Source organism: Tiliqua scincoides, chromosome 1 (assembly GCF_035046505.1).
Source record: "Tiliqua scincoides isolate rTilSci1 chromosome 1, rTilSci1.hap2, whole genome shotgun sequence".
In the NCBI taxonomy this organism is placed as follows: domain Eukaryota; kingdom Metazoa; phylum Chordata; class Lepidosauria; order Squamata; family Scincidae; genus Tiliqua; species Tiliqua scincoides.
Genome location: NC_089821.1, coordinates 45,178,417 through 45,417,608, shown reverse-complemented (window position 1 = coordinate 45,417,608; position 239,192 = coordinate 45,178,417). Strand labels below are relative to the sequence as shown.

At 42.7% G+C, this 239,192-nt stretch overlaps 4 protein-coding genes across 12 annotated transcripts; 2 read left to right on the top strand and 2 right to left on the bottom strand.

The window, feature by feature from the left end:
• Positions 1-17,638: 17,638 nt before the first annotated feature.
• On the top strand, positions 17,639-82,888 carry BMAL1 (basic helix-loop-helix ARNT like 1). The gene is made up of 19 exons (XM_066617833.1): positions 17,639-17,773; positions 47,062-47,198; positions 50,826-50,973; positions 52,045-52,065; positions 53,602-53,640; positions 54,221-54,262; positions 55,815-55,972; positions 56,485-56,564; positions 59,817-59,909; positions 60,155-60,272; positions 62,006-62,155; positions 64,151-64,397; positions 67,984-68,090; positions 68,839-68,989; positions 69,992-70,080; positions 71,958-72,066; positions 73,652-73,745; positions 80,872-80,974; positions 82,278-82,888. Exons 3-19 carry the CDS (start codon positions 50,834-50,836, stop codon positions 82,436-82,438), a joined length of 1,902 nt encoding a protein of 633 aa, XP_066473930.1. The 5' UTR covers positions 17,639-17,773; positions 47,062-47,198; positions 50,826-50,833; the 3' UTR covers positions 82,439-82,888.
• A 2,338-nt stretch (positions 82,889-85,226) lies between these two features.
• On the bottom strand, positions 85,227-124,855 carry BTBD10 (BTB domain containing 10). Of its 5 annotated transcripts, none has more exons than XM_066631491.1 (9): positions 124,774-124,848; positions 113,412-113,541; positions 96,619-96,809; positions 94,852-95,137; positions 93,879-93,981; positions 92,339-92,459; positions 87,709-87,906; positions 86,890-87,000; positions 85,227-86,376 (listed from the first exon to the last, which is right to left on the bottom strand). In XM_066631491.1, the coding sequence occupies exons 2-9, from the start codon at positions 113,510-113,512 to the stop codon at positions 86,066-86,068; spliced, it is 1,422 nt and encodes a 473-aa protein (XP_066487588.1). In that variant the 5' UTR covers positions 113,513-113,541; positions 124,774-124,848; the 3' UTR covers positions 85,227-86,065. The 5 variants fall into 5 exon arrangements, with proteins under 5 accessions (XP_066487588.1, XP_066487589.1, XP_066487590.1 ...); XM_066631492.1 differs by having other exon boundaries at positions 113,412-113,570; positions 124,774-124,832; XM_066631493.1 differs by having other exon boundaries at positions 113,412-113,536; positions 124,774-124,792.
• Positions 124,856-133,652: 8,797 nt separating this feature from the next.
• On the bottom strand, positions 133,653-136,216 carry PTH (parathyroid hormone). Its single transcript, XM_066611771.1, has 2 exons — positions 136,131-136,216; positions 133,653-133,917 (listed from the first exon to the last, which is right to left on the bottom strand). The coding sequence occupies exons 1-2, from the start codon at positions 136,214-136,216 to the stop codon at positions 133,653-133,655; spliced, it is 351 nt and encodes a 116-aa protein (XP_066467868.1).
• Positions 136,217-187,076: 50,860 nt separating this feature from the next.
• FAR1 (fatty acyl-CoA reductase 1) lies at positions 187,077-237,464 on the top strand. Of its 5 annotated transcripts, none has more exons than XM_066638841.1 (13): positions 187,077-187,169; positions 204,821-204,972; positions 215,933-216,127; positions 217,722-217,897; positions 219,357-219,536; positions 220,391-220,568; positions 221,459-221,503; positions 221,652-221,770; positions 223,525-223,592; positions 226,497-226,668; positions 231,611-231,740; positions 233,703-233,830; positions 236,640-237,464. In XM_066638841.1, the coding sequence occupies exons 3-13, from the start codon at positions 215,936-215,938 to the stop codon at positions 236,800-236,802; spliced, it is 1,551 nt and encodes a 516-aa protein (XP_066494938.1). In that variant the 5' UTR covers positions 187,077-187,169; positions 204,821-204,972; positions 215,933-215,935; the 3' UTR covers positions 236,803-237,464. The 5 variants fall into 5 exon arrangements, with proteins under 5 accessions (XP_066494938.1, XP_066494932.1, XP_066494924.1 ...); XM_066638835.1 differs by lacking the exon at positions 226,497-226,668 and adding an exon at positions 226,025-226,196; XM_066638827.1 differs by having other exon boundaries at positions 221,652-221,779.
• The last annotated feature ends 1,728 nt before the right edge of the window (positions 237,465-239,192 follow it).

Sequence of the window (239,192 nt, the reverse complement as noted above, 5' to 3'; positions counted from 1 at the left end):
GCTCAGCTGCTTGGTGAAATGGCCAGTTGGGCAAGGTTAATGTTGGGGGTGCTTTAAAACAGGGCCAGGCAGAGTAAGAGGAGGCATTAGAGCTGCAGGTAAATGGAAGAAGGCTGGGGTGCTCTTCCTCTTCTCTTTCTTGCCCACTTGGCCTTCTCGCTGGGCAGGCAAGAAGAAGAATTAGGTGGAGACAAGCGATCTACCCTGATCGCTTGTGAAACTCTAACAATCAGGACTGATAATGCTGCTGCTGCTTCTTGCAACTCCACCACTGCAAGCAAATGCAGCAGGTGCACTGGCGGAAGAGGTGCCTTACCACTGCCTTGAGGGCCCAGTCCTATCCATCTTTCCAGCATCGGTGCAGCCACAATGCAGCCTGGAGGTAAGGGAACAAATGTTCCCTTACCTTGAGAAGCCCTCTGTGACTGCCTCCCAACCAAAAGATGCAGCACACATTCCACTGATACCGCTGCAAGGGCCCTGGAAAATTGGATAGGATTGGGCTGTGAATGTCTTCCCGCTTGCTCTCAGCAAGTGAGAAGAGGACCATCAAAGAGCTGATTGACACAGCTCAGCAAGTGGCCCAGAGAGGGGCAGTAAGCAGGTGCAAGGCATCCTTTATCAATTCATCACACAAACACACCCCCAATGCTCAGCTCAGAGCAGGCACTTCAGTTGGCCTCATAGCTGTATTTCCTTTCCTCTCTTTCTCTCTTCCTCTCTTTTTCCTTCCTTCAATTTGTATTTCTAAGCATTCCTCCTCTTCCCAAACTATTTCCCCTTTTCCTCATATTGCCCAGCAATCACTACCATTAGGGCTTAAGGGGGTGTGTGTTGCATATTTTCTGAGCCCTTTTCTCTTTATTGTATACTAATTCCCACAATAAATTAGGTTGTGCTGGACCTATGTCTGTCTATTATCTATATCTATCTATGTCTATTTCATCTATGAAATAGATTTCATCTATTTCTATCTATGTCTATGTCTATTTCTATATCTATGTCTATTTCATTCAGTGACAGTCCATTGAGGTGTGTCACAAACTATTGCCCATGCATTCAAATTCCCCTTGTGTATGTTTCACACATCTCAGAGCATGCCTGATAACAAATTGTCAGTGTAAACCAGGGGTCTCCAAACTTCTTGGCTAGAGGGCCGCATCACATATCTGGCATGGTGTGGAAGGCCAGAAAAAAATATTTAAATATAAAATTTAAATAAATAAATTAGAGATGGAACTTAGATGAGTGAATGAATGGGCTCATTCATTCAACCTCTCTGGCCCTCAGAACACCCTCCAGACACAATCAGAGCACAGTTCTGGTCATGTTCAGTCAAGTGGGCCTGAGGCTTTCAGGGGACAAGAGGTTGGCCGCGGGCCGGAAAGAGGCTGGCTGCAGGTCGCATCTGGCCCCCGGGCCAGGGTTTGGAGACCCCTGGTATAAACAAAAGCAGGTACTTTTAAAACAGCAAGTGTCAGAGGTTAAAACAATTGAATGAAAAATCAATAAAATCAGTCACTGGAAAGTCTGGCAGAAAAAAAAATAGTATTTATCACCCATTTAAAAGTTCCCACAGACTTGGGTTACGAGATACAAACTGGGACAGAGTGCAGATACAGTACCTTTAACCATAGAAGAGGAAATTTTGGCTGGTGCAGCTTTTTAAACTCATGTTGAGCGTTTAAACTGGCCAAAATTACCTCTTCTATACAATGGTTAAAGATATAGGCACTCTGTCCCAGTTTGCATGTGGTAATGCCATCACAGATCAGAGGACATTCTGGTGAACTTCCTCAAGTTCATATTCCTCTTCATATCTTCCAAGACATAGTGCCACCACACAAAAGGCCCTTTCCTTGGTACTTGCCAACCAAATTTATGTCAGTGCAGACCAAAGAGGAAGGCTTGCGAGGCTGGTCATAGAACTTGGGCAGGCTAATAGAGCTGAAGGCAGTCCTTGCAGAAATCTGGGCTCCAATCATGTGGTAGGGCTTTATAGTTCAGTACCAATACTTTGAATTAGACCTGGAAACCAAAGTGATAACCAGTGCAGCTGGTACAGGATAGGTGTTACACCCACAAGCAGCCAGGTGGCAGTGTAATATAGTGCTAAGTTATACAGCATAAGACCATAAGAAGAGCCCTGCTGATTCAAGCCAAAGGCCCATCTACCTGTATCTCACAGTGGCCCACCAAATGCCCCAGGGAAGCACACAAGACAACAGGCACAACCTGCGTCCTGGTGCCCTCCCCTGCATCTGGCGATCAGAGGCAGCTTGCCTCTAAAACCAAGACCCTGCACATACTATTATGACTTGTAACCAGTAATGAACTTCTCCTCCATAAATTTGTCCAATTCCATCTTAATGGCATCCAGGCCAGATTCCATAACTACTTCTTGTGGCAAAGAGTTCCACAAACTAATTACACGTTGGGTAAAGAAATATTTTCTTCTGTCTGTCCTAACCCTCCCAACACTCAGCTTTCGTGGATGTCCCCTTGTTCTGGTGTTATGTGAGAGGGAAAAGAGTGTCTCTCTATCTACTCTGTCCATCCCCTGCTTAAAATTTCTCAGTCATGTCCCCCCTCAGGCACCTCTTTTCTAGACTGAAGAGGCCCAAACGCTGTAGCCTTTCCTCATAGGGAAGGTGCCCCAGCCCAGTAATCATTTTTGTTGCTCTCTTTTGCACCTTTTCCATCTCCACTATATCCTTTGTGAGATGTGGCAACCAGGACTGGACGCAATACTCCAGGTGTGACCTAACCATCGATTTGTACAATGGCACTACAATATTAGCTGTCTTAATGCCTTTCCTAATTATCCCAAGCATGGAATTAGCCTTCTTTACTGCCATCACGCATTGGGTCGACATTTCATTGAGCTATCCACCACCACCCCTAGATCTCTCTCCTGATCTGTCACAGACAGCTCAGAACCCATTAGCCTATATGTGAAGTTTTGATTTTTTGCCCCAATGTGCATGACTTTACACTTATTTACATTGAAACGCATCTGCCATTTTGCTGCGCAGTCTCCCAGTTTGGAGAGATCCTTCTGGAGCTCTTCACAATCTCTTCTGGTCTTCACCACTCTGAAAAGTTTGGTGTCATCTGCAAACTTGGCCACCTTGCTGCTTAGCCCTGCCTCCAGGTCTTTTATGAAGAGGTTGAAAAACACCAGGACAGATCCTTGGGGCACACCGCTTTTCACCCATTTTCACCATTGTGAAAACTGGTCATTGACAGCATTGCATTGACAGTAATGCACTCCCCCTCCAAGAGCCTTCTGTAATGTCTACTCACAGGTAGGTAACACTCAAAACAGAAGTAGAGCAATCCTGATTGTTGCTTGGCTCCACCCACTTCTCCTTCTTGCCTACCTAGCAAGAAAGTCAGGGAGGCAAGAAGGAGGAGACAAACTGCCTCAGCCTTCACTTTACTTCTGAGCCAGTTATGTATGTTCCATCTTACTTGAAGATCATCTCTTGAGCATGAACTCATCTAGGATATGTGAACATGATGGTCACATTTTCTTTTTGACTCATAAAACATGTTATCATTTGCATACATTTTTCTCTCAATCCTAATATTTAGATTCAAGTTCCTTGGGCCCCAAACTTATCTATGCTTACATGAGAATAAGTCCCACTAACTCTAAGTAGTCATGCAAAGGATTCTAGAGAAGTTTACAAAAGTTGTTTGGGCATGGTGGAGAACTAGCAGAAGCCTATGGTTCATAGAGAGGGAACAAGTTGGATTCAGATGATTTAAAGTTTTTACAATTTGGGAAGAATGTGGGGAGGAGAAGAAGAGAGAAAATCCTTTGAGAATGTTCTGTGAAAGCCAGCCAAGCAGGCTGTTGGTCCATGATGTCAGTATGAACTAGAAGATCTGGGCAGCAACCTGGGTGGAGTAGGTTGGGTTCAGGAGAACTGGAAATGAAGCAAGAGTCATTGCTGGAGTGAAACTGTGGGGGTTTTTGGGTGGTAGAGCAGATGCAGGACAGTCAACAAGGTACTTTGATGTGGGAATAGAAAACCAGGAAATAAAGTGCATAGATGCACTCCAAAGTTATGTTGGTTGTACATCACTTTGGCTGCAATCCTAACCACACTTTCAGGAAAGTAAGCCCCATTGAACAAAATAAGACTTGCTTCTGAGTAGACCTGGTTAGGATTGTGCCCTTTAATTCTCAAGATACCTTCTCCAGAAACCTTAATGAGAGCCAGGAGGTTCAAAGGTCAGGCTGATCATTCACACTTGGTGCTTGCTTTGTGTCCTATCTTCCTTTCCTCAAGAGTATGGAGAGCGACCATACCTAGTGGCAGAGCAGATTCTTCACCTGCAGAATGTTCTGGGTTCAGTCTCTGGTATCTTCAGGTAGGGCAGGGAAAAAAAAATCCTGACTGAAAATCCAGTCAGTATAGAGACTGTGAATAACATATTTGGATATAAGTGGCTGGGTTTACCTCACAGTGAGGACAAAAGCGGGAAAGAAGACCCTTGCTTTCACATTTGTTACAGGGACAACTTAACCATTGGAACACATGGCACCAGTCATGATTGTTAACCCCTACATCAATGTTTCTCAAACTGTGGGTCAGGACCCACTAGGTGGGTTGCGAACCAACTTCAGGTGGGCCCCCATTCTTGTCTGATATTGGAAGCTAAGCAGGGTCAGGCCTGGTTAGTACTTGGATGGGAGACCGCCTGGGAATACTGGGTGCTGTAGGCTTATACCATAGTCTTTCAAGACTGAAGGTTGCCAACCATTTATTTTTAATATATTATACTTGATACTACCATGGTATGTGACTGCATTGGGGGAAATGTTACAGATCTGTACTTTTAACAGACTAATCTGTTTATACTTTTAACAATGATAGTAAATGGGACTTACTCCTGGGTAAGTGTGGGTAGGATTGCAGTCTAAGATTGTCAAAAGTTTTCCTGCTCATGACATAACTTCTGGTCATGACATCACTTCTGGTGGGTCCTGACAGATTCTGATTCTAAAAAGTGGGTCCTGGTGCTACAAGCTTGAGAACCACTGCCCTACATGTTTAATGCATTATCTATGCAAGATTCAGCTGTTTGGACTGGGTTTACATGCTTCATGATTTGCCAATCACAAGAATGTCTTAAGGATAAGCCCTGAGGATGATAAATATCACCTCTTTTCTTACCGCTAGTGTTCCAGCAATGTAAGGTCCTTTATGGTTGTGCAAAAGCTGGGCTGCTGTTGTATGCTACCGTGGGCTGCTGTAGCAACCAGCAAGAGGTGCAGCACACACAGTAGTAGCTCCAGGAAGCTCTGCAGGTACTGATGATGGTGGGGGCAGGACTTAGCTGGGTAGGGGGAGTAATTAAATGTATTGGAGGACAAACGGGGGAGGTGTTGGGGAGGAGGGGTCCATCTGGTGGCAGTTGCATATGTAGGATCTTATCCCTTATTTTTCTGCCTGCTGTGCCCAGGGTAACCAGATGTCATAGGAGTAAAAGAGGACAAGGCACCTCAAAACATAGGACCCCCAAGAAAAATGTAGGACTGACAAAATAAAAGCTAAAAACATTCTTATTTTGATTTCATGTGGTTAAATACCATATTATTACATTTAAAACTACATTACATAGAATTTATTAATTACAAGAAGGCTATGTGCTACCTGCGGGGCCCGCTCACAGGGAAAAGGAGTCTTTTCTAGGTCACAAGGCTAAAAAAGGGGGCATGTCCTGGAAAAAGAGGACATCTTGTCACCCTGGCTGTGACCCAGGTTCTCCTTGGACTTGTAGCAATGCAGTGCAGGTCCAAGGAGACCCATAGGCAAGGTCTATGGTCTATGACCCATAGGCAAGACCCATAGACCCAAGGTCTAGTGCAGGTCCAAGGAGACCCATAGGCAATTGGGCAGCCTACCAGGGAGGAGGAGGGTTAGTTAAAAAAAAAAAACCTCCTGTAGGTCATTTTGATCACCGATCCCACATTGCAGCTGAATGCTATAACATGGTGGGGGATAGGATTGGGCAGGAAGTTTTTCTGGAACAGGTGCAGAGAGGACTGGACCCATTACCATATAAACCTTAAAATACAAAATTACTCCAACATGATATGATGATGCTGTAGAACTGGAAAAAATGACTTTCATTATGGGTGCTTGCCTCTCAGATGTACCAAGAACCACCAAGTTCATGCTCTTTCATGCCATTTAAGCATTCAGCCTCAAGTGGGTTGTTCCCTTTAGCTCTGCAATTATCATGATAATAGGTAGTCATACTCTTAAAGAGAAATCAATAAGCCCTTGAAACACCTGTCAGCAAACTTACTGATAGTCAAGTTGTATTGTTGCATCTGGAGGATCTTACAAACCTGATTCTGAAAAATGCAGACTTGTGATACTGTTTTGGAAGCAAGTGGTGCTGGAAATGAACCTGTTGCATCCAGCATATTCTTCTTGGACAGTTTTTCTCCCTATGTTTAAGCTCTGGACAGAAGAGCCTGGAATCTGAGCTGCATCATCAATTTCCAGAAACTAGAAGGCTACAACTAGTAGCAGATGGACTGATTTTGTGGGCTGACATCTTTGCCTCCAGCCAGCTCTTAAGTCCATCTACTACTCTTTCTTACTCCTCCTTGGGAAGGGAAAAACCCAAAAGCTGCCTTACAACTACCAAGGACTACAAGACATTCCCATAAGCTAAGCACTTTCCCTCAATATATTGTATCTAGTATATTGTATTTTTTTGTTAATTTTGATTGTAAGGGATTTTGGGAATAAGCTCTGATTGAAAAGTGTGGTGGAGTATAGTTTTGCTCCTAATTAATATATTTCTTGAAGTTAGCTACATTTTGTTTTCTCTTACCGAAGTTCAATTTTTTTGTTGTCCTTGAGAATATTTGATGTAAGCCACCACATAGTACTGTCTGGGCAACAGCTGCCCATTCTCTTAGGCTAGTACTCATGTGCTAAATCAGAAACACATGAAGTGGTACAAAAAATGAAGAAGTAAACACCATGTTTGTGAGCTTGAATAGTAATTTCTACTGTGCAGTCTGTCTCTAACCTTTCAACTGCTGTCATTTGCAGTGTGGATGTGGGGAGAGCCTACAATAGAACTGCAGCTACCAAATGCGGCGTATTAGTTGTACCAAATGCTATACTTTCTGTTAAATACACTTGGAGAAGAAAACTGAAATACTTTGTTTCTTGACAGGTCTGCAATACTGAATCAGGCTTTCCCAGTTTTCCAGGTTAAATGACTGTGCTGTTTATGTGGCTGAAGCCAAGTTCAAAAGAATCATTGAACAGTTTTTGGAAACTCCCTTCTTGACAATCTGATTCATAAATACAGATAATGAATAATCTTCCTGGAATGCTTCACTAAGTACTTCCTGTCCTTTTCCATAAAAGGTAGATAAATACAGGGTGATCCCGCGCTGCAAGTTTGTCAATTATTAGGCACACCCTTGGGTGGAATGAGTTAGCTTCCAATGTGAACAGGTTAGAACATCTAGGACATGATCCAGCCATGTTAAGCACTTTTAAAATCCCATTGGTTTCAATATGAGACTTGGGGACCAATCATTTCCCACTTTCCAGTGCTGATGCAGCCATGCTAGCAGGGTGTGTGCTGTATCCTGTGGTAGGCGGGCAGACATAGAGGCCTCCTCAAGGAAAGGGAATGTTTGTTCCCTTACCTTGGGGCTGCATTGGCATTGTATAGTTGGATAGGACTGGGCCCTTACTGCCCAATCCTATCCCTCACTGTTGATGCTGTGCTGACAGATTGCATGTTGCATTCAGTGGTGGTAGTGGGGAGTTATTGGACAATAAGTAAAACTTAAAATTTATCTCCTGGTAGGTTGCCCAATCACCTATGTATCTACCCAGACCTATGCTAGCCATTTTGCTGGCATAAGACCAAGGAGAAAAATGGGATGCGGGCATGGCAGCCTGGGAAAGACAGAATAAGATCTGACTTATTTGGTGATCTGACACTTTGGTGCTTCTGAGGTCCACCCGCCCCCCCCTCCTTAAGCACATTTTCTTGGAAGTAAGGTTCATTGAATTCAACGTGGCTTACTTCTGAGTAGACATTCACTGAATTGCATTGAACATTTTTACCTCAAAGGAACCCTCAGCGTGGCTCATGATATACACATCTTTTCTGGAGAAATTTTTCAGAGTTCACCCCACCTCATAGTGGATTTCACATATTGTCTACAAAATGACAGCTGATTCCATCTCACCAAGGGAATATGTGATGGTCTTGCAAATACAATACATGTACATGCACACCTTCAACTCATGTTATTCTAAAAGCTGCCCTGCGAGTTGGTCACAAGGCAAGATGTGCAAGAGATGTTCCCTGTGACCTGAAAAGCCAACAAGATTCCCTTCTTCAATGACAAAAATATGATTGGGTTTCCACAGAATACTTACAGTCACTAATTCTGCTTCATTGTTTTCTTTCAGTATGTGGGTGAAATTGCCATGGCCACAGAGTTGGTACTCTGGTGTGATATCATTTGCTGGGGTTGTCATGGTGATCTTGTGAAACTGTGAAATACTTCTGTGGCAGTTGGATTCGATGGCATGTGAAGATGGTAACACTGGGCCGCAGCCCTGGCAGCCTGATGTCATTGCTATGGCATTGCAGCATTGATTCTATGGCACTTTGAGGGGGTTGATGTTGCCATGGCAACTGCAGAGTTGAAGTTGTGGCAGTGTGAGGGGGTGGCTGCAGTAGTGAGGAGGGACGTTACTACTGTAGCAGCACACAATGACTGTGGAAATCTTGCAGCATTTTTGTGATGAAGTAGACCCCAGGGACATACACTGCAGCAGAACAGTGGGAGCCCAAGAATGGCAGGACACTAATAGTACCATGAAGATGCCTCCAGGGTTGCAATATTTAAATGCATTAACATGAAAGAAAATCATTGTGAGAGCAGACTGTTAATGTCATGCCATATTCCCTGTTGTTATTCTGCAGCTGTTTGCAGATGCACTTTAGAAGCTCAGTGATATTTGTGGAAGCTGCTGGCCTCATTTAGAGCCCAGTCCTATCCAGTTTTCCAGTGCCGGTGCAACTGTGCCAATAGGGCATGCACTGCATCTTGTGGTGGTGCAGCAGTCACAGAGACCTCCTTAAGGTATGGGAACATTTGTTCCCTTACCTTGGGGCTGTATTGCAGCTGCACCAGTACTAGAAAATTGGATAAGACTGGGCCCTTAAAGAGCAATGGGAAAGTGACAGAACAGTGGAAGGGCTAAGGGGATAAGTGATTAAGGGCACAATCCTAACTAACTTTCCAGCACTGGCATAGCTGTGCTAGTGGGGCTTGTGCTGCATCCTGCAGTTGGGGGGGGCAGTTACAGAAGCCTCCTCAAGGTATGGCAATGTTTGTTCCCTTGAAGTTGCATTACCCTTATGTCAGTATGGAAAAAAGGGTTAGGATTGCACCCTAAAAATGGTGCAAACTATAGGCAGAAATCACAAAATTATGTCATGAAGAGTTGGACTGAGGAGCTATTTTACTCTTTTAGGTGTCTCCCTTGTCCACAGTTTTATCAATACTTTTCTCACCAAAAGTTTCCTCAGAGACACAGTGCAGAAACACTTCAGAAATGGGGTTATTAAAAATGCTCACTGGCCTTCTCAGAACTATCAATGACATCTGTTGGAAAGTTTCACAATCTTTTACCCCATAATTTTGTCTTCGCAGTTAGAATTCACTCTCAAGTTCATAAGGCTTTGTAAATTCCCCTGTCCTGATTCCCATTATGAGACAAGCTTCACAAGCCTATGCAGTTAGTTCATAATAAGTGCATTTAGGATACATTCTTAAAATGTAAGGCGTAATTTAGTATAATATTTACAGTTTAAGATATATTTTTGCTTATTTTTACACAGATTAAATATGGTGCGGCATAGCATGTATACTTTTAATATGCAATCAAGCAAAGATGTGCAACCAAGCAAAGATGTGCAAAGATCTCATATCTTATCATGTGAGTGTGGTTGAACAAACAGTGTGTTAGAAGCAATCACTATGGGAAAAGGAGGAATAAATAGTGTTATTTGTTTGTTTAATTAAATGGTTTATACCACATCTTACCATCCTTCCTGAGTTCAAGGCAGTCATGTTAACTTTTTGCTTCCAGTACAGTATTAGCTTTCTATTTCTTGTGGTTTATCTCAAGTACTTGTTATCCAGATGAAACAGCTGCTGAATTGTTAAGACCAAAGAACCAGAGTTGGAAGGGACATAAGGGACAATAAAATCCAGGCCCCTGCCAATACAGGCAATCCAACAGGGCCCTTCCATGGCCTGATGCCTGAGGTGGCATGCAAATTCTGCCCCTTCTTACTTTATGATATGCCAGCCCCTGCTATTCCCAGTCTCCAATGTCTTGGCTCAGCAGCCTCTTCCCTTCCACATTTCCTTTTCCTTTCTTCTCCCTCTTCCTTTTACAATTCAAGGTGTAGAATGAGAAGGAGGAACAATGGAGTCAAGAAGGTGGACAGAGAAGAGAGCCCCCCCCATCTGCTGTCTGAGGGCCAAATCCTATCCAATTTTCCAGTGCCGGTGCTGCTGTGCTAATTGGGTATACACTGCATCCTGTTGAGGGAAGGCAGTCACAGAGGCACCCTCAAGATATGAGAACATTTGTTCACTTACCCTGGGGCTGCATTGTGGCTGCACTGGTGCTGGAAAGTTGGATAGGATTGGGCCCTGATGTGACAGCTTACCTCATGAATGGCCCTGCAATCCACCACAGACTGGCAGCCCAATCCTGAGCTGCCAGGGGCGCCCAGGCTCGGTGGCACAGAGAAGGGCTGCCGCTGGATCCTGCGTGCCCCAGGCTACCGTGAGAGGCGCCTCGGGAGAAAGGGACTTTTGTCCCCTTCTCCTGGGTAAGGTAAGCAGCCCCACAATGGGGCTACTCACTTTACCGTAAAGGTGCTCCTGTAGGGCTCAGAGCCCTCCGTGAGCACCTTAGACCTGCCTCCCTCCCTCCCCCCCAGCATGCCTCCTCCCGCACTCTATCCGCCCCCCACCGGCCTCCCCCCTCCCCAGAATGCCTCCTCCCTGCCCCTGCTTCCCAAACCGGGAGACCGCTGAGCCATGGAAGCACCCGCTGGCGCTGGCCTAGCACGGGCAGGAGCTCCGCGGTGAGGCAACAGTGCTCGGTGGCATGGAGCCGTGTCACCAAGCACAAGATTGGGCTCTGAGATGGGTGATTTTGCAAATTTCATGTTCCTAAATTCTTTTAGAACAGGGGTGCCCAAACCCTGGCCTGGGGGCCATTTGTGGCCCTTGGGACCCCCAAACCGGTCCATGGGAAGCCCCCAGTCTCCAATGAGCCTTTGGCCCTTCAGAGATTTGCTGCTCTGGCCCGATGCAACTACTCTCAGTGTGAGGGCAAGACTGTTTGACCTCTTGCACGAGTTGCAGGCTGAGGACTCCCTCTGCTGCTTGCTGTTTCATGCCTGTGAAGCAGCAGTGGCAACAAAGGAAAGGCTGGCCTTGCTTTGCACAAGGTCTTTTATAGGCCTTGAGCTATTGCAAGATACTGTGATAGCTGCATTTATCCATATAAGTTCCATCTCTAATATACTCATTTATGTAAATATATTCAAATTTTAAATGTAAATTAATTCTTTCCCCCCCTGGCTCCTGAGACAGTGTCAGAGAGATAATGTGGCCCTCCTGCCAAAAAGTTTGGACACCCCTATTTTAAAACAACATAAGACTTAAGTGGTAAGATGCAGAGAGCTAGGAACTTAGCAGCTGGTTTTGAAGAAAAACATTTCTGTCCCAATTTTTTGGCATCTATTTTTTGTTATACAAATGGTGGTCAAAAGGGATGCTTTCAGTCCTTTATTTTAATGCGTATTTCCTAAGGCATCAATATTCTTATTAGATAGGAAGGCACTGTCCTATAAGGGCAACTTGATAAAAGTGAACTTGCTACCAGAAATGGGAGGGGCAAGCAAGTAATAAAATGAAGGGAGGAATGGATGGAAGAGAGTAGAAAATATCTCAACAACTCCCCTCTCCCCCATAGAGGATCATAGATTTGACTTGGCTGCCTGTATCTCATGGAAATATCAGCTACAGATACTTAATGCATTTATGTCATTAGTATTTTATATATTCAGTATTTGGCATATATTAAGATTAGGACATATAAGATTTATATTTGTAAATGCTGCAAATCAAGTAACCCAACATTGAGCAATTCCTGCATGGCAGTGTTAGTTCTGCATTTTATCACTTTGAAAGGTGCACTTTTCTGTGTATTTTGAAACTAAAAATCAATGTGGAGCCCAATTAATGGACACCTTACTGTAGTTTAAGAGGTATTTTGCCATAATTGAGTAACTAGATGTGATTATACAGTTCAGCAGGGTCTTTTTTTTTTTAAGTATCATCTTTCACAGGGACAATTTTTGTGAATACCATCACTGCCATTAGTGGTGCAGAGGAATGGGTAGCTTGGCCCAGTTTGTCCAGGGAGTAAGAGTTTCTTCAGGTACTTCTGCTTCCAGATTTCCCCTTCACTCTGTCCTCTCCCTTCTCCAATAGCCTCTTTTGAAGGAGTAGGTAGCTGCACAAAAGCTTCTTGCCCACTGGTGCACCACTGACTCAGCCATCTCTGCTTCTGGGGGATTGGCAGGGTAATTCCACATGGTCACTATGGCACTGGGGCCAAGTTCCACTTATCATATTGTTAAGTGGTTAAAAAGCACTTCAGGGAAGTATGAAGAAAATGCATACAAAAAAGGGACAACAATAATGAAACCCATTCAGCTGGAGAGACTGTGAAATAATATCTCACTAAGAATGCCACCCAGAGCACTTGTGCCAGCAATCCATCCCATCCAAGCAACCAATTCTGCTTAGCGTTTTCAGGCAAGGTGACAGCTCAACCCCTGGACACACAGCTCTCCTGTGTGTTTTATGAAGGTGGGTTGAGCCCATAAGTTCCAACTCTCCTTTTTGCATAGTTCTATTGCTTTTGATATAAGACAGATGCTGAACAAATGCACTTTCCCCTAGCACAGTGATGAAGCAATGGGGAAGATCTATATGTTGGATGTCTACCAATTATAACTGCTATTAAATCTACCAAAACCAAAAAAGAGTAGCAAATGGGTGTTCACTCAGTCTCAGTGTGGTACAATTCTATACGTTGAAGGAAATAGTGGCCAAATAGTTCATGGGTACTTGTAAGAGGAGAGTAAGGGGATAGGTTTGACTCTTCTGGAGATGTAAAGCTAGTGTATAAACTCAAATTTGAAATCTAAGGCAACTTTAGTATTAATGTGGGACAAGACTGTCACAATAAGGCTGCAATCTTATACACACTCACCCAGGAGCAAATCTCATTAAACCAGCATTCCTCAAAGTTTGTCCCCTGCCATACCACTTTGCACGGTCCACCACTGGAAGTACCACTGGAAGTGCCATATTTTTCGCTCTATAAGACGCACTTTTTCCCCCCCAAAATGTGGGGGGGAAAGTGTGTGCGTCTTATGGAGCGAATACTGCAAAAACAACAACAACTCTGCCCCTGGCCCCGCCCCCTGCCTGCTCTGCTCGGCTCCGCTTCCCAGGAAAGTGTGGGTGGTGTGGCAGTCTTGCTGAGCAAGCCCGCGTGTCTACTCAGAAGTAAGTCTCAGCATCACTGGGGCTCACTCCCAGGAAAGTGTGGGTGGGGTGACAGTCTTGCTGAGCAAGCCCGCGTGTCTACTCAGAAGTAAGTCTCAGAGTCACTGGGGCTCACTCCCAGGAAAGCGTGGGTGGGGTGGCACTCTCGCTGCCCAATCCTGTGCATGCCTACTCTGAAGTAAGTCCCATTAGAGTCAGGGGGGTTTACTCCCATGAAAGCCTCTCTCTGCCCCCCAAGCCTGGAGCATCACAGCTTCTCTCTTCCCCCCCCAAGCCTAGAGCATCACAGACTCTTCCCTCCCCCCAAGCCTAGAGCATCACAACTTCTCTGCAACACAAACACTTTCCCCCTCTCTCCAGGCTGCCCCCTTCACTTACACACACAGATGCTCTGCGCCCCCCCCCCACTGACACAGCAGGGGAGGGGCACTTTCACTCACCTCATCCAGCATCTGAATGTAAGCCCCCCCCCATCACAAAGAAAAAACTGTCTCCTTGGTCAGAATGCCAGTGTTTGCTTATTGCACAAGCCCCAGGTAAGGCTAGGTTCTCACCATAAATCCAGAGGTTTGTTGTGTCTTGAGAATTCAAGTTGTGGTTGGACTTTTCACTTGTTCATTTGTATTGGAAATCACGGAAGAACTGGCGAGGAGGTAGATGTGGTGTCAGCAGTGGCCCCTTTAAGGGTAAGGCCTGGGCATCCAGCAGAGTGTGCTGCACAGCTGCAGCCACTGGAAGGCAATAGGGCCCTCAGGGATATAAGGAGTACCAGAGGCAGAAAGGGTTTGTGGGTTTTGAAGGAGTGCAGGTTGGAAGTAGGAGACTGACTGGGTTTATTGAATTTGGAATCTGACTGGATTGTGACTGGACTTGGATACCCTGATGGATTTGACTGACCTACCTGGAACCTGACCTTGGACTGTAATTTGGCTTATTGGCTCTGGACTCTGATTTGGTAACTCTGATTGATGGGACTGATTTACTTGGCATCTGTGGACTGGAACTGGACTTACTTTTGCTTGCTGCACTGGTGAGTTGCACAAGGGGGACTGATCAGCCTTAAGCGGGCATGAGGCCCAGTGGATTGGAATTTAGCAGAACATCATTGTAGCAGAAAGATAATGTGATCCCCTATTTGTGTGCACCTGCTTTTGTGAGCTTCATAAATTCTGACTCTCAAGATGATGAATTCTTGGGGTTTCCAGAAAACTAGAGTACTCAAACCTTTAAGTCTCTCCATTTGTTAATGACAGTGATAATGGTTCTTAATGCCACTGTTGACTGCTGTTCACTTTACATGGTTCAAATGTTGTTCTGTTATAGCTTGTTAAATATTTTATTACACTATTTGGTTCAGAATATTTTTTTCCTTGTTTTCCTCCTCTAAAAACAAGGTGCGTCTTATGGTCAGGTGCGTCTTATGGAGCGAAAAATACGGTAACTGATGATATTATCACTAGTTACTTCTGGTTTTGGAGGCCAGATATGATGCAACAAACACTAAAAATGGCTCAGGGCAGATGGAAGTGCTTTTCTGAGCATGTGGTAAGCATGCTTTGGAGCTCTGCCTGCCAAGTCAAGCCTCCTACTGCTGTTTGTTGCATTGCATCACTGATCTTGCTGCTGGGTGGCAGGTGTCCAGGGGTAGCACCAGACACTATTTCAAGTAACACCACTGGATACCACTGGATAATATGAATACCACTGGTTGAGAAAAACTACATTAAACTCAATTATCCTGACTTCTGAGTAGATAAGCACAGACTGAGCAAGTCTTTGAAGGCACCACAAGACTCTTCTCCCCCTCCCCCCCATTACAAACTAACCATTGGAATTTGTTAAGCATGAAAACAAGAAGATGAGGACTTTTTTTTTTTTATTAAACACTTTTTATTAAAGGGATGTTTTTATTAAATGAGGGTTAAGAATGCTTAAATTACGCAATGTGAATCTAAGCAATGAATGAGTTCACAAGCCAAGGCAACATGGGTGAAGGTTTTACATAATAAAGGCTGTGACAGTTTAGAAGGAAGTGTTTGCCTGTGGTTTTAAGCCAGTAAATACACCTTGACCTACCTACAGCCCTCAGGTAGGGAGTAAATAACATTTAAATGGAGATGACATCATCATATTCTGGGAGGACTGCCTGCTTGGAGAGGATTAAGGGCCAGCAAATTGTAGACCCAATCCTATCCAATTTTCCAGTGCCGGTGCAGCCATGCCAATGGAGCGTGCACTACATCCTGTGATGGGGAGGAAGTCATTGGCCTCAAGGCATGGGAACATTTGTTCCCTTACCTTGGGGTTGCACTGCAGCTGCACCAGTGCTGGAAAATTGGATAGGATTGGGCCCTCGGGCTGCAATCCTATTCATACTTTCCTGGGAGTCAGCCCCATTGAACTCAATGGGACTTCTGCACAGACACACATAGGATGCAGCTATAGAGGATTTCTCCCAGCCAGGCAATAGCAGAAAACAAATGCCTGCTGCTGCTCAGGAATGTGTGGTGGGTGGGGAGGCAGGTGAGGTAGAGCCTCCCCACCAGAGTCCTTCGAAAAGCACTGCCTTGCGAGGTGTGCAAGCACATAAGACCCATGCACCCTGCACATGGGCTTGCAAGCCTCACACAGCAGTTTTTTTGAAGGACTCTGGTGGGGAGGCCACCCACATTGCATCCCTGCTGCTGCTTCCATGAGGCTCAGAGGATTGTGGAGGGAGGGGATGCTCTGACACGGCATGATGCTCTGGAACAGCAGCCATAATCCTATGCATGCCTTGTTGGCATCCTTCAGTCTTGGAAGACTATGGTGTCACGCTCTGAATGGTGGTTCTGGAACAGAGTGTCCTCTCCAGTGCGCGAAGCCTGGGTAAAGTAGGTATGGAGGATAGGCTGTTACCCATGCAGCAAATCCCCTCTCTCCACGTCGCTGAAATGGTCCAATGGAAAGGCAGAGGCCAATACGGTTGGTTCCAGCGGCGTCGCAGGAGTTGCCAGAACGTGACTGTGTTCAGCCATGAACTGCCTCAGGGACTCTGGCTCTGGATTTTGCCTCGAGGTTGACTCCTGAAGCCTTTTCCATAACTGGATGTAGCCACAAGGCAGTGGAGGTTTGGGATCAGAGTTTTCCTTCTCTCAGATGAGCTGTCTTCCCAGGCTAAGGAGTCCCATCTACCCGGTGGCTGTTTAGTCGCCTCTTAGGACAAGTACAGCCAAACTGAGGGCCTATTCTTATCCCCAGCCCCCAGGGGAAGTAATGCATGCCTACTCAGAAGTAAACTCCATTATAATCCATTATAATCAATGGGGCTTAAACAATGGGGAAGTACACTCCATTATAATCAATGGGGCTTTCACCCAGGGAAGTGTGGCTAGGATTGCAGCCTCGGAGCCAAATCCTATGCGTGTCTACTCAGCCGTAAGGCTCCGTTTTGCTCCCTCCGCCAGGAATGGCTCCGGAGAGAGGGGCTGCTTGCCCGTCGCGCTGAGACTCCCTGCCAGACCGGGGGCTTTGCCCCCCTCCAGCTACGCCGCCGCGCTCGACCTGACGGCACCGCCGCGCGCAGGCCAGACTGGGCTGCATCCGGGTCCCCGCCGTTCTAAACCTCCCTCAACCATCCCTTACGCAACGGTTAGCAACGGTCACAACAGCCCGGCAGGGAGAGCGCGCGCGCGCAGGCGCGCGACACAGAGATTCTCCTCAGCGACCCGCCCAACCCTGCCAAATTCCAGTCCTTCAGGCAGGCGGGAGCAACAACAGCAATATCCCCATTCCGGCTCGCTTGCTCTCCGGCCACCGCCGGGGATTGGTCGGAGAGGGCGCAAGGCGGGCTTTGGGGGGAAAAGCCTCGGCTCTTTTTCTATTGGTCAGCGGCCTCGCGCAGCTGCTCTGCGATTGGCCGAGAGGCGGGCCGGGGCTTGGTGCGGGGGGGAGAAGCCATTGGCTGGAAAGTAGGTTAGTGGTGCGACGTTCAGTGGCAAGCCAGGCGGAAAGTAGGTCAGGTACAGGGGCTGCTTGCGCCGGGCGGCGGTTCCTCGGCTGGACGGCTCACCGCTGTGGGGGGGCCACCTCCGCGCACTTCGAAGCCAGGTGAGGAGACTTGGGGGGGTTGGCGGCGGAGGAAGCCGCAGTCCGGGTGGGGGGGAGAGAGGGGCGGCTGGGAGCGCTGGGGGTGCTGCTGCTGGAGGTGGCGGTCTTTGTGAAACGGCCAGGGCAGGGAAGGGGGCGCCTCTTGGGGGGATCCCTCAGGGAGGCTGAGGAGGGTGGCGGCTCCTCCTCAGGGCTGCGCGCACCGCCTGTGCCTCTCCAGTGCACAGGTGGGTGGAGGGAGCTCTCTGCGTGCCATGGATCAGCGCGTTTGACCAGGCACCGCACGCGCACGGGCAGGCTGCCCCTTCCCTGGCTCTGCAGGTCTCTGGATCTGGAGCACTGACGGGCACTGGGGCTTTTCCTCAGGAGGGAGGAGGAGGTGCAGATGTTGGGTGTTCATGTGTGTGCATATAATAGAGTCAGTGCTTCTCAAACTGTGGGTCGGGACCCACCAGGTGGGTCGCGAGCCCATTTCAGGTGGGTCTGCATTCATTTCAATGTTTTATGTTTAATATGTTAAAGCTGATGCTCCCCTGGTATTTGGCTGTGTTTGGGGAAGTGTTACAGATTTGTAACAGGCTACTGTGTATAATCGGTTTTTCTCAAACTGTGGGTCAGGACCCGCTAGGTGGATCACGAGCCCATTTCAGGTGGGCCCACATTCATTTTAATATATCAGACTAGATTCTCCCATGGTATGTGACTGCATTTGGGGAAGCTACAGATTTGTAACAGGCTACTGTGTATATCAGTGTTTCTCAAACTGTGGGTCAGCCCATTTCAGGTGGGCCCCCATTCATTTCAATATTTTAATATATCAGACTTCATGCTCCCATGGTATGTGACTGCATTTGGGGAAATGTGACAGAGCTTTACTTTTAACAGGCTACTGTGTATATGCTTTGAACAATGATAGTAAATTGTGGGGTAGGATTGCAGCCTAGGATTGTTAACAATTTTCCTTCTTGATGATTTAATCTCTGGTCACGACATCACTTCTGGTGGGTCCTGACAGATTCTCATTCTAAAAAGTGGGTCCTGGTGCTAAAAGTTTGAGAACCACTGTTCTCTATTAAATAAAGAAACTCTGCCTTCCTTCTCTCTCTCTCTCTCTCTCTCTCTCTCTCTCTCTGTGTATGTGTGTGTGTGCGCGCATGTGTGTCAGAAGTGGGCAAACTTTCAACTTCAGGGATACGGGACCTTTAACAATTGTATAGACAAGGTGCAGCTTGTCATCTCACAGGTGACAACACAATTCTACACAATTGTTAAAAGTTCAGGATTCCTACAATTGAAAGACACCCCCCCCAGGTTATGTCACTAGGGCATTCGCTCAGGTGAGATAAGGAAGTAGAATGACATCCTTTTTCTCTGATCATTGGGAGAAGGGAGATAGGAAATGTAGTGCATTTACTTAGGCTTGTCCTTTGAAATACTTGCTCGCAATAGATCAGAAATTTTCAATCTTTTTCCTCTCACTGCACACTGATAAGATGCTAAAATGATCATGACACACCATCAGATTTTTTTTTACACAATTGAGAAGGCGCACAGCACTGCTGTTGGGGGGGCCTAATGTCCCTCAATGGCTCTACTAATAAATGACGCACCCCCAAACTACTGGGGCACACCTGCAGACCATTTCCAGCACACCAGTTTGGCATGGCACAGTGGTTGTAAACAACTGCAATAGAGGTACAGTCTCAGTTCTGTGACATTTTGGATAGGGTTTGCCAGATGCAAGGAAGGGTACCAGGATGCAGGTCTCTTGAGTGTTCCCTGAGGCATCTGGTGGGTCACTGTGAAGTACAGGAAGCTGAACTAGATGGGCTTTTGGCCTGATCCAGTGTGGTGGTTCTTAAGTTCTTACAGTTTTATTAAATATCCAGTATGTTGCAGAAATGGGTGCGGGGAAAATCCATAATCTTCTCTCTTGTTTTGGAAACAAAAGTTGCTGGAAACTCAGTCTTTAGTAGTTTGACCTTTCTTTTTATATCTTGATGAGGATAATAGAGTAATGGTTTTGTGTAGTTTTTGCTTGAAAGGCAGCCAAGTCTAATGAGTTAAAAAGATGTGTAAGCCTTGTTTGCGTAAGAGGAAAAAATCTCTAACTGCGCAGCAATTCAGTGCATACTGTATTTATTTGAAAGTCCCACTGATTTTGACAGGATTTAGCAGCCATCATAAGCACACTTACCTGGAAGCAAGTCACATTCTCTGTAGAATTAACTTCTGAATAAACATGCTTAGGATCACCCCGTTAGTCCCAGTAAATACGCATAGGATTACAGGGCCCAATCCTATCCAAATTTCCAGCACTGATGCTGTCACAATGCAGCCCCCAGGTATTGTTCCCCTACTTTGAGGAAGCTTCTGTGATTGCCACCTCACTGCAGGATGCAGTGCTGTCTGCATCAGCATTGGAAAGTTGGGTAGGATTGGGCCCTAAAACTAAAATTCTTTGGATATTTTCCCAACAGCCCCACAGAGGACTAGGATTGGGCTACCCACCTCACCTGGTTCTGATTATTTTAACTTTCTGAGGTTGGGGGAGGCTATATCATTCTCTGGATTCAATAGGTTAAATGATTTGACCTCCATAAATCTGCACTAGGTGTTGTGGTGGTTTAATGAAGAAAATGTTTTTGAATGTATGCTGTGTTCTTTCTTGCACTGATTGAGAGAGCATCCATCAAACATATTGCACTTTTAGAAACCTTATCACTTTTTACTCTGTTTTAGCCAATGTCCTTTCCCTTTCTTTGTTGTTTCCTACTTCCCCTACCCCCTGCATGATGTGCTTTATGGTTGGTCCCTAAGCATAGCAGGATTATGCAGCTCCATACTTCACTAAATTTGAATAGTCCTTGGTCTTTTTTTTTTTTTTTTTTAAAGGTGGTGGTGTTTAACAAACATCACCATTTGAGAGGACATTAAGATTGACAAGGTATCATATTGCTGTTGGGCCCCACTTCCATCTGTTGACTGCAAACATCTCTTTGCATGCAGCAGGAAATGTCACATATATTGGTCACCCTACATAGGGTTAGCCTTGGGTAAAAGCCTTAGAATGAGTTGGTTCCAGAGGTTTATCTGTAAGTTAATTTACATAATGTATTTATGTACATTATGGAGTGTTCAAAGTGTTTCACATGCATTGTCTCAGCAATTTTCACAACTAAGGCTTTTACACAAGGTCAGCATTATCTCCATATTACCATGGGGCTGAGGCTGAAAGAGTGTCTTGTGTGAGTCTGTCCAGTGATGTTATAGCTAAGAGTTTCAAACCAGAAACTTGTAGGCTGCAGCTCAGTCTCTTGCAGTGTGATCATATGCTTATTCAAAAGTAAGATCTAGTGTGTTTTATTCCCTAGTAAGTGTTTAGTGTAGGGGCTAAGGCTGCAGTCCAAATCCTTTGTCATCTTTTTAGAAAATTGACATTTGCATGTCTGTTAGTCTATTGTGGTCTCTTTCTAGGACTCTTGAACTTTTTTGAATGATGCATACAGTGGACTTACACACACACACACACACACACACACACACACAAACTTTTACAGTTTAAACAACTGTTTAATATCAAAATGGCCTGGCATACTACATAATACGTATAATAGGTGACTGGGCTATTCTCATAGTTACAACCTTTATGCTGTTTTTCACACATATGTGCATGAACTCCTTTAAGGCAGCTGTCCAAGGTTAACGCCTGCATAAGGAAAGGAGCAAATTACAGGAAGTAGCAGGTAGACTGATAAATTCATCAAGATTTTCCACTCCAGGGAGTGCTTAGAGAACAGAGGTGGTGTTCTGATTCAAAAGTTATTTTGGTTAATTATTGATGCATCCGACTCCCTTTCAGTTTTGGACTAGACTTGGGGCTCCTTTCCAAAGGAAGATGTTTGCAAACAGATCCTATGAGGTATTTTCTTTCTCTGTGCTTACTCCTTGAGGTTTTGCTGTTTGGTTGTAGATCTAGAAAAAATCCTTGCCATCAAATAAACCACATGGAAACTGAGAATTATTTGCTTGAATATTATGGTGTGCTTATGCCAAATGTTCATACATCCCTCATATAGCATAAGGCATGTTGGAGTAGATTGTAGTTCTGTTTGATGCACTGTTGGTTAAGATACAGTCCCGACTATACTTGTGTGCTAGTAAGTCCCACTGAGTTCCTAGGAAGTCTAGTTGGAGTCAGTGGGAATTATATCCAAGTGATTATGTTTAGTGCATTGCAGCCTATGGAAGCAGGAGCCTTTCTAAGCATTTAAAACTGATGTTTTATTAGTAGTATCTTGAGCCCACATAATAGATTGCAGGGAGGATTCCCTTCACAGGGGATGTAGCCATGCCATTCACAATTTCTGTTTTAAGGCTTCCTAAAAGGCCAAATGAGCATTCCAGCTCTGGGCTTTGCACATTTGGGAAGTACCCATCTAATAAGAACATTGTAGCTGTGGTTGTGTGTATGCTGGCCTGCTTCACTGAACTCAGTGGGGCTTATTTTTGGTAAACATACATTGGATTGTGCAACAAAATAATATTACAATTAAAAATGAGCTTAAAATTTTAAAATCAGAGCAGTGTGGGGAGGAGAGAATTATAGACTTTCAGCTTCTTGAACCTATTTTAAAAATGGGGAACAAGAAGTTAGTGCTTGATTAGCTTTCTTGGTGCTATGGCAGCACAAAGGGAAGCTCACAACCCCCAAGGACCTTTATATAATTTTTTTTTTAAGTTCCACAAATAGCATAAGCTTGGGGCAGGAGCCATTGTGTCTCATCTCATTCCATAGGCACTATCCATTAAGGACCTATCACACTCGCACAACCACAGTGCTCATGATAGCAATGAGTGTGGTTGCTGGAAGGAAGAAGAGCACTTCCCTAGCAACAAAATATTGTGGTTTGTGTGTTCAGAAAATACAATATTCCTGCTGTAGAAACATCACCTTGAAGGTAGATGCTTGGATTCCAGGCAATGAATTAGTTGCAAATTTTATTGTGCTGCAAACTGATCATCCAGGGGAATCTTGAGTTCACTGAAATATTTATTTCTAAGCAGGTGTACTCAGAATTGGGGCGTGAATGCAAATGAATAATGTTAACATTAAGATTACAAAGTATTTGATGTAGCTCTATTGGTCCTAAAATATCTTTTCTTTTATTTGGTTTGAGAACCTGCTCCTCTTCAAGCACAGAGTTGGTAACCATGAATTATGCTATTACCTTAAAACTAGAATATGGTTAAACAGGTAGAAGATATAATAATAATAATAATAATAATAATATACAGTATTTATATACCGCCTTTCTTGGTCTTTATTCAAGACTTTATTCAAGGCGGTTTACACAGGCAGGCTTATTAAATCCACGCAGGGATTTTTACAAATTGAAAGAAGGTTCTTTCTTTCAAGAACCACTACATTCAAGGTGTTACACTCCGATCTGGTTTAACATTCTGGCCTCCATCCTCCCACGCTCTGAGCAGATGGAACAGCTCAGCTGCAGCTTGCCAGCTGCTTCAAGGTCGCACGGTGCCGGTGGCCTCGAACTGGCGACCTTGTGGATGTTAATCTTCACATCACATCACATCACAGTTGAAAAACTGTTGATTGCTCTGCTTGCTTTACCTCAGTTACTGAACAGCAAAAAATAAAATAAAATGCTGTGCTTTCAAAATACTGGGGGAGTTGTTGGAGTGTCTCACACTGAGGGGCTCTAGTTCCCAAGGCAGGAGTAGCTCTCTGTAGCCTAGTATGATATCTGAACAAGATAAATGGTATTTTTAAGATGGTGCTTTAGTCACTGTTCTGCCAAATTCCCTCTCCAAACTTGTCCTAGGGAACTTATGCCCACTTTAAGCTAATTAGTTCTGCTCTTCACTCAAAATAGCCCTAATCCTGCAGAAAGCACTTCTGGACCCCATCACCAGGGTAACTTGCCTGCTCAGAGTTCCTCCTTCCTCCACATGCCCATCAGCAACTTCTCCAGCCACTGCAGCAACACCTTGGTTCCCAGCTGCTCCTGGGCATGGCAGCTACACACCAGTCTCCATTCATTTAGTTCATCCATCCTTTGTATTAAGAGCCTCTCTGTTGTGTAAACAGACACTCTGCTGGAGGCTATGGGAGATGCGATTGCCTCATTAAGAGCTTCTTTATTGTGCTTTGATCACCATCATATATGTGGTCTGTCATTATGCGGTCTGTTGTTAAGTGGTGCACGCCTGTACTTTATAACATTGTTTTAAATGTAGCAAATTTGCATCACTGAATATGCAAGAGCTATTGTTTCCTCAAAGCAATAATAGATGTTACAAATGTAGCAAGGAAACCATTTATTTCACAAGTCAGAATAAAGTGAAGGATGCTTGCATTCTCTTACTAGATAACATGTGCAGCTTGATCCTAAATTTGTTTATAATGTAATTAAAATGTGTGATTTTTATTTTGCTAGTTTGTCACTACTGTTGCTATTAGATTCAGCTGTATGTGGGAATGATTTACGAGTAACATTTGTTCGAAAAACATTACTAAGGATTCTGTGCGGTCTCATGAGGGAGGAGGTCAATGAGGATGACACCACGATTTCTTGCTGTGGTGGCAACCATCCCTAATGATGCCACTGTCTAAAAGTAATGCTCTGCATTACTAGGTTGAACCTAGGAAATATGTAAAAATGTGATATGAACTGGCAGATCGCAGCAGGGAGTCTGTTGAACCTTCTTTTCTCTATTCATCAAATCAAAATCTGGCATTTATTGGCGCATTGCAATATATTTGGCTGTTGCATGAATGTAAGGCCTTTTGACTCTGAGAGAGATGCTCTTTACATTCTCACATATCACCAGAAACAGGGGACATCTACTAAAATTGAGTGTTAGGGGAGTTAGGACAGTCAAAAGAAAATATTTCTTTACTCAGCGTGTAGTTGGTCTGTGAAACTCCTTGCTACAGGATGTGGTGATGGCTTCTGGTCTAGATGCCTTTAAAAGGGGATTGGACAAGTTTCTGGAGGAAAAATCCATTAAGGGTTACAAGCCATAATGGGTATGTGCAACCTCCTGATTTTAGAAATGGGCTACGTCAGAATGCCAGATGCAAGGGAGAGCACCAGGATGCAGGTCTCTTGTTGTCTTGTGTGCTCCCTGAGGCATTTGGTGGGCCACTGTGAGATACAGGAAGCTGGACTAGATGGGCCTATGGCCTGATCCAGCAGGGCTGTTCTTATGTTCTTAGGAGCAGATTGCTGTATACTTTCAAAGGAAATGTACTGTACAGGCTGTCCCCCTCATTTAAAAGTATTTATCCATACATATACTGAATATATCAGTAACAGTAAAGACAGTCTTCTAGTAAGCAAGGGAGAAACTCTGGAAGGAGAAAGGATGATCCAAAGGTGTGCAACAGCACTGAATATGTTCTTTAAAATGTTGCTTGCAAGCTTACCAATGCTGATTGTGCCTTGGAAGTTCTAGGAAACTGTTACAAACCCTTGTCGCAGCCAAACAGATTTGAACAACTTTCACACTTTTGAAGTTTGTTGGGAAGGGAGAAAAAAATATCACACATTTGTCTGGATTTTTGATAGTACAAACTAAGAAATCAAGCATGCCTTTATAACCAGCATTTTTAATGGCAATTCATGGAATAGACATAATGGGACAGTATTTATTCTGTAGTTGTATAGTAAAGATTTAAAAATGTGTACCCTGCCTTTCTGCTTAAAAGAAGTGCTCAAGACACAGTGCACAATCGAAAACATAGGCCTACAAAATTGAGGGTCAGAAAAGTTTTTCCCAAACTTTATGTTGGTTTGATATGAATTTGGGGTGCTGATTCCAAAAATGGCATCTGTTTTGCCCTATCACATGTAGTTTTGCAGATATAGTATAGCCTCATTAGTGAATGGTTCAGGCAGCTTCCTCATCAGGAAGCCATGGTGTAGGCTTCCTCATGAGGAAGCTGCTTGAACCATTCACTAAAAAGGTTATGCCGTGTCTCCAAAACTAGACGTGATAGGGCAAAACGGATGTCATTTTTGGAATCAGCACCCCAAATATACTCAGGAATTTGTGTAACGTTTAAGGAAGCAAAATGTGTGTTGGCCTGTGAAATTAGGATTAGTTTAATTTAGAAGGAAAGCACAATACAAAAAGGAAAAAGAATCCAATAAAGCCAGGGGCAGAGTGGGAGCAGCAAAAAATCAATAACAGGAAATATATTTAACAAAGATGAAATGCCTGCATAAATAAAGGTTTTCGGTCAGGTGCAAAAGGTGAGAGGAGGGCAGACACATCTTGTAAGAAAAGTCCTGCAGTATCAGATCAAAGGCTCATCTAGTCCAGCATTCTGTTTCTCACAGTGGCCCACCACCTGCCTCTGGGAAGCACACAAGCAGGAGAAAAAGGCATGCTTTCCCCCCACCATTGCTCCTCTGTAACTGATATTCTGAAGCATACTGCCACTGAACCTGGAGGTAGCACATAATTATTCTGGCTGGTAGCCTTTGTTAGGGTTGACCTCCAAATGAATTTGTGCTGTTCCTTTTAAAAACATCCAAGCTAGTGGCCATCACCACATCTTGTGGCAATGAATTCCACAAACTAAGTTCTACATCCTGTGGAGAGTGCTTTATTTTTCCAGTCCTAAGTCTCTTATCATTCAGTTCTATTGGATGACCTTTGGTTTGGAGGGAGGGAGAAGAAAAACCTCTTTCTCCCCATCTTGCCTAATTGCATGTCTTGATAATGTCCCCCTCTTAATTGTTTTTTTTTCCAAACTAAAAAGCCCCAAATGTTGCAACCTTTCCTTGTAAGAAAGGTGCTCCAGCTCTCAGATCATTTTAGTTGCCCTCTTTTGTACCTTTTCCAACTCTACATCTTGAGGTGTGGCAATCAGATCTGTGCACAATATTCCAAATGTGACTACATCATTCATTTATATAGGAGTTATAATTTATAATTTTAGCACTTTACTCTCAATCCCTTTCTTAATTAGTCCTAGCATGGAATTTACCTTCTTTGCTACTACCATGCACTGTGTTGATTTTTCATTGAGCGATCCACCAGAGTTCCAAGATTTCTTCCCTGGGTTTTCACCTCGGACCCTATCAGAGCAAGGAGTTCTATAACCTGGGTGCTGCCACAGAAGAGATTCTCTTGCATTCCCACCACCTGCACATCTGTTAGAGTTGGATATGCAAGAAGACCTCATTGGTAAACCTTAAAGCAGTATCATATGAGGCTTATGAGGTGAGAAAACCAACATGTTGAACTGACTGCAGAAATGAATTGTCAGTCATTATAATTGGAGCAACACAGTGTGGCATGCTCTAATGGGCCAGACCCAACCAAAACTTTTGTCGCAACATTCTGCAAGTTGAAGTCGCTGGCTGTTTTTCAAAGGTAGTCCCACATAGAGTGCATTCATCCAGACTTGGTTAAAGTAGTTAACTTCAAGTTAACTTTAACTTCAAGTTAAAGACTTGAAGTATCACCATGATGAAACCTGTTTTCTTAAAGAATGCATGTCATTATTGCACCAGCAAAAACTGTGCCAAAGTGTTCCTTGCCACAGTTGCCCCCTGAATGTCTGCTAGCAAGGCTGGAACAAGCAGCACTCCCAAACTTCTACAGGGGAGTGTTATCAGATCTAAAATAGTCTGGTGACCTGTTCCCTTATCTGCATTTCTGCTGGATGGGAGTGTTTCTTGTCTGGATTAATTTAATGTGACTTGTGTGTCCAGGTGTTCCCTGAATTTCTTAGATTCTCAGTCAAATTTTCAAGAAGGTAATGATCAGTCAGATAACAGGAGGAAGTCTTTTACCGTACTTCCTTTGCCAACATTGCTTTGATGAACCCATTCAGTTACGTGAAAGGCAGTCATTACACAGGGAAGCATTTAAAGCCATTTCTACCCAATGTTGCACATATGCAATAGGGATCAAATGTGTTCACCTGTGGGTGGGCAAAAATGGGTTAAAGAAACCTCCAGCATAGGTCAAGGGCCTGACGTATCACAGGAGATATGCATACTTATATAAAGATAGGAATATATAAAGATTAGGTGATTTGTGTGCTTCCTTTTTTTTTTTTTTTACACAAAACGATAGGAAAGTTCACACCCCCACATACAGTGAGGTAAGTGGAAAAATTCAGCCATTTCCTCACCCTCTGCCATTGATTGTGTGGATGCCTGCCTAACAGGGCTATATTGCTTCTGACGTTTACTTCCATTTTATGTGTGTAGTACCTGAAGCTAGTTGTTTCTCAGTTTTACTAATTCCAACTGTTTCCTTCTCTACCTCTTTTCTGTCATGATGTGAGTTTACAATTGCTATTGTTGGACTCTGCTTTTTGTGTCATTTTCATGGGAGTGATGAAGACATTCCTAAGTACAGGACTAGTGATGTTGGTAGGATCTTAATGTAGTTGCTGTGAACTTTGTGAGAAAGCCAGTTTCATCTTCTGCTTGGCATAGCGTGGTAGTCACTATGCTAACAAAGGGTAATGTGTGTAGCTAAGAGTCTCCTTCTGGGTTACTTGTTTGGAGGTGGAGGGTATACAGGCTATGCAGCCAGGTTTACCTTACCTTGTGAGCTTGCTATACCCAAAGTTCTGGGGAGCTGAAGTGGGTTAGTCTTCGCATCTTACTAAATATGTTTAGAGTATGGGAGGGTCCATAGCTGAGTGTGTGCTCATGATGAGAGTTTGTTATAGAAAGGTTGGGTAGAAATGCCAGAAATAAATGACTTGCATGTAGATGTGACAAGGTCAATTTCTGGTAATGCTTGGATTTTAAAAAGGATACTAGAGCTTGTAGAAACCTCTGTCTGAGACCAAAGAGACAGAGTTGTTTCTAGACAGAGTTGACAATACTGGACTAGATTGATCAAAATCTGATTGGGTAGAAAATGCTTTATATGTTCAGTGGCAGAATCTTCTCTACTGTCTTCTTTGAAACCTATTAGAAGTAGTTGGGAGGAAGGTTAGGATAGTGAATATGTGTGCAAAAAACCATGATGTTGTTGTAAGTATTCTCTTTGGATCCTGATGGTATTGAATCTATTCATAACTATATTGGTTGGTTGGCTGGCAACCTTCAGTCTCAAAAGACTATGGTATAAGCCTACAGCACCCAGTATTCCCAGGCGGTCTCCCATCCAAGTACTAACCAGACCTGACCCTGCTTAGCTTCCAAGATCAGACGAGATTGGGCATGTGCAGGTTTATGTTAGTCTCTCATCATGTCAATAACTTGATACTTAGGAGTGAAGAAAAGTAGAGCAAAAGTGCTTTGTGACCTTTGCTGTAGATCTAAAGAACGTTATTTTCTTTTCACTGCTTTGGGCAACAAGTAATACCTAAAACTAGCTTTGAACTCTCTTAACACTGCCAAAATCTTGGCAGTCCTTCAGTAATGATGCAAAAACTCTGGAGAGTAATAAAACTAATTGATATGTTTCTCCCTCACTTTATGTGTGTGTTTCTCTCTCTCCCTCTTTGTTAGAATGACAAACTGTGCAAGCCTGAGTAATTATGTCTCGAAAGGTCACTTTTAAAATAAACAAATAAGCCACTTCCAGGCCATCTTTTTCTCACATACTATTGCAGTGAGTATTGGTTGGTACAGACAGACTTGGTAACCTTTTCAGACTGCTATCTGAGAAGCTTGGTATTAGGTCTCTCAGCAGCCAAGATGTTTCCAAGTCAGCTGTGGGAGCTAGAAAACCTTGTGAAGTTGGGTTGATGCCACATAGTAGTGTATAGGGTTAATTTCTAGTAGGAGTGATGCCAGTGAGCTACTCCCAGAGACTGAAGGTTGCCAATACAACTCCCAGAGCAAATAATATCATTCATAGTCATTTCAGTAGTGAATGGCATAATACCCTATGTTAAAGATCTAGTAAACCCATTCACAAGTCATTGAAGTCTATTCACATGGTAGGCTTCTACAAATTAACATCTCAATTGTATGCATAGAGGTGTTTGGGGGAAAAATGGTGGTGTTTTACTTAGAAGTAAACCCATTATGTTCAGTAAGACTTACTCATCAGAAACAAAAACTTTACCTGTGCATATTAATTCAGAAGTAAATCTTTTTGAGTTCAGTGGATGTTTCCCCAGGTAAGTCTGCATAGAACTGCAGCCTTATTGTGAAGAGAAAAAAACTCATTTCATTCAAACTTGGGTTCTGATGGGTGCTAAGGAAAGCAATCCAAGTAGTATTCACATTTCTTAATCTTAGTAGCAGATGTAACCTGAACATGCACAGGCAGTCCTATGTATGTACCCTTGGACCATAGTTCTGTGTGTACCTAGGACCAAAACTGTGCATGTGCATAACATTATCTTTGCTGGTTTCTTTGCTACTCCTAATTGCCCCAGCTGCATTTTTCCCTGTGGGAAATAACTGAGTAAGTGGGGAGGGGGAACATTCACTAGAAAACACTACACAGGAATACAAAGTTAGAGATGTTATATGAAAATCTCTCCCACCCTGTTCCTAGGAATTGAGAGTCAACAGGCATGTTGATCTTTAAAACTGTGAATCTAGAAGGGAGAGTTCTTGATATTAGCTATGAATTCCAGAATGCAGTATAACAGAATTGCTCCCCCATCTCTGCTGTTCAGTGTACAATTTACTTCTCTTTGGTTGCTTAAACATCTGTACTGTGTCTTGTTTAAACACAGATTTTATAAGAGACTTACACTTGTACTCCGCTCTTATATTTTTCTTGTTCTAGTTTGTAAATCTGACCTGTGTACAGTAACTTCTCAACATCTTTAGTAGATGCTTCTTGTGTCGTCTGTTATTTTTTTTTTTTTTGCATTCTGTGCCTTGTGAACAATATTGAGGCGGTGGTAGACTAAGTGTTATAGATGGTTGCAAAGAGCCAGTGCAAAATCCCCAGGGAGGTGTTGTATATAGGTTGTCAACTACTTTACACTCTGATTGACATCAGATCGACCTGAGTTGGCAACAAGCAATTGGGCTGACACTCTCCAGCTTGTGTAAAAATGGCCCCCTGGGATTTTGTGCATTAGATTGCAGTTGGTTTGCCTGTGGTTCCCAGAAATAGTATTAAAAAATGTGGTTCTGAATTATTTCTGTATACAATGACAAACTGCACGTACAACCACTTATCATAGATTTCCCCAGGGGATTGCACACAGCTTACCTTGAGGCCCTTGTTTACAGCCCTGCCACCTTAGTGGTAAGTTCTGTTGTGGGGAACACCACCATTAACTCTGAATCTGGGGCCACTTCAGCCTGTTGCTCAGCACTGCCCATATTTCAAGGGCTGTATGCTTGCCATTGTCTACGGAACACTGCCAAGGCCAACACTATCTTGGCGCCCCACGTTGGGAGGCCTATTTTATGTGGCTCACAGTTTATGGCATTTGAAGTGCAGAGAGCTATTACCTGCCAAAAGGGAAGGTGGCAATCCGCTGGGGCATCTGAGGGCAAACTTGCACATTAAAGTGAGAGTTCCTTACTGATGCACGCTGGTTGCTTTGGCGCTTTGTATGGACTTTGTTTTCCTGGCACAAGGCATTCTGGGGTGTTTCCCTGCTGCTACTCTATAATGTTCGCACTATGACAAATGTACCTAATGACACATTGTGCAGGACATATAGCTGCATTGGGCATTTGCTTTGGCATGGGAAAGGTGGGATATAAAAATCTTTTGAATAAATAAATAAATAACATATCCCTGTCATTAAGGGACACATACCTGTAAATGGAGACTTTGCATGTGCCATTTGTGTGTGGCATGCATGCCACCCCTGCACTAGAAAAATGCATTCCCTAAGGAATGCCAAATAAGATGTCAGATGTTCATATATTGCTAAGGGTTGGTTCCAAAGGAGACTTCCTGTGAGCAGAAAATCACGTTTGGATCCAGCTCAATTTGTTTGGTTTGCAATCCTGAAACCGTATGCCCCATTGCAGGCTGTCAATCCTCCTCTAGAATGCCTACTGCTGTTCTACCTTATTTTGACCTCCTCAGTGGAGAGCTTGGGTGTCGGTCATCCTGCTACCACTCAAACGAGCATGGCTTGAATGTTCACTATGTGTGTGGTCAGTCCTTGGGACTTGCGTTACTGTTAAAGATGCTTTAGCTTAGAATCAGTGGTTCCCAAACTGTGAGTTTCGACCTGATTTTTGGTGGGTTGCCAAAGGGTCAGATAACTAATTGCCTCAAGCCCTGAACCTATTAAAAAATCAGATACTGTAGCTGCTAACTACCCTGCAAGGAGCTGAGCTCCTGTAGTTTGCAAGCACGGGTAAATTTAGGGATATAAATGTCTGTCTGTCTGTCTTTCTTATTACTTAAATAGAAATAAATTATTTCTTTCTATAACCAGAACCTACCTAGGTTTTCCAGTCTTTTTAAAAAGGAAATAAAAAGAAATAATTTCTTTCTAGATCTCCTTTTTTAAAAGATTGGTAAAGCTAGGTGAGTTCGGATTGTCCTTTTATAAATTGGTCCTGGTGCTAAAAAGTTTGGGAGTCACTAGACTAGATGGTTTGTTTCATCCAGGAAGATAGTCCTCATATTCTGAGTACCATCAGTGCAGGTGTCATCGTTAAGCACATAAGAAGCTAGTCTGCACTGGCTTCTTCAGTTTAAGAAAAATGTTTTCATTGGGGTATTGCCTCAAGCTGTAGGATTGCTTTCTTGTGTCTGGGTGAATAGCAGAAGATAAGTCACAACTTATGTGCTTAAAGCAGACATGTAAATACCTGGAGAGTGGAGTCATCCATAACATCTGGTCCTTTGAAGTGGAGAATTTTGCCACATATTTATATTTGATTAGAAATCCAGGGAAGCAAACCAGTGTCAAAGCTATCCTTGTCATGTGGGCACAAGCTAGAGGAGATTCTGGATCATCCTCTTTCTGTAGTAGTTGACTGTGTTTGCCAGTAGCACCCATTTTCTAATAGAGTCTTCAGTCATAAGCACACTTACCAATGTGCAAATCCCATTGAATTTGACCTTGCACAGCTGGAGTCTTAAGCATACTTCCTTCTAAGTGAGCTCAAATGAAGTTTGACATTTTAAATTAATATGGTTAAGATTGCACTGCAAAGTTTAACTTTTAATGTTGCACGTTTGACTGCCCTGGAAGATATTTTATTAATCAAACAATGGTAGATATGCTTTAGTAAGCATTCAAGGGCTATATTCTTAGTTTTTTTTCTTGGTCTAGTAATTTTTCTGAATAAGTTGTGAATAAATAAGGCACTTAACCAGAGACTAAAGTGAAAAGTTGACTTCTCTTACAAGTCTCCTGTTCAGAGATATTAGCCTATGTCACTTTGATCTTAAAGAAATCTGAGTTGTATTTGGCAGAGTAGTAGGAAATGTGTGTGGTAAGATTTTGAATGAAGAAATAATTGTGCTTATCCTATTCTTCCTTTGTGAGGTAAACGGTGGTATAAAACTTAAATAAGAGTTGAATGTAATAGGTTATATAAAGATATGCTTCTTTGATGCCTTCCAATAGATAAGTACTTAAGTGCTCTTTGTAAATGGCTGAAATTTGCAAAGATTCACAATCTGTAGCTGTAGGAAAAGACTTCTTAAGATAATGAATGCTACTTCAGAGATTGTTGGTTCAGGGGTTTTTCATTTCTGAATTAAGAAGCAGAATTTACTTTGGCAGAGAAAAAGAAGGTAACTAATGTTACCTGGGGTTCCTTGGTTGTACCATATCATCCCAGTGCTGTATGATCAGCATTGGTAACCAGTGTGTTTCCAGACACAATTCAGGTTGCTGGTTATTTCCTATAAAGCTCTACATGGCTTGGGACCTGAGTCCCTGAAGGAAAACCTGCTGGCCCAGTACATTCATAACCAGAGGCCCTGTTCTGCATCTCTGTGCCTTCTGAAATTTGCTTGGTGATGACACAATAGTAGCACCCAGATTGTGGAATTTCCTGTGAAGCCTGCTTGGCTTTCTTGTTGCCAAATGTTAAGTGGCCAAACATTAAGTGGTTAATGTTAAATTAAGTAAACTTGCTGTTTTTTGTTTAGCTTGTTGCTTAATTTGTGTTTAAATTTTGAAGTGATTGTGGTATGGTTTTAGTGTTCCATTTTATCTATTGCCTTGTTTTTTAAAATTTGTATTTTGTGTGTGTTTAAAATTATAAAGTAAAATATTTTGTTGTGTGCCGAGGTTTCCTAAACTGCTTTAAATAGGTTCAGAATGCCCCTCTGACATAAAAGATACAAATTAATAATTTGTCTAAATGGTTTTGCTGCCTTGTGCATTGCCAAAACATACAGAACCAACAGTGCAAGTATTGTGGGAGCACCACATGAGCACCCATGGGTGCTGATTGCTGGCTTCTTTTGACTTCCACAGGATCATAACCACAAGGCTGACCTATATGGAGAAAATGCACTCTGTATGCCAGCTGCCTTTTTTGATTTTGAATGATCATCTATATGTAATTAACAATAAGTAAGCTCACTGTTTTTCTTGTTGTATACATTTTTGCATATTATCATCTTGCCTTTTTCTGTACTAGTTTTTAGTTATACCTTTCAACTTGGATTCTCTAATTTTAGGAATAGTATGTATTCATTTTGTAGATGGACTTCTAGGTTTTATCTTACTAGCAGTTAGATACAACATTTTAACTTTCAAATACTCTTTTCTCTAATGAAGTCTAACCTGTTGGACACAGGAATAATGGAAACCGAGACTTATAAAAATTGTCTTAAAGTAGAACACCCTAGATATGCAGTTATTCCATGGGAAAATGCATCCATGAGCTGCATCTGTGAGTTTCAGTTCATATGGGATTTGCAACCACACATTCAGTCCAATCTAGGGGTTCCTTTACGGCCAAACCCTCACAGAGTCCCTCCTCTGGCACTGTCAGTCAGCTTTAGGCAGACTTCCTGTATCTGCATGTATCCCACAGCACTTGCTTGCTGAAAGGGGTAGAAATTTGCTCCTGAAGGTTTGCCCTTCTGAGGGTAGTAAGCATCCTGTTCCTGCCCTGTGAGTGACAGCAGAATTCCAGTGCTTCTTGCTTACTGTGTCTCACCTCTTTCTTGCTCTTTCTTGCTCAATGGAGAGAGGTGAAAAACGGTGTGCCCCAAGGATCTGTCCTGGGACCGGTGCTTTTCAACCTCTTCATAAATGACCTGGAGACAGGGGTGAGCAGTGAGGTTGCAAAGTTTGCAGACAACACCAAACTCTTCCGAGTGGTGAAGACCAGAAGTGATTGTGAGGAGCTCCAGAAGGATCTCTCCAGACTGGCAGAATGGGCAACAAAATGGCAGATGCGCTTCAATGTCAGTAAGTGTAAGGTCATGCACATTGGGGCAAAAAATCAAAACTTTAGATATAGGCTGATGGGTTCTGAGCTGTCTGTGACAGATCAGATCTTGGGGTGGTGGTGGACAGGTCGATGAAAGTGTCAACCCAATGTGCGGTGGCAGTGAAGAAGGCCAGTTCTATGCTTGGGATCATTAGGAAAGGTATTGAGAACAAAATGGCTAATATTATAATGCTGTTGTACAAATCTATGGTAAGGCCACACCTGGAGTATTGTGTCCAGTTCTGGTCGCCGCATCTCAAAAAAGACATAGTGGAAATGGAAAAGGTGCAAAAGAGAGCGACTAAGATGATTATGGGGCTGGGGCACCTTCCTTATGAGGAAAGGCTGCGGTGTTTGGGCCTCTTCAGCCTAGAAAAGAGACGCCTGAGGGGGGACATGACTGAGACATACAAAATTATGCAGGGGATGGACAGAGTGGATAGGGAGATGCTCTTTACACTCTCACATAATACCAGAACCAGGGGACATCCACTAAAATTGAGTGTTTGGAGAGTAAGAACAGACAAGAGAAAATATTTCTTTACTCAGCGTGTGGTTGGTCTGTGGAACTCCTTGCCACAGGATGTGGTGATGGCGTCTAGGCTGGACGCCTTTAAAAGGGGATTGGACAAGTTTCTGGAGGAAAAATCCATTATGTGGTACAAGCCATGATGTATATGTGCAACCTCCTGATTTTAGAAATGGGCTATGTCAGAAGGCCAGATGCAAGGGAGGGCACCAGGATGAGGTCTCTTGTTATCTGGTGTGCTCCCTGGGGCATACAGGAAGCTGGACTAGATGGGCCTATGGCCTGATCCAGTGGGGCTGTTCTTATGTTCTCTTTGAATCTGGGGATGGGGAACCCCCATCTCTTCTCTTTGGGACAGCTAAGAGCAAGTGAGAGGAGGAGCACATTGGGACAGTGGCAGTCCTCTTTGTGCTGAGCTGTGCCTATAACACTTTCCTGGGAGGAAGCCCCACTGAACACAGTGGGATTTCTTAGTAGGCATGTGTAGGGCATCCTCTTCCCCTTCTCTACCCTGCAGGAAGAATATTGAAATGCTGATGAGGGATTCTGATGGCTGCCCTAAAAGGGGGGGTGTTTCCTCTTTCTCCTTTTCAGATCCCAACCAGACTTACAGAGGAACAGATGAAGCAAAAACATTTCTGCTGTCTCTCCTACTCACCATAAGCAAGAGAGTGGAGGCGGCTGCTCTTTAAAGCCAACACCAAGGCAAGGATGCGTTGTAACAAAGAAGGGTTCTGGTGGGAGACAGTCTAGGGTGCTGCCTCACCACTCTTAAGGACTCAAAATTAACGCATATCAATGATAACATGAGTTTTGCAACCATATGTTCAAAACGAGTAAAAATTTTGCTACTCTCAAAATAAACAGTAAAAAAGGTGTTTGGCTTATTCTGTGGGAAAATGCTCATGGATAATTAAACCTACCTGGGTTTTGCATCCAAACTTGCAGATATTTCATGGAAAATGCTCATTTCCACATGGGTTTCAGCATGTCTGGTCTGCACCTATTATAAAAGAATTGCAGATTAGGTTTCTCATGAAAAGACATACTGATCAGTAAATCTGTACCTGCAGATGCATTGGATGTCTAGAAAACATCTTTGTAATCCTCATGCATTTGTGGTCAGCTTTCAAAAGAAATCTGTATTCAATTTTTTGAAGTTGACAGTACATTATTAATATTGAGGCTAAGGTAGAAATTATAGCTCTAGATACATGTGGCACTGAAGAAAAATATCACAGGCACCTCAGTGACTGTCTAGAAATGTGACTTTGCGGCTTTGGAGGTATAAAAATATTTCAATTTCTGTGTAGACTTTCTTGCTTGCTGTGTGGTGAATTTGCTTATTGATGCCATTATGTGTAAGGAGCCTGGATATAATTCTTAAGTTTTGTTAATTGGTCTGTATAGAAATAAGTGGAAGTTGTACAGTACTATGCGCACATTTTTTTCTATTCCTAACCCTTTCCAATTATGTTTTGCAGTGGATCTGATTATTTTTGTATTTGGTGATTCAAATATCAAATTAAATTTATTGATGTTAACTGGGAAATTGCAGTCCGAGCTAATGTGTTAGAGGCATTTAATTCTCTGATTAATTCTAGACTTTTTGGAAAATTGGACAACAAATTTTGTATAAATCAAGCAAATGCAAATATAGGTTGAAGGGCACTTCCTACACTTGAGAGGGGAAAATATATATATGCATGATAAAAATCATAGGTCATAGTACAGGAGTTGATATTTATTTTTATTTGATTGATAGAGCTATTAAGGCATTCTTTAATCTTTGTCCCATGCTTGCTATTAACATGGCCTAGTTGCCTGAAGATTATTTACCTTGTCAGTTACATGTAGTAAATATTGCATATGACTGTCCCCCCATGCAGTAACAGCACAGTTACCAACAGTTGGTGTTGGAGATCATCGAAAGGGGGGAGAACTAATAGGCTTCTTGACATGGTAAATAGTTTTTACCAACTTACGAGAATTTCAGCAAGGATGAGGTGTCCTATAATCTGTATTTATGGTGAAGCAATTCCATGGTCATTTTGCCACATATTCAACCCACCCTGTGAGCATAAGTAATACAGTATGCAACCACTTGTCTGGTTACATGTGCTGAATAGTAGTCTTCATGTGATTGGACTGGGAAGCTGTTGTAAGTTGGAAGAAGCTTGTTGATGAACTGTGAATGGCCAAGAGAGCTTTGTTTTGGCATGTGGGCAAATAAAACATTTAGTAGACTAGAAATTTACAGGCTTATTTGCAAGGTTGAGCAGCTCAAATCCTGAAATGCCACAAGGTACTATAGTTGTGAATCACCTTGCTCTTTTGAATAACTGTGTTATACTTCAGTGAGACTGCTGCGAAGGGCATGTGACCAATGAAGAGTTCCTTTCTTGCTGAGATTTTGATGCCTGGAAGAGATGTGTCTTTGAATGTGGTGTTATGTGTCTTCACATACTTCTGGTTGATTTCCACTGCCAGTTGTGCTTGGTGATCTTGGTTCAGGAACTGGATGGCTCAGCACATCTAGTTCTGGAAAATGGTCATGGTGGACTGCTTGATAACTGAGTTACTTGTTTCTAACAATAGTCAATGCCTTTTGAATTGACTTCAGGGGCTTTAGAGTTAGAAAGGAACTGAAGTTGTTAGCAACCTTGGAAACACTATTTTAGAAAGCTGTACTTCTTTGCAAATTCCTTGTTATGTGAATCTTTCATTTGGCAGCAACAACAATCTGGGGTAGCAGCCATTTAAAAACTTAGTAGTAACATAGTTTGCAATTCACTGTGGTTAAAAAACCTGAGTTGCTTTAAACGCCTGGTAACCACTTTGGGGGAAAAATGTTCTGATCCAGATAATACACTGTAATGGAGATGCGTAAGATCCCTCGAAGAGATAGGGTGTGGTGTCAACAGTGGCCCCTTGGTTTGGCAGATCTGGGAAGCATGGGGTTAAAACCATGGCCTTAGATTGCAGTGAGTGCACTAGAGGTAACCAGGTCATTAAGGGATAAAAGCAACACCAATGAAGGGAGAGTTTGGTGGGTAGTAGGAGGAGCAAAGCATGGGGCAAGCAAGTAGAACTGATGGATTAATAACTGACAACTAATGGCTGATGGGCTACTGGACCTACGGATGGACTAACTGACTAACGATGGGTGAATGCATTTTAGAGATTGCTGGGACAGAGACTGCTGGAGACACTGAAGATTGGTGCGTGGCTACCATGCCCAAGACTTGCTGAGGGTCAAGGTGTTGCTGTGGTGGCTAGAGAAGCTGCTGGCAGGAGAGGGCAAGCAACCCTGGTGGTGGGGTCCAGCAGTGCAGAACTAGGGCCATTGTTGGGGAACACAGGGGAACTAATTAGCTTAATTAGTGGGCATAGTTTCTCTAAAGTAGGCAAAGGTTCTCTAGGCAGAGTTTGGCCCGGGAATTTGGCAGAACATACACCCTACCTGTCCTTGGAATTTTTACAGGATAGAAAGTTCCCCAGTGGGAGTGCTGGTGGTGGTAGAATCCAGACTAGAACTCTGGCAGGGCAAAGGATTAACATTCTTCTAACCCTTACTGCTGTGTCTTCTATCCATGACACTTTGAAAAGATGTCGAGGCATTTGCCATGTGTGGAAAATATGAAACTACTGTAATAATACAGTAGTTTAAAAGAGACACAGTATTGTACACCACCTACAAGAAAGGCATTTTAATATAGGTATTGCGAGAATGCATATACTGCCTTGGACTTGTGGTTTCTCTACTGCTGCTTTTTTCTTTTACTTGCTTTTTCATCTCACTACTCTTTATCCAAGTTCTTTCCCTTCAGTTGCACTATTGGTTTGAAAAACTTTTTAAGAAATCAATAAAATACAGGATTTTCAAAACTAATTTGCCTGTTTTTCAAGGAGCTTTTAATAGAAAAGTCCCATAGAGCCAGAGGTGGTGTGTTACTGGATGCTGGTTGCTGAGAAGCAGCAGCAGGTTATTGCCTCCAAGTTCCACTTATGGGCCTCCTGAAGGCAGCTTGTTGGCCACCGTGGGTAGTGGGATGCTGGTCTAGACGGGGTTGATTCAGCAGGGCTACTCTTCAGTTCATGAGACATCTTTGAACATATATATTTGGAAGCATTAGTTTCCTGTTGTACATTCCTGGTTATCCATCTTAATACCAGAACAATGTTTTGATAGCAGACACACCTCTCCTCGTCATTGTATTTCTTGTCTGCAAACTTCTGCCACAGACTTTGTTGGCAACAGAGAAAGTATGCCTTTCTGGTGTGGTGCACTTGTGATTCACCAAGTGAGAAGCGATCCTTCGTTGGAAAGACGCAAGCATTGTTTGAGGGTGACACTGAATTTTCCTGTAGGCAGTGTTGGAGCTGGCAGTGCTTTTCATGTTGAGGTCTTGCCTCCCAGATGGATGACCTACTTTTGTGTGTGCGCTGTTGCCTTGACCTTGATTTGCTCACTGTGGCGTCTATGTACTTGTGATCTGATTTGCTGCGTGATTAAGCCAATCATGTGATGGCCGGTCTGCTGAAAAGTAAAGCCCTGAATGAAAATGCAGAGTCTCACACACGTGTGTGTTCCTCTTTTATGCCCCTGAATGTTTTAATCTCTCTCAAAGGAACCAATATAGCACTTAAGATGAAATTGTGGAGGAATAGTTTCATCAGCAGCAGAATGCAACACAGCTTCCACATGCTTTGGTTCTTTTCTACTAGAGCTTTAATCAGGAAGTGGCCTAGATGGCATTCTTTCAAATAAGTCCTTCAAGTATCTTGGCAACAGGCTTGGGGTCACAATAGGAAGAACTTGGCCGTGTTTGTATCCGTGGGTGTTCAGAGTATGTTACAGCAGGGGCAGCCTTGCTTTATTTATGCAATGTTTTGTGCAGCGCCTCAAGAAATAAGAGGACAAATCTATTGTTGGTCTTCTCTGTTATTGTTTTTTTTTTAAGTGCCAGACTGCAGTTATTTTATTACAAAAAGCCTCCTTACAGCAAAGGCTATAAATGATGTAGAGAGTACTCTTTAAAGTAACCGCAAGGTGAGGATTTTATAATGTGGTTATTGTTTTGAGCCTTGGGTGAATGAATGTGAATGTTATGTGAATTTTTTTTTTATTTGAAACTGACCTTCACATCATAAAATGAAATGCCTGTTAAATGTTGATGTAATGTTAGCACATGTAGCTAGCTAGTCCTGCTTTAGGGATATACTTCATTCTTGAGCCAGATAATTCCATGTTTGTTCCTTATATCCCAGGCTCCTGAAATAATGTGTCAAGCACTACTGGGTGGTCATAAGACACCTTGGGTGGGTATCTGTTGTCACTGAAATGCAACCAGTGACCTTTGTCTGTGCATAGGGTCCACTGTCTCAGAGATCCTGAGCAAGAATTCTGTAGCCAGTAGCTGGATGAAGGATCTGTTCTGATTCATGATGTTCAGAACAAGACCTACATGTCCTTTCTCTAGAAGTCCTTTTTCTAGAAGTGAGATGGGGGGGGGGGCTAGAAGTGAGATCAGGTTCAGTGGAGATTACCCCGGACACCTGTTGGTTCTGTTACCTTGGATGTACCTTGGATGTTACCTAAGCATGTACAGCCCAATGATACAGACAGGATCTTTTGCAGTGTGAAGCCATCAGCCTGCCTGATGAACCCTTTCTCTGTTTGGCGTATTAGAATGAGACAGGGCGGAGCTGGCTGAGCAGACAGGGAGAGTAGTCAGTTTGTCTCTGATGGAAGGACCGTTGTCAGCAGTGTTCAAGCTGATTGTGGTTCGCATCTTCCTAATGGATTCCACCATGTTGAATAATTATTGGACAGTGTCAAACTTCCAATTTCTGGGTAAGGAGATTGAGCAAATGGAGACATCTTGGCTCCAAAAGGCCCTGGATTATATGGTTTATCTGGACCCTAACCCAGTTTTAGAGCTAAGTTTGGGTTGGAAGCACCCTTGATCACCCTGGTGGATACTAGGGAAAAAATGGGGGGGGGGAGTATGTCCTGCTGGACCTCTCTGCTGCTTGACACGCTTGACTATGGTATCCTGAGTTGGTTTGCTGGATTAGAGATTGGGACCATTGTTTTGCAGTGGCTTGAGCCATTCCTGGCAGACAAATTCCAGAAAATATTATTGGGGGATACCTGTTCAGCACCCTGGCCTTTTTTAGGTGGAGTACCACATAATCAGATTTGCCCCTTGTGTTCAATATCTACATGAAATTGCTATGGGAGATCATCCAGTGTTTTGGAGGTGGGTGTCATCAAAATGCAGGTGACAGCCAGTTGTACTTCTCTGTGGCTGCAATCCAAACCACACTTTCCTGAGAGTAAGCCCTATTGAACAAAATAGGACTTACTTCTGAGCAGACCTGGTCAGGATTGTGCCCTGTCTCATATAATATCAAGAAGGCTGTCAAAATCCTGGAGTGCTGCCTAGAGGCAACTGAGGACTGGTTTAGGGCTAACAAGCTGAAGTTTGGACTGAAGGTTCAGAAACCTAGGATACGGGTATTGGACTATCAGTCTGCTCTGAATTGCACTCCCTTTGCAGGAGCAGGTTTGTTTGGGGTTCCTGAGACTTCATTCCTCCTGGTTCATCAGTTGGTAGTAGTAGCTTTTCTTGTGCTAAATTAATACAGGCTGATTGGGGCAATACTACTTGGAGTTTGTTCTGCAAGTATGCAAGCTTCACCTATTTCCCAGAATACAAGGACTTTTAAACTTAATTGCTTATGGAAGGTGATTTGGCTGAACTGTTCCTCTACTTGTGTTACTAATCCTATTTCATAATTGCTTGACTGAGGCATATGAAACTTTATCTGGAGTGGATAGAGAGGTGTTTTTCTTCCTCTTTTGAAACACTCGAACCATGGTTCATCCAGTGAATCTGATTAGTGGGAAATTTAGAACAGACAAAAGGAGATGGCACTTAACACAGCGCATAATTAACCTTTGGAATTCAGTACCAGAAGATGTGGGTGATGGTCATTAGCTTGGATGACTTTAAAGGGGTTTAGACAAATTTTATGGAAGATAAGTCTGTTGAGAGTTACCATTAATGCTGACTGTGGGCTGCTTCCATGAACACAGCAGAAGGGGCAGTCCACATGATAATGCGGCTCTCCCAGCGCCACACTTTTAGCAGTGCTGCTTCTGCTGATACATCTCTTCATGGCTCAGCACTGATAGCGGTTCTGGGAGAACCCAATTTTTGTGCAAACTGGATAAAGAGCTTCCTTGGGCCATATCTGGCCCGCGGACCTTATGTCTGACACTCCTGGACCTAGGTAGACAAGGGTAAAGATGTAAATAGTTTATTAAGTGCCTAAACAAAATAACAATATGGGGAAAGAGAGGTAGGTAGTAAAAGTGCAAGCAGGTGGATGAAAAATGCCCAAGCTTGGCTGAAAAGCACAAAGATGTTTTCACCAAATGGATGCAGTAACTATTAACGTCCAGTAGATGGAGGTGGGATGCTACTTAGCACTTTTAGCCCATAACACCTCCCTCCATGCATTGCTAGGATTTTTGCATGCTGGCTGGAGTCACTTAGCAGACAAAGCAACAAAAAATCCTTGAACGTGATCCCCCTAGATCAGTGGTATTCAAACTGGGGTGTCATGACGCCCCAGCCTGAGGGTCCTGGTCCTTTCCCCTTAAGTGGCGGGGGCAGCCAGGAGGCAGCGGCGTGATCTTGCCCAAGCCCCCTGCAGCCCCCTGGGAGCGATCGCACCCCACTCCGCTAAACCCAAAGTGGTGCGCGATTGCCCCACTTCCCCTTTTGACCGGGCTGCAGGGACTGGGGTGCACCCTCCAGTCCCTGCAGCAGCCATCCCTGGCTGCGGGGAGCCGGGCACGAGTGCCTACAGGGCTCCTCGGGTCAGGGAAAATGAGAGTGGGGTGATCGCGCTCCAGCGGATCACGCTGCTGCCTCCCCTGGCCCCCGCAAAGAATTACTGCGGGATTCAAACTCCCTGTGAGTTTGAAAACCTCAGCCCTAGATGGTCACTAGCTTAAGCTACTTTAATTTAAAGATTTACATTCTGCCTTACTTTGCTGAAGGAATCCCCAGTCCTTGCACTTGTGGGTGAGCAAGCAGGTGCTCTTCTTTGAGCTGCCAGTGAATGGGTCACTTGTGTGACTGGCAGATTGCCAACAGTTCCTGTAGGTTAGGAAATATAACTGCTTTCATAATGTCATCAAGTTATCTGATGGAACCCACCTGTCTTCTGTGTCCTACCTCTTGGACTAGACAGACAGGTTTGCTATCCAATGGATAAGATAGCTTTGTTGCTTAGTAGAATGACCACCCTGTAGCCACGCCACACAGGAAGACAGACCCTGAGTTGACATCTAGCACATGTCTGGAGGAATAATGAAGTTTCCAGACAAAAGCTGCTTGCAAAGTATGATCCAGCAGCATTTTAGGCTTCTGAACGTGCACAGGAGCTTCTGGAGATTAAACATGTCCAAAAATACAGAAAAATAGGAGGAAAAAATGAGGCATTCATGAAAAATTGATAGATTTTTAAAATCTTAACTAAAAAGTTGCTCCAAATTAATCGGGTAGCAGATGTTAACATTTATTGGCCATTTTTATTGTAATATAAAAAACTTCAGATGGCAAACTGGCAAGCTATCTTGGATGAGATGCTCCTTCTTATATGTGTGTGTGAGAAGAGGGACTATCACTTCTGGTGCTTGTTGCAACAAATGTGTCCATTTTAAAAAATGTGTTTCCCCTTTAAAATGATTGGTTTTTCTCATAAGCATATTTAAGCTTTCATTAATGAACTTATAGCTTACCTGGAGTTGAAGAATATTGCTTTGAGTTTTAGCCCATTGTAGCCTCCATTTTAGGTAACAGTAGATTTAAAAAAAAAACACATGTGGTGCAAGTCCTTCATTTTAATATGGGAGATGCAAATTCAAATCCCTACTTGGCTGTGAAGTGTACTGAGTGGCCTTGGTCAAGTCTTCCTGTGTAATTGACTACCTCAGAGGTGGTTGTGACACTAAAATGCCACTATCGCTTTGAAGGTAGTAGGGATATAAATCTAGCAGACAGATAAATATAAGGAACTCCAGGCAATGAGGGATAGGGTGCAGTGCTGAAGAATTTACAAGCATCTTAAAATGATAGCTCAGATCTGTAAAGAGATTTCTCTGAAAGGAATACCATTGAAATCCACTCTGGGATTAAAAAAAAAATCTCAATACTGTGAATTGGCAATGTAGATGAATCTACAGCATAGTAGAGAGAATTGGCTTTATCAATGACACTTGTGAGGGAGTGTGAATGAATGTGCAGCAGGGGTGGTGTGGCCTGGAGCACTCTGATGTCATTTCAGGGCCACTGTGATTAAAGTAAAACCCCAAGCCAAAACTTGACAACGTGAACTGCTGTGTAAACCTAGAAGTGTGGAACTTCCAGTTCCATTTGCAGGGACCAACTCTGGTGCTGTCCTTGTAACTGAAACTAAAAGTCCTGCACTTCTGGTTTCATGGCAGTGCGTAAGGAGGGGAATGATCTGATTCTTGCTCAAGTGAGCAGGAAGCGAATAAGTGCAGCTTGCATTGGTAGCAGGTTGGAGGAAGGTGGTTGTAACAGACAAGGTGAAAGGCACCTCTAATCCGCTGCCCCCTCAGGCCCCTTGCAATCTGCCGCTTCAGGAGGCTGCATGGATGAGTTACCACTGCACAGCAAGCTCTGACCTATTGCACTTGTGGGTACAATACTGTGAACGCACCCACATTAGAACAGTGTTAGAAAGAAGTGCTTCATGCAACACTCTATGTTCCAGGACCATAGTCAAAGTGTTATAGAAGATATTACAGTACATATGTGTTACCCTTCTTCCAATTATTATTTGGGAATTGTTTTTGGTTGCATGGTATTAAATGTACAAAATGTATTCTGTATGATCAGGTCTTATAATAAAGAGATTTTATAAATTTATAGACTTTGGTTCATATGAGACTCCCAGATTGGTATACAGGTATGCCCTGGTAAATGTGGGGGTTCTGTTCCAGAACACACACCCCTCCCCGTGCAATCAAGTGAAACCACACATACCAGGGAATGTCCACTGGAGGGGAGGAGAGCTCTGCTTCAAGAGTATCCGGAGTTGCAGGACAACCAGCCTCCTTCCAAGTCTTCTCACAGTGTTAGACATTTAGTTTTTGAGTGCTTTTAAATGGAATATAGTGTGAGAATAACTAGTTTGAAAGTCATTGCCTCCAATCCAAAATTCTGTGAGTTGGTAAATAGATACCTGCTTGGTCACTTGTAATGAGTAAGTCTCCTACGTCTAACCGGGATGAGAAACTTTCATAAACTGGAAAAGATTTTTTCCAACCTCTATTCCTTTCAGGCTGTTGACATGCCATAAATGACTTGTGTAGGCATGTGCAGTCAAGTGAGGTAGTGAAACATTATGTCGACTTGTTGCAAGGCTGCCTGGATGGGTTTCTCCGTTAACAGCATTATACAGGACATCTCAAGAAAATGCACACACTTCTCAGTTGCAAATATCAAATTTATTATGCTATAATTCACGCATATACTGCATATGGTGTATAGAGGTAGGTACTTGACCCAGTTAATTAGGTAATGAATTAGACCAAATGCTCAAAATGTTCCCCATTGATGTCTATATACTGCTGACATTGTTGACTGAGGGCCCAATCCTATCCAGCTTTCCAGTACCGGTGCAGCTGCAATGCAGCCCGGAGGTAAGGGAACAAATGTTCCCTAACATTGAGGAGGCCTCTGTGACTGCCTCCCCACCAAAGGATGCAACACACACCCCATTGACAGGGCTGCACTGGTCCTGGAAAATTGGATAGGATTGGGCCCTAAGGGATCTGCAGGCATCTACCAATGTGTGTGCTGGGATGATTCCACACACCTCTTCCACACTTCTACAATGAAGTATGGTTGATTAGAGCTCATTAAAATGTGCATACTTTTTTGAGACACCGTCTGTTTGCAGCATTGTGTGTACATGGAACTGTTCCTATTATTGAAATTAATTTGGAGACTTGTACAGGGTGGGGAGCTCCACATGTGAATTTGAGCTCCCATGTTAGTGCAGAATTTTCAGATTCGTTCATATCTTCCGTCTAGTGTCATGATCATGTTTCATTTTGTGTCACTGTTCAGCTTGATCTGCTGGCTGCCATCATACAGAGAACTCTAAAAAGTACTATGATGACTAGTAAAAAGGGTATGATTTCCAAGCAGATTAAGATTTGGCTCTTTTAAACATTGCAATTTGTTGTACTGTCCCAGTTTATATCATGCTACCTTTTTTTTTTAAAGGTCAGAAAGTCTTTCCAGTGGTCTAGTAAGAGAACTGACAGTGTGACATTTCGTTTTCTTACCATGCAGGCTTTGGGAAGCAGTTGAATAACAGGGCTGGAGGACATGAAAGGGGGATTAAGGTGACTGGCTGCTCCGGCATTGGCAGCAGATAGAGCACGCATCCATTCAGAGTGGATCTAGGATTCCAGAAATCAAGTTTACAGGTAAGACTGACCATTGGGTTTTAAATGCCTTTGTGCTGGTTCTCTACCCTCTTAAGTATATTCCACAAAGGAAGAAACTTGATGGACTGCCTTAGTTTTAGAACTCTAAAAATGCATTTTGCATACAATTAATAATTTTGCCTTTCTCTTTTTATGCTAGTGCAGGGGTTGGCAACCTTAAACACTCAAAGAGCCATTTGGACCTTTTTTCCGGAGGGAAAAAAACCTCAGGAGCCACAAAACCCTTTTGACATCGAAAATGAAGATAATACTGCACATATAGTTTTTTTACCTTTATGCTCTTATAGGTCCCGTTTTTATAATGTAGCCCCCTCTTGTAGCTTTTAGTTAGTTTTGTCATACATTCTTGTCCTGTATTTTTAGATGCCTGGTCCTCTGTGGTGTTTTGCCTGATTCCAAGGCCATTCTCTGCCTGGAGAATTATGCCTACTTTAAGCAAATTAGCTCCCCTTCTTTCCCCCAACAAATGACCCTGGTTCTGCCCTGTGCTCCTGCTGGACCCCACCTTCAGGGTAGCTCGCCTGTTCAACCTGCAGAGGTCCTCTCTCCTGCCAGCAGCCTCCCACCACTACAGCAGACCCTGGGTCATCAGCAGGTCTTGGGCACAGCAGCCACATTTCAAACTCCAGTGTCTCCAGCAGTCCGTTAGTCACAAAGTCAGTCAGAGTATCCAGGGCAGAGTCCAAAGTCAATAAGCCAAGTCACAGTCCAAGATCAGATTCCAAAGTAAGTCAGTCAAACCAGTCAGAGTATCCAAGTCAATAAGCCTAGTCAGTCTCCTCTCCTACCTCCAACCTGCACTCCTCCAACCCACACCCCTCTTCCTGCCTCAGGTGCTCCTTATATCCCTGAGGGCCCTATTGCCTTCAAGTGGCTGCAGCTGTGCAGCACACTCTGCTGGATGCCCAGGCCTTACCCTTAAAGGGGCCACTGCTGACACCACATGCTACCTCCTCACCAGATCTTCCAGGATTCCAATACATATGGTGGTTATGACATCTGCTTATCTTACATGGATACTAAAGAACTCCCCCCATCTTCCAGAGGCACCCTGCTGGAAGGAAGAAAGGACACAGACTCCAGAAGTGGGGAAGAGAAGAAACCAAAGGGGGGAGGGCTGCCACAGGCCAGCTTCTGCCCTGCCTGCCTGCCCTCCCTCACTCAGGTTGCAACCCTCTCCACACTATCCTGGGAGTAAGCCCCATTGGCTACAATGGGACTTCTGAGCAGACAAGTTGGTTGGAGCTCTCAGGTTGCAGTCCTCTCCACACTTTGCTGGGAGGAAGCCTCACTGACTACTTGTGAGTAGACCTGCAAAGGAGGGGGCTGAGGCTGCAGCCCTGCACACCTTCCTGGGAGGAAGCCCCAGTGACTACAGCAGGGCTTAGTTGTGAGTAGATCTGCACAGGAGGAGGCTGAGGCTACAGCCCTCCACACCTTCCTGGGAGGAAGCCCCACTGACTACAGCTGACTTGTGAGTAGACCTGCACAGGAGGAGGCTGAGGCTACAGTCCTCCACACCTTCCTGGGTGTAGCCCAGGGACTACATCGGGGCTTAGTCTCAAACAGACCTGCGCGGGCTCCCACTGGCTCCAAGGCTGCCTTCCCAGGCACCCTTTCCTGGGAGTAAGCTTCATCCACTGTAATGGGGCTTACAACTGAGTAGACACACTCGATGTCTCCTCAGCTGTGGAGGAAAAGCCTTTCCTTGCACTGAGTGGGGACCTGCTCAGGGAAAGGCAGGCTGCAAGGGCTCCCAATGGCTGAGAAGTAGGGAGGCTCAGGATTGGCTGGTCTGTCTGCCAGTGAAGGGCCCTGAGCCATTCCAACTGAAAAAGCCAGGAGCCTGCTGGATGCTGATTGGCTGAGCCTGCTGGAGAGTTGGGGAAGGGAAAAACAGGGAGCTTAAGCCTGCAGAGCAGGCAAAATTGAAAAGGGAAACCAATGCGGGGCAGGTGGGGGTGAAGGGAGAGGAGCGCAGTGAGCTCAGGGGGTGGAGGGAAGCAGCCTGCCCTCCCAGCACAGGTGCCCCGTTACCCCCTTTGCCACTTTCACCGGGAGGAGCCGCAGCAGACAGCTGAAAGAGCCACATGCAGCTCTAGAGCCGCAGGTTGCCGACCTCAGTGCTAGTAGGATCTTTTGCAGTTAAAAATAATAGGATTTGCTTCCAACTCTTCTTAAATGTAGTACCATTTTTTCTTCTGTTCTCCTACTCTTTCTTGTATGGCTTGTGTCTGTTCACCAATTTCTTGTCTCACCTTGAAACGAAGCTGATTTTTTTGCCCTCTTTGATTTTGCTGCTCTGGGTGTCACTATTATTAACAGTATTTAACAGTATTATTAACAGTGTCATGCAGTAATCATATACATGCCTTGTATTCCAAGTGCTTGAACTATACCATGTACAGGTTGAGTCTCATTATTCCCCAGGTTTCTGTTCCCAGAACTCAAGCTGATGGCAAAAAAATTGAATTATAGCAAATCAATTTAAAAAACAAAGTTCTTTTGCTCCTGTGATTTAAAAACAACCTTGCTGGCCTTTGTGATAGAGTCATTAAGAGGACAATCAAACAATCAATCTCTCTACAGGCCCTTAGAAAGAATTATCTTTCTTTCACTTGTTCAGGGGGAAGGGAGGGGGCTCTTGGAGAGAGAATGATTGATGGATTTTCAGCTGGCTACCCTCTCTCTAACTATTGTAAAGGACTGTTTTCCTTTAATTTAAAGGGCACTTCTTGTCAAGCTGAGGTAAAAATCTCTACAACAGTAAGAAAAGCATTTTAAAGGGTGGCATTTTCCCCCTTCCCTAGGGATCAGCACATTCCTTCTCATTTGCAATGGCCATTCCTGTTGAGTCAAATCCGTGTATAAAAAATCTGTGTATAACAAGATTGGACCTGTTTTAGGAATGTGAGCACTTTAACACTTCATAAGTGACCAGCGCACACTGTGTAACAATTTGTTTCACAAAGCGGTTTTGTTGTTATGGCTTATCTGTTGAAGTCTTCCTTTTCAAAATGTAAATGTAGTGACCCTTACATAACAAAGTCATTACCGTATTTGCTTTGCTCTTTAAAAAAAATCAAATTTGTAATTTGCAATTGTGAGTCTGCTGGCAAAAGTGTTGGACTTATGAGATTCTTAGGTCATTTCTTAAGTCTTACATCTATCTCTTTAAGGTCAGCAATTGACTCATCAGGTGTCCTTGAGCGAGCAGCTGTCTCTTAACATCATGGTTTTTAAAATGAAATTCAGAAACATGCACAGAAGCCATTAGTAACGTTAAGCAAAATGGAACTTCCGTGTTCAGAGTCTATACCTTCTGATTTCCTATTTGTTTCCTAGAAATGGCAAGGACTGTTTCTGTCTTAAGGAGGACCTGGGTGGACTTTAAGTGTGATACAGCTTGGCTTTTCTTATCTGTTCCATCAAGAACAGTAGAGAAACTGGTTTCTTGTCACTTGCCCAGGGCTGTTGTGGGAATGATATAAGAAATTTCTGGATCCCAATTTGATCTGTGGGAATACATCTAAATGAACCAATTTAACTGTATTTTTGATATACTCATTCAGTAAACTGACCTCTGTGCTTTTTCTGGTATTCTAGATAATCCAATGGCTGACCAAAGGATGGACATTTCTTCTACAATCAATGATTTTATGTCACCAGGTCCCACTGACCTAATCTCTAGTTCTCTTAGCACTTCAGGAATGGATTGTAATAGGAAAAGGAAAGGAAGTTCTACTGATTATCAGTAAGTCTGTTTCCCATTAGTATTACCTCCCATTAATTTTATCCTTCATCTTTGCCTTTTCTGCGTGCAGGTGCTACTCTGTCAAGTACATGTTATGTGCTTGTATGTATATGTTAATGGTAAACTTGAGTTTACTATAAGTGAAAGAATTCTGATAACTTGATCTGGATTAGTCCCATATTTATTAGTAATGCTTTAGAGCCCAATCCTATCCCTCTCCTCCCTTTGGTGCAGCTGTGCCGTAAAACGACCATGCTGTTTCCAGCTTGGGGGTGGTGATGGTGTCAAGAGGTTTCAGAAGGGAAGGGAGATTTAAATCCCCTTAGCCCTATGTATGTAAGCCTCCTGCTCCCCAATGCCTCTTCTCAGACCTGTACTAGTAATTTCACTAGCACAAGCAGAAGGAGAGAAAGGGGGTGGGGAGACTGCTGTCAGAGGGAATAGTGCACACTAGATCCTATTGCTGTCTGATTTACCCATTCCTGCAGCCTCATAATCCCCATTCTTTGCCCTCGGGAGTGCTGCTGCCTTGCACAGCAGTGCTTCCAAAATGACTGCTGATGGAGCGCTCGATTGGCAGCCATTTTGCTATAGCGGGCGTCTCTTTCACTGTCACAAAGTGCTGCATAGAACAGTCCTATCCTGTTTACGATTGGGCTGTTAAACTCATTACAATTATTGACCAAGCTGAATGTAAGCATGGTTTGGCACCAAAAGCATGTTGGGTGGATAGGAATTCCTCCAGCAAAGAAACATGAATGTTACATGATCCTATTGATTTACAGGATTGCAGTTGCCCAAATAATGGAAATTAAATTAATGGACAATTGGAGATGTGGTGACAGTGTTTCCCAGATAGACCAAAATTCAATGGTAGAATTCATGCTATGCATGTAGAAAGTCTCTGTTTCAGTCCAGGTAGGGCTGGGAAAGATCCCAGCCTTGAAACACAGGAAAATTTCTACCAGTCAGTATAGACTATACTGATCTAAATAGAATAATGATTTGGCTCTGTATAAGGCAGTTTTCTATGTTCAGAATTCTGAATATATCACATTTTCTCTTTTTCAGGCTTGATGGCTTTTCTTTTGAGTAAGTACAAATACCTCAGGAGAGTTAAGATCACGTTCAGATGCAGTTTATTAAGTTTTGATTGTTTGGTTAGTGAGTTAAAGTTCATAATCAAGGAAATCGCTTTTTATTTTTATTTATTTTTAAACTCCCCTAGGAACATTATATTCAGAAGATATGCAGTTACTGGAAAACCAACAATGTTAAAAATGGAACTTGGATTGTCAGTGTATTTTTAACATTGTGCATCCTGTAGTCTCAAGTCAAGTCTGTCACCCAGTGTTGCATGGGGCTAATTGTACGTACATAGGAACAGGTTTCTGTGTATTGGTCTCCCCATTCTGTATGTGAAGACCCGATCCTGAACTCTTAGTGCTGGCCCTCCCCTGGCATTGAGTGTTGCAAATGTGCTGAAAGGCACAGCTGCAACACTCGGTGCTTGGTCAGCGCTGGTGCAGCGCCAGTCCACAATGAGCCAGCAGCAGCCACAGACCCGCTGCATGCCATCCGGAGCAAAGGATGAGCTCCAGGCTGTGGAGAAGTATGTCGGGGCTAGGGGAGGTGTCCCGGGTGAGGGAGCAGGACGAGAGGGGCAGGACCGATGAAGCAGCTCCACCATATCCAGAATCCCATGTTGGGCCTCCTGGCCTGACACAGGACCGCTCAACTGTGTTCTGGCAAAATAGCCAGTGCAGACTTGATTAGCCCCATTGCAGGGCTTGGGTTTCCCCTGAAGAAACGCTGGCAGCTACCCAAAGCCCATAGAATGCAATGGCAGCCATTTTGGCTCTGCTGCTCCTCTGGGTTCTGTACAGTTTAGGGCTGGGCTATGAGACTACTGTGAGGGTTAGGAATCCCTTGAATTTAGCAATCCCAGCTGCATTAAAGGACTCATGAACACAGTTTAATCATGGAGCCTTCAAAGCCTCCCAAATTCTCCTCCTCTTGGGTGAGAGGAAACTGGTTGAAACTGGGCTTTGGAACCTAGTTTTCCGCATGGCACAGCTCAGATTAGGACAGGGAGAGGTTTCTCCTTCACTTCTGTCATTATCCATATGGCTTCTGCATTCTGTAGAACCTTAATAGCCAGGTTAGAGAATGCTTGTGTTATTTGGAGAGCCAAGACAGAAGAGCTTTTTCTTAGTTGTGTGTGCCAATTTTAATTCTTTCTTTGCTAATCTGTGGTTTTTATTTTCAGTCACTGGCATGTATGGTTGTAATGTCTAGCTGCTCTTTAGTGAACTCTCCCTCTAAGGCTGTTTTTAATAATAATAATGGTGGTGGTGGTGGTGGTGGAGGAAAGGATTTATCAATTGATTTTAAAAATCTTAGCCAAGTTCTGGCAAACTTGGCATAGTCACTTCTATGCACCCAAAAAGGATTTCTGTGTACAGAACATTTTATGTTCTCTTTCTAGAAGTGACTTTTTATTTTTTATAGTAACTGTTACAATAATATATTTCATTTTACTTGCAAAAATGCTTTAAAAGATGGTTAAAAAGTAGCACTTGTTGCACTGGTATCCATTTTGATTTTTCTTTTGTTCTGATTTTGTAGCGAAGGTATGGATACAGATAAAGATGATCAACATGGAAGGTATTTATTTCTGCATTGTTGCTGAATTGGTTGTATATTTCAGTAGAAAAGGGGGACTGAAACCAAAGCTCTGCTCATTCTAGAAAGCAAGATAAAGGGATAATTTTATGTTGTACTTCATATGGTCTGTGGGAATCTGGGACAAGGGCTGGGTTAATCCTACTTGAGGATCAAGTCCAAATATAGCACCTAGATAAGAGACAAATGCTACTCTCAGTGAGGAAAATTCAGTTATGATTCTTCTGAAACAAGTGGCCAGGATCCAAGATCTAGTTCTGCATTCCCAAGGTGGCTTTAAACTTGGGTTTCTTAACACAGCAGTATCGACACATTGCAAACTGTGTACGAACCTGGGGGTATTTCCATAACCAGATTGTTTGGGTCAGGTTTACTGTTCAGTGAGATTTTTAATTTTTCTCTGGTCATGCTCAAATCCTTGAGAGCTCCTAACTTTGGATCTTGCCCAGCCCATGTAGGAAAAATATACATCAGAGCTGTTATCTAGATATGGTGGTATTCCATAATTGTTAATAGTGCATTATCATCAAGCTCTGATTTATGTCACTTTGCTCTTCATTAGGTTGGAATATACAGACCAACAGGGCAGAATAAAAAATGCAAGGTAAAAGAATTCTAATTCTAAATTTATTTTTAATTCAATGAACAGTAATGGATTTATGATGTGATATGTATGGAATTGAGTTTTATCACTTGTTCTTGTATCAGCCAGCTGTGACCCTTTTGTGCTTGTGAAAAACTGTAATGTTAGTTGGATGAAAGTGCTGTAATGCCTAGTTATTGCACCTAAGAGGTTTCATTTTAGATCCAGGTATTGTTGTTTTAGATCCAGATATTCATTTTAGATCCAGATATAAGGCAGAACATATCTACCTTGGGCCTTCTGCCAGTTTAAGCCCCATTCATTTCTTGTAGCTTGCAGTAACAGTATTTTGCAGACTGGATGACTTGTACAGTCTTTGGGTTCCCAGCCTACAAGTGACTAATAACAGGACTACAGAAAGTTAGAGAAGGTGTCAAATTTGGAGTTGAATGTGAAGTGTTAAAAAATATCAATTGATACTTTTCAGATGATATAACGGATGTGCTACTGAATAATTACTCACATAAAGTAACTTTATTTAATGTACTTACATCTCACCTTTCCCTCACATTGTGGGTGCTCAAAAAGGCTAGCAAAAATATAAAATACAAATCATAAAACCATTGCTAAAAGCAACATAAAAACAGACTATCATGTAACAATTGGCAACACATAAAGCAGCAAACAGCAATAAAAAGCAGTAATCCAATGTAGCTGTCAGAATCACCATAAAAGCAACAGGCAGCCCACATAAAACATAAGGTGGTATAACAGTATATAATAAAACTGAAGCAGAAAATAACAATTACATGGCATTATAGCAACAGTAAAACAGCAATACAAGGCAGCATTAAAAAATGCCCAAGAAGACAGTAGGAAAGCAATGGTAAAAACAATAAACAGTAGCACACAAACAAAGGCTTTAAAAAAAAATATACCTACCCAACTATATCCCAACTGAAATTAAAAAAACCTTTGAACCCCTTTCAGTAGTCATTGAAGGAGAGGGCCACTCTTAGATAGCTAGGGAGGAGTTCCACAGTTGTAGTGCCGTCTCCAAGAAGTCCCTACTTCTTGCTTCATGTGGAGGCCTGTGGTTACTGGGGCTCGGCAGTTAGACTCTGTTGAACCACCTTTCCAGCAGCTGCACTGGCTGCTCATTCATTTCCAGGCCCAATTCAAGGTGCTGTTTTGACCTTAAAAGTCCTATATGGCTTAGGACCAGGGTACCTGAGGAACCACCTTCTTCCATATATTCCAGCCCACCCGTGAGATCTTTGTAGGGGGCCCTTCAGCATGTACCACCCCACTGGAATTGGGATGGAAAGAGCCTTAAATTATTATCCCTGAATTCTCCTTTCTCCCACTTAATTTGTTTCAGAATCTAATGAATTGTTTCATCATTTAACCAAATTAAATTTTTTTATCTATAGACAACTAACCATGTGAGCAATCTTGTTGTCTGTTAAATATGCAACTAAGACTTGAAATCTCTCTCTCTCTCTCTCTCTCTCTCTCTCTCTCTCTCTCTCTCTCTCTCTCTCTCTCATATATATATATCCTCACCTCTTAGGGAGGCTCACAGTCAAATTGAAAAAAGACGTCGTGATAAGATGAATAGTTTTATTGATGAATTGGCTTCTTTAGTGCCAACATGCAATGCTATGTCTAGAAAACTAGATAAACTTACAGTACTGCGAATGGCTGTTCAGCACATGAAGACACTACGAGGTAAGTCTTAAAGCAACTGCTATGGGTAGAATGGTTGGATCTGGGACCACAAAACTAAAATAATGCTTTTCAGTATTCAGAACTGTTGCTGTTCACAACAGCCCAGTAAGGGAAGCTAGAATTTCATTGCATTATATATCGGAGGCTGAGCCTGAGGAAATGATAGTTTGCTTAAAGCCTCCTACCAGTAATTCATTAAGTACAGAGTTGGGATTTGAACTGGGATCTTTCCAACTTGCACTCTTCTATGCATACTTCTTATTTTATTTTATTGTATCAACCTTCATAGGAGTATGCAAACTTCTGCTCAAAGAAAGGATGTGACTGGGTCAGAATAAAACGGTTTCTGTACTATGCAGTAGCTTTGGAAAACTTCATCTAATGGATTTTTTTGAAGTTCAGGCATTGTCTTAAGCATTATGAAACTGAGGTACACATGAGAATTTGACATGTGTGCTGCACATATGGCTGGTTTATTGAAGTGTACTGAATATATTTTCCCTTGCTGTAAGGTGCCACAAACCCATATACTGAAGCAAACTACAAACCTGCTTTTCTATCGGATGATGAATTAAAACATCTAATTCTAAGGGTATGTATCTAATTTACTAGCCATAGGAAAATTTCAGTGTGTGAATGCAGGCATAAATGTTGCTCCTTTATGCTGTTCGTATTGACAAAATGGTTTCCTTCAACATAGGAAATGAATGCTATAAACCAGGGACCTCCAAACCATGGCTGTGGGCTGGATCTGGTGTCACAAGTTTACCTGTCCAGGCATGGTGTAGCAGTGGTGAATCTTTCTGTTCCACGCCACAGCCTTCTTTTTGCAGCTAATTTTCGCAGCAGCTCACACCAGGCAGCCCCGTCCCCTGGGAGATCAGGATGTAGAGCATGCTGAAGTGACAGACAGTGGAAGCAGTTGCGTGGTGCAATTTGCTGCAAGGATTGGCTGCAAAAAGAGAAGGCTGCAGCATGGAATGGAAAGCCACCACTGCACCCAGATGGGTAATCTTTTGACGTAGTGGGCTGCGGTTTGGAGACCACTGCTATAAGCAGAAACCTCAGCTCTTTTTTCATAAATGGATCTTTTCAGCATAAAGCAGCTGTTTGTAGTAAGTGTAAAGTATGAAATGAATGCCGCAGGTTAATCTCAACATAGTGAAACAAGTGTTGAGTAGGCTTTCTAATAACATGGTGTTCTGGATTAGTAGCCAGTGGCTTGAAAATTGGGTAATAAATTAGTAATGATCACAGAAGTGGTCAGATATTGTTTTGAGGTTTATCAATGTGTTTCCAGAGTGGAAATACTAACTGAGAAATCCCCTCAGTTTCTAGAATGAAGCTGTTGATTTGGCTGACCATTCACCTCAATCTAGTGGCTCCTTCTGGGCACAGTGCATCCTACATTGACATAAATGAAGAATGTTTGGGTGCACTTGGAGGGTAGGACTGTTTGTTTGATAATTGACTGTCAAATTCAAGGTGGTATGTGTGTATTTATCTAGGAAGCTGCTTTATACTGAATCAGTCATTGGTCTATTCAGCTCAGTATTGCCTATACCTGTGGTTCCCAAATTTTGAGTTGTGGCTCTCTAGGGAGGAGCCAAGGGAGCCACAGAATCTTTGAAAAAAAACCCACCACCTTATACAGTTCGTAGGATTGTAGCCCTAACGGGGAGCTGTGGCCAATGGCCCAGTAAGTCAAGGAAGCCGTCAGTCAAAAAAGTTTGGGAGCCACTGGTTTATACTGACTTGCAGCACTGTCTAGTATTTCCTAACTCCACCTGGAAATGCCAGCTATTAAATCTGGTCCATCTGCATGAAAAAATCTGTTCTACCACTTAACAGCCTCATTCCCCATGTGTGTGTCAACATAATTTGATTATGTCTTAGCAGAAACTGGCTTGGCATTAAAGACAGTAGGATATATGTGTTATTTCTATAAATTGCAATAATAAACCTGTGTACTTAGCAATTGATTGAAACTTGTTATCCTTCAGTAACTAAAGGTGCCGTAGGTCTCTTATTTTAAAAGATGGTCCTATATACATTGGCAGCTCACATAACACAAGATGTTTCTTTTATTTTTAATCCCCATAGCTCCAAAAGTTTTGCAAACATGGTCTGACAGCACCCCAAGTGTCACATCTGGTTATACAATACAGTTTGTGCAATTGCAAGTTTCTGTGATTCCCAAGGCAACTTTAAATCATTTTTTGGACTTGTATGTGAATGCATCTACACAGAATTCATTGTGTAGTGAATTCACTGAATTCAAATAACACTGATAATGCTTAGATGAGATCCCACCTGTTTACACATACTCTGAACATTTTGATTCTGTGCTGTTCAGCTAGTGGTAGGAGTACCATTGGTGGTATTGGCCATGTCGATCATTCTTCATGAGTGTGGTGCCCCTGCTCTCCAGGTGCAGTGCAGCACTGCTCTGTACTTCATTGGAAGTGGAGATGGTTGAGACAGTGGTGTGATAACAGTAAGGTACAGCTGTGTAGGAATCTAGACGATGTTCTTCCAAAGAGAGCAGGTTGGGCAAAGAGGAGACAACGGCAACTGGAGAAATCTCTTCCTTGCTTCTAGAATGACTGCATGGTGAACCACCTACTCCTGCATATAGCAGCTGTCCTAGAAGAAAGAATCAGATTTATTGGGGTCGGGGAATAAGCCCAGGCTGTGAAGAGCTAACCCAAGGGTGTCAAACTTGTTTCATACTGAGGGCCGAATAGCATTCATGATGCCTGCTGAGGGCCGGAAGTGATGTCATTAGGCAGGAACTGATGTAAAATTCCTGAATTAAACAGATCATAATAAAAAATAAGCACGTTTTTCTTACTTAGGAACTCATTAGCTGCAAACAACAGAAGAGAAAATACACAAATCTTGATCATATTTCAAGATATGAGAGCACCCAATTTTCATGTGGACTGCCCTTTCTGCAGTAACACCACAGCACTGCTCAGCAGATGAGAGCCTGAGGGCCAGATAAAAAGCTTCCGCGGGCCGCATCCGGCCCCCAGGCCTTATGTTTGACACCCCTGAGCTAACCCTTTATGGTGCAAGATAGACTGCTAGTGGCCTGATGCAGTATGTGAGCTGTGAAGAGCATCAGTTGGAGTCAGTATTTGCATTCTGTGCAGTTTTACTCCTGATTCCAGTATATGGCCCCTTTCTAAGTGAAGGCACTCCGCAAGAACATAATAGCTTTATGGGGTCTGCCTTAAATTAATCTGACCTACTTCCAGCAAACACTTTCTTCCCTGTTTTCTAGTAGCCCCTGTGGAAAGATTGCTGGCAACAATCAAATCCAAGTGAGTCATTTCTGCCTCCCCTGCTTCTATGACCTTTTCCGCCCACACACAGGAACTGCTCCTGGCAGACTCCAAGATCCTGAAAAGGTTTTGTTAGAGCCAGAGGAGGAATCTGCCTTCTGAGCCCCTCTCCCCTGGAGGTTTCAACCATCTTTTTCTTTCGGGGCAGTTTAAAAAAAGATTTAACACAACAGGATTGGTTGTTTATAAAGAAATAAAATTTTAGATGTGATTAAAAGTATCCTCTATAAAATTAGAGATTTAGAAATGATGCATTGTGATTTTTACCTCTATGTTTTTGTGAGTTTTTTGGCATTGGCATTGAAAATAGTGCCAAATTAAGTATGTCTGCATCATACTCACTTTTTTTTGCATCATTGTATGCTAATGCAATCCATATTTAAATGCAGAGAGGGAAAAACTGGTGATCATCACAGAAATTAAAGTGCATGTCATTAATATTTTTCTTTTAAAAGCATGTATAACAAAACAGTTCTCTTGTGTTTTCCAATTAGGCAGCAGATGGCTTTCTCTTTGTTGTGGGCTGTGACAGAGGAAAGATACTGTTTGTTTCAGAATCAGTTTTCAAGATCCTCAACTACAGTCAGGTATTTTTTTCTGTCTTGTGAATGAGTGGTGAATGCAAATGCGTATATGCTCTTCTCTGACCATTTTTATGGATTAAAATAAAGTTTATTCTAGGTCATAAAAGCAATTCTGGTTTTTGTGATAATTCAGAATGGATAACACAAATTTGAAGTAATATTAAAAATGGGTATCAAGAACTTTCCTCAATGCATAGCTTGATGATAACATCATGGCATGACTATAACTTGTATTACTGTCTCAACAGAATGATCTGATTGGTCAGAGTTTATTTGACTACCTTCATCCAAAAGACATTGCCAAAGTTAAGGAGCAACTCTCTTCCTCTGATACTGCTCCACGGGAAAGGCTCATAGATGCAAAAAGTGAGTGGTTGAAATATTGCTCTAATTTGTCAGGAAGATTTGATCATTTGATGATTGCAGCATCAAGTAGTTATGTGCATGTGTGAGTGAGCCATCACAGATCAGGTCACATATTAGTTGCAAATCTCCAGATGTTGAATGAACAAGCAATATATGTACATCTGTGAGTGTGTGTGTGTGTGTGTGTGTTTGTGTGTGTGTGTTGAGTATATGCACCTGGAGTTCACTTGGGTTCACTCATTTTTTTTTTTTTTTTTTGCTATTGATAAATCTAAAGACTTTAGATTGTTTTTACATTGGGGAACAGAACCACTCTTTGTGTATATTAGTTATGAATTTCTGTATACTGACATTGACATATCCTGTGTTGTGGGAATCTGCCCTTGCACCAGCATCACATCCAACTGTATTACAGTGAGGGTCAGCATAGAATTGTATAGCAGGGAGCACTCAGGAATGGATTTTTTGTGTAGTTTTGTTCCTATTTCAGCAGGAACTATTTGTCATGTTGCCATTCTTCAGCCATAGTCTAACAGTTCAATCCTAACTAAAGACCCGCGCTGCGATGCAGTGTGCTGGTGCAGTCTCCATTGTATCTTGCATGGGAAGAGAGGCTACTGGAGGTCTTCCACAGAGAAGGGGACATTCACCCCCTTGCCCTGGGAAAAGCCCCAGCAGCTGCTATGGGGCTATTCAGGCTTGCACCATCAAAATAGCTGGTACAAATCTGAGTAGTCCCTTACCAGGAAATCAGGCTATGAAAGGGGGATAGGATATTGCGGAGGCTCCTGCCACTGTTCCCACACCCCTCCCAGGACTGATCATGCCCTCCTCCTGCTGGCCCACAGAGACCTTTCCTTCTCAGGTGGGCACGAGCCTTTGACGGGTGCCTACAGGCCAGTACAGGCATATCTGTCAGCGCCACAATAGTCTGTTCTGCCACAACATGCCTTATGGCATGTTTGTGACAGTGTGTGCGCTAATCCTGCCAGTGGAAGGCTAGATAAATTTGTGCCATAACTCATGAACCTCTCCCAACAGACATGGTCTTAGAGCCTGGTTTCCTCCTACTGCCTCCCTACTGCCTCCCTGTTAATCTCTACATTTTAATTCTGAAGTTTCAGTATCTTCAGATTGCAGCCATATGAGCACTGTTAGTAGGGAGTTAAGCAGACTGACATTTCTACTAACCAGCTAACAGCTATATATGACCTGAATAATCATCCTTGTGGAATAGCCTCTGTCATTCCCAGCTACCTAATCTGCATCTTAAATCTGCTAAAAATAAATTCATTAAAGCTACTAAACCAGTGTTTCTCAAATTCTGGGTCTGGACCCACTAGGTGGGTCGTGAACCAGTTTCAGGTGGGTCCCCATTCATTTCAATTTTTTATTTTTAATATATTAGACTTGATGCTACTTTAGTATTGTGACTGCATATGGGGAAATATTATAGACCTGTACTTTTAACAACCTACTATGTATATTCTTTTAAAAATGATGTAAATGAGTCTTGATGCTGGGTAAGTGTGGGTAGGGTTGCAGCCTAGAATTGTTAAAAAATTTTCTGCTTGATGATGTCACTTCAGGTCAAGACATCACTTCCAGTGGGTCCTGACAGATTCTCATTCTAAAAAGTGGGTCCTGGTGCTAAATGTGTGAGAACCACTGTACTAAAGTGTTCCAGGGACAACTCATCAATTTGCTAGTGTGTGTGTGTTTTCTTCATGCAGCTGGACTTCCAGTTAAAACGGACATAACGCCTGGTCCATCACGGCTTTGTTCTGGAGCAAGACGTTCATTCTTTTGTAGGATGAAATGCAACAGACCATCTGTGAAAGTAGAAGACAAGGACTTTCCTTCTAACTGTTCTAAGAAGAAAGGTATTACTATAGAAACCTGTTTGGTAATCTGCCATATGTAGAATATAGACCCCATCCCAAGGTTGTAAGCAATCATGTTTAAAAACTGAAAAATAATGCATAAAAACAGTAGCAAAAAAGCACAGGGAGAGCATTTTTCTGTCTGATGATTGAGATCTGCTAAGATGTTGTAGATGTATAAAGGCAAACTAAGCTGACAGGCTTAAGTAATTTGCATGAGAAGACCACAAGCCATATTGTATCTAGAACTATCTAAAATGTAGCTCAGAGTGCTTTTTAGGCCAGCACAAGTCCCTTGTACTGGTCCAGGACTGTTTCAAAGTGCCATAAGTCATGTCAATGGCCACTTGGGAATCAGCAGGGCCAGTGTGAGGATGCGCACCAGTCTGTGGAGGCCGCCACACTGCTGACACCAAGTAAGGTTGTGCCGGCGGAGGGCAGCTGTCAAAAGACGTAAGTCCCCTCATTCTGAGTTGCGCTCCATCCACCTCCAGCCCTATCCTGGATACCTGGGCAGCTGGCCTGCCTGTTCCAGTGCAGGTTAGGATTGAGCTGTTATGCTGTCTTGCTACAAATTGTGCTGCAATTGTGCAGAGCACTGTTGTGTAACCACATATGGTGGGCTAAAACAGTGATGGTTTCTTGAAAGCCTCCCTGTGGCCATAGAACATTTCCTGCAGAAATGTTGATGGTGTCTCACAGCTTGGTGGACCATGTAGATCCTCCACCCGGTGCCCATTCAGCTGGAGCTTATTAGCTTCTGACTCAAAATATTCTTATGTGTCTTGAACAGATGTGTGAGCCAAGATCCAAGTGTGTCATCTCCTAGCACTACAGTCATACCTGTAAATTGTTTCCCTATCACTTCAGTTAAATTTATTTATTTATTAGGAAATTTGTTCCACCTTTCCACTTGGAAGGCAATCAAGATGGCTTGAGTCAGAACAGAATTGAGTCAGAACAGAACAAATTTACAGTTAATAAAATGTTAAATGGCCTGAAGGGAGTGAACACAAGGTGTAGATATGTGCAACAGTATCAAACATTAACCACACATGCTTATTTTGAAGAGCTTCAACAGACTAAAAAGAAATCCCATGGGTTCTAGCCAAATTCTATCTCACTCTCACAACAAGGGGAGGAGATGCTATTTTCTGTGCCAGTTTCTTTCATCTGTAGCCCCTCATGCCACACACTATCTTGTTCTTTAGGGTGTCCCAACAGTCAGGAGCATTGGAGCTGGGGAGGAAAGGGGCAATTGTGCAAAATCTCACTTCTACCCATCTTGCACAAGTGTAAGACAGCACATTTAAGATAACATTTGGGCACAGCTCCATGTTTCTGTTAAGAGCACTGGAGCCCTGAAGGCACGAGTTGATAGGCTAAGCCAGGGGTATCCAAACATTTTTACAGGAGGGCCACATCATCTCTCCAACACTGTGTCAGGGGCTGGGAAGAAAGATAATTAATTTACATCTAAAATTTGAATAAATTTACATAAATGAGAGATGGAACTTATATGAATGAATGAAGCTCTAGGCCTGTAAAAGGCCTTGCACAAAGCAAAGCTGGCTTTTCCTTTGCTGCTGCTGCTGCATCACAAACATAAAACAGCAAGCAGTGGAGAGAGCCCTCGTCCCACAGCTCACGCGAGAGGGCAAACAGTCACCCTCACTCTGAGAGCAGTTGTGTTGGGCCAGCATGGGCTCCAGCAAGTCTCCAGAGGGCCAGGGACTCATTGGAGACTGGAGGTTCCCTTGGGTCGGATTGGGAGTCCCTGAGGGCTGCAAGTGGCCCCCGGGCTGGGGTTTGGGCATGCCTGGGCTAAGCTTATGCATGAAAATCTGCACCCAACGTATTGTATTGTTGTACAGTCTTTCACAGGTGACTGCACTGGCTGCTTGCAACTTTTCTAAATGTTCATGAGGATGAGCTCCAAGCTGCCATTTTTCACTGATGCAGTACTGACAATGATCATCTTATTTTCTTTTGTAGCAGATCGCAAAAGCTTTTGCACTATCCATAGCACAGGATATTTAAAAAGCTGGCCACCAACAAAAATGGGACTAGATGAAGACAATGAGCCTGATAATGAAGGCTGTAACTTAAGCTGTCTTGTTGCAATTGGGCGATTGCATCCTCATGTAGTTCCTCAACCAGTAAATGGAGAAATCAGGGTTAAACCAACGGAATATGTTTCTCGACATACGATTGATGGGAAATTTGTATTTGTAGATCAGAGGTAAGAATGGCATCTTTAGTTCATGGTAGTTGGGTCCATGGTCTGATGCTGATGTTGATTCTACTGATTTGTTCAAAACAGCAATAATGTTACATGAAAATGAAGAATTATAAGCTATATATGGTTTGTGATTTTGTACATTTGATCATCCTAAATTGCTTAATTGCAGCGACATTAAAAACTGCTCTCCACATGTGCAGGATAGGGCAGGAAGCCCAGACATTACCTGGCCCAGTGGCTGTGCAGCCACTTCTGACGTTCACCTGCTTAGAGTAAACTCCTGCTAAGAGCTTTTCTATGTATCCATAGTGTTCCACAATGTGGCTCCCATAACTGAATATTTGGGGTGGGGGTGAAATGTATTGATGGATTCCTTTTGATTTTTGAAAAGGGGAGGAAGATGGGGCTGATCAAGATAGAAGATGCATGAACTTGCTGAGTTTGCATCAGCTGTCATTCCTTTGTAATGTAAATCAAAAACTGCTGGTCCTTAGTGTTTGGAATGAGAGATTTAAGAAAAGGAGGTAGAAGTAGACCTGTTCTTCCCAGTAGTGTAGCAAGAGGGGTGCAAATGGTAAGTACTGCAGGCAGTGTAACATGCCATGTAAGCAGCCCCTGCCACTCACCCTTGGAGCCGTTTTGGACAGTGATGTCACTGCACAGGTGCTTGCCGAACCAAATGGCATCTCCTGAGCATTGCCGCCGCTGCCTGGGATGGCTCCAAAGGCGAGTGAGAGGAGCTGCCTATGCAGTGTTTTGTGGTGTTGGCAGTTCCTACTGTTTTGCCCCCTCTCTAGCTGTTCTCCTGGCAAAAATGTGCTAGCTGCCCTTGTTTGGCTAAAGCTGAGCTTTTCACAGTCATTGTCCAAATGAAGTGAGTAGCAAAGTTCCTATGGACAATTGTAAGTGATTGCATACTGGTTTTAGTTTTGTGTAGGGAAACAGATTTGTTGTTCCGCTTGGTAACTGTCAGTGTGTGAGTCCTAGTGAATGACCATATCTGTTTTCGCTTGCTGACACATGAATGTTAAGAGGGAATTGCTAAAAATTGGACTGTATACCAATTACTTCCCTTCTCCCCACTGTTGATAGTGTTGATGATTACATTACTCACTGTAACATGGGAATTGCACCTTGTAGTTTTATTACCTATAATATATTCATTTGGCAACTGGAGGCACTAATCAGGATTTAGTGAAAGACAGAAGCATATTCAGACCTTTAAACCTCAGGGATACACATCCCGTTCTTTATTTTCTTGAGCGCTTTCATAAGCGAGTTTTATTATGCCAATAGCTCAATTAAAAATACTTGGCAGAGCCTTTCCAGAATTATCTGGAATACAGCTGCTAAAGCAGATGGTACCTAAAAACTTAGCAGACTGAAGAATATTTGCATGCACTAAATTTCCATGCTAATGCACAGCACTGGCAATTGAAAAAGGAGGTAGAGTTACTAGCAGCAAAATCCTTGCGTGCAAATTGTGGGGCAGAGGCAGGGAGGCAAATGTTTCAGACATAATCCCTGATCAGAGCTGGCACTTCTCCACATTCTCTGCCACTCTTAGCACTTAACATCTTGCATAATGTGTTATATGTGCACACATATACAGTTAATTTCTTGAATCTGTAATGGTCTACGTATAGACAATGAACAAAAGCCAACACATAATTAAATGCAGCCACACCTTGGTGGGCTTGTGTGTGTCAAATTATGTTTTTAAACTGTGGCATCATAGCTGTATTGGGGCAAATACATTTTTTCTCATATCACATTCATGCGGTAAAGAACAGATATAAAATGTGGGCCTGCGCCCCTCCCTCACTGCACTTAGATTTACTCCCTGTACTAAGGAGGAGCCTCAACTCTGTGATAGCATCCCTGCTGGTTTTACTTACATTTCTGCCCTGCGTTTTTTCTCCAAATAGCAGGATGCCTAAAGCAGCTTACAAAACTCATAATAAAAATACTACAATAAAACTTCAAAAATAAAAAACCAGAAGCAAGCCCCTCCCCCACAAAAACAACTGGCAGAACAAGCCAAAACACAAACAACCCCCTCCATCAGAGATGAATTACTCATCTTCCAAGTCCACCAGGCTAGCTTCCCCTGGGCAGCTCTAATAAACCAATCTGGGCAAGGGTCAAGCTGGCACGTGGATGACCTTGCACTTCAAAGGATCTTTTCATGTACTCAGGTTGTAAAAGCCAAAAAGAATCCAAAACAACAGGACCAACCAGCTCTAAGGGATAATTGACTAGGATTGTCAGTGTGGAGACCAAGTGTGGTAGATGTGAGTGATTTTTATCTGTGAAGTGCCTAACAAATTTGTCACAGTGAGCAGCTGATCTCTTGTCCTTTCAGGGGAGGGGGGATGGAGGAAGGTGGATGGCGGCAGATGGCCTGAGCAACTCAAAAATAGCTTAGCTGGACAGCTTTTTGCAGACACAGTGGTGGCAAAGGAAAAAAAAAAACCCTTCTCTACCATCACCGCTACAGAGTAGGCTCTGCTTTGAACTTGAGCCTGTGATCAGTTCAACTCATCACATGTTTTCTGTCAGCATCATTCAGGAAGTCTGTCAAGCTGTTTCATGGCATGCAGTTGTCCAGAGAACTTCCTTTGCTCTAGTCTATGATGAGGCAGAGGCTGCTCAGGTGCAACCTGATCTACTGCCCTGGCTAGTTCCTAATTCAAGAGGACAACCAGGGCATTGCGTGAGCTGCCAGCCCTGTCAGCAGGAAAATCAGCTGGAGTCAGTGTTGATGATACTGAGCTAGATGAACCAATGTCTAACTCGGCATAAGGCAACTTCCTATATTAATATGACTGACACATATGCGTGCTCACAAGCTTGCATATGCATTTGTATGTTAGGAGGTCCCACTTTGGGTGATGTTGCTCTTACAAAAAAGGTGTGGGTGGGGCCCACTTGTGTAGGTATAGGTCTTCATTTACACCAAATGCCTGATGTGGAAAGACAGAGGTACAGGTTCACAAGGCTCAGTCCTGCCTCCCACTGTCTGTAGAATACACATTTCTGGGCATGTGCAGACCGGTTCTAACTCAGTGTTGATTCATCAGTGATTCACATTGATCCAACCAAACAATCACACCACCAATAATTGTAGTGAAAGGTAATAACACGGTATAGTTGAAGTTGTACCCAACATGTGTCAGACTAATTGCGTCAAGTGACACGAGGGAGTGATATAGACAGAGCCACCCTGTTATAGCCTTTCCTCCTGCCAATTGCAGTGCATGCTCATTAACCTTAATGTTAGATTTGAGGTGATTAAAATTTATCTTCTGTGGAATACTTTGACTTTTTTGTGTTGCGTTCCAACAATATATTCTGAAGTTGTGGTTTCGCCAGGAATTAGTACAGATTGGGTTTTAGCGGCTTCTGTTTCTGTAACAGCAGCTTGATCTGTAGACAGCAGTAGGTGATTGTGCTTGCAACAGGTGAAAGTTTCATCTGCCAATTTATGGAAATCAGATTGCTATTTAAGGCACAGGAACAGACCTCTTGTTGACATGTATTTTTAAAAAGTAACACTTTTATAACACAACCTTTTATATTTTAGGGCAACTGCCATTTTGGCATACTTACCCCAGGAGCTTCTTGGTACTTCGTGTTATGAATATTTTCATCAAGATGATATAGGGCATCTTGCGGAATGTCATCGCCAAGGTAAAATGTTTCATTAGATACCCGACTTTCCTAATTGTTGGCTTTGGTTAGGTCTAGATGCACTAAGTCTGTGTTTTGCAAACTGTGGGTTGGGAGCCATTAGGTGGGTCGCAAGCCAATTTCAGGTTGGACCCCATTCATTTAATTGTGTATTTTATTTTTAATATATTAGACGTGATACTACCAAATAACTGCATTTGGAGAAATGTTACAGATCTATGCTTTCAACACGCTACTATGTGTATACTTTTAACAATGATAGTCAATGGCCTTACTCCCTGGTAAGATAGGATTGCAGCCTTTGGGTTGCTTGGGGAATTTTTTTTAAACAGATCAGCAACTGCTTGTGAGGGTTGGGAGGGTTCTTTATTTTAAATAAATTTTTAAACTTATACTTATGTAAATTGTAATTTACTTAATTGATAGATTTGATTTTGTCATATATGGTGTTGAAAATTTTCCTGCTTAATGATGTCACTTCTGGCCATGACATCGCTTCCAGGTTAATGTCATCGCGTCCGGTGGGTCCTGACAGATTGTCATTCTAAAAAGTGGATCCCAGGGCTGAAGAGTTTGAGAACCACTTCACTAAATAATGAAAAAAATCCCGTTAATATTATGATCATAATAATAGACTGTACCTGATAGTGGGAAGGAACAGATTAGTGCAAGACTGCAGTATATTTTATAACACTATAAAGAGGGTTCATGTTGTAGTAACTTTTGCCTCCCCCCCACCCGTTCTCAGTTTTACAGACGAGAGACAAAATCGCTACTAATTGCTACAAATTTAAAGTCAAAGATGGATCATTTATTACACTAAGAAGTTGTTGGTTCAGTTTCATGAACCCTTGGACCAAAGAAGTAGAATACATTGTCTCGACTAACACGGTGGTTTCGTAAGTATTTTTTTAACTGATGCACTAGAGACTTCACCCTACTTCCCATGTATCAAGATAGACAAATGTGTGCATCCATCTCTCTTGCCATCTCAATAACTTTAAGACCCCCAAATTCTGCACTTTCTAATGTATTGAGCAATGATATGTAAGGACCAACTTCCATTGACTTCACTGTGTTTCTGTAGACACAGTAGTCTGAACTTTCATACTGGAACTATGTGTTGCCTTGTTTAGAGCATCAAATGCAGGCAAGATTGTTGGTTATTTTCCTGGGCTCATAGTGCTCCAGCAACTTGATCTGTTTTTTAATCAAATAACGGTAGCTGCAAGAGCCAGAAAGGCAACTAGTTTGAATGCCTGTCTGTACCGAAGTATTTAAACAAATTAATCTGGATTCAGAAAGTTGTCGTGTAACACCTCTGGAAATCAAGTGCATCAAGTTTGTCAATAAGAACATTTAACTTTGCACTAAGGAACGATATTCTTGTTCATGGTTGTAAGGACGTGGGTGGCATCCACTTTTGTCACATGCCCCACTCTAAGATCATACAAATGAGTTGGATTTGGCAGGGGTGAGGGAAATGTACATTTGGCTACTGCCACCTGTTCTAGTGCATCTCAGTCTTAAAGTGTGTTCAAGTAGAAACACATGAAGTAGAAAAATCAGAGGCACAAATGAGCGGTGTTTCTGCCTTGCTTGCCTTCTGCGTTAAAATGTGTGATGTGGCTTATAGATCTCATTTCTGCTGAGATCTGACAGTCATAGATTACTTCTGGAGTTGCAAACCTTGATGCAAGTGAGATCAGAGAGACCTCCTTGGCATCTTGCAACAGAAATGGTAAGGGTGGGATTGCGATGATGTATACATTTCTACTTTTCCTTGCTTCTAGGTAATTTCATCTTGTTTTGTGTTTTTAAAAGATTTTTGTTCAAAACTTATAAAATGTGTATTTTCACTGCTGTAATTTTCTTGGTTGTGTGTTTTTGAACCCTCTCAGTGCCAATGTTCTCGATGGTGGAGATGCGACTTTTCCACAGCTAGCAGCTTCACCACATAGCATGGACAGTGTTCTCCAGGCAGGAGAAGGTACCTTGATATTTGAACTGCATAAAGTCACAACCTTGCTTTTGAACTAGCTTCTTCAGTTAGCTTGGTATTGCATTATTCCAGAGGCAAATAAGTCAGTCAGTTCCTGTACACTTTTGAAGCATCTGATTTTTAAGTGCCTCTTCAGTCAAAGTTATAGAGCTCCATAAGTTTCAGGAACACTGAGCTCTGTATAAGAGTCCAAACTGATCCCTTTTGAATGCACATGAAATTGCATTTTATAGCATATGGTGGCAGAATAACTTAGTGGCTAAGGGACTGAGTTAAGAGAATTGATAAGTCTTCAGTCTGGATCTCATCTGTGCAGTGATCTTGTTTGTGAAGTGCTTTGAACACTAAAGACTTTTTAAATGCCAAGTACTATAATACTTGATTTAAACTGTATCTGTATGCTATTTCATGATTGAATCCACCTAATCCTGATCCAGACTCATGTACAAAATAGTTCTGCAATATACAGTGTAAAGTATACATTGAAATCCCAGCAATTTCCCAGCAAATAGAGCGGCCCAGGTACTAGCCTTGCAAATAAGTCCACGTAAATTACTAGCTCTCTCACCCACACTTCACTCCCTTTATCATTTGTGAACTAAAAGGGGCAAAAACAACTCTTGTATAGCTTTTCTATACAAGCTGGAGAGAATTCTTATTCATCAAAGGTGACCTGATGGTGGCAGAATCCAAGCAACAACTCCTAAACATCTAGATTTCTTTCTGATTCAGTAAGCGTTCTTATGACCTGTATGTCAACCACAGGAGGTTTCAGGTGGAACCTACTTGGCATATTCAGGTCATAGAAGTCCTGCCAGATTCTGTGCATTGTTGTACCTGTCTCCCAGAACGGAGGGATCAGGTCATAATGTGTCTTATGGATTTCTAGAGATCACCTTCTCAATTGCATATTGAATCCTGCAGCATTTAGGTCACATAGCACCTACCATGGCAGTCCTCTCGTTAGCATATCTAACAAGAGATCTCTACAAAGATGGTTCTTGTCAATAATGAAGCCTCAGGTGCATTGTCAATTCAAACTGCTGCTCATCATTCCAGACAAAATCCTACATACCTTGAAGTGCTGGGTACTGTCAACCAAGCTCTCTGAGGATGTGCACTTCCATTGTGACATACCATCCAGAACCATCATTTAGGGATGGGGCTCACACCATGGTTTTGAAATCTTATTGTAGTGTTTGTTTTTATTATGAATTTTCTAAGTGGCTTTAGGCATCCTGGTATTCAGAAGAAAAGATGGTTCCCTTGAAATCTTTGGGTTTGGACAAACAGTGGTCATTTTCAAAATGCTAAGATCCTTCTTACCATCTTTGCAGAGTCACTTTGTGACAACTCAAAGATCCCTTGTGGATTGTCTTTTTGTGTTCAGGATTTGATGAAGTTCCTTGAGTAATTTTTCTTTTTCTGTTGTGATCTTGATGCAATGGCATAAAATCATTTGAGTCTCTCCAGAATTCCTATCTGTGGACACTTTAAAAAAACTGGGGAGGATTTTTTAAAATTTGGTTGAGTTGTTTAAAATATTGCTAAAGTTACTAGTTTTGATACTCTTGTATTTGTCAACCACTTTGAATGTATAGAAAGGCAGGGTAGAATTTGTCGTCTGTATAGCAAATTATCATGCCTGAATGTTCAGTGTACTTCACATACAATCTCTCAGCACTTCTTAGAGCAACTGTGTAAGGTAAATCAGTGTTATTCCCATACTGCACATGGAAGGAGGTGATGAAGCCTGTGTGTTTTTTTCCTCTCTTTCTTAGTCAACACACTCCAATAGCTTTTGTGTTTTGTGTCCCTTTATTACTTTACAAGTTTACAACATCCTCAGGCTTGCTCTTTTTAAGGTGGTCCCAAAAGGAATCTTCCAACAGTTCCTGGTATTCCAGGGGGAACGAGAGCTGGAGCTGGTAAAATTGGCAGGATGATTGCTGAAGAAATTATGGAGATTCACCGGTAAGGAAAACCCCAGCTCTGTCCTCTCAAACTATTTCTGAAAGGGATGACCAGCTGTTTCCTTTCCATAAATAGCAAGTATAACTCAGTTACTTTCAAATTACGTGAAAGAGAGAGCTGCTGTGGTACTATGAGCTGGAAACATATCTGATAAGGGCAAGAACAAACGTTTTTATTTATATTTCCTGAGTTCTTTTCTCTTTTATTTATTTATCTTATTTTATTTAGTGCCCCATTCTGGCATAGCATAGCATTCAAGACAGCTTGACACACTAAAACTTTTAATAAAGACTAAATAGCAGCATAATAAAAAACACAATTTAAAATGGCAAAAACTATATAGACACAGAGTGAAAAACCAACCTCAGCTGACATCTTTAAAAACCTGGGGATAATGAGTGTCTTTGCCTCACTCGATAAAGCAGTGGTATTCAGACTGGGGCATCACAACACCCCAGCCTGAGGGCCCTGGCTTCTGCCCCCTTAAGGGGTGGGGGCAAAGGAGAAGGCAGCAGGGACTGGGATGTACTCACCAGTCCCTGCAACAGCCTTCCTGGGGTGTGGCAAGCCCTGCGCGAGCGCCTGCAGGGCTCCCCAGTTGGTTCGAAGTGAAAAACAGAAGTGGAGCACAAGTGGAGTGTGATCGCTCTACTTTCACTTTAAACCAGCTGGGGAGCCCTGCAGGTGCTCACACAGGGCTCCCCGCACCCCCAGGACAATGCTGCAGGGACTGGTGAGTGCATCCCAGTCCCTGCAGCCCCCCTCAGCAGCATGATCCTGGGGATTGAGTTGCTGCCTCCTTCCCCTCCCTTTCAAGAACTTACTGTGCTTTTCAAATTCCCAGAGAGTTTGAAAACCGCAGCCATAAAGGTATAAGTGTTGGCACCAGGAGAGCATTCTGTGGATGGGCACCACAGCTAAGAAGGTGCTTTCACGGTTTGCTACCTGACTAACCTCAGAAGCGTACCTGGGAAAGGGCCTCCAGTGACTAACACAGTGCATGGGCATGTAGTTGTGGGAGAGGCGGTCCTTTGGATAACCAGATCCCAAGAATCTTATACTCATTCAAAGTAATCTGTATTCCTGACCAGCTGTTGCAGAAGTTTGGAAAAAGAGAACTTATGAAACTATGGGCCCAATCCTATCCAACTTTCCAGTGCTGATGCAGCTATGCCAATGGGCTGTGTGCTGCATCCTGTGGGGAGGGGGGTCAGTCACAGAGGCCTTCTCAGGATAAGGGAACATTTGTTGTCTTGCATTGTGGCTGCATCAGTGCTGGAAAGTTGGATAGATTGGCCCTATATTTGGTTAGGTCAAGACAGTAGTCCGTAAAACATTTTTTAAAACTATGCTAACGTCAGATGACCAAGTATAAAACTAACACCTTCTTTTGATTGTTAGAAGTTTGATACTGGAGCTTAAGAGCTCCTTAAGAGCTAAGTAGCCCAAACATGGCTACTATTCCAGGATGGACTTGTGGAGACATTTACCAATGGAATAGGTTGTCATAAGAACAGTAAATGGTTCCAGCTTAGTTGCATTATTTTGCACGGCCTCTCTAATCTGAATGATGTTGGTTTGACAGGATACGGGGTTCTTCACCTTCAAGCTGTGGCTCCAGCCCATTGAACATGACCAGCACACCTCCCCCTGACACTTCTTCACCAGGAGGCAAAAAGGTGAGACCATAGACCTGTAGGGTCTTCGCAGCTGCTGTTTGCAACTCTCAAACTGTTGTAAGTAATCTGCGAAATGAATACTGTGCTTCACCATGGCATTTTATCAGGCCACTGTGATCCCCATATGACCAGTGAATGGACTAGGAAGCAGATGGTGCTATGAATCACTAAAGCTAGAAGGGTGAGAATCTGATCAGTACCTGCACAGCAGACCACAGTACGCCCCATCTGAGTTTCTTTCTCTCCCTCCTTTTGAAAAGCTCAGAGAACTTTATTTAATATGCATTGGAATGTTATTCTGCATAATTCCAGGAAGAAAGCAGGATGCTAAACCCATCTTTACCAGTCTTGGATTGTGTCCAGTCAAAGTGAGTTGTCAGATGTGTGGAAAATGAAATTCATATAACAATGTCCACTATGACCTTGCAACTTAATTGCTATCTTGTGACTCGTGTGTGTACGTACGTGCATGGGCAACATTTTCAAGTTTCTTTGCTGCCTATTGTGTCCCAGAGACCACTTCGCTAAACCCCATGTGTTTTGAACAGTTTAACATGTTTTCAGAAGATATCAAAAGAGAATTTCGGACAACTTGCTCCACCACCAACCAACAGTAGATAACCCAGTGAAGTCTAAACTGAGAATTTGCTTATAACTTGGCAGTAGTTAAAAGAATCTAATGCTTGTTGCAAGAATGCTGCAAGCCATGTGAGGTCATGTTTTACAGACCTACTTATAACAGCATATTTGACTCGTAGCTAACTCTGAAGGAAGAAATTTTAATCCACTATAGATTGTATCATCCTATCCAGCATATTTGATGATGGAAGCAATGATGATGAAGGATGCTTTGTTGGCTTCCTCATGGAAGGAGAATCCAAACATCCTAAACCTTCTTTTGTTATCTTAACTCACTAGATAGGCTTGGATTGTAGCTGAGGAATTGACACAGATGTAGATTATCCATTCAAGCTCAAATGTACTAGCTGGTGATAATAAAACATTGCCACAGAAGTATAACTGTTCAGCAGTCAAAGAACTAGTGTTAAGCATCTACTTAAAATGAAATTGCTGTCTGTCAAATTATTACAGCTCACCCATTTTTTCAAAATATCTACGAATTGTTCACAGTCCTTTCTAGACCGCCACAGGTGGTTAACTACATTCACTAAAGGCAAGATTTTGTTTCTCATTGAACTTTGAGGTCATGTGCTATGCAGATCAGTTGAGTTTTTTTCTGAGCATCACTCAGCACAGAAAAGAGAATGGGCCTTGTGAATAGACCATTCTTTCACCTTGTAAAAGAATGGGCCATTTAGCATTTTAATTGTTGCACAAGTGTATTGTAGCATAGAACACATGGATCAAAAAAGTAACATGGGAGTCAGATGTACTGATCTATGTACAGTATGTTAAAACTATGTGGTTAGCATCTTCTCTTACTGAACAAGGATTGTTGTTTTCTGAAACACTCTTGCGCCATCTGTTGGTAAACTTATTTTAACATTATTTTCAGTCTTGAAATTGATAGATCAGAGTAAGTTTTACTGATTTTAAAATTCAAATTTCTATTGAATATAAGAACATGAAGCAATATAAGCAGACATAAAGTGGTAATTCAAGTTATTAGTATCAATCTATTTAGAATATTATTGATTATGGACAGATTCCAATGAGGATTGGAATTAACTAAAAAGTAGTAGAATGCCATCCACTCACTCCTACCCACTTCCACATTGACATAGTAATTGTTAAATTGTGGATCTGGTAATATTTTAGAACACACATGAACTACAAAACCAATCATGCATTGTTGCAAATTCTATTATCTTTATTCAATCTGAGCAAGGCCTCTCTTATTGCACATAAATGTGGAAGCTTCTGTGCTGACCAATATTCCTGTAGAAATTTAACAGAATTCAATAATTCAATGAAGTAAAATGCTTTGAGAGAACATTAGCCTGGGTGAACAACTCCAGTTACTGCCATATGCATATTGGGAGTGCACACATTTCGTGGGCTGTGGAGGCTTGCCTAATATAAATACATTTGAGGCACAAACTAGTTAAATTGCTAATATTTCATAGGGGAGAGCTTTGTCCAGACAGCCCTGTTTCCTGTGTTTTCATGGTGCCAAAAAGCCTCCTGTATTGGTTTCAAGTGCCCTGTCACCAAGCCATAGAGGATGTGCTTCTCCCCTCCACTATCCCATGCAACTCTGATGTGTTGGGTGCTGTCCATATTGCTGAGGTGTACATATACAGTAATCCCATATAACAGTGGTTCTCGAGCATTTTAGATTGGGACCCACTTTTCATGATGACAATCTGTCCAGGACCCACTGGAAGTGATGTCATTAACCTGCAAGTGACATCACTGTGGTGCCAATGCCAGAAGTGATGTCATTAAGCAGGAAGTGACATTACTTCCAGGTTCTCACCTAGGAACTCATAAACTTCAAATGACAAGAGAAAAAATTTCAACACAGAAGCTTTTCCCGATTCTCTGTCCCATGCTACCATTGCTACCAAGCATTCCACCTGTAAAATTCAATATACTTCTTGTAATGAGGTGTGTGTGAAGGGTGCACTTGCTTCTGGCTAGTGTTGAGCATGGCTTTAATATATTTTGAATATGGCCATCAGTGTTCATGGCACCTTGCAAACAGTTCCACAGTTCCCCCACCCCATCTCTCCTAGCCCCCAGATCAGCCACACGCTCAGTCCACTCACCCAGTTCCCTCTACCCCTCCCTCTCCTGGGTATGTCACTGCTTTCATTTCTGTGTTTGCTGCACATCAAAACTTTCACCAAGTGAATCCTTAATGGGAGGAAGATCCTTTTCTGAGCCCCGAATCCTCCCTCCCAAACTTTGTGCAAGAATCTTTTCAAAAGAGCCCATCCGAGGCAAGGGGGGCAGGGGCCATCTTCAGACTCCCACCTGAAATTCAAGAGACAGGCTCTGCTCTGCCAGTGGAGTGCAGTGCATTGCTCTGCACGCTCACTGGAGAAATGAAACAGGCACGGCACTGCCTCGCTGTTTTGTGCCTGTGCAGGTCGCTCTTTTAGACCCAGAGGAAAGAAGCTTGCAGGACTGATGCAGGCTTGGAAAATGGTGGTGCCCACTGCCAGATTCCAAGGTGGTGTGGCTCAGCTCATTTTGCCAGTTTCCAAAATGGCGCTGCCCAGCTCATTTTACCAGTATCCAAGATGGCCCACCTTTTCACGGCCCACCCAAAAACGGGTTGTGACCCACAGTTTGAGAACCTCTGACATATAATATCATGGAGATGCAGCTCCTGCATTGCTTGGTGTCCCATTTGATTAAATCAAGAGAGCTGGAGTGAAAGGAAAAAGGGCCAAGAGAATCCCAAGGCTCTTACCATGACAAAAGACTGTAGCTGATGGTTTGTAGTGTGCTGTAGTCTGAACCAGGGGTTGCAGGCACAGAGTGAACTCCTCAGGAGCCAGGAAATCATTTTGCTCACTTGCTGTGGGACAACTAGTCTTGTCCAAGCAAACTCTTAACTGATTACCCAAGCCCCTGAGAGAACACCAGGTAAGAGTTCTGCCTCCTTGGTCAATTGGTTAAGAGGAATTGTTTGCTGGAGGCCCAAGTTTGATCTCTGGCCTCCCCATAAAACCATTAAAACTAGATGAAACATCTTAGAATCACACTTGCACAGAGAATGCTCACAGCAGAGAAGAAAAGATAGAGACACTAAGTGACTACACATCACTTGGAAAATAGAGGGGATTTTGCAGATGGATGGTTAACCTTTGATAAGGACCAGGGTAACCTATCAGTTTCTGCTGAACTTAGTTCAAACATTGCAGGAATCATGGGCTCGGTTGCCAAAGCGCAGCAATCTAATCTGCTTGCAAAGGTGCAAAAGACTTGAAAGCAAACTCAGAGTCTAGGTTGTAGCTGTGGCTCATAGCAAAGAAAGAAGCAGGGCAAGGGAGCTTTCCTGGAGGAATGGGGGGGCACTTTGCAAGGGAACTTGAAAAAGATGGCTACCCAGTGGGTGCTGGCACAGCAGCTTTGCACTCCAGTGTGCCTGCTCAGCCAGACTGGAGCAAGAGTTTCCTGGTTGTACTCTGGGAAGAGAAGCAGGGGGAAAGCCTGGAAGGGATAGTGGTCAGTTACCAATCCAGGGTGCTGGCTTGGCATTGGAGTTCTTGAGTAGTAGAGGGAATGAGAGTATTTCATGCAGCAGCAGCAGGTCAAGCACACAAACGCATAGATAAGTGAAGGATAAAGACTAAAGGCACAAGGGATCCTGTGAGTCAGCTGTCTCTTAATTCACATCAGACTGTATGGGATCTTTTGTGGGGTGAGCATATTCTAGAGAGCCTTTCTTTGTGACTTGATGGCTCCCGATTGCTCATCCCTAGCCCTAAATGGACGTGTCTGTTTTGCACCTTACCAAGGGTATGGTTATGAACTTTTAGCTAACTCTGAAGGCCAGTGCCTCCATGAAGACTCCTTGACTGAATTGAGCCATGGAGTTGGTGAGAGTAGCTAAGATTGAAGATCCTCCTTTTGTGTCACTAACAGCTTTGTTTACTTCAAGTCAGGAAGCTCCCAGGATGTGGCTTTTGTTCGTAAGGTCAAATGTGTTGTGCAAGAAAGGTGTGGCAGTTTATGAAATCTTCCAAGAAATGAACTTAATTCCCTCTAGCTATAGTATTTTTTCTTAAATCTATGCTGCCATGTGTCTGTCTTTGGCACCAGCTACACTAGTCTTCCCTCCAGTGCCATCAACCTCTGGTTTTAAATTTGTGGCTGCAGTACTCCCTCCTTAAAAGCATTGCTTTTTGTTTGCATCTTTACTAGTGAGTTAATGATGTGATAAAATGCGGTGGGGGATGGGAAAATGTGCTATAGATACAACTTTACTCCTTAAGGATTGATCCATTGTACTTTTAAAAGAATCTGCTCCATATGTGAATTCTGTAAGTCAGAAACTGAAAAAGACAAGCCATTAGATAGGTGCTTTTTGGTACATAATGCAGTTGTCTACCAATGCATGCATCATATTGTAACTCTTTGGAGCGTCTTTAAGAATGATTCAGCTGCCAACATGGTTTACATGACAACTACAGCTATTAAGATGAGCATTCTCATTGGAAGCTTTTATTATATGGTGACTCAGCAGCAGCTTTTAGAGGGAAGTGAGCTCTTATGCAGTGATTTGAACACTCTGTGAATGAGTTGTTAGGAAGCCTGAATTAATTTTATGGGAAATTCTGGTTGAATCACTACATTTGACTTGAAGTACATAAGATCACCCACAATTTGACAGGCTCCCTCTAAAAAAATTTAGGATGACACAACTGCAGAAATTGGACTATTTCAACTGCAGAAAGTTGCTGTGATTCTGCAGGGAATTGTACCATAATTTAACAAATTTCAGGAGAGATTAAGGGCGCAGTCCTAACCCCTTATGTCAGTGCTTTTCAGCACTGGCATAGCGGTGCCAGTGGGACGTGTGCTGCATCCTACAGTTGGGTGTCAGTCACGGAGGGCTCCTCAAGGTAAGGGGATGTTTGTTCCCTTACCTTGGAGTTGCATTGCCCTTACGTCAGTGTTGGAAAGCACTGAGATAAGGGGTTAGGATTGCGCCCTAAGAGGTTTAGATCGAAACTATAGGAAACATGTTACTCAGAAGGCACTCTTGATATACTGAGAGACTACTTGTCAGACTGGGTGGAAGCCTCTATTTTGTAACACCACAGCAAGTATGTGAGGATTTTTAATTGTGTGTTGGAGGAAACTAATTGCTCCATTCAACATTGTTCTTGATGAGCCATGAGAAATTTTCCATTGCTACTTGCTTGGGTAACTACTCCCAGAATAAATACCTTTGGCTAAAGCGTTTGGAAAAATACCTGTCAAGGAAGAAGTTGGAGAAGGCTGCAAGCAGAGGGAAGTAGTATGTAATGGTTAGCACTTATACACCCCATACTGCTCTCCACTTTTCCTTAACTGGGTCAGCACCTGAAAGATGAGTATGCCACAATCCCAGGTTACAGAGACCAGCAGAGGTAGATTATCTAGGCAAAACCACCCCTTCCTGAAGGGCACAGAATGCCATGGCTTTTATTTAAAATCAAACTGTAGGACTACTCATGAGTGATTAGATGTTATAACCCACTGAATTGCCCACAAACATGGATGTGGCTGGCAAGGAATAAAAATTTAGCCCATTTATTAAAAATTCCAAAAGAAAGAGGGGGTAGAGAAGAGTTCAGCAAGCAGGCTGATGGGAAATACCCAAACCCGACTGAATGGACACACAGAAGTAATTTTGATCAGATTGAATGTGATAACTAGTAATGCCTAGCAGGAGCCCAGATGGTACTCAAGAGCAAAGCCCACAAAATCTCACTGTGCTAAAACTGATGAAAATTGCAGGTTGACGGAGTGAAAAGTGCAAACAAAACAAAATTCCTTATCAAGCTAGAAATGCAGTCTCTTAATAGCTATGTATGTTATCCCAGGAATCCTTTACTTACTGGAGTGGAAATAGGTGTGCCTTCTGCAAGCACTAAATTTCACAACAGACACATGAGCATCCCTGTGCCTGAATCTAAGTAATCTAGATTTGATTGGATGAGTGAAACTCACCTAGCCACTCCATCCTACCCCTTTACCTAGACCAGGTTAAACCGCAGCCTGAGGACTGGATCTTGCACCTCCACCCTTTGGCTGAAGCAAACTATTCCATGTGAGAGCTGCTAATATTCTGTTCCAATCTCCCCCAAACCATGTGCTGGCCAGCTGATTCCGTGTTGCGTTGCTGCAGCCAGTTGTGTGCCGGAGTTCCAGGCAGATGTAGCTGGGAGGTGATTGGGACATAAGATAAGCAGCTCCCCCACGGAATGGTTTGCCTCCGTTGTACAGGGGAAGCTGTTTTCAGTGCACAGCGATTGGCACTTTGTGCACTGCTGGCCTAGATTGACAAGTTTGGCTGTCCAATTGGTAGGCATATAACAGTTTCAATAGGTTACTCTGCTACTCCAGACATGAAGGCAGACAAAATCCACACCAGCACATGACTCTCTGGGAATTGTGTTTTTGCAATGTCTCAGGTCTTTTTTTTTCTTCCATTTCTTTTCAGATTTTGAATGGTGGAACTCCAGACATTCCTCCTGCCAGTTTAGTGTCAGGCCAAATCCAAGACAATCCTAGCTATCCATACTCTGACAACTCCTCTATTCTTGGTAAGTAAAACCATGGAAAATGCACAGAGGATTAAAAAAAAAAAGGGGGGGGGAGACAGGGCCTTTACCACCAGCTGCTACTGGGTCCTATTATGGGAAGGTTGGGCCAGAAATTCTAAGGGAGGATCCTGCTCCCTACAGTATGCTTTCAGTATATAACATAAGACCACAGACTTCCTGGCAACTTTACAGGTCACTAGCTCAAACACTGTGGTAGGATACACATTCTAAATTTGCCCCAATAGGGACTAATCCAGCTGCTACTTAAAACATCCAAGAGCAAGGATTCTATAACTTTCCTTGAACATTTGCCCTTCTTTGAACATTTGCCCTTCTAAACAGTAAGATTACTTGTCATTCTCTGCTTCAAGTAATCAAAAGCAAGTTAATAGGAAGCAATTACTCCACTGTGTCACTCTTTATTTGATAGCAATGATTGTCATGATCGGCCCTCATATTTTTAGGTGTAAGGATATACACTCATATGTAAGGATTATTTAGCCATTGGCTAAAACATTAAACCATTAGTCAAATACATCATTCCCTTTATAGGTAAGACTAAGACAGAGCTCAATAAATTCACCACACCTTGGTGACTCAGAATTCCTGGTACCTAGGGAATGGCTGCAGCTGAGGGGCCACTGTCTTGGTTTTGAACAGAGTTACTTGTGGTGGGGGCAGTCACATAAACCACACACCCTTTCCCATGCGTGCATCTCCTCTGAAGTAAGCCCATTAAGTTCAGTGGGCCTTGCTCCCAGTGTGCATAGAATGCCAATTTTGGCATCTATGAACTTGGAAGAGAAAGAAAAACTTGATAAAGTTTGCAATCTGTCACAAATTTAGTTTAAAAGAAGGCTAACAATTTATTTTGACTCTAAACCTGAGGTCTTTTTGCTGTCACATTATTGTCAAGTTTTCCTACCACCCTAGGGATTAAAATTTGCTTTTAACACTTGTTTATACTATCCACTGGTGCCATTTTTATTTGTTTTTGGCCACCATTAAAACATAAATTTTTCAGTTTTCAGGTTTTTATCTGGCTCCGAAGTTTTTGGGCTGCCTCAGGTCCATGATCAATTTCTTACAGCTCTGGGCTGACCATTCTAGTTTCCACTAATAAGTAGATAAACTTCAAACACCTGCAGTCAGTTGACAGAACAAGAGGAACATCTTTGCCAATTTTCAGCTTGCAGTTGTGAACCTCTCTGCCATTGGCCTATCAAGCATTGTGTTCAAATTAAGAAAAATCAGGTTAACTCAGTTGCATGTGTTTACTTAGCTTTTCTGTTTTTTTTTACAGGAGAAAACTCGCATATAGGCATTGATATGATAGATAATGACCAAGGATCCAGCAGCCCCAGTAATGATGAGGCAGCAATGGCAGTTATCATGAGCCTTTTGGAAGCTGATGCAGGTCTTGGGGGCCCTGTTGATTTTAGTGATTTACCATGGCCCTTGTGAATGCTGTCCCCAATAGCTTTGACATCTGGATATATCAAAGTGCATTATTGGTGGAGTTCTCCAATCTGTGAAGCTTGTTGAATTGCTTTGATGTTTTAATTTCATAAAAGCCATATCAAGAGAACAGGCATCCTTCTCCCATGTGTAAATTCAGACCAAGTGGAGATCAATCTGCTACAGTGTTCCCACATCACTGATTTGGTTAGCTGTGTATAGCCTGCATTAACTGTATATTTTGGATTCTGTTCTTGTGTTGACTTTTTTTTTAAAAAAGATCACTGTGCAAACTAAGCACTGGCATCACTGGTAGCTTTTATATGCAAATGGTCATTTCAGCTGTATGGTGTGTTTTTACACTACAGAAAAGGTCCCTCATGTGGATACTGGATATTTCTTATACTAATGTATCAAAGCTGTTTCTTGTAAGAACCTTTACTATAAATATTGTTGAAGTGTAATGTATTAGTTAAATATTTTTAAAATAAAATGTTTTCCCTTGTTCTATGTTTTATTTACTTTGATTGTAAAATTTCTGGATGGAATTCTTAAACATGAATGTTAAGATCAAATACATTACAAAAATCCAAGCACTGGCCCTTTATAAGTAATGAAGCTTCACCTGGGTAATTAGTATTCTTATAGGAATTCCTCATTACTGAAAACTCACTTTTTACAGAAACAGCTAACTGTAAGACAGAGGCCACAGTTCCTGCAAAGTGGTTTCTTGGCAAAGCCTATAGATGTTCCAGTTCAACATTTGAAGCATAGAAGATGATCAGGTGACAAGCTGACAAGCAGGCATAGTTTAACCTTGCCTCAAAGTCATATATAAAAATCTTCATATGGTTTAGGGCACACAATCCCTAATGTTATGAGGCAGCAGAGGCCTAGGTTCAATTCTTGAAGTCTCCAGGTAGGGCTTGGACAGACTTCTCTTACCCAAGGAGGCCACTGCTTCTTAGTTAACCAGATTGAACCAAAGGTAGAAGGCATAACCTTTATTATGTGCAACGCATGGCAGTTTCCTATATTCTCTAGTCAACTGGTTTCTAACTAGACCATTTCAGAGTAATAATAATAATAATAACAACAGGTATTTATATACTGCCTTTCTTGGTCTTCAAGATTTTATTCAAGGCGGTTTACATAGGCAGGCTTTATCTAAATCCCTATTAAAATAGGGATTTTTACAATTTCAAAGAAGGTTCTTTCTTTCAAGAACTACTACATTCAAGGTGTTTCATTCCGATCTGGCTTCACATTCTGGCCTCCATCCTCCCACACTCCGAGCAGATGGAATTGCTCGGCTTCAGCTTGTCAGCTGCTCCAAGGTCGCACCGTGCCGGTGGCCTCAAACTGGCAACCTTGTGGATGTTATCTTCAGGCAGACGGAGACTCTACCCTCTAGACCAGACCTCCTGCGAGTAACCTCGGACTATAGTTGCCACCACTCCCACCTTTTGTTTTCAGGTTTTGGAGCTTCTCTTATTTCCAATGTAGCTAGAAATTATGGTCTTGAACAACACAAGACCATAATTTTTAGCTACATTGGAAATATGTACAATTTCTAGCTATATTGAAATTGGGAGTGGTGGCAACTATAGGCCGATGTTACTCTGAAATGGTCTAGTCCTTGAAGTCCTAAAGCCATAGGCTGAGAGCAAAACCAGGGGCTTACCTGATGAGTTGTCTCTTTGGCAGGATACACTAGATATACTGCTATATTCCTTGGTTTGATTATGAAAAAATTAAATTCCTACATGGTTCTCTTTGATTTCTTTAATGTACCTGCAAGGAACAGGGTCAGTGCTACACTCGCAGCAGCCACTATAGATTTGATAGCAGCAATAAAATGGGGGTGGGGGAGAGAAATCCACTGCAATTAACTGTTTAATTTTTCCCAATAGAGGAACAACAGTTTGCATGGAGTGAGCAGTGATACAGCTCCAGCAGCCTTGACACAAGCTTATGTTGGACATTTGATACTTGCAGTAGTTTGATTCCCATTTTTCTTAGATAAAATAGTCTCCAGGAAACTGCATACAGCAAGAAAATGGTTTGAGTTAGTGTCTCCTGGCCTTCTAGAAACCTTAAGAGAACTGCGAACTGCAATAGTAAGTGGGATATTTTCATATTACATTATGGTTTCTCACTATAGTCCTTGCTTTCATGTTTCATTTTTTAGTGTTGTGGGTTAATCTTGAAATAGGCCTCTCTGGCAACAAGTGGCAGATTTGTCATCTATCTACATTCATCTCTTCCAGATTTTAGCTCCAAAGGGCCACACTTTGTGTAACTAAACCCTGTCAGAAGATTATTAAAATGGAATAGATTAATGCCAAACATTAGTAGAAAGCAAGAGGGGAACCAATGTACCTTTCCTCTTATGGTTGAGCATCACGAGTGACATTTGTGTCCCATACTACAGATATAGCTGCCTTCCTACAACATATTTCCTTACCTCACTCTTCAGTAGTTTGCCAAATACGAAAGTTCAGGGAAATAAGTAACAAGCAGGGTCACTTACCTTCATTACAAACAATGGACAGTTCCTCCATTTATGCCTTTTGTACTGCCCTTTAAATTTTATATATATCTACATAAAATGAATAAATATTACCAACTGTTTAAATGTTTTTTAATAGAAAGATTCACATAATCTTTTATACTTAAGGGATTAACTCAAATATAAAATTAGGAACATCCTTTGTGAATAGGGTTTAATTCTTCTATTAATACTGACTGGGGAAGTTCAGAGATGTGCAATAAGTTAGCTTCACAGCTAATATTAAAATAATGGAAATTTTTTATTTGAATGAAAAACTTGAGTTTACAATCAGTTAATAAATGAAGAGTGAACAGTTTGAATTTTCCTATTTTATGACACTTATGAAAAAAACTCTCAGTAAATAAATATTTCTGTGAACAGATTTAAGGTAAGGCAAAATTTTAAGATAAAGCCCCTATCAGTTGTTCCTGACCTTTGAACATGGCTCACATCAAACATGGGAAAAAACCCTTCACTGGATAAATCTGAAAAAGTAGGCTATTGGATCGCAAAGCCAATCCAAAAGCCCCAGTGGCAAGAATTTTGTCCTCATCCATAAGAGAACAAAAGTAGGCTCATCACATCTATTCAGAACAAACTATTTACATTTAGCTGAATAGAAAGTCTCTGACAGAAGCACTCCGATAGTCAACATTGTGCGTCATGACTATAAAAATGGCTTTGAGTTCTGTTTGTCCACCACTATAAAGTGCCACTATCAATTTTAAGTCTGCATTTTGCGCACTGTGTCCCAATACTGAATAAATCATAGTCTCCAAGTCCTGCTGTTTCCGACAGAGCCTTAGGATGAGGACAGTCCACCATACAGCAACCAATACCACAAAACCTACTGGTAAACAAATGCAGGTATGTAACTGAACCTCAAGATGTCACACATGTACTCCTAAAAACCATACTCAGATCCCACTTTGGTCTGTTGTAAGTCCATACTGCAATACCCTAAAACATTTTATGTTCATTACACAATGGAGAGAAGCTGGAATTGCAGTGCAGTATGAGCTCAATACAGCATCTTCATTTTTTATAATAGCATGCTTTTGTTTAAACAAATGTCTGGATCAGAGTGGCAAGTTCTGTCCCTCAGGATCCACATCACTGTTGCTGGGCTGAGGATGAATGGGCAGAATATCCAGTTCATCCACTTGCGGGGTGGGGTGCATCACCACCAGCTGGTCCTGGGGAATGTCTGCTGCAGCTGCTGCTAGGTTAGTAATAGATTTACTTTTTACACACTGGAAATCCACATGCCGACTTTTTCCTTCTTCTTTCTCCCATGACATCCGTATGAAAGGTCTCTGGACATAGTTATAGATGACCTCTGGTCTTCCCCCAGGCCGCTTTTTAACCTTTTCCTTGTATGTGGGGTAACCTGAAATATTAAACACACATAATTTCCTTATAACATTTCAGTTCAAAGGACTTAACCACAAGAACATCTAAAAAGACTGCAACATTTTCTACAGGCAGGCTAGTTTCAGGCAGCATTACATGCATGGATCTCCTCCTGTTTCCCATCCTTTATGGGAAAAGGTTACTGACACTTTCTACCTCAAGCAGCAGCAAATGACCACTTAGGATCAGATCCAAAGGGGTCACTTGTTTGCATCAGAAGAGAGGCAGTAGCTACCAGTTGACATATTCTACATTTTAAAGTTACAACCTCTGTTTCTGTATCAAGGCAACCCCCAAGCTGGTATGTGTAGAAAAGTTTATTCATAGGAAAAAAGGAATGTGTTTCAGAGACCAACACAGTGAAAGTGATCCTTTGAGGACGAGCTTGACTTCTCTAACTTCTCAGAAGTACTCTTACAAATGTTTTGTATTCTGTGTATGCAAAGCAGAAGTATTCATGCAACTGAGAGACAAATTTAACTTCTCTTACCTTCTATACCTAACCGAATCTTCTTAAGACCCCTTTCCTTCAGGACTGATTTTGCCACATCTCTGTTTTCAATGTACTTGAAGAATCTATACAACTTTGTACTGTAAATAACTGAGGAGGAAAAATTTCATGGATGAGTGAAATACACTAGTGTTTACCCATTTCTGAAACAGAAGGTAGATAAAGCAATAATACAGTTTGCACCAGTGTACAATGCAATAATCCTTAAAAATCAGACTGAAGAACCTACTACTTTGCCATGCAAAAAAATTCTATGGTAATAAATCTACAATGAATTTTTAAAAGTCCAATTGTTCTTTAAATCCATGTCTATTGTTTTGGTGTCCCCTTTCACTATTCAATAATTTAATAAATACATGTTTTAAATAACAAACTATTTTCATTACATTCATTACCAAATCATTAGTGTTGTAAATTTGTTTAGAGAAAACACTTGGGGAATTAAAAAACTATCAGCCCCAAAACTGAACCAGTTAAAAAGTTTCCTCATATATATATTCATTCTTTGCTAACAGAATTTAGACAAAGTTTAATTCAATGACTTATACATAAAAGGAGGAACATCAGAGAAAGTACCATGAAAGCACAAAAACCAACTCAAAAGAGTAAGGACTTTAAGTGACTCACAGACAGAATTCACTGTCCAACTACACTACATTTTATTACGGATATCTTCTCTTGGAGTTCATCACCAGATGCTTTCCAATAATGTAGTAAAGAAACATGAGAGATGATGGTTGTATCTTGGATAAATGATCCCAAATCAAAAATCCACATCAAAGGAACAAGTGAACTTACTTTGTGAATATTCCTCTCCCATCTGTGGAGGGTATTCTTCATCCCAATCCACCACATCATCATCAGTAAGTACCACAATATGACACTCTCTTTCTCCACTCTGAGCACTGGCTACCATCAGCGGGAGTATCATTTCTTCAAGGTAAAATTCAAACTGCTTCCGAGCACCATCATTTGATAATTCATGCATAAGAGCACCTGAAACCAAACCACCAAAACATTAGTGTTGAAAATTTATTTAGAGAAAACAGGGTATTTAAAAACAATCAGCACCAAAAGCAGCCAATAGTTCACTATATCTGACTGGAAAACAAAGCAAGACCACATTTATTTATAGTTGCACAGACAAGCATCAGGAATGTTGTAAATACAGACCACATAGGTTCGAAGATGGTTTTCCTGTAAGTATCCTCCTCCACAGTAGGTTCCATGATTTTAAATGAAGCTCCATCATGCTGCATTGAAGCTCCATTAAAATCAATGTTCTTAGATGATATGAGCGCCTATGAATGTCAGGAGTCTTATTCTTAGAGCAACATTCATGCAACAATACAAACAATTAGTTTTTAAATAATAGTACAACATTTATAACCGACTATCCATATTTATTGAGACATGATCTTCTAAAACAGGGCTGCCCAAACCCCAGCCCCCGGGCCACTTGCGGCCCGCGAGGGCCCCCTTTTTTGGCCCCTCAGGGAGCCCCCATCTCCAATGGGCATTCTGCTCGCTGGAGCCCTCACTGCCCCGACGTGACTGCTCTTCGCGTTGGATGGGGGTGAGAAGTCCTGGGTCTGTTTGTCCTGCTTGAGTTTGGCTTGGGGGGGGCAGGCACTGAGGAGGGAGGGGAAACTGTGAGTCTATTTGTGCTGCTTGCGTGTGCTGGGGGGCGGGCGCTGCAAGGGAGAAATCGTGGGATGTTTGAATGGAGAGCATGTATACTCAGCAGTAAATCCCATCAGACTCAGTGTGGATCTGTTTGGACTGTGAGTGTGCTTGGGGTTGGGGGCTGGCACTTCAGGGGAGAAGTCCCAAGGATGTTTGAATGCAGCTGGAGAGCATGTCTACTCAGCAGTAAGTCCCATAGCGTCAGTGGGGCTTACTCCCAGGAAAGTGTGGATCTGATTGAGCTGTGAGTGCTTGGTGTTGGAGACGGGCGCTGCAGGGAAGAACTCATGGGATGTTTGAATGGGGAGGAAACCTACTGCTTTTGCTTGTTGGGGTTGCTGGCAGAGAGGCAGGAAGGTGGGGGGTCCGTTTGTGAATGGGGAAATACACATAGCTCTCTGGCTGCAGGCTGGGGGAGGGACTGCAGCTCCCTTCTCTGTGTGAATGAGGAGAAACAAACTCCTGTACTGAGGGGGCAGCTGCCCACCAGCTCCCTGACTGATTGTGCTCCTTTGCTGCTGCCAGGATTGGGGGGGGGGAAATGAGAGTAAAAACATGCTCCTGCACGGGGGGGGGGGGAAAGGAGCCCACTCTGACTCCTCTTAAGTGTGTTCTGTACTTTTCCCTAGGAAGAGGTGTGTGATATGTGTCAGGAATTATTTTAACAAACCCCCTTTTCTGGATCTCATGTGTATTACAAAAAAGCTCAGTAAAATTCATTCATCCATATAAGTTCTGTCTCTAATGTATTCATTTATGTAAATTTATTCAAATCTGAAATGTAAATCCCCACACACACACACAGTGTCAGAGAGATGATGTGGCCCTCCTGCCAAAAACTTTGGACACCCCTGTTCTAGAAGATCTTTATCTAACATCACCAAAATGGCAGATGCGCTTCAATGTCAGTAAGTGTAAAGTCATGCACATTGGGGCAAAAAATCAAAACTTTAGATATAGGCTGATGGGTTCTGAGCTGTCTGTGACAGATCAGGAGAGAGATCTTGGGGTGGTGGTGGACAGGTCGATGAAAGTGTCGACCCAATGTGCGGTGGCAGTGAAAAAGGCCAATTTTATGCTTGGGATCATTAGGAAGGGTATTGAGAACAAAACGGCTAGTATTATAATGCCGTTGCACAAATCGATGGTAAGGCCACACCTGGAGTATTGTGTCCAGTTCTGGTCGCCGCATCTCAAAAAAGACATAGTGGAAATGGAAAAGGTGCAAAAGAGAGCGACTAAGATGATTACGGGGCTGGGGCACCTTCCTTATGAGGAAAGGCTACGGCGTTTGGGCCTCTTCAGCCTAGAAAAGAGACGCTTGAGGGGGGACATGATTGAGACATACAAAATTATGCAGGGGATGGACAGAGTGGATAGGGAGATGTTCTTTACACTCTCACATAATACCAGAACCAGGGGACATCCACTAAAATTGAGTGTTGGGCGGGTTAGGACAGACAAAAGAAAATATTTCTTTACTCAGCGTGTGGTCGGTCTGTGGAACTCCTTGCCACAGGATGTGGTGCTGGCGTCTAGCCTAGACGCCTTTAAAAGGGGATTGGACGAGTTTCTGGAGGAAAAATCCATTATGGGGTACAAGCCATGATGAGTATGCGCAACCTCCTGATTTTAGGAATGGGTTAAGTCAGAATGCCAGATGTAGGGGAGGGCACCAGGATGAGGTCTCTTGTTATCTGGTGTGCTCCCTGGGGCATTTGGTGGGCCGCTGTAAGATACAGGAAGCTGGACTAGATGGGCCTATGGCCTGATCCAGTGGGGCTGTTCTTATGTTCTTATGTTCTTATGACGGAACCTACAACATGGAACCTGGGAGAACCCGTAGACATTATATATCTGGACTTTCAGAAGGCGTTTGACACGGTCCCTCACCAAAGGCTACTGAAAAAACTCCACAGTCAGGGAATTAGAGGACAGGTCCTCTCATGGATTGAGAACTGGTTGGAGGCCAGGAAGCAGAGAGTGGGTGTCAATGGGCAATTTTCACAATGGAGAGAGGTGAAAAGCGGTGTGCCCCAAGGATCTGTCCTGGGACCGGTGCTTTTCAGCCTCTTCATAAATGACCTGGAGACAAGCTTGAGCAGTGAAGTGGCTAAGTTTGCAGACGACACCAAACTTTTCCGAGTGGTGAAGACCAGAAGTGATTGTGAGGAGCTCCAGAAGGATCTCTCCAGACTGGCAGAATGGGCAGCAAAATGGCAGATGCGCTTCAATGTCAGTAAGTGTAAAGTCATGCATATTGGGGCAAAAAATCAAAACTTTAGATATAGGCTGATGGGTTCTGGACTGTCTGTGACAGATCAGGAGAGAGATCTTGGGGTGGTGGTGGACAGGTCGATGAAAGTGTCAACCCAATGTGCGGCGGCAGTGAAGAAGGCCAATTTTATGCTTGGGATCATTAGGAAGGGTACTGAGAACAAAACGGCTAGTATTATAATGCCGTTGTACAAATCTATAGTAAGGCCACACCTGGAGTATTGTGTCCAGTTCTGGTTGCCGCATCTCAAAAAAGACATAGTGGAAATGGAAAAGGTGCAAAAGAGAGCGACTAAGATGATTACGGGGCTGGGGCACCTTCCTTATGAGGAAAGGCTACGGCGTTTGGGCCTCTTCAGCCTAGAAAAGATACGCCTGAGGGGGACATGATTGAGACTTACAAAATTATGCAGGGGATGGACAGAGTGGATAGGGAGATGCTCTTTACACTCTCACATAATACCAGAACTAGGGGACACCCACTAAAATTGAGTGTTGGGCGGGTTAGGACAGACAAAAGAAAATATTTCTTTACTCAGCGTGTGGTCGGTCTGTGGAACTCCTTGCCACAGGATGTGGTGCTGGCGTCTAGCCTAGACGCCTTTAAAAGGGGATTGGACAAGTTTCTGGAGGAAAAATCCATTACGGGGTACTGAGTTAGAGGCATCCAATACACATGGAACTTCATCCTAATGTACTTGTAAGAGGCACTTAGAGTGACAACTTCCTTTAAGTTAATTCTTACTTTCAAAATTACTAAAAACTTGCTTTTAAACATCCAGTCATGTTGAAAAATAGTATAATAATCAATTTTATGATTAATAATCAATGAAAATTGATTATTTTCAAATTGATTATTTTTCATAAAATTTTCAATAATCAATTGAAAATTGATTTGAAAATAATCAATCTTTATCTTATGGGTCACTTTCTCCTTAACAGGCAGACTAGAATGAATCGGCTACAAAGGTCTTTGATCCATAATTAACAGATTAATTTGTTGGGTACAGTAGAGGCTTTTTAGTAGAGGCTTCTCAGTTGTTGTAATTAAGAATACTTATAGACCCCTTTTCAAAGCTATTTACATAATAAAATATACTAATAAAGGTTCTGGATTTTCAATCCTAGATTGGTGCAGAAGGCACCTGCTGCAGCTTGCTGAGAAATGCAAAAAACATTTTACACTGCAGTTTGAGCATCTTTTAATGAAGAATTTTTGTATCTTATTATAGCTTATATTTTTATTTTAAAAAGCGGGAATACATTAATGAAAATAGTTGAAATACCTAGTTTATATAACCTCTCAATGCTTTTCGTTAGTCATAAATGGATATTACAATAACTGAAAGACATTTAAATTCAAATCCAGGTAATGTTTTTAGACTTTGGTCTCACAATATTTTACAGACATGACAAGACATCTTAAATTTGTAAACATCTAAACCAGTTTCAACATTATACTTACTGAGGTCTCTACATTTGATTGTACTATAATCAAAGGAGATACAGAGATAGTCGCAAGCTTCTCTTAGTTCAGGAATAGATATTCCATCAGGACATCGTATCACCCCAGTCTTGTAGTAGTCCTTAAAAAATAGTTAAATTACATTGAAACAACACTGAGGGAAACCAATTCCGTCCTTCTTTCAGAGATTTCCACTTCAAATCAAACGCTGTTCTGCTGCCTTAAGGTAAAACTAGGTTTCATGCTTTCACATAGTGATGCCTTTAAAATCTGAGCTACTGCAGAAAATAGTAGCCCATGTTCTGACACGTATGGCAGAAAAGACGAACTACATCAGCAGCTCTAGATCTCAGCTTCCAGACTCAATTTTGAACAATTGTGAGCATCAGTTTTTGTTGTGAAAAGTGGTATATACATATTTTATCATAGCAGCTTATACAAATTGCCTACCAATCAAGATAAGCTAAAGATTTAAAGATCTCTTAGGCTGCAATCCTCAATACCCTTATACTAGGGAGTAAGCCCCACTGAACACAATGAGACTTATTTCTGAGTAAACATGCTTAGGACTGTGCTGTTAGACTATTGAACTGTAGTAAAATTCAGTATCATCTCAAGGTAAATACTAACCCTTTCCCCCCCTTATGTTTCTTTTATCGCATGTTAGAGAACACCAAAATTTGATGTTTGAGGCACCCTGGTGGTTCTTCGCTTATCTGAAATGTCTCCTTGAGAAAATCAGTACTGGTGGATAGAAATTCCTGAGAGTAAGCCTGCCAGCCAGTACTGACACTCCAATCAACATGCCAACAGGATAATTGGCTGCATTCTAGAACAGTTTACGAAGGGCAAGGAGAGCCCATAGGGATGGCCAATGTCCCACATGAACCGTGCAGGCCCCCTAAAAAATCATTCAAACTTCCCTGAAACACAGGATGGTTTTGTAGCAGACAAATGAATGTTAAAAAAATGTTTAAAAAAAGGGAAAATTGCAGGTATAGAACCAATGCCTTCTTCATTTGGACATGGAATACAAAACTGCAGAAGTTACAGTATTTGGTACCAAACTGGTTTGCACAATACAGTGCTGAAATAAGCACAGCTGCCATACTGTGCTGCAAAGGCTCACATTAATATACTGTTATAAAGGGACAAAGGGTTTTTTTTATGATTAGAGTCAAAGCAGATCTAAAAATAGATACAATCTTTTATAACCCTGGATTTTCAATTTCCAAGTCTTTTGATTACCCAGCAGGAAACACAACTGCATTGTACAGGATTTTCATATTACATTTATTTTTCAAAAGAAGTAATGCAATTTATATAAGAATGAAAACTGAGAGATGCCAGGCACAGTGAAACCCTGCCCTGCAGGAATCCTTAGCCAACATTAGTTACAAAGTTGTGCAGGTCCTGAACAAAAGGGAAGAATGTTTAGGTGTGTGTTTAAGTCCATAATCACACTTGTAAAAAAAAAAATCAATACCTCTCATTCATTAAATATTAAATTGTTACTACAGTAAGAACAATGTGATCTCACCAGAATAGCTCGAAACACAGTGGAGCCAATTCCTTCAGCCACTTCATACTCCCCTTTTTCATTGGGTCGTGTGAAGTTATGTTCTCTTCCTGATCCAAACATCCTGCATACGCACACAGATATATACAAAAAAAAAAGTTCATTTTTTTGTGAACTTGCACATAAGTCAACTGCAGGAAGAACAGTAGCAAATTCAGGCAAAGGATTTGTAAACTACATATCTTTAGTCAGATTTTAAACATGCTTGCTATTGAGCAAGAATTTGAGTGTCTCATTACTTCAAATAAATTACCTAAGGGTAAACTATGAAAAAGAATTAACTAAACCCATATTAGGTTCTCACACAGAGGCATTTGATATACAATGAGTGTCTTTCAATCCATGCCAAGGATTGTATGCCATCTTCTAATGAGCAACCACCAATTCACAGAGCCTATTATCCCCTCTTGGACTTGCTTAGCTCCAACCTTGCCAAGCATTTCTTTATGGCAACATTTACTTTCAAAAGTAAGCTTTGATAAATAAAAATGGTATAGTGTGCACCTAGTACAACAGACTACTCAAAAAGTAATGTGGCCATTCACTGCAGAACTTCACTACCAAAAGCAATTGTACATAAACCACTATTGGCAGAAACACTCATCAGAAGGTAATTTAACTACCGTAGAGGAACGGTCATAAGAGCTGTGTTTCTCTTTGAATAAACTGAGCCAAGGGCATGCTTATCTAAAGGTAAAACTACCCAGCAGCTAGTTGCTTTTCATGGGAAAAAGACAACTCTGAGGACAAATGCACTCAGTGGCACTGATGTGTTTATGTCAGGCTCATGAAAGTGACCTTCACACAGGAAAAGCAAATTTAAAAGAAAACTTAGAAGTATAAAATATGAAAAAAAAAATGAAAATTTGCTCTTAGGTAATGCAGAGCCCTTGCATGTGCAAAAAAGAAAGAAAACTAAATAGACAATGCCAACCTGCCCAACATTGTATTTGGCTGTGCAGTAAAAACAGAAGGATCCACAACAAATCGTGTGTTGTCCACAATAAGTGTCACCCTTTCAGAGGTTCTTATGTTCCGAGCTCCCTCTTTTGCATTTTCATACACAAACACCATTTCTCCTGCATTCTTGCAGCTTCCATCAGAACTTGACTGGCTACTGTTTCTACTGCTGTTCCCAAGACTGCTATGGGAGCCATTTGGTGAGGTTTTTTGAGGACGAGGACTGCTTGGCCGAGATGAACTATGATCCTTCTCACGCTCTGTAAAGCAATTAAAAAAAACACAATTCAATGGGGCTGTAGTACTGCATATGCCACGATAACAATACTCTTACCGATTGTAGGATTAGAGACTACTGGCAGCAAAGATTCAATGGGAGGAAGGAGCAAGATTCCCCAGCTATCTTAGGGAAGAGCTATTTTGCTGTATACTATGTATACTATGTATACTGTATACTATGTATTAGTATGAGCAGCAATGTAAGGTGTCTCTGCAGTAAGAAAAGACATCAGCAGTCACTATTATTGCCTATTAATATTATTTTTTTTATAATACACAAACACTATTATTAGACAATATAATAGACAAACACTATTATTTGTCTCAGGAAGCGAACAACCTCCTGAGACAAAAAGATGGAATGTCCCTTTCCCTATCCCAGTGGGCCACTGCTAGCATAACTATGGAGACAGGGTCTAGTATTAACATTACTACCACAGAACATTTTGGGGAGGCAGGATTAAGTGACGAAGTGGAAAGATATGTTGGACTCTGATGTTTTTTCTGGCAAGCTTTGATGACCACTAGACTTGGTAAAGCTCTTGACTTGTCTAGGTGGCTTTCTACTCTGTAGAGTTATTTACATACTTGGTATACACATGAAGAAAGTAGCATTAACAGCACTGTAAGGATTTATTACACCATCGTTTATTAAGTAAGACGAAATGTGGGTTCACTATGCAATCAGTTCACCACAGACTTGCTGCAAAGCCTCTGAAAATGAACTCCAAAAGAATCAGCTCCTGAGGAGCACACTTACATGCGAGATCTGAGTGTCCACTTAAAAATGCATTTGAATAGCAGTTAACCTTTCCAAAATGGCATGTGCCATTTATTATTTTTTAAAAATTGTGCCCTGCTTTTTGCACAGCAGCTTATCACAGATTTCATTTGTTACTCTCCTCTGGTAAACTGCCGAAGTCAAATTAATTAATCAAGACTGCTGAGGTATGATAGCGAAAATGGCCATTGACACTATTTCATATTCTGGGCCAAGTCTTCACCTATGATCCATATGCAACACCTCTTCTCCGCATTCACTTAAAGGACATACAGAAAGTCTCAAACACATGGGCAGCTGTTCCTTATGCACTTACTTGCCTCTGAAATCTAGATGGTGTAGATTCTAATTCTACTGGTATTTAAAAGTCCCTTCCAAGTGGGAACATGACATGTTTCCAACGACTTGGAAAGAGCTACCATATTTTGTGAATGAAACTGCATGGAGTAGTAAAAGGTGCCACCTTGGGTGCCCTTTGGAGAGAAAGGCGGAATACAAATCCAATAAATAAATAAAGGTGTCAGGGAAACACCACAGACCCAGTCCTCCATGCAGAAGTTCTTAAGACTTAAGAGGTTTTGCCTTGTTGGATGTTCTCTTTATGAAATGCTAACAAATATTCATGGAAATAAAGTTTGCACTTCTACAGCTGAAGATATTTTTGAAACTACTTTTACATACCTCCCTGGTGTTGTCTTGTTGGTGACGTAACATTCCTGATACATGGAGTGAGCTGAGACTCTAATCTTTCATGAGAGGAGTCACGCGATCTGTCACTTGACCTACGTCTGTCTCGTGACCTTTCATGTCCACCACTGGCACCATGCAGACTCATTTTGTTGCAGTCTCCTTTAGCAACACGAGATGGAGTACTAGAGAGAGAAATGTTTATTTTAGGCCATGTTCTGATAATAAGCAGTCCAATTCCAAGATAGAGTAATGTAGGTATTATGAATGTTTTTTTTTTCTGTTTTGTGAATTGAAAGTATTCCCTAATCTCGACAGCATTCTAATATTAACTCCTATTTCTGAAGAACTGTTTAGAAAGAAGCACACTGACTTCAGATAAGTTCATAACCTTAATGGCATTATGCTGATTATCTCTTTAAAACTTGCAGTACTTGTTTCAAAGAACATCCTGAGGAATGCTCATACATTTGTGGCACATTGGATAGTAGAGTCAAATGTTTATAACAAATCAAGAAACAGCTAAGAATACCTTTGAAACGAAATGTCGAAAGTTACAGAAACATTTCAAATTGTGTTCAAAATGAAACATAATGGGGGGGGGGTTTGAGAAATTTAACATTAATGATTAATCTTATATTATTTCCACCCCACAAAACTCAAACTTTCCCTCATAGTTTGGAAGGGAAAGTATTGCCATACTATTATATTTTAAAATATGAAAGCAAATTAAGACAGGCTTACTCAACTGTCAGTAAGATGCTTACCAGCTTGTTAAAGTGAAAAAGTCCATAAGCTAAAATGTTAAATGATCTGTATTATTAGTAACAGTGCCTATTGTAAATATACAGGGGAAGTCGCTTTTGCCTTATCAAACTAAAATGGAAGCTCAATCATGAGTTTGTCTTGCCAACAAAATGCACTACATGAGGTACCAGCAAAATGCCCAATTATTGCCTCTCAAGAGCAACATCCTCTTTCATATTCAAGCACTGAAGGGCCTCTGTGCAGACCCAATGCACACGACTGTGCCATAACTCTATTCTCAGAGGAGGCAATTATGACATCAGCAACACATCAAACAATCTCTCCCAGGTTATTTGCATGTTTGGAGCCTTGGACAATTTCAGGAAGCTTCAAACAACGTTGTGAATTCCTAAATGTCCAGACCCAGCTCCTTTCTCTTGCAACAGATATATATTTGCTGAAAATTCTTGCAACATTGCGCATCCTCTCCTCTAACCTAACCCAACCCAAAAAGCATGATCCAAAAACTGTTCAAATCAGGCTCTCCAGTAAGGAGTTACTGCAGCGGTTCTCAAACTGCAGTAAGTTGTTGCAGGGGGTGGCAGTGATGCGATCCCTAGGATCGCGTCACTAAGAGGACTGCAGGGACTGGCATGTACACAGCAGCCTCCCAGGGGTGCAGAGAGCCCTGTGCCACCGTCTGCAGGGCTCCAAAGACTTCTAAAAGTGAAAGCGCAGCGATCATGATCGCTGCGCTTTAACTTTTAAAAGGCTGGGGAGCCCTGCAACTGCTCATGCAGGGCTCCCCGAGAGGCTGCTGCAGGGCCTGGTAAGTAAATGCCAGTACCTAAGCCCTCCTTAGCAATGCAATCCTGGGGATTGCGATGCTGACTCCCCCCTGCCCCCACCCCTTAAGGGGGCAGAGTCCAGGGCCCTCTGGCTGGGGCGTACACCTGATGCCCCAGTTTAAGAAGTCCTGAGTTACAATTTTACAGTAATATTTTCATGAATCTCAGTCAGCACAATTGTGGGTCCAAAAGAAACATCACTCGAATAAGTTTGTGTCATTTACAAACTGACAAAAAACCTGGAAACACTTTAAAGAGCCACTTTAAAAAAAATTATGTTTACAATAGCGTAAACATCTTAAGTTTTATTCTACTGACAAAATAATTAACCCAAACATAATGATATAATTGCATTACTTTGAGTCCATTATACTTTATGATACTCAATACTGTGGTATTAGAATGATAGTATGCAGTTGTCTACAAGTTGACTGACAAATAGCCATTCTAACAACCGAAGGGGAAAGAAAACACAGACCAAATGTAGCAAATTGAATTGCAAGGGATGGGGGGGGGGGGAGAGAGTGTGCATTAGTAATGGACTGGCCTCTTATTCTCCTTCCTACCCCCAAGCTCTTAAGTGCAATATGGGAGAGCAAGAGAGAAGAGTCCAACAAGAGATTCAGAGAGACATCTTCTGGGCTAGTAAGCACTGTCCTCAACTCTGGGTTCCTGAGTAAGCTTTAGTACACCTGAAGCCATCTCTATTTTTCCATCCAATTTAATGCACTTTATTAAGAAGCTTTTTGCAGTAGTTGATGAGTTAAGAATCCACTGATTACAAACATTTTATAGCACTAATGCAGGTACAAAAAGTCAAGAAGGACCAAAGTAACCATAAAATACAAATGTTTCTATTCAAAAGAGAATTGAAGAGTGTAAAGCAAGGTGAAGTTGCAGAAGAGTGTAAAGCTGGTGAAAGTAAGTTTCCAAAATGGGAGCGGTCAGCAACAGCACTGTTTTCCTTGCAGTTTCACATTTCCAATACTACATTATATCTCCCAAACTTATTCTCTTAATAGATTTATAAAATGCAGAAAGCCAAAATAAAAATTGGACATGGGTATATTATTGGAATCCTCATTATGTGCTAATTGGAAATTGGGGGGGGGGATGGGATCATGCAAACTAAATTCTTTCACAATCTTCTAATGGAATAAATACAAAAATGGATTCAACCTCCCCAAATTACTGATAACAGCAGTAAGATGAGGTTTTGATCTTAATCAGAATGGGTTGAACATTGAAGACTACGTGTAACTTATATTGATCTGTTAAATGAAACTCAGGCAAGGATATTAAACAGACATATAAAATCACAGTCACCAAAGTTTAAATCCTTGAAGATCAGATCATATTTAAGATGACTAATAGATTGAGAGCATCAATTTCCAACATTAACTAGTTTCCAAAGATTTTTCATATGGTACCAAAAAAACAAACCGTGGCACCAAAAAGAAGTATGAAACAAAACTTTCATGCTGGCACAAAAAAAGGATTCTAAAATGCGTAAGAGTCCTTTAAATTCTTCACTGTGAAATTTTACAGTTAAGAGCAATAATGGCCAGCCGAGGCAGAATCTCTGTAGAACAATTCATTCTCACACTAGGGAGTAAATTTGGAACAGCCACATTTGTTCATTATACACTATGCAAAACAGAACTACTTGAAAAACCCAAAGAAGTTAACTAGACAAGCACTATATCACTGTAATTCACACAGATCCCCTTGCAGAAGATGACCAAAAAATGGCATTTTTAAAAAAATACAATATGACAGACTTACCAGGACCACCACTGCAAGCCTTTAAAAAAAGCCTAGACGCCTTTAAAAGGGGATTGGACAAGTTTCTGGAGGAAAAATCCATTATGGGGTACAAGCCATGATGTGTATGCGCAACCTCCTGATTTTAGAAATGGGTTCTGTCAGAATGCCAGATGCAAGGGAGGGCACCAGGATGAGGTCTCTTGTTATCTGGTGTGCTCCCTGGGGCATTTGGTGGGCCGCTGTGAGATACAGGAAGCTGGACTAGATGGGCCTATGGCCTGATCCAGTGGGGCTGTTCTTATGTTCTTATGTTCTTAAGCCTTTGGAGTGAGTAATACAGCTGCTTAGAAAACTGCTTTACATAGTGACCTATTAGTACTTTTATTATTCATCTATATTAAATAGATAATTAGATAATTATATATTACCATAATTACCAGGTAGCTACCATAAATTCATTTCATAAAGAATTAGCATAACACAAATGTGTTGTGCAAGCACTGAAAGTTAGTCCAGTAGGAGAATCAACTATGAAAAAGTTACAGCATGATAAGACAAAGTAATAATGTTGTTCACACCCTTTGTCAACTATAAGGCAAAACTCACAACTACTATGAGGCACATGTTTACAGTATATTGAAAACATACTTTTCCATGACCAATTTAGGGAGCAGTCCTAACCCACTTTCCAGTACTAAGGGCAATGCAGCTCCTAGGTAAGGAAACAAATATTACCTTGAGGAGGCCTATGTGCCCCCTAACTGAAGGATACAGCACACGTCCCACTGACACAGCTACAGGTTGGGTCAAATCTGTATTCTACTTTTAAAATGCACCTGCTTAATGTAATGCATTGTTTGACCCACAGATGCTTCTATTCTGGAGCAGAAATGCTTTCTATACTATTAGCATTTCCTACTCCTTTGCTTCACCCAATTTTTTTCATACTTAAAAAGTTGACAGAACTGAGATATCCATAAATTAAGTTGTGCAGCTAACATTCCATATTTCATTAAGACTTTCCCTTAAGTGTCATCATCATCATCAGATCATGAAATTGTACATGACAAGTAGAAAGCCTGCTTCATATTACATCCAATGTAGCTGGGTGGACAGACCTCCACATAGCACATCTATTTTGTAGGCAGTTCCGCACACTGTTTGCGTGTATTTTAGCCCCATCAATGCAATGCGTTGTTTCCAGGGACTTGTGGTGATATGGTTAAAACTTGCCAAAACAAAGCCACTTGAAGCGGGTTATCACTTCTTGCCCATGGACTGCTGCACGGATAAAGCAGGACTAAGGTAGCAAGTTACAAGCAACAAAGGCTTGCTACACAGGGTTTTGTCTTCATACAGCATGAAGAACACTACAAGGGGTCAAATGCTAACATGCAAGTAGCTCATACTCTCACCTCTCCCTGAAATAATTTGTGCTCCTCCCACCTTGAAGCTGTTCATAAAGGTGAGGGAAACACTTCAAAACATAGAACAACGGACAAGAGAATCAACAAAAGTTGGGGCAGGGACTTGCACAAGTGGAAATGCCTTCTGTTTGTGCAAGAGTACCTTAGGATCCAAACCAATAAGAAGTCCAATCTCTTATGCCAAGATATGTTTCTCCAAACAGCCAACAGACTGTAAACTACTGAAATTATTGCAAGCAGACTGCTTCTAAACAGATAATGAAGTCTTACACCACAATGGAAGGCAAAAAAAGTGGGAAGAAAACAAGCTGAACTTTAGATTATTTTCTTCTCGCATTTTTGCCTTCCACTGTGGTGTAAGACTTCAGGGTGGAAGGAGCACAAATTCTAAAGATTTAGCTACTGTGATCATGAAGAAATTCCTGTCCAGCACAGGCCTCAAAATATCAAAAAAAAAAAACAAAAAAAAAACAACTTATTGGGGTGCATAACTACAGGTGTGCATCACTTAATAAACTTCTGCTTAATGACAGATTGCATATATGAAGGTGGTCAAGGCACAACAAAGATGATCTTAATGAGGCAATCAGGTCTCCTATAGCCTACAGCAGAGGGTCTGTTAACACAAAAAAGAGGCTCTTAATGCAAAGAAGAGGCAATCAGTTTCCAGTAGCCTGTGCAGCTAGCAAGTATCTGGCAGGGAGTGTCTGTTTACACCAGGGTTGTCCAAACTCTGACCCAGGGGGCCGCCTGCGGTCCTTGGGGACTCTCAATCCAGCCAGAGGGAGCCCCCAGTCTCCAATGAGCCTCTGGTCCTCCTGAGACTTGCTGGAGCCCATGCTGGTCCAATGTAACTGCTTTCAGTATGAGGGTGACTCTTCAACCTCTCACGTGAGCTGTGGGACGAGGGCTCCCTCCACTGCTTACTGTTTCACATCTGTGAAGCAGCAGTGGCAGCAAAGGAAAGGCTGGCCTTGCTTTTCGCAAGGCCTTTTATAGGCCTTGAGCTATTGCAAGACCATTCATTCATACATATAAGTTCCATCTCTAAGATATTTATTTATGTAAATTTATTCAAATTTTAAATGTAAATTAATTCTTTTTTTCCTGGCTCCCAACACAGTGTCAGAAAGATAATGTGGCCCTCCTGCCAAAAAGTTTGGACATCCCTGGTTTACCCAAAGACATTAGCATGGGTTGAACGTTCGCTTAACGACCTCATTGCATAACAATGGGGATCAGAGAAAGTGCCTGTTGTTAAGTGATGCACACCTGTATTCCAACTGAAACCCTGGGGCAGTCCTTTATATCAAAAAGAAAAAGAACATACCCCCTCAAGAACTTGGGTGGGAAAAGAATCCTTCCTGGCCAAAGCAGGCCACAAATGGATCACCACACCACAGTGCTGTTCTCACAGGTTACATAAAAAATGGCAGGTTCATATAGTCGTAATGTGTTAACGACCTCATTCCTGGAACATAACAACCTTGCTCACTGGGTAAGAGGAACTTTTTCTAGTGGGTGCTCCTCATTTATTTAGCAGGGGCAGAGTAACTGGCTCACCTCACCCCAGCAGTGTCTTTTCTAGTGGCTGTCTGCTGGTGCTCTTTTGCATCTTTTTAGATTGTGAGCCCTTTTGGGACAGGAAGTCATTATAATAATAATAATATACAGTATTTATATACCGCCTTTCTTGGTCTTTTATTCAAGACTTTATTCAAGGCGGTTTACATAGGCAGGCTTATTAAATCCACGCAGGGATTTTTTACAAATTGAAAGAAGGTTCTTTCTTTCAAGAACCACTACATTCAAGGTGTTACACTCCGATCTGGTTTAACATTCTGGCCTCCATCCTCCCACGCTCCGAGCAGATGGAACAGCTCAGCTGCAGCTTGCCAGCTGCTTCAAGGTCGCACGGTGCCGGTGGCCTCGAACTGGCGACCTTGTGGATGCTAATCTTCAGGCAAATGGAGGCTCTACCCTCTAGACCAGACCTCCTGCCCTCCTGCATTAGTTATTTGATTTTTCTCTGTAAATCGCTTTGTGAACTTTTTATTGAAAAGCTATATACACATAATGTTAATGTTGATGATAATAATAATAATAATAATAATTTGAGGAGGAGAAAGATTGCAGACTTGAAGGAAATGAACTCAGAAACTTTGGCTCCCAAATGCCTATTTCCAATTAACTGAATCCTCATAGGTCCTCTATTGTCACAAACAACCAACAAGAAGAGCAAAATACATGTTGAATGAGTTGCAGAAATATAAAGACCACTCTTTTTTGCCAAGCACGGAACAGCCCAGAGAGCAACTAGGAAGCACTCACACAAGATTGGCACAGGATAAATGCACTCTCTCCACTGAAAGACAAAGGAAGATGAAGAAACAGTATGTACACTAAAAAAAAAAAACCTCTCCAAAACTTCTGCAAAGGTTGGGGGGGGGCAAGAATGGTTGTCTATTCAATTCAAATCTGTGTTAGAATTAGTTTATGTAGACAGAAAAATTAAGCTGCCTCTCCATTTTACAATGCTGTATTTATTACTGGTCATTCTTTCATTGCCAACTAAGCTGCTTTTTCTGAAAGTCATTTTCCAAATCCATAAGCTGTTTCAGACAAATGCTGCTAAGAGGAAAAAATGTCTCCAACTCTAGAATAGGAAATATGAACAAAGCAGAAAACATGGCACTTAAGCCTAGGAAAGATACTTCAATGACAGTATATGCTAAGATTTTGTACCTACCCGAATAATTAATTTTATCTTTGGAAATACCTACAGTAAACAGGTATAACAGGAAGAATGACCTATGACTGAGGTACCATAGTTCCTTCTTAATTGGGCTGAAACTGCAGAACAGAAACTAGCAAGCTACAGAATTTTCTCTTTAAAGGAAAAGACAAAATAAAAATCCCCACATAATTTTTTAAAGTATTATAACATGAAATATTTTTACTTTTGATAAGGAATCCCAAAGTAATTTTGTTCCCCATTTTAACTGCAATATTTTTCACTGCCTTTTCAAAGGATACATAGAGTGAATGTGCATAGATGACAGTCACAGCAAACATTTGTTTCAGATATTATTAAAAAAACATTAAGCATGCAGACATCACTGAAACAATAGCACTAATTCAAGTGTGAGATTGATCTGAGCGTATCATGCAATTCCCTGTCCCTGATGGGCTTTGATCCTGTCGCACATGACTGAGTCTTCACTCTCAGATGCCCTTTTCTCTTGCCAATTGCAACCTGGTCTTCAGGGAAGCACTCACTTGCCTCTCCCTCTACCAGGCTCAACTCCAAGAAACAATTCTGTAACTATCCCATGCCAGTTACAGAGCAGCAGCAGTTCTGTATTCAGATTTACCATCATAACCAGCTAAAAAAGGAATTGTGACAATAAAACCATAAGACAGGCTACAGAAAGATGAAATCGAATTGGTCAGCTCTCTTCAGTCAAGTAGGGAAACTTCTTTATTCCCGATTGATCCAAACAATTATTTTCACTTAGAGGAGACCACAAAACAAGTCAACATGCTGAAATGTTGGCAGCAAAAATCAAATAGTAATGGAATGGACTAGTGCTTGCCTCAGAGACAGAGAGGTAGAGTGCATAGACTTAGGCCCCTGTATGTTAAAGGAGGACCAAGCCCAAGACTTTTCTATCACTCCTCTCATGCTGAATGCAGACTGGTCCAGAGCATTAAGTCTACATATTAATGGAGAACTTGGTGCACACTGTACCCATCCTGGAAAGATTTAAAATTACACACCCTGGGTTTGCACAGTACACAATTTGATTGAATGAACTATGTCAGTGGTTCCCAAACTGGTGGGTTACAACCCACTAGCCAGGGAAGCACTTGTCTCTGCCCCTTAAGGAGGCGGGGAGGGGGGAACGCAGTAACGTGTTCCCCAGGTTGGCGCTGCTGTTGGGGGAGGGGAGTTTAACACTTTCCTGACAGAGTACTAGCCTCTGAGGATGCGGGGAGCCCTACAGGACCCCCAAGCTTCTGTAACTACTGTTACTGTTATGTACTACTGTTACTGTGTTCTCTACTCAATCACCACTTCCCGTTTTCAGTTGAAAACCGGAACTGGTTCTCAATCTGTTTTTTACTGTTAAAGAGGTTTCTTACTGTAAAAGAAGCATCTGCAGGGCTCCCTATAGCTCCAAGAGGCCAGCATTCCCTCAGATAAGTGTAAACGCGCCCCCACCCCGCAGCGGTGTGATCCTGGGAATCATGTTTCTGCAATAGCCCCTCCCCCGCACACACTTAGTGCTCCTAATTCCCTTATAGGCGTTTGGGAAGCACTGAACTATGTAAACTGCTTTATGAACTACATTTGTTTAAAAGTGGTGCATAAATACTTTACAAGAAACTATCTGTAAGAACACACTGTGATGCTCAAACAAAGGCATGTCTGGATACTGCTGAAACATGATGCATCTGTTTAAGTGCATAAGACCTCAAGTATCTGTAGTATTTCCTTCAGTCTTTTGTTAGAACATTAACTCAAAATGAAGCTGTGAGAAACCCCTCCTTGCTCCCCCCCAAAAAACAAACATCTCCTATGATTATGATACTACTTGATACTTGAGAAATACTGTTGTGTCAGTGAAGGTTTTAAAGATCAGTGCTCATGCAACATAAGCACTTTGCCTTGCTGGTCCTCAAACAGTACCAGTAAGAAGAAGAGCAGAGTGCGAGGAAAAGAACAGAATTAGAAAGCAATAAGCAGTAAGTGTGCACACCTATCCCATATACGCCCCTCCATGTAGCAAATGAAGAGTGAAAACACAATGAATTTTATGTTCTGGAGTTTTCTGATCACTGAAAAGACTGAAATGTGTTCTCTAATATATACTGGTCTAGTTTTACACATTTTAATATGTATTTCTCTCTACAAATTCAAAATCTTAATGGATTACTTGCTATTACACTGGTATATATTTTGTCAATTAAAATTTTCATCAATATTATGATCTAATATTATGATAAAGAGTGAATCTGTATTAGCGCAAATGTCCTATGGGTAGATATGTTTGTTTCCAGCGAGTAAGATAGGATTACTGCCTAGGTCCACTAAAATTAAGTGTTGGGTGGGTTAGGACAGACAAAAGAAAATATTTCTTTACTCAGCGTGTGGTCGTTCTGTGGAACTCCTTGCCACAGGATGTGGTGCTGGCGTCTAGCCTAGACGCCTTTAAAAGGGGATTGGACAAGTTTCTGGAGGAAAAATCCATTACGGGGTACAAGCCATGATGTGTATGCGCAACCTCCTGATTTTAGAAATGGGTTCTGTCAGAATGCCAGATGCAAGGGAGGGCACCAGGATGAGGTCTCTTGTTATCTGGTGTGCTCCCTGGGGCATTTGGTGGGCCGCTGTGAGATACAGGAAGCTGGACTAGATGGGCCTATGGCCTGATCCAGTGGGGCTGTTCTTATGTTCTTATGTCTTATTGAACATACTAGGATTACTTCCGAGTAAAATAAATAACACCATTTTTAAACACCTCTACCTAAAGGAGGTGTTTGGGAGTTTCTGTGTAAGAAACACAAGCTTAGGGTTGCTATATAGCAACATGTACAAATATTCTTAATAATAATACAGACAAAGCACAAAGCAGTTTCTAAGTTGGGTTACAAATTCACTGTTTGTACAACAGCCCAGTCCAGACATAACAGGACCTGATTGCAGAACACAAGGAACAGAAACCACCAATTGTGAATGCCACCATAGCTCCTCCTCCACTGCAAAGCATTTCCTTCCTCACCTCTGCTTTCTTTTGGGAGCCAACTATAGTTAGCAACATTTATTAAAAGATACCCCAAACTTGCTGGTCCCATTATGGCAATCAAGGCACAATAAGAGGGAAAAAAAATAAAAAAACTAAAATAAAAAATACACTACCACCACCAGCAGCAGAAGCAACAGTGAAGGAATCATAACACACGTGGTACTGACCCTACTCCTTCTCAGTATGCCAAAGTATACACATGCAGTAAAAAAAACTCATAAAAAACAAGGATAACAAGGCAATGCTATTCAGATATTTGTCCATCCCTCACTTGAAGTCTACAGGTAATATTCACTTGAAAAGCTAAGCCTTTATCACATAAGATGGCCCTCTTGAAATTGTTTCCAATTGGCAGATACTGTTATTCACTACAGCAAAATACAAACTTAAAAACCAGTTCGGAGGATTTTTTCAGTGAGCTACAACTGAGCCTGAAAACTCTTAGTTACCCCTGAACCTGACCTAAGCCAATAAAATGGTAACCAAGTCAAAGTGATTCAATAATTAGGCACTTGGATTTCAACTGTATGATGATTTTCCTTCTTAAAATCTTGTTTATAAAAATCTTTTATAAATCAAACACATACAGTGTAGGGTATATAAAAGCATCTGAACTGATTAACAAACTGCTTTCAAAGTTAGTATCTGAACCACAGAGTTTAAAAAAATACACCTGAACAAAATCCAAATCCTTAATGCTTCATGTCCCTGATTTTAAACTCCTTCATAAGTCATTACTATGAAATAATAATTAGGGCACCTATTGCATGCTCTATAAAACATTCAAGCAGTAAAAAATTTAAAAGCAACAGTTCTACAAACAAGACTTAACAGTTTAAGTAAAGGCGCTGAAAGCAACATCTGTCAAAAACAGGAAACTCAGCAGATTTAAGAGACATGATCCATTTTCATATTGTCAGGAAACGTGTCTAGTGTCTAACAATCAATGACAGCACTCTGTTTAAATTCTGCCTACTTGAAGGATGCTAAACAGAGATGCTAGCCTGCCTTTAAACAAATGTTATGCTTTCAGACAGACAGCAGCAGCCAAATCTATTTTTCTTCATAAAACCATTTAAAGATTTTAAATCACAAATGTTATGTATAAAAACTTTGCAGTGACAGAATATTCTTGTGCATCTTGTTTTTAAAAAAAACTGAGCAGTCAAGCAAACAAACTTAAGAACAGTTGCTTCAGAGAAATTGCATTTGCACATTTACAAATTTCAATTCCTAATAAATTAAGCTGCATGTTAAGGCTTTGGCAATAACATTTCTGTTGACATTACAGACTTTCTCTTGGACACAAAATTACACACATGCACCTGCTCTTTGTCAGACATCTAAACCAATCAAGGTTTACACAAAGGACAGCTTTGCTGTTTTCCCATTCCTACTAATGGCTGCTCAGCTTATCAGATTAGCAATGGTTACGCACCTGCTTTTTGTGTAGAGTAGAGAAGAAAAACAAAAACATGAGGAAAATATCGAGACCAAAGTACAAAGGAAATCTGCTCCTTCCCAAGCGCCAGGTTTGGAAGCCAGCTCAGCATCCTTTGGCATTACTTGCTAAGTTCAGCATATTTGCTATTTCCATCCTCCTGTCAGTACTCCATTGCACCATTAGCCAGCCTTACTTTCTAGCATCCTCTTTCCTGTTTCCCCTCCAAGGTAACAATCCTGTTATAGCTATTCAGTCCATTAAGTGCTCAGAGACGCAAGCCCCCTAGATATTAATTCAATTCATTTTCTCACAGTCACTGACTCAGCCATGCATAGTGCTATACTGACGTCTGACCTCGCAGCCTCCTGTAAGCTGAATTCATGCTTACCATTTCCTCATCTCTAAGCAGTCATTGGCTAACACAGTTGATAGACAGTAGAAGAAACTTATAAGAGAAGAGCTGCTTGGTACATTGCCAAGTGCCATCTGTGAAGCTATTTCTAGTCCTGCCAGCTTGTCAGGTTTCAATAAACTAACACAACATCTGAAAAGGTTTCTTCTATCACACATCTCCCATGACTGATTGCATGGCCATTCAATGCAGTATATGCTATTGAAGGGCTTCATTTGGTATCTTATGGTTTGCCTGGACAGGAATACAGCCATAAACACATTTTTAAAAAACCACCTATCTATTCAAAACAGAGCGGAGAAGGACAAATAGTGCAGGGGATACTATAAGCTTCCTAAGCAAAGAATTTCTTCCTCAGTTATACCACTGAAAACCAGGATTTAGGTCACAGACATCTGAAGGAATAACACAACAGAGTTATGCTTTTAGCTGTTTCTAGGACTCACTCCAAAGATAGACAACAGCATGTATAAAATCATTTATGTCCTCACAACAGACGACTATCTCTAAGCTTCTACAGGACCCTATATATCTTATTACCCATCTTCTATTGCTTGATGAACAAATTGTATGTAAATGATGCAAACTGCTGGAAAATTATATACACTATCAAACAGCTTTCACAGATATACTCCAACATCATAGGGGTGTAGGGGTGCAAGACTCACTAGGCACAGCTCAATTTCCACTTGGCCCTACTCCTCCTATTTTTCATTATACAAATCCACCGCGGACCCCCATATTCATGCATACACACATTCTGAATTCAACGAGTTAAGTTTTGCAATAAAACCCAAAGTGTTTTGATTGCAAATTTAAATTGCGGTGCGTTTTTCTACAATATTTAAAAAATAATAGGACAGTAGTATTGTTCCATAGCCTCTCTTCAAAATATTTATGCCTTAAGAATACTTAAACCTCAGTTTAACATTAAAACAGGTTACCTATCTGAGGCTTCTTTAAGGTAATAGCAACATACATTTTTCAGGCATTAATTGTAACAGAATTTTCATCTTTTGGATGGAATAAAACTTAACAAAACAGATGTTCTAGCACAGTGTTTCTCAACCAGTGATACTTGTACCACTGGTGGTATTTGAGGTGGTGTCCGATGGTATTCACGGGACCCCCCAGACTCCCGCTGTCTGGCAGGGAAACCAGAAATGCAAAGTGATAAGCAGCAGTAGGAGGTTCAGCAGGCAGAGCTCCAGTGTGTGCTTTTCGAGTCCATGAAAAAGCCTTTCTGTCTGTCCTGAGCCTCTTACTGGTATTCGTTGCATTGCGTCTGTCCTCCCAATTTCGAAGTGGTGATGACATCATTGTCAGCTAACTCGGCAGTGGATTGGCAAAAATCTGCCTTTGCTGCTGTCACTATATTTACAGATAACACAAAGGAGGATTTGTATCCATTGTTGCAACGTGTGCTCCCCAGGTCTCCCTGCTGGACGCTGGATGACTTACTAGGTGAGTGATTTTCAAACTTTTTTGTCTCACGGCACACTAACAAGATACTAAAATTGTCAAGACACACCATCAGTCTTTTGACAACTGACAAGGTACACCATGCTGTTGGTGGAGGGCTCACATCCCCCAATGGCCCTACTAATAAATGACCCTCCCCCATACTCCCATGGCACACCTGCAGACCATTCGTGGCACACTAGTTGAAAACAGCTGTACTAGCTGATAGTGGAGAGAAGCAGCCACCCATCCTCTTTCTTGTTCCAGCAATATCTTACAATTCCCAGATGTCAAAGTCCTTGATGCTGCGTGAAAGAACAGAACGTCAGGGATTTGTAACATGGTACCAGCGAAGAAGGCAGTCTGCTGTAAGCTAGCTAGGGATCCAGAATCCAATGGGAAGGCTTGCTCGAAGGTGGGGAGGGCGGGAGAACAGATTGCAACAGAGGACACAAGTCAACCTACTGTATTTTTCAAAATATTTTAATTAATGGTAATTTTTGTATCTGAAGTGCTATAGCTCTAAGACAGTTACAGTATATAGACAGTTACAGGATATAACTATCCATTATAAAAATGTGTCTGCTGAGTGTCTATAGTATTTTTTTAAAAGCTTCCTAGTATTGATCCCCCCCCCAATCTAACTTCCCTTATGCTTTAGATCAGGGGTCTCCAAACTTTTTGGCCAGAAGGCCGTATCAAATATCTGGCATGGTGTGGAGGTCCGGAAAAACAATTTAAATATAAAATTTAAATAAATAAATAAATTAGAGATGGAACTTAGATGAGTGAATAAATGAATGAATGGGCTCATTCATTCAACCTCTCTGGTCCTCAGAACACCCTCCAGACACAATCAGAGCACAGTTCTGGTCATGATCAGTTGAGTGGGCCAGAGGCTTTCAGGCGACAAGAGGTTGGCTGTGGGCCGGAAAGAGTCTTGCTGCTGGCCACATCTGGCCCCCGGGCCGGGTTTTGGAGACCCCTGCTGTAGATTTAGGGCAAGAAACAATTTTTATAGTGTAAATAAGCTATTCTCCAATCCTAATTACTTCCACTCAGTGAAAGCTTGATTAAATGAGGCTTTATATTATTTCTGAACAATACCTGGTCTAAGCTCCACATAGGTTTTTTTCTTTTTCTTTTTCAAGAAGAGCAAGTTTCCAGCTTGGAGACCAGCACTGAAGTATATGCCTTTATTTCATTCTATTCTTATCTGATTCATAACAAGCACTGCCTAAAAATCCCTTCCAGTTGGCCCTGCCAATCTACATAGAATAGACCAACGATTTTCAACCAGTGTGCTGTGGCACATTTGTGTGCCACGAATGGTCCACAGATGTGTGGCAAGAGTTTAGAGGAGGGTGACTTATTAGTAGGGCCATTGAGGAATGTGAGCCATCCACCAGCAGCATGGTGTGCCTCAACTATCAAAAAACTGATGGTATGCCTTGACAATTTTAGTGCCTTGTCAGTGTGCCAAGAGATTTAAAAGACTGAAAATTGCTGGAATAGACAAACTGATAGTTTGGCCCAAGCTGCTTAGAATCATAAGTTAAAATCATACTACGTTCTATGTTAGTAAGGTTACAGTGCTTAAATGAGCAGGATATTATAGTTCTTTTCCCAGTCTCACCAGTGAACTTATACCTGATGAGCCTGTAACATTCTAAACCTTTTTCCACCTCTGCAATGGATCAGCAATTCTAAGCAGAGAGGACTGTTTTAATGTATGGAATGCTTGATCCAAAGGCATTATATTCAACAATGGTAAAAATAATCATTTGTCAAATATGCTATTAATCAGTCTGGTACTATGCATAAATATGGTATAGGATATAAAGCATTTACAGGTTGTCCCTCATTATCGGCTGGGGTTCCATTCCACAACCCCTAGTGGATAAAAAAAAATAAGTGGATAAAAAAAAGTGGAAAAACCCATTAAGACCCACTTTCAGGTTTCTTGCCCCTCGATTGCTTCTAATGGAATAAGGTTATGCCTCGACAGCTGTAAGCGTTTGATTCTTGGACTCCCTGCAGATACCATAAAATGTGATAAATAAAAGCAGTTTAAAAAAAATTAAAAAGTGCATTCCTTTACAATTGTGGTATAAAAACAGCTTCTCTTATTGTTGTAGAGAGGCAGTCAGCAATCAGAAATACAAAGAACCCCCTGCCTTCACCTGGCTCAGTTGAAGAACGGAATGATCGCTTGCATGACTGTCTCTCTACAACATTAAGAAAAGCAATTTTCTTTTAAATTGTGATTTTAAAGGGATGCATTTTCACCCTTCTCCAGGGATCAGCACAATCCTTCTCATTTGCAGTGGCCATTCACGTTGAGTCAAATTCGTGTATAAAAAGTCTGTGTATAACAAGGTTGAATCTGTATTTCTGCTGAACACCTATGTACATAATGCGTTTAGTTATCCTAAACTAGAACCAACAGAAATATTTCACTGTCATATTTGTGTTCAGCACAACAAAATTAGTAAAGATGAGCTACTTTCATTTCAGAGACAAATTGTGCATAGTCCAGTGTATTCATTTGACCATATCATAATGCTTACGTGTACAACTTTCAAGAAATGTTTCATTTAAAGTTATTCTGTCAATCCAGTTAATGTTCTTATTTCTATTTTAAAAGTGCCAATCAACTGAATTTTGTATTTTATGTATTCTCTGATGACTCAAATTGGCAGATGAGAGCAGATATCAACAAGCCCAAAGAAAGAATCAAAATCAGGACCATTCATTGAGGATGAATGTTACTTTAAGAGATCAGCAATTATTTTTAGGATGCAGCCAAAACAGTGCTTTCAGACTTAATTTGGTTGAAAGTTTTGAGACACTATACAGTATGTCACCTACCTTGAATGCTTACAAAGTTTACGGGGTCTACTACGCAATTTTCGATCACAATTCTCTGGATCACTGGAGTTACTGTCATAAGGATGAGGCCGTCCTGCCATTCCACTCCGAGCTTCCTCACACTACTGCTCTGAAAAGCATACAGCCAGTACTCATAATCTACATCAAAAGAGTAGTGTTGACCTTTAAGCATGCCATGCAGAATAAAACAGATGCAAACTGAAATGAGTTCTTTGCTCATTTCTTTCCCACAAACACAGCTGACATCAGCAATCCTGAAGCATGACAGACTTTATACCTGGACCTAGTGATCGTGAAGACAATGATTTTCACCATTGCCCGTTTTAATTTTATCAGTTAGAGTTTACTGTCTCCACTGAACACTAATAAGAACATAAGAACAGCCCCACTAGGCCATAAGCCCATCTAGTCCAGCTTCCTGTGTCTCACAGTGGCCCACCAAACATCTCTAGATGGAGAATTCGTGCAAGGAAAGTTTTACAATAGAAAAACTTTCAGTGTAACTCTTAACTGCAAAACCATCCACAGTTTAAGAAAGAAATTCAGATTCTTTTCACAAGATTACAAGAATAACTAGTTTTAAAGTGGTCTTAGTTTTTCTAAGTTTCCTTTGAACTGTGCACCCCACTGGAGTTTTCTTTGAACAACCGGCTCCCTTGCTCATTCCCTTCAAAGAAGAATTGCTTTAAAACTCTTAATTTCAAAACTCCAACCAAGGGCAGAAGTCTTTCTGAGATCAATCTAGATCTGACCTCTGTCTGAATCACAGAATGAACTGCTACAGCATTTGAATTCAAACAGGGGAGGGGAAACGTTGCACACCTAACGGGTGCAGTGGCGTCACTAAGATTCACGTCACCCAGTGCGGGAGGCCTGCGCGTCACCCCATGCAGTGGACGGGGCAACACCCCAGGTGGTGGGCGTGGTAATGTGCCATCGCTTCGCCCCCACTGGTTTTTTGGCTGTACCTTTTGTTAGAACCAAGGTACACAAAGTCATGGACAACCTCCAGTTCATGCGCAGAGATTGTAATGCAGGGAGGTGAGTCCACATCCTGAACCATGACCTGTGTTTTCTTCAGGCTGATTGTCAGTCCAAAATCTTGGCAGGCCTTTTGGACTGACAATCAGCCTGAAGAAAACACAGGTCATGGTTCAGGATGTGGACTCACCTCCCTGCATTACAATCTCTGCGCATGAACTGGAGGTTGTCCATGACTTTGTGTACCTTGGCTCAACGATCTCCGACACTCTTTCTCAAATGCATCGGTAAAGCAGCTACCACGTTTTCCAGACTCAGAAAGAGAGTCTGGTCCAACAAGAAGCTGACGGAACATACCAAGATCCAGGTCTACAGAGCTTGCGTCCTGAGTACACTTCTGTACTGCAGTGAGTCATGGACTCTTCGCTCACAACAGGAGAGGAAACTGAATGCTTTCCACATGCGCTGCCTCCGACGTATTCTCGGCATCACCTGGCAGGACAAAGTTCCAAACAACACAGTCCTGGAACGTGCTGGAATCCCTAGCATGTATGCACTACTGAAACAGAGACGCCTGCGTTGGCTCGGTCACGTCGTGAGAATGGATGATGGCCGGATCCCAAAGGATCTCCTCTATGGAGAATTTGTGCAAGGAAAGCGCCCTACGGGTAGACCACAGCTGCGATACAAGGACATCTGCAAGAGGGATCTGAAGGCCTTAGGAGTGGACCTCAACAAGTGGGAAACCCTGGCCTCTGAGCGGCCCGCTTGGAGGCAGGCTGTGCAACATGGCCTTTCCCAGTTTGAAGAGACACTTGGCCAACAGTCTGAGGCTAAGAGGCAAAGAAGGAAGGCCCGTAGCCAGGGAGACAGGCCAGGGACAGACTGCACTTGCTGCCAGTGTGGAAGGGATTGTCACTCCTGAATTGGCCTTTTTAGCCACACTAGACGCTGTTCCAGAACCAACTTTCAGAGCGCGTTACCATAGTCTTTCGAGACTGAAGGTTGCCAACTAAGTCTTTGTTAGAACACAAATATTTTGATGTGGTTTGTTTCATTGCATTCTGCATGAAATTACGCATTGATTGATATATAACATGATGGTATTAGTCCTCCAAACTGTGATTTTAGTGATGTTGAAAACTTGTAGAGTCTCACACACACACACACACAGACCCCGTGTCAACTTACAAACACCTTATTGCAGCAGTTCTCAAACTTTTACCACTGGGACCCACTTTTTAGAATGACAATCTGTCCAGGACCCATTGGAAGTGATGTCATGGCCAGAAGTGACATCATCAAGCAAATTAAAATAAACAATTAAAAATAATTAAATTAAAATAAAAAATAATTAAATAAGAGTTCTTCTGTTTCAAGTATATGTTTCAAGTATATGTTTCAAGTTCTTCTGTTTCAAGTATATCAAGATAAAGACCCACCTGCTTTACAAGTGCAAAATAGAAAACTTTCCCCTTACTAGCACAAGCCTCTTTTTGTGTCCTTTTTAGCGGGGGGGGGGGGGGGGAGGCTGCCTTCTGGAGCAATTGTTGCACTCCAGCTCCATAGGATTGGGACCATTCTGGTGACCTCACATTCCCCTTTGCCTGGCCTGACCACCAGCCAAGGCATGTCTGCCTACTCGCGAGAAAACGTGGCCACATGGCTTTGTTTCCAGCTCAACAGACTCACAGCTGGGAGGGAGGGACTTTCTCAGGTGTTTTTGGGGGGCTGCATTCATTGGATCGGGACCATTCTGGTGTCATTGGATTCCTCTCAGCCTGCCCTTTCCGACGGACTATGGCAAGTACGCCTACTTGCGAGTAAACACATGATACGGCTCACTTTCTCCATAGGGATCCATTCATTTTTTCTTTCCGGTTTTCTGGCCATAACTTTTGAAGGAGCTATTTCCCTCTGGTTTTTTGCATTGCATTCTGCTGGACATTCTGGATCCAACGGTGTATGGCATGACAGGGAAGCTCCTAATGCCGCAATTCAGCGCGTCATCCCCCAGGGCACGTCACCCCCCGGCATGTCACCTGGTGCGGCCTGGACCCCTAGCAACGCCACTGAACGAGTGTGTATTCATTTTCTTGCCTGCCTTTCTTCACTCTATTTCCTGCAAGATAATCTGCAGTTCTTATTCTGATCCACAAGCAATCTGTATGCTGATCTTTAGCTCTTTTTCAACACATTTATTTCACAGAAAAATAAATGTATTTTTATCTGAAACTTATAATCACACTATAAGTTAAGGTCCTAAACATACTTTCTTGAAGGTTAGTCACTCTTAAAAGTCATTGGGACTCACTTATGAATAAACTTATTTAAGAATGATAAACTTATTTAGTACAAGATAAAATATAGAGTATCTTAGGCTGAAATACTATACTTTCAATTGGATCAAGTCCCTCTGTGCATAACTGTACTATTATAGAGGGGGTTACTTTAAGAAAAGCAATGTCTTCTTTATCACAATGCTAAAGCAACACTAGCTTTCAATATCATAGCTTTCAATTTCGTCTGATGGTCATAAGCAAAATGAAGTGAACTGAGCAAACCATAGTCAGTGATGGGGTTGTATCCTAAGTGCCTTTTGAGCAAAACAGAAGTGTCTTCTATCTGGTGAAAACTGCCTCATTTTGCACAATCTCATCATACCCCTGCAACCTTTAACATACTATATAGTTCTGTTCCACAGTCCCACAACCCTCTGTTCCTTCTGTGAGGAACAGATTTTCGGGTGGTCACATAAGAAGTTGCTGTGCTAAGGAGCAAGCAAAAAAGTTCATACATCTGAGCATTCTTCCACTTACATTCCTGAAGATACAATTCATTCTATTTCTTAATTTGCATACTTTTATCAAACTTCCATAAAATAATGTTCACGCTAGAGGCTTGCTTTGATGTTTCCTTTTTCAGTATGTTGCAGATGAACATTCTACACATAATAGTTTACACAAAAATGGCAATGAGAATATACAGATTTTTAAAACATAGCTAAAATAAAAGAGATGAAAAAAGGTTGAGGACAGCATGTTTACTAAAGTGACAAACTGAAATAAAATTCTGGTTCCTTCTGAAACCACCATATTTTATAGCTACAGATCTGTGCTTCTCTACCTGCTTGTATAGGTCAAAGGGAATAAATCCCCCCCCCCATTTTCACAAATTCAGAAAACACATTATACAGGTTTGGCAACAATTCCAGGCAAATGGCTCACTAATGAAGCTACCATGCAATTACAGATTTATACAGGAAGCTGGACTGCAAAGTTATTTTTACTTAGCTGTAAGACTGTATTAGAATGAGGAATATGCCCATCTAATTGCCACATGAAATCTTTACAAAAGCAAATATGTACTGATACATCATGCCTCTCTGCCATCATAATCATTGGCACCAGAAAGCCTGTGAGGTGTGTTGAATTAGGATCAGGTAGGACAAGGTTCAAATTCCTAATCAGCCCTAAAGCTCACTTTGGGCTAACCTACCTAACAAGGTATTTTTGAAAATAAAGGGGATTATCATTTGCACTGCCATAAATGTCTCAAATGAAGGGCACAATAGAAAAGTCAGAAATCATATCAACTGAGGGAGGTGGAGAAAAATTCCATAGATAAAATTTAAGATTTTAATAACTTTTTATACAAGTTGGTACTTTTAAAATACATTTGAGAAATAGCATAATGTGGTCTCAAGGAATGGAAGCAGTGAACAGGAAAATACCTGGTTAAAATCTCGTCTTGTCATGAATTCACTAAATGGCCTTAGACAACCTATGATTCTTTCAGTTCCACATTTACAGTGTAGGAATAATAAACTATCTTATAGTGCTATTATAATAATACAGAGAATGTGTATGACATGATGTCAATCTAAGTTGATTTTTTAAACTGTATCATTATACAATATGCATATCCATCATACTGGATAAACCCTATGAAGACCGAGAATGCCAAGAGCATAGAACATTTCAGATCAAACAGACAGATGAGGTAATACTCTATGAAAAGTAAAATAAAGTGAGGGAACAAAATCTGAATTTCTGGAGAGAAGGCTTTGCAAAGCTCTAGCAATGGGAACATCAGGTATCTAAATACTATCATTTAAGCTACCAGTCTGATCTCTATGTACATTTTTGCTTTATCCAACTCGAAAACACAAACACCTAAACAAATCAATAGTGGCAAGTACCACACCCATTAGAAAATGTAGCTCTCTAGCACAGGGGAATAAATAAAATGTTTATAAGAATCAGCCTGGGTTTTAGGACATTTCAAGTGGATCTGTCATTTCCTTAGCCTCCAAACTGATGAAAACAGGCTGTTTACTTCTGCTGTGTCAACTTTGGTCCAATTTAAGTGTGACACCATGGGTTCAAAGTTCACCAACACTACAAGCACAGTGGCTCAGAACCCAAATTAAACATAATTAATGTTTGCAGTTGTTAATGTTAATGTTTAATTAACATAATTAATGTTTGCGTTCTTGAAGCTCTTCTTAGTCAGTTCTCCCCTTACTGATCAGAAAATTTTTGTGACAATTTTTTCCTCCACATCCTTCCCTCTCATGACTTGAATGACTATTGTATGTCTATACATTCCTGGTTTTATGCTCCCCAAGACTGAATTTGGACAAAAGACATACAGGAGCTTGGCTTTTTTTTTTGCTTATGAAATTCTGTCAAGCACTATGTGCATGATAGTGCTATGTAAATCAACCCATAACTGAACGAAAGCAGGTGTTTTAGGTTGTTTAAATCACAAATTAATCCCCAGGTTCTGGGTGCCAATTAACATTTTATACTGATTTTAAAAAACACAGGAAGATACTTGAAGGAGCACCTAGCTGCTCTAATCCATTGTCTTCTTCCTGTCTACCTCACTTCAAAAACAATTTTTTCCAGTTCTCCTAACCCTAGCCCTCCCACATCACCCTTCCCATACAGTTAGTATTCCCATGAATTTTGCTTTCAACATTAACGGTTTAAACAGAGGTGCCTAACTTGTTTCAAACAACAGGCCAAATAGCATTCATGGTATCTGCTGAGGGCTGGAAGATACATAATTAAGCAGGCAATGACCAAAAATAAGCACGTTGTTCTCAGGAACTCGTTAGCTGCAAATAGAAGAAAAATATTAAACACTGATAATACAGGTGTGTCCCCTTTATGGATAAGGGGACACACCTGTATTATCAGTGTTTAATATTTTTCTTCTATTTGCAGCTAACGAGTTCCTGAGAACAATGTGCTTATCCATACTAGAACCCCTCCACAGATAGCTGAAACCACAGATATGGGCAAACGACAATCCCTGTGGTTCCAGGTGGGGGGACACCTTTGCCTCCAGAGGGGCCTCTAAGCTTAGCAGAGACCAAGGACATCTGTCCCTGGCCTCTGCCAAGCTGAGCACTAAGGCTCAAAACACATGACTTCCGGCTTCACGAAGAAACTGGAAGTGACATTTTGAATGCCTTACAAGGCATTAAAGTCCGAGCTTGGCAGAGGCCAGGGATGGACATCCTAGGCCTCTGCTGAGCTCAGAGGCCCCTCTGGAGGTGAGGGGGGCAGAGGGGTATGCATGCAGGGGTGCAACAGAGCCAATCTGCAGAAAAGTGATTCCACAGATACGAGATCCATGGAAACGCCCCCCATACTTTCAAGATATGGGAGTGCCCAATGATCATGAAGGCCGCCCTTTCAGCAGCACCACTTCTGCAAAGTCATCACTCTGCAGGCCAGAGCAGCTGATGGTGGTGCTGAGAAAGGCCGGTTATCACAAGGGCCAAATAAAAAGCTTCCAAGGGCTGTATCTGACCCACAGCATGATGTCTGACACCCCTGGTTTAAGAGCTAGCATCTTCTGTTCATTTGAATTTTCTATTAACCAAACTAAAAAATTCTCTGTCACAGTTGAAGTCACATTACAAGTATCCGTTTTAACTTTCCCAAAGTAGAAATTTAATAGCTGAACTACTGCTTGCTTTAACAGAAAATTTAACAATGTTTAATAGCATGACAGGAATTTGTTTAGGTGATGAATCATGAACATATGCAGTATCACCAAAACTGTTACACCTGATAAGTTTACTCACTATAACAGCTGATTACATTCAGGCAAAAATTAGTTAAGAACATACAGCTGACTCACATGTGACATGAGGGTTATGTTTGAGATCAGCATATGAAGCCAAAATCCTGTATAGTTGAAATTCCCTTAAATTCAAGAAATATGTGCTGTCTCTTTAAGAACTAAAAGCACAGTACAGATAAAAGGCATGCAGGAACTGAGAAAATTGAGGGAACAGCAGCTTCATTCTCATAAGAACATAAGAAGAGCCTCACTGAATCAGGCCAAAGGTCCATTTAGTCCAGCTTCCTGTATCTCACAGTGGCCCACCAAATGCTTCAGGACGCACACAAGACAACAAGACACGATCTGAGTCCTGGTGCCCTCCCCTGCATCTAGCAATCTGAGATAGCCTACCTCTAAAACCAGAAGCTTGCACATACCTATCATGTACGGTAGGTACATCATGTACATCAAGTACAGGTTCATTATGTAACCTGTGATGAACTTTTTCTCCAGAAATTTGTCTACTTCCTGTGGCAAGGAGTTCCACAGACTAATTACACACTGGGTAAAGAAATATTTTCTTTTTTCAGACCTAACTCTCCCAACTCTTAGTGGATGTCCCCTAGTTCTGGTGTTATGTGAGAGGGAAAAGTACATCTCTCCATCTACTCTATCCATCCACTGCATAATTTTGTATGTCTCAGTCATGTCCCCCCTCAGGCGCCTCTTTTCTAGACTGAAGAGCCCCAAATGCTGAAGCCTTTCCGCTTCAGAGAGGTGCCCCAGCCCAGTAATCATTTTGGTTGCTCTCTTCTGCACCTTTTCCATTTCCACTATATCCTTTCTCCCATTTCAGGCTCTTTCTGGGGTATAAGCAGAGTATGTCAAATAGTGGGCAGAATTCACTATTATTGTTTTTCCTCTGTCTTTTTTGGGGGAGAGGGAAGTGTGTTTACTTGTATTCGTACAAGTCAATCAGCGATTGACAATCACATACAATACTCGGGTCAACTGTACTTGCTTTTATTTACATATCTCTAAGAATCATGCTCATATTCCTGATTGTTACATAATTACAACAGCTCTCTTAAATATATGCCACATTCCAACTGGATTTAAGCCTCTTAAAAGTGAAACTACTGTTCTATGTTATGTTATAATGTTATATGTTATGATACGTGGGTGCAATCCTAACCAACTTTCCAGCACTGGCATAGCTGTACCAGTGGGGCATGTGCTGCATCCTGCAGCTAGGGGGCAGTCATGGGGGCCTCCTCAAGGTAAGGCAACGTTTGTTCTCTTATCTTGAAGTTGTATTATTCTTACATCAGTGCTGGAAAGTGGGTTAGGATTGCGCCCTGTGTTAATAGTAGTGTTACTGGAGGAATAATTGGGAAATCATAGAATGCATCAAACTAGAATCTTACAATACTGTATATTGTATAATCTACTAATTATTTATAGTGATTCAATAGGTTATTCTGAAGAGCCTTTAATTGTTACACATCCTTCAAAACTGTCCAATCTAAAAAGGATTCTAATTTCTCAGTATTTAATGCTGAAACTGACACATCTTGGCATGTCTGACAACATTTTACATTGTAAAAATAAAATAACCAAACAAAATATCTCAAGTTAGACAGCAACTTGGCCAATTATCTACTGGAAAAGTACTGTTCCATTTCTGTCCGAACATTTATTAATAAAATATTGTGGTGCGGAATCAAAGGTATTATTTAGAAAATATTCTTCAAAATAACCAAAAACAGATAAACACACTAACAATATGAGTTACAAGGAAGGAACACTAAAGAAACGGGAAATACTGCAAATTACTGAGTGATATAAGATACAACAACTGCTGGGCCTTACTATATTCACCTATAAGAGGTTATTCAGCCTTCATCACAACAGAACTTACATTACAATATAAATGATTTACAACACAAGTATCACAGCTCACCTTCTCAAGTTTGAAAAATTATAGAACTGGCTCCATGATATCGATTTTCTCTAGACACCAAATGTCAGAATAAACTACTTCCAGAGCAGCACAGCTCTCAACTCCCCCCCCCCCCAAATGATCAAACCTGTGTAGGCCAGGAACACAGCACAGTAGCAAACTTTCCCATCAAGCTGCATTATTCAGCTTAAAATGTTGGACCAGTCCAACCTTCTGATTAAACCCCATATATTGCACTGTTACTATTTATTAACAGCATCTCCATTTTATCAACTCCAGGAATGCTTGCGGAAACAGTATATTCCAAGCTATACAGCAAGGTTGGCCAAACTTGCTTAACGTCATAGGGCAAAATCCTAACCCACTTTCCAGCACTGGCATAGCTGTGCTAGTGGAACGTGTGCTGCATCCTGCAGTTGGGTGGCACTCAGAGGCCTCCTCAAAGTAAGGGAATGTTTGTTCCCTTACCTGGGAGCTGCACTGCCCTTATATCAGTCCTGGAAAATGGGTTAGGATTGGGTCACATAAAATTAAACTTCGGATGCTTGAGAGCTGAAAGAAAAGTGTTTCAGAGCCGTAATATTTAAGAACCGTTTAAATTCTTAAATTTACTCACCATGCTAATTAAACATGTTTTAATCCAGTATAGTCTCACTTTATTCCAGCTAATAATTATAAAGCTTGAAAATGTCTTATTTAACTTTTATATTATTTGTGATGCAAAAAGGAACTCAGTTAACATATTTCTGAGAGGCACACATTAGATATCAAAGATATCATTACATACAGCTCAAAAGCCAAGGTTTGGCTATCCTTGCTTTGCAGTGTCACCAGGAAACGCATCATCTTACACTCTCCCCCTTTCAGGTGTCCTAACCAGATGTCCTAACTGCAAAAGAGGACAAGGCACCCCAAAACATAGGACATTCAGGAAAAATGTAGGACATGACAAAACAAAAGCTATAAACACTCATGTATATGGACCCCATGTGGTTAAACACTATATTGTGGTTGTTCATTCATTAAGTTGTGTCTGACGTTTCCTGACCCTATGGACACAGCACTCCAGACCCCCATCTATCACTAATTTCTGAAGTTCATCCAAAACACACTATATTATTATTAAATTTAAAACTACGTTACGCATCATTTATTAATTATAAGGCCATGTGCTGCCAGGGAAGATGTTTGAGTTCTAGGCTAAAAAAAAAAAAAGACATGTTCTGGAAAAAGAGGGTGTCTGGTCACCCTGCCCCCCCCTTTGGGAATGGCAGGACATGGTTAACAGGGGGTAAGGATGTTCCTCACAACAAGGCACTTGAGCATCACCAACTTTCCAATGGTGAGTGGCGCTGCCGGGTGCGCGGAGGTAACAGGACGTTGTCATCATGAGTAGCATAATTGGAGTGGGTGACACTGTCCAGTAGAATCCAGGGAGGTGCAGTGGGTGGGGAGGCAGATGAGGCAGAGCCTCCATATGGGAGTCCTTCAAAAAGCGGTACCGCCGTGGGGGGTGCCCAAGCACCCACAACCCAGATGCAGTGGGTGGGGAGCCAGATGAGGCAGAGCCTCCCTATGGGAGTCCTTCGAAAAGCGGTACCGCCATGGGGAATGCCCAAGCACCCACAACCCTGATGCAGTAGGTGGGGAGGCAGGTTAGGCAGAGCCTCCATATGGGAGTCCTTCAAAAAGCGGTACCGCCATGGGGGGTGCCCAAGCACCCACAACCCAGATGCAGTGAGTGGGGAGGCAGATGAGGGAGAGCCTCCCTATGGGAGTCCTTCGAAAGGCAGTACCGCCATGGGGGGTGCCCAAGCACCCACAACCCTGGCGGTTGTGGGTGTTTGGGCACCCCCCACGGCGGTACCGCTTTTCGAAAGACTCCCATAGGGAGGCTCTCCCTCACCTGCCTCCCCACCCACTGCACCTCCCTGCTAGAATCCCTATTCCATTTCTGCCCAGCCCGCAGGGGCACACCTTTGGTCCCTGTTGCGTTTACGCAACGTTGGCTCTAAAGATGCCTGTGCTCAGTTTGGCCCTGTAGCCTGCTGCCCTCCAGCGCGCCTCCGAGCCCTACAGACCCCGGGACCCTCCCCCCCCCGCTCCCCACCAGCCCAAGCCCTTGGGGAGTCCCGCACCCTCCCGTGGCTATGGAGGGACGACTGTCACCAGCCCCAGAGCCGTCACAGCACCTGACCGAGGGCCCCCAGCAGCCCCACAGTCAGGGAGCAGAGGACCCCCCCAGGAGGAAACCTATCTTCTCGCCCCCTCCCCCCGGGCGAGCCTCGCAGCTCAGAGCGACGCGCTCCTCACCTGCTGCGCCCAACGTCCGCGCTGCGACCACCTCACGCGCCACCGCGCACTGCTCGCTCGCTCGCTCCTCCCTCCCCCTCCCCCACCGGTGGTAGCAACTGCTAGGCCCGTCCAACCGTCCGCTCCAGCTCTCGCGAGCAACCAGCGTGAAATCTCGCGATACTTGGAGGAGGAGGGAGAGGGACTTACCTCACCGGAGGCTTGACTCCCAACGCCAACCAGCCGGTCTGGGTCAAGCGGAAGGCGGGCTAGGGGTTGTCAGGCAGCGGCGGCGGCCTTCCCTCTGCCGCCCTCGCTCGCGCTCCGCCCGCCCCCTGCATCTCGCGTGGGCTGCGTCGCCTCTTCTCGCCGCACAGGCGCAAGGGGGAAAGGCTGCCGTCCTCTCTACGCTTACCTGGGAGTAAGCCCAACCGGCTGTAAGGGGACTTACTTCTGAGTGGACATGCATAGGATTGGGCTGTAAGTGGCTCCCACAAGCCCAGAGGCCATCTGAGGATGCAATCCTAAACACACTTACCTAGGAGTAAGCCCCACTAATCGTAATAGGACTTAGTTCTGAGTAGACATGCATAGGATTGGGCTGTGAACGCAAAAAAGGAAGGACTTGTGCCTAACATAAGAACAGCCCCACTGGATCAGGCCCATCTAGTCCAGCTTCCTGTATCTCACAGCGGCCCACCAAATGCCCCAGGGAGCACACCAGATAACAAGAGACCTCATCCTGGTGCCCTCCCTTGCATCTGGCATTCTGACAGAACCCATTTCTAAAATCAGGAGGTTGCACATACACATCATGGCTTGCACCCCATAATGGATTTTTCCTCCAGAAACTTGTCCAATCCCCTTTTAAAGGTGTCTAGGCTAGATGCCAGCACCACATCCTGTGGCAAGGAGTTCCACAGACCGACCACATGCTGAGTAAAGAAATATTTTCTTTTGTCTTTCCTAACCCGCCCAACACTCAATTTTAGTGGATGTCCCCTGGTTCTGGTATTATGTGAGAGTGTAAAGAGCATCTCCCTATCCACTCTGTCCATCCCCTGCATAATTTTGTATGTCTCAATCATGTCCCCCCTCAGGCGTCTCTTTTCTAGGCTGAAGAGGCCCAAACGCCATAGCCTTTCCTCATAAGGAAGGTACCCCAGCCCCGTAATCATCTTAGTCGCTCTCTTTTGCACCTTTTCCATTTCCACTATGTCTTTTTTGAGATGCGGCAACCAGAACTGGACACAATACTCCAGGTGTGGCCTTACCATAGATTTGTACAACGGCATTATAATACTAGCCGTTTTGTTCTCAATACCCTTTCTAATGATCCCAAGCATAGAATTGGCCTTCTTCACTGCCACCGCACATTGGGTCGACACTTTCATCGACCTGTCCACCACCACCCCAAGATCTCTCTCCTGATCTGTCACAGACAGCTCAGAACCCATCAGCCTATATCTAAAGTTTTGATTTTTTGCCCCAATGTGCATGACTTTACACTTACTGACATTGAAGCGCATCTGCCATTTTGCTGCCCATTCTGCCAGTCTGGAGAGATCCTTCTGGAGCTCCTCACAATCACTTCTGGTCTTCACCACTCAGAAAAGTTTGGTGTCGTCTGCAAACTTAGCCACCTCACTGCTCAACCCTGTCTCCAGGTCATTTATGAAGAGGTTGAAAAGCACCGGTCCCAGGACAGATCCTTGGGGCACACCGCTTTTCACCTCTCTCCATTGTGAAAATTGCCCATTGACACCCACTGTCTGCTTCCTGGCCTCCAACCAGTTCTCAATCCATGAGAGGACCTGTCCTCTAATTGTCTCTCACTCTCACACACACTATATAAGAAGTGTGTGTGGAAGAGAGAAAAATGCAGGCACAATTTCAGGAATTTCCAAGGAAATCTCCCAGTTTACCCCATAGATCCCCATATACACGGGGGGGGGGAGAATCTATGGGGTAACTGGGAAATTTCTCTGGAAATTCCTCACACCTCATATGCAGGTTGTACCCTGGCACTCCCAACACTCATAGTTTTGTAAAAAGAACATTTTTAAAAGAACAAAAGCATTGAGTTAGGCTACAATCCTATCCACACTTTCCTGGAAGTAAGCCCAATTGACTAAAATGGGACTTACTTCTGAGTAGACATGCCTAGGATTGTGCTCTTATAGCCCAGTCACACGTAAATCTCAGTGTGCAGAGTGCTTTTCACACAGAGTGAAAAAAAAACAGGTCCCTGCCCCCAAGCTGCTTACAATCCAGATATGGTAAGTCCCCAACATGCATACTGGTTCCACTCTGGAAGTCTGTCCAGGAGTCAAAATGTACACACATGCAGCAAGGATTTCTCCCCCAGTCCCAGCAGCACAACTAACCTTACCCCCCTCTCATTACATTGGGTCAGAATAGCACTTTTACAGACCCAGCAAAGCCTGTCAATCATAGGGAATTGACAATCAAATATCAATTATGGAACCAACAGGGAAGCCACAAGCAAGAATAGGGGGTCTATATTTTACTAATGCCAGGAAGATATCAGGCTAAGGGCTCAATCCTAACCCACTTTCCAGCACTGACATAAGGGCGATGCAGCTCCAAGGTAAAGGAACAAACATTCCCTTACTTTGAGGAGGCCTCCATGAGTGCCACTCAACTGCAGGATGCAGCACTCGTCCCATTCACACTGCTATGCCAGTGCTGGAAAGTTAGTTAAGATTTGGGCCTAAATCAGAGAAATCCAGAACAAATAGCCAGTTAAAGCACAGATGGATATTTAAAATACAATATGTACATATGCCTAATGCCTTTTGTAAGCTGCTGGGCCAATTCTGACAGTGCAATCATAGGCATATCTACTCAGAAGTATATTCCATTGAGTTCAATGGAACTTACTTCCAGTTGAGCATGAATAGGATGCAGCCTGAGTCTGAAGTTAATTGTAGTTTCTATGGGTTTAGGACAGGAAACCCTATATAGGGCAGAATGGAAAATTGCTATTCCTTTTTGCATGTACAGATTTCCTCATGCTACCACTGCTGGCCAGTTTCTTCCAGGGTTGGTTAGCTGAAAATGTATTTTATGATGGTCCCTGTGTCTCTCTACATTATTTGAAAAATTCAGTCTTATGATCCACTGACATAGGATATAGCATTGTTTTTCAGATTGTGGACCAGGACCAGGTAGGTGGGATGTGAGCCAATTTCAAGTGAGTCCTCATTCATTTCAATGTGTACTTTATTTTTAATATATTAGACTTGGTGCAACCATGGAATGTGACTGCATTTGGGGAAAAGTGACAGATCTGTACTTTTAACAAGTTACATGTATATACTTTTAACAATGATAGTCAATGGGGCTTATTCTCAGGTAAGTGTGGATAGGATTGCTGCCTTTGGGATGTTTGGGATTTTTAAAAAACCCATTTTTGCCTGGTCCACAGGTGTACACATTTGGTCCCTGTTGCATATATGCAACGTTGGGCAGAAATGGCTTAAACAGACCAGCAGCTTCTTGGGAGGGTTAGAAGGGTTCTTCTTTATTTTAAATAAATTTTGAAACTTATAATTGTAAACTTTTAATTTAATAATTTGATTTTATTTTGTCATATGGGGCTGTTAAAAATTTTCCTGCCTAATGATGTCACCTTTGACCATGACATCACTCCCAAGTTAATGACATCACTTCCAGTGGGTCCCAGACAGATTGTCATTCTAAAAAGAGAGTCCTGGTGCTAAAATGTTTGGGAAAAACTGGTATACAGTATTAGGATGAGAATAAAATCCTTGCAAGAACTTTTGATTTTATAAGCTCTAACAGCGTTCTCTAGTGGCTGTACTGCTAAGAAATTTCTGATTTTTGTGTTTTTTTTTGTCTTTGTAAAAAGCTACACAAAGTGATTGTTAAAATCCAGGCCATTCCATTTTCAGTTACATTCATCACGTAATCAAATCCGGTATGGCTAGGTCAGGATGCACTGCAGTGAGCAAAGACAGTAGACACTAGCCTCTCTCCACCTGCATACTTATAATTTCTCAGTCAGAATCTAAGTGTTCCTGTCAGAACAATCCTTTACCCCCCTCTTCCCGTCATCCATGTGTCCAGGTGTTTATCTGTAATGTGATACTTATTAAAGCACAGCAGTATTGCTATACATCTGCTTTTTGGCCAGTCATCATGTCAGTGGTTAGTCAGGTTGGGCACTGGCGGAGGCTCTACCTGGCTAGGCCATCTTTGGAACCCTCAGTACTGGTGGCAGTGGCAGCACACAGTGTGTCATCACAAAGTGGATCGTGGCCCCAGTGCAGAGCTTTTCCCAGGCAACCTAATGCCTGTATTGTTTCTAGCAAACTGCTTCCAGTGAAATTATGAGCATCAGAAGACAATACTTCCAACTATGTACTATTCAGGAATTTAAGTAACAGGAACCATTCGTCATTTCATGTGCAACATTTTCATGAACTACAGACATCAGAAGATCAGATGGAGGGCAAATCCCAAAGTGGTTGACTAAATGGCCTGGTTGAATCCAGACTGGTTGAATCCATTGGGGCCAGCAAAGCACGCTTTTCAGCTCCAGTGGGCAATTGAGCACTGAAGGTGTTAAATGAGCAAACCTGCTTTCTGTATTTACTTTCCCTCTTCTTTCACATGCTACAGGCAGAGCTAGACCTCTCAGAATTTTCTTCATAGCCCCTGGTAGTTCCAGGTTAGCAAAGTTATATTGTGTTGTGAATGAATGTTGTGAATGTGCTCCCCTGGGGGCTGGGGATAAGAATAGGCCCTCCCTTTGGCTGTACTTGTAGTAAGAGGCGACTAAACAGCCACTGGGTAGATGGGACTCGAGAGCCTGGGAAGGCAGCTCATCTGAGAGAAGGAAAATTCTGATCCCAAACCTCCACTGCCTTGTGGCTACATCCAGTTATGGAAAAGGCTTCAGGAGTCAACCTCGAGGCAAAATCCGGAGCCGGAGTCCCTGAAGCAGTTCATGGCTGAACACAGTCACGTTCTGGCAACTCCTGCGACGCCGCTGGAACCAACTGTATTGGCTTCTGCCTTTCCATTGGACCATTTCAGCAACGTGGAGAGGGGGAATTTGCTGCATGGGTAACAGTCTATCCTCCATATCTACTTTACCCAGGCTTCGCACACTGGAGAGGACACTCTGCTCCAGAACCACTTTTCAGAGCACGATACCATAGTCTTCCAAGACTGAAGGATGCCAATGTATTGTGTTGTGGTATTGTTTTGCGCTAAAATACAATGGCTCCACCACCCTAAATTAAATGGAAATTTAATTTAGTGTCCATATACTGTAAATAACACCAGACAGACCAAGGGTTTATGCTTCTCAACTACTATGGTCCAAGAGCTTTTGGTCCATTTTATTTGACAATGCATAAGCAAGACAGAGATATAAAGGAATAAAGTTGCATTTTTGTAAGTTAGACATGAACATACAACAAAAGAATAAATAGAAAGTGCACATTAAGGTCTTAGTCCCTACAAACACACCTTATCTCATCTCAGGACCCTGCTCCTACATGGAATGCTACTGCATGCAGTGTTGTTCTCTTCAGGTCCAATAGTCTGCTTTAGTGTGTGTGTGTGCAGGATCATGTCTATTACACTAGTAAAGGCACAAGGTGCTATTCTGCTCCTCAGTAAAAGTGTTGCCATTGACTTTAATGAAGGCAGAATTTCCCTTCCTGTCCAGATATAATAGTTCCCAGCTCACGCTTGGGCAAATACCTTGTTAGTCCAAAGCATGGGGTGCATATTTTGACTTTATTGTTTATTAACCAACTTTTCTCAAATTCATGAGGTGCCAAACCTAAGGAAAAATTAACACAGGGAGGTAGGACTGCTCAGACAGAACTAGATTACCCAGAGTACTTGTGCATCTGATCATCCTTAAACTTGATATTAACCAGAAAGTCATTGCCCACCCCACACAGATCTCTTTCCATCAATTTCCTAATTTCGAGTGCATGCATATGTGCCTGTGTGTGTGCTTGTATGTTGCTAATACTGTTCTCAATCAAATATTCCAGTATGTTATTTCTGTTGTAACTGTTTCTCATTTTATATATGATAATATACCCACAGGTTAATAGGCTCTGTCCCAGATATTTTGTCACCTGCATCCTTACTATTGAGCAAATTTTGGAAGCTGACTAGGTATGACCTCAACTGTTCATCATAGCTTATTTTTAGTGTATTGTGCAGCCCAATCCAATGCATGATTCCTCAGAAGTCACACTGAGTTCAAATGAACCGATTGCCAAGCAAGCACGCATAGGATTGCAGCTTCAAGCTATGATTTTATACAAAAGCATGTGTAGAGTAATGAGTGGGCCTTCCAATGAAATATCCTTAATATCAAGGTGTAAAGTTCTGATTCCAGGCACATTTCCTTTCAAGTTCTGTACAATGTGCTCTGATGTGCGCTGGTATATGTTTTATACCAGTTTAACTGCATGACTTCCCCAAGGAATTCTGGGAATTGTAGTTTTGTGTGGTGCTGGGACATCTCTGTAAGTGGCTCCTTATCCCCCTTTAAATACAATTCCCAGAGTTCGTTGGGAAGAGGGAGTGAAGTTCAGTCTCTTTCCATGTGATCACAATGGCTCTATGAAATCATTGATAAATTCAAAGTTGGTATTTAAGCCTATGACCTTAAATTATTTTTCAGACTAGTGTACTCTGTGGATCTTAGAACACACCACCCTTCTTCCTACTTAGTTCTGTTGTGTACATTTATCCAGGTTGACCTTATCCAAGAATCTTAGTTTTCTGCACCTCACATGTCTCTTTCGAAAGCAGTTAGTTAGATAATAGCACTTCTGCTTGTCTCAGCATAGAAAATCATCAAAAGTTCTCTAGAAACGTTCAAATACATGGTCATACATACACAGTACAGTATTAGTCAACGATCAACAGTCAATAGTTTACATTGGTGGCAATCTACAAGCCACATTTCAGAGTGAGTAATACAGAATTACTGACATTTTTGGTACATTTGTAGTATTACTCCATATTTGTAGTTTGTGAATTATGGCCATTTTCAGTTTACACCAGCGATTTTCAACCTTCTTCATCTCATGGCACACCGACAAGGCACTACAATTGTCTAGGCACACCATCAGGTTTTTAACAATTGAACAAGACACACCATGCTGCCAGTGGGGGGCTCACATCCCCCTTGGCCCTATTAATGAATCACCTTCCCCCAAATTCTTGAGGCACACCTGTGGACCACTCATTGCACACCAATGTGCCATGGCACAGTGGTTGAAAATGGCTGGTTTACACAGATACTCAGACGTCACCATGGCAGCATATTGAAGGAGGAGCAATTCCAAATGTCTGTTTCTATATTATCATGTTTTTCAGGGCTGATCCATATTACTATCTTAAACCTCAATTGGGGCCTTGCACTGCAAGAACTAGAATTCCAGAGGCACAAGTTTCTTTATGGCAGCATGAAAGCTGGGCTGCTGTCACACACTGCCAGGCTGCTGTTGCAAATGACAAGAGGTGCAACATACACGGCAGTAACTCTGGGAGACTCCACAGGCACCAACTCACTGAGTTGGGGTGGGAAAGGTTTGGGGGACATTCCAAGTCAGGGAGAGCAGGGGCAGGGAGAGGGCCAGATGGGGAGGATCTCAGTAGCAACTGTGCATGCTGGATATTATTCCCCATTTTTAGCCATCCCATCTCATTTCTCTCTTCAAAGGAGAGGAGAAGGCTCCCCATAGGCCATCAGGGTGTCTAAGCAGAGGTAAGTAAAAAGTATTTTTACTTACCTCTGGTAGGCATCCTGATTCCCCATCACCACCACTAGATGCAGCATGTGCTCCACAAGCGCAGCTGCATTGGCACCAAATGTGGGGGATAAGATTGGGCAGTTAATGAATAAATGCAACTGTGACCTGTGACTGCTGCCATTGCTTATCTTGACTGACTGAAGAAAGCTGCCATCTTCCAGAGGGCAAGTCAGGAACTGCAGCTTAGGGATAGTTTTGGTACTCACATCCAGCTATGAGGGGAAGTGAATGTCTCACCAATCCATGCCACTGTCTTTCCTAGCTGCAAAGTGAAGGTAACTTATTGCCTTCTTTCAGCAATCAAAACAACAGGCAGCTGTGAATTTGTCCTGGCACCTGCTAACTTTGCCAGAGGGGGAGTGTACATGCTAGGATCAGTTTGCAGCTGCTACCACTTGCCTTGTCTGTGGTACCTTCTTCTGAAGGCCAAAATAAGTGATATACGGCCCAATCCTATCCAACTTTCCAGCACTGGTGCAGCCACAATGCAGCCCTGAGGTAAGGGAACAAATGTTCCCATACCTTGAGGAGGCCTCTGTGACTGCCTCCCCACCACAAAATACAGTGTATACCCCATTGGCACAGCTGCACCAGCTCTGGAAAACGGAATAGAATTTGGCCCCTAATCAGGAGACAGGTAGCACTCCCATAATGTGGGAGTTGGCCTTTTGTCACCTTATTTGGGCATGTCCTTGGAGCAGCTACCCATGTGTCAGGTTCAGTAGTTATAGCATCCAATAAGAGGTGTAGGAAATGTAGGAAGGTTCTTACCCCCCACCCACCACAAAAGCAGGAAGCCAATAATGTTGGCTTTTATTAAATAGTCTTGCAGTCAACCCTATCACTCATGTGATCCATTGAGGAAACTGTGGGCCAAAGTCTCCACCATAGGTGAACAATGGAAACAGGATGTGTGGCATAAGCTCATCCAATCTCAAGCTAGGTGTGTTACACGGACATGCCCTTCAAACGCCATTGTCTTATAAATAATAAATAACAAAATGCCCTAATTGCTCACTACTGTATTCACTTAATTGGAAAGACAACACTATGGCTCTCTCACTGGGGTTTTGTTTTAACGGTGATATCCCTGTAACCTTTGTTCCAATTCTTTGGCTTCTTCTGCATCTTGGCCTGCAGGTGATCAGGCAGCACTCTCCAACTTCGGGCCTCACGGGGCTTTGCATCCACTGCGGCGGCTTCAGCAGGCTGAGCGTCATGGTGCACGGTCTGCAGTTTCTCCAGGAGCCAATTTTGCCTGTCTGCGGAATGCAGATGCTCCCCCAAATTGTGCATAATCTGCATTTCACTCACAGACCTCTTCCTGTCAAGCAAAGGGAAGGGGAGGGGCTTAAAATAAACTCAAAATAACCCAGCCTTTAATTCTATAACTTTGTATATGCACCTACAGAAAAGTTGTCATCAGTGAACAATAAGATGCATTTTTTGGTGTAGTCATCCTCATCAGTGGATGGATGGGATAAAATGTATTTTTTTAAAAAAACAAAACCTGTTCAGTTGTATAAGATAAAGGCAGATTTCACTTTGGGGGCTTATATTTACCTTGGATTTTTTTTAAAAAATAAACTAAGTATGATTATAATGGTGGCAAAAGAGATAGGCTAAATGCTTCCCCACATGCATAGAAAATGTACTGATTTATAATGTCACTGTAAAATATTTTCAAAATATCACTTGTAGTTGCACCCAAAATCAAAGCAGGGGCTTGTGAGGGAAAGTTTGCACCTGATAAATCTCCCTGCCCTACTTAGGGCATAGGAGCCTTGTTCTCTATTGTATTTGTTTCCTCTATCATACAGGGCCTAGGAGAGGGGGGGTAAAGGGGGTAATTTGTACCAAGGCCCAGGAGCCAAAGGAAGGGGCCTAGAAATTTCTTGGGATCTTACATTTTCCTGGGATCTTACATTTTCCTATCTACTCAGACTTGTTGCCTGCATGGGATGCTGGGAACACTGCCACAAGGGTGCAGCTGCAGCTACTGGCAAGCCATATATGCTGGGTCCAGGAATGCATACATGACACTCCTTAACAAAGTATCAAATCTGGGAGGAAACTGGCCTGCTACAGTAGCTCTTTGGCTTGTGGATCTGCTTACCATGAAGGAGTGTGTAGGAGCTCAGGGACACAGTTGCAATACTACAGCTGCTGCAGACACAAGTTTTGGTATGCACAAAACACTTGCCATTCTAGTGTGAGCCTAAATATGATGATACTAATTTTCTGCATGATTTGCTCTATTTAAAAGATTTTAGAGAGACTTAGGAGTGTGTTTGGTTTTCCATAATACTGTATCTAGCTGCCAATGGCACACGAGTGGGTAGACCTGAGCTCCAAAGACTTTTCCAGTTGTCTCCACCTTCCCCCCACCCTGTTTTGCCCCTCCCTGTCCCCATTTTGCTCACCTGTCACCACCCTCCCCTGCTCTGTTTCACCCTCCCCCTTTGCAAAGGGACCCAAAAGAAACTTTTTACCCCCTGAGAAAATTCCTCTCAGAGACCCTACTATCATACTGTCTGCCAGTAAAGGTGCAGAATGGGTGTGCAGACTACAGATAATGCAGAAATTGTGGGTGACAGAGAAAGGCCATAAAGCCTTTGTTCTGGCTGCTCTACCATTCACACAGTGGCATACATTTTGAAGATTTTTTTCTCCTGCAACTGAGAGAGCTGTCAGAATTATCCTTAGTGACATAAAAAAAATGACATAAAAAAATGACTTGATTTAATAAAACATGTCTCTATGAAGAAGGCAGGAGGGGGCTTACACTGGGGAAGATTGACAGCCCAATCCTATGCATGACTACTTGGAAGTAAGCCTCACTGAGTTCAATGGGGCTTACACCTAGGTATAATTGTATAGGATTGCCACATTAGAACAGGGTCACAATCTCAGGCTAGGCTTCTGTAGCGTACTTAATTTAAACAACATTCATTCTGTAATGTATCTGATTTAGAAAGGGGAAAGAGTTATCAAGGGAAACCCAATGGCATGACAGGAATTGTGGCAAAAAGGTATGTGGGCCTCTGACTATATTTCCATTTATCTCCATATTATCATTCTTATTTGTTATATATATAGTGCCATGTGCATGGTGAATGAATGAATGAAAAGTCAAATTTGCCATTAGAGGCCTAGAATCTTAAAAGAAAAGCAGGGACAGGGAGGGGAAATAGAGGCAAAGGTAAACAAGGAGTGAATATTATTGTTTCAATTTCATGTCCTTATGCTTAGTTATAGTAGCATAATGGGCGATATGTGATTGAATTTCTGGTGATCTAAACTGTGCAGATTCTATGAGAAATAAACATAGTTAGGATTAAACTGTTGGCTAATCCAGAGGAGGGGGCAAGGCATTTGAGTAGTTCTTGTTTTTTGCTTAATATTGCCAACATTTTATTCATAGTACTTTCGGTCAGAAATTAGAGAAGCAGCAAAATGATAGAGATTCAGATACATTGTACTATTTGTTACTACTTCCAACCTCCTAAAAAGCGATGAGCAATCAATTCTACTTACATCACGGCTTTTCCATCAGAATTTGCGAAGAAACACACTACATATAGAATGATTGCAGTTTTAGCCATGTCTCTGGTTGAAGTCATGATAACTAGAAAGGATGAAAGAAAATTGTCAATCTGTATTTTTATGATTGCATTGGGTTAGTCCAGGGGTGTCCAAAGTTTTTGACAGGATGGCCACATCGTCTCTCTGACACTGTGTTGGGGGCCAGGGGAAAAAAAGAATTAATTTATATTTAAAATTTGAATAAATTTACATATGTTTATATAAATGAATGTATTAAAGATGAACTTACATGAATGAATGAAGGACTTGCAATAGCTCAAGACCTATAAAAGGCCTTGTACAAAGCAAGGCTGCCCTTTCCTTTGCTGCTGCTACTGCATCACAGACGTGAACCAATAAGCAGTGGAGAGAGCCCTCATCCCACAGCTCACGCAAGTGGTCAAACACTCTCCTGCTGAGAGCAGTTGTGTCGGGCCAGTGTGGGCTCCAACAAATCTCTGGAGGGCCAGAGACTCATTGGAGACTGGGGGCTCCCTGAGGGCCTCATTGAGAGGCCTCGAGGGCCGCAAGTGGCCCTAGGGCCAGGGTTTGGGCACCCCTGGGCTAGTCAAAAGGATAAATTATTCTCAAAGCTGTAACTCTAAAAACAAAGAACAAGATATTCAGGCAACTAGCTGCAAAAAATAATGTATAGTACAATATTTTTCATCGTATGCAGTTAATAAAGAAACTGAGTGTTATTTTACTTTGCCATGTCCATTTTGTTATGTTTTAATCAAAACTTTTTATGTCCCCACTTAAGCTTCAATTTTTTAACCCCTTTCTGCCCAGCACACAGGTGTACACATTTGATCCCTGTTGTGTATCTGCAATGTTGGCAGAAATGGCTTAACCTGAGGATGACAGTACGGAGCATGGGTGTTCTTGGTGTGAATGCATTTTGTGTTGCAAGCAGCAGATTCAGCAATTGCAACCAAGGTGCATCCTGTATAAATGATTCTCAGTCAGTGTGGTGTAGTGGTTACAGTGTTCTAATGCAGTCCTATGAGTGGCACCGGCATCTGGTCCATTACTGCTGGCATGACTGCCTGCAGGCTTCACTGATACCTGTGGGACCATGGTTTGCACTGGTATCCGAGTGTGGCCATTGTATAATATTGTTCAAAACAATATTCAGAACTGCTCCAAACAATGGTTGCAAACCGCATGCTATTCAAAATACGAGATTGGGCTGCTCAGCTCAGACTGGTGATACATGGGTTCAAATCTCTACTCAGTCATGAAGCCCAGTGGGCTAGTCAATATCATTTTGCCTAACCTACCTCAAATGGTTATTGTAAAGATAAAGATAAAATGTAAAGATAAAATGGGGTGGGTGGAACTTCTTGGAGGAAGGAGAAGAATATAAACATAAGAAATGAATAGAATAAATATTCATGTTCCATGTAAAAGAAATGTGCTTTCAGCCACTCTGTAAAATAAAAAATACGGCATGAGAAATGTATCGGTTACTAAATACAGGACTGCCCACAGCTCCAATTGTTGTTTATTATTATGTTGGTAGTCACCATTATTTCAAAGTACTGCTTATTTAAGTGTTCATTAAGTACATGTAAGGTCTCTCTCAATTCCCCCCAATGGATCCTGAAAGCACGACAAGTATGATGATGCGGAGTCAGTAGCACCATGGACTCTGCTGAAGAGCTCAGATTATAAAAGTAAGATACGGGGGGGGGGGGGATTTTAAGAATATAACTTGTTTGCCGAATCAGACCAGAAGTCAATGACATCTGGTTCCAGCATTCTCTGTTCAAGAATGGCTAGCCAAGTGGCATCAGGAAGGATGTGAGTGGGATATGAAAGCAAAGCTTTTCCCATTCTCTGCCTGTCAATTGATTGCATGAGGCTGGAGCAGATTTACCTGTGTGCTAACCTCTTCTGCTGAAATCAATGTGACATTAAAATGCATAGTTTTGGAGGGTTTGTATCCAATGTTAATAGCTTATCTTTTCCTTGTCTACTGACATGGAATACCCACTAAAGGCCCAATGTTGACCTAAGCCCAGTTTCCTTGTGCCGGTAAATGTTCCTTCCCTCAGCGATTCATTGTGGCATAACTGAAATTACAACAGACCCATTCTTTGTTCCCCTCTTTCTCATCTGCTGCTAGCACCATAGCTGGATGGCATTTTATTTTGCTGTGCACAGAAAAGGTGATAGGCACAGGAAATCCAGTCTTCAAACAAATCTGCCCATATAAGCCCTTTGGTGTCAGTGAGGGTTTCACAGACCAACTGCACAATGATCAGTGTTACTGGTAGCGATGCAGGAAGCAGAAAGAAAACAACTGGCATGCTGAGCCCACTTTTAATTTTGGGTTGTCCACCAAGAAAAGAAATCTTTATTAAAACTCCTAATTATCTCCATTAACATTGCTAGCATAAATGAATATTGCATAGCACTATGGAATACAACATTCTTGGCAGATTTTGCAATACCTGTGCACTGTATTTTATTTACTGTTGCAGCACGAAAAAATATCTACAGTCAAGATGCTTTACATTCATATATGAATATCATCCAAACACAGTTTCACGTGCCCATTTTTTAAATTATACTGATCAATTCGGTTTACCACCCTGGTGATATATGCAGTTATTTCCTAGCTGGCTTGAAAAAGTTGCCAAGTAAACAATTTAGACTGTTCCCCCTCCCCAAGTTATTCATTGATTGCACAGTCCAATAGTAGGTGAAAGAGACAATTTTATTTTGTTATTCCAAAAAAAAGTCACTTTCAAAATAAAATAGAATTTTCTTACCTATTAGTTCCTTAAGTAGATATGCTGTAGATGTGGAGGCGGCAGAAGTTGATTTAAAAGCTGTTTAATTGGTCTAGATGACTCTTAAAAGTAACTTTAAAATAGAACTTCTAAGTAACTAAGGAGCCCTTTTATTGTCTCAGTTGGTGTCACTCCCAGACACACACCCCCTGACCCTAATGTACCACCCATCATTCGCTTGAAAGAAAGAGAAAAAAAAGCAAGCAAGCAAGGTTTAGGGCATCACACAGTATCCTGGGTAACTTGAAAGGAGCTTGACTTTTAGGGAATCTGAGAGTAGGGTTGGAGAAAAACGCATATAAAGAAATTATGTCATGGGGTTAATTAATTAACAATCAGCTTAAATGTTAATGAGGCCATAGATGACAAAAGACAGCATCATTTGTGAGTGGGTTGCAATCACCCAATAAAATAAATGCCAAAGCTGCAGTACTCTTTGTTCAAACGCCCAACTTCAGCCTCTTCTCATGCTCTAACTGATGTTCTTGTGTGCTTTCCTTCTTCTATACAAGGTGGCTTGGCTCACTTGTTTGAGCCACCTGTATCTCTTGATTCTCCAGGCATCTTCTTCAGTGCTCCTTCTTCTGGAAAGCAGTGGTTTGGATCGCATAGGCTGCTTGGCTGCCGACTGAATAGACTCTTGTTTTGTAGCAGGGACTAGATGGCTTTTTGGCATCTTTCAATTATGATTCTATGATGTGTGTGAATAAGTCAATAATACTGAATGAAATGAGGAAGAAAACATGCCATCAGTGCACTATGTTTATGTGGGTCCTGATCCACAGTTTGAGAAACACTGGTTTATGTGATTATAAACACTGGTTTATGTGATTATACAGTCAGTACCATACATGTTAAATAAAATAAGAGGGACAGGATTTTAATGAGGAATGGATTAGATCAGTGTTTCTCAAACTGTAGGTCAGGACTCGCTAGGAGGGTTGCAAGTCAATTTCAGGTGGGTCCCCATTCATTTCAATATTTTATGTTTAATGTGTTAAACTTGACGCTACCATGGTATGTGACTGCATTTGGGGAAATGTTACACACCTATACTTTTAACAGGTTACAAGCGCAATCCTAACCCCTTATGTCAGTGCTTTTCAGCACTGACATAAGGGCAATGCAGCTCTGAGGTAAGGAAACAAACATTCCCTTACTTTGAGGAGGCCTCCGTGAGTGACACCCAACTGCAGGATGCAGCACACATCCCTTTGGCACCGCTATGCCAGTGCTGGAAAGCACTGACATAAGGGGTTAGGATTGCACCCTACTATGTATATGCTTTTAACAATCACAGTCAATGGGAATTACTCCTGAGTAAGTTTGGGTAGGATTGCAGCCTAGAATTGTTAAAAATTTTTCCTGCTTGATGATGTCACCTCTGGTTATGACATCACTTCTGGTGGATCCTGACATATTCTCATTCTAAAAAATGTATCCCGGTACTGAAAGTTTGAGAACCACTGGATTAGAATATTAATTTGGAGGGTTTAATTGCGTGTGCAGATAAGTTTTTTTTTTCCTTTATTGAATGTGTGAGACAATATAAGAGATGGTGTCCTGTCTCTGTGAAATCTGCTGCAAAAGAGAACCTACAAGCTACCTGTCATGCTGTTCAGTTTGAAACCACGTTTGAGTAGCATGGGTAGGTGATTTCAAACTTTGAAGTTTTTGTTGTTTATTTTGTAGTGCTAGCAGATAGATACATAATGGAATGTTCGTGGATTAATTACTTTAATTGGGAAAACATTACATGCTACCAGAAAACAGGAAAGGCTGCTGACAGATGCTCAGAAACTGGCAGAAAAGCAAACTGAGAGCTGGAAAGATGTGTGGAAGCTATAAAATGTTGGGGAGTTAAGCATCAAACTACAAATGATGCTGAGTTGTGAGAGTCTTTCTCCTTAGGTTTTCATGTTTTTTAACATCCCAAACAGGATCCAGACTCAAAGGAATCAATGATGAGAGTCATTCTTCTGAATAGTAAGACAGTAGTCATCAACATACATCCTAAAGCTCAAATGCAGGCCCCAGGACCTCTTTTACTTGCCCACTCGCTGACAAAGATTTTCATTCATGTGCCTAGCTCTATGTGACTGAGCAAATGCTTGCCTCCTTGTCTTTCAGCAGTGCATATTTGGAGCAGGGAGCCACATGGACTAGAAGAATCAGCTGTTTCGAGGAGGTGCAGGGTTCAATTTCCTTACCACAAAATAATTACTAGGAGCCTCCACACCCTAAATCCCTCTTCAGACATCTCTCTGCATTCATTGAATGTGGAGAGAGGGGGTGTTGGAATACACTGGGTATCCCTCCCCGCCTCCCTTGCTGATGCACTCTGTAACCATACCACTTGGACATCCTGTATTTATGCATTTGTCAGTAGACCACCAAATACAGAGGGAGTTCCTTCTGTGACTGGGAACACTGGCTGGTTATCCTGCTCAGTGGTCCCAAACCATCCAGAGCTATTATTTCAAACAGGAGTGTCGAACCTTTTTGGCAGGAACGCCACATAATCTCTCTGACACTGTGTTGGGGGGTGGAAAAAGTAATTAATTTACATTTAAAATTTGAATAAATTTAAATAAATGAATATATTAGAGGTGGAACTTATATGAAGGAATGATAGTCTTGCGATAGCTAAAGGCCTATAAAAGACCTTGTGCAAAGCAAGACTGGCCTTTCCTTTGCTGTCGCTGTTGCTTCACAGACATGAAACAGCAAGCAGCGGAGGGAGCCATTGGCCTACAGATTGCTCAAGAGGTAAAACAGTTGGCCCTTGTGCTGAGGGTAGTCGCATCAGGCCAGCGCAGGCTCCAGCATGTCTCCAGGGGACTAGAGGCTAATTGCAGACTGGCGGCTCCCTGTGGGCCAGATTGGGGATCCCCGAGGGCTGCAAATGGCCCCCAGGCTGGTGTTTGGGCACCTCTGATTTAGAAGAAAAGAAAGAGATACGCAAGTACTAAATGCATGGTCAGCATCTACTTTGAGTAGAAGGCACTCAGGTCACCCCTTTCTTAACATTCAGTGACTTTATGATTCCAAGAAAGAGGGTTTTTTTGTTTTTATTTAATTTGGATGCAGCTGATAACATAATGTGCAATTGTCTCTTGCTCACTAGAATCCACTATTAAGATCTGAAACAAACTGTGGAGATGAATGCCAGCTGTGTAATTATGATGAGGTCTAGGATATCAAATTTAGTCCCTCTAGGCATCAGGCACCTTTGAAGGATGGGAATGTAGGCTGGAGGTGGTGGTGTCACATTGTGGGAGGAAAAGCTGAATCAGACTTTTTCCGGTGGATCAGGTGTATAACTACCCTTCGCTGACCTTCACACATGCAACAGAGCACAGCATGAAGAAATGTTGCTGCCATTGTGTTGATTTTAAAAAATGATGCATTGACATGCAGTTGTGCAAGAGTCATTAAGTTTTGAACACGATAACGTGTTGATGATGTAGATTGTTTCCCCTCTCTCATAATCAGATATGGACATTTATAATTCATTCAGGCCATAATTCTATGCTGACTTTCCTGGGATCAAGCAGCACTGAACACAGTAGGATTTATTTCTGAGTAAATATGCATGGGATTGCACTGTTAGTTGCCCAATATACATATGTGTACTAATGGAGCTTCCTTTCCAGGGCTAATAGCAGCTCTGGACTGAAAGGGCCAAGTTATGTTTTTAACATACCAATGCAGTTTGGTTCATAGAACTGTAGGCAAATCTTTCCTCTAACTCTTCCATTGACAAAGCATGGTGTATGAGATGAGGACCTAGATGCAATTTCCACTAATTATGCCATTGTCAAGAGCAGGAAGGAGTGGTGAGTGTAGTGACACTTTGGATGGTGGTGGTGAGTCAACCCTTCTAAATGCGTCTCTAAGGAATGTTTCTCTCCTGACACTTTAGAGAACAGAAGAGACAGTCAGAAAACCTTTAGATCTTTTGATTGACAAGATTTGTGGCTTCCTAAATACCTCAGCAGCATGCCTGGTCAATAGCATAACCAACATGATGTAGCCTCAGGTGTTTCTTGGGCTACACTAGTCACTAAATGAAGCTTTCAGTGAAGGATGAACAAGAGGGTCCATTGTGTTTAAGATCGTCCTTGCAAAAAACCTCACCAAGTCCCCCCTGATTGGACAATGTATTTGGTAAAAATGTGTTTTTGAAAATAGCTGTTGGTCTTCTTGAGATCCAAAGTAACTGTTTGTATTGGTGGTTCATCCAGAATGAATGCTAGGTGCTTGTGCACTAAACTGGAAGCAAAAGGAGACAGCAAAGCGATGTAAGCTCAAAATGTAAGCTCATGTTCTTTTCTTGCACTAGCAGAGTGTAAGGTTGCAATCCTATAATACTTTTCTGGGACTTAGGGCCCAATCTTATGGGCCAGTAGCACTAGTGCTGGAGCTCAGCACCGGCACTAGGTGTTATAAACAAGCCATAAAGCACATTTATGGCACCCATGGAGTAAGGAGTGCTGGCACCAAGCCAGCACCCTTTGGCATTGGCCCCAGTGCCAGAAGGAGGATGCCACATGGCCACCAGAGGTAAGTAAGACCAGGGCCTCTGAGAGGAATTTTATCAGGGGGTACAAAGTTTCTTTTGGGCCCCCTTGCAAAGGGGTGAAACAGAGCAGGACAGGGTGATCACGGGTGAGCAGAATGGGGGCAGGAAGGGGCAAAACAGGGTGGGGGGGGACAGTGGAAACTGCTGGAAAAATCTTTGGACCCCAGGTCTACACACCCGTGCGGCATCAGCGGCTACACACTCCTAAGCCTAACCAAACACGTTTTGACCCTGGGGCTGGGTACAAATTACCCCCTTTACCCCCCTCTGCTAGGCCCTGAGTAAGACCACTGGGTGGTGGTACGGCCTTCCAGGGCAGTGGGGAGGCATTCTGGGTCAGTGGGAGGATGGGGCAGGGGGAGGAATCAGCCCAGGAAGGGGGTGGGATGGTCAGAGGCCTCCCCCGCTGGATCCTATCCTCCATGTCGGGCTGAAAAGCTCGACACAGAGCTTTTCCAGTCTACACCAGCAAAATAGTCAGCGCAGACCTGAAGAAGCCCATTGTGGGGTCTGCACACTTACTCAGGGGAAGGGGATGTTCATTGTTCATGAACATCCCCTTCCCCCAAGGAGACAGCTGGCGACCCCCCTGGTACCAGTGGATGCAGCGGTAGACCTTTTGGCACCACTGCACTCAGAGGCACGTGGCGCTTAGGATTGGGCTGCCCACCCTATTGAATTCAATGAGATTTACTTCTGAGTAGACATGCCTAGGATTACACTGTAAATCTTGGAATGAGCAACTCTTGGCATGCGTATAGCCCAGGCTTACTGATTCCTTGCTCATCGCTGCCCGCAGCATGAACACAGTTCTATGGAGTTACCAGCAGTGTTCTTTTCCCTGCCAAGCTCAGTGCAGGGCAGAGCTCAGCAACCCAGAAGTTTGGTGATGACATGATGATGTCATCACCATATGTCTGGAGGCAGCATCACAACTCATCATGAGGCTGTACAGCTGCTGGAGGGTTCCATGCATTGGTGTGGACCGCTTAGAGGGGATGCTGATTACCAGTAAGTGCTCACTGGACACATACCAGCTAACTGGGTGCTAACCCCTGCTAACTGGGTAAGAGGCACTATTTAAGTGGGTGTTCTTTTATTTAGCAGGGGGAGAGTAACTGGCCCTCCTCACCCCAGCACTGTCTTTTCTAGTGGCTGTCTGCTGGTGTTCTTTTGCATCCTTTTAGATTGTGAGCCCTTTTGGAACAGGGAGCCATTAGTCATTCGTTTGATTTTCTCTGTAAACCACTTTGTGAACTTTCCATTGAAAAGCAGTATATAAATACTGTTAATAATAATAATAATAATAATAATAATAATAATAATAATAATAATAACAATAACAATAATAATAATGATGATGATGATGATGTGTGTGTGTGTGTTGGCAACCTTCAGTCTCGGAAGACTATGGTATCGCGCTCTGGATGGTGGTTCTGGAACAGCATCTAGTGTGGCTGAAAAGGCCAATTCGGGAGTGACAATCCCTTCCACACTGGGAGCAAGTGCAGTCTGTCCCTGGTCTGTCTCCCTGGCTATGGGCCTTCCTTCTTTGCCTCTTTGTCTCAGACTGTTGGCCAAGTGTCTCTTCAAACTGGGAAAGGCCATGCTGCACAGCCTGCCTCCAAGCAGGCCGCTCAGAGGCCAGGGTTTCCCACCTGTTGAGGTCCACTCCTAAGGCCTTCAGATCCCTCTTGCAGATGTCCATGTATCACAGCTGTGGTCTACCTGTAGGGTGCTTTCCTTGCACAAATTCTCCATAGAGGAGATCCTTTGGGATCTGGCCATCATCCATTCTCACGACATGACCGAGCCAACACAGGCGTCTCTGTTTCAGCAGTGCACACATGCTAGGGATTCCAGCTCGTTCCAGGACTGTGTTGTTTGGAACTTTGTCCTGCCAGGTGATGCCGAGGATGCGTCGGAGGCAGCGCATGTGGAAAGCGTTCAGTTTCCTCTCCTGTTGTGAGCGAAGAGTCCATGACTCGCTGCAGTACAGAAGTGTACTCAGGACGCAAGCTCTGTAGACCTGGATCTTGGTATGTTCCATCAGCTTCTTGTTGGACAGACCAGACCAGATTTTTAATAATAATAATAATAATAATAATAATAATAATAATAATAATAATAATAATAATACCTGTCCCTCTTCAAAAAATGCCACCTGGATGCATCTGTTCTCTGCTACTTTCCATTATTCCAACACAACTTCATGTGTTGACTGAAGAGGGATAGACAAGACCCCCTGATGCCCGAGCACTATGCAAAATGCCCACCCTGCTTATCTGGGGTGGAACCAGCCTCTGCTTCTCTTGTTCCCTGAATTGGAGGAGAAAGGAGTGAAAGTGAAAGGGTGGAAGAGAGGACTGATTACAGCATCTCCTCCACACTTCCTATTCCGCTCTGCCCCCTCTTCCTTTTCCAATTCAGAATGTGGGAGGAGGAAGACAAGTGGAAATGAGTGGTCAAACAGATGCAGGAACTCCCCCGCCCCCATTTGCTACCTGCAGTGACTGCCTTAGGCTGCAATTCTGTCCACACTTACCTAGTAATAAGCCCCATTGACTATAACAGAGCTTACCTCTAGGTAGATATGCATAGGCTTAGTCACCTTCATGGATGAACTGGCCCTGGGTACAAGAAGGGCTAAGTGTCATCGGCGTTGTGTTGAAGAACATATAACATTCCGTCTTCTAGCATCTCAGCACCAATCACAACAATACACTGTTTCGATGGGGCTTATTGAAATACTGGGCAGATCCAAATAATTTATGGGAATTCTGCATATTGAATTCATAGCATGTGTAGTGTGCCAGTCAGGCATTTTCTGCATATCGAAGAGTGCTGGAAACTTGTTTTGAAGGTAGACGTGGCTGCATTCGTGTCTGCTCTTTGCAAGCTACTTCACTTCTTGTCTGCAAGCATAGAGTTCCATATGGATTACATCACTGTTTTGAAGCCTAAATGGGAAACCCTGGTTACCTCATCTCTCTCCGATGAGAAGAATCCCAGGACTGAAGGAACTGCCTGGAAGAATGTGCTAAGGAAAGTCATAAAGATGAGCTACATCTTATTCACTGCAGAGACATACCTCTGTCAGTGATCAATCTGTCAGTGATCAAGAAAAGCCATCATGTACCAGGGATGACAACATCATTGCTGAGATCTAGCACTATCAGCTTCTCAAATATACAGCATGATGCAGAGCCCCTTATTCCTATTCTTCTCTATGAGATGTCCAAATACAGACATGTGCTCCTCTCCATGACACATATATAATCCCCAGAAGTGGATCACTTCTGACAGCAGAATTGATATTATTTTATTTGTTTCACAAAATTAAAATAACTGCAGTCTCAGAGCTGATCTGTTCCTCAATAGCACAAGGTTATTTAGCAAACCAATGCCACTCAGTGACTGAAACATTAAAAGCAGAGTGACTGAAACATTAAAAGCAGTTGAATATATGTTCAGTAGGCTGAGAGACCCTGTGATCAGATCCTTCAAACATTAGCTGCTTCTCTAAATCGAATCCCAGATTTATGTTAAACACTTCTAGGTAGAAATTATTACTAACAATAATTTAAAATATTTATGTACAGTGTTTACACAAAATGTTCTAAGTCCAAATGTGCTCCCTCCCTCCCCTGACCTACACCTGCTATTTGTTCCAGGAGGACAAACCCTAATGGTACCAATGAGAACTTTTCTCCTGGGACAAATAAAAGATGGGAGTAGTCAATTATCTGCCTTGGGTCCCCTTGGGGTGAAAGGTGGGGGGGAAATGCAATAAATAAATAAATCCAGATTGGAACTGTGGTGGAGGCAAAAGCTCCTTTCCCTCCACACCACGGTCCCAATCCCTGTGGCTAATATGGTAAGAAATATGACTGACAGCAGTACTAGTCATACTGTCTAGCTTGATTCTTAGTGATGCCGAACACAGAACAGAAGCATTTGTAATGTGAAGAGTCTTCTGGCCGATGTAGGTATTAATTCACAGTACAAACATACTGAAGCAAGAACCACAATCCTATCCACAAGGAACACTGTGCGGCAACTGCTGCACAGGCCTAGGATGTTGCAAAAGTGTCGAAAAGTGCTGTGCAACACCCTGAGAGTAAGCTGCACCAGCAGGATGTCCTGCATTGTCTCACCATTGCTGGATCCTCAGAGTGCCCAACAGAGCAGGAAAGCACCTGCTGGGTGGGAAAGGGTTGTAAAGGGTGGGGGAGAGGGCAAAGATAGGCCAGATCAGGCCCGGGGGGGGGGGTAGATTGGTGGCACGAACACACACCAAATCTTATTCTCTCTCCCAGGCTTGGAAATCTGACATGGGGCTTCTTGAACATGCAGCCACTATTTGGCAGGCACAGATCCACATAGCCCCATTGTGCAGGCTGGGGCTTTAAATGGGGTAAGGGAACAAATGCCCCCTTACACCAAGGAGACCTCCAGCCTGCCAAAATCATGTGACCATGGGTTTGTGCCTCTCTTAACTTGCCTTCAGCTTTTGACACAACTGAATAGAAGAGAATATAGAAGCTGTCCCATCTCTGCTGCAGATATCAGATAATCTGTGTTGGTACACGGAAATGATCATGATGACAGATTGATCCTCAAATTCTACAGCATTATGATTTTATCAGGTGGTGTATGACACAGTGCCGGTGAAAAGCTGGATGACACATGGAGGCAAACAACACATTTTCCCAGCCCTGGTAATTGAAAGACATTTCAAGGTCCAGTTCACATGCTTTCTGCAATCACTGCAGATGACTGGATAATTTCTGCGTAAATGCTCTGTAGCATGACATTCCCTGCTCCAAGATAATTTTATTTCAGACTCTTTCTGCATTGCACAGTGTCCTTCAAATTGCTGCGTTTCTCCACAGCCAATATTGTGGCTGAATTTGGTGGGCAGCCCAATCCTGAGCTGCCTGGTGTGCAGGGTTGCAGCAGTGCCGAAAATGGCTGCCGCTGCATCCAGCGCACCCCAGACAGCCACCGCCTCCTTGGGAGAAGGGGATTTTCATCCCCTTTCTCCAGGTAAAGCACAATGGGGCTACTTGATTCTATGATGACCTGAGGGTCAACATAGAATTTAGAGCCTCCGTGTCAGGCCATCTGCCTGACACGGAAACTCAGGATCCAGTGGAGCAAAGCTCCACCATTCCTGCCTCCCTCCCGTCCCACTCCTTCCCATCCCACTCCCTCCCCCCAGCCCTCTCCCTGTCCTCCCTCCACCTCCCCCCAGCATGGAATACCACTTCCCAGCCTCCCCCCATGCCCCACCTACCTCTCCACTACCCTGTGGTATGTGCAACCACTGAATGGTACTCCACCGGCACTAGCCCAGAGCTGGCAAGTGCTGGGTTAGCACCGATGCTAGGGCCCGCAAACATGCCTTATAGCACGTTTGCAACAGTGCGAACCAGTGGTAAAACAGCATGCACTCTTTAGGATTGGGCCCTCGGTTAGCTCCGTTAAGGAGGGGGGTTGATTGCCTGGTTCAATCAAAACTGTGGCCTTTCTAGTCTGTGGACCTGAGGCTGCTTGCCAACAGTCCAGCAAATAGCCATGTTACTGGTCTAGCCTGTATTTGGTTCAGCACCAAATACACATGCATGAATATGTATGATTATCTCAAAAAGGATACAGTGGAACTGGAAAAGGTGCAGAAGAGAGAGACCAAAATGATTAATGGGTTGGGGCACTTCCATTAGGAGGAAAGGCTACTGCATTTGTGCCTCTTCAGTCTAGGAAAAAGGCACCCGAGGGGGGACATGATTGATATATACATAATGATGTAGTGAATGGACAGAGTGGATGGAGGGATAGTCTTTTCCCTCTCACAAAACTCCAGCACCAGGGGACATCCACTAAAATAGAGTGTGAGGAGAGTTAGAACAAACAAAATATTTCTTTACCCAGCATGTAATTAATTTGTAGAATTCCTTGCCACAGGATGTGGTGATTGCACCTGGCTTAGATGTCTTTAAAAAGGGACTGGACAGATTATTCTATCACAAGTTACAAGCCATGATGGGTATACCTCCTGTTCTAGAAGTAGGCTGTCTCTGAATGCCAGACGCAAGGGAGTGGCAACAGGATGCAGGTATCTTCTTGTCTTGTGTGCTTCCTGAGGCATCTGGTGGATGACTGTAAGATAGAGGAAACTGGATTAGGTGGGCCTTTGGCCTGATTTATGTTCTTATGTGACTTCTGCATGTCTTGAAACAGGAAATAAAATACTGACCATGTAAACCATAGATCTGTATGGGGCAACAGAATCTTCTCAGTCTTATTCATGATCTCTTTCCTAGTGACTCCTAGCATGGAATTAGGCTTTTTCACAGCTACCATACACTGAGGCAACATTTTTCAGTCACTGATTTGGACTACACCATCTGCACCAATCAGGGCAGGGGTCACCTTGATCCCTGAGTGGCTCACAGGTACGAAGCGTTCTGATTAAGTGCTCCTCACAAAAGTCCTCTAAGGATCAAATCAGACTCAACATCAAAGCATGAGCAAGTATTTTGTCATCTGTCTTTTCCATAAAGTAGCAATTCCTGGGGGTCCTGAGTCAGTGCTCTTTCCTAAGCACTGGTGCATTTCATCCCTGTTAATGGTGCCCTGAATCTCCTCCTCCTCCTCCTCCTCGGCTCTTCTTTTCCCTTCCTGACTCTTTCAAGGGAATCTTCCTCCTAATCTGAATGTGACAGTGCTGAGACTTAACAAACCACTTCTGCACCCAGATGAATCAAGAGTCCTTGGCCGACCGAGACAAGTGAGTGCCAGTGGTGTCACTAGGGTTTGCATCACCTGGTGTGGAAGACCAGCCCATTACCCCCATGCTGGACCTCCTCCCATGCAGTAGGTGGGGCAAAGTGCTGGGTGGTGAGTGTAGTGATGCACCATTGCCCCTCCCCCACTGGTTTTTTGGCTATAACTTTTGTTAGAATAGGGATCTGGCAGCCTAGTCTCTTGAAGGGCGACGATGTCCATCTGCAGTCTGCTCAGCTCCATGTCGATGACAGCTGTTTTGCGTGCGTCGTCTATTTCTTGCAGGTCATCAGAGAAGCCAGGTGTCATTGTCCTAACGTTCCAGGTGCCCAGCTTTAGGGCAGTAGTTTTCTGTTTTCTGTTGCATGGTGCAGAGTTGTCGATCCGCTTGTCGGTTTTCACCCTAAACCCCACGCACCCCATGAGGTTAACGGACCGTGGCGAGTTTGAAGAGACACTTTGCCAACAGTCTGAGGCTAAGAGGCAAAGAAGGAAGGCCCATAGCCAGGGAGACAGACCAGGGACAGACTGCACTTGCTCCCGGTGTGGAAGGGATTGTCACTCCTGGATTGGCCTTTTCAGCCACACTAGACGCTGTGCCAGAACCACCTTTCAGAGCGCGATACCATAGTCTTTCGAGACTGAAGGTTGCCAATACAAAAGAATAGGGATATTTCAACAGTTTGTTTCATTGCATTCTGCATGAAGTTACGCATCAAATAATATTATACTATATACAGTTTCTCAAACTGTGGATCGGAACCCACTAGGTGGGTCATGAGCCAATTTCATGTGAGTCCCCATTCATGTCAATATTTTATTTTTCATATATTAGACTTGATGCTACCATGGCATGTAACTGCACTGGGGAAATGTTACAAATCTGTACTTTTAACAGGCTGCTCTCTCTGTACTTTTAACAATGATAGTAAATGGAACTTATTCCTAGGTGGTGTGGGTAGGATTGCAGCCTAGGATTGGTAAAAAATTTCCTGCTTGATGACATCACTTCAGGTGGATCCTGACAGATTCTTATTCTAAAAAGTGGGTCCTGGTGCTAAAAGGTTGAGAACCACTGATATATAACATGAATATATTATTCGAAGACACCAAGATTTTAAAAATTTTGGCCACTAGTGGTGTCACTTCCCTGTGAGCTTCACCCAGTGAGGCCTGCACCCCCCCACAACCCTTAGTGACGCCATTGGTGAGTGCTTTATTTTCACTCCAAGGTAGAAAAATTAACCCTGTAAAAAGGTGAGAGTATAACCTGGAAAACCCTGGTAGGCGATGGGTTGGCAATCACATCATCTGACCTCGGTAAAAAGTGAATGAATGAAAGAGCAATTCTGGAATCAACAGCTAGGGTGGGATCGGCCCACTTCATAGTGGGAATATTTGATAGTGCTAGTAGCAGCGTTTACTTTGGATGCATCCCCCTCTCTGTGTTTTGGAAAAAAAAAAAGTCTCTTTAAACCAAGCTCTTAGTAAACACTGCACAGTGTGACTCCCATTCTTTGCATTACTTAGAGGACTCACACTGACAGCTGTTATTGTTAGTGTAGATCCCGCCCTCTTTGTGTCATGTAATGAAACACTGTCCTGTATTATCTCACTAACCCAGTATGATAACTACTTTGTCACCAGCATTCCCTAACATTGTACATCCTTCTGTGATGGTGAAACACAGGTGCTAACAAGTCATGCAGCAACATCTATTCCTTGAGTCCTTAAATAGGTCTGTGCTTAGGTCCTAAATGTATTAAGCAGAATCAAGTTCCTTTGAACTGTGTCTCCTTGTTTAGGAACTCAATACCACTATGTCCACCCATCTATTGTGTACACATCTTGTTGAGGACTGCAAGTCAGAAGTGCAGGGTGTTGCCACTGACCTCACTTTCCAAAATTGGGGGGGGGGGGGGAGAAGCAGAGCTTTTGGTGTGTCTTGTGGTATGGATAAGAACATAAGAAGAACCCTGATGGATCAGGCGAAAGCCCATCTGGTCCAACCTCCTGTATCTCACAGTGGCCCACCAGATGCCTCATGGAGCACACAAGGCAACAAGATACCTATGCCTTGGTGCCACTCCCTTGACACCAAGGTAGTTCTGAGGCATTCTGAGGCAGTCTACTTCTAAATCATAAGGTTGCACAAACCCATTATGGCTTGTAACCTGTGATGGACTTTTCCTCCAGAAATTTGTCCTATCCCCTTTGAAAGGCATCCAGGCCAGATGCCATCACCACATCTTGTGGCAAGGTGTTCCACAGACTAATTACATGCTGGGTAAAGAAATATTTTCTTTTATCTATTCTAACTCTCCTGGCACTCAATTAAGTGGAAGTCCCCTGGTCCTAGTGTTGTTGTGAGAGGGAGAAGAACATACCTCAATTCACTCTATCCATCCCCTGCATAATGGGTGTGATGGCAGCCAAATCACCCTCCTGGCATTATGCTCTGCACTGGTTGGTTTGGGGATGGAACATGGAGGCAGGGTGGGGGAGAGAATTCAGGATGGTTCAGGACTTTCAATATTTTTGGCAGGGCTTGTGCTGTGGGTATGGAAGAGGCCACATCACCCTCCTGGTATTCAGCTTTGCATCTGGGGTTGGAATATGTTTGTTGTGAACCTGAGGGGGAAGTTCCTGTTCTGGTCTACCACCAGGGGAAGACAAGTAGCCCAAGGAGAAGTTCAGATTGTTCCTGGGCATCCCAGCTCCCCCCTCCCTCCCAACAATTCCACAATCTACATGCAATTCAATAAAGCTATTCAAAGCAGACTTCTTCACCTTAATTTTCTTGTTCTGCTATTCAGCTGCAAAATATTGCTGTGAATTCTTGAAGGGAGCCAGGAAGGAATTTTGCAGCATTTCCAGGCTGGTTAGGTAAGGCATGGCATGTTAAATGTATGAAGACCCCTGCTGGAGCAGCAAGGCTTTATATCATCCAGCATTCTGTTTCCACAGGAACCAGTCAGATGCCTCTGGATATCCTACCAGCAGGACATACAGTAAAGGCAACAGCCTTCCCCACTGCTTACCTCCATATTGTCTTGCTATGACTCTCATCATCTAATTTGCACATTCCCCCTTTAAACCAGTAACTGTTGCCACAACGTGTGCCATTTAGTTACAGACTACCATATGAAGCTTCTTTCCTTTTAGTGTTAGGGGTCAGTCTGCATATAGTTGAAATCAGTTACAAACTTTGCATTGATTTAATGTCTCCAGATTCCTTACATCTCTCTCTCTCTCTCTCTCTCTCTCTCTCTCTCTCTCTCTCTCTATTTGATTTTTGTTTACCCTACTTCATCTTAAATATTTCAAACAGATCACAAAACTGAAAAGCCAAAAATGTGTTTGGCTTTTAGATGTGTACCAAGTTAGTTGCTATACAGTACGTCCTAAGAGTTTGGAAACATAACTCCCATACCAGTACTGCAGTTCAAAGGAGGGGTGTGATGGAATCCAGAAGGTACTTAGGGTTGCCAACTGTCCATTTTTTTTTTTTTTTACGATCCATGGAGACAGTGCTAGCAGGGACGTGCAGTCAGGGAGGCATGGGAGACAGAACCTCCCCTGTCCTGCCTTGCTCCAATGAAAATAGCCTCAGAGTCTCACATTCCTCCAGTGAAAATGGTGTCACATACAGGGAGAGACTAGATCTTCCGGCAGTAACAGCTTAGCCTGCCCTGTGATTACACACATGCTGCACCCAGTTTCTGAGTGGTTGTGCTATCACAAGGAAGGCTGAGCTCAGTGAGTAGAGCTTGTGGCAATGACAGCTCAGTGTTCCCTGTGATCGCACATGGTAGTCCCCTGAATGCCTTGTGGTGTGACCAGTGGTGTAGCTAGGGGGTAGCAGTTGCACCAGGCATCAAGCTTTAGGGGGGCAACAAGCTGAGCTTGACACTAGTGACCAAAATTGTGAAAATCTTAGTATTATGAATAATACCATCATGTTATATATCATTGGAAAGGTAATTTAATGCAGAATGCAATGAAATAAACTGCATTGGAATATCTGCATTCTATCCAAAGTTATGGCCAATTAAGCAGAAAATGAAAACACAATTGCCTTATGGAACAAAAAGTGAATTTCTTTAACTCAAAACCAACCTATGAGACTGATTGTTCTGAGAGCCAGTGACATATTATCATGTTACTGACATGTTGCAATGACAAGTTATGATACAGCATGAAACCAATAAGGTGTTAATATGAGTCAACTCTCATTTCCATGTATCATAATACAGTTACCCCTGATAACTGTGTAAAAGGCACTTTTTCATGTGGTACCCCTCTTATATTTAGCAAGGGGAGAATAACCATCTCTCTTCACCCCAGCACAGTGTCTTGAACCTATCAGGCACACTTTTTATTTATTTACTTAATTAATTTGATTTTGTCTGGGGGCGGCTACAAATCTTCTTTGAGTCCAGGTAGCAGATAGATGCCTTAGCTATGCCACTGACTGGGGGGAGGCAGCAGAGCAATTAGGTGGCAAGCTGCTGGGGGGGAGGTGGTGAGTTTCTCCCAATTTTCACTTTAAAAAAAGCCCAGGTGTGACGTCACTTCTGGTTGTGACATCACGTCCAGGGCAACATTCTGAGCTTGGCACCAGGTTACATGATCATTAGCTTCGCCACTGGATGTGACATCATCTCGTCACAGCATATGTCCAGGTCTCCCTCCTCGGCCTTGGACTACGCATCACTATCCTGGGACAAATCTCTGCACTGGGCCCTCCATAGTTTCTCCTGGTGGCCCACTGGGTGCAACCACTCACCCCAGTATGGATTCAGGGGTTTCAGGTGCTACCACTCACCTCAGTAGGTTCGGGGGATAACCTGGCCAGGTGGACTGTCTGATGTCAATCTTTGGCCAGTGTCGAGGTTGGCTGTCTCACACCACCCCTGGCTGATCTCTGACACCACAGAGGGAGTATGTGAAGTATTTGAGCTTTAGTCCAGGAAAAACACTGTGGTTTAGTTCAGCTTAGCTGTTTATTTACAGGCTTCACACTTTTATTACATGATTGGTTTACTTTTTGTCTGGGTGCCTAACTATGAATGCCCTTGAGCAATAATTAATAATTTGATATCAAGTACTTTTATAAGAATTCTTGTGCAAACATGTCGGCACCCATATGCACTATGTGCATGCCTCATTTACACCTTCTACCCTCAAAGAGTTAACAGGGCCTCCCTTCTCCTTGAATTAGCATTCCACTCTGGTTGTAGCCTGCAGGCTTTGTCTATCTTCAAGTAGTCTTGGAGTTTGTACAGCATCATTGTGATCTGTGCTAGAAAAGCGGCGTAGTCTCCTTGCATTGTGTATGTCCGGGGATGGGTGATATTGTGGGATAGTTTAGCTATTGTTGCATTTTGACTGGTGTCTTCCCAGCATGACTTAACGTGAGAACATTGTTGGCGAGCCGTCTCCTGATTGGTGGGTTGCGGCATGGTTAGTAGGTCCAACTGTCAGTGTTGCTACATTATTATTTTTAAGAACACGTATATGCCATTTTCAATGTTCAATGCACAAAAAAGTCCTCAAAGTGGTTTACATAGCAAAAGGAATGAGGTGTCTAACAGAGCGAGGTGCTCATAATCTTTTGTGCTTAAAAAAAAATCTCAAAACTAAGAGGCTGCAGCAATATCTGCAGAGAGGGATGCTGTGCCGAGATGACTAGAGACACTTGCTCTCCCCCTGCTAAATGTAAGAGAACTACTGCTTTAAAAAGAGCCCCTTTCCAAGTCAGCAGGAGTCAAAACATTTCTTCAGTTATTGTTGTAATGTGCTTTTCCTGCTAGCTGGACATAATTATGACAGCCCAATCCTAACTTGAGCTGCAGCAGGCAGGCTGATGGGCCTGCACTGTATCCAGCACAAGTTTCAGGCTGCTCATGGGTCAGCCCAACGCAAGATGAGTCTTTTCCCTTTCCCTGGGGAGAGCCACAGCAGTCCCAATGGGGCTTCCAGATCTGCGTCACCTAAATCGGTGGCACAAATCTGAGCAGCCCAGGACTGTTCTGGGCCACCTGGGAACAGGGCTAGAATCCAGCATAACTGCCAAATCCTGGCCCCACCTCCAGTTCCCCACCCACCCCAGGAATGCCTGCCATCTGACCTCCCGCTGCCCCGAAACACCTTCCTCCTGCCCCCGCCCTGCCCCAGGCCCCTGTGCCAGCCAAGCTTGGACGATGCAACTCACACTTCCCTGGGTCCCACGTTGGCACAGGGAGGCCAGTGCAAGTCTGTGCGCTGGCCTATCTCCCCTTATATTGGCATAAAAGTGCTTTACGGCAGTTGCATGACAATGTTAGGACAGCACAAGGGACTTGCATCAGCCCAAAGGTACCTTTGGATTGCACCCTGAGCACATTACATTAGCATTAGTCTGAGTGCATTGGATACCTAGAATACATAGTTATAGCATCACCAGTGAAAGACACACATTACTGTATTCCTTTTCCTACTGTAACACATGGAAATACTGAGCTAGAAATTTTCCACCCAGTGAAAGATATCTTGGTGTCTATCATGACAAATTTTCCAGTGAAATTTTTCAAAGTCTTTTAAGGTAGAGGTTCATAAACAATGTCATGGAAAACCTCCTTAAGAAAGAACAAGATGGCTAGTCCTCTGCTGGGCTCATAGGTCCAAGCAAACAGATTCCAACACTGATATGAGGGGACAAGTCATCCTACTGAGATGATGTTGGGACTACCTCCAGCCAGATGCCAGGGATGTAATAGATGTAAAAACCAAGCCCATGAGCAAAGAGAAGGCTTTGACTGTCCCTATCATCAAGCCAATATGGTGAGGAAGAGGAATTCAGGGGTGGTCCCAGAAAGCTGCCTGCGTGAAACTTACAGAGAGGGATAGGTGGATAAGCATGCCACCTACAGGATCTTCAAAAGTCACTGGAGTGGGAGGGAGTATGAAGGACCATTCTCCTCCCTGACTCAATTTGCTTCTTAGAGCATGTTGAGAACCATGGCATTCAAACACAAACATGTTACCAGAGGGAGCTTCCCTGAAGTCCATTTCAGAACTTTTTCCTCAACGGAAAGCACTTCTATGTAAGAAAATCCATGAAACCTATATATCAGTGGCCTACCTAGAGGGAATGCAAAGCACTAAGGGAGCCTCACCACAGAGTGCAAGAGGTCCCTCCCCCTCCCCTTCCAGGCAGTGGGGGCTTATGCCTCCATTTTGCTCCCACCACCTGGAATGGCTCAGAAAGGGAAGGGACCCCTTGCATGCTGTGGTGAGGCTCCTTGCAAAACTTAGAGCTTTGCACCCCCTCTAGCTACACCACTGCTATACATGCACCCTGATGTGTGAGTCCAACAGCCCCATACATTTTGTAAAACTTTGTATATATGCACTGGGAAACCACACAATCTGTGTTCCTAAGCAATAAAAAAAGATACTTGCAATTGTTACACATGACTGTACTTTCACACATTTTCCTACCAGCAGAAGCTTTCAATGCAAAATATTTGGACTGTTTTAAACTTCCAAGAATACTCTGATCTAGTCTATTGTAAGGCCAGGTATTTTAATTCACCACTAGATGGAGATATTTCCTGTAAAGTTTTTAATTGTTCCGGAAGTTAAGGTGTTTTGGTATTTACTGACGTGCTACATTTTAACTCATTGATTATTTTACCTAATCAAAACCACAAAGAACATAATGTTTAGTATCTAGGTTGGGAAATACTACTTGTCCATTGAGTGGCAAAGTCCTATGAGTTGATGATGTGCGGCAGTCCCTAATACTAGGGCAGTGTTTCTCAAACTGTGGGTCAGGACCCACTATGTGGGTCATGAGCCAATTTCAGGTGGGTCCTCATTCATTTCAATATTTTATTTTTCATATATTAGACTTGATGCTACCATGGTATGTGACTGCATTTGGGAAAATGTTATACACCTGTACTTTTATCAAGTTACTATGTATATTCTTTTAACAATGATAGTTCTTACTCCTGGGTAAGTATGGGTAGGATTGCAACCTTGGATTGTTAAATTTTCCTGCTTAATGATGTCACTTCCGGTCATGACATCACTTCTGGTGGGTCCTGACAGATTCTCATTCTAAAAAGTGGGTCCTGGTGCTAATGTGTGAGAACCACTGTACTAGGGTAGGGGTTTTCAAACTGGGGCGTTGTGATGCTCCAGCCTGAGGGCCCTGGCCTCTTTCCCCTTAAGGGGTGGGGGCAGTGAGGTGGCAGGGAGGAGGTAGTGGCACGATCCCACTCCACTTCCGGATTAGCTGAGGCGGAGTGCAGTCTCTCTGCTTTCACTTTCAAAGCTTTGGGGAGTCCTGCAGAAGGTCGCACAGGGCTCCCTGCACCCCTGGGAGGCTGCAGGAGGCTCTGGTAAGTACAGCCAAGACCCTGCAGTTCCCTGAGCGGTGCGATCCTGGGGATTGCCCTGCCCCTGCTGCCTCCCTCCACCCCCGCAATAACTTAGAGGTGCTCAAACTCTCCAAGAGAGTTTGAAAACTGCCTGGGGGCTGGGGATAAGAATAGGCCCTCAGTTTGGCTGTACTTGTCATAAGAGGCGACTAAACAGCTACCGGGTAGATGGGACTCGATAGCCTGGGAAGGCAGCTCATCTGAGAGAAGGAAAACTCTGATCCCAAAGCTCCACTGCCTTGTGGCTACATCCAGTTATGGAAAAGGCTTCAGGAGTCAACCTCGAGGCAAAATCCAGAGCCGGAGTCCCTGAGACAGTTCATGGCTGAACACAGTCACGTTCTGGCAACTCCTGCGACGCTGCTGGAACCAACCGTATTGGCCTCTGCCTTTCCATTGGACCATTTCAGCGACGTGGAGAGGGGGGATTTGCTGCATGGGTAACAGCCTATCCTCCATACCTACTTTACCCAGGCTTCGCGCACTGGAGAGGACACTCTGTTCCAGAACCACCATTCAGAGCGTGACACCATAGTCTTCCGAGACTGAAGGATGCCAACACACAGGGGATAACACATCTCATTCCATCACAGGTACTGTAGGAGTTTGCACTGTGATAGTGAAACCAATCCATGAAATCCAACCCAGCCCTCTAACACCAAATGGGAAGTGATGTTTTTGAGTGATGCTAGGACGTAACTTCTGTAATCATGTGTGCCACAGGTCAGAGGTAACTTCTTTTTCTGGGCTGCTCCAGTGGAGGAATTTTCAGTACCGCCACTGGCCCAAAATGTGACAGTGAATAGATTAAATTCCTGCTGGCATCCACCATCCAAAAAGCTTTGGAAAATAAAAAGTACCAAAGCTTTGGTACTTTTAAGAAGCATATTCCCTTACATCTCATAGTTTTGAATTGTGATATTATAAATCTGTATCTTTTTTTAAATCATGCCTAGCTTTGTCTTTTCTTCCCCCTTTACATTTAACTTCCACCTGCTCCTCCCAATTTCTGGAGAACCCAAACGCTTGCTCATTACTTTATGATACAGTATTTTGGCTTGTTCTGTTAGAGATATTATTTGCTTTGCTTTTGCATTTTTATTTTCACTTCCCAAATACTAAAGTTTCTGAATTTCAAAATTCAGTGCAGAAGGTGAGCAAAGTTGAGACCCTGTTCCCAAGTCAGGGCCCCGTTCTGTCTATCAAAGGGCACAATCCAAACCCGTATTTGGGTAGCAAACGGGCCATATGGTATGTTTGCACCTTATGAAGAAATGTAGGTGGGGGAGGCAGGGAGGAGGTGGGAGGGAGGCATTCCTGGGTGGGGGGAGAGCAGGCAGTGGGCGGCCCTGGGGGTGGGCAGGCAGGGAGTGGGAGGCAGGACTGGGATTGGGAAGTTATGCCAAATCCCAACCCGTACCCAGGGAGAACAGAGCAGCTTCAAGCTGCTCTCCTTGAACTTGAGGTGGCACAAGTCTGAGGAGGGGCCAGCAGCCCTTACCTGGAGGTAAGGGGAAATGTTTCTCCTTGCCTCTGGCTGAGCTGCTTATGGCCACAATCCTGGACTGGATAAACTACAATCCTCCTGGCTTGCCTGTTGTAGCGCAGGATAGGACTGTGCCCTAACAGTCTTATCAGCCAGACAGAACTGGTGCAGCCACAATGCTGCCCTGAGGTAAGGGAACAAACATTCCCTTATATTTAGGAGGCCTTTAGGCCCATAGTCAGGATTCTAGAGGTTGGTGAGTGACTATTTCTTCAGGGTGGGCAATTATGTGAGTATGTATACTGGTGTACAAAATTAAAGGATAAGTATGGAGATTGTATTGGCAACCTTCAGTCTCGAAAGACTATGGTATCGCGCTCTGAAAGGTGGTTCTGGCACAGCGTCTAGTGTGGCTGAAAAGGCCAATCCGGGAGTGACAATCCCTTCCACACCGGGAGCAAGTGCAGTCTGTCCCTGGTCTGTCTCCCTGGCTATGGGCCTTCCTTCTTTGCCTCTTTGCCTCAGACTGTTGGCCAAGTGTCTCTTCAAACTGGGAAAGGCCATGCTGCACAGCCTGCCTCCAAGCAGGCCGCTCAGAGGCCAGGGTTTCCCACTTGTTGAGGTCCATCCCTAAGGCCTTCAGATCACTCTTGCAGATGTCCTTGTATCGCAGCTGTGGTCTACCTGTAGGGCGCTTTCCTTGCAAGAGTTCTCCATAGAGGAGATCCTTTGGGATCCAGCCATCATCCATTCTCACGACATGACCGAGCCAACGCAGGTGTCTCTGTTTCAGCAGTGCATACATGCTAGGGATTCCAGCACATTCCAGGACTGTGTTGTTAGGAACTTTGTCCTGCAAGGTGATGCCGAGAATGCGTCGGAGGCAGCGCATGTGGAAAGCGTTCAGTTTCCTCTCCTGTTGTGAGTGGAGAGTCCATGACTCGCTGCAGTACAGAAGTGTACTCAGGACACAAGCTCTGTAGACCTGGATCTTAGTATGTGCCGTCAGCTTCTTGTTGGACCAGACTCTCTTTGTGAGTCTGGAAAATGTGGTAGCTGCTTTACCGATGCATTTGTTTAGCTCAGTATCGAGAGAAAGAGTGTCGGAGATCGTTGAGCCAAGGTACACAAAGTCATGGACAATCTCCAGTTCATGCGCAGAGATTGTAATGCAGGGAGGTGAGTCCACATCCTGAACCATGACCTGTGTTTTCTTCAGGCTGATTGTCAGTCCAAAATCTTGGCAGGCCTTGCTAAAGCGATGCATGAGCTGCTGGAGATCTTTGGCAGAGTGGGTAGTGACAGCTGCATCGTCGGCAAAGAGGAAGTCACAAAGACATTTCAGCTGGACTTTGGACTTTGCTCTCAGTCTGGAGAGGTTAAAGAGCTTTCCATCTGATCTGGTCCGGAGATAGATGCCTTCTGCTGCAGTTCCAAAGGCCTGCTTCAGCAGGACAGCGAAGAAAATCCCAAACAAGGTTGGTGCAAGAACACAGCCCTGCTTCACGCCGCTTTGTATGTCAAAGGGGTCTGATGTGGAGCCATCGAAGACAACAGTGCCCTTCATGTCCTTGTGGAAGGATCTGATGATGCTGAGGAGCCTGGGTAGATATCCGATCTTGGGGAGAATCTTGAAGAGGCCGTCCCTGCTGACCAGGTCGAAAGCCTTCATGAGATCTATGAAGGCTATAAAGAGTGGCTGTCAGTGTTCCCTGCATTTCTCCTGCAGTTATCTAAGGGAGAATACCATATCAGTGGTGGACCTGCTGGCTCGGAATCTGCACTGTGATTCTGGATAAACGCTCCGTGCAAGTACTCTGCAAGTACCTGGAGCTCTTTGCAAGTACCTGGAGCCTCTCTGCAAGTACCTGGAGAAATTGGAAAGAGAGCTGTGTGAGTGAAACGGAGGAGGCGGGGGGGACGGCATTGTGGGTACCTGGAAGTATGGAGAAACATGAAGATAAGTATGGCAAAACATCAAAGAACCGTAAATGCGACGGTGGGCAACCTGCTGACTCAGGGTGGGCAAAGCCCACCCTGGCCCCCCTCTAGCTGTAGCCCTGCCTCTGTGACTTCAACCCCACCACAGGATACAGCTCATGCCCCATTGGCATGGTTGCACCAGCACTGGAAAATTGGATAGGATTGTGCTATTAGGGCCCAATCCTACCCAACTTTTCAGCGCTGGTACAGCTTCAATGCAACCTCGAAGTAAGGGAACAAATGTTCCCATACCGTGAGAAGGCCTCTGTGACTGCCTTGCCACCACAAGATGCAGTGAATGCCCCTTTGGCACAGCTGCACTGGCACTGGAAAATTGGATAGAATTGGACCCTTAGTCCACAATCCTATATGGTACACACTTACCTGAGAACCACTGAGTTAGGCAGTATAGAAACAGGCTGTTATGCAGAAGCATTTACAACCGTGCAACAGAGTTCAACTGTTGCAACTGTTGTGACAATGTGTGGCAATAGCATTTTGGTTCCTTTTCTAGAGTTGTAGTGAAGTTCATTCTCCAAGTGAGTTCATACCTACAAGGTACAAATGTGCAAATGGTTTTTGGAAAAATAAAATTTACTTCTTAAAGTTCATATTAAAAACAATAAAGGAATGGAACTGACTAAATTGGTACACTGAAATGTGCAAAACTCCACCTGCACTTTTTTTACTTGATACTTCTGTGACAGTTGGCAACAGCAAACAGGGCATTTGATAGGTCGGACGAAGACAAGGGACATGGGCAGAAAATCTGAAGTTTTTTTCTTTTCAGGAAATTGCTTGATTTACTGTTTACAATAAGCAATAGACAAGTACAGGTTGAGACTCATTATTCACGTGGGTTCCGTTCCAAGCACTCATGTGGATGGCAAAAAACACACTATAGCAAATCAATTTAAAATACAAAATCTTTGCTCCAGTGATTTAAAAACAGCCTTGCTGACCTTGCTGCTAATGTAAGATAATAGTCATTAAGAAGATATTCCATCAGTCCTCCAGTGCTTGCAAAGGCGCTTCACTCAGCCCCTCCCTTCACCAATGCAAAGTGTGCTCAGGGGGAAGGGAGGGCTCCGCTGGAGAGAGAAGGATTGATGGATTATCAGCCAGCTCTCTCTCCCATTAAGGAGACTATTGTTAAAGGCCTGTTCAGTTTTTTTAACTGATTTGAATGGGATGCATTTTTCCCCTTCTCCAGGAATCAGCACATTCCTTCTCATTTGCAGTGGCCATTCGTGTTGAGTCAAATCTGTGTATAAAAAAATCCATGTATAAATAAGCTGGACCTGTAGTATTATCGTGAATGTCATAGGTGCCTATAGCATAGTGACCATGGCAAGCAACGTACATCTTCTCCCCCTTTCCATTGCCTAGCCCCTAGACCAGGGGTCGGCAACCTGTGGCTCCGGAGCCGCATGCGGCTCTTTTAGCTGTCTGCTGCGGCTCCCGGAGTCTGGGTGAAAGTGGCAAATGGGGTGACAGAGCGCCTCGCTCTGCCCCAGTGCTCCCCGTCCTAAGGCTTATGAAATGAGAGGGAGGCGTCTCCCCTTTCTGTGCCTTTTCTCAGCCTGGCTGGGGAGGGGAGCGAGCTGTGCCGCATGGACTCAGGTGAGGGGCACCCCCCGCTGCCGCCGCCGCCTCCTCTCCCCTCGCCATCCTGATGCGCACCGTCGTCCTCTCTGCCTGTGCCCCACTCGGCTCCCTTCTGGCAGGACCTCTTCCGTGCCTTGGAAGGGCCGCCTTTCTAGCCCCCTGCTTCAGTCAGCAGCTCCCCCGCCAGCAAGGTGGCCTCAGGGGGCCTCAGGGGGCACTCGCTGTCGCCTTGGGTCCTGCGCTCATCTTACCTTAGGCTGCAATGCTATCCACTCTTTCCTGGGAGTAAGCCCCATTGGCTATAATGGGACTCCTGAGTAGACATGCATAGGATTGTGCTCAAAGGCTGCACTCCTAGCCACACTTTCCTGGGAGTAAGCCCCATTGGCTATAATGGGACTTACTCCTGAGTACATGCATAGGATTGTGCTCAAAGGCTGCACTCCTAGACACACTTTCCTGGGAGTAAGCCCCTTTGGCTATAATGACTTACTCCTGAGTAGACATGCATAGGATTGTGCTCAAAGGCTGCAATCCTAGACACACTTTCCTGGGAGTAAGCCCCTTTGGCTATAATGAGACTCTATAATGAGTAGACATGCATAGGCTTGGGCTCTCATGCTGCAGTAAGCTCCATTGACTATAATGGGACTTACTTCTGAGTAGACAGGCATAGGGATTGTGCCCTTACTTCCCACAAGCACAGGACTGCACCATGGGGTTGGTTTTCATCCTTGGGGTTTGGGAATGCAGTTTTGTGCCTGGGATCTTTTCATTGCAATACAAAGTGTTGTTACACAATGTACTCCATACACATAGAGGCGATGCTCCCATAGCTGAAATTCCTCAGGTTAAAAAAGGCAGGAATGTGGCACAAAACATTACTTCATTAAGCGCACAATCCTACACAGGTCCTCTCAGAAGTAAGTCCTATTGTGTTCAATGGGTCTTACTCCCAGGAAAGTGTGATAGGATTGCAGCCTTTGAGCAGAATTCTATGCATATCTACTCAGAAGTAAAAAAAAAACAAAACTATATATGCAGTGTTATCTTCATTTTAGATGTCAGAAGGGTTTTGTGGCTCCCGAGGTTTTTTTTTCTCCAGAAAACGGGTCCAAATGGCTCTTTGAGTGTTTAAGGTTGCCTACCCCTGTGGTAGACCATGCTTTTGAACTCTTTCAAGATTTCATTTTTTTTTCATTTTTTTGAACTTCAAAGGAAAGGTGCTTTTGAATGTATAGGCAACATTTAATTTATGTGGAGGTTACGTTCCTGGAAAATCATATCTATATAAAAAACATGTAAATAAAAACCGGCTTTCCCACAGAAAACAATGGAATTGGTCAGGATTAGGAGAACAATCAATGAGCAAGGCCACAGGTAGTATATGTGCCATTCAAAAAGAGACATTCTTCTTCCTATCTCAGTCAGGAAGGAGTCCTATGGTAGTGCTGTGACAGCGATAGATCATCTAAAAACAGAGAAAACCTATTTCAAAGATGCAGTTTACATTAATACTCAGGTTTATGGAAATTTCACCAGTTAATCATTAATTCACCAAAACTCAGGCAAAGACATGTGGTCAATACCATGAAACCTGACGATTTCTCAGTGCAAGGAAGAATAAGCTGTATCTATATAAACATAACTGGGATTCTACAACAAAATGCCAAGGAGAGGGAGAAGGGAGACAAAAATCAAGGGGAAGATTTCTTATTGTTACTGTTACAATGTTTCCTGGCTCCATGGAGCCAGCTCAGGTAAGAGCTACAGATCCTGAGCTCAGCACACCAGCTCACCACTGGCGTGCACTGTCACAAACATGCCATAAGGCATTTTTGCAGGCCCTAGTGCTGGTTCTGCACTGGTGCTAGTCCAGCACTGGATGTCGCTGAGCTAGCATGGGGTGAGTGCTGGAGCTCTGCTGCTTGGCAGTTGTGTGGACCGCTGAGCAGCGGAGAGGTAGGTGAAGGCGTGGGGGGAGGCAGAGGGCGGGCGGGAAGGAGTGTTCTGGGGGAGGGAGGAGAAAGTCCCCTTCTCCTAAGGAGCAGGTGGCAGCTGCCTGAAACTCATTGGATGTGGCAGCAGCCATTTTTGGTGCCACTGCAGCCCTGCACGCCGGGCAGCTCAGGATTGGGCTGTTAGCTGGTCCCTATTCAAGCTGTGATGTATCTGGCTTGAGAAAAGAGAGGCTTGTCTGATCTGGGCTGTGGACAGCCGCCATAGGAAAGTCAGAAGTAAGATTTATATCCCACTGTTCTCCTTACTGAAAATGAACCAGGGCAGCTTACAAGATCAATAAAAAATAAAAATAATGAATTTTCAAGGAGCAAATGCAATACATTTAAAACAAAATCTTAAGTCCCTAATAGGGAGAGTTTAGTTTTTAATTCAACCAGCAGGGAGTTCCACAGCTGTGGTGCTGCTATGGAGAAGGCCCTTCCTCTTGTTGCTACCAGCTAAGCCTGAGAGACTGGGGGCACCGACAGAAGGAGCAACTGTATTGGTTCTGGCCATTATGTGGTTGGCACTACATTGTAGCAGAGGCAGGATAATAAGTACCTGGGTCTCTGTACCTGCTGTGGTAATCCACCTGGCTTTAGAACATCGCAGGGGGAAAAAGTAATACTAAATCCAAGTGATACTAAATCCAAGTGATACTAAATGTTGTTCTGCTTGTGCAATCTCTTGCACAAGTAAAATCATGAGAACTACTGTAGAAATTGCCTATTATTGCACTGCATGAACTCTTGTGCACCTGCTTGGCGACCAGCACTAGCATCTTATTTTTCTTCTGTTTGCATTCTTTGTGCCTAACCCATAGGCTTCCTAGTTCAAGGTATGTGTGTGCCAAGAACAGAAAGTTGTTATTACAACTTTATAGAACTATTACACAATTTGTTATTACAACTGTGTAATAGTTCTATAAAGTTGTAATAACAATTTCCTTATCTTAAATATTATTATGTACCACCCATATAGAACATTCCAAGGCAGTGTGGAAATCTGTCTTTTGGTTTATGTCTAATTAAGAGTGTTGCTGCTGGAAGAACTCATCTTTTGACATAATCAAAGGGTATAATTATTAGCAACACTGTGTTCTAGTTTATATTCATCAATGCAGCTACAAAGGTCAAAAATGCAATTCAGAGGAGGCCCTAACTTGGCCAGCAAGGAAGACTTCTGGACAACCTAGCTGACTGTAATGGATGTTATAACACTATGTACAGGTGCAGCCTATTTATCCACAGATTTTTTTATCTGCGGATTTGTCTCAAATGGGGTGGGGGAACTGAAAGTCATGCACACCTTTGCCTCCTTTGCCCTGCACTGGCATCTCGATCCATTTCCAGACAGCCCAAAACATTGCAGAAAGGCTCTGTCTAGCCCAGGCAGGGAAATAGCCCTGGAAGAGGTTCCCCTTGTGAAGGAACAGTAAGACTCCTAGAGCCCCTGAGCCAGCAAAGAGGCTGAAGAGGGGAAGGGGGACCCCGGAAATCTCTGTAGCCAGAACAAGTGCCACAAAGTGGAGCTCTCACTCTCTCACTCTCTCACTCTCACACACACAGGGGCGGGTGTGGTAGCAACAGAGGGGATTACTTTAAAAAACCCAGGGAGTGTTTGCCAAATTCCCCCCCCCCCACCATTGAGATGGTGCAGGCAATCATCAACACAAGCAAGTCTTCCCACCAAGCAAAGCATGAGATATAGCCTACAATCCTCTCCACACTTCCTGGGAGTAAGCCCCATTGACTACAATGGGGCTTACTTCTGAGTAGAAACACATAGGGCTGGACTCTTAAAAGCTCAGTGGGACAGCTGGCAACGGGGAGGTCTGAGTATGGAAGGGAGGGGATTGATAACAGCTGCCTTAGTTTCCTTCCATCCAGAAGTGTCAGGCTGCAGCCTCCTTGCATAACTCTATGGAATTTAGCACAACGCGTTTTTTGTTAATTGCACTGAGTCACAGAACGGAACAAACACAAATAAATAGGCTCCACCTGTATATTATATCACTAGGTATATATCATTATGTATATGTCCCAATTCCAACCTTAGGAGCTGTGGGGCAAGATAGTGAGATAAGCCAGATGAGATAGTGAGGATTATATTTTTAAAAAGCCCTCTCTTGCACAGGCTTTGAAAGGTTGCTATGACCCTCCCCCCCATGAGGCTTCAAGACCCATTAGGGTCGTGACCCACAGGTTGAAGAACACTGGTTACTACATCAACAACTCCTTCAGATGTTTTTGTTTGGACTACATCTTTATAAGTCTAGTTGCCCTGATGTTCTGGGGAGCCTTGTCTCCATAAGAATAACAGCCCAATCTTATCAGGCTGCTCGGCTGGCAGAACAAGCATTCCACCACGAAAGCGTCACCAGGGTTTGCGTCCTCCAGTGCAAGAGCTCCTTGCATCATCCCCATGATGGACCTCCTCCCATACCAGACCATACAGTATAAATTACAATATCACGCACACAGCCTAAATGCAGTGGCATCATTAGGGTTGGGTGTAACCACCATTAACTTTGTAGAACAGTACAGGACACACAACAAATCTTGAAATAAACAAAAACAAAAGTGGCCAACTTGATGACACACAACTGAATAACAGTTCTAGCATTAGTTCTCATACATGGAAATGAGAGTTGACTCATCTTATTGATTCCCTGCTGTGTCATAACACCACCTCATTGACTGAACAATCAGTCTCATTGGTCAGTTTTGAGTTATTTTTGTTACATGAGGCAGTTGTGCTTTTCTTTTCTTGTTATTTGGCTATAATTTGATAGCATACAGATATTTCAATGTGGTTTGTTTCATTGTATTCTGCATTAAATTACATATCGAATGATATATAACATGGTGGTATTATTTGAAAATTCCAAGATTTTCACAGTTTTGGCCAATAGTGGTCTCACCCCCTGAGTGAGTCACCTGGTGTGGTCTGCACCCCCTAGTGATGTCATTGTTCTGCCAGCACTGACTGTCTGACAGTGGGGGAGGAAGGTGAGAAGGGGTGGGGAAGTGCATAATAGGAGCAGGGAGGGTGGAATCAAGAGACAACAGGGGTGAGGCATGGGCATATCGAACTGGTGAAGTGGGCGGGTTTAGTGGCAGCAGTGGCTACCAAATCCTAGCCCCTATCCCAGACTTGATCCCACAGCACGGGTTCATGAGGACCCACGCAAGCAAATTCACTAGTGTAGGTCAGAATAGACCCTTCCAGACGGTGAAGTCTTACCCGCGAGTAAGGGAACAAATGTTCCTTCCTTTATTCAGAGGAGACCTCTGTGACTCCCCCCCACCCACAATGTAATGATTGCCATCTTGAGGCCACTGCATCAGTGAAGGAGAACTGATGGACCCAATCCTATCCATTCCAACCCCGCTGACTCAGCAGTGCCAAAAAGGCACTGCATCCTGTGGGGGGAGATCAGTCATGGAGGTCTCTTATGGGTAAAGAAACATTTGTTCTCTTACCTGGGTAGGTCTCCGCAGTGCAGGGAGGTCTACTCTGACCTGTGCCAGCAAAATTGTTGGTGCAGGTCCATATTTACTCAAGGTGGTGGATCAGGCCTCAGAAGGAAGTTAGGATTTGGTGGCCATTGCTGCCAGCTGAACCCACCTCCTTCACAAATTTGATCCACCCATCATCTGCCCCCTTTACCCCCATTCCGCCCTCCCCAATCCATTCCACCTCCCACGCCAACATACCTGCTGCAGCTGGTCCTCCTAGACCTGCTGGTGGTACAGGAAGGTTCTGGTCTTACTGCCAGCAGTCCAGCCGTGCATGCCTCTGGGTTATGTATGACTGCAATCAGGCAGTTCCATCAGTGGAGCAGCCCGATACTAAAGGCCCAATCCTATTCAACTTTCCAGCGCCGAAGCAGCTGCAATGCAGCCCCATGGTAAGGGAATAAACATTCCCTTACCTTGAGGAGACCTCAATGACTGCCTCCCCACTGCAGGATGCAGTGTGTATCCTATTGGCACAACTGCATCAACATTGGAAAGTTGGATAGGATTGGACTCTGAGGGCGCAATCCTAACCCCTTATGTCAGTGCTTTCCAGCACTGGCATAGCAGTGCCAATGGGGCACGTGCTACATCCTGCAGTTGGGTGGCACTCACGGAGGCCTCCTCAAAGTAAGGAATGCTTGTTCCCTTCTCTCAGAACTGCATTGCCCTTATGCCAGTGCCGGAAAGCACTGACTTAAGGGGTTGGGATTGCACCCTCCTTCACAAAGAAGAAATTCACAAATATGGGACATGTTATTTCTTTAACAGTAACATTTTTTAGTATGCATATTCTGTAATGCCACAAATCAGTCTCTTTTAACCGATTTGCCCATTCTCAAAGTGATATCGAGTCTGTTCGGTTTCTGCTCTGTGATTTCATTCAGCTCCTGAATGAATGCAAAATGTGTCTTTCAAAAGTGTGAGCATTCAGTATGTTTTTCATAAAGTCAATATTTCCACCAAGTTCATACTTTAGTCAGTGGAACATTTAAATTGTTATACAAGTAATTTGTCCCTCACAACATGCACAGAATGTCCCATTTGTTGTTTTGACACCTGCTGCAGCAGACCTCGGGAACTGGCTACAGAAAGGGAAACTTTACCCCTTTCCTGAATGGAAGTTTCATGGTACCTGCATGACTGCCCTCTGGAGTATGGCACAGTATGACTGATTAGCCAATCCTATACAGTACTTGAGTTACAGCAGCATCCCTAATTGTAGATAGAACCTTTCCCCTAGTGCAGTGTTTGTCAAAGCAGTCAAACGCTGCATTGGTGGTGGTAGGGCTTTGGAAACATATAAAAGAGAAAGTGTCTGCGTGAGAGTATGGCTTGCTGATACTCCAATACACTCTACACCAGCAGATTTCAACCTTTTTTCATCTCCCCATTCCTTGGCATCCTTCAGTCTCAGAAGACTATGGTATCGCACTCTGAATGGTGGTTCTGGAACAGAGTGTCCTCTCCAGTGCGCGAAGCCTGGGTAAAGTACGTATGGAGGATAGGCTGGTACCCATGCAGCAAATCCCCCCTCTCCACGTCGCTGAAATGGTCCAATGGAAAGGCAGAGGCCAATACGGTTGGTTCCAGCGGCGTCGCAGGAGTTGCCAGAACGTGCCTGTGTTCAGCCATGAACTGCCTCAGGGACTCCGACTCCGGATTTTGCCTCGCGGTTGACTCCTGAAGCCTTTTCCATAACTGGATGTAGCCACAAGGCAGTGGAGGTTTGGGATCAGAGCTTTCCTTCTCTCAGATGAGCTGCCTTCCCAGGCTAAAGAGTCCCATCTACCCAGTGGCTGTTTAGTCGCCTCTTACAACAAGTACAGCCAAACTGAGGGCCTATTCTTATCCCCCAGGGCTCCTCACAGCACATTGACAAGGCACTGAAATTGTCAAGGCACACCAACAGTTTTTTTTACAATGGCAAAGCACACCACATTGCCACACTACTAACAAATGACTCTCCCCCAAACTCCTGCAGCACACCACTGTGTCATGGCATGGTGGTTGAAAACTGCTGCTCTACAGGAATATTAAACATATGGATCAACAATTCCTTTTTGACATGGACATTAGCTAAATATGGCAGGCATACTCTTTAGAGTAGTGGTTCTCAAACTGGTGGGTCACAACCCACCAGTTCGTGTAACACTTCCCCCATCCCTTTAAGGGGTGGGGGGCAGGGGAGGTAGCGACGCAATCCCCAGGATCGCGTCGCTAAGGGGGGCGCTTTGCATTTTTTACAATGTAGGGCTGCAGCAGGCTGCAGGAGGTGCGGGGAGCCCTGCGCAGCCCTTCGCAGCACTCCCCGACGCTTGGAGCCTGCAATCAAAGCAGGCGCAAAGCACTTCCATTTTGCAAGAGGTGCTTTGGGCCCACTTTGATTGCAGGTTCCAAGTGTCAGGGAGCACTGCAGAGGGCTGCGCAGGGCTCCCCGCACCTCCTGCAGCCTGCTACAGACCTGCCATATAAAAAGTAAGTGCAAAGCACCCCCCTTGCCCCCCTTCGAAGCACGATCCTGGGGATCACATTGCTGCCCTTGCCCCTCCCCCACTAGAGCTTACGGAGAGAATAATGCTCCCTCAAAGTCTGAGAACCACTGCTTTAGAGCACTTGCCCCACTGGAAAATGCAAAGTCTGATGATTTGGAACAAAAACCAAGCATCCATGTAAACTTGATAAAGGCAGCTTGCCCTGTGTCTCCAAGTTTTTGGAACAAATACAGAACTACAACCACACAAAACCACACAAAACAAAATGCTACAAATCAGTCATATAAGCAATAAATAGAGATCCAAGTATTCAGCCAGCATATGTTCAATACAAAAGCTATCAGTGATCACAGGGATGCTTGTGAAAGGCACACAAGCTGTCTTTTCCACAATCAGGAGGAAGAAAGTACTTCACTTTTGGACCATACACATGAGGAAACCTAGGAATGACCAAATTCAAAAGAGGAGATTTTAAAAAAATTCTCTGGAGCAGATTAATTGAGATATTGAAGAGTTGATGAGGAAATGCAGAACTTGTCAGAAATGCCAATCTTCTCTGCAAAATAGCTACAGTTCTGCAGCAATTGTTACCCTGCACATGCCTGATCTTGGAAGCTAAGCAGGGTCAGGCCTGGTTAGTACTTGGATGGGAGACCACCTGGGAATACCGGGTGCTGTAGGCTTATACCACAGTCTTTCGAGACTGAAGGTTGCCAACCAGCTGCAGTTATTTTTCAGCAGAAACCATATTTTCAGTATGATTGTTAACTGTCATTTCAATGAGGAAAGGGAGGATGTCACATAGAGTTTGCTACACTAAAGGGTCAATCTGTGATTCACGAGAACAGCAGCAGGGCTGGAAAAGCAGAACAAGATGAAAAAGGGTAACTTGCTTCACACCAACAACTTCATATTTCCAATATGTTTTCAAAATTAATAAAGAATTCATTCATAACCAATCTCCTCCTTTAAGAAGACAACACAATATCAGCACACAAAACACAGAATAAGTGAAATCGGTATACTAACAACCCAATCCTATACTTGCCTAGTCAGTAAGTCCCATTGATAATAATGGGAATAAGTTCAATTAGACTTATTCCCAGATAAATTTTCATAGGCTTGCAGCCTGAGGGCCCAGTACTAGCCAACTTTCCAGCTACAGTGCAGCCCCACAGTAAGAGAACAAATGTTCCCATACCTGGAGGAGGCTTCTGTGACTGCCTTCCTTCCACAGGATGCAGCACACACCCCATTGGCATGGGTGCACAGGCACTGGAAAATTGCATAGGATGGGGCCCTAAGTCCCCTACTTAAGTACAAGTTAAGTTCCAGGTGTTGGTACTTGAGTTGAAACACCTGCTTCTTGCTGGCCTAGCACTGTCATGCCTGTGCAAAAATACCACTGAAGGACACACAGTGTCTGTGCAAAAGCACCAATGCAGCTGTCTGTAACTTGGATGTCCACAACTCAGGGAGCCAAAGAAATTCCAAAAATTTGCCTGTAACACAGAAGGGTGCTGTCATAAGAATGTTCCTTTAGTCTTAATTTTCAATCACTTTAATCATCATGTAATTATAAAATTTACACTGCAAGATTTACTTATGTTTGTTTTTTAAAGAGAGTAAATGGCAGTTGTAGGGGGTCTTGATCAAATTTAGCTCTAACACTCCCCTCCCTCCTTTTCCCACTTGGTTGTGGTAAAAGGTGGGTGTATTTTGTTGCAGCCCAAGCTTATGCATGTCTACTCAGAAGTAAGCCCCATTAGAGTCAATGGGGCTTACTCCCAGGTAAGTATGGATAGGATTGCAGCCTTATTCTGTCGTTGGAGTCACCTCCATTCGGGGCCTTGATTTTTTGTACAGTATTCATGCTCCCCTGTGCCTTGCAATAGCTCTCTGTGCCCAGTCACCTCTGGCCATGTTGAGGGCTTCCTTCATTCTCTCCCTCCCTTCTGCCCCCCCATCCCCAATTTTCCAGTGTTATCCATTGTTCTTGAGCAGTAGTTTTCCCTGTTGCTACAGCAAGGAGTTGCCATTTTCAAAGTTATTGAGCTTCTCGGGTTGTCTCCAGGCAAGTTTTCATTGTTTGGCCAATATCTTCACAGTTGTGCTTGCTGCTAAGCACCGATCAAGGGTGCAATCCTAACCCCTTATGACAGTGCTTTCCAGGAGATCAGGAGAGGGAGGGACAAGGTGGGGAGGGGATGTTTTTTGGGGGGAGAGAGTGGGGAGGAAGGCAGTTCAAGCTTGGGGTTGGGGGCAGCAGAGGAAGCTTCCATTGCATCCTAACTCCTGGCTCAAGCCTAAAGAACTACACAGGGCTACTTATTTCTGCACCAGCATTTGAGCTGGTTCAGATCCGAGTAGCCCCAATGGGCAGAGTGGGACTTGACACAAGGTAACAGAACTAATATTCCCTTATCTCAAGGAGACCTGGCTGTGTCCCTCACCCTTCAAGATATAGTGGCGACCATTTTGAGGTCATTGTACTGCAGGACAAGCCGCCTAGTTTGGATTGGGCTGCCAATCAAGTTCTGTTACCAGAAATTCCAGCCCTGTATAGGCATTCCAAGGACTGAATCTGGGAGTGGCACCTTATCTTTAAACTTCCTTAAGATGTTGTGACTTTCTGTAAAGATAAAGATATTGTATTACTATACTGTGACTTTTTGAGGTTCTCTCTTTCTGCTCCCCAGTCCAAGCCATCTAATTTCTTAAACCTACACTTTCTCCCTGCTCCCTTTTCCCCCAAGCTAAAAAGACGCTGATCATTTTGGTAGCTCTGCTTTGAACCTCTGTATAAGGTACATGTTTCTTTGTACCATTTCCCATGACATTCTTTTAGAGATGCATGGGGCAAACAGAAGCACACCTCTACCTGCATAGCACACATGCCTTCGTCACTTCTATCAGTAATCTGCACTTGTGTCTGGCTTTCAAGTATCATTTATATCAGTGATTTCCACACACTGTCCAGTTTAGTGTTCTATTACAGATAACCCAGATAAGGAACATGCAGACCTTATGTTTGATAACATTGATCTCAGTCAGTGCATGGTGTCAGTGTTCTGCCCTGGAAAAAAAAGGTGTGGATTATAATTAAGGAAATAACCAGGGTGTGGCCCAAATGTTGAGACATCTTGCTACTGAAGAAAATTAAGTCCAACAGAATAACAAAAGTTTTGAAACTCCAGAGTTTTCTGCCACACCTCCTGCTGAATTGCATTGCCTTCCTACCTTGAGAATCAAAAGAAGGGTACTCATTTTGAGAGACTGGAGCTCTCAGCCATCTCCCCTATGCAAAATCCTTATCCTGGCTCCATGGACCAATTCAATTTTAACTGTTGCAAGGAAGTTGTACTAGCCCAATCCCAAGGAAACTGATTGTAAACAATGAAACCAACACGATACCAAAATAAAGACAAAAAGAGCCTCTATTGAGTGAATAGAATAAAAAATTTATTTGTCATTGTACCCGTATACACAAGTACAACGAAATTAGGTACTTTCACAAGGTAAAACAAGACAAGACCAACACAAAACAACAATACAACAAAGTCAGGCAGACTACATATAGTACAATCACCACATTGCTAAAACTCTGTTCAACTCTGTTCAACAGAGTGTGCCTGCCCATGTTACTCTAAAAAAACTCCATAAACTCCCCCATAAAACTCCTGTCCCATAAACTCTTTAAAAACTTTATTCTAAGCCTTCAAATTACATACTCTTGTTCAATTTTGCTCAAAATGCAGCTGCTGTACTGTGTTATTGTATGACCCACCCTATCCACTCCATAGAACTCTCTGTGCCAAGTCAGGGGACTAGTAAGGGAATTGCCTTTAGCTTTCTTGCTTTTTCTATTTCATCTTCTCATTCCTATTTCCACTGAAAACAGGTCTGGTATTCCTCTGAGTTATGCAGCTAACCCAGCACTCAAGAAAGGACCACTCTTCCCCTTGTGGAAGGGGAAGCTCCTTGTGGAAACTGTGGGCTTTCTTTGCCCAATAAGTAAGTAGGGAATCTTTATTGGCATAATACAAAAACTACATGAAATCCACACAGTCCCACAAGTACCCCAACTATAGCTTCATTGTTTGTTAGCCCGACTCCTGACGATCTCCCATAGAAAGGCTGCTGTACCCTCTACAAATGTGTGAAGAGTTATTATTATTAATTATTAACAGTATTTATATACCGCTTTTCAACTAAAAGTTCACAAAGCGGTTTACAGAGAAAAATCAAATAACTAAATGGCTCCCTGTCCCAAAAGGGCTTACAATCTAAAAAGATGCAAAAGAATACCAGCAGACAGCCACCAGAACAGACACTGCTGGGGTGAGATGGGCCAGTTACTCTCCCCCTGCTAAAAAAGGAGCACCCATGTGAAAAAGTGCCTCTTACCCAATTAGCAGGGGTCAATAAGGGGTCACGAGTTCCCCAATAAGTCATTGCACAACACAGAGCAGATGGTTGGTTGGACTTAAAGTATATCTATGTTAGAACCTGCACTTGGTTCTCAGGGGATGATTGGAGCAGCCCAATCCTAAGCCCTGATGGCACCCAGAGGAGCAGCTGCGCCAAAATGGTCACCGCTGCATCCTACTGGGCCAGGGCAGCCACCAAAGTCTCCTCAGGGTAAGGAATGTTTGCTCTCTTGCCCTGGGTACAATGCAGTCGGTGACAATGGGTTTCCTCGGACCTGCACCAGCTAGTTAGGAGGCTTGTGTCGGGCTTTCTGACCAGGGAGGGGTTTGGATTTGGCGGCAGAGTCTGCCACTGTCCCCATTACCCTCCTGGGCCTGATCCTACCTCTGACTACCCTGCCCCCACCTATTTCTTCCCCCTTCCTGCTTCCCACCACCCTCTTCCTACCCCCCAAATCCTCACCGCTGCTCAGCAGGAGGACTTGCCACTGGGGCCACTCCATCATCATCTTCTCAGTACTGAGGTCCAGTGCCAACTGGTGCTGGCCTCAGCATGAACCCAGCAGGTTTATTGCTGGCGCAGGAATGCCTCATGGCACTATTGCAATGGTGGTTGCTGGGGCAGCACAGCAGCTGCTGGTGCTGCTCCAGCATAGGATTGGGCCCTTAATCTTGGATTCTTAAATAGACCTTTTCACCTCCATGTTCCAGTTCATCATTAAGGTCATCTCAAGCAACCTTAGCCATTGACCCTTCACTTCGTTTTCCAGTTTCTTACAAGTGGACCATTGGTGGTATGATTTGCTGTCTTTCCTTAAATCTTGCCTATGTCTATGCATTAAATATCCATCCTATATCTGTGTTTTGAGTTTATTTTTTAAGACTTTTAAAAATCAGTATGGGTGAGAGCCCAAAGACATTCCTTCACACTGCCTTAGGTATGGTTCTCTTTAACACCATCCATCAAGCCTCTGAAAACCCTTCAAAAAGATATAAGGGGGGGCCCTTATTTGCAGATTCAGTATCCGTGGATTCAGTTATCTGCAGATTGGGTCTGTGGGCCCCCCCACGTGCAACCCCTTGAGAGGCAAGGGGAGCTACACTTGCCTCTGGAGGGTCCTCTGAACCCAGCAGAGGCCACAAATGTCTGCTTGTGGCCTCTGCTGGACTCTGGATGCTGATCATTTTGGTAGCTCTTCTTTGAACTTCTGTATAAGGTACATGTTTCTTTGTACCATTTCCCATGACATTCTTTTAAAGATGCATGGGGCAAACAGAAGCACACCTCTACCTGCATAGCACACGTGCCTGCGTCACTTCTATCAGTAATCTGCACTTGTGTCTGGCTTTCAAGTATCACTTCTATCAGTGATTTCCACACATTGTCCAGTTTAGAGTTCTATTACAGATAATGACCTGATAATCCAGATAAGGAACATGCAGACCTTATGTTTGATAGCATTGATCTCAGTCAGTGCATGGTATTAGTGTTCTGCCCTGGAAAAAAGGGTGTGGATTATAATTAATTAAGGAAATAACCAGGGTGTGGCCCAAATGTTGAGATATCCTGCTACTGAAGAATAACAACAAAAGTTTTGAAACAAATGTCTGCCTGTGGCCTCTGCTGGACTCAGATTGAGCTTAGAAGTTAAAATAACACAACTTCCAGTTTCACAGAGTAACTGGAAGTGACATTTTTAATGTCTTATAAGCATTAAAACACTAAAAATGTTACTTCTGGTTTCTCCGTGAAACTGGAAGTTACTTTGTTTTAACTGTCGAGTTTAGTAAAACAAAAAAATCAGTATTGCAACAAGCCAAGCTGCTGTCACATCAGAGGCATAGCTAGGTAATTTGACACCTAGGTAATCTGATAAAATTTTGTCACCCCGTACGACTTAATTAATTTATTATATTATATTATTAATTAATTCACATTTTTATTCCACCCTCCTCTAAGCAGCTCAGGTGGTGTACATGGTTCCTCCCCTTATTTTGTCCTCACAACAACCCTGGGAAGTAGGTGAGACAGAGATAATAATAGCCATTACAAGAAATGAATAATAATAATAAAGGCCAGAAAATAAATGCAGTGAATATTTCCCCACAAGCAATGGATGAAATTCTGCATAAAATGGCATATAACATGATGGTATTATTCCTAAAAGCCACGATTTCCAGAATTTTGGTCACTAGGAAGATTGTGGGGGGATCTAGGCTTGAAAGGGGGGAGGAAAGGAGATTGTGGGGGGATCCAGGCTTGGAGGGGGGGGGAGAAGGGGAGATTGTGGGGGGATCCAGGCTTGGAGGGGGGAGGGAGAAGGGGAGATTTTGGGGGTTCCAGGCTTGGAGGGGGGAAGTAAGCAAATCACTAACAGGACTCACCAAGCTTTGCAAGTCTAAAATCAAGTAAAAATTCACTGTACAGCTGAAGCCTATTTAATTCTTTGAGGGGGGGGGGAGGTTGCCTTCTGGAGCATATGCTGAGCTCCATTTTCATCAGAGTGGGACCATGCAGCTAGCCTTGCACTCCCCTGTGCACAACTTGACCAGGAACCAAGGCACGTTTGCCTACTTGGGAGTAAACGTGACTGTGTGGCTTCCTTTCACTTTCCATAGGGCTCAATACATTCCTCAGCTTGATGGGAGGGACTTCCTTCTTGGGTGTTTTTTGGGGGCTGCTTTCATTGGACAGGAACCATTTTGGTGTCATTGGATTCCTCTCAGCCTGCCCTTTCCAACGCACTAGGGCATGTTCACCTACTCGCGAGTAAACACGCGATACGGCTCAGTTTCACTTTCCATAGGGCTCCATGCATTTTTGGGTTTCCGGTTTTTTTGCCATAACCTTTGATGGAAAGGAGATATTTCACTCGGGTTCTTTGCATTGCATTCCACTGGAAATTCCACATCCAATGGTATATGGCATGATGGGGTTACTCTGAACCTTTGTGATGTTAGTGATGTTGGGGTATTTCTAGTGTTACACCCCCCAATGGTGGTACTCGGGGAGGACCGCCCCCCGCTAGCTACGCCACTGTGTCACATCTCTGTGCCTCATCTTAAGTTCCTCCATGCCTAGTCACAGAATGTCTCTTTTCTTCTCTCAGCTTGAAGTCTGTGTTTCACTGAAGTCCTGTTTGCCACCAAGGTGAACATGCTGGTCTCCATAGATTTTTGCATACTCACTCTCTCTGTCATTCCCATTCCAATTTTACTGAGTTAAGTAACTTTTGCTTCCTCATTTTCTCCAGAACCGCAGCTGACTGGCATAGTGCCACTTCATAAGCAAAGTTACTACAAATATGAAGCCAGCCTTTTCAATGAGCCAGAAGGGCAGGGGGAGGAGCTGGATAAGAATATAAAACTAGGACCTGTTTGTGAGTGAGCATCTTTCCACAAGCAGTGAATGTCCGTCTGAGACCCAGTGCCTCATGGGAAAGAAGTGCCAAGGTAAGAGAAGACACAGCGAGCTAAGCATCTGAGTGAGTTTAGCAGCAGGGCAAGAAAGCCAGGCCCCAAATACTGCTCTTTACTTCCCTTGAGAACACATCCAACCACATTAAGCTTTCTTGATGAATTTAAAAAAAAAATTACATGAAGTTATACAGTCAGACAGTTAGCAGCAGGATGGGGACTATCCAGTGTTATGCAATGAGTGTCATATGTATGCTTATATGCCTCTTGGACATAAATTATGGGTGTATGACGTACAAGGAGCTGTAGGCTCTAGTGAACAGGTTTGCTCCCTTGAAGCTTTATGGGTGTATGACGTACAAGGAGCTCTAGGCTCTAGTGAACAGGTTTGCTCCCTTGAAGCTTTGATTGCTGACCTAGAGAAGCAGACACAGGCAGAAAGGGACCACAGTTACACTTCCAGGGATGTGAGGGTGTCATCCCACCCTTGGATGGGGAGCTCCTCAGCTACCAAGGAAAGAGGTCTCAGGGCTGGAGGATGTCATCCCGGAAAAGAGGGAAAATCCCCTAGTGGGGATTCCTTCTTCAGGGATGGACCTGTATCCATTCTCACTAAGGATACACTCTGGGGGAAGGAGGCTTCTTGTAGTGGGTAACTCTATAGTCAGGAAAATGGGAGGTGTGGGGGTGGTCCTGTGTTGGATGTGTAGACTTTATGGTGACTTCCCTGTTTGGTGCAAAAGTTGTGGACTAACATGTCTCATCTAGAAATGCTGGTAAAGAGTGCTGGGGAGAGCTAGTGGTTGTACATGTCGGTACCAACAACATGGGGAAATGTAGTTGGGCAGTTATGGAGGCCAAATTTAGGTTGGTAACTAGTAAGCTCAATGCCAGGACCCCAAAGGTTGAGTCCTTTGAAGTGCTAGCTGTTCCACGAACAGGGTAGAACAGATGGAGCTCATGGGTGGATGAGATGGTGGTGTCAGAAGGAGGGGCTTAGATTAAATGGGGAATGTCTGAGACAAGCTGGGCTTGTACAAGAGGCATGGGCTTCACTTGAACCGAGATGGAACCAGACTGCTGGCACATAACATTAAAAAGGTGGTAGAGCAGCTTTTAAACTGACTTCTGGGGAAAGCCAACACAAACAAGTGGCATCTGGTTTGAGACTCCTCATCCCTATGGACTGAGGGTGGAGAGATTCAAAAACAGCAAGGTAACAACAGAGTAGGAATTAGGAATGGAAGTATTATGGGCATGACAGCTGATCCAGCAGATTGAGAGGCTGTAGGGATAAAGGCACAAATAAGCAGCCCTTCTCAGAGGATCCAGTATATATGTGCTTTTATGCAAATGCCCAGAGTCTCTGAGCAAAGATGAGAGAACTGGAATGTTTGGTGGCTAGGGAAAACTTTGATATAGTGAGCATAATGGAAACCTGGTGGAATGTGAAGAACCTGTGGGATACTGCAATCCCAGGCTATAAACTCTACAGGTGGGACAGAAAGGGGCATGTTGGAGGTGAGATGGACATCTGTGTCAAAGAAGAGGTAGAAACCAGCAGGGTAGAGACTGAATGTGGGTCCAACTCCACCTCAAGGAGCGATGTAATAGTGGGGGCATGTCTTCCAGATCAAAACCCTAAACATGAGGAACCCTTGACATGAGGAAACAAATTGAGGGCATCAGTGAGAGAGAGGGTTGTAATCATGAGGGACTTCAAGTATCCTCACATCTACTGGGTCTTCATGTTCTGGTCAGGAGAGATCGAGTTTCTTGATATGCTAAATGACTGTGCCTTAGAGCAGCTAGTCATGGAGCCAACCAGAGGACAGGTGAGTCTGGATTTGATGTTGTGTGGGACTTAGGAACTGATTAGGGATGTAAATGTTACTGAGGTGTTAGGGAACAGTGACCATGCTGCAATCTATTTTGCCCTGCATGTCAGAGGAAGAATGCCAAGAAAATCTGAGACAAAAACCATTGACTTTCAAAGGGTGGCCTTCCCTCAAATGAAACTAATTAGAAGGAAGCTGAAAGAGAAGGTAAAAAAGTCCAATCTCTCCAGGGTTCATGGAGGCTGTTTAACAGTAATAGAGGCCCAGCTGAGGTGTATACCACAAAGGAGGGAGGGCTTCACTAAGTCCAGCAGTGTGGCAGCATGGCTAACAAGCAGAGGTAAAGAGGCTATAAAGGGCAAGGAAGCTTCCTTTCATAAATGGAAGTCTTGCCCTAATGAGGAGAATAAAAAGGAACACAAACTCTGGCAAAAGAAATGTAAAAAGATGATATGAGAGGCCAAGAAAGACTTTGAGTTGCATATGGCCCAAAATTGTAACTAGGGCAGAGCTTGAGGGGCACCTATGCCAAGAGGGGCTGTATGAGTGCCCCTCAGACTCCACCCTAGTTTCAGGGCAGAGCTTGAGGGGCACCTATGCCAAGAGGGGCTGTATGAGTGCCCCTCAGACTCCACCCTAGTTTCAGAGGAGGTGCTGGTGGCTTTGTGTCCCCATTCCTTCTCTTTCAAATAGGAACCTCCACAGGAGAAGGAATGGGGGTGTGAAGCCTCAGCAGCAAGTGTTCCTTCCTCCAGGGAGAACCTGGAAATGATATCATGTGATATTGTGATGTGAGTGCCTGGGGCAGTGTGTTACATGTCTGATATGGCCAGCAACATTAAAGGGAATAATAAACACTTCTTCAGACAGGTTAGAAGCAGGAAACCTGTCAGAGAAGTGGTTGGCCCACTGGATGGTGAGAGAGGGAAAGGGAAGATAACAGGACACTTGGAGGTTGCAGAGAAATTAAATAAGTTCTTTGCATCTGTCTTTGCAGCAGAAGACCTCAGGCAGATACTGCTGCCCACATGACCCCTCATGAGTAAAGAATTATGTCAAATAGAAGTTAAAAGAGATTTTTCAGGCCTAATTGACAAATTACAGATCAATGAGTCATAAGGTCTAGGTTGCATCCACCCAAAAGTTATTTAGGAACTAAACAATGAAGGGCGCAATCCTATCCTGTGCTGGAACAGGCAAGCCAAGAGGCTTGCGCTGTATCCAGTGCAGGATAGGGGCCCAAGGTGGCTCAGCCAGAGGCAAGGGGAAGCTTTTCCTCTTACCCCTGGGTAAGGCGTCTTTGCCCCAGTGCCCCCAACTTGTGCCTCCTGAGGTGGCGCAAGTCCAATGAGAACGGAGCAGCTTGAAGCCACTCCGAACTCCCCGGGAACAAGGGTTGGGGTCTTGCATAAGTGCTGGATCCCAGTCCCGCCTTCTGCTCCCCCTGCCCGCCCCCAGGGCCGAGCACTACCCGCTCTCATCCCCGCCTAGGAACACTTCCTTCCCGCCTCTTCCCCGCCCACCACAGAAACTTGCTTCGACCCAGCTGGGTCAACGCAAGCCAAGCCGAGGAAGCCGGTGCGGAGGCTTGTGTCAGCCTCCACAGGCCAGCACACCTCTGAATGCTGACCTGGCTTCCTCCCAAGGAGGCACAAAGATACCTTATGGCACATTTGCAACCCTTCGGGGGTGGTGCAAGGGACTTACGCTGGCCCATGGGCACCTCAGGATTGTGCCCAAAGTTGCTCATCCTTTCACTAAAATATGCAACTTGTTCCTTAAAATAGCCACTGTGCCAGAGGATTGGAGAATGGTTCATGTCAGGCCAATCTTTAAAAAAGGGAGGGGACCTTGGAAATTACAGGCCAGTCTAACATGGTGGAAGGTCTCATCAAAGATAAAATCTAAAAACATAGAAGAATAAACTTTGTTGGGAGAGAAACAGCATGGCTTCTGCAAGGGTAAGTCTTGCCTTGTAAACCTTTTAGAATTTTAGAAGGTCAACAGGCATGTGGATGCAGGTGAATCCATTGATATTCAGATCCGGATCCGAATTGATCCGAATATCCGGATTGATATTATATATTTGAATTTTCAGAAGGCAGTGGATATGGTCCCTCACCAAAGGCAGCTGAGAACTCCATAGTGAGGGAATAAGAGGGCAGGTCCTCTTATGCATTAGGAACTGATTGAGGATTAGGAAACAGAGTTATGTGTCAATGGGCAATTTTCACAATGGAGAGAGGTGAAAAGCAGTGTGGTCCAAGGATCTTTCATGGGACCAGTACTTTTGAATTTGTTCATAAATGACCTGGAGCCCAATCCAATTTTCCAGTGCTGGTGCAGCTGTGCCCATGGGGCATGCACTGCATCCTGTAGTGGGGAGGCAGTCATAGAGGCCTCCTCAAGGGAACATTTGTTCCCTTACCTCGAGGCTGCATTGCAGCTTGTACTGGTACTGGAAAGTTGGATAGGATTTGGCCCCTGGACTTGGGGATAAGCAGTGATGTGGCTAGGTTTGCACATGACACCAAATTTTTCCGAGTGGTGAAGACCAAAAGAGATTGTGAAGAGCTCCAGTAGGATTTGTCCAAACTGGGAGAATGGGCAGCAAAATGACAAATGTGTTTCAATGTAAGTGTAAAGTAATGCACATTGGGGCAAAAAAAATAAAAAAAATAAAATCAAAACTTCATATATAGGCTAATGGGTTCTGAGCTGTCTGTGACAGATCAGGAGAGAGATCTTGGGGTGCTGGTAGACAGCTCAATGAAAATATCGACCCAGTGTGTGGTGGCAGTAAAGAAGACCAATTAATTCCATGCTTGGGATAATTAAAAAGGGGATTGAGAATAAAATAGCCAATATTGTAATGCCATTTTACAAACCAATGATAAGGCCACATCTGGAGTATTGCATACAGTTCTGGTCGCCACATCTCAAAAACGATATAGTGGAAATGGAAAAGGTGCACATAAGCCCTGCTGGATCAGGCCACAGTCACCTGCATCCTGGTGTCATCCTTTGTATCTGACATTCTGAGGTAACCCACTTCTAAAATCAGGAGGTTGCACATGCACATCATGGCTTGTAACCTGTGATGGAAACCTGGGGATTCTCCAGAAATTTATCCAATCCCCTTTTAAAGGCATCTATGCCACATCCACCACATCCTGTGCCACATCACCACATCCTGTGGCAAAGTGTTCCACAGACTAACTACAGGCTGAGAGTGACCAAAATGATTACTGAGCCACCTCCATTATGTGGAAAGGCTACAGCATTTGTGCTCTTCAGTCTAGAAAAAAGGTGGCTGAGGGGGTACATGATTGATACATATAAAATTATGCATGGGATGGAAAGAGTGGATAGAGGGATTTTTTCCCCCTCTCACACAGCACCATAACCAGAAGACATCCATTAAAACTGAGTGTTGGAAGAGTTGGAACAGAGGAAATATTTCTTTCCCCAACATGTAATTAATATGGGGAAATCCTTGCCACAGGATGTGGTGATGGCACCTGGCCTAGATGCCTTTCAGAAGGGATTGGACAGATTATTCCATCACCGGCTACAAGTCATGATGGGTACACCTTCTGGTTCTAGAAGTAGGCTATCTCTGAATGCCATATGCAAGGGAGTGGCAACAGGATACAGGTATTTTCTTGTCTTGTGTGCTCCCTGAGGCATCTGGTGGGCTACTGTGAGATACAGAAAACTGAACTAGATAGGCCTTAGGCCTGATCTAGCAGGGCTCTTATGTTATTGTGTTAAAATTTCAGACATTGAGCCCTTCCTAGTCCTACCTCAAGCTACCCAGGAATGGAATCTGGGAACTTCTGCGCTCAAAGAATATGCTCTAAGCTTTGACCCTATCTCCTAATGTATGTAAAGAATATATGAAATGACTTTGTTTTTGCTGCTGTTGATCTTAATGAAAAGCAGCCACAGAAGGGGAACCATTTTCAGCATCAATGTAGCAGGGAAGAAAGTGTTTTTAAATCTACTTCCTACTGATATTTCCTCACTCCAAACAATCCCCCACACTGCTTCTCTCTGTAAGGATAAAGACACTTGTATATCCTCACAAGTATGTGTCTGGAACCAATTTAAAGAGCCACTATAAGTAGGCCCTGAAAAAACAGCCAACCTGATGGCCCTATGACACCATGTGGCTGGGAATAAATGTCAATCAAACACTAAACTTTTCAAATATGCATACAATCTTTATTTTTTTTCGGCCAGTAGTCTGTTATGAAGTATTTGGGGGAATAATTTTTTTTTTCTGCAGAAAATGATCAGTCATAGACTTTCCTCTCCTTAAAATGCTAGTACTTTACCCAAAATTGTAGGCGGTGCATTAGAAAAAAAAAATCCACAGTCCAAAGCAGGGTAATGCTTTGATGAGGCCCGACCAAAAAATCACAAGCATTAAACATGAAGCTGGCAAGTCTCTTGATCTTAACGAACTCTTCATCTAGCTAGTTGGTAAAAATGGAAGGGGATGAAGGGGGCATGCTGGAGACACCGCAATAGTTTGTCAAGTTGAAAGATGGAATTTAGTGGGGGAGGGGTTCCATAGATTTGGATCAGCCTGTGAAAGATGTGAGAAGCTTATACACACACACACAGACAGCACCTTAGAGGAAGGAAGCCTTTCTCCTTTTGGAATTATAAAACCTATAAGTTTATTCAGTCTACTTCAGTGTTTCTCGACCAGTGGTATGGGTACCACCAGCGGTACTTGGGGTGATGTCTGGCGATACTTTCTGGAGCCCTGGACCTCTGCAGCCTGACAGCAAAACCAGAAGCATGACAGAACAAACAGCAGTAGGAGGCTCAGCTCAGTGGGTGCTTTTCGAAGGACTCTGATGGGGAGGCTGTTCCTCACCTGCCTCCACACCCATGTGGGTTGTGGGTGTTTGGGCGCTTCACCCGGCAGCGGGCTCTTCGAAGGACTCTGGTGGGGAGGCTCTGCCTCACCTGCCTCTCCACCCATGCGTGTAGATTGTGGGTGCTCGGAAGCCTCACACGGTGGCAGCACTTGAACCTGACTGTGGCGGGGAAGCTCTACCACCCCACGACCCTGAAATCGTATGGCGAGGGACAAGAGGCCAGGAAAGCAGGCTGCAGTCTAATGCACTTTCCCGGGAGCAAGTCTTACTGAACACAATGGGCCTTACTTCCGAGTAGACACGCAGAGGCGCCGGCTCCAAGGCGATGGCCGGCCAGACACGCAACAGAACGAGCCGCCTGGCCCGTTTCCTCTCCCCCATTGGCCAAGCGCGACCTCAGCTGAGAGACCACAGGTCCCGCCCCCTCGGCTCCGGACCAATCATCGGCCGCCTGGAGGGGGGAGTGGCGTGCGTGGGAGCCTATGACGGTGCCGCCGCCGCCGTCTGCTGGGTGGCTTGTCGCTCCTCCAGCATTGCTGGGCGAAGCGCCGAGAGGCCTCGGTGGGGGGGGAAGAGCGGAAGTCTCCGAGCGGGCGGGGCCAGCCGGCGGAGCGACGGGGAGGGGCTGGCAGGAGAGCCGCCGCGACCACCTCTGAGAAGGAACGCGCCGCCGCGCATGCGCACACGCACGGCTGACCGAGGCGCTGGCGGTGAGAGGAGGCCGGGGGTGTGCGCGCGCGGCGCGGGGGCTCAGTACGCCCAGCAGTGCGGCGATGAGGCGGGCGGCCGTTGATGGGCGGGGTAGAGCCCCCCTCGGTGGGCGCGGGGGAGCCCCCGAGAGGCGGAGGGGAGCGCGCGGGCGGCTCGGAGGCTCCCGCTCCTCCCGGGCAGTCTGGCTGACGGAGTGCGAGGACCACAGCCTCCGTGGCGGGGTCTGAGCAAGCGGAAGGAGCGTCTGGGCGCCCAGAGGAGGTGCCTTCTGCCGGAGGGGTCTGGAGCGCCCGGGCGGGAAGCTGCGGCCGCTGCTCGGCTCGCGGGATGTTCCGCTAGAGGGCTGTGGCGCTGGGCGGAGTGCCGGGAGCAGCGGGGCGTGTGCGCCGCCGTCGGATGTCAGTCACGCCCTGAGGGTGGAGGATGCGGGGCGGCAGCCGGGCAGCGCGTGGACGGGCCAGCAGCGCCGCACAAGTTGGGGGTGAGGGAGTGAGGGAGGGGGTGTGTGGGGTGACGGTGTGTGTGTGGGGGAGTGAGGGAGGGGGGTATGTATGGGGTGTGAGAGAATATGTATGGGGTGTGTTGGAGGGAGTGAGGAAGGGGGTGGGGGGTGAGGTGACAACCTGGAGCTTTCTCCTCTTGGGGACAAGTAATGGGGATCATTTCCCCCCTTCTCAGAAGGGGGCAAATCTGTTCTTTTTGCTTTTAGATCAGTATTTCTCAACCTTTGTCCTCTGCTGCGCCTCTTCACACACAGGTCCACTTGTTCAGAGTACCGCAAAGTAACTGGTGATAACATCGCAAGTTACTACTGGGTTAGGAGGCCAGATGCTACACAACAACACCAGTAAGAGGCTTGGGGTGGATGCAAGGGCTTTTTGAGCATGGAAAAGCATGTTTTGGAGCCTCCTACCACTGTTTGTTATGTCGTGTTTGTGGTCTCACTATTGGGCGGCAGGTGTCCCACAAGTACCCAGATACCATTGCAAGTAACACTGGTGGTACCTGTACCATTGGTTGAGAAACACTGTTTTAGATGGTGGGTTTACAGTTGTGATTGTAATGGGTTTGTTATGTGTGCATAGATGTAGAATAGAGCAGACATCTGCACTTGGTGCTCATATAGCCACAAAGACTGATGAGGAGACTCCTTGTTTACTGTAGTGGGTGTTACTAGTTAGAGGGCTTTCAGGCAAAATATTTCTGGAAAGAGAGCTTCTTCTTGCTTCCTGCATTCTTAGTGTGGGCAAGGGTTTGTGCAGGAGCAAACTGGATTCCATGCTGCCACTCCCTCCCCAATATTGTTGTCTTACTGCTTTCTTAAGACCTTGTCCCCTCTGGGTAGGGAATCCATGGCAGGAACAAAGAATATTGCTCTTTTTGCCTGCAGGATTCTGCCTGTCAACCACTATTCACATGTAGGTGAATATGTGTCTCAGTCAGTCTTTTCCATTCTGTCACTACTCTTTACAAATAGTGACTGCTGGGTATTAAAAAAGTGGTATTCCAGGAAGAACATGTATGTGAGATAAGTAAAATTGAAACTAATTGTGTTTTAGTTAGAGATTAATCCACCTGAAAGAGTTAACCAGAAAGGAAGTAGATGAAGCTAATGTCCATTTCTTGTTTGAGAGCTTTGTGTTTTAACTGTAGCTAAAATTGTGCAGCTAGAACTATTAGGGCTTGAATTGCAATAGCTTTTGTAACAGTTGCAAAATTAACAGTGCAGGTATTACAATGGTTTTTGAAACTATTGCAGCCAAAATTGGTCAGTTTGGGTTTGCAGAAAGGAACTGTCTGAGTAAAAGCTTAAGAAGAAATATTGGTTTCTGCAATTGCAAAACCAGAAATTCTAGTTCAATTTTTGCACTTGTCCCAAATACTTCTGCTAGCTTCTTCAGTATACTCAAGTTTTCCAGTCCAATATTAAGAGAAGAATTATAAAGTTTTATTAAGTACTTAAAGAGGCATACAGTGTGGTGTTCTTATTTTGCTTGGCGTTGATGAGATTCTCTTATGAATGTTTGAATGCTGGTTTTGAGCAAAAAAGTTCACAAAGTAGCAGTTGCAAATTTGTTAAATAAATAAGCTCCCTTTCCCAAAAGTACTCATAGTACTTCAGTGAAAATACTTTATGTCTGGATGTCATTGTTGAAGAAGAATGTTGACAAATTGGAATGAATTTAGCAGAGACCTATTAAGGCAATTAAAAAGTATGATGGAGAAAAACTTAATAAAAGCCATAATTTATTAATTGCATGTTTGGATCATATGTATTTGGTTCTTAATGTTACTGTCTAGATCAGATCCATGACAGAGGTAGGGAATCCTGCTGCAGTCCCAGTCAATTGAATTGGCTACTGTTTTTCATAAGCCTCTGTTGATGCCAATTTTTATGCAAATTCAAAGGAAATGGCAACAGAGTTGCATGTTAAAAACTTGCTATTTTAAAAGACACTTGAGAGGAGGAAAAATTTACAGCATTCTTGTCCCATGGTAGATATAGGAAAAAGCAGTTGCAGTTAATGGAAAATAAGGTAAAGCACTGTGTGAAATTTGTAGAAAATCATTTGGGTGCTGAAGAAATTTAGTTAGGAAAAGGAATTGGAAAGAGTTCATTAGACCTGATTTTTCAATCTGCTGGTCATTCTAGGGACAATGGAGACTTTCTCATTTATCGTTCATAGTCTTTCTGTTTCCAGACAAGTTCAAAGTTGCTGGCTCCAACAAATTGCTCCAGAAATCTGTACCCATCTTGATTTCTTAATATGTGCATTGGGGCAAAATTATACACATGATCAATTTTTCTATTGCTGACATAGACTTAGAAGTGGTTTGTCATGTTTTTTAGGGACTTGCATCAAACTTGGCACCTGAAGAATTTTAAATTCTTGACTTTACAACCAACTTCTTATAAGTGTTGGTATTAAGTTTTGACAAGAGTTGTTTCAGTTTTACAAATATTTTGATGAGAGCCGCTTTGCCGCTCTCCATAGCAAGAGGCAGATCCCTCAAGGTCTTGAAAAGCATTTCTGATTTATTGATGGGTTTGGAAATTGATACATTTTTCAACATTAAACTCCTAAGAAAATCCTTGTTCAGCTGTGTTTATATCTTAAATTTTCAGCAAGTAGTTTGTTTTACACTACTGGAAGTTGTAGCTTAAATTCTAGTGTGTATTTATTTTTAAGGACATAATTGTGACATCAGTGATGGAGGATGATGAAAAGGTTTAGGAGCAACTTTTATAGGATTACGTATGTGAAACTGCCTTATAATCAGACCATTGTTCCACCTAGTTTGGTATTGCCTAATTTGAATGGTGGTAGCTTTCCCATGTCTCCCCCCCAGTCAACCTGGAGATGCCAGGGATTGACCCTGGGATAATCTATGCAGAGCATTTGTTTTGCTTCTGAGCTAAAACTTTTCTCACTGTAACATCTGTAATACTACATTCTTGCAAGCTGCATATACAGGCGCATTTCTGAGGATTTTAATGCATCTGTAGAATCTACCCTGTCTGCGTATCTTATTATTGAAAGTATTAATATATTGCTTTTCAACAAGTTCACATAATAGTTTAAAGTAGCAAAATAAATTAAAAGATAGCACCTGTCCCAGAGAGCTCACAGTCTTTAAAGAAAAATATTCAAAAGAAACAACAGGCAAGGAAATAGCCATGGAAAGTGATGCTGTGCAGAAGTAAATGACAGTTATTCTCCCCTTGCCATTTAAAAAGAGAACTGCGATTTAAAGATCCTTCTTTTTTCAGTTACTCAAATGTCATGCAACACTTGCTGTGGGTGGCCCAGGGGTGATCAAGCTCTAGCTCAGGGATCTTATTGAGAGGGCCTTAGTCACTGTTTGAGAATGAGTTAATGCTGACCTTAGAAAGAACCTTAATTTTGGTTACTGAAGGAGTTATTGTGTTGTTCTGTATTAGCTTGTTAAATTGCCCCAATGCTATGTTGCTAATTAGTCCCTTTGAGGCTGGAATTCTGGTGTATGCACACTGCCTTAGGCTTGGGTCAGCAATCTCCTAATAAGCCTTTTAGTTACTTTTTACCGTTTTCTCATTGAAAAGAGAGGTAAGAGATCACTTACCTCTTCTTGGACACTTATCAGTCTCCCAATCCAGGTGTTCCTGGGCACAATCCGGTTACCATCTGTCTTGGACAGCTTGACATTCTTATGACTCTTTTCATTTGTCCATGAACAAATGCCCTTATAAATCATACCCTTCTCAGTAGCCATGGAGTCTTGCAGAAACATTACAAAATAACAAAATGCTAAGCTTGTAGAATAACTCTTTAGAATAGACTGCACCACTTCTGGCTGTAGGTAGGGGCAAAATCACTTTTTTGAGCATTCCTCTCTGAAGGAAGAAAGTTAACACCTCCAGGAAGAAAGTTCTCACCTAACCTCTTCCTGTGTGCTAGTTTTCTGATGATGGGTTTTGTTTTTACATTGAGGGGAACCTTTAAAAATGTGGTGCCAGAAAAGTCCATTATCCCATCTCATTGTGGCATGTGTGTAGATCTTACCAAGCTGCACAGGCAAGAAGGGATGTATGTGTACCCGTTCACAGATATTACAGCAGATGTCCAAAATGTGTAAACAAGGGAATGTTCTGTGTGCATCTGGCGCCAGCCTGAAATGACAGAATTCACATTGGAGAACGTTCACAGTGACTTGATAGTGACAACCTGCATTTTCTGGTTATCTCCGTACTGAGCTGTTTACCAGATGCACACAGGGCTCCCGGCATTCCTTTGCAACTGTCTTTGATCAGTTTTTGCTTTGATGAAGGTCAGGTCAGAGACTGTTCAAGGTACAGGTGGCCATCAATGGTAGTTGTAGGTCAGTGGTTCCCAGCCTTTACAAGCCTGTGGATCACTGAAGCCTGCAGTTTTCAAACTCTCTGGGGGTTTGAAAACCGCAGGACCTTGCAAGGGAGGGGAAGGAGGCAGTAGGAATGGGGGGAAGGCTGTGAAGTGATCCCCAGGATCGCGTTGCTCAGGTGGGCTGCAGGGACTGGGATGCACTCACCTACAGCACCATCCTGGGGGTGCATGGAGTCCTATGAGAGCATCTGCAGGGCTCCCCAGCCTTTCAAAAGTGAAAGTGGAGCAATAATGCTCCTCCTCAGCAAAAACCAGAAGTGGAGCGTGATTGTTCCACTTTTGGAAGGCTGGGAAGCCCTGCATTCACTTGCGCAGGATCTACACACATGCCACAATGCCCTGCAGACGCTTGCGCAGGTCTCCCTGCACCCCGGGACAATGCTGCAGGGACTGGTGAGTGCATCCCAGTCCCTGCAGCCCTGTTAGCAACACGATCCTGCCTCCTTCCTGCCTTGCTGCCCCTGCCCCTTAAGGGGACAGAGGCCAGGGCCTTCAGGCTGGGGTGTCATGACACCCTATTTTGAAAACCACTGACTGAAGAAAAAATTGGAATCAGCATGGACCACATGCAATCACTCATCCTCCTGCACACAAAAATTACAATTAAATTTGTAATAATTAGAGAAGATTTAATAGATTTTTTTTATTTCTTATGTGAAGAAAAGATTTGTGGGTTGCTGTTTTTGTTGCTGGTTGCTTCTATGGGCAATCTGTTCTCTGATCTCTCTGGTGGTCCATAGGGAAGCATCTCCCAAGCAAGTGCTCCCCCACAGACTGCCAGGGAGGGTGGAGAACACTCAACAAGATGCTAGAAGAGTGAGCAAAGGTGAACTTTTTTTCGGGGACTTTGCATACCACTTCTCAAGGTCTTGTGGATCACCTGTGGTCTGTGGACCACGAGACCACCAGTGTTGTAGAATAATGGTGTAGCCCAGTACACTGAGGGCTTCCTATAGTATTTTCTGCCATTGACTGTTTTCTATCTCTCCCATTTTCTCCTCCTCTCTGGTGCTATCTGTTTTGTTCTTTCTTCACCAGTGTTAATGTTTTCCCTGATAACTGTGTGCATTGGTCTTAGGCTTGCTGCCCATGGTCCAGGGAAGGGCAAAATGAATCAAGCTCTCCTCCCATCAGATTCTGAAGGGTTTTCATTCTCCTGTCCTGTGGAAGGAATGTGAATTTATTATCAAGTGCCTTGCAGTTTGTGAACATTACATCCTCAACTTTGGAAACACTTTGTGGGCTGCCAGCTTCAACTGTTGTAACAGCACATCAGCCTGACTGGAGCCTCTGGTTTTGCATCAACTGGCATGCCTCTTTCTAGTGGCTGCCATTGCATTCCAAGTTTTTTCTCTCCTCCTGTCTCACGATCTGCAGTGCAATGTGGCTTCAGTGGATGGTGCATTGGAAAGGCCTAATGCTCTGTTGTTTACTTTTCTGGGCTTGTCTCTGGTTCATTGATGGCATATTCAGCTGTCCCTCTACTGATCTTTTTGCTTAGATTCTTATCTTGGGTAGGCCACTGCACTAAGCAGCTCCTTCAAAGCACTTCTTGACCTTTCAGCCCCAGAGCTGCCCTACTTTGCATCCCTTCTTGAAAACAATAATAGTTTGTCCAGCAAGACCCCCATTTGCCTAGATCAGGGGTGTCCAAAGTTCTTGGCAGGAGTTCCACATTGTCTCTCTGGCACTGTGTAGGGGACCAGGGGGAAAAAAAGAGTTAAATTACATTTAAAATTTGAATAAATTTACATGAGTTTACATAAATGATTACATTAAAGATGAACTTATATGAATGAATGAAGGTCTTGCAATAGCTAGAGGCCTATAAAAGGCCTTGCATAAAGCAAGGCTGGCCTTTCCTTTGCTACTGCTACTGCATCACAGACATGAAACAACAAGCAGTGGAGGGAGCCCTCATCCCACAGCTCACATGAAAGGTCAAACAGTCACCCTCACGCTGAGAGCAGTTGCGTCAAGCCAATGTGGGCTCCAACAAATCTCCAGAGGGCCAGAGGCTCATTGGAGACTGGGGACTCCCTGAGGGCTGCATTGAGAGGCCTCATGGGCCGCAAGTGGCCCCAGGGCCGGGGTTTGGGCACCCCTGGCCTAGATTGATGATTTTCAGAACCTTAACCAAGTGCTGAAATTACAAGGGTAGGTCAGGGAAGGCTTAATAAAATAGCTGAAACCCAGTGCCCGACTCTCAGCAGTGTTCTTATGGAAATTTGTAAGCCACCTTGGATATTTGCCTTGGCAAGGGAAAGACAGGATATAAATTTTTCAAATAAATAACTGGTGATAGGGATATGAGTTACATAATATAAAATATTCACTATAGCACACTCAGTAGCCTATAATATGTATTTTATTGGGATTCTGTCATTTTGGAACTCTTCTCTATGGGTACAGGTGGTATTTACCTCTTGCATGAGATCCACCTGTGCTGCCCAAAATTACTGAGTTCACATCTTTTGTGGACAACTTCTTGTGAACAAGGTGGTTGCCCAAGCAGAAAACGAAGATAATAGTTTGTTGTTCACCATGGCCATGACTGCAAGTTGAAGTTGTTGACCATCTCATGTGATGCAGTCTTGGATTGTGGTGGTAATAAGAAGGAAACAAAGGGCTTTACTGAATCTTTGGCATCCAAAATATTAACTTGATGTTCCCCAGATCATTTGTACTGACCACAAGTTGGTCTCAATCCATGTATCAAGATGTGAGCTGCAAAAATATTATTGTTTTTTATGCCCCTGGTTCTGCTGTTGGTGGTCACTATCTATAAATACAAACAATAGTCAGTTAACCAGTATACAGTATCTTTATTAGAACCTTTTTGTTTTCCCCATCCTCAATAAGATGTTAAACCTAGTGATCACTTTTATTCCAATTAGGATGTATCTATTTGCAGGACCTCCTCCCACAGTCTTTTGCTATCTTTAAAACATAATGTATTTCTCTCCCCCTTTTTCCTTTTCTGTTTTCTTACTCTGTTGTTTTTTTTAAATTTTATTCACGAATATAGGAGAAGGAAAAAGGCTTGGCAGTGGCTGAGTGTTCACTGAATCTGCACTATAGAAGAACTTCATTCATCAAAAATATCAAAGAAACTGGTTGACTATTATCTTTATCCAGGTTTTCTCTTATTGCATTCATTCCATATACCTTAGTTCAGTGGTTCTCAAACTGGGGTGTCGTGACGTCCCAGCATGAGGGTCCTGGGCTCTGCCCAATTAAGGGGTGGGGGGGGAAGGCAGAGATGCAATCCCCTGGATTGTGCCTCTGATCAGGGAGCAGGAGTGTGCTTCCACTCACCTCTGCCTGCAGCAGCTTCCTGGGGGTTGGAGGAGCCTGGTACCAGCTTCAGCAAGGCTCTCCATGCAGTGCAGACCACTTCAGAACGCAATCGCGACCACTTCTGGTTTTGCAATTGAGAAACAGGAAGTGGTTGCGATCTCATTCTACTGGGCTCTGCACTGTGTGGAGAGCCTTGGTGAGGCTGGTACTGGGCTCTTCCAACCCCTGGGAGGCTGTTGCAGACACGGTGAGTGGAAGTGTACTCCTTCCCCCGCCCCCACTACCTCCCATCCTTGCAAGCACTTACAGGCTCTCAAAACTCGCCCAGAGAGTTCGAGAACGACTGCCTTAGTTCATTGGAGTGGATTCTTTTTATATCTAGGCCCATTTGTTGGAGCTGTCTTTGTGTAGAACAGTGGTTCCATGAGACCCTGAGAAGTGGTCCTCAAGGTCTTGGGGGGGGGGGAGGGAGATGATCACCTTTGATCACTTTCAGTGTCTTGCCAAGTGATTACTACTCCACTGAACACTCAAGTATCAGCTGTGGTTGTCGATAGTCCATTGTTTGCCATCCCTGATGGTCCAGTGTTTTCTGAAGTGCCAGCTGCGGAAGGGTCCATTCTTCACCCTTTCTGGTAGTCTGTGGAGGAGTGCTCACTGAGTGAGATGTTTCCCCATGGACCACCAGAGAGAGCAGAGAATGGACCCCCTGCAGGTGGCATTTCCAGTGACTCGCTGAGTGCTCTTCCATGGGCTACCAAATTGAATTGTATTTTTTTGTGTGCTGGGGATGAAGGGATTTGCATGTGGCCCATGACAATTTCAGTGTTTGCCTTAGTGGTCTGCAGGCTTGGGTACCACTGGTCTAGGACATATTAAAGGTATTGCAATAGTTGCTCCCTTTTGTTTGGAAGGGGGATCAAAAGAATATGACTTTGCACTGGATCTTAATGCTTCTCAAGCTTTTCTTAAATATAAAGCATTTTTGCTCTATTTGTTAAATTTCATGCTACATTCCTGTCCTCCCACACTGTACTTTAATGAACTTGTTAATTTCATGTTTTATGTGTATTCACCTACTCCCACTTGTTTTTCCTTTCTCCCTCATTCATTCACTTGACTTTCTAGAATGCATTCTTTTCCACTCATGCATACCTGATTAACAAACTTGTTTCTTTTATTTCTGTGGTCTTCCTTTTTTGTCCCTCTCTCTTACACAAGCTGTTCTACTTTGTTTAGCTCATACATTTCAAAGCACTGTTTTTTAACACTGACCTGTAAATCTCTGATTTTGCTGCCAGGTACATGGTTCTTTTTAGTTCTCTTTCGGTTTACAATTTATGCTCTTGAGTGGCTAGTGCAGGGGGGAGTCAGACAAGGCCCATGAGTGAGGTCAGGCCTTTGAAATCTCCTTATCTGGTCCCAAACAAAGTTCTAATAGGAACAATGCTGAAAGAAATTGGGGGCTCTTACCTTGTTCTATTGTTCTCTAATGCTGCAGAGAAGCCGCGCAGTGTGTGAAGATGACTGATAGAAGTGATGCAGTTATGTGTGCTATGCAGATAGAGATGTGAGCTTCTGTTTGCTCCAACTCTGAAAGAATATCATGAGAAATGGTACAGACCCTGTACCTTATACAGAGGAAGAGCTACCAGAATGATCAGGGGTTTTTTAGCATGGGAAAAAGTGGGCAGGTATTTCTGGGCAATCAGTCTGGCCATTGCCTGTTTTAAGATGACAGTGATTATGTACTGCTTTAGGTCATTAACTGCTTCATACAGTAGGAAAATTTTTAGAGGGAACAGTGCTCCTCAGAAGTAGCGCTGCTAGAAGGGCAACCCACATGACAGTTGGGCTCTCCCGTATACTGAAAATATGATCAAGATTTGCATATTTCTCTTCTGTCATGTGCAGCTAATAAGTTCCTAGGTGAGAACAAAGTGCTTATTTTTGGTTATCACATGCTTAATTATGTCATTTCCTGCTGAATGACATCATTTGCTGCTTAATGACAACTTCCTGCCCTCTGAGATGTCATGAATATTAAATTAAAAACAATTTAAAAAACAAATACAGAACAAGTTTCAAAGATCACATAAGTTCTTATTCATAAAGCTGTTGATACATCGTGATCCTCTTATTCTCTTTGCCGTTAATGCTATCCATGAGCTTGAGTCTTACTAGTTGCCTCTATACACCCATTTCTCATAAAAGGGATTCCTCATTTGTAGAAGTGTGTTTTTTCAGTGATAACTAGAAACACATATACTGCTTTCTGTACTTCTCATTTTTGTAAGAAATAAAAAACAGCAAAATAAAAATGAAAAATCACATCTCTGCTTATTTGTAAATGAGTTCTGATACAAGGCAGCTAGCTTTTTTCTTTTTGACAATTCAGACTCTGACTTTATGTTTCTTATGGTTTGTGTCGATGCAGTCTATAACGCGAGATGCTGATCCTGTCATAGCTTGAGTTTCGGTGAGATTGCTGCAGGAACCTGGTGGGCTACTGAGAGATACAGGAAGTTGGAGTAGATTGGCCTGATCCAGCAGGGCTCTCCTTATGTTCTGTCCATAGTGTCCCATAATAATGTTGTGCCTATGATAATGCAACTTAACTTTTCAATGGCCAAATTCTAAATAAACTTGTAAAAAGGGAGAGATTCAATAGAGGTTTCAAGCACAGCCATGGCCCTAACCATTTTATTTTGGATAAAAAAAGAATCCAAGCCTTATCGGAAAGACTTGGAGAGAGAACTGGGCTCTGCTTAATTCAACAACTTCTCTCCATTTATTCCCCTTGAATTTTCCCATTGTCATATACAATTATAATGCAATCTTACACATCTATTTATAAGCAAGTCTCATTTAGTTCAGTGGAACTTACTCCCATGTAAGTGTGCACAGGTGGCACAATTTTCTTTTAAAATCTATACAATTAAAATGTTTCAACACAATCTGTGTATACTTTATACTTGGTGGTTCCTGAATTTTTAGTCTTAAAACACAGTGGTGGCCATGGGCAGTTTGTATTTTAACCATTTTCTGTTTTAGGTGTTGCTTTGGTATATGTCACTGTTTGTTTAATGCAAGTATTTGTCATTTTATTTGGGGACTGGGGCCACTTGGAAAACCTTAAGCTACAGGTTCAGCCTATTTATACATGGATTTGACTCAACATGAATGGCCCCTGCAAATGAGAAGGAATGTGCTGATCCCTGGAGAAGGGGTAAAATGCATCTCTTTAAAATCAGTTAAAAAAATTGAACAGTCCTTTAACAATAGTCTCCTTAATGAGAGAGAGAGAGAGAGGGCAGCTGGCTGACAATCCATAAATCCTTTTCTCTCCAGTGGACCCCTCCCTTCCCCCTGAGCACACTTTGCATTGGTGAAGGGGGCTGAGTGAAGCGCCTTTCTAAGCAACTGATTGATGGATTGTCTTCTTAATGACTCTTACCTTATATCACAAAGGTCAGCAAGGCTGTTTTTAAATCACCAGAGCAAAGAAACCTGTTTTTAAATTGATTTGCTATCGTGCGTTTTTTACCATCCGTGCGAGCGCTTGGAATGGAACCCTAGAGAATAATTAGCCTCAAACTGTACTTAGTACAGTTCTTTTTGACTTAGAATTCCATTACCTCAAGTCTCAAACTCAAGTCAACTGTTAATTAGGTCTCAAGGACCATACTGCTACCCAACACAGATAATTTGAGAGGCTACTCTTTCAATTGCTCCTATACTTTAGCATTCGGAGCCTTAAGTGTACAATTGAGAGGGTTCTGGTCTTGCCTTAAACCACTTCTTCTTAATGTTGCGTATATGCAGCAGGGACCAAGTGTGTACACCTGTGGGATGGGCAAAAATGGGTTAACGCTGAGAGGCTGAGACAATCTTACTTCCATGGTGAGACATCACTGATAGCAAATGTGGTTTGCTGCAGGCTAAGTGGAAATTTCACTGTGCCTCCCCCAAGTTTTTACGTGACGTTTTCCTCCATGTTCTTTCCTTGATAATCCCCACAGTTCCAGAATAGATTTCCCTCAGCATGGGGCCAGAGCTACATCTCCAAAAAAGTTGGCGCCACAACACTCCAGGGTAGGTTTCTTCTATACAGTCTGGTATATAGCTGTTTAGAATTTTAAAAATCACTTTGGCTTCTAAATGTTTACTTCCTCTATTCTAAAGCTTTGTTGCACCTTTTCTAGAGATGTCTTAAAGTGGTTTACAACCAAACTTGAAAATAAAATTGGACTAAACATATAATACAAAGACAAGCAGAATCAAGAGTAGAGAAAGCACAAGCTAGCTAAACTGATCAGTCTTAATGTAGTGGCACGATTTGAACTTTTCTGAAGAGCACTGGGAGAGTACTATCTGAATATTTTTATGCATGTCTTTGCTGAATACTTAGAATATGTTTTGTGTTGATTAGAACACCACTTTGCAACCAAGAGTACTCCTGTATTGTCTAAATGTTTTGTTTACCTTCTCCTGTCCATGGCTGACCTAAGGCACTTATTCAGGACTACTTCTACTTCCATAAATGGGTAAGAAGAGGGGGTGAGAGAAGATGTCATTGGTGGTTGCTGTGTGGTGGAGCAGCAGTCTTCCTGGATTTTACCTCTTGAAAGGGCTGAAATCACTAAAATAATGCCCCCTGGCTCCTCCTGTGAAGGAAACCCAGAAGGGATTCGAGAGTTAATGTTGTTGAAGGCAGCCAAATCACCTAGGAGTGCTCCACCTCTCTTTTTCAGCAATGTGAATAGCCAGCTTGGGCAATTAAGGGAGTTCCTCTGACTGAACCAGAAGGCAGATTGAAATTGGCACTAAACTTACTTTAAATACAAGCAAGACTTAATTATTGATCATACCGGAAGTTTTAAAGATTAAGTGCCACATGTTTTGTTAAATGTGAAAATGTATTTCTGATCGAACTGAATTGGCTGACTTGACTCTGGGTTGCAATGTTTATATTTGAATATCTTGCACTTCTGAGTGGATTTGGATAAAACTATATTGAATATTTTCTGGAAAAATTATTGTTCTCACTAGGCATTCTCTCTGAGTGATTACTACTAAAGAATTAACTTTTCAAAAAATCTGAATTTTTAAATAGTGAAAAATTAAAGAGAATTTTTGAATCTGTTTTCCTCACTTTTTTCATACCCTGAAATTCTTCTGCTGCTCTTACTCCTGTCTCTTTTGCTTTTCATTTCCCTGAAAGTAGAAACCTACAGCTCATGTAGGTCCTGTTTCCTTTTCTTTCTGCTCTGTTTTTGTTTCACCTCACCAGAGTGTGTTCCCTTACAGTTGTGGTATCACCTGAGTTAGGTTTTGGCACAGAGTGGTGCGAGATGGTTCTTGAAAATTGTCACTCTGTCTATCTGAAATATACCTGACACGTTTGACTGGATGCTTGCAATGAAATTGGTTTGCCGATGAATTGGTTTGAGGGGAGAATGTTCTTGTTTCTGACCTACAGTGTGGAAATGATTGACGACAGAGGATCTAAAATACCCATGTTGCGATCAAATTCATATTTGGAGATAGCTATTTCTAAAGCCAATCATATTGTTCAAGAAGAGTGAATTAGGTTTCTTATTTCCTTTTCATCATAGGTATTGAAGTTGTTTCTTAAATCAGGTGTGTCTGTTTTTGAAGAAGGAAGCAGTGCATAAATTTTTCTGTAGATAAATAACCTGATCCATTTTGTGCACAGCCAAGATCATGCCTTGAATTAATCAGTGCCTTGTAGATAGTATGCACTACATATGGGTTGAATGGGAAGGGCTTCATCAGTGTTTCAGAGTGGTGCTTGGCAAGCCCTGTTGTGTCTAAGAGTTGTCTGGTCTTAGGGAAAGCTTCTGTTCTGCCGTATACTTCTACTTGCATCAGTCCAAGCACTCTTTCTGGTGCTTGTTTTATGGGTAATAACTGTTTCTTAGGGTCATTTGGCTTGGGCTCAGGAAAAGAATGCAACCTGCTGTGCCATTCCTTAGATCCTAAACTAACTCCCTTTGATAACTTTGGGAATAGATCTCTCTGCAACTTGAAGCTATCATTGTGAAGATTTTAGTCAGTGTAATCTTGAGTGAAGGATATATTTATTTACAGATGCTCCTCTCCAAGATAAGGAGGGGAAAGAGTGTAGTAGTAGAAGGTGGACTAATGGAGAACATTTTCCTCTTCATCTTCTTTCCCAGATCCATTCCTGATGATCTGTCAATGACATTGTGTTTTGCTATTTTGTGTTTACTGCCAGATGTTTGAAAAAGAATTGTCTACTTTTTTCTGTAGTCCAGTTGGCTCTGAAAATATTATAATTGCATAGACCACTGGTTCTCAAAGTGGTTTTGTGACCATAGTCACAAAAAAAGGGCCATTCCCCTTAAGGGGAGTGACCCAGGAATGGGTGCCCCAGCAGTGCTGCAGCGATCACAACACCATGGACACCCAGTCTCCCTACCTGGGGTGTGGGGTCAGCAAGCCTTGAAGAGTGTCCAAGGGGCTCGCAGTCCCCTCTGCTGGTCTTCTCCAAGCATCTTATCACTCTGATTACACTTTACTGGCAGTGTATTCCTGCAGATCGGAGCGATAAGATGCATGGGGGAGACCTGCAGAGGTAGTTAAACCCTGCTAATTGGGTAAGAGGCACTTTTTCAAGTGGGTGCTCCTTTTTATAGCAGGGGGAGAGTAACTGGCCCACCTCACGCCAGCACTGTCTGTTCTGGTGGCTGTCTGCTGGTATTCCTTGGCATCTTTTTAGATTGTGAGCCCTTTTGGGACGGGGAGCCATTTAGTTATTTGATTTTCTCTGTAAACCGCTTTGTGAACTTTTAGTTGAAAAACGTTATATAAATACTGTTAATAATATAGTTGCGGGCCTCCTGGGCTCACTTTGAGGCTTGCTGACCCCACCCCCAGGCAGGGAGACAAGCCTCTGGGTGCCCATAGTGTCTTGATCGCTGTGGCGCCGCTGGGGCACACCCCCCTCCCAGTCCCTGCCCTCACAAGCATTTACTAACGGTTCTCAAACTCCCAGAGAGTTTGTGAACCACTGGCATAGACTTTAAAGCTAGTGCAGTATTTTATAAAGGAAAGTACACTGTAGTGAAAACATGCATACATTTACATGAACATTTGCAAGAATGCACAATTTAAATCTTTATCTCTAAAATATTAAGTAATGAAACATTTAGACTTTTGACAAGTCTACATCCAGGTACCTTTCTAGAACAGAAGATAGGCTCACACTTCAAAAGGCATGCGTTTATTCACTATATGAAAACCTATCAAAGTGGTATGTATATAAGCAGTTGCTGAGAAGGCTTGAGCACTCCCTTGGCACATATGTATAATGCTCAAGTTACCTCTGCCGAATTGGCACTTACTTTTGACAGCTGTTGATGCTGAAGGTCAATGAGGCAATCCTTTTTATAGGTGCCTTCCTTTGGAGATTCTGCCCCAAAACATGCCTGAACTCTGTGGCCCCAATCCCTTCCTCTGAGGTACTGTGCCCTTAGCTAAATGAATAGCCTCTATTGCTTGTCTGTGTTCCATATTCTTAGTTATAAAAAGATTTTAGTAAACAGTTTTTCATGATAGTCTGGAATTTAAAAAAAAAATCTGTTTGCATGTGTTGGCTAAAAATCCTACCTGTTTTTAAACAACGTGATTCTGAACTGTTGCAGCAGTACCAGTTCCATGGTGTGTAGAATTCTTACTTTCACTAGGTTTCTCCATGTTACAGAGAGAAACTTTAATAAGAAAAGCAGCAAACCAGCCTTAGAATCAGATTTCTATTTTCCCCTTTTAGCTGTTTGTCTCTATGAGGTAGCTGTGACGACAGCTAGCCAGTTCATATTTCAGTATCTTCTGTAATCATGAAAGCCTACAGCAGTGGTTCTCAACTTTTCTGGCTCGCGCCTCCCCTAATCCTTGCAGCTATTGGCTACGGCTCCCCATTACACCTCACCTCAGTTACCCCCAAAATGGGGATGAAGGTGTTATACACTAGAAACAAGGCTGCCAGCACTCTGAGGCTGCAATCCTAACCACACTTACCTGAGAGTAAGCCCCATTGAACAAAATAGGACTTACTTCTGAGAAGACCTGGTTAGGCTTGTGCCCTGAATTTGTTAGCAGCACACCTGGAGGGTTTTAGAAAGGGGGGGAAGTGATGAATTTGCAGGAGGGGAAGACTGTTTTGTGTGTATCTGCTAATTGCAAACTGATGCAAACTGAGACCTAGAGACTGTTTGGCTGGAATCCTAACCCCACTTTCCTGGGAGTAAGTCCCATTGAACACAATAGGACTTACTTCTGAGTAGACCTAGCTAGAATTGTGCCTTTTGTCTTACAATAGCAGCCAACAGAGTACCCCCCCCCCCCCCCGCTAAAAAGGAGCCAGGAGGAAAAAGGGGGATGGCTAAAAAGGAATGGGGTTTTTATTTTTAATCAGTTTTTGGAGGCAAAGCCATCAAGAGTGGCTTTTTTCCTTTTTTGAAGGGGAAAGAAAAAGAAAGGTGAGGATCCTGGGTTAAGCTGACACAGACCCCAAGCCTATGTAGGTCTACTCAGAAGTAAGCCCCATTTGAGTCACTGGGGCTTACACCCAGGAAAGTGTGGAAAGGATTGCAGCCACATACAGCAAGATTACAACTCACCCAAAGTAGATGGGGGGCTGCTCACACACATACACCCAGCATGCAGATGCCACCCCTGTTCCCCCCAGGCAAGACGGAGGGATGCAGGCTGGTGCATTTGGACACCCTCCCCCCTCACTAGGAGCAGGCTGGCTCTTTCCTTCCCAAGCAGCCTTGACCAATCCTAGGATGCCCAGGGCAAGGGGCATGCTGGGAAATGTAGTCCTTGGGATGAGGTTTCACACTGCCCCACCCACCTCAGCCTCCAAAAAGCAGCAAGTCAGGAGGCAGCATGTGCAGCTGAGCTGAGTAGAGCACCTGCCAGCCACGTCTCTCCCCAAAATGCAGCGCATCTGCACTCTCCTCTCCTCTAGCCTTGACCAATCCCAGGATGCCCAGAGCAAGGGGCACACAGGGAAATGTAGTCCTTGGGGTGAGGTTGCACATGGAGAGAGCTCCATGATGAGATGTGGCACCTCTGCCTGCCCAGCCAGCCTTCTCTCCCACCTCCCCCCACCATGTTTCACATGCCCTCCCAGCCTCATGCTGCCCCACCAACCTCATTCACAGCTGCGGAAAAGCAGCAAGTCAGGAGCAGAGCTCAGCAGCAGAGCAGCTGCCAGCCACCTCTCTCCCTGAGATGCCTGGTGACGCCCCTGGAGGCTAGCCACGCCTCACTAGGGAGGCGGGACGTAAAGATTGAATACCTCAGACATACAGAGATTGTGTTGTAGCAAATAGCTATAATATTGTTGTAAATATTCAGTAATTGGCATATGTCTATTTTCTCGTTCAATCCAGGAGGCATTGTCCCATCCTGAACTGATCTTCCCTGGGAAATGGCCAAGCTTGGAACAGCCTTCCAGAATTTTACTAGGAAGCAGCAATATTAAATGCACAGCCTGACAGGTGACCAAGAAAGGGGAAACTAGTCTTAAAAGCATATAAAACAGGTAGGATAAAACTTTGTTTAGTCCTGACTTTGAATGCTAACCAAAATTGGTCTTTGTGTTTCTAAACTGCAATTGGGCTTTGAAAGAAAGAGTGCCTTATTGTGTAATAGATATGATGCAGATGGTATGAGGTCTCATTGTTTGATCTTGAGCATTTAGAATGCCAGATGCAAGGGAGGGCACCAGGATGCGGGTGTCTTGTGTGCTCCCTGAGGCATCTGGTAGGCCGTTGTGAGATACAGGAAGCTGGACTTAGATAGTCCTTTGGCCTGTCCAGCAGGGCTACTCTTATGTTCTTATATAACTTTGCAGTGAGGCAAATAATACAGAGGGGTGCAGTTGCTTCTCTGTATTATTTGGGACTTTGAAGATTTAATGCATGTACTCACTCATGCACTCTGAATTGTGCCTGGAAGCTGCCTGGGTAGATACTGGAATGTTCTGACTGTGCTATGAATGTTGAAATTCTCAGCCATCAAGAGCAGCTTCATGTAGAATGAATTATGGCCCAATCTTACTGAAAGGCTGTAGCAGCAACTCTTGCAGCAGCACAGGGAACCAACTGTGCCAGTGGGAAGACCAGAGTCTTCCGACTTGTGCCAGTGGAGCAAGAAAGAGCTGCCGGAGCGGGTAAACCTGGCTTGGTGGCAGAACAGGGTGGGTGGAGAGGGTTGAATGGAGTGGGGGTTGGCGGATTGGGACCAGGAGGAGGCAGAATCGATGGTGGTGGTGCATATTGAATCCCAGGCCCCCCAGGCTTGATCCACCTGCACAGATGAACACAGACTTAACGTGAACATACCAGGAACATTGATGAATTGACCCATTGCAGCTGCTGGGGCTTATCCTGAGGCAAGGGGTCAAATGTTCCTTTAACCTGAGGAGACCTCCAGCAGCCAAAATCCCCCTTGGGATGCTGCGTAGCCGGCACTGCTGCATCACCATGTGGATTTTTAGGTAGAATTGGGCCGTTACAGTAGTCTAAAATGATTGACAGCGATAGATCTTAAGTTAAAAGTGTGATCTTCTCAGAGGTGCAGTCTGTGTTCCTGTCCTGGCTACTGTTGGAGTTTGGAGTTAAGTTCTGTGTAGCCATAAAACCAAGAGCACTCTTTTCCTTTTTCAATGAGTTGTGATAGTTACTGTGGTCTTGTCTATACTTACTTTGTTTACCTGCATCATTTTTTAATATCTAAGGAAGCATAGAGTTAGTAGGACCAGGTCAGATAAAAGTTGCTACCACATGAATAAGGTAGCTCAGACTTGGGAGCAAAACAGTCAAAATCCATAAATGTGTTAGTTACTTAAATCATATATGCTGGACTGCACTGCTCCTCATTGATGCATTCTCAGCAGGGAAAGATGTCGCTGTGATGTTGTGTGTTTTTGAATGATCTATGCTGAAATTGGTCAAGTTTGATTCTAGCAGTCTGCATTTTTTATTCTCTTTGGATTGCTTGCAAACCAGGGGTTCTGCAGTGCATAGTAGCAAGAGGAGGGCATCTGGAAGCTGTCAGAATGGGATGGTGTAAACCAGGGTTTGGTCACTTTTTTTTGTGTAGGGGCCAGATGTGCATGAGTAAAGCAGGCCTGATGGCTCTTGACTGTCGCCAGGTGGTGTCTAGGGACTTGCAACAGCCATCACTAGCCAAGACCCTGTGCACTCCCTGGCTACCACCTGGCCATCCCAGAACTGTTTGCTGGCATTTGAAGCAACATGTGCCAGCAAGGATTGGCTGGCACCTCACCCTTCTCCCCGCATCGCAGTACCATTCCTACCATGCACTTCCTAGTAGTAAGAAGCTCATACAAAGGATGGTTGTTGACACTGTCCCACATATGGTAAAGGAGAATAATAGTATTAGTATTGGTAAAGGAGAATAATAGTATAGTACTAGTATAGTATAGTAGTATAGTATAGTACTAGTATAGTATACTAGTACTAGTATAGTACTAGAATAATAGTACTATTATTAATAATAGTATTATTATTCTCCTTTACTATATAAATCAACAGTTCCCTATGTATGTGTGTATTGCAGGATTCACTTTTCTAACCACCACTGGAGATGTGCCCAATGGACACTCCGCCAACTTAACCCAAGAGTGCAGAGCAATCCGCACCCCTTGATCCATGAGTTTAGTCATCCTTCTTAGGTCGTGTAGAGCATTTGAGGTTAAAAGCAGCTCAGTACATTTCAACATGGCTTGAGTAAGAAGTAATCACAGAATTTAGACTCCTTATTCTGCCTGTCCTCCTTACATCCGACTATGGGCAGAATGATTTAGGGTGGCAGACCAGATTTGGTTTGCTGGCCCATAGGTTGTCAAATCCTGGTCTAAACTAGCATGCAGATATTTCTTGTTGTATGATCGAGTTGCATGCAACATTTCTGCCATGTCATGTGTGAACAATAACTCTGGTAGTTCAGCATTACTGTGTGAAAGACAGGTAATATCTGTATAGGTAATTAAAAAAACCTACAATTATCTTTTTAATTAATGATCTAATTTTTCCAAATGTATTAATACATTAGTATAGTGTATTTGTCATCAGATAAGGAAAAAATCAAGTCCAGATGATATTCTCTTGGCCAGAAATTCTGTGCAAGCAATCAGGAGTGCTACTTTGGTGTTGCATGATATATATCGGGGGTGGCCACACTTGCTTAACATAGGAGCCACAAACTTCAGATGTTTGAGAGCTAAAAGAGATGTTTGAGAGCTGCAATTTAAATTCTTAAATATAATTACTTACCATGAACATCAAAACTTGAGTTTTAATCTAGTGGACTCTCAGTTTACACCGAGTAAATAATTATAATGCTTGAAAATTTTTTATTTACCTTTTTATGCTGATTGTAATGCTAAAAGGAGCTTAGCCAACATTTCCGCAAACGGCACATTATATGTCAGTGAGTTGCATGTGGCTTGCAAGCTGCCGTTTGGCCTCTCCTGATATATATCATAACCTCAATTTCATATAGAAATTATTGCATTTAAATATAGGCGGCCCTCCATATCCATATCCACAAACCCATGGGGTGGGCCACCTGTGGTCCTCTGAACCAGACTGGAGTTGTGCTCTGATTGGGTCCTGAGGCCCTTTTGAGGGTCAGGGAGATTGTGTGTGGAGGAGGCCTTAGATAAAGAAACTCATGAATAATGAAATCTGTTTGTTTCAGAGGCCTCAGAAGAACCTCCAGGCCCAGCTAGTGCACAGCTCTGGTTGTGTTCAGAAGGCTTGGTGCCCCCCCTGCAACTCACAGATTTCATTATCCATGGGTTTCCATATCTGCGGGGGTTCCTGGAACAGAACCCCTACAGATAATGAGAGCCACCCAGAATTAGGATATTAAATTTTGGGCAGTTGAAGACCCAAAATTTTGATTTCAAACATTATGTAAGACTTGATTTTAACAGTCAGTCATTATAGTTTTCAATTTACATTTAAATCTGCAATATAATTCTTTTCTATAGCATTTCACCTCTCTGCTAAACCAAGAAACTGTCTGCAGGCATAACATAATCAAAATTAAAAATTAACTTGCCATAAAGTTAGTGTTTCTTTTGTCTCAGTATTTTGCACTTCTGCTAAGGTCAGAGTCCTGCCTCATTTCAAAATTCTTTAACCAAAAGAACTGTAGATGTTCATGTTATTTGCAGTTATCTTTTTTATGTCCGCTGCCTCATCTCCGTTTTTTAAACCTTTAGTTTTAACAAAGATGTGATTTAATAAAGCTTGTACTTCAACAAAACAGAGATGTTGTGGTATATGGGGGTGAACAGAGCAGCTATTGTTTTGTGCACAATAGTGCTCACACAGCTTTAGACACTAGAATCTTTTACTAAGAGGAAATATTGGCCACAATGCTGAAGCTGTTCATCCTTGTTTGAATTTTTTTACCAGTGTCTTCCATCAGACATTGATCAAACATCAATCAAAAGGACAGTTCCTTTGAATGTATCTTTATCGGTACTAAAAGCACTGGGCTTGAATACTGAATTTGCAGATATTTTATCTAAGTGTTGATACATTTTCTTCAACAATATCCTGAACAAATACCATTTAGAAAAGCAACATATTTAGGGGTATTTTCTTTGGTCCTTCGTGTTGCAGATGTATGTCACATTAAATCTGGAACTTTTAAATATCTTTTGCCCTTCATTGGTCAAGAACTTCTAACTTTTATCACATACAGCATTAGTATCCCATATAATATTAGTATTATATTGTATATAGTATTCATTCATTTATATCCTGTCTTTCTCTCTAGTGGTTGGCTAACAATAAAATACATAAAATATCTATTAAAAGGTATAAAAGACAATAAAAACTATAAAAGAGAATAAAAACAATAAAATCAACAGCAATAAAAACCAGCAGATCAACAGAATTACTAAAAAGTAGCCATTATATCATCTACTGGGCATCAAAGGATTTCTGGAATAAAGAAGTCTTGATACATACAGCCTGATCTGCCCTGTCAGTTTCACAAACCATCAAAAATTGGGTCACAACCCACTGGTGGGTCCCAGGCCCACAGTTTGTGTACTGCTGTTCTAGTCTATGTTGGTTGTAGCACCCCTATATAACTGCCTTCCCCCTTTTTGTCTTTATATAGTATATTGTTCCCCTCAAATGTATATGGCAGTTGCTCTTGTGTGATCAATTTTATGTCTCCTGAGGATCCTCGACTCTGGCATCTTGCTTCTTTTGCTGGGGATTAGAGGGATGTTCCAGCTGTTCTTCAGGCAGGGCCAGTCTGGTGGAAGGATGCCCTCTACAACAGGAGGAGACAGTGCTTTGGATTGGCCCTGCTTCCTGGTGGTCAGGAATGTCCCCTTCTCTCCCAGTTTTTTTTCCTTAAGGACATTTTTCAGTTTTTCCAATGGAAAAATTGGAAATTAAGGGGAACATTGAAATTACTCCTGATAAATTCCAAAAGAGAAAATAATTTTTGAAACTATTTTTAAGATACATTTTTACTCATTCAGACTGTCAGAACCTGTGTGGTAGTCTACATAAGTAGAGAACGATAACACAGGCCTACAAAATTGAGGGTCAGAAAAATTTATCCAAAACTTCATGGTGGTTTGATATGAATTTGGGGTACTGATTCCAAAAATGGCATCCGTTCTGCCCTGTTGCGTCTAGTTTTGCAGATATAGTATAGCCTCATTAGTGAATGGTTCGGGCAGCTTCTTCATCAGGAAACCATGGTGTACGCTTCCTCATGAGGAAGCTGCTTGAACCATTCACTAAAGAGGCTATACCATATCTCCAAAACTTGACTTGATAGGGCAAAACAGATGCCATTTTTGGAATCGGCACCCCAAATATACACAGGAATTGGTGTAATGTTTATGGAAGCAAAATGTGTGTTGGCCTATGTAATTACTGTACTGTGTGGTACAGTACTGTGCTGTACTGTGTAGTAAAAACTCGGCATTCAATATCTGATATGTATTTCTGTGTCTAGAGGGTGCTGCCATCTTCACTGAGGAGCATACAGGGCATTTGTTACTTATGGATTACTACCTGCTTCTGTATGATGACCTTTGTTCTACTATGATGAAGAGGTCAGGGTTCCTGTGCTATTTTCTCCTCTCCATTCGAATAAATGTCTCACACACACTATTACAAACTGGGAAACAAGTTTGAATTTGATTTTGCTATTCCTTATTCTGTGATGAGGGTTAGCTGCATACTTGCGGAAAAGACTCATATTGGCAGCTCAAGTTTCCAAGTGGATTCTCTTGAGGCTGCTGTTGCAGAGATTATTGGTTCAGAATCCATTGGTGCTTGAATAAGATGGAGACCATGAATGAAATCTTTCTGTGTGTTTTCAGAGAGAGAATAGGTTGCTGGGATCAAATTAGAAATGCCAGAGGTGACTGGATTTTTAGTCTCTTATCTGTTAGCACGTTGAGTTGATGTGGTTAAATAATCTCCCTTCTGAAACAGTCTCATCATCTACCAGTGGTAAATTGACAATCAATTTATCAATCAATTAAATTGACAATCAATTTAATGCAGTATCAAACTTGAGGACAGGATTTCACTACAATTTTTGCCTGTACTTATGGGGTTAGTTGTAACTGCTCTTGTCTTTGCAGTTCTTCGAAATAGCAAGGTATTTATATTGATAACATTGGCTTTAGATCTTTATTTTCCTTGAGGACAGGATTTCACTGCAATTTTTGCCTGTACTTATGGGGTTAGTTGTAACTGCTCTTGTCTTTGCAGTTCTTCGAAATAGCAAGGTATTTATATTGATAACATTGGCTTTAGATCTTTATTTTCCTTGAGGACAGGATTTCACTGCAATTTTTGCCTGTACTTATGGGGTTAGTTGTAACTGCTCTTGTCTTTGCAGTTCTTCGAAATAGCAAGGTATTTATATTGAGGCTGAACTGGAATTTGTGTTAATTGTGAATCTATAGACTGAATTTGGTAGGTATTGCATTCCTTTTGGGAGTTAAAGTCTCTCTAAATGGGTTGTGTGAACCCAGTAATTTTAAGGTTTTTTCAACTGTTTTTCTCTTGCCTGTGGTATGTTAGATCTATTGAACAAACACATTGTAGTAATCATACTGCTTTGACCAAATCAACTTCTTTCTGTAGTTTATTCCTAGATATAAATCCATATCGTGATCCTCTTTACCTCATGTAAGCACTTGTATGAAAGAATTGACTGTGTATGGAGTGCATTTGTGTATTGTGCTTGAGGTGGTGTGATTACACCTTCAAATCTACTGTCTCTGACACTTTAATTAATGTGTTGGGTTCCTCAGCTACTGGGCGTGTGTCTTCACTGATTTATGCAAAGTACTAGACAACTTTTCTTGATAAGAAAGGTATCTTACTTTTTAAATATCTTTCTCATTTTATCTTCGAAAGGGATGGAGTTAAATTCCTTCGTTTTATGGGTCCTTGTAGCCATAACTAATACTGCATGTTTGGCCATACCTTAATTTCTTTCTGCCCATTTTCAAAGACAGAAATCTTAACATTTGCACATAACCAATTTGTTATGGTGATTTACTTTACATAGAAACTAGCCCGAGTGCAATTAGAGTTCTAGTTTACATTTTGGTAAAGCTGTAGGTGTATTTCCAGTATAGGTTAGCAACATCCTGAAGCTCCAACAAATAGAATGGTTAATGTTCTACTAAGAAAGTTATGACTGATTTCAAAATCTTTTCCTCGTAATAATGGCCATGGAGGAAAGTCCATGAAAACTTGCAAATAGACATTCTATTCATATAGATGTTATGTTTTGGATCAAAGTTGTAGAGCAGTGGTTCTCAAAACTGTGGGTCAGGACCCACTTGGTGGGTCACGATCCTATTTCTGGTGGGTCACAAGAAGCTGACGGCAGCCATCTTGGAAGATGGCAAAAGACCTGGGTGGCATCATTTTGGAAGTGGGCAAAGCCTGGGCGTTGCCATTTTAAACTTCCCGGCATTGAGATGTAACTAAGAGCGGCTTGCACATGTGCAAAGAAAGCAACATGGTGCTTTCCCCTGAAAGTGTGCTGCTACCTTCCAGCTGAACCTCCCTCTGCACTCAGAGGCTTCCCTCAGGGGGACCAATCACAGAGTGCAGGCTTGGATTGAAGGCAAAGAAGGACCGGGAGAGACGTGGACAAGCCAGCCAGGCTTCTCTCCACCAACCTTTGTCAGCTTGGCTGCCTCCGGGTTGCAAGACAGAGCAGCTTCCCCCCCCCCCTGCAGCTGGGCTGGGCTGGAGAGTGTAGGGAGAGACCTGAACACAGACCTTGGGTGAGTAGAGGCAGACTCGCGTGATCTCCCCTCTTGTGAGCCTGCCTTGAAAGCAGCATCACTGCCGCCACCACCCCACTGCCATTCTCGTCCTCTGCATCACAGCCTCTCTCCCTCTCTGAAATCGCCTGGAAGCCGTGATCCTTTCCTGCTCTGGCTAGCACATCCTCTCTTTATATCTTTGCTGGGGTGAGGGGGGATCCCTGGTTGCCTGGCTGCCAAGAGAGCAGCCAGGAGAGGGGGAGGAGGGAGGGCAAGCCTGGCATGTGGGGGGGAGCACCCAGGGAGAGTGCTGCTCCCCCAGCTGCTTCTCTTATGTGCATCTTTCCCGTCTTCTTACTTATCTCTTAGGCTGCAATTCTGTCTGCTCTTACCTTGGAGTAAGCCCCATTGCCAATAATGGGAGTCAATTCTGAGTAGACGTGCTTAGGCTTGGGGGAGATGAGGGGAAGCGTCCCTGCTTATCTTCCTTCTGAGGGGGATACTACTTTTTTATTTCCTTTATTCACAAAAGCTCAAGCTGCTTCTTGTATTGAGGTGCATGAGTAGGGTGCACTTGTTTCTGGTTAATGCTGTGCACAGTATCCACATCAATGTTTGTTAGTTTCAAGTGCAATACAAGAAGTAGCTTGAGATTTTGTAAATAAAGACAGAAATAAAAACAGTAGTAAATACACAAATATTTTGTTCCAGATGTTTTATTTTTTGCTTGATAGCAATGTTAGCGAGGGCAGGGAGAACTGGAAGAAGCTTCTGAGCTGGAATACTGTCTCTTGTCATTTACAGTTTGAGTTTCTAGGCAGGAACTTCCTGCCTGGTGACATCACTTCCGGCTCTGACACCACAGCGATGTCACTTCCTGTTTGATGATGTCATTTCTGGCTATGACATCACTTCCAGGCTGCTGACATCACTTCCGGTGGGCCCCAGACAGGTTGTCATTCTCAGAAGTGGGTCCCCAGGCTAAAAAGGGTGAGAACCACTGTTGTAGAATATTCTAGGGGGAAAAACCAAGCAGCTTCAGAATAAACTGTTCATTTGAAAACTCTTAACTGTAACACACCGATAAGAGAAATGTTGAGCAGAATAAAATTATTTGTTCCCTGCGGTTTGTTGAGCAGGGTAACATTGTTCCCTGTTTTGTGTTCCCTGTCTTTTGGCTGTGTGAGCATTTTATGTATTTAACGGTTTCCTTATTTATAACTGCATGTTCATCAAGCTTCTGCTTCATAACTGTCTATGATTCAGTGTATCTAAAGATGTTAATTGTTCCTTTCGGATAACTTGTTTTAAAATTTGCTTTTGCTCCCTATTTAAAGTACATAATTCACTTTAAAATTCAGTAATTCAGAATTCAAAATCCATTTAATCCAGATGCATTTTGTATCATGGAGATATTATTGCATGATTTGGTAGTTGTAGATTATCATTCGTACAGGAGGAAGTAGTGCAATTTTCTAGATAATGCATTGATGCCGTTTGTATTTGTGAGCTGAATTGTGCTTATGTTAAGTTTTGCTGGTACATTAGTTTGACTGAGAAATGCTACTCATTCCACTCAAACTCGCTATGCCACTTCGACTTTTTTCGTTGATTGAAGGTTGTGTGCTCCCTTGTTGAGTTTCTTAATTCTTGCTCAGAAATTAGATGTGCTTCTGAATTCTTAATAATTGAATGTGTTAATGTATGCTTCCAAATTTCCAATTCAGTTCTCTTCTGCACATACTTATATACACATGGCTTCTCCTGCTGGAGAGGCTGTGAAGGTTCTCAACCAGTGCAGGGAGTCAGTGAAGGGCTGGATGAGTGCTAATGTTGAAAACAGATCCCTATAAGACTGAGGTTTTCTTGGCTAAGAGACCTGCTGAGATAGTGACAGGGTAAAGCCCTACTGGTGATGGGGTGTCACGTTTTGTAGACTTTGTAGTATTCCCTCTGAAGGATTAGATCAGGGGTCTCCAAACCCCGGCTCGGGGGCCAGATGTGGCCTGCGGAGAGCCTCTATCCGGCCCATGGCCAGTCTCTGATCCCCTGAGAGTCTCTGGCCCAGGTAACCAAGCACAACCAGAGTTGTGCTTGTAGGGTGGAGGAATGGGGGTCCATTTAAGTGTGTGTGCTTTATTTCTTGGGCTGTGTTGGTGCTTGGAGAAATCCTGGACATTTGAGCCCATTCATTTCAGTCATTCATCTAAGTTCCATCTCTAATGTATTTATTTAAATTTTATATTCCTTTTTTTTCCGGCCCTTAATACCGTGCCAGATATTTGATGTGGCCCTGCGGCCGAAAAGTTTGGAGAGCCCTGGATTAGGACTATTTCTGGATACAGCTGTGCTCATTAGACACTTGGGTAGCATCCAGAGCCTGGAGTGCTTTTGGACAATTGTGCCAGCTGCTCCCATTTCTTTCTGTCAGAGCTGGCCATGATAACCCACACTCTAATTATCTCAAGTTTACTGTAATCTACTGCGCATGAAGCAGATTGGAAGTATGTGGGTCTGCCTATGAAGACCTTTCAGCAGCTTCATCTGGTGCAAAATGGTCAGATGCTATTGGGTATCCATTGATGTGATCATGCAAAACCACACTCAAGCAGCTGCACTGGTTACCAGTATTTTTTGGTAACAGTTTTTAAAGTTATACCAGGCTCAGGTGCAAAGTTCCTCAGATACTGTCTTCTGTTATATGAATCTGATTGTCCTGTGAGATCTTTAGGAGAGCCTCTTTTAGATTCTGTCTTCTTCAGGGGGTGTTTGGCAGTAACCTGCGAGAGGGCATTCTCTGTGATTGTCATTGTCTTGTGGAACTTCCTGTCCTGTGAGGAATGACAAACCCCCTCATTATCCTTTTTACTGATTTCTGAAGACCTTTTTTTCATCAGGCTGTAATTCAGTATTTTAAGCATTTGCAGTTACTTATGTGATTTGCCCCACATTGAAAGACCTAAGGTAGTGACCAGGAGCAGGATTGTCTTTCTCCAAGGAGTAGCCCATTTATGATGAAAAGACTACTGTACTTCTTTGTAAACATTAGGGATATAGTACATACATACATAAGACCTTTATTGGCATAGAGGGATATAGTACTGCACAAAAATGATGGAGCAGATAAAATGAGAAGTCCTTGAGGTGACTACATGGATATAACCCTTATTTGTTCTTAAATTCTCTTAAGATCATGATGGTTTCCATCCCAGAATACTATGAAGGCAAGAATGTTCTCCTCACTGGTGCTACTGGTTTCATGGGAAAAGTTCTTCTGGAAAAGCTACTGAGGTCTTGTCCAAAAGTCAAAGCAGTTTATGCACTGGTGAGACACAAAGCAGGAAAGACGTCTCAAGAGCGAGTGGAAGAAATGATCAACTGCAAGGTACAATTTCACAGAAGGGTAGTGTTCTGTGTGATGAATGGGGCTTTTAAAAATATTTTTTTACTAACAAGTTTCTGAGTAATGGCACCAAAGAGTGTGTATTGTAGTGCTTTCTCATTACAAGTTGATGTAGATCTCAGCGAAATTGAAGATCAAACATCTCAGCTCAAAGATCTCAGCTAAATTAAATTTGACAGATAAGCATTGGAACCTGATTGATGTAATTAGAGATCTCAAACTGGGCCACCAGGTACATTGTCAGGGTAGTTTCTGTATCATTGTATGTATCTCTGTATCACTGTATGATGATATTTGACTCTGAATTTAATATGAAGGTCTGTTCCAGCACTTTATAATATAATAAAAAGATTACAAATTTCAAAAATGTTGTACTATGGAAGCAATGCATTGTGTAAGTAATGTCATAATCTTTCATTTGAGAGTGGTGTCGTGAAATATTACTTTACCTAAATCTGTACAAAGAAAACTTATTTTAAGAATGGACTGTAATGAAAGCCAGTGTGTTCACTTGAATCAGATATGCTGTATTTAGAGCCTGCAATGGAGAAAGTATGACTTCTCACTTCAGCTATCATCATGCTACATGTCCTTCCACCAACATATCTCAGTTGGTGTTCACTGTATGTAAAGGAGGAATCTGTCTTACAGAGTTGTTAGGATGAATGTAAAGTCCTATAAGGCATGTTGAATATAAATTGCTTTATACATTATCAATACATGCTAGTAACTTAAGCTTTCTTGGAGATAATAGACCATGTACAAGAACAGTAACTGTGACAGATCTCCCATTGGATCACAGCCTGCCACTTGGGAGTTAATAGATTTTTTTAAAAAATGTTTGGGAGATTGGGAGTTAATAGATTAAAAAGTTAAATAGATTAAAAACCCTGTTCAAGTCAAGTTAATAGATTAAAAACCCTGTTCAAGTCTTCCCCATTGCCCTCATGACCCACCTCTTTGCACAATGCAGCTTTTTTGCTTTGCTTGCTAAAGAACACTGAAAAATAAGTCGACATGAGAACACTAGACTTAAAGCTGGTAGATTAAAGGAATAGGAGGTGACAGAGAACATGAACAGGAAGTAGATTTCTCTGTCTGCTTCCTCTGCTGTCCACTCCGTTAGTGTTCTTTCTGTCATCTGTCGCCTCTGTCAGTGTTCTCTCTGGGACATGATAGTGAATTGGTGGAACCCACAAAATGGCTAGCTAATAGGTCAAGCCAACATTTTTGAACCCTTGATCTTAAGCATGATTCATGAAAAGTTGGAAATACATCTGATAAGAATTTTCAGATATTTTTGTTTTACAGAAGTATAAAACCTTCTGAATGTGCACCTTATAAAAGTTTGTCTTGAATATAAATCTGCTTGAGTAACTTGCTCATCCGAAACTATATTCAGAGTTCTTGTATTAGATCATATTCTTAACAAATGTGAGGTAAGAAATGTAGAGCAACAGTTTAGGCAGGAATAATGTAGAAATTATTACTATTCAGTTACCTAAGTCGAGACTTGCTTTCAACATGTTCCTTTTTGCTTTCGTGTGTGTTATTTAGTCTTGTTTTCTTTTGACAGCTCTTTGACAGATTGAGAGATGAACAACCAGAATTTAAAGAAAAAATCATAGCAGTTTCTAGTGACCTTACAGAACTGGAAATGGCCCTTAGTGAACAAGATAAGGAGACTCTCATAGAATGCACTAACATTATATTTCACTGTGCTGCTACTGTAAGATTCAATGAAATTCTAAGGTGGGTACACTGTGTTTTTAAAGTCATATGTTGAGATTAATTTTTTAAAACTGTCTTTGTCTCATAAAGCTGTTGTAAAAGAAGAAAAATGTGTTCCCACATTGTCTTAATGCTTTTAAATCACTACGATAGCAGTTGCAATCATTCTGTATATTGTAAGTTTCAGAAAAGGGAAATGCTAAAGGTATTAGCATGGCAGCAATCCTAACCAACTTTCCAGCACTGACATAAGGGCAACGAAACTCCAGAGTAAGGGAACAAACATTGCCTTACCTTGAGGAGGCCTCCATGACTGCCCCCCAGCTGCAGGATGCAGCACATGCCCCACTAGCACAGCTGTGCCAGTGCTGGAAAGTTGGTTAGGATTACACCCTAACTTCCTATTTTGTTAAAGCATTTTTGTGAAATGGAGTGTGCTCTTTTAGAAACTTAAGCTTTAAAATTGGTAAGCCTCAAAAATAATGCTTGTTTTGCTCGTTGTTTAGTAATGGAATGTGTATGCTAAGCATTTGACTTTCTCAGTAAAGAATCACAATGATGGGTGTATGCCAGTGGTTCCCAAACATTTTTGACTGGTGGCTCCCTTGAGCTAATGGCCATTAGCCATAGCTCTCCATTAGGGCTGCAATCCTATATATGCACATCCGTGGGAATATATTTCATTGAACACAATGGGACTTCTGAATAGACATGCATAGGATTGTGCTTTATGATACTCTTTTTGGAGGGGGGGAGCAGTATAATACAACAGTATTATTGTATGTGGAGCAGGGTCGTTAAGTTTCCCTGGAGCCAGATCTGAAAGAAGACAACATAGTAGTGCTGTGTCTGACAGGAGGTCCCATCCTTGCCCTACTCTGGCACATGAAAAAATGACCCTGACTTACTTCCCCTCCAGCATGTTCACACCTTGATTTTTGTATCCTCTGTCCCTGGTTGTGGCTGCCACACACAACTTCTGGCTCACATATGACGGTTGCTGTCTGGACAGCAATGGCAACATGCAGGCACTTGCCAAACCAAATGGAGTCTCCTGTGTTTTGCTGTTGCTGCCTCGAATGGCTCCAACAGCAAGTGGGAGGGGCTGCCTTACACTACACATTACAGCACCTGCAGTACCTGCCATTTTGCATCCCTGCTGTGCTACCTCCTCCCCTGCAAATCTCTCCTCTGACAAGAATGTCTAGAAACCCTTATGCAAGCCACCTCCTTTCAACCTTGGGTTCTCAGCTGCAACTTGGGGATATTGACTTACTTTACAGGATTGTTGTAAGATAATAACATGTGAAGTGCTTTGCGCACTCAAAGTGCTACACAATTGTATGCTAATATTTAACTAAGAATCAGAGCAAATCAAAAGGAAACTAAAACACATTTCATAAGATATACATGCAGATTCTTGGATCTGGTCAGTAACTCTTTTCCAGTAGACTAATTTATTTGTGTTTTCTTTTACTAGAGATGCTGTCCAGCTCAACGTAATAGCAACACAACAACTTCTATTCTTGGCCCAGAAAATGAAGAACCTAGATGTGTTTATCCATGTTTCAACAGCATTTGCATATTGCAATCGAAAACACACTGAGGAAGTTGTATATCCCCCTCCTGTTGATCCTAAGAAATTAATAGATTCCTTAGAGTATGTGTTTAATAATTATATCAACTTCTTGAGTGAATATGAGAAGCTTTTATTTCAACTTATAAAAAATGGGAATGAATTGGCAACCTTATGTTTTAGTCCTAATCTTGCTTGCACATGGTGAAATATGAGGCGATGAGTCAGGCATATAGAATATAGACTTGGGTAACTGAAACACTTCTGAAATCAAAAAGCAGTAAGCAAATATATGAGCAGTTTTACTGGTCTTGCAAACATTTAATTTCCAATATAATATTAATCAGGAATATGTGAATTGTACATCTACTCTGCCCTGTGGTTTAAATCAAAAATACATGAATAAAAATTACATCACTGAGGTTGCAATCCTATCCACACTTACTTGGGAGTAAGCCTCATTTACTATGATGGGACTTATGAGTAGACATGCCTAGGATTTGGCTCTTAGATATTCTGAAGCAATTGTAAATAGAATGTGACTACACTAACTTAGTAGTAGATTTGGTAGAGTGTAAAGGCAAGCAAATTAATGAACATGAACTCTTGTGAAATACTTAAATGCTCCTGTATTCTTCAGTTGAGAATTCTTGTGCATAGCACCTAAAACTTGGGTTTAAGTCTTGCCTTTAGTATTTCAGTGACTACTGTAAAAATAAAATGTCCCCTTTTTTACATCTGTTTTTGGAAATGATAATCTAGAACAATGTAAAGAGCTACCAATTGTGCAAACTAGAACAACTTTCCAAGTGTTATAATCCACAAAAACATAATTTTAAAATTTTGCTGTATCTTCCATTGTATTCTAATTATTGTTAGCTGCCTTAAGCACATTTTGGAGTGGCAGGATGTATAAACATATACATTTGTTTCTGTAGGTGGATGGATGACAGCCTAGTGAATGATATTACACCAAAACTAATAGGAGACTGGCCTAATACGTACACATATACAAAAGCCTTAGCAGAATACATTGTGCAACAGGAGGGTGCAAAACTAAATGTAGCCATTATAAGGCCCTCAATTGTGGGTGCCAGCTGGAAGGAGCCTTTTCCAGTAAGTACATCTTTATTACTTTTTCTTAACTACCAGTGTTTCCTGGTGGTGTTCAACATAAATACTATTAAATTTTTAAAGTTTAAGCTCCGTTCCTGGAACCCTTGTGGATGCCAAAATCTGCAGGTAAACAGATCTGTGGGTCAGGGCATATCAGACATCTGGACTGTGTCAAGTTCAGAGGTCTTGAAGCTGCGTTCTGGTTGCATCTGGAGAGTGTTCTGTGTTCTGCACACAACCTTACCAGGCCTCAGACTGTCTTCTAAAGCTTCTGGAAGGACTCAGAAAGGCACTTCTGTGTTTTGTTTTTGTTGTTTTTTGGGACATCCTCCGGACACGACCAGAACAGCTCTGGTCATGTTTGGAGGGTACAGGTCAGGCTTCAAACTTGGGTCAGGAGACCCAACATGCATGTGCATGTTGAATCAGCTGCATGGATGCAAAATCCATGGATGACAAGGTCTGCTCTGACCTCTGTGCTAAGAAATTTATTATTATGCAAAAAAGTGAGTATATTGACAAGTTAATTTTTGGAAATGCTTTGTTTGACCTTTGTGTTATAATGAACTGCTGGGTTAATGTTTCTGTTCTGGTATTCTCAGCTGCAGCAGCTGCTGTTGTATTTTATTGTGATTTTCACTTTTACTTGGTATTGCCCTTTTGTTGTAAGCTACCTTGAGCACCTCCCTAATGGAAGGGGGAATGTGTGTATTATACACCTTTTAATATAATTACAATTTTTTTTCACCTTTATGTATACATGCCCTTTTTTCTTTTAAAAGACAACTTCTTTGACGAATGTAAATTGTGGTACTTATTTGATTATAAAATAATTCATAGCAATTAAGTTAGCAAACCTTTATTTTTCTCTCTGCTTTCTTTCCCAACAGGGATGGATTGATAACTTTAATGGACCTAGTGGCCTTTTTATTGCTGTAAGTTGCCATTGAAATGTAAAAAAAAAAAAAAAAAAAAAGACTTATATGATCTGAAGAGAAACCAGAGAAATGTAGAAACATGGTTTTTATTTGATAAACAAAAGAACTTGGAATTGATTTCTTATTGTGTACTTTCTGTTTTAAGGCAGGAAAAGGAATACTTCGAACGATGCGAGCTTCCAACAGTGCAGTTGCAGATCTTATTCCAGTAGATGTAGTCATCAATGCAACAATAGCTGCTGCTTGGTATTCTGGAGTTAATAGGTATACCAGGTGACAAAGCAGTTTTAAAATTGTCTAAGCAGTAATCATACAATATTAGACTACAGGTTTAAACTCCTGAACAACATATTATGGCTGCGTTGCTTCTTCTCACAGACATAAGCAATCTAAACCTAGAGCTGTTAGGCTAATCCTTTGCAATCAATGCAGTTATGCACAAGTCCTCAAACCAGAAATCATAACATAGCCTACTGTCCTCAGCCCAAAGTTCAGTATGGTCAGAATGTGACTGAGATTTGCCCTGTATTGTTGCTTGAGGCCTCTGAAGCTTGCTGTCAGTTCATACAGGGAGGGGGTACTAGCACAGCTGCAAGCAACATGTGTTGAGTACAACTTCATGCTTGCCAGTCTGTCTCCCTTTATAAAGTAACTCTGTACCTGAGGCCTCTGAGTGGCAGTCCACAATACAGTTGCTGAGGTGATGAGGAATTTTAATTCTGGCAGATTGATCTGTAGCCATAGTAGTTTGTTCTCTTGAGTTTTAGCAGCAAGTTGAGGACTTGGTTCACATAGGTCCTTTTCAGCAGTGTCTGTAGATTCTTTCTTTGCTTTTACCTTGCCCTCTTCTCGTTCTTGTGAACAGCATTTTTACTGTACCCACTCTCTGCCTCTCATAGTGTTGTGAGGAAAGGTGTCTTCATCCTGGTGGCAGCTATCCTTGCTCTTTGCCTACTGCCAACAGGCTAACAAATGCTGATGCTTAGCCTTTTTCTGTTAGCACAAGATTAGTTGCATGCCAGCTTCCTTGAAAGGCACCCTGAGCCCCACATGCTTCTCTAGTATGAATTTCCTCCCTCACCTCTCCATCTACCTTATTTAGCACTTGTATGTGGCTGTGATCAGTCTGTCTTAATCAGGATTCTTAAAGTATGTTAAAAACAATTTGAACTGGTAAAGGGTGGGATATGATCCTGGGATCCCTTTTCTTACATTTCTTGTTACATTAAACATCTGTGAGACCCCTCAGAAGGAATTGTTTTCACTCTAGTTGTGCTCCTCAGTATCTTACTTTTAGTTGCTAAAGTGAGATCATTGACCAGAGATGCACTTTCCCTGTTGCATCTAGTTTTGTAGTTGCATTCCTTCCTGGAAGACCTCTTGCATCACAGGATTTAGTTTGTTTTATTATTGGGTTTAAAGAGAATAGTCAATGGGTCTAAGGGAACAGAAACAACACTTGCTCCCAAGTACATTTTAGGATACTTTAAAGCCTCACATAACTTGTCCCTCTATTATCATAGAGCAGCACCTTCTGTATGAATCTCCCTAGCTTCAGAGGTGACACATTGCATTGGATCCTAACTTTCTGGACGCTATAGTGCCAGAACCCTGCAGATTTAATGTTGGCTTATCTTCCCAGATGAGGATTGCTGTGATATGGTCCTAGTTACTTTGAAAGTTATTCACAAGTTCCAGAGAAGCAACAGAAGAATATCCTGTGCTTCCTTGCCAGCACAAGGAAAGGGGGGCAGTCATACTTCCTTCTCTTGTCAGTCCCCTGGAACATCCCAAATTACTCTTAGATGCATAGTTAAGGTTTAGTATTGTTTCTGAAAATAAGTTTGTAGTATAGAACATTTATCTGCTGCTTTCTATTACTATTATTGAGGTTGTTATAATTTTTAAGTTGCTAGTTTTATCATGTTAGCTTTTAAAAAAAATTATATAAATGGTCTTTCGTGTTTAGAGGAAAGGGGACATAGAAAACTTCAACTTTAATAATTTTTGTTTTTCAGACCAAGAAATATTGTGGTGTACAACTGTACAACTGGAGGCACCAATCCCTTCCATTGGGGTGAAGTTGGTATGCTTAATTTTTTTAAATTAATGCTTTAATAATGTTTGTGAATTGTTAGTCCTATATCAAATAAGTTTTAGCTTAGAGCATATTTTAAGTAGAGCACCAATCCATCTCAACTGTGCTGTGTAACCCTGGTTCCTCACAGAAGTCACTTCAGAAGTAAGCATCCCTTCAGTTCTCTTCATAGATTTCTGTGTCTATTCCAGACCACTCTCTTAACAGTGTCATAGAACTGTTGGCCTCATGGGGAAATAATTGTTTTGCCAGAAACATTTTAAAGTGCAGTTGAGACACTTGGGCATCACAGCATCTGAGGAGTAAGAAACAACTTGTTTTATCTGAGGCTGTGTAAGTGTACTGTAATTTATAATGAGAATGTTATTAACCAAGTTATATATTGCTTTTTGTCCAAAAAAAGGATTTCAGGGTAGTTTAAAAAAAAAAATCATATGATCCAAAAACACCAGTGACAAAAAGGCAGGGAAAAAATCAGTTTGCCATCTCTAAAAAGAGTTGGGTGAGGCAATAATAATGCGATACTCCTAGGCTGCAACCCTGTGCCCACTTGGGAATAGGTTCCACTGACCTTAGTGAGGCTTACTTCAGGCATGATCGAATTACACAGTCACTTTCCCTTATAAGAGATCCCTAGTGCACTAACCACCAGCCCTCAGCAGTAGACTAATTAGATTATCTCCCACCCAACCCCCACATGATGGATAAGCCAACACTAAAGAGAGGGTAGCCATATCCCATCACCTGTCAATTAAGGGAGACAAGAATTTAAGTCCCTTGTCTTCCATAGTCTCTGCTGAGTTTACCTGTCTTTCTAGATGCTGCTCTCTCTGCTATTTTCATGCAGCTTAAAGTTCCTCTGTCTTGTTGCCTGTGCCAAATCGTAGAAAAACCCATTACGATGGCAGGGGCAGGATGTGTTCCAGGGGAGGTTAAAATGTTTCTACCCCTTATGGCTCAAAAGATATGCTTCAAAGAGTGTGGGCAATGCCTGCTGCAATCTTGAATGCCAGTGGTGATTGAATAAGATTGAGGGCAGAGCTTCATGCCTTGCATAGTTGCTTGCTGTTCTTTCCATGACTAGGAGAACTAATTTAAATTATGCAAAATGGTGAACATTGTAGAATATATAAAATATGTTCTGAAAATTTAATTTCCATATCTTATACAAGTTGCACTTTTTCACAAAATAGATTGCATTGGTGCATACTCATGCATGGTAGCACAGCATACTCGCATCCCTGCTTTTATTTGTCACTGGAACAACAATTGCACTGAACTATAGTGGTCAGCAGTAAAGTGCAGAACAAGGATTCTTTGTAGGTGTCAGTGCTGAAAATAGTGCTTCAGAGCTAGTATGATGTCTACATGCATCATTTTTGGGAGTAAAAGACCTGCATTGTATTCAGTTGTATTGGACTGATACACACAAGCTAACGGGAGGGCTTGTGGCAGCACCAGAATTCCCATTCTTTCCCTCCCCTGCCATCCAAACATTTTTAAAACCAAGCTAATTCGGAAAACTTATTCAAGTTTCTGATTTTCTGAAAGTTCCTAGGCCTGTGAAGTATTCACTGTAGGCATATTCTCATTCCAGTTTTTTCTCCGTACATATGAATTAAAGAGAATTGCAGGTTCTTTTTAAAGTGTCTTTCTATGCACTTAACTCGCATGTGTCCTTACTTGCCCCTCACCACTTTTTTGCCCTTGTCCACTCAAAATGTTGAGAGCAGAAGGCAAATTACAGCAACATTTTTTCTGCATTATTGAAATGTTCTTTGTGTGAGTTCATGTATCAAGATCACACCATTGCTAAGGATGAAACTATTGACACTTCTGTATTTTTAGTTTTCTTTTTTTGTGCTCATAAATCCTCATCCACTTCTGGAAGATTTTCTTTTGCAATAGAAATATTTTTTTTCAAACAGAATCATTTATTTTGACTGATTTGGGAACTGGGATAAGCCATTAGAGGTTCCTAGTCCAAGCCTGCAGGCTCAGAATCTAGAATACATTATAACAAACCATTTGTTCAGTTTAACCTGTGTGTGTATATCTGAACTAATTTCAAAATAGGTTCAGTATCTGTAATGTAACATACGTATTACGATTATAGAGTTATGTTGGCCTATGTAGCTCTATTTTCAATTATTTACAAACACAAACTTAATAATTAAGTAGGAAAGAAGAGTAGCAAGAATACAAAATAAAAGAAGAAACTGAGTGGGACAATAAAGTAAAAAGTCCTCTGAGAGGTGCTCCTTAAGATGAAAACCAACATTTTAACGTTGTTAATTAAGGATGCATAGGATTTATGCTTTAATTCAGTTAGACTAGTATTGTATGTTGTAATGTCCATGGAATTCCATTACATTTTACATGGTTATTATCAAAGCTATTACACAACTTTTCTTTCTTAGAATACCATGTAATATCCACTTTCAAGAGGAATCCTCTCGAACAGGCCTTCAGACGGCCCAATGTAAATCTAACCTCCAATCACCTTTTATATCATTACTGGATTGCTGTAAGCCATAAGGCCCCAGCATTCCTGTATGATATCTACCTCAGGATTACAGGAAGAAGCCCAAGGTAATGGTGACTAGCTCTGTCTTGTGTTCCTCTTCTGTTGTACAAAGCCATGTTTACACAGTAACATGTGAAGTTTTTTCTCTTTGTAACTATGATAGAATGTTCCTTTTTAAATTCTAGAAGGTGTTCGAGTTCAAGTTATCAGTTTCTGGCAACAATGAAAATAGGTGAAGTCTGGGTAGTGTATTATATATCTAATTAGTCAAGATGTCTGGGGCAGTTTGAATTTGCTACCTAACTATAGGCTCATTCTTTAAACAAGAACTTCTCAAAACATTTTGACCCTTATTTTTCCTACAGAGTGTTACGTAAATTTGATCTTCAAGAGGAATCCTTTAGAACAAGCAATAAGGCGTCCCAATATTAAACTTCAGTCCAACCCCCTTTTACATCAGTATTGGACAACAGTCGGTCACATACTTCCTGCGTTGTTATACGATGTTGTTCTCAGGTTGACAGGTCAGAAACCGTGGTAAGAAGGAGAGGGCTAATTTTTTGCTGGAAAGATCATGGAGGCTTGGTAGCAGTATAGATCAATGGCATGAGCTTCTTCCGTAGATTTACTAACAAAATAATCAACAATAACATTAAAAGAGCTGGATATTTCTTGGGTCTTAGTGGTTGCTTGAAGTTTGTTTGTTACAACAAATCTAGCAATCCCAGAGAGTAACTAAGTGCTTGAAATAACCTTACTCTAGCAATGTTATTGAAATTATAAGCTGAAGTGGACAGGTTGGGGAGGGGGATAGAAGAGACACAAAAATCATCATGGACATTTATTTTTTTGTAATGGAAGATGCAGGTCACGTAGTACACATTGTATCTCATCATCATTCAGCTTATAATTCTTCTGGCTACATTTTTCTTAAATTAAGCAAATTTACTTTAATCAAAAGTTGCATAACTAAAATTTCATTCTAAAAGTTTAAAAAATGTCAGTTCTTGAACTTTCTTTTACAGAATTGGTGTTCACACTGAATCAGTACACTCAGTGATATCTGATGGGGCAGAAGAATTGTCATCTCTTGTTCTTTTCACAGTGTGAATAGCATTTGGGAAAGAGGAGAAAGGGAAGCAGTACCCTTACTCTTTAAAAGATAATTTAAAAATATGGAATGGATCTAGACATATTTTCAGTGTGTCTTTTTCATTCATGAGAGCTAATATGAAACATGCCAAACTTTTCCTGTAGTATCAGCATATCTGACCAAGGATTAGAAATTGGTATGCACAAATTACTCTTTATTTCTTGCTTGATTTTAAGTAGTTGTTTTCCACTCTATTGCTGTGCAGAGTGGAAGAAGGGTGAGTATTTACAATGCCCTCATCCTTGCTGGAGTTGGCTGTCTCCATGCCAAACTCGTAATTCATATTAAATTTCTAATACATGTCGCAGAAAGTATCCTTACGACACTTTAGGGCAGGAAGCACCAGCTCTGTTACTTTTTTCCTTGTTGCATACTGAAGCTGAGATGCGCTAACTCCCAAGGATTTTGCTTTATTTAATTGCGTTTAAAAGATCTTGTCAGCTACGTACATTTCATGATGAATTTATTTTAGGTACTTGAGTTTAACATTATTTATCTTTTTAGTTTTGTTTGTAATTGCAAGTTATTATAACCTATTACTACAAATTCCTTAATTTTATCAGTCAAGTACCAGCCACTAATGTCTGATAGTATGTGATAGGCATGCTTGCTTGCTGCTGCTGCTGCTGCTGCTGCTACAGCTAGAACTAGAATTGGCCTTTCTAGGTTACTCTTACCTAGATTAATCCAGTTCACCTTTTACCATCTTATTTGCTGAAGAGCATGATAGGCCAACAAGTGTTCCAGGCAAAGTACTTATTGTGAAGTAAGACAGCTAGGCAGTGGCTTTGGGTAGTTACTGATAATATGGCTTTCCAGGCAATGTCTCGTGCATATTTTCTATTGGTATATAAACATCCTTTATTTTAATTTTTTCTGTGTTTGTATCTTGCCTCTTTCCCTCTGATATCAAACGTGAGTTGTCCTGTATCTGTCAAGCTAAAAAAAACCTGAGTAACCTGAAAATAAGATAGTAGCTTTTGCATGCTACCAGAGATTCTACTGGTTTGCAGAAATATATTGGTTTGGAAATCTAAAAATTGGTTCTTTAAAAAAACTAAAGACCCAACAAAGATCTGTTTTCAATGACTTCCAGAACCTACAGAATGTTGTGGTATTAGTTGGGTTAGGGGAAAGGAAAGGGAGTAAAGAAGAATTTGGCTTGTCTGAACTCCTAACATCTACCATGGGGTGAATGCTCATTGTGAGGTCAAAAACTACCTTCCCCCAATAGAAGTTGGTACTGGTATCCCATTTATGGAATTGTCTTCCCTGGGGCTTGCCTACCACATCTTCACTTACGGTCACAAGGAGCAAATTAGAATTGATTTAATCTTCTTTGACTAGGCAAAGAAAAATGCTCCAGAAAGAAGAAAAGCTCTGGCAACCTGTAGATAGGGGGCACTGAACCAGCATCATGGCTATGTCTCAACCTCTATTCCATCCACTGCTCACTTCCTTTGACATCCAATGGAAGAAGCAGTATATCATGGGATGAACTCCAGGGATACTGTGACAGCTTTGCCATATCTCAGACCCCTTCTGCTTTCCATCAAACAGACCACAAAAGGCTGTGAAGAGAGTGGAGGGCAAATGGTGCTTTAGGTATACTTTGCTTCCTAGGCCTAGCACTTGATACCCTCTTCACTTTTCCTAGATGTTTTGGACACAGTGCTTTTGTTCCAGATACACGTTCTGCTGTCCATGCCCCCCATATGAAAACTTTTTTCTTGGGCATTGGGGACCCTACCGGAATAGTATAGGATAAAGTGCAGGGATTTGCAGCAGGTTCTGGGAATTCTTAACAACTGGTGGGGGACTGCTTTGTGAAAGTAGAGCAATTTTCCCTCATGCAAGGCATCTTTTGGATACAGTTCTGTTTATGAAAGATACCGTAATGGATTGTCCGAACTGCTCATCAGAATGAAGTAAAGATCACATGCATACTGCAAACAACAAATTTGGTTTTGTCCTACCTTTTTCAAAATACGTGTTAATTGTTTACAGTGTTACTTATAAATCTTTTTGTAGGTTTCTTATGATGTGAATTGTTACTTTGCATCTAAAGATGTTCCACTATGTAAAAAATTGGTGCTCGTATACTCAATGTCTACTAGGCATATTAATAAAGATAAAAATAGAACGGTTTCTTCCACAAGTAGCTTATTGTCTTAAAAATAAGCTAGAAACAAAAAGGACTGAAAAAGTGGAAGGCATAAGGAACAATACTCGTTGTTGAAAATAAGCTCAATACTTAGATGCTCAAACTTGAGCAGTATCTGGATGTAGATCTAAGATGAAATGCATGGGTGTTTTCAAGAAAAGACCACATGCAGTATTCATAAATAGAAGACATGTATGGAAATGGTCAGAGGTTTCCAAGTAAAATGTCTGAAAATTGTTTTGAATTACTCTTGGAAATTGGTTCCATAGGTATGCATAGCTCTGATTGCACACTGTTTTGCGTAGACCTGACTGTATAAATGAGGCTGGTCAACGAGCATTGACTCATTGATACATCACTGCATTGTATCATTCTGGTTTGGCTAGCTATGGTGATATTGCATTGGTTACCAGCTGCTCTTCTGTAACGCTTGCTTGTACAGCAGGGTGTGTGTGTGTACATACACAAGATGTGATGGAATTTAAGGACAAACTTCAGGACAGGTGTAGCTTGCTGAATTCAGTGGTCTTTTCTCACAACAGAAATACTTGGAAGTGCTAGTTCTCATTTTGTTCTATTTTTTATGTTCTTTAGAAAATATAGTGAGGAATTGAAAGTATAGTTTTGGAACTTAAGTGAGGATTTCCTCAGTTGGAAAGGGAGTACAGTGGCTATTCTTAAGCATATTTTCTGTTCCGAAGTATTTGAACGTAATGGTTTTTATTTTATTTTTAATGTCTAAAATGTTTATGTTCAGTATTTTTTGTCCTTCTATTTTTGCTTGTAAGTGTGTGGGAAGACAAACTCTGACAAAAGCTCTTTATAATATGGGTGAGAAGTGGAATTTCCCTCAGTCTAGTTCAGATGCTATCTGGATCCTTTAAAATTTCTTCTTAAAATTCCCCTAGGAAAATAGTGTTGTATGGCTTCATTCCTTGTATTGTCTTTCTGGTAGCTAGTTATTTGTATTTTGTGTTTATCTTCCTTCTAAAAGCCAAATGTTCTTACTTTCTTTTAAAATGTAAAAGATTTATCACACTAGAATTTAGCCATTCTGCTTGGTATAGGCAAATGGCCCCAGTTGGTACAGAAGAAGTTGATATTGAACTTTCCAAAAGCTGTTCCATGTTGGTGCTGGTTTTATTTTCCATCCTTCCCTCCACCTTCTTTGCTCTTCACCATCAGTGCCTTCCATTATTAGGATCAGGCTGGAAATTGACATGTAAAGTAGCTGTTTGCTCTGTGCGGTAAGCAGCTGAAGCCAGTGGAACCAGTTGACCAGTTGGGAATTGTTGGCCAGGTGTGCAGAGAGAATATGAAACAGTACTCATTTTTCCCTTCAAGATGAAAAACATTTTTACAAAAATTTGAACACTGAATGCCGTCTTGGTTCAAATTCATATATATTAACGTTTTTGAAAGCCATTTTCCAAGTTGATCCTAATGAAAGAATGCACAGTGGTCTGGCAAGTTACTGGTTATTGCCCTAGATAGACAGTAAATACTGACAGAATATTTCTGCATATTAAGTAGCAAATGTCTGAACCAGCAGTGCTGTATTTCATCAGCTGGTGTAACTAGTGATCTTGGACCACAGTTGCTTGTTTTATAGTGAAGGCCCTTGCATTACTTTTGTTTTGTGTCCCTAGAGTAATGAGAAAAAGGGAGTGGTGTAGGTAAGTCTCAGGTGTAGTCTGAATATCTGAAAAGCATATGAAACGATAGCTGGCCTTCCGTGAAGCTGTTCTCAGAAATGGTTTGGGGCAGAGGGGAGAATGAAGATCTTTAAAGCCAAGAGCTATGCTTTGATCCAGTTAGAATGCTAAAGTTAGTAGTTCTATAAGTTCATTTTCTTCCTCTTGACCTTGGACTGACAGCTGTTAGAAATGATTCTGTTTCTTCTGTCTCTTACTATCTCTAAATCAGTATGTAAAATCTAATATTCCTAATTGTCTAAGAATGCACTTGCTGATTTTTCTTACTATTTCTTAAAATGCTATGCAGAAATATTCTAATTAGGTTAAATTCACTTCAGTGCTTCTATGTGTTGGGCAAACTGGAGGCTTCTGTGTTGCTGCATTGTATCTGATTAATTTGGATAGAAGTCATGCTTGCATGTGTTTGTCTCTTTCCTTTAATAACAAATCTTTCCTGGGCTATAGGATGATGAAAACAATAACACGCCTTCATAAGGCTATGATGTTACTTGAGTACTTCACCAGTAACTCTTGGGACTGGAACACAGAAAATGTCAACATGCTTATGAACCAGCTAAGTCCTGAAGACAAAAAGGTAACTAATATTGGCATTGCTATTTATAGTCAATAATGGAAGTGTTATCTAAAGCATTTAAAAGAATAAATAGATCAAGAATCACTTTTAAAGAAGAGGGGCTGTCTTTATTTTAAAAAATGTGTGTTTATTGCTTCTTCCCTCATATAGTTGTGCTTATACTATAACCTTGTCCTTAGTGCCTTAGGCTGCAATTCTATCCATGCTTACCTGGCAGTAAGCCTCATTGACTATAATGAGACTTAGAAATAAGTCTCATGCATAGGATTGGGCTCTTACTCTTTTACTTTTCAGAAGATTCTAATTTAAAGAGCTAAAATTCTTGGCTGTATTGGTCTGTCCCAACAAATGCAACAAATCCAAATAGGTTATAAGGTCCTTCATATCTCTTTTTATATAAGATCAGCAGACATAGTTAAAATCCCTCTTGATAATGACAAATTCATAGTAATTCAATTGGACTGAAATATAGTAGTGATGTTAGATATTTGAAAGACATATTTGCATTGTGGAAATATTGTACAGTTATTCTGATGGATGACTATTCTTAAAAGGAAGAACTCTAAAGATGTCTAATATGTAACAGAAGAAGGTGCTACAAAGGTGACATCAGAGCAGCTAAACTAGAGGGCTGCTTTTTAAAAATGTATAGGGAGGGGTGATGGTAATAGACCAAGACTACCTCTTCAAGCAGTATATTGGCAAGTCCCATTGCCACTACCATGCTGGGAAATGTAGTCGGGAGGTCTCAAGGCCAAATTTAGGCTGCTAGGTAGGAAGCTTAAAGCCAGGACCCCAAAGGTAACATTCTCAGAAGTGCTACCTGTTGCACGTGCAGGGCCAGCTAGGTAGGTGGAGCTCAGGGGTCTCAATGCATGGATGAGACAGTGATGTCGGGAGGAGGGGGTTTAGATTTGTTAGGCACTGGGCAACGTTTTGGGACAAACAGGGGCCTGTACAAGAGGGATGGGCTTCATTTGAACCATAATGGAACCAGACTGCTGGCACATAACATTAAAAAGGTTTAAAAGGAACAGCTTTTAAACTGACCCCTGGGGGAAGGACCAATTAATGGTAAGGCCACACCTTGAGTATTGCGTTCAGTTTTGGTTGCCACATCTCAAAAAGGATATAGTGAATATGGAAAAGGTGCAGAAGAGAGCGACCAAAATGATTACTGGGCTGGCGCAGCTCCCTTATGAGGAAAGGCTACAGCATTTGGGGCTCTCCAGTCTAGAAAAAAGGCATCTGAGGGGGACATGATGTTGTCACCTTGAGTGCTCCCTGAGGCATCTGGTGGGCCACTGTGAGATACAGAAAGCTGGTCTAGATGGACCTATGGCCTGATCCAGTGGGGCTCTTCTTATGTACCATAAGTCCCTCTGTCTCATTTCTATCTCAGGAATTCATCTAAGTACAGGCGTGCCCTCTTATCCGTGGGGGTTCCATTCCGGAACACACACACACACACACACACTCTGAAAGCTGAAACAGTAGATACGGGCGAATACACGTCACCACATTTCGTGGACTACCCTCCCCTTGCCTTCAGAGGGGCTTCTGAGCTTAGCAGTGTCTGTGACATCAACCCACACCCTCTGCTGGGCTCAAACTGAGCTTTAGAGCTCAAATCACATGACTTCCAGTTTCACGGAAAATCCGGAAGTCGCATGATTTGAGCTCTAAAGCTCAGTCTGAGCCCAGCAGAAGCTGTAGACGGATGCAGACTGATGTCTACAGCCTCTGCTGAGGTTCTGAAGCCCCTCCAGAGGTCTGGACCCAATCTACGGATATGGGATCTGCGGATATTGGGGTCCCCTGTAACTAGGTTGGCCATGAATTTCTAATTCTGTGCCCTTGTTGAAACAAAATATCATGAATCAGTTGTGCAGCTGCCTTAATTATTCTGCTTTAATAATGACATAGCTTTAACCTTGATGCTAAGAACTTTTTTTATGACAGGCATTTAATTTTGATGTTCGACAACTACACTGGGCAGAATATATGGAAAACTACTGCATGGGAACAAAAAAATACGTACTAAATGAGGAAATGTCTGGTCTCCCAGCAGCTCGGAAACACTTGAATAAGTATGACTATATTTATTATGTAGCTTAATTTATTGTGTACTTCCTACTGGTGCTGGCCATTGTAGACCGAGCATATTGGTTAAGTTTACAGTCATTGGTACACCCTTGAAACACTCTTTGCTAGTGCAGTGTTTCTCAAACTGGGCCCAGACCCACTTGGTGGGTTGCGACCCAATTTCTAGTGGGTTCCACAGAACCTCCAAGGAAAACACAGGTGATGGAAAAACCAGACAACTAAATTGCCTCAAGGCCTGAGGTTATTCAGAAATCAGAACTGCTAACTGCCCTGCAAAGACCTGAGCTTCTGCAGGGCAGGATAGCTGGTGCATTTCTTGCAAACAGCTGAGCTGTGGCTGGATGTACTGTTCCTGGTAGAGGAAGTGCAATCCAACCACCTCTGTATCAGCCCGGTGATTCTGATGGAGTAAAAAAAAAGGTCTAGAGTTGATGTCACATCTTTACTTACGATTGTAAGTAAAGTTTGCTTGATAACAATATTTGAGATCAAAGGCAGAATTGGAGAATTGTAGGATGTTGATGGTTACATTTCTGAAGACTAACTGGTGTAACAGTTAGTAACAGCCCTGTAAGGAGGAGATGCTGTTAATTACTGTTTAATGACCCTTCCTGTGCTGGAACAAGGGTGTTCCCCATATGTTAGGAATGCACTTCCTCTATCAGGAACAGGAATTCACCTGATAAGTAAAATTCCTGTTTTTGCAAGCTTGTATAAATATAGGGAGATAAACGTTTGAACATCTCTTTTTCTGGTATGCTTTTATCCCCTTATCCCCTTAAGGACAGGTAGTAGGAGTAGATGAAAGCTGGGTCACATAACTAAGCCCCTCGAGGCTATTCATTAGTGCTGCCTCATTAGGAGAAATGGATCGAGTTTTTTGCAAACAAAATATTGCTTGCAAGTAAATAAAATATTCTAGATCACCTTTTTAAAAAGGGTCTTGTAAACCCTTAAAAAAATCCACTTTAAAACTAGATGGGTTCCAACAGAGTATCATTTTTTTAAAATGGACCCTGGTGCTAAAAAGTTTGAGAACCGCTGTGTTAGCACGTTCTTAAGTAACTTTCAGTGAACATCCAGATGCCCAGTTTGTTTTTTGTCTTTTCTATCCCTAGAACATTGCTCAATTGATGCATCAGCTTTTTCTAAAACTTGGAAAAGCCCAAGCACCTCTATTATGCAAACAGATTATATGTATAAGCAATTCAAGTGAGCCACATTAAGCCTTCTGCACTGTTTTCTAATTATCCCTCCTATCAGAATAGACTTAGAGACCACAAAGGTCAGAGCTCAAGGTCTTGTGTGGGTTGTTTTCTTTATTTGTTATCTCCTGTGGCTGGGGGAAGGGGTAAGAAGAGCTGAAAAGAAAGGGACTGATCTCGGTAGGTATCCTGGAGGGCTTAGTCCTTCCTTGTCATTTTAGTTCACAGAAAGAGTCTAGAAAGCAGGGGACAGTGGCCTTGGGTGTGTAATTGCTCTTGGAATTTGCTGCTTGCATTTGAAATGCCTACAGTTGTGTTCCTGAATAAAATTAAAATTCATTTTTATGATATCTCCATTTTACATTGTTTTTTCCTCAAGCAATAGAATAAATTTTCTCTTACTCACTTTTCCTCAGGTCTTAAAGGTTTAAGCTGGAATTCCGCAGGAGATTGACTTTGAAAGTAAATGCCACATAAAGCTTTAATACTTCTGTAAAAGTACTAGATCTGCTCTATGTGTTGCATTGTTCTTTTTGTATCTTCAAGCCCAGTTGTATTCTTTGCCCCCTCCCACTGGTGCAGTGGTGCCAAAATAGGTAGGTCTCTTCTGCATAAGGGAAGAATTGTTCCCTTACCCAGGGATAAGCCTCCTCTGTGTGTGGGGTGGATCTTTTTAGACCAGCACTAACAAATAGCTGGTGCAGGTCTGAGTGGACCTGTGCTACTGGATTTGGTCCTGGAAGAGGGTTAGGATTTGGTGAATACTGAACTCCTTTCCTGGATCTAATCTGCCTATCCCCCACCCCCATTGCTGCCCCATTCCACCTTCGCGCCCCACCCTATCGTTTTTCCCCATCACCACTCCATTTCACCCTCCCTGGCTCCCATTCTGCCCTCTTGCCATGTTAACTGAATTGGCAGGCTGTGTCTGATCTTCTGGCGGGAAGGCTGTAGCCTTCCTTTCAGCATCCCTGGTAAGCGGGCTGAGTAGCTTGCTGCCCGAGTGCCTCTTAAACCGGCGCTGATTGCTTAATGGCAATCAGCACCAGCAGACAAGGCACAGCAATGATGGCCAGAGCAGGTAGGATTGGACTATTAGTTTTGAATCCTACGCTTATTTCTGAGGTCAGTATAAACCATCATTCCATGTTCTCTTTTAAAATTCTTACCAAGCATGAATTAAGCCCCACCTCCTTCTTCATACTTGTGAAAATAATTTAACTGGCTGCATATTAAGTGTGATTCCCTATCCCTTTTCATGATGGAAAAATTGCATACATTTGAGGATGCACATTGCATTAAAGGTTCCACCTATGGTTAAATTTCTGGGTCAAAAGTTAAAGGAAATTCCTACTGCTGATGCATTGCTCACTTATTGCATAATGCAGACCATCGAAGTATAGTAGTTAGTCCCTTACCTTGTAACCAAATCCTTAGTGGACAATCATAAAATGTTCCCATGTGGTCAGCTGGGAGAAGTGGAGCAGTTTACGTTCCATCCATGTTTGATCTGCTATATTCTTACCTTGCATTACCTGCCAATCACCATGTATATGTTCCTCATTTTTTTAATTTAATTTTTCTCTAGGTTAAGGAACATACGGTATGGCTTCAACACAGTGCTTGTTATCCTCATATGGCGTATTTTCATTGCAAGATCACAAATGGCAAGAAACATCTGGTATTTTGTTGTTAGCCTGTGTTACAAGTTCCTCTCTTACTTCAGAGCATCTAGCACTATGAGATATTGAAGATGACAATTCTAGCATTAGGACATCTATGCATATGGTGGTCTAATGGCCCAAAGCCGTATAATATACCTACTCATCTTGTCTTTTGTAAAAACATGAAATATTAGATCTGGATTGTGAATTGCAGTACACGTGATGCTTAATTGTGTATTTCTGTGAAGATTATATGGCTGGTACCAGATCAGTCTGTCTTAGGCAAATATGTAGGTTAAATATCCAGACAGATTTAATATCCCTGTGTGAGGAAAACCTTTAGGCCACTGACCAGTGTAACTGTGCAATTCTGGAATGCATTGAATTAAAATCTGCCTTAAAATAGTAAACTTAATTTTTATTACAAATAAGCGCATTTAGTTAAGGTGAACAAATTACTGACTTAGGTGGTAGATCTATTTATTTGAGACTCTTAATTTGCAATGGGTATATCTGGTTAATTTTATGAGGAATGTGTTTTTGTAAGTAATTGTGAGTTGGACCTTCTGTTTGTTTTTTATTCTTCTCACCTCCTTCCCAGTGATTGTAAGGGTGTGATGAAGACTAGTAAAAGAAGTTATACTTTCATAACTGAACACCTTTTTTGGTCTACTCTTGAAAGTGCACCTACTAATCTATATTGACCCAGGGGAAATTTAACTAATGACCACAATCCATTGGGAGGTGTACATGTATGTATTATTGTATTGGCAACCTTCAGTCTCGAAAGACTATGGTACGCATGCACCTGAACTCCAAAACTGCTTCTTAAAACTCATTGAACTAAAAATTGGGCTTTTTAAACAAGGAAATTGAAGCTGATACACAGTATTTGTACCCCAAATTTCTCTGAATCATAGCTTAAATGAACTGTGTGCATGGTTAAGGGAGGAAAGAAGTGCATCCCTTAGAAGAAATATAAAAGGAAATGCATCGTTGCGGATCATTCAATAAAGTTTCCCTGAGGAAATTGGGAACTTTTGAAAAAAAAATTTTGTGATTCAAAGCATAATTCAAGTTGGAAAATACTTTTTCCTGTTACCCACAGAATTTTAAAAATTGAATTTTCAAACATTTCTCATGCTATGAAGTCTTCACTTGATGCTGAACAAAGCAGCACAGTTTAATGAAATAGTGGCTATCCAAAAGAAAAAAAATGATTCTAAATGAAGTGTCTTTTATAGTTTTATCTTTAGCAGGAGAAAATGATTTTTTGCAAGAGTCCTTACAAAAATATAAATTTGAATGAAGTCTACTTTACAACTGAAAACTTGTCATTTAAAATTCAATTGCATACAATTCTGTGCTAACATTAGCATTCCTTTTATTTTCTATAGTCCCATATACCTGTGTTGGTGGTAAACTTTATCAACTTGTACAGTACCTGTTTTTGTGTATGTTTTATGAATATGCCTAGGTGAATTGTGAAGGAGTTCTAAATGAATCATACAGGAGTTACACAAAGCACATACGTTTCATAGACTTTAATTGCACATACAAAGTCTGTTTGCTACTGTGGAAAGCTAACCTTTCATGTAAGTGAGTATCTAACTTTGAAGAGATGTTCATTAAACACCTCTCATTATGTACTTAAATGCAGGATGTTTTAAAAAAAAAAAAAAGAAGAAGGAAAAGTTTGTATGTAATCTTTCCAGAGGTGCAGAATGTTGCATGGTCAAGGACCACATTAAGAAGTGTGTGAGACTGCTGTGATGGTGATGGAAAATAGAATAAATTGTGAGTTTTGTGATTTAAGGGTGTTATAGTAGGAATATTGCAGCCAACTATCGTCTCAGTCCTAACCAACTTTCCAGCACCAATGCAAACATGCCAACAGGACGTGAATTGTATTCTGCAATGGAGGGGCAATCATGGAGGCTTTCTCAAGGTAAGGGAGTGTTCTTTCCCTTATCATAGGGCTGCATTGTGGCTATCTCAGTGCTGGAAAGTTGGTTAGGATTGAGCTCTATATCTGTTACAGCTGCTCCTTAACTCTTTCTCATTGAACTTGAAAGTTTATTTAGTATTTTGGCATGTTGTTTGCATTTTTTGCACAAGGTGCCTGGAACTCGACAACCTTCCATGGTTGGGATGTGTGCTTATGTGTTCCTGCATGTGTGCACATGTGGCTGAAGTTGGTGAGAGAGGCAATTGTTAAAGGCTTAGATACTGAGTTTATTTTCTCACTGTTTTTCTGGAACAACTTATTACTAACTCAGAGTTTGCAACTGAGAAAAAGCCATTATCAATTACCTTTTAGTATCAATAATACTAAAAGAAATCTATGGTTAACTGACACAGTTGTCTAACTTTCCACATGAGACTCTAATATAGCTGCCATGTTCTAAGTTTTCAGTTTGATTTGAATGGTAGTGTTCTTATGGAAAAGACAAATAACACCACGCTGTGTCACCAAA

Coding starts and splice junctions, on each gene's coding strand:
- BMAL1 (XM_066617833.1), top strand. CDS start 50,834: ATGGCTGACCAAAGGATGGACATTTCTTCTACAATCAATGATTTTATG. Junction 50,974..52,044: donor GGAAGTTCTACTGATTATCA/GTAAGTCTGTTT, acceptor TCTCTTTTTCAG/GCTTGATGGCTTTTCTTTTG. Junction 53,641..54,220: donor AAAGATGATCAACATGGAAG/GTATTTATTTCT, acceptor GCTCTTCATTAG/GTTGGAATATACAGACCAAC.
- BTBD10 (XM_066631490.1), bottom strand. CDS start 108,786: ATGCCAAAGGATGCTGAGCTGGCTTCCAAACCTGGCGCTTGGGAAGGA. Junction 93,982..94,851: donor CCAAATACAATGTTGGGCAG/GTTGGCATTGTC, acceptor GTGCGTATGCAG/GATGTTTGGATCAGGAAGAG. Junction 92,460..93,878: donor CTGTGTTTCGAGCTATTCTG/GTGAGATCACAT, acceptor CTATTTTTTAAG/GACTACTACAAGACTGGGGT.
- PTH (XM_066611771.1), bottom strand. CDS start 136,216: ATGACTTCAACCAGAGACATGGCTAAAACTGCAATCATTCTATATGTA. Junction 133,918..136,130: donor TCTGATGGAAAAGCCGTGAT/GTAAGTAGAATT, acceptor TTTGCTTGACAG/GAAGAGGTCTGTGAGTGAAA.
- FAR1 (XM_066638827.1), top strand. CDS start 215,936: ATGATGGTTTCCATCCCAGAATACTATGAAGGCAAGAATGTTCTCCTC. Junction 221,504..221,651: donor CTAGTGGCCTTTTTATTGCT/GTAAGTTGCCAT, acceptor TTCTGTTTTAAG/GCAGGAAAAGGAATACTTCG. Junction 233,831..236,639: donor GCTCGGAAACACTTGAATAA/GTATGACTATAT, acceptor ATTTTTCTCTAG/GTTAAGGAACATACGGTATG.